At 46.8% G+C, this 282,601-nt stretch overlaps 16 protein-coding genes, 1 long non-coding RNA gene and 2 other non-coding genes across 27 annotated transcripts; 14 read left to right on the top strand and 5 right to left on the bottom strand.

The window, feature by feature from the left end:
• The first annotated feature begins 18,017 nt into the window (after positions 1–18,017).
• btr12 (bloodthirsty-related gene family, member 12) lies at positions 18,018–26,476 on the top strand. The gene is made up of 8 exons (XM_028985283.1): positions 18,018–19,238; positions 19,800–20,206; positions 20,285–20,524; positions 21,900–21,995; positions 24,311–24,544; positions 24,872–25,019; positions 25,337–25,363; positions 25,747–26,476. Exons 1-8 carry the CDS (start codon positions 19,232–19,234, stop codon positions 26,283–26,285), a joined length of 1,698 nt encoding a protein of 565 aa, XP_028841116.1. The 5' UTR covers positions 18,018–19,231; the 3' UTR covers positions 26,286–26,476.
• A 15-nt stretch (positions 26,477–26,491) lies between these two features.
• LOC114793426 (E3 ubiquitin-protein ligase TRIM39) lies at positions 26,492–30,304 on the top strand. Its single transcript, XM_028985176.1, has 7 exons — positions 26,492–26,744; positions 27,543–28,177; positions 28,512–28,607; positions 28,742–28,975; positions 29,080–29,227; positions 29,319–29,345; positions 29,424–30,304. Exons 1-7 carry the CDS (start codon positions 26,516–26,518, stop codon positions 29,981–29,983), a joined length of 1,929 nt encoding a protein of 642 aa, XP_028841009.1. The 5' UTR covers positions 26,492–26,515; the 3' UTR covers positions 29,984–30,304.
• Positions 30,305–31,398: 1,094 nt separating this feature from the next.
• LOC114786387 (E3 ubiquitin-protein ligase TRIM39-like) lies at positions 31,399–37,598 on the top strand. Its single transcript, XM_028973522.1, has 7 exons — positions 31,399–31,510; positions 34,009–34,615; positions 34,688–34,783; positions 34,825–35,091; positions 35,467–35,617; positions 35,709–35,735; positions 37,057–37,598. The coding sequence occupies exons 2-7, from the start codon at positions 34,043–34,045 to the stop codon at positions 37,596–37,598; spliced, it is 1,656 nt and encodes a 551-aa protein (XP_028829355.1). The 5' UTR covers positions 31,399–31,510; positions 34,009–34,042.
• Positions 37,599–64,310: 26,712 nt separating this feature from the next.
• LOC114793486 (butyrophilin subfamily 1 member A1-like) lies at positions 64,311–69,374 on the bottom strand. 3 transcript variants are annotated; one of them, XM_028985304.1, is made up of 14 exons: positions 69,207–69,366; positions 68,124–68,224; positions 67,706–68,059; positions 66,937–67,089; positions 66,687–66,851; positions 66,514–66,597; positions 66,283–66,312; positions 66,166–66,204; positions 65,733–65,759; positions 65,595–65,654; positions 65,463–65,510; positions 65,298–65,348; positions 65,188–65,214; positions 64,311–65,112 (listed from the first exon to the last, which is right to left on the bottom strand). In XM_028985304.1, the coding sequence occupies exons 2-14, from the start codon at positions 68,179–68,181 to the stop codon at positions 64,577–64,579; spliced, it is 1,632 nt and encodes a 543-aa protein (XP_028841137.1). In that variant the 5' UTR covers positions 68,182–68,224; positions 69,207–69,366; the 3' UTR covers positions 64,311–64,576. The 3 variants fall into 3 exon arrangements, with proteins under 3 accessions (XP_028841137.1, XP_028841146.1, XP_028841130.1); XM_028985313.1 differs by having other exon boundaries at positions 66,166–66,312; positions 69,207–69,374; XM_028985297.1 differs by having other exon boundaries at positions 66,166–66,312; positions 67,706–68,035; positions 69,207–69,371.
• Positions 69,375–71,010: 1,636 nt separating this feature from the next.
• Positions 71,011–92,906, bottom strand: casq1b (calsequestrin 1b). Of its 2 annotated transcripts, XM_028985773.1 has the most exons (12): positions 92,369–92,906; positions 75,723–75,755; positions 74,953–75,046; positions 74,336–74,436; positions 73,980–74,091; positions 72,477–72,550; positions 72,256–72,386; positions 71,927–71,972; positions 71,778–71,832; positions 71,461–71,561; positions 71,322–71,396; positions 71,011–71,227 (listed from the first exon to the last, which is right to left on the bottom strand). In XM_028985773.1, exons 1-12 carry the CDS (start codon positions 92,603–92,605, stop codon positions 71,036–71,038), a joined length of 1,251 nt encoding a protein of 416 aa, XP_028841606.1. In that variant the 5' UTR covers positions 92,606–92,906; the 3' UTR covers positions 71,011–71,035. The 2 variants fall into 2 exon arrangements, with proteins under 2 accessions (XP_028841606.1, XP_028841613.1); XM_028985780.1 differs by lacking the exon at positions 75,723–75,755.
• A 3,552-nt stretch (positions 92,907–96,458) lies between these two features.
• On the top strand, positions 96,459–97,651 carry LOC114794239 (uncharacterized). Its single transcript, XR_003750326.1, has 2 exons — positions 96,459–96,661; positions 96,787–97,651. It is a non-coding gene; the product is annotated as an uncharacterized LOC114794239 (long non-coding RNA).
• Positions 97,652–102,466: 4,815 nt separating this feature from the next.
• On the top strand, positions 102,467–138,866 carry pea15 (proliferation and apoptosis adaptor protein 15). Of its 4 annotated transcripts, none has more exons than XM_028986498.1 (5): positions 102,471–102,658; positions 102,797–102,850; positions 118,857–119,031; positions 120,068–120,223; positions 120,330–125,057. In XM_028986498.1, the coding sequence occupies exons 3-5, from the start codon at positions 118,860–118,862 to the stop codon at positions 120,392–120,394; spliced, it is 393 nt and encodes a 130-aa protein (XP_028842331.1). In that variant the 5' UTR covers positions 102,471–102,658; positions 102,797–102,850; positions 118,857–118,859; the 3' UTR covers positions 120,395–125,057. The 4 variants fall into 4 exon arrangements, 3 of the variants coding, with proteins under 3 accessions (XP_028842347.1, XP_028842331.1, XP_028842339.1); XR_003750307.1 differs by adding an exon at positions 138,854–138,866 and having other exon boundaries at positions 102,473–102,850; positions 120,330–124,394; XM_028986514.1 differs by lacking the exon at positions 102,797–102,850 and having other exon boundaries at positions 102,467–102,658.
• Positions 126,139–126,211, bottom strand: trnastop-uca (transfer RNA opal suppressor (anticodon UCA)). The gene has a single exon. It is a non-coding gene; the product is annotated as a tRNA-Sec (tRNA).
• On the top strand, positions 126,903–129,769 carry emc4 (ER membrane protein complex subunit 4). The gene is made up of 6 exons (XM_028986350.1): positions 126,903–127,054; positions 127,479–127,610; positions 127,688–127,802; positions 128,108–128,261; positions 129,301–129,461; positions 129,590–129,769. The coding sequence occupies exons 2-6, from the start codon at positions 127,507–127,509 to the stop codon at positions 129,623–129,625; spliced, it is 570 nt and encodes a 189-aa protein (XP_028842183.1). The 5' UTR covers positions 126,903–127,054; positions 127,479–127,506; the 3' UTR covers positions 129,626–129,769.
• On the top strand, positions 133,421–140,443 carry lpcat4 (lysophosphatidylcholine acyltransferase 4). Of its 2 annotated transcripts, XM_028985460.1 has the most exons (14): positions 133,421–134,098; positions 134,259–134,622; positions 134,705–134,817; positions 134,895–134,955; positions 135,046–135,104; positions 135,769–135,803; positions 135,889–135,943; positions 136,021–136,103; positions 136,181–136,306; positions 136,842–136,995; positions 137,073–137,165; positions 137,964–138,099; positions 138,669–138,853; positions 139,158–140,443. In XM_028985460.1, exons 1-13 carry the CDS (start codon positions 134,021–134,023, stop codon positions 138,830–138,832), a joined length of 1,521 nt encoding a protein of 506 aa, XP_028841293.1. In that variant the 5' UTR covers positions 133,421–134,020; the 3' UTR covers positions 138,833–138,853; positions 139,158–140,443. The 2 variants fall into 2 exon arrangements, with proteins under 2 accessions (XP_028841293.1, XP_028841285.1); XM_028985452.1 differs by lacking the exon at positions 139,158–140,443 and having other exon boundaries at positions 138,669–139,104.
• Positions 140,444–140,556: 113 nt separating this feature from the next.
• On the top strand, positions 140,557–141,168 carry nop10 (NOP10 ribonucleoprotein homolog (yeast)). The gene is made up of 2 exons (XM_028986538.1): positions 140,557–140,768; positions 140,881–141,168. The coding sequence occupies exons 1-2, from the start codon at positions 140,715–140,717 to the stop codon at positions 141,019–141,021; spliced, it is 195 nt and encodes a 64-aa protein (XP_028842371.1). The 5' UTR covers positions 140,557–140,714; the 3' UTR covers positions 141,022–141,168.
• Positions 141,169–141,267: 99 nt separating this feature from the next.
• On the top strand, positions 141,268–166,675 carry slc12a6 (solute carrier family 12 member 6). Its single transcript, XM_028984797.1, has 25 exons — positions 141,268–141,526; positions 143,091–143,468; positions 146,519–146,613; positions 146,690–146,818; positions 147,694–147,840; positions 149,633–149,687; positions 149,843–149,973; positions 151,683–151,924; positions 152,013–152,284; positions 153,913–154,074; positions 154,219–154,317; positions 155,081–155,138; positions 155,221–155,395; positions 156,632–156,750; positions 156,834–156,932; positions 157,267–157,386; positions 157,649–157,753; positions 159,305–159,473; positions 159,860–160,055; positions 160,744–160,913; positions 161,982–162,113; positions 163,542–163,649; positions 164,714–164,955; positions 165,032–165,165; positions 165,625–166,675. Exons 2-25 carry the CDS (start codon positions 143,261–143,263, stop codon positions 165,714–165,716), a joined length of 3,459 nt encoding a protein of 1,152 aa, XP_028840630.1. The 5' UTR covers positions 141,268–141,526; positions 143,091–143,260; the 3' UTR covers positions 165,717–166,675.
• A 1,874-nt stretch (positions 166,676–168,549) lies between these two features.
• trnaq-uug (transfer RNA glutamine (anticodon UUG)) lies at positions 168,550–168,622 on the top strand. The gene has a single exon. It is a non-coding gene; the product is annotated as a tRNA-Gln (tRNA).
• An 827-nt stretch (positions 168,623–169,449) lies between these two features.
• Positions 169,450–175,742, top strand: tox4b (TOX high mobility group box family member 4 b). 2 transcript variants are annotated; one of them, XM_028985164.1, is made up of 9 exons: positions 169,450–169,503; positions 171,387–171,455; positions 171,530–171,811; positions 171,904–172,164; positions 172,281–172,607; positions 172,698–172,778; positions 172,864–173,520; positions 174,487–174,632; positions 174,716–175,742. In XM_028985164.1, the coding sequence occupies exons 1-9, from the start codon at positions 169,498–169,500 to the stop codon at positions 174,771–174,773; spliced, it is 1,887 nt and encodes a 628-aa protein (XP_028840997.1). In that variant the 5' UTR covers positions 169,450–169,497; the 3' UTR covers positions 174,774–175,742. The 2 variants fall into 2 exon arrangements, with proteins under 2 accessions (XP_028840997.1, XP_028840988.1); XM_028985155.1 differs by having other exon boundaries at positions 169,456–171,148.
• A 744-nt stretch (positions 175,743–176,486) lies between these two features.
• Positions 176,487–185,916, top strand: supt16h (SPT16 homolog, facilitates chromatin remodeling subunit). The gene is made up of 24 exons (XM_028984864.1): positions 176,487–176,893; positions 177,472–177,564; positions 177,676–177,846; positions 178,550–178,702; positions 178,791–178,937; positions 179,688–179,839; positions 180,191–180,363; positions 180,447–180,537; positions 180,807–180,880; positions 181,244–181,356; positions 181,433–181,498; positions 181,591–181,689; positions 181,770–181,885; positions 182,752–182,905; positions 183,001–183,128; positions 183,227–183,489; positions 183,557–183,675; positions 184,371–184,609; positions 184,693–184,768; positions 184,855–185,024; positions 185,108–185,237; positions 185,321–185,447; positions 185,550–185,624; positions 185,782–185,916. Exons 1-24 carry the CDS (start codon positions 176,828–176,830, stop codon positions 185,883–185,885), a joined length of 3,099 nt encoding a protein of 1,032 aa, XP_028840697.1. The 5' UTR covers positions 176,487–176,827; the 3' UTR covers positions 185,886–185,916.
• Positions 185,917–189,544: 3,628 nt separating this feature from the next.
• Positions 189,545–195,299, top strand: LOC114793387 (uncharacterized). The gene is made up of 12 exons (XM_028985099.1): positions 189,545–189,605; positions 189,944–190,321; positions 190,452–190,796; positions 190,878–190,907; positions 191,404–191,454; positions 191,703–191,838; positions 191,910–192,019; positions 192,098–192,273; positions 192,348–192,748; positions 193,310–193,406; positions 194,742–194,913; positions 194,983–195,299. The coding sequence occupies exons 1-12, from the start codon at positions 189,572–189,574 to the stop codon at positions 195,129–195,131; spliced, it is 2,079 nt and encodes a 692-aa protein (XP_028840932.1). The 5' UTR covers positions 189,545–189,571; the 3' UTR covers positions 195,132–195,299.
• Positions 195,300–195,947: 648 nt separating this feature from the next.
• On the bottom strand, positions 195,948–200,010 carry reeld1 (reeler domain containing 1). Its single transcript, XM_028973389.1, has 5 exons — positions 199,909–200,010; positions 199,429–199,633; positions 197,866–198,088; positions 196,767–196,912; positions 195,948–196,588 (listed from the first exon to the last, which is right to left on the bottom strand). The coding sequence occupies exons 1-5, from the start codon at positions 199,957–199,959 to the stop codon at positions 195,948–195,950; spliced, it is 1,266 nt and encodes a 421-aa protein (XP_028829222.1). The 5' UTR covers positions 199,960–200,010.
• Positions 200,011–201,613: 1,603 nt separating this feature from the next.
• On the top strand, positions 201,614–203,516 carry LOC114796230 (uncharacterized). Its single transcript, XM_028990229.1, has 2 exons — positions 201,614–201,844; positions 202,614–203,516. Exon 2 carries the CDS (start codon positions 202,623–202,625, stop codon positions 203,442–203,444), a length of 822 nt encoding a protein of 273 aa, XP_028846062.1. The 5' UTR covers positions 201,614–201,844; positions 202,614–202,622; the 3' UTR covers positions 203,445–203,516.
• A 50,639-nt stretch (positions 203,517–254,155) lies between these two features.
• Positions 254,156–275,674, bottom strand: LOC114786253 (uncharacterized). Its single transcript, XM_028973260.1, has 43 exons — positions 275,552–275,674; positions 274,655–274,828; positions 274,495–274,572; positions 274,020–274,064; positions 273,902–273,946; positions 272,208–272,978; positions 271,910–272,098; positions 271,664–271,714; positions 271,490–271,549; positions 271,339–271,374; positions 271,222–271,251; positions 271,101–271,154; positions 270,448–270,510; positions 270,234–270,290; positions 269,604–269,729; positions 269,412–269,459; positions 269,265–269,321; positions 269,141–269,188; positions 268,873–268,959; positions 268,681–268,785; positions 268,538–268,606; positions 267,776–267,865; positions 267,595–267,675; positions 266,963–267,031; positions 266,825–266,866; positions 266,608–266,715; positions 266,005–266,070; positions 265,828–265,923; positions 265,608–265,739; positions 265,215–265,310; positions 265,077–265,116; positions 264,930–264,984; positions 264,028–264,774; positions 263,400–263,529; positions 261,258–261,317; positions 261,115–261,177; positions 259,711–259,872; positions 259,601–259,633; positions 259,449–259,523; positions 257,958–257,991; positions 257,822–257,873; positions 256,693–257,107; positions 254,156–255,507 (listed from the first exon to the last, which is right to left on the bottom strand). The coding sequence occupies exons 2-43, from the start codon at positions 274,781–274,783 to the stop codon at positions 255,064–255,066; spliced, it is 5,238 nt and encodes a 1,745-aa protein (XP_028829093.1). The 5' UTR covers positions 274,784–274,828; positions 275,552–275,674; the 3' UTR covers positions 254,156–255,063.
• Positions 275,675–282,601: the final 6,927 nt, after the last annotated feature.

Below are 282,601 nucleotides of genomic sequence, written 5' to 3'. Positions count from 1 at the left end.
ACTCGCCTATGAACCAGAAGACCCAGGTTCAAATCCCACTTACTACCATTGTGTCCCTGAGCAGGACATTTACATTTACATTTTACAGCATTTATCAGACGCCCTTATCCAGAGCGACTTACAATCAGTAGTTACAGGGGACAGTCCCCCTGGAGCAACTTAGGGTTAAGTGTCTTGCTCAGGGACACAATGGTAGTAAGTGGGATTTTAACCTGGGTCTCCTGGTTCACAGGTGAGTGTCTTACCCACTAGGCTACCCACTAGGCTACTACCACCCGGACACTTAACCCTGAGTGTCTCCAGGGGGGGACTGTCCCTGTAACTACTGATTGTAAGTCGCTCTGGATAAGGGCGCCTGGTAAATGCTGTAAATATAAATGTACTACGATGCGGTGAGGGACATCGGCACAATTTTCATATTGCCGTTATGAAGCCCTCAGCCATATCTGACATATCTCTTGAAGTGGTCCAAATTATTGTCCACGACCAGTAGGCCGGAAATTCTTATGAGCATGTTTCTTAATTTTCTTTATTTAGTATTATTATGTATAATATGAATCACTTTTCAACACGGGCAGCAGTCTGATTTAGACAGGAGGGTTACGTGAAGTCAATCCGGCATCTACAGGAAGAGGTTTCCAAGTCCCTGACATGCCGAGTGAGACCAGACCCATGTTATTCCAGTTCATCCTGCAAATTATTATATTCTTTCCACCTTCAACTCAATTTCTCTTTTATGTGCAATAAGGTTTCTACCTCACCCTTTAATTTATTCTATATATATTTGTACTATAATTTGTAATATATTATTACATGTGTTCTTTTAAGCGATTTATTTATCTACACACAGTATTTAAAATACCTCTCTGGCTCAGGGATCGCACCTAATTTCGTTAGATAAAGATATTCTGATTCTGATGTACGTGCAGGAAGGTATAAGATAATAAGATAAGATAAGATGATCCTTTATTAGTCCCACAAGTGGAAAATTTACATTGTCATGACAGGAACTGGACAGTACAAGATAAGAGCTGCGAAACAACAAAAGCACAGACGCTATGTCGACTGCATAATATAAAAGTTCACAGTACAAATAAGCAAATAAATCGTCCTAGAAAAGAAAAAATACAGTGAATGGGAGTTGTAAAAATTAAAAAATATGTTTTTTTTACAGTCCCTGACAAAAGTCTTGTCGCTTATCTATATTGTAGAAACACCTGCTATTAACCTGACTTTTAATTAATCAATTGGTGTTAGAATTAGCTCACATGAAAGCCCTCCCAAATAATGTTAAATGCATTGAAATCATTTATCATTCAATCAAGATAGAAAGGTCTAGTTTTGGCAAGACAATAAGTTTTGTCGCATATACAGAAGTTGAACAAATTTACTGCAAATACAAAATTATGTCAGCAAATTAAGTAGTGGTGCTGTGAGATCCAAATTTAATATCTTGCATGACTTCCATGAGCTTGAAGGACTGCATCCATGCGGTTTGGCAAGGATTCATACAATTTATTGATGAAGTCATCAGGAATAGCAAAGAAAGCAGTCTTGCATGCCTCCCAGAGTTCATCCTATCTCACACATGCTCTATATTGTTCATGTCTGGTGACTGGCCAGGCCAATCCTGGAGCATCTTGATCTTCTTCGCCTTGAGGAACTTTGATGTGGAGATGGAAGTATGTGATGGAGCACCATCCTGCTGCAGAATTTGGCCTCTTTTATGCTTGGGAATATAAAAGGTTGCGAAGATTTCTTGGCATTCCGACTATTGATGTTGCCTTCCACCCTGCAGATCTCTCGCACACCCCCATACTGCATGCAACCCCAGACCATGGTTTATCCGCCATTCTGGGTGAATCTCGGATCCATGTGGGCTCCAGTAGGTCTCCTGCAATCCTTTCAGTGACTGTGGTGTAATTCAACAGAAGATCCATCTGAAAAATCCACAGAAAAACTGTTCTGGTTGACACAGGGACTTCAGGTGACCAGGTCTCGTGGAGCTCTGCTGCAGTGGAAAATGGGCTGGCCTTGGTCCTCTCGAGCAGTTGTCTTGCGGGGCCTGCCTGACCTGGGCTTGTCTCCAGTCTCTTCAAATCTTTTTTTTATCCTCTGTACTTGACGCTGAGACACATTGAAGGTGTCTGCCACATCAACAGTGGATCTGGTCTTCAGCCTCTTGATAATCAACACTTTAGTCTCAGGGTGAATGTTAGGCATGTTGCAGAGGTCTAGTTGCAGTTGATGTGCAGGTCTAGTGTACTCTGGTTCTTTTTATACACACTTGAGACCTAATTGATCCATTATTAGTCACAGATGAAGCTCATATGACAAGGCGACAACACTCATGTCTTTGCAAAAATTGACTAAATGGGCTTTACCAAGCTTTGAATATCAGAATACTTTTTGACAGTTCCGTTTTGCACTGAAACATTATTACAAAAGCTGTTGGGAATAAAATGAGCCATTTCTTGTAAAAAAAAAAAAAAAAAAAAAATAGAAATATATTTCAGCACTTGAGGTCAATTTTTACACAAGCAACAAGACCTTTGTCAGGGACTGTACATAAAATATATATTTGTGAGATTTTACATATGTATAGTGTGGGTAGATATACACATATTGCACAAATATGTAACCGTATCAAATTCAAATTTTATTTGTCACGAACACAGTCATACACGGTATGACATGCAGTGAAATGCTTGTATCGGTGGAGCAGAAGAAAATAGCAGACTGTTCATCATAATTTTCCGCCGGTCGCTCTCCACCGCAGCCGAGGTGATCGCGAGGCCGCAGTGCCTCGCCACGCCCTGCAGGGGTCAGTAGATCATGCCACAAGCCTCACTGCAGCAGGCGTTCTGCTCCCCATCAAAGTGCCAGACTCGAGGTGTGCACAGCTGCTGCTGCAGAGCCCAGCCTGTCTTATTGACTCGAAAACAAGCCGCTGTCCTCCGAGAGCGGCGCGCTGGACAAACAAGCGCCGATCGACGAGGGGGACGCCCGGTCGGCCCCAATTAAAGAACTGGCTCCGACGGGAGCTGCACAAATCATCCTGGGCTGGAGGCATCTCTGCCATTTTCAGCCATGCATTTGCATCGTGGCTACTAGTTTGGATTAGATTCGGTGGCATGTCCTCTAAGAATGTTCCATAGATAGGTTTCATATCGAATGTTAAGTACTTAACGGGTCAAGTTTCTTCACTGACTAAGCGATGCGTCATTCGCTTGTTCACAAATCCATTCATCCTGGCCTCCAGCCATCTTAGTTGTGCTCCTGGTGTTCCGGTTTGACTGGAACCTTCTGCCACATTCAACAGTTTCAACGGCCTCACGAACAAAATTGCCTATAGGTACGCGTGGTTACGTAAGAGATCAGGTATGAATGAGTACAAAATCGGGACGGATGGATTGCAGACTTCGATTCGCCGCCTGAGAGGACATTTACGTACGTACTCTTTTCAGCACATGCAGCTGCAGACTACAGGTGGACAGATGTCACATTTGCATTTACAGCGTCCATCATCCAGAGCGCCTTACAATCAGTAGGTACAGGGACAGTCCCCCCTGGAGACACTCGGGCATTGAAGCGTTTTGCTCAGGGACACAATGGCAGTAAGAGGGGCTACTACCACCATGGACAAGTACTACCACCATGGAAACGATAAGTTTCTACATATTTAGATCTGATTTGGCCAATTTACATTTACAGCATTTATCAGATGCCACAAATTTGTGAATTTGTACTACAAAATAAATACTAAACAAAAACTTTTCTCACATTCTATTATTTACATTTACGGCATTTATCAGACTTTCTTATCCAGAGCGACTTACAATCAGTAGTGACTGGGACAGTCCCCCCCTGGAGACACTCAGGTTTAAGTGTCTTGCTCAGGGACACAATGGTAGTAAGTGGGGTTTGAACCTGGGTCTTCTGGTTCATAGGCGAGTGTGTTACCACCCGGTAGTAGCCTGGTTCATGGGTCATGCAAGAAAAGTCATAAACACTGTACTTTTATACTTAAGTACATTTGAAGGCAAATCAGTAGTTACAGGGACAGTCCTCCAGGAGGGGGACGCTCGGGGACACAATGGTAGTAAGTACGGTTTGAGCCTGTGGTCATTCAGTTCCTAGTCTGGTTCACGTTGGGCAGCGGTGGCCTAGCGGTTAAGGAAGCGCCCCCGTAATCAGAAGGTTGCCGGTTTGAACCCCGATCCACCAAGGTGCCACCGTCCCCACACACTGCTCCCCGGGCGCCTGTCATGGCTGCCCACTGCTCACCAAGGGTGATGGGTTAAATGCAGAGGACAGATTTCACTGTGTGCACCGTGTGCTGTGCTGCTGTGTATCACATGTGACAATCACTACACTTTATTATTTATTACCCACCAGGGCACTGCTCTTACGCTGTGTTGGTGTTGGAGCGGTCAAGATCTCGGGTCTCCTGCGTCCACGGGAATGGCTCCATTTAGCCAACTGGGGATTTGCCGCTCCGATTTTGTCGGAGATGGGAACGTCGGCCAGAGTTGGAGTAGCGGTGTCGGCGGCGACGGTCCTCGTTGCCAGGTGGCTCTTGCTGTGGCCAGTCACACTAGTGATACTACAACTAGCGTCCATACAGGCATCCAAAGCCCTGCTGGTCCACCTGATGGCTGCCCTGCCCAACTTTGTTCCTGAAACGCCGACAGCCGATGGGACCCTCTTGTTCACTGCCGAGCAAATTCGGCTTGAGACGGAGGCGCTGATCACCATGACACTGATGTTTTCCGCAGTCCTCGCGACGTCCATGCTGTTGCTGGAGCCGTCACTTCTCCTTGTCGTTGTGAAAGGGATCGCGACGCTCTGAGCTCTAGCGCTGGCGGAACTTAAAGTTAAGTTAAAGTGAAGTGATTGTCACATGTGATGCACAGCACACGGTGCACACAGTGAAATTTGTCCTCTGCATTTAACCCATCACCCTTGGTGAGCAGTGGGCAGCCATGACAGGCGCCCGGGGAGCAGTGTGTGGGGACGGTGCTTTGCTCAGTGGCACCTCAGTGGCACCTTGGCGGATCGGGATTCGAACCGGCAACCTTCTGATTACGGGGCCACTTCCTTAACTGCTAGGCCACCACCGCCCGAACATTTAAGATCGGCGGCCGACGCGCGGTCACCGGCGTGCCGACTGGCTCTGCCGGAGCCTCGCTGGGAACCTTGCTGTTTCTGTGCTGTTTCTAATCGCGGCTCTTGCGATGACAGTCCATTGGTCACTGGGAGTAGGTGTCCTGGGTATGGCGGCGATGGGCAGAGCTATCCTAACATCTGAAGACCAAAGTCCTGCAGTGATGTATGAGGAGAACGTACACTATAATTCATGTCTAATGTACCACAGCCACAAGAGGACTGACCGACGTCAACGGCTAAAACAGACTAGCTGGACGTAGCTTATCTTGAACGAAGGAGCTAACTACTCGCCCAGAATTATTTCACCCAGAAGACAAACTTTAACAAAATTTAAGCAGATTAAACAGCTATGAACTATACTGTGACTGCCGTGTTTTGGTTATCTTATCCTGTAATTGTTTGTTGGGCGGTGGTAGCCTAGCGGCTAACACACTCGCTCATGAACCAGAAGACCCAGGTTCAAACCCCACTTACTACCATCGTGTCCGTGAGCAAGACACGTAACCCTGAGTGTCTCCGGGGGGGGACTGTCCCTGTAACTACTGACTGTAAGTCGCTCTGGATAAGGCCGCCTGGTAAACGCTGCAAATGTAAATGTTACTGAATGAGAATAATGATTGTCTGGGGTTAAAAAATGACAAAAGTAATTTTAAGGCCAACACCCACCGTAGCGTCGTTTTTTGACGTTTTTTTAGCGTGGTAACTTGGCCTGCGTTGAGGTGGGCTACTGATGTACGGGGCCTGGCAGCCTGGCGATAGAGACGTCTTCCTGTTTGTCGGGTGTGAAGAACGTTACGACGTCCAGGAAAATGTCTGACCTGCAGGTGACAGTGGGACCATCGCTAACGAGGTGAAAGGTCACGGCGGCATGCAAAAAAAAAAAAAAAAAAAAAAAAGAAGACTATTTATAGGATGTAGGGTAAAGGGGGCCAGAGAGGACATTCTCGTCACGGAATCCGATTTCCACGTGATCTACCCAGGATGTCAGAAATCCTATTTTAGTGACGCCGGCGTGGTGACGTGTCGGGGACATTCCAGGAACACCAAACAACCTTTCATACCGTCAGCGTAACAACAAGTGGAAACTGTACATGAACGGGTGAAGCTCTCTGTAGTCCCGGTCCAGGAGAGTTTCCATGTTACCACGGAACGCCTGAGCCTAACAATGGTCGGGTTGCTGGGACCGAGCTACTGAGAACATTCTAGCAATTGTAATATATGAGGCTACTGAACACCTGGTTGTCCAATAATATGATATTCAATTAATAAAAGAGCATTGTGTGTGAGTGCATGTTATATATCTATAACATCTTTAAAACGTGCACACGTCAACAGATGTGCCGGCTTTGCCATAGCAACTGTACAATTCGCATTTTACCACCGTTGCACCTGTGATTGCCACAGTCAACTTTCGCACGTTCCGGTAGCGTAATCGGGGCAAAATTTAATTGGGCTCTTCATAATTCTTGACGGTGTCTGGCTGGACCGACCTGGACTCGGTTCCGTCTTTCAACCAACACTGTAGCACAATTAATAAGCACAATTCGTAGACGTGTGTGTGTGTCTGTTATTGAATGTTTCATGAAAGATTTATAAAATAATAATGACGTTAATCGCTCCCCCAGCCCCCGTCCTGCCACCATCAAGTTCAAGTAGATAAGATAGATAGATAGATAGATAGATAGATAGATAGATAGATAGATAGATAGATAGATAGATAGATAGACTATTGTACATTGTGAAGATAAATATATATATATATATATTTATTTTCTGCTGCTATTGCCTCTGTTTCTATCCACTTTCTGCCGTAACAATGCAAAGGTTGATCTTATCTTGTCTTATCTTACAACCGTAATCGTGTATATATGTATGGTTTAGAAAGGTTTATATACCTGCATGAGTTGGAATGTTACATATGCAACGTGAGAACATGTAAAATATATATATTTGCTGCAAATCCCCCTGTACTAATTAAGAGCTCCGATTGGCTCAGTAGCCATCTCACCAGGGTTCGATCCAAAGGTCACACTGAGGGATCTGCATCCCCCTTGTCCCCGTGGAGAAACCCCACGCTGTAAAGGTCAAGTCAGCCCGGTTTTTATTTTTATTTTTTACCTTTATTGTCCTTCCCTGCTTCCTCCACGGAACGGGATCTCGGGACGAAACCTCGGGGCGCGCTGCGGTAAAAACGGGGGTCCGAGTCGGAACGCGCGTGTGCGTGGGAGGGGGGAGAGAGAGAGAGAGAGAGAGAGAGAGGAGGAGGAGAGAGAGAGCGAGAGAGAGAGAGAGAGAGAGAGAGCGTTTCTGTCGCTCCGTGCCACACATCCGCACCGCGCCGCACCGGGAAGTTGGGATCCGCCAGCAGCCGAACCGCGTCCAGCCGCCCCGGCCACTCGGACCCGCCGCCAACTCTGCAGGATGAGCGAGGTGAGGCTCGTCGCCCGTTATTATTATTGTTATTAATATTAATATTATTATATAAAAAAAAAAAAACATTTCTTACGACGCCCCACCCCCATCTCTGCATCACACCAGTAACGCCGCTCAAACGATACGATAAATATCGCGCGATATACAGCGATATACCGATTCGTTTCTGCAGGAATATACGGAAATGATCGCAGGCTGGAGAAGTTTACGATACCGGAGCCGGCGCGGTACGGAACATCTGTTCCATCCCAAATCGCACAGTTACCGCGACTAATGAGTCGCTGGCGGAAACTTTAATTACGTTAAAATCTTCCTTTATAAGTATGTTTCATTCCAATGTCGATAAGCGCGGAACGTATTTCTGTGCCGGTATACCGTCTATTTCTGTAAAAAGCATGTTGTGTGGCGTCCTCGTGGACCTGGTGGGACATCAGGCATCTTTTGTGATGCGTCCCGCCGTGATTGGGGGTCGAGGGTCACCAGGACCTCCCGCCACGAGACGCGCCCGTACACTCTGTCCCACGCGGCGTGAGACGGACGGATCTCCACTAATGAAGGATTCCTCCGCACCGCCTGTTCGGCGGGGTCGGGCTAATTAGCGGGTCATTTTGCCCGGGGGTCGTCTCCGGATGAAAAGGGGCCGAGCAGAACCTCTCGCCGGGAGGGACGAGGGACGAGGGGAGGGATGCGGCGAGAGAGTGTGATAATTGCCCAGGCCGCTCTCTGCGCCTCCCTTCCCCTCTTTTACTGCGTGACCTTCTTGTCGTTCCGACATCCCACCTCTCTCTCTCTCTCTCTCACTCACTCTCTTTATCTCCTTCTTTTCTTTTATTGCATTCATCTCGTCTTTCAACTGCATCCTTCCTGGCAGCGCAGATGTCTGCACTCCTGGCGCTCGACCACTTTCCTTCTGCTCCCGCCCCCTCAGCTTCCTCCCCAGCTGCATTTATGTCACTCTTTCGCCGTCTCCCTCTCTTTTCAACAAGGAGGAGGAAAAGAGCATAGAAAACCTTCCCCTGGAGGCAGAGCGAGAGAGCGAGGGAGCGCGAACCGACACACAAAGGGGGGACGGCGGGGCGAAGTGGGGGCGCAGAGTGACTCACAATTGAGATTGGCGAGTGGTGGCTTTAATGGTAGGCCGACAGCCTGCCCCGGCTTCCCTGAACTGCAACGTTCTGGCAACGTTCTCCCTCCCTCTCTCTCTCTCTCTCTCTCTCTCTCTCTCTCTCTCTCTCTCTCGCCCGCTCGCTCTGTCTCGGTGCACTGCAGTGATGTCGGCGATTGTGCGTAATGGAAGAAAAACCTTCCTCCTGGAAAAAAAAAGAAAGAAGAGAGGAGAGGAGAGAAGAGAAGAAGTGCATTCTCGCTCGACTTTATTCTCGGCTTCGCCTCCTCCGGACGGAACATTTATTTGCTTCTTTCGAGCGCCGCCGCAGCCGCTGGAAGTCTCACACGAGGGCGTTAATGCGCTTTAATGTCGGCCTGCAGCAACGTGATCAATAGGGGGGAAAACAACTGGCAACATATTTAGCCATCGATCGGTTGGCGTCATTGTCGCCGCGCGCCGTGCCAGCAGAGCAAAGACCCGACCGAGTCATCAAAGTAAAAAGTGAAGCGATTGTCACGCGTGACACCCAGCAGCACAGCACACGGTGCACACAGTGAAATTTGTCCTCTGCATTTAACCCATCACCCTGAGTGAGCAGTTACGCATTACGGCGACGCCTAAATTAAAAAAGCGCGGTACGTTCCACTCATAAAATCTGAATAAAACACTTATAGCTCCTTTTAACTCTCAATTTTCATAGACGGCTGTGTTGAAGACTGTCAAGAATTGCGGAATCGACAGTGCAGCGAAACCGCTGTTCTCATGATACCGCGACGATATTTTATTGCTATTTTTCTAATAATTATTTTACCAATATACTGCAGAGGGCCGACGTAAAACCCACCGGCCTTTTTGCATGAAGGCTCACGGACAGCTCCCTCTAGTGGTGCTTCCTTATGCGACACAAAACACAGGTTTGAAAACTCAGTTGTGGGCTTTCACGTAATTTTTTTTTTTTTTACATTTTTGCTTTTTTCCCTCCGTCAGCCGCGATATGTCTGCCCGCTGGTCTGTCAGTCATTCCGTCCCCCTGTCCCGTCACACGCACGTCCGCTGGGCTCCTCGGGCCCCAGGCTGCGGAGGCAGGACTCATGTTTTTGAGTCACGCTTTGCTAGAGATTGTTTTAGGCATGGGCCATTTATTATGAGGTTATGCAGGGTCTCATGTACACACACACACACACACACACACACACAGCATGTGTGTTATGCAAGACTGGACGTTTTTTTGGAGAGCAGGAGCCTCTCGCACGCACACAGCGAGGTTTGTGTGCGTTGGGCGGGGTGGTTCGAGGCAGCGAGGGAGGATGGGAGGAAGTGAGAGAGTTTGAAAAATTAGGTCACTTGTCACGCAGGGCGAAAAAGCGGGAATCGCGCAGCTCAGGTGAAGAAAGGAAAGTCCCCTGTGTTTTCCTCATGAACCCACACACCGCGTGTACCCAAGATTCAACGTTTTTTCTTGTCACGCGCGTAGTTATAGCAGTCAAATGCATCCTGAACCATAGTTAAAGAATAAAGTTATAAAAAGTATGTAAAATAGAATAAAGGGGAAAATAAAAGAGGAATTTACATTTTACAGCATTTACCAGATGCCCTTATCCAGAGCGCCTTACAATCAGTAGTTACAGGGACAGTCCCCCCCCGGAGACACTCAGACTTAAGTGTCTTGCTCAGGGACACGATGGTAGTAAGTGGGGTTACCCCAAGGCTAGTAAATAAAAAAGTAAGCCAGCAAATATCTATGTTCAAGGAGAACATAAGGCACAGACAGTAGCCCACACGTAATTCACTGGAACTGGCAAATAAGCCATTTAAAGCGAGCTGAGATGAAGACACGCCCGCTGAAAAACTTGTTGGGGCATGTTAACGGCGTGGAAACTGTGCCAAATAAAAAAAGCCTGATTCAGTTCAGGTATTGGTGCCTTGCTGAAAGTAAACACGCAATAAACATGTGGGTGGTAGTAGCCTAGTGGGTAACACACTTGTCTATGAACCAGAAGACCCAGGTTCAAACCCCACTTACTACCATTGTGTCCCTGAGCAAGACACTTAACCCTGAGTATCTCCAGGGGGGGGACTGTCCCTGTAACTACTGACTGTAAGTCGCTCTGGATAAGGACGTCTGGTAAATGCCGTAAATGTAAATGTAAACTAGAGGGCGCGTCCCATGGCAGACGTCAGCTAGTGTCACTAAATGTCATTAAAAGCCAGCAATAAGCAATAAAATTAAACAATACTCCAATTTTTTTTTCACCCTTGGATTAGTTGATTTGGTTGAAATTATATGCAATATGGGCCGAAAAAAAAATTATCACAATATACTTTCCCAAACTAAACGATTCGATTCTTCAATCGATTTTTATCATATTTCCTTCTGATATTGCTAGAACAAAGACACTACCGTTAATAAACAGTTTATTAACATATGAAACCACGACTTTCGCTCCATTTTCAGCCATTTTGCTCCTCTTTGCCGGATTTACACCAGTAGTTCCGTTTTCTAGATCAGAGTTTTATCGTGCTTCAACCTACCCTGTTTCCCCCAGATCTAGAAATAGGATCAGCCTATTAATTTTTTTTCAATATTTCGGAATATTTCTACAATTTTGCTGTGCATAATTTAATTTCCAATGCCGTTAAATTCAGTAGCAAAATTAAATTCAGGTTGCTCCACTTTTCAGAACGTTTTATAGAATCTGCGGGCGTCTGGGAGCCGCTGTAAATACGTGGGAGATTCCCGGAACTTGGGGAGACTTGGGATATCCGTCTCCGTTTGAAAGCAAAAGTAACGCTAGGTGCTCATTTCTGCCATTTTATCGACCCTGAAAAATGCCCGAGGCCGATAGATCGATCACCGATCGAGATCTTGTAATTGCCCCGCCCCTAGTCGAGAGGTGTGAACTTGGTCTGGTTTCACCCACGTCTGTACTCTGTCTTACAGCTCAGCTCCACGGGGAACCCCGACAACAGCCAAACGCCTTCGTCAGACAACAAAGGTATGTGTCCCTCCCCAACACCGTTCCGCAAATTCTCACCGGGCCATCGCGCGTCCAACGTGTAAACCCCGCACGTCCCAAATGAGGAGGCCACGTGTAGGTGTCAGACAGCAGAGCTGAGGTCCCATTAGAGTCCTGGTCGTGCTGTCTGGTCCTAACCCGCTAATGAGCATGCCGGCTGCTGCTCAGGTTGTCCGTGTGTGATCCCGGTGATAATGATAAATATGCTAATAAAAGCCGAGAGGCGCTGGAGACGGACCTTCATCGTTGCAGCTCTTAGCATCGTGTCCATAAGCAAAGCGAGTCTGTCTGATTTCTGTGTAGCAAGGCACCTTTTTGTGACCAGGTGGACAAACCAAATCTGGACGTATCTGGCAAACTAACGATGTTAGCAACTCACATACAGTACAAGTTTGGACACCTTCTCATTTGATGTGTTGTCTTTATTTTCTTGACCATTTACGTTGGTAGATTTTCACTGAAGGCATCAAAACTATGAATGAACACATGTGGAGTTATGTACTTAACAAAAAAAGGTGAAATAAGTGAAAACATGTTTTATATTCTAGTTTCTTTGCTCTGGTTACTGCTTTGCACACTCTTGGCATTCTCTCGATGAGCTTCAAGAGGTCGTCACCTGAAATGCTTCTCCAACAGTCTTGAAGGAGTTCCCAGAGGTGTTTAGCACTTGTTGGTCCAGCTCACCCCAAACCATCTGGATTGGGTTCAGGTCCGGTGACTGTGGAGGCCAGATCTCCACTTTTTGTTAAGTCCAGAACTCCACATGTGTTCATTCATAGTTTTGATGCCTTCAGTGATAATCTACCAACGTAAATGGTCATGAACATAAAGAAAACACACTGAATGAGAAGGTGTCCAAATTTTGGCCCGTACTGTTGGAAGAATACAACTTGAATGGGTCCAACGATAAGGGGTTGCTAGGCTACGCTTTGGGCAACAGTGTAAAATAGTCTGACGTAAGGCATTTTGCACCTCGGCGTACTGTAACTGTACTCCGGTGCCCTGCTAAGTGGCCGCCGCTCTCCTTCTGTGACTGAGTGACTGATTGATTGTTCCAGAAAAGGCGTCGACCCCTGCCGGGAAGCCTCGGCCGGAGGAACAGGAGGAGGAGATCGACATCGACCTGGAGGCCCCTGAGACGGAGAAGGCGGCCCTCGCCATTCAGAACCAGTTCAGACGCTTCCAAAAGAAAAAGAAATAGAGGATGGCCTGGAGAATCCCTCAACTATATAAATTACGTATAATAAAACACAAAAAAAGCCTAAAAAAAATGTCATTCCGCAGCAGAGAGTGGTGATAGAGGTGATGGAGGAGGGGGGTGGAAGTGGGAGGAGGTCACAGGTCAAGGTTGAGAGTAGGCGAAAAAAACCCGTAAAAGGAACCAGTTGTGAGTACCGGAGAGAAGCGGAATTTATCATCTAGCATGACGACAACCTCCCCCCCCCGTCACCCCTTTTTGCCGAACCCTTCCCCTGCAGGCTCAGCCAAAAAAATGCCCGTCCGCAAAAATCCCTTCCTTCCCCAGCATGGCCGAGTAAATGGACCCCTGTCCACCGAACAAGCACAGGTCTCCGGCTCTGATATCTCCACGTCCTCCCTCACCCTCCCTCTCCTGGTGCCCGAGCCAGGAACCTGGTTGGACCTGGCTGGCTTTACGTTGGCCAGCTCAGGTTGGGACGTCTGGGGTCGGCGCCTCCTTGGGTTGGTTTGACGTCACGGCCGTTACTCGTAGCCGCGTTCTGCAGCCCGTCCAGGTGTTTGGCTCCTGCCGCCGCCTGAATTATTGAACGTTCTCAGGTGCAGGACGGCGAGATGCTTAATTAAACGATGGCGAGCGGCAGAGGGCCGGCGATTAATGGTCTCGACTAGTCAAGAACCGCCCAGGCGCAGATCCATTCGGCTCCGTCTTCTGACCTCCACCATCGGCACGTTCGATTAAAAGGTTCGGTCCTCGGCGTGAGCGAGGGAGGGTTCAAGGCGATCACCTTACCGATGGAAACCTGAAACAAACGGAACCCACTTCCGCAATGAGGGTGTGATCGTGTGCCAGGTGTGACACGGAGAACCGGGGTGGGGGAGAGAGGAGGAGGGATCGGAAACGGAGACTCCGGGGACGGTGGGATCGACTATCCTTTCTCGAGGAAACCGCACAGGCACACTCCTACGTCTGATGGGACCAGAGTAACCGTCCAAACGCCCCGACCGTCCCCTCTGTACGTAATGTAGCACACGGTTCCGTCCTCGGCTGTCCCAGCTCATTAATACTCGTATTATCGGAATGTAACCTCTTTTTCGAATTAAAGGACAAACTGCCGCACAAGGCACAGCCAGCATGTTCCGCTCGGTGATGTCACCCCATCGGCGGCCCCGCCAACCTACTCGCGGGCGGGATCCAGGAGGTGAAGGGTGCTCGTGCACCACCTCCCACAATGCATCGCTGCACTTGTTTTAGATTGGCACCCTCTCGAACGCCGCCCCCCGACCAAGCGGGGTCGGCGCCGAACCGCTCCCTTCCCCCGGCTAATTCTCGCCAGAGACTTGCCGCTTAACCCTCCCCGCCCTCGGAATACCCAGCAGGCACTTTCCACTTACCCTTTATTCCCCGCGTCCGTCCATTTTAAGCACAACCTCATTTCACTTTCCCTCCAGGCGTCCCGATCCCAAGATGGGTGTCACAATACTTCAGGAAATGGAACGCCAACAAGTCGCTTCGCAAATTGTGACAATTTGTGAATATGTAGGACATTGATCTAGTCCCAGATTCCCGGAGATCAACGCAAGGAGCCGAATTGTTGCTCAGCTGAAAGCCGAACCGTTGAAGGACGTGCGCTTGTGGTTATTGCAACGCCCCATAATGACCATCGAGGTCCACCAAGGATCCACTATTGCATCAAGCAACACTGACAATCCAAGCAATAGCGGTGATCCCGATTATCGCCCTGGTAACCTCAGTGTGCCCTTCAGGGGGTGCACCTTAAATCAGGAAGTGCAGCGCCACCGGGTCCATAAGCCCCACCCCCCGCCCATCTCGCTCTTCGTCACCTCCTTCTGTACCGTATTTATTTATTGACGACTTGTTCCTTTTTATCGTTCTGCCACTAACGTAGCCGCTTGTCCTAGTCTGTATCTGAAGGCCAGAACGGTTTGGAGTAAAATGCAGGTGAAGCGCGTTGTTCTTTCGATGCTCGACGCAGGTCCCGTGCGTCCTGTGTCTCCGAATCTACCGGGAAGGACGGTGGTTAGACCGGCGCACACGCTGTTACATCCCTGTAACTGTATTTTTTTGTCCCCTTTCTGTGCACTATTAAACTTTGCTGCAAATTGCTTATGAAAATGACTCGATCTATGCCCCGTTTTTTTTCCCGATCTACAAGGACAGCGTCCTGATCTGAACAACATGGTATTACGGGGAAGAAAATGGATGTCCTCCTAACTACCATATTCACGTATTTGTCTTATCATTTCTTTTTAGGTACATCTGTACATAGGACATTAAAAATAAAACACTTTTGCTCATGATTGCTGTAGAGGTAGAGAGACTAGGTAAGGTTAGATTCGTGTCCCGTGAGAGTGTGCTTGTGCATGCAAGCACGTGAGACATGTCACCCGCGTTATGGGGACATTTTGCAGGACCCTGTGAAGGCTTCCAAAATGTTTTAAACTAAGAGTGAACATGTTTCATTTTGGGGTGTAAGATGAAATATTTATTACAGAGAGGACGGGTGTATGGGTTGGTGTGCGAGTGCAAATGGACAGTCTCTTGTGTTTTGCATGCTTGTGTGTGTTTATGCGTCACAACCATAAAGTTAACTATGACAGAGGACAGTGACATTGCGGAGATATTTTGCAGGTCCCCGTTTTTTATGTTTCAGGTTAACATGGAAAAAAGTAGATGTGTGTGTGTATGGGGGTGTATATGTTGCCATTGAACATCCCAATGAGACCTATGTCTAGGGATAACTCATTTATATTACAGTTATGTATGAGTTTTACCATTTATGTACGTAGACGAGGCATGGAGAGGCTGGAGAGGGGCGCTGACAATGACAGATGACAACTGCATTGGAGAGACATTTACAAAAAGGGCCTTTTTACAAGTGCGTATACGGGTTGGGAAAAACAGACATACATATATGTATACGTACACATGCCGCTCCAAAAAATAAATAGAACACAAAAATAAGACATCCTAGATCTGATAGAATAAAATATTCTTATTTAAATGTTTACATAGTTGGATGCGCGGACAACAAGATCACCCAAAAAAAACATCAATGGAAAATTTATCAACCCATGGAGGTCTGGATTTGGAGTCATATTCAAAATTAAACTGGAAAAACACACTACAGGCTGATCCAACTTTGATGTAAAGTCCTTAAAACAAGTCCAAACGAGGCTCAGTAGTGTGTATGATCTCCCTACAATGCTCCTGATGAGATGGCGGATGGTGATCTCCTCCCAGACCTGGACTAAAGCGTCCGCCAACTCCTGGACAGTCTGTGGTGCACCGTGCCGTTGGTGGATGGAGCGGGACATGATTCAGGTCTGAGGAACCATCTGTGAAGAGCCCATGGCGCCAGTGGCGAATTTGCCAATCTTGTGTTGGTCTGTGACCCCCACCTGTGGACGTCGGGCCCTCACACCACCCTCACGAAGCCCGTTTCCGACCGTTTCAGCAGACACATGCACACTTGTGGCCTGCTGAAGGTCATTTTGCAGGGCTCTGGCAGCGCTCCTCAAAGGTCCTGCTGCCGGGCCTCCTCCACGTCTCCTGATGATTTCACACAAGTGTTTAAATCTTCCCTTTATTGTTTTCCGAGCAGCGTACAGTGCGTCACTACAGGATATTTTGCTTCTTTCGTTTAGACTGTTGTGTGTGTTTCTGACGGCGGAAGGTTGACATTGTGGGGACATTTCATCAATGTCATTAGATATGAGAACTCGAAGATGATGTCTTAAATTCGGCGCAGGATGTGGGTGTGTACGCCGTGTCGACTCAGCCACTGGGCCCTGTGAGACGGCATGCGTGCGTATGCGCGCGTCTCTGTAGGGACCGCGTCCCCGGGGAGACGCTCTGGAGTTGTTTCCACCGCAGTCCCCCCGGATGCGCTGCTCCATTAAGCTCTCGGTGTTAATGAGCAGAGACCGCGGCTTCATTAGGATCCGGTGTCGCTTCTGCCCTCCGGGGCCGACGCCGGATCCGTCTCCTCGCTGGCAGCCGACCGACTCTTTACGAGAGGGAGAGAGAGAGAGAGAACGTGACGAGAACCAGTCCAAGTTCTAAAGAGTACCCCAAGCCGCGTAGAACAATGAACGGTTGGCGCCGGGGGAGGGAACTCTGGGGACATTTTCCGCCGCGACGAACGCCTGGTCAACACCGCGTGTTGGGATCGTCTTTTTTTTTTACGGGAGATGCAGATGTTTCGCACCGTTCCTGCGTTGAATAAAGGAGGACATAATGAGGCTGAGGGACGGTGTGTGACACTCGAGGGCAAGAGGAACATGGCGCGTGTCGGGCGGAGGGGAAGAAAGAACGGGGGAAGCGCAGGATGGAGCAGCAGAGCAAAGTATGATGTGGGGGAGGAGGATGAGGGAAACGCGAGAAGGAGGAGAGCGGAGCTTCTATTAATAACCCTGTGAGGGAAGCACTCGGACCGAGGTAGAGAACACTGAGCAGGAGCGGCGTTACGGGGAGGAGGGGGGGAGATGGAAGGCTCGGAAAGATGATGGGTGAAAAGAGAGCCGGAAAATTGTGGCTTCAGATCGACGGACGTGTGTGAGAGAAATAAAGAATTCAGGCATCAGCAAAAAGCAAGTTTTTGCGGGGGGGCCCTTAACCCTTGGTAGTAGCCTAGCGGGTAACACACTCGCCTGTGAACCAGAAGACCCAGGTTCAAACCCCACTCACTACCATTGTGTCCCTGAGCAAGACACTTAACCCTGAGTGTCTCCCGGGGGGGGGACTGTCCCTGTAACTACTGATTGTAAGTCGCTCTGGACAAGGGCGTAAATGTAAAACCGCTGTACCAGGCCGGCGTCCCTCTCCTGATGCGTGCACGTCCACGAATGAGCTCGGGCGAGCGGAATGAAGACCCATGTGCAGACCACATCCCCATTACAGCAGCACACACAGATTTCTCCCCCCCCCCCCCCTCCTTCCGGCTTTCTGAGCGACTGCAGTGGCGCTCTGTTCTATCCAGGATGCTGCCCCCTGCTGGTAGAAAGGAGGCAGCGCAGCAGGGGTTCCCCGCTGCATTTAAAAAGAAAGACACGGGGTGGGGGGGACATTTTTAACCCGTGACGATGTCCGGGTGATGCTGCCACCAGCGGTTGTCATCGGGCATCCTGAGGTCAGAAGCTGACACCTGATGAAGGGACGGAAGCTGAAATGCACACGAAACGTCCACTTTTCACACTGTATGTACTGTAAAAATAAATGGGGGCGCCTAGCAGACAAATGATGAAAAGATATGACTCACATCTCCATATTATGTATTTACCATGTCACAATAAAGCTATATAAATTCAAACAATATGCACCTACGGATTTAATAAAGTGGCCAAAGGTTTTTGTCCCATGTGACCAGATGAAGCAGATTATAACGGGGCCTTTTTCCAACAAGTATGTTAAACAGTATGGAAAGGACAAAAACGAACATTACTGAGATGAACAGACTTCAATAAACGTAATGTGTGTGTGCAGGAGGGATATGTGGAAGTGTATGACAGTCGTGGACGGCGGTGGTGGCCTAGCGGTTAAGGCAGCGGCCAATGAGGTTCCTATGAGCAGAGCACCGTCCCCACACACTGCTCCCCAGGCGCCTGTCATGGCCGCCCACTGCTCACCAAGGGTGATGGGTTTAAATGCAGAGGACAAATTTCACTGTGTGCACCGTGTGCTGTGCTGCTGTGTATCGCAAGTGGCAATCGCTTCACTTTAAACTTTGGATGAACAGGGCATGCAGAGGTCACAGTTCTGGCTCCCCACGCCACCCCCCATGCCACAGACTGCCTCTGGAACGTTTCCACCTTGCAAAGAAGTCTCGTACCCTGGGACCACACGAACTAGAGAACTGAAGAGCTCTGATTGGCTGAGGAGGTGTCAGCTGACCCAGTACAGTTCAAACATTGACACTGTGCGCTGTAATGTGTGCTGAAGGGCATAGAATAGAACAGAACATAATGGAAAAAGAATCGATGAATCATCAAATGAATCATATTCTGTTCCCCAGTGGTGAATACGAAACGATAAAACCAGATAAAGCGCTTCGAAGAGAGGCCCTCTCGCCCAGTTCCACGGTTGGTGTTTGTGTAAAAGCCACTCTCCGCCCAGCCTGCCACAGGTGAGGGCCGGCCACGCCCACCGCTCACTTCCTCAAGGGTAGGAGCCCTCGTCGGTCTGTGTTTGCGCGTGAGAGGGACAGGCGAGCTTTCCTGGACAGAGACTCGCGGCCGGCCGGGACAAGTGGGACGTTTCTCCGGTGGCTCGGCAGCAGACGTCGCCATGCAGAGTAAGTGGCTGGTGGAACTCAAACCGTGTCTGTCCAGTGAATTGGCTCCATGGCCAGATTTTCCATTTCGGGGAGATTTCCAAATCTCCAAATCTATATATTTACTTTACTGAACTGAACATAATAACATTTGTAACACTTTATGACTGTATCACCTGATCTTCAACCCACTCTTAGTGGGCATTGATTAAAAATAATTTAAAAATGTAATTTATTAAACGTTAAAGGTGTGATACTGATGTGTCTCTGAGTTGAGAACATTCTTGAAGGTCCCGAGGATCCTGTGCTGCAGCATTCCTCACGTTCTGCCCCACGAACATTCCAGGCCCTGATAAGCCTGTGTGAACTACTAGTTTTTACCCATGGTGCTCGTCGGGGGGTTCAGGGGTGGACAGGAAGTGCCGGAGGACGTTTATTGTGTGATCGATATTTGGTCTAGAAGTATGGAAAATTAAAAAAATAATCAGGTGGATTATGGGTAATGCTAAAAATACGAGAAATACTTTTAAAAGGGGCTTCTTGACCAAGACCTATTACTATGTTCTTCCTCCTCCTCTGCAGGCCCCTCATCCCCGATGGCGGCACCCATGCTGTCTGAGGAGCAGTTCATGTGCTCCATCTGCCTGGAGGTGTTCGTGGAGCCCGTCTCCACCCCGTGCGGCCACACCTTCTGCAAGGCCTGTCTGCAGGGCTACTGGAACAACAGCAAGAAGTTCCTCTGCCCCATGTGCAAGAAGAGCTACTCCAGGAGGCCCGAGCTGAGCGTCAACTGCGTCCTCGCCGACATCGCCGCCCACTTCCAGGGCCTCTCCACCCAGGAGGTGGGCGGGGCCGCAACAGGGGCCTCCGCGGGGAGCCCGGGCTCGTCGGCCACGTTGCCGGCAAAATTTCTCGGCGACGCCGTGGGGGGCGAGTTTGCCAAAGCCGGGGAGGTGCCGTGTGACGCCTGCATTGGGAGGAAGCTGAAGGTGGATCGTCACCGTACGTTTGTAGAATCGTTTTTTCTGTCCCGAGGTGTTTTCTGACCGGCTGCTTCGAACGCGCAGGCGCAGAAGTCGTGCCTGAGCTGCTCGGGCTCCTTCTGCGAGGCTCACCTCCGCCACCACCGCAGGCACCGCCTGGTCACGCCCATCGCCCGCCTGGAGGACAAGGTGTGCAAGAAGCACAAGTGCCTGCTGGACGCCTACTGCCGCGACGACCACGCCTGCGTGTGCCAGGAGTGCGCCGAGGCCGCGCACAAGAGCCACGACGTCGTCTCCGCCGAGCGCGAGTGGAAGAAGAAGATGGTGCGTCCGCCTTTCATTCACAGGTCCCCTGTCATGAAAATGCCACTTTGGGAGATGATTTAACATTAAGTGGCCAGAAGTGGCGGTAGGTGTAAAGAGTTTGTCCCCTTATGACGTCATAAGGGGAAAGGTTACCTCCCATTTCTCATGCTTTTTCCCACCCCGCCCCTAAAACGTTATCTCCACTGACCGTCGTGGCTTCCAAGCGCGTGAAGCACTGCAGTTGCTCGGTGATTGGATGTAAAAATGAGAAGAAATTCAATTTTTTTTAGTTCCGTCACACGAGACTCTTATTTTCTTTTTTTCTGGAAAAATGGCGACACGACTTCTAGTTTGCACCAAACAGTGTGGTGGGTGAATGCCCCCTCAACTCCTATAGGCCGCTCTCCTCCTTGTCCCGCCTCCCTCCTCCTCATTAGCATTTAAAGCTACAGACAACGAAATGGCGCGTCCCGGGACATTTGTAATTCGGCACCATGTCTGAATTTCAGAAAGAGACTTAAAATACAGGATTAGGGGACCGGCAAGACCATATAAACGCAAAAAAAAATTAACGTCAGGTGCGGCCATGAAACTGCACGAGCAGGAACTGAAGATGGCTGCTCGCTGGCTTCCGCGCTCGTACGCTGCCCGTCTGCTCTTATGCAACCTGCTACTGTCAGCGAAAGAGGAGCTTCTACCCCTGAAGGCCACCTCAAACTGCCTGGCTTGGCCCTTAGTAAACAGTGAGTTACGAATGTGTGACCGACGAGGACTTTTATTTCCTCTGGTGACATTAATACCCGTGGGCCCGTTGCTGACCACGCGGGCCCATCTGCAGTTTCGAAGTAGGACGTACTGCATTCCATGAACCAATTCCAGTAACGAATGTTATTAGCACGGCAAATATTACTTATTATTATTAAGGACACTAGTCCCGCCCTCAGATTTGGTTCACCAAAAAAAAAAAACCCAAAAGTTCTTCCTCTGCAGCTCATTCATTCCTCTTGCCTGTTGGTGAAGTTTTGCTGGATGGAGCTGAACTGACCTTTCGGGGCTGAGCTCAGTAAATCACCCAGGACCCGGGTTCCACTCAATCCCAGCCTTTCTGGAAGCTGACTTAGGCTGACCTACCCTAACCTGACCTAGAGATGGAGATGAAGCTCTAGAGACCTTTCACTCGCAGTAGGCCAGCATGACGTGCAGGCAGGAGCTCTGGGAGCCCCGTAGTGGTCATGGTCCCTGTCCTATTAACAGCCTATTGCTGAGGGACTCAGAAAATTATTCTAACCTCTCACCCCATCACTGTGAGAGATTTTTGGAGATTCTGCTGACTTCTGTGTGTGTGTGTGTGTGTGTGTGTGTGTGTGTGTGTGTGTGTGTGTCGCTGATTTAGACTCAGGTGGCCAAAAGACGATCGGAGCTGAAGCACCTCATTAAGGAGAGGACCAAGAAGCTGGAGGAGATCAAGCAATCCATCCGGGTCATCAAGGTGAGTCCAACCCGTCAGTCAAAAGTTCTCCTTCGTTAAGACACAAGAACTCCACCCTCTAGCCGCTGAAGCGAAAAGTTCCTCACGGGTTCCTCAAGCACAACAGAACACGGCTCGAGAAAAGTCACACTTCCACGTGACAATTCACAATGTGCATAGGCCAGTCTTTAAACGTCACTACCCAGCATGCCCTGTGTGACAAAGTGATGCCCATTTCTGGCATTAATGTTAACGATTCATATAAGGATTCGTATAAACATTTTCCTAATATTGAAAATAAAATAAAAAAATCAATAAGGACCTTTCTTCCACCAAGATGCCATTTTGGAAGATCTTTATGAGAGTTTGTCATTAAATATATTTGACACTTTTCGTAACAGCACCTGCAGATTCTTATCTTGCAACTTTATCCACAAGCTGACTAACCGGTGGGGCGGCTTCAAATATTTACCCGCGTGCCACGCCCTGCTTCAAACGCACACCCTGCATCGGTCGTGTCAAGGATTATCTCAGGTTCTCCTGCGGACGTAACCCGGCCCTGTCCACTTCCTCTCCTGTCCCTCTTTTTGGAAGAAGTGGAGGTTAAAAATACAGCGAGGGTGAGGTTACGGCGGTCGGGGCCGGGCGGGGGGCCTGCAGATATTGCCGCTCGGCTCTCGGGTGGCAGTCACTGTGAGATCGAGTGGGACAACGGCGACCCCACGAAGTGGACTCGGTCCCCCAGTACCCACTGTCACCTTTAACAGCAGTTGGCCGTGGAAAACGGGACAGAAAATAACACGTCCTGTCACGTTGTGGGGAATTGTTGGTGTGTGGTGGAGCCCTCTGCTGGAGGACAACCCGTCCTGCAGGTCACCTGGACCTGCACCCCGCAGACAAGCAGCAAACGTCGTCTTTGGTCATTTCTGGTTCCGGATAAATAAAAAGTACACACTTGTATGTGCGGGTAAAAAGAGCGAATACGGAGCTGTGTGTGTGAAGGTGAGAACGTGTGTGTGTTTGTGCCAGGTGGAATGTGTGTTAGTGTGTTAGTGGGTCTCCTCTTTGTGCCTGTCCTGCTTTATTAAATCCTGCAGGGAACCAGAGAGCAGACCGGCTGCCAGAGGAGTGTGTGTTTTCATGGCGGAATGTTTGTATGTGTGGTTGATCCAGGTTTCAGCATTGCGTCTCTTCAGGAGAGCTGTGTGTGTGTGTGTGTATGTTTTATTGTTGCAGTTTTTGTTATTAACACATCATGTGATTGGGTGGTGTGTTTTTTTATGGTGTGGGTATGTGTGTGTGTATGTGTGTGTGTGTTATTTTTGTAGTATTTGTTATTAACATGTCATGTGATTGGGTGTTTTTTTTTTGATGGTGTGTGTGTGTGTGTGTGTGTTATAGTGGCAGATTTTGTTGTAAACACGTCATGTGATTGGGTGGTGTGTTTTCTGATGGTGTGTGTGTGTGTGTGTGTGTGTGTTATTGTTGTAGTTTTTGTTATTAACACGTCATGTGATTGGGTGGTGTGTCTTCTGATGGTGTGTGTGTGTGTGTGTGTTATTGTTGTAGTTTTTGTTATTAACACGTCATGTGATTGGGTGGTGTGTCTTCTGATGGTGTGTGTGTGTGTGTGTGTTATTGTTGTAGTTTTTGTTATTAACACGTCATGTGATTGGGTGGTGTGTCTTCTGATGGTGTGTGTGTGTGTGTTATTGTTGTAGTTTTTGTTATTAACACGTCATGTGATTGGGTGGTGTGTCTTCTGATGGTGTGTGTGTGTGTGTGTGTTATTGTTGTAGTTTTTGTTATTAACACGTCATGTGATTGGGTGGTGTGTCTTCTGATGGTGTGTGTGTGTGTGTGTGTGTTATTGTTGTAGTTTTTGTTATTAACACGTCATGTGATTGGGTGGTGTGTCTTCTGATGGTGTGTGTGTGTGTGTTATTGTTGTAGTTTTTGTTATTAACACGTCATGTGATTGGGTGGTGTGTCTTCTGATGGTGTGTGTGTGTGTGTGTGTGTTATTGTTGTAGTTTTTGTTATTAACACGTCATGTGATTGGGTGGTGTGTCTTCTGATGGTGTGTGTGTGTGTGTGTGTTATTGTTGTAGTTTTTAGTTATTAACACGTCATGTGATTGGGTGGTGTGTCTTCTGATGGTGTGTGTGTGTGTGTTATTGTTGCAGTTTTTGTTATAAACACGTCATGTGATTGGGTGGTGTGTTTTTTTATGGTGTGTGTGTGTGTGTTTTATCGCTGCAGTTTTTGTTATAAACACGTCATGTGATTGGGTTGGGTTTTTTTGATGGTGTGTGTGTGTGTGTGTGTGTCTGCAGAGCTCCTCTCAGAGGGAGCTGGAGGAGAGTTGGCAGCTGTACGCCGAGCTGCAACGGCTGGTGGAACAGAGTCAGGCCGAGCTGGTGGAGCTGATCTCGGCGCGGCAACGGGAGGCGGAGCTACAGGCCCGGGAGCTGGCGCACGGACTTGAGCACGAGCTCAGCCAGCTGAGGAAGAGGAGCAGCGAGCTGGACGCCCTTGCAAACACACAAGACAAAGTACTTTTCCTACAGGTAAACCAAACACACACACACACACACACACACATGTGTATGTGTATAGTACATAGTACAATATAGTACAATAAACAGTGTATATATACACACACCTCATCAACTACTTAAAAAAATCTCTATTATTGCTCCCAGCAGTCTGGTTAGTCTGGTTCTAAAATTTGTTTAAAAACACAATGCATTTTATATTATGTTCGTTACTTCTGCTAATAGGTTGCTAGGCAACACCCATAAATACCATCAAATCAAGTCATATTGCTTTGATAGGATCAGGTTTCATTATGGTGAAATATGCTGATTGGAGTATGCAATGTTCCCCTTGACTAGTTCATGCAAACCCTGCCCCCTCCACCCGAGCCTTCTGATTGGTCGGCAGTGTCCGTGAGCACAGACCTGTACCTGGGCACCATCAGGAAGTCTGTCAGCTCCCTCATGGACAAGTTTGACAACGAGCTCAAGAAGTTGCACGGGAAAGGTGAGAAATTACTGATCGTGTGACAAATGATGAACCGTGTTGCCAGATACCTAATATTTTTCATCCCCAAGTAGTCAAAACGGCCGAACGGCATCTAAAAAATGTTCAACTGTTGTGATTACTTGCCGAAACCTACTTAAAGTAAACGTGTTCCGTGATGCCATTCCTCGACAAACAACTTTTATCAGGATATATTCAAAACTGCCCAATTTGGCAACACTGGTGGTGAGCCAACAAACGTCCAATGAGCTTACAGCTTAGTGCTCAGCCTGTTCACCTTTTGACTGACTCCAAACTTCTCTGTTGCCCTCTTGCAGAATTTGTGAAACTCCAGAACTATGCAAGTAAGTGTTCCACCTTTTTTTAACATTTACAGCATTTACCAGACGCCCGTATCCAGAGCGACTTACAATCAGTAGTTACAGGGACAGTCCCCCCTGGAGACACTCAGGGTTAAGTGTCTTGCTCAGGGACACGATGTAAGTGGGGTTTGAACCTGGGTCTTCTGGTTCAAAGGCGAGTGTGTTACGCCTCTAGGCTTTTTTTTGTTTTTTCTGACGGGTTACAGCGACTGAATAAGGGTGTCATACCTCCATCTAGATTAATTATTAATGCGTCTCAATGTGAAAAGAACAGGCAGAAAACGTCGAGACACGACTTTGTCCTCGGTCTCCAGATTGACGCCAAGATGGCAGTAACTACAGCAGTGTTCTTCCCTTCCTCTCAGACGAGGTCCTTCTGGACCCCGCCACGGCCCAGCGGAACCTGGCCGTGTCCGAGGACTGCCGGCAGGTGCGGTACGAGGAGCACCGGGCGACCCAGTCCGAGACGCCCCGGCGCTTCAGCCCCGCCTTGTTCGTGCTGGGCCGCGAGGGCATCTCGACTGGCCGCCACTACTGGGAGGTGGAGGTGGGCCGCAAGACCGCCTGGACCCTCGGGGTGGCCCGCGCCTCCGTCCGCCGCAAGGGCGAGATCAGCCTGAGCCCCGACGGGGGCTTCTGGTGCCTGTGGCTGAAGAACGGCGAGGTGAAAGCCCTGGCGTCCAGCCGCCTGCCCCTGCACCTACAGGCTCTCCCGCTGAAGGTGGGCGTCTACCTGGACTACGAGGCGGGCCAGGTGTCCTTCTACGACGCCAAGGCTTGCGCCCACCTCTACACCTTCAACGACTCCTTTGAGGAGGGCCTGCACCCCATTTTCAGCCCCTGTCTCAACCCCGACGGCAAGAACTCCGCCCCGCTGGCCCTCACGGCCGTCAAGCACGGGTGAAATCCGAGCGGCTCGGGATCCTGGCCGGAGTCCTGACCGGATCTACGCTTCGCTTCTTTGATTGATGAATTCGTGATGGTGATCAAGAAAAACTGCATCTGCATGTTCATGTTCTGATGGAAAAAGCTATGAATCTTTTTAACCATCACACTACCGTATCTAAGATTTTAACATGAGATTTAAAAAAAAAAGAGATTTTTATAGTGTAGTTGTGCATTATTCACTTTGTAATGAATATGTTTGTTATGCGACTATCGGCACGTTTCAATAAAATGCATGAAAGATATAAAAAACAACAGGTTGAAATGAGCCGAGTTATGCGACAGACGGAGAAGCGGTGTAAGCTGGAGCCGGGGGAGGGGACATATTTCGGGGAGCGATGGAGTCAGCTGTGTCGAGTGTCACTCCTGGCCGAGGAGGTCACTGCGCTCCGTGCCACTCGGCTGCAGCGGCTCGCTGGTGAGTCCTCGGGTCGGGAAAAAAAAAAAACCCATTTTATTACCAGCAATAAGCTGGCGCGTGTCTGTGTGCTCCGTTATTCCGTAGCTTAACGTCCGTTTCTGCTTCGCCTCGTTTTTAGCATTAGGCTGACCGCATGGTCACATCGGGTTTTGGCACGTCCGCTGTCTTTACGGCAGGATCTAGTCATCAGTCCTCTGTGGCGTTGCTGTAAATAACTGCATTCGTTGATCATTGGCACGCATTTGGCCTTTGGCGTCGGGAAGTGTTGGCGAGCGGGCCCGTGGACCTCTCGCTCGTGAGCGGGACAGGGAAACGAGACAGTGGCCAGATGGATATTTATGGACGGGTGCTAATCTTGGCTGTTGTGCATGGCCGGGCTGTGGCGCTGATGGAGGGTCTACGCGGGCGTAGTATATTTAGGCGGGTCTTAGAATCAGGTCAAAATGGCCGACGAGGTTGAACGAACCGTGAAATGGGTTCTACAAAGTGGGAGGTACAAAGGCAACTCTTCATTTGAAGCCCATGGAACTGAAGGCGTTCCTGCATCGCAGGTTTGGAGACTGAGGTGACTGGTTAGGAGATCGGCTTTCTAGACATTCGAGGGGGTTGAGACCATCCATCTGGGAGCTGTGGACAAGAACGGTCTAGACGGGGATCAACTCGCGCTTAGGGTCCGCAATGGCAGCCAACCTTCTATGAAGGGACAACTGTAGTCTAGATGGCACAAAAGACATCGAAGTCCCTTTAAACCGATTTGGTCAGCAATGCGTTTGTTCACATTTCTCGCCTGCTCAGGCATGGCGTCTCCCACAAACCTGGTGGCAGAGGAGCAGGTCCACTGCTCCATCTGCTTGGATCTGTTCACCAACCCTGTGTCCATACCCTGTGGCCACAACTTCTGCATGACCTGCATCCTTGGTTACTGGAAGACTGGCACCTTGTTCCAGTGTCCCATGTGCAAGAAGACCTTCTTCAAGCAGCCGGACGTCAGCATCAACACGGTGTTGAGGGAGATCTCGGAACAGTTCAAAGAGCTGAGGGCCAGCAGCCTACTGCAGCAACAGAAGCAGGATCTCCAGCCACCCCTGAAGGACATTCTGGCCGAGATCCCGGAGCTGATCCCACCGACGTGGACAGACGAGGTTTCCTGCGACGTCTGCACGGGCTTCCGCCTGCGGGCCGTCAAGTCCTGCCTGGTGTGCCTGACCTCGTACTGTGAAGAGCACATCAAATCCCACAGCGCCCGCTTCACCAAGCACAAGCTGGTTGAGCCAGTGCCGAACCTGGAGGACCGCATGTGCAAGAGGCACGAGAGGCTGCTGGAGCTCTTCTGCAAAAAGGACCAGACGATTGTGTGTGTGTTGTGCACAGAGAGGGACCACCGCGCCCACTACACCATCCCAGTGGAGCGAGAGTGGGCTGAGAAGAAGGTGGGTGAGGCCTGTTTCTTCAGCAAATTGTGGCGAACATATCATCCAAATACGTTCCAGCTCCCACAATTTGTCATGAATTCAGTCAGAAATATTCCAATTCTAATTAGAAGTTCTTGAGTAATCAAGATAAGTGTCAATAACTAGAATATCAGCAGAGTGAGGATTAACGTGAAGGATTATTAACATTTAGGGGACCATCAGAGAAAGGCAACATTCCACAATCCACAACTTCCAACTTGGCATGAAGTCCCAATTGCCACGTTGATGCTCATATAAAATAAGATCATTCATGATATGACCCTTTCATGTATTTTAACAATGGTAACCACAGACGCAGCTGAGGAAGACGGAGGGTGAGGTCCAGCAGATGATCCAGGACCGACTGAAGAAAGTGGAGGAGATCAAACATTCAGTGGAGCTCAATAAAGTGAGGGACCTTTCATTGTAGACCTTGTTGTGGTGACCTGCGTGCTATTTGACTTCTAAACATTTTTGGGACATTTCGCAGATCTCATTGTGACATTAGCACCAGATGACTGGTTATGTGGACATTTTTTTTAGAACAGCGCCTTACGTGAGGTTGAGGACAGCATGCAGGTCTTCTCAGAGCTGGTGCGGGCTGTGCAGAAGGCCCAGGCCGAGCTGGTGCTGGCCATCGAGGAGAAACAGAGAGAGATGGAGCGCTGGGCCCAGGCCCTTATCACCGAGCTGGAGCAGGAGATCATGGAGCTGAAGAAGCGGAGCTCGGATCTGGAGCGCCTCTCCGGCACTGAGGACCACATCCACTTCCTGCAGGTGAAATCTAGAAGGGCACATCTAGAAGTCCAGGGCACATTGGTCCTTTTAGAAGATTGGAAGAAGGTTCCATTTTAAATGGAATTTTTTTTCTTCTGTTCTAGAACTTTCCGGCTCTCTCCACTCACCCACAGCTGAAAGATTGGTTTGAGACGAGCGTTCCCACAGAACAGTGTGTGGGGACTATCAGGAGAGCAGTGGCCAATTTGGAGGACACCTTGGCCGAGGAAGTGGAGAAACTGGCAGAGACTGGTATCTGGTCCATTACTAAATGTAATACATATATGGATAATGTTTTTTTTTTTTTTTTTTTGGTGACAATCCATGACTTTCTATTGAACAGAGCTTAGAAAAATCCAGAAGTACTCGGGTAAGTAGACAAATTTCACACTCGCATCTGATTGTTCGTCCAAATACGTCATAAAATGCAATTTCTTGTCTTGTCCAGTGGATGTGACCCTTGACCCCGACACAGCCAACCCCTGGCTCCAGCTGTCTGAGGACTGCCACCAGCTTCGCCACCTGGGGGCGTGGCAGGACCTGCCGGACAACCCGGGGCGCTTCGACACGGTGGTCATCGCCCTGGGGCGCGAGGGCTTCACCTCGGGACGCCACTACTGGGAGGTGCAGGTGGGCGAGAAGGACGACTGGTACCTGGGCGTGGCTCGGACGTCCGTCAACAGGAAGGGCCGGATCTCCGTGAGCACGGCCCACGGTTACTGGGCGTTGGCCATGAAGAAAGGTCAGGAGTACCGAGCTTCGTCCAGCCCGCCGCTCCTCCTCACCCTCGGCTCCAAGCTGAAGCGGGTGGGCGTGTACTTGGACTACGACGAGGGGCAGGTCTCCTTCTACGACGTCCAGGCAAAAAGCCACATCTACACCTTCACAGACACCTTCCGGGAGAAACTCTACCCGTTCTTCTACCTCTACTGCTGCGACAAGGCGTCCGACACCATCGCCACCTGCCCCGCCAACGAGAAAGTGCGGACCAAACAGTGCCTGCAATGAAACGCATCGTTTATACCGTAGATTTCCATTTGAAACGGAATGTTTTATTGTTCATTGTTTATTGTGTGACATATATTTCACATGTAGTGCTTGACACACGCTCTGCGTAACATTACATAGCACCTTAGAACATAAAACGACAACACTTTTAATGTACGTTAAATTCGTACCTTTTTTGATTTATTTAGTCAGGATTGTAAAATGGTTGGAAGCTGGATGGACAGCGTCAACACATTTATTTCTAACAGTCGTTGTAAATTCTACACAATTTAATGCTCATACATTTATAGTTCATGATTAATAAAACAGTGTCTCCTCAAACCTATTTTGAGTGAAGTGGATTTCTCATGATGCCCACAAACAATAATGCGGGTAAGGAAGCGGACCCAAAATCGGATGGTCGTCGGTTCAACTCCCAAACCGTCAAGGTGCCACTAAGGTCCCCCTGATCAAGGGCCCGTCCCCACATGTTGCTGCCCACTGATCACCAAGGGTGGTGGTTAAATACAGAGGACACGTTTCATTGTGTCACCGTGTGTTTCACCATGACAATCACTTTCAGTTAGTGAGAGTGAGTCATATATATATATATACACACACACACACACACACACACACACACACACACACACAAGGTTATATATACAGGGTGGGCCATTTATATGGATACACCTTAATAAAATGGGAATGGTTGGTGACATTGAACACATTTTATAAGTGGTCAGAAACTTGTAAATAACTCATGAAAGAATAAAGTTACGTTAAAACCAGCACACCGTTGTTTACCAATAAATTTGATGTGTCACATGACCCTCTTCCTATTGAAAAAACAAAAGTTGGATCCAATGGCCGTCTTCAAAATGGCCACTATGGTCACCACCCATCTTGAAAAGTTTGCGCCCTCACATATACTAATGTGCCACAAACAGGACGTTAATATCACCAACCATTCCCATTTTATTAAGGTGGATCCATATAAATGGTCCACCCTCTATGTATGTATGTGTGTGTGTGTGTGTGTGTGTGTATGTACATATATAACATATGTTTATATAGTAAAATATATATGTACATATATATTTTACTTTCTAAACCTGAAATTCCCTCCTCTGAGAGTCAGTAACTAGAACCTGAACTGAACCAAGGCCTGGATTTTAATTCGACCGCTGACCTTGTCTATAAAACCCTGGTTTTGTGTGAACGTGTCTGGATGATCTCTAAGCAATCGCTTAGACCGGGACGTGAAACATTTCCATAGTCTGGTCAGCCAGCACTCACCTGGATTCAGAACATTAGCTGCCTTTCAAAAGCACCGATTTCTCAGGTAACTCCAGCGTCCCCCCATGAAAATGAAACACAGACAAAATGCGAAAGAGGCCAGAAAATAAAAGCGAAAGTCTCCTCCACCCAGCACCGGTAAACATCAGCTTCTCGATCTCCTTCAGGAGGACGTGCTTTCAGAGGAAAAGAAACCTAACGCAGGTGGGGAGAGAGAGAAGCGGAACTCCGTCCTGTTCAGTGCACACGGTAAACCATCTCACTTGAATTATTTACCACATTTACATTTACGCCCTTATCCAGAGCGACTTACCATCAGTAGTTAGAGGGACAGTCCCCCCCCTGGAGACACTCAGGGTTAAGTGTCTTGCTCAGGGACACGATGGTAGTAAGTGGGGTTTGAGTACTGCTCATGAGACCGACTGGAATCCCGTTGACTGTGGTGGAACGTTAATTAAGGAGAAATCCCTCTATTGCATTTATATAAAAATCCTTGTCATTTTGATGGAAATGAAATTGTGTTTGTGTGAGTTGTTCTTTAAAAGGGAAGGATGGAGGGATATCCCGCTTCCTGGAACATTAGCAGAGGACTTTTCAACATGCCCTGTCGCGTTTAACTAGGTGCTAAACTCATATCTGAATATTCTGCTTACACCCCCATACACACACATTGAGAATTATGCATTTGCATGTTTTTTTGTAAAATCAGTGGTCGGAACCATACTGAGTTTAACCAGATAAACATTCACAGGGCTTTGACCTTTCAGACACTTAATAGACACTTTTAAGTGCACAGATTTGGTTTGCATTTTTCTTTTTTCTGCGATTTCGCACAACCCAGGAAAACTTCCATGTGACGTAATGAGCTCATCCTCACGTCTCGCATATACGGGTGTGATATAATTTAGGTTACAGCTCATTAGTCACTTCTGGGTGGTAGTAGCCTAGTCGGTAACACACTCGCATATGAACCAGAAGACCCGGGTGCGAATCCCACTTACTACCATTGTGTCCCTGAGCAAGACACTAAGTTGCTCCAGGGAGACTGTCCCTGTAACTACTGATTGTAAGTCGCTCTGGATAAGGGCGTCTGATAAATGCTGTAAATGTAAAATGTTCCACCTCAAATACAGCAGACTGAAATACAGCATATTTTTACATGGAAACGTCCATGTTCATCATAAATCCATGTGCACATGAGGTCAATTTTACACTGAAAAATGTTTTTTTCTGCCAGACAGATATTAGTTGATACCATTTTTTTTCTGTAAAAGAACACCATTTATCAATCCAATGCACAGTTCCCATGTGAAAACTTCTGTGAAAACATTTGGGCCGGACAGGTAATGCTTGATATTATTTCTAATAGTTCAGGATGTTGAGATGATCACCGTATACAGATTTAAAACGTTCTTTATTTCTGAAACAGGTTTCCTGGCTGTAAGCCTCGCTGAACTACACCCCCTACAGGCGCAATACGGGTACTGCAGCCTGCTGAGCAGGATTTAAGGTGGAACTGACAACTCGAATAAGGAGCTACATCAGCTTACTCTGTGAGCTGGTTATTAAATGGCACTCCAGCCAGTCAGATAATCTCCTGCCACCACCCCGAAGTAGCAAACGCACCTCAAAAATGAGGGCGCCCTCACTCCCCACAAACAGGGAATAGAAAACCCTTATATAAAAAAACTTGCTCAAGATAGCACCCCACCACGATGCCACCCTGGGCAACTGCCCATGTCGCCCGTATGAAAAACCACCACTGCTAACACCTAACAAAGTCCACGTCAGGAATAGCCAGATTCCAAAAAAGCAGGGACCATTTGGGGCCAGTGGTGGCCTAGCGGGTAAGGAAGTGAACTCCTGACCTGTAGGTTGCGGGTTTGATTCCCGAACTGCCAATGTGCCACTGAGGTCCCCTTGATATGTGGGGGTTGGTTAATCTCCTAGAGCAAAGGAGGTTGAGGAAGTTTACAATTTATATATATATATATATATATTTTTTTTTTTTTTTTTTTAATTATTGCATTAGAACTGAGCAATGTAGTATTTGGAATAGAAATGGAAAATACACCTTCTAATTTCCGAAACATCTTATATTTGCAATGCAAAAGAATGTAAATGATGAAAACATTGTTTACATCACAACATAGGCAACAAGACATTGTGAAAAAATAGCCAGATGAGAAATTGTACTTTATAGTTATTTATAATTTATATTTTTTTATCATTTATTTCTGAATGCCAACACTAGCAAAACTGCTTAATTTCTCAAGGTGTCTTCATTATCCTGCGCCTCCGTGCTCATCGTATTTGGAGGCAACGACCAGCAGTTACAAATCTTTAGTCACAAATCTGTTCCCACAAATTCGGGCAAAGTGAGATGGTTAATGACAGAGGCATATTAATGATGACATTATATTAATGAATACATTAATAATCTAACTATCCAATAGAAATAAGCACATTTATATGTGATGATCGTAGGCTACTACCACTAGTAGCCTAGTGGGCAACACACTCTCCTAGACCCGGGTTCAAATCCCACTCATTACCATTGTGTCCCTGAGCAAGACACATAACCCTGAGTGTCTCCAGGGGGACACTGTCCCTGTAACTACTGATTGTAAGTCGCTCTGGATAAGGGGATCTGGTAAATGCTGTAGATGTAAATGTAAATTATGTGTTCAGAAACTTGGCCTGCATAGAAGTGATAATAATTCTAATTACCATCTTTACATTTGCAGATCATTTGGAACTCAGGGGTGATCTGCTCCAGACATGGCCACTTCTTCACCTTTGCTGCCCACTGATTGCATCTCCCAGCACCTCAAGTGCTCCATTTGCCTGGACCTTCTGAAGGATCCTGTAACCACCAGTTGTGGCCACAGCTTCTGTGAGGCCTGTCTGAACCAGAATAATCGGGAGAATGCTAATGAATGTCCACTGTGCAAGGCACACGTTAACAGTGGTGCGAAAGTGAATGTTGTGTTGAAGGCGGTGGTAGAAGAACTGCAGGGTGGCATGGAGCTCAGACATGGAAAGTACACCGGAGCTCCAGGAGAGGTTCCGTGCGATGCCTGCATTAGACCACCAAGGCTTACAGCCACAAAGTCCTGCTTGGTCTGCCTGGCCTCTTACTGTGAAGAACATCTGGAGCCACACTTCTCCAAGCAACGGCTGAAGGGACACCTGCTGGTGGCCCCCTTACTTGACCTGGACCAAAGGGCGTGTCTGGAGCATGGCCGACCCCTCGAGCTCTTCTGCCTTCAGAGTCAAAGCTGTGTCTGTGCTCTCTGTGTAGAGGACCAAGCAATGTTGATTCCTCTTGAGAAGGCCTGGGACCAGAAGAAGGTAATAACATTCACACTAACTCTCCTGCTATGAAAGAAAACATCTCCTGTTCTTATACTGCGTGTTTATCAGGAACAACTGAAGAAAACTAGGGACGGTTTCCAGGACGAGATACGGAACAAAGAAATGAAGAAAGATGAGTTTAGACAAAGTGCTTCTGAGTGTAAAGTGAGCGTCTCTACATCAACACAACTGTTACATCGTCCAAGGAGAAGCAGACTGACGTCAATCAATCTTTTCAGAAGCACGTAGACAAAGAGATGACGGCGACCAGGAAGGTGTTCGCAAAGGTGATGGAAGCTGTGAGGAGGGCTGAGGAAGAGGCGCTGAAGCCCCTGCAGGATAAACGGAATCGAGTCGAGATGGAGGAGCGGGAGCTGACCCAGGAGCTACAAGCAGAGATCGACAAACTGAAAGACAGCGTCTCTAAACTCAACCACATTGAGAATGTGGAGGACCCCATCCACTCCCTGCAGGTGAGCATTTGGTGACATCTACAGATATCATCCACTCCCAAAGCAGAGATTTTCTTGGTAATGGATGTTTCACGTCCCATTGTTTCCCAAATCCCTGACATTCATGTCCAGAACCTCCTGGTTGGTCAATTGAGTCAAAAACTTGGAACCAAATCCTGTTTTTTGTTTTCTGGGTTTGAACTATTCGCCTCTGCTGTTGAATGGCATGTCTGGATTCATTGCATCATGAAGAACAATCATGATGATGTATCCCACTTTTCAAAACCCTTCAAAAACCAACCCATCCAAAGACACAAAAACACTATAAAAATCAACTAATGAAAGACAGGATTTGAGATAGCACAAGATGGATGAAAAACTGAAGTGCATCCATAGAGCTTCCCATCAGACGTTGAGGAAGGAGCAGAGAGCAGAGACTGGACAGACGTCGCTGTGGATACGGACACCATCTTTGGCACGATGAGAAACATCTGCACCACCCTGATGGCGCAAATAAAAACTGAGCTTGAGGAGCTTACCTCTATGGGTGAGCAAAGCCTTATTTTTCAAACACCAATCACCTCTATCATGTAAATGTAGAAAAAAACGTGCCATTCTGTTATTTCTTTTGCCAACAGAGATCTATAGAGTCCAGAAGTTCTCAGGTGAGTCTTGATTAAAGCACAATGGGTGGTAGCCTAGTGGTAGCCGTTGTTCCCCAACTGTGGTCCAGGAGGAACATCTAGCCAAATGTTTTCACTCCAAACCTACCTAAATTAGGCTTAGGTGTTTCGTAAAGGTCTTATAATGACTGGTTGTGAAGCCATGCCGGTTGGAATAAAAACTGACGTTCCCCCAGGACCAGCGTTGGGAAACACTGGCCTAGTGGGTAATACACTCGGCCATGAACCGGAACACCTGAGGTGGGACATCCAGATCCACAGAATGAAGAAACAAACAATAAACCTTGTAGAAACAAACCCACCTCTGGGTGATCGAGTTCCAAAAAAGCTTTGTGTGCACATGACACCACCTACTGGCCAGGTGTACACTTACAAAAAAATGTGCCTTCAAATAATGGCTCTACATAAATGATCAAATATGTGTATAATAAAATACTATTTGAGTGTGCTACATGCTTAAATAATTTTCAAATAAATTTCTCATTTAAAGCTGTAGTTAATGACGCAGTGGGATAAATTCAGATGTCAATTGAAATTATGCATTCTCCAAAGAAACATGCCTTTATAAACCTCAATCCAAAAATGAAGGGTAATGAGGAACTAGTATCAGGGCAAGTCCCAAGGTGGATTTCCCACCTCTGCAGAAGATCCAGGTTCAAACCCCACTCACTGCCTTTGTGTCCCTGAGCAAGACACTTAGCCCTGAGTGTCTCCAGGGTGACTGGAGTGAGGTGCTCTGGATAAGGGCGTCTGATACTTGCTGTAAATGTAAATGAGCAGAAGAGTGAATTAAAGCATGAAGTACGATACATGCAAAGCATGTATACACATGATACACAGCAAAAATCTCCAGAGTTTAATGAATCCCGAGTTTATATACGATCTCAAAGCTTATATATGATCCCAGTCGGTTAAACTGACACTTATTCTTCTCCCTGTCGGGGATGCCACATTTGATCAAGTGGTTTGGCTGTCTGCATAACAGACATGGCAAACGTTTTACCCAGAATGCATTTCATGACACAACCTTTCACATTAACCCGACCTAGGGACTGGCAAAAAAATGTGCGACCCATGTGGCTGGTTTAGTGTTAAAAATACACAGGTCCATATCAGCCTCATCTTAATACGAATCCATATGAGGAGCAAGAGTCGTCTCTGATTTACCCACCGTCATGTTGAATAATTTTAATTATTTTAGTACGGTTTTATTCTGACAACGACTCACTCCAGATTATAATTGACATCTTGTCTACCGGGGTTCTTACAGAACTATTCTGATGTTGTGTGTTTTACTCTCCAGTGGATGTGGTTCTAGATCCAGACACAGCCAACCCTCAGCTCGTTCTGTCCGAAGATGGGAAGACCGTGGTATACGGAGAGCAGAAGCAGAACGTCTCAGATGGACCACAGAGGTTTGACACCTTCAGCAGCATTGTGGGGTTTAACCAACTGACCTGTGGGCGAGCGTACTGGGAAGTGGAAGTGGGAGAGAAGACTGGCTGGGACATTGGGGTGATGAGTGAGGAAGCGAATCGGAAGGGCAGGCTCTCTTTTAAGCCAAGTGATGGCTACTGGGTCATTGTACATCTTAATGGGAACCAATATGCTGCCCTAGAAGAGACAAATATTCTCTTAGAACTTCAAAAAAAACCCAAGAAGGTGGGCGTCTTTGTGGATCACGAGGAAGGTGTGATTTCCTTTTATGATGTGGAAGCGAAGTCCCACATCCATTCATTTACCAGCTGTGGCTTCCCCCAGAACTTGACCCTCTATCCATATTTCAGCCCTCATCTTCCATATGGTCAGGAAAACTCTGGCCCATTGGTCATTGATACTGTGTGACATCAGCTTGCATGATTTTATATCAATTCCAAGCAATAATATTTTTCAGGGTCAAGGGTTTGTATTTGTTTTTTTTTTGCTTTAATGTTGTAAAAATGAGTGAAAAGTGAAGTGATTGTCATTATGATGCACAGCACACGGTGACACAACGAAATGTGTCCTCTGGATTTAAACATCGCCCTTGGTGAGGAGTGGGCATTATGACAGGCGCCCGGGGAGCAGTGTGTGGGGACGGTGCTTTGCTCGGTGGCACCTTGGCAGATCGGGATTCAAACCGGCAACCTTCTGATTACACCGGTGGCCGCCATGGAAAAAAAGACTTGGACCAGTAGGGACCTGGATTTTGTCTTTTTATGTTAAAGTTGTGTGTCCGTTGTTCTGTTCTCTTTGTAAAACTTAAGGAACATGTTCGTGTGAGAAGCAGAAAAAAACTCCTGTTGAACATTTCATTTCTCTGGCATGTAATTCCACGGTAAAACCAGGATTTTACATCAGGTTTTCCGAGGTTCCAAATTTTCTCAGAATTTTAATTTTAAAAGTTTTTTTTTTAAGTACTCAATTTTACTAAAGGCATGTAGGAACATAGAATAAAAGTTGATTGTAATTTTAATAAAAATGTAAAATTAAGTATAACTACGGTAAAATCGAGTACTTGTTATCTTTAATGCACAAATCCACTTCTCTTCATCTTCCTCATATAATTCTTGATCTCTTTAAGGTTACAATTGTACCATTTGCGGAAGAATCCTGTTTCTTTTGTAATTATGACAATAGGAGGCTATTTAATTAAAACCAGTTCCCAACGCTTATAAAGAAATCAGATATTGATCTTAGAGTTACAGAACTCAAGGAAACCATTAAAGACGAGAACTCAAAGGAAACATTAACCTAAAGGTGTATAGGATAGGTGAAGCACTTCTTTTGCAATATGTAGTAAACTGTTGCATAGATGTTTGTAGCATTATCTATTTTAATAGCTTTATTGGTTATTATCTATATGTGAATGTCATTGCCGCCCACTGATAAACCTGACTAATGCTTTTTTCCAGAGATGGGTAATCGTGGCCGCAAAAAAAGTCAAAAGTAAAAAAATCTGGATTTTTTACCCCAACATTTACCCCATATTTCAAGAAGAGGTTTTCAGCAGTGTGTAGTCCAGGTTATATACCAAGTGTAGTTGATTCTTTTTTAAATAAGAAGCAACTTCATTCCATAACAATTCCATAAATCAAAAGTGACTCTTTCTCCCTACACAGGTTAATTAATGAATCTTACGTGGAACATTCATGATAGAAATTGACTTAATTAAGTGTACGTAATTGAGCAAATCTGTAACTATAAACTGCTGTAAACCTGCTGTGAACTTTGTTCGTTTGTTTCTGTTGTTTCTGTTTCTACTTTTGGGACCTGGATTAAACGCTCTGCCGGAGTGCCTGTAGGTGCACTGCACGTCCACCGGATGGCGCTCCTGCACTACAGGGCTGGGACGCCCTACGCAGCATCTCTATGTGCTACGTGTGCTGAGAGTGCAATGCTCACCAGGCAGTTCGATCTGTTGCATGGGGTATCAGCCCGTGTACCGAGGGAGGGGACAGCTTGCCTCTCTTTCGAGCAGGGACAGGATTCAGGGCGTGGTAATCTGTAGTGTGTCCTCCTTACCACCAGGAGGCAGTGTCGAGGCGGCAAAGCAAATAAACGAATGAATACCCGTATCTTGAAATTGTCGCCTGTTGAGTGAGGGCACGTCTCGCAACGCTGCCCCTATAAAATTGCGAAAGTAATTCGTATCATTATCTATGTAATTATCCGTTTCGTTCATTTTTGAGTACGTGCGCAGAAAGAACGACGCAAAGAACGCAGGATACGGACCGTGGCGGTGCGTTCGTAGTTTACAGCATGTATGTATATTTTTACCTTAACGGTGGTTCTTTGTCCTTTACGAACCCTCGCACTCACGATAATCCAACTTTGAGACAGCGCCCAGTAGGCAGGGCTTCTAACGTATAAATAGACGCGTCAGACTGATAGCAGTTCGATTTAACACTCTGTAGTGTTGATTCATTAACGTTTTAACTACGTGTCGTATATGGTGAAATGACAATAAAGTACCGCTGGACTGGCTTTTGATACACTGTCACGTGTAATTTTATTTATTTTTTTAAAGAATATTTTCTTCCACATCTTTGGATTTGTTTGCGGGAACAAGTTGAGGGTCTAGTCCATATTTGACAGGTCTGATAAAAAGGAAAATGTTTAATAAAAAAACAGGGACATGGCCAACGTCCCTCCAGAGCTGCTGAACGGTAGCATGCATCATAGTAAGATATATATCTTAGTAAAGATGCAATGATAGTGTTAATAAAACTCTGCTCAATGAAGATAAACTATTAAATATATTTAGTACTTTTCAAGTATATGTTGTGTCGTAAACAGTAGTAAATACTGTTCAAGTAAGCTGAACACATTGCACATTGTTTTTTTTAACCAAATGTTCTATTTTATTGTGTTTCTTGGCATATATCATACATTACATTTCCTTATTAGTCCGTTCAAGTCATAAAGAGATCAAGAATAAGCATAGATAATAATAACACATTATTCAGACATAGCTGGACAATAAAGGAAAAGAATAGAAAAGCTAGTAAATAAATGTAATTAATGAAAATTAAATATTAACACACAGAAATATACCACAACAAATCAGTTTTCAGTTAAACCCGATAAACATATTACTAAGAAAGTGTAAATTGCTTCATCATAACTCAGCAGGAGTTCGGTGTGTTACACCAATGCCGCTCACAGCCGCGGTGATATTACTTTAAATTTAATTTTTTTTACATTACTTAATATTAAATCACTGCTCGTCCACAGCTTATCGTGTTCTTCAAGTTTCTTCATCTCATTTTATTTCTTTAATGTTCTTCACCTCTTTGTATTCTTTAAAGTTATAGTCTTGAGGATTATAGGTTTATATGATTTGATAAAGAATCTTGCATATATATATATATATATATATATATAATGATGACAACAGAAATCTATTTAGGATGAATTTTCCTGAATGTTGAAAACTCAGAATGAAAGTTCTTAATAATAGTACTAGCACAGATGAGACTGGGGTACAAGTCCCTGAAAAAAAAGGATGCCGAGGGTGCCATATGTGCCGGAGAAAAATCAAGAAATTCTTCGGCAAACTGTATTCGCAATTACTTAGGCTGTTAGAAGCATGCATTTTGATGTGCCGCTACATGTTTATTGGCTTTACATGAATATCACAGCCACCTCACTGATGAACCGAACTAATGCTGAATTAATTAAAGACATGTTAACCAAAAGTCAGTTGTGTGCAAGCGTTATGAAGTCCTAACATACAAGTTTTAAGGGGGGAAAAAAAGGTCAATTTTGGTCCAAGTCTTTTACATGACGGTTCAGGTTTAAAAATAAAATAGATTTTTTTTTTACCAAAAAATTGGTTTATTAAAGTTTATTAATTAAACTGAATTCAGCAACAGTCGGCCTCAATTTTTTCATGACGGTGGCAGTCATAAAAAAAAGATTTGGACCAGTAGGGACCTGGATTTTGTCTTTTTATGTTAAAGTTGTGTGTCCGTTGTTCTGTTCTCTTTGTAAAACTTAAGGAACATGTTCTTGTGAGAAACAGAAACAACTCCTGTTGATTATTTCTTTTCTCTGGCATGTAATTCCACGGTAAAACCAGGATGGTACATCAGGTTTTCCGAGGTTCCAAATTTTCTCATTCTCAGAATTTTAATTTTAAAAAGTTTTTTTTAAGTACTCGATTTTACTAAAAGCATGTAGGAACATAGAGTAAAAGTTTATTGGATTGTAATAGTAATACAAATGTTAAAATTACGTATAACTACAGTAAAATTTAGTACTTTATGACCAACGAAAGCGTTGTTATCTTTAATGCACAAATCCACTTCTCTTCCTCATATAATTCTTGATCTCTTTAAGGTTACTATTGTACCATTTGCAGAAGAATCCTGTTTCTTTTGTAATTTTATGACAATAGGAGGCTATTTAAATTAAAGTACTTCCCAATTTTAAACGCTTAGAATGAAATCAGATTTTGATCCTAAAGTTACAGAACTCAAGGAAACCATTAAGGACGAGAACTCAAAGAAAACATAAATCTAACGGTGTATAAGATAGGTAAAGCACTTCCTTTACAAAATGTAGTCAACCATTGTACTGCTGTTTGTAGCATTATGTTTTTTATCAGCCTTTATGGTTATTGTCTATATGTGAATATCACCGCTGCCCACTTATAAACCTGACTAATGCTTTTCTCCAGAGATGTGTAATCGTGGCCGCAAATAAAATCTGTAAAAAAAAGTAACAAAATCTGGATTTTTTACCCCAACATTTTAGACTCAAATATTTCAAGAAGAGGTTTTCAGCAGTGTGTAGTCCAGGTTATGAAAATACATTTGACAAATTACTTACACTTAATTAAATCCATTTACATGATTAAAAAAAAATCCCGTTTCTTTTGTTTGTCTCAGCCAAAATTCGGGAGAAATACCAAGTGTAGTTGATTCTTTTTCAATAAGAAGCAACTTCATTCCATAACAATTCCATAAATCAAAAGTGACTCTTTCTCCCTATACAGGTTAATTAATGAATCTTACGTGGAACATTCATGATAGAAATTGACTTAATTAAGTGTACGTAATTGAGCAAATCTGTAACTATAAACTGCTGTAAACCTGCTGTGAACTTTGTTCGTTTGTTTCTGTTGTTTCTTCTACTTTTGGGACCTGGATTAAACGCTCTGCCGGAGTGCCTGTAGGTGCACTGCACGTCCACCGGATGGCGCTCCTGCACTACAGGGCTGGGACGCCCTACGCAGCATCTCTATGTGCTACGTGTGCTGAGAGTGTAATGCTCACCAGGCAGTTCGATCCGTTGCATGGGGTATCAGCCCGTGTACCGAGGGAGGGGATTGCTTGCAGGGGATTGGTCCATTTTGGTCCAAGTCTTTTACATGACGGTTCAGGTTTAGAAATAAAATTGTTTTTTTTTTTCCTTCTAAAAACTTACAAAAAATTGGTTTATTAAAGTTTATTAATTAAACTGAATTCAGCAACAGTCGGCCTCAATTTTTTCATGACGGTGGCCGTCATAAAAAAAAAAGATTTGGACCAGTAGGGACCTGGATTTTGTCTTCTTATGTTAAAGTTGTGTGTCCGTTGTTCTGTTCTCTTTGTAAAACTTAAGGAACATGTTCTTGTGAGAAACAGAAAAAACTCCTGTTGATTATTACATTTCTCTGGCATGTAATTCCACGGTAAAACCAGGATGGTACTTCAGGGTTTCCGAGGTTCCAAATTTTCTCATTCTCAGAATTTTAATTTTAAAAAGTTTTTTTAAGTACTCGATTTTACTAAAAGCATGTAGGAACATAGAGTAAAAGTTGATTGGATTGTAATAGTAATACAATGTTAAAATTAAGTATAACTACAGTAAAATTGAGTACTTTATGACCAACGAAAGCGTTGTTATCTTTAATGCACAAATCCACTTCTCTTCATCTTCCTCATATAATTCTTGATCTCTTTAAGGTTACTATTGTACCATATGCGGAAGAGTCATGTTTCTTTTGTAATTTTATGACAATAGGAGGCTATTTAAATTAAACCAGTTTCCCAATTTTAAACTCTTGGAATGAAATCAGATATTGATCTTAAAGTTACAGAAATCAAGGAAACCATTAAGGACGACAACTCAAAGGAAACATAAACCAAAAGGTGTACAGGATTGGTAAAGCACTTATTTTTCAAAATGTAGTCAACCTTTATTCTGCTGGTTATAGCATTATGTGTTGTAGGAGCCTTTATGGTTATTGTCTATATGTGAATATCACCGCTGCCCACTTATAAACCTGACTAATGCTTTTCTCCAGAGATGGGTAATCGTGGCCGCAAATAAAATCTGTAAAAAAAGTAACAAAATCTGGATTTTTTACCCCAACATTTTAGACTCAAATATTTCAAGAGGTTTTCAGCAGTGTGTAATCCAGGTTATGAAAATACATTTGACAAATTACTTACACTTAATTAAATCCATTTACATGATTAAAAAAAAATCCCGTTTCTTTTGTTTGTCTCAGCCAAAAATCGGGAGATATACCAAGTGTAGTTGATTCTTTTTCAATAAGAAGCAACTTCATTCCATAACAATTCCATAAATCAAAAGCGACTCATTCTCCCTACACAGGTTAATTAATGAATCTTACGTGGAACGCAGGGCAGTTGTGTGACGCTCGGCTACCAGGGCGACCCGCCAAGCTCCCCCATCAGCAGGCCGCCATTTAACTATTACTATTTTAATCATTTTTTGCTTTATGTACAGTACAAGCCAAAGGTTTGGACACACCTTATTATTCAATATGTTTTCTGTATTGTCATGACCATTTACATTATTAGATTCTCACTGAAGGCATCAAAACTATGAATGAACACATGTGGAGTTATGTACTTAACAAAAAGTGGAGACCTGACCTCCACAGTCACCGGACCTGAACCCAATCCAGATGGTTTGGGGTGAGCTGGACCAACAAGTGCTAAACACCTCTGGCAACTCCTTCAAGACTGTTGGAGAAGCATTTCAGGTGACGACCTCTTGAAGCTCATCGAGAGAATGCCAAGAGTGTGCAAAGCAGTAACCAGAGCAAAGAAACTAGAATATAAAACATGTTTTCACTTATTTCACCTTTTTTTGTTAAATACATAACTCCACATGAACATTCATAGTTTTGATGCCTTCAGTGAGAATCTACCAACGTAAATGGTCATGAAAATAAAGACAACACATCGAATGAGAAGGTGTGTCCAAACTTTTGGCCTGTACTGTATAATTCTTCATCTCATATTTCTTTGAAGTTCCTGATCTCTTGATGTTCTTTAATGTTAGAGTTTAGTCTCTGAACACTTCCAGTTCCAGTAAATACCAGGGAATGCTGAGCATTGTTCCATATGTTGAAGAACCATGCAAGTTTCTTTATTATGACAAAAAAATCTATTTAAGATTAAATTTTACCCAATGTTGTGGACTAAGAATGAATAATCGTAATAATACTACTACTTTAAATGAGACCGAAGTTAACTGCCCCCCCCTCAATATAAAATCCAAGAACGGGAGGTTCAAGCGGTGGAGGAAAAAATGCATGAACATATTTTCTATATCGTGCCTCGCATTTATTGTGATTTTTTCTGTTTGCAACTTAATTCTCATGCCATTATACATCATGCTTTGATTTCCTTTCACTATAATGTCCGTACCTCTTCTCATATTGCGTGCCACCATTCAGCAGCTTCGGAGGGATGTTGGCCACATGTGTCCCCATGACGAACCTCCGACTGTTCACAACTATCATTAATATTATGATTAAGTAAATAAAAGAGCAAGATCATTTTAACTGCATAATCGCATTTTCTTCACTAAGCACACTAAATATACATTTTTCCCAATGTTGACCTCGCTGGCCTTTATGTTTTAATAGGTTAATCTTGATTATTAGTTACATTGTTGGGATGGGTGTACTGGATAGTAGGTCTTCATGATGTTTTTTTTCTTCTAGTGGATTTTAACAGATGACAACGGCTTTTTGTTTTTTACGTATAGGGTTTAGTGCCTGTCCGAACTGTGTGGCCTGTCAGGAAGTCCAGGACCCAGTGGCAGAGAGTGGTGTTCAGACCAAGCCCACGTGTTTAAAAAATGGAATATTAGCACGGTAATTTTGACATGCTAACGTAAAAAATGCTATCAGGGCGTGGCCACAATGAGTTATGTGAAATTTAGTGGACTTTGGGACATATCAACTTCTTAGTTGGAAGACTGAAAATGTTACCATTGTAACTCTGTAAATGAAAGGGTTTAAATGGGATGATGGTGTGATAAAAAAAAAAGAGAAGTGGAGGTAACGTGTATGAGTGGAAAGAGGGTTAAATATGGTTGAATATGTTACATTTGTTGAATAGGTGAAATGTGTGGTGGTTAGATGTGACCACCGTTGGCTCTATAAAATGCATTGGGGTGAATTGGAGGATGCAGGGATGAAAAGAGGAGTGGAGGATAGGGGGATGAGTGGAGAAAAGTTGATTGTGGTTGAATTGATTACATTGGTTAACGGGTGAAACATTTACATTTACAGCATTTATCAGGCGCCCTTATCCAGAGCGACTTACAATCAGTAGTTACAGGGACAGTCTCCCTGGAGCAACTTTGGGTTAAGTGTCTTGCTCAGGGACCCAATGGTAGTAAGGGGGATTCGAACCTGGGTCTTCTGGTTCATAGGCGACTGTGTTACCCACTAGGCTACTACCACCCTGAAACTTGTGGTGGTTGGAAGCCTGGAAGTGTGTGACTACTGTTGTTTCACCCTTTAACCAATGTAATCAATACAACCACAATCAACTTTTCTCCACTCATCCCCCTATCCTCCACTCCTCTTTTCATCCCTGCATCCTCCAATTCACCCTGCATATATTGTTGCGGGGGATTTTAATCACTCCAATTTGAAGACAGTACTCCCTAAACTTCACCCCCAGGTACTCCCCCCCCCATCAACCGTGTGAAGCCATCAGTGAGGACCATCAAAGTGTGGCCAGCGGGGGCTGACATTACACACCAGGACAGGTTCCAACACTCAGACTGGAGTATGTTTGCTTCACAGGCCACCTTTGGCTCTCACACGGACATAGACAGCTACACCTCCTCTATTCTGGATTACATTAACACCACCATAGACACTGTCACTACTCAAAACAGATCACCACATGTGCAGAGCAGCTCGCTGGCGTATTCACAGACATTTTTAACATGTCCCTCGCCCAAGCAGCTGTTCCAACATGCCTCAAATCCACCTCCGTTGTGCCAGTGCCGAAACACTCTAGCCCAACATGCCTGAATGACTACCGCCCTGTAGCACTCACACCTATAATCATCCCCTCTAAGTTAATCACTAAACTTTAATACCTCACTTTGCACCTGGATTATGGACTTTCTGACCAACAGGCCACAGCATGTAAGGTGAGACCACATCTGCTCCACGCAGGCACGTGCAGAGGGGGGCCAGAGAGTGCTTGAGCACCTGCCCCTTTTGTCTTTGATGCCCCAAGTGCCCTTTTTATCTGCTTTTTTTTATTTTTATTTTATACATTTATTATTAACAGTGTATGTGTAGGCCTGCCTGTACCCCTCAACAATAACATTTAACTATTAAAAACAATTCTAGTTCAATAAAATCATCAGGATGCCTTCAGTCACATGATGACCAATAACCAATGAATGCTTATTGTTGGCCGAGCGGGCACGAGTTTCCGGAAATGAGCTAGCAAATAGTAACGCAATGTGGAGCTGAGCAGCTGAATGGGAATAATTAACGGCGCAGCAGAGTAAAACCGCCGGTAAGTGTAGACGAGGCAGGCATGGGTCTGTGGGACTGGGACATGTGGGTATTTTAACACCCAGGCTTTTTCAGTGAGATAGTTTAACCCCGGTTTATTCAAAAATGGCTATTCTTTCTCCATTCAGTGTGTGTTGCCTCCTCTCCCACTCCCCTTCCCTGTTTATCTGACCGGATTCGTTTTCCCATCTTCTTGAATCACTAAAATTCCTCATCCCCATGTCTCTTGCACATTTTTGCACATACTCATTGCACTACATTGTACTACTATACACTTTTTTTTATAAATATGTTCATATTTATCCATCTCCTGTACATATCACCATATGTATATACATAACTTATTTGACCTTTATCCTGCACTTGCTTCTTATTGCACTTCTGGTTAGACCTAAACTGCATTTCGTTGCCCTGTACTTGTAAATGTGTTGAATAAAGTTGAATCTAATCTAATCTAATCTAAACTCCACATGTGTTCATTCATAGTTTTGATGCCTTCAGTGAGAATCTACCAACGTAAATGGTCATGAGAATAAAGAAAACACATCGAATGAGAAGGTGTCCAAACTTTTTGCCTGTACTGTATAATTCTTCATCTCATATTTCTTTGAAGTTCCTGATCTCTTGATGTTCTTTAATGTTAGAGTTTAGTCTCTGAACACTTCCAGTACCAGGAAATACATCGTCACCTGCCTCCCCGATTGTTGAGTGTTGGAAGTTTCTTTATTATGACAAAAAAATCTATTTAAGATTACATTTTACCCAATGTTGTGGACTAAGAATGAATAATCGTAATAATACTACTACTTTAAATGAGACCGTAGTTAACTGCCCGCACCTATATAAAAAATCCAAGAACGGGAGGTTCAAGCGGTGGATGAAAAAATTCAAGCGCATATTTTCTCTATCGTGCATCGGATTTGTTGGGGTTTTAATAGTATGCAACTTAATTCTCCTGCCAATTTACTTCCTCCTTTGATTCCCTTTCACTATAATGTCCGTACCTCTTCTCATATTGCGTGCCACCATTCAGCAGCTTCGGAGGGATGTTGGCCACATGCGTCCCCATGACGAACCTCCGACTGTTCACAACTATCATTAATATTATGATTAAGTAAATAAAAGGGCAAGATCATTTTAACTGCATAATCACATTTTCTTCACTAAGCACACATATATATCTTACTGAATAAATAGTATTGCTTTACCAGATTGCCAAACGCAAAATTGTCCAAAACAGAACAGCAAAGTGCAAATTTCACAGAGCACCAGTATACAGCAATGGTCACATCCAGTTAAATATATTACTTACAGTCTGTAAAACTGACACTAATTAGTGTTATATGACAGGGACTCCGCCCCTTTCCCGGTAACAAGCCCATATGGGTGGTACACAGGTACCAGACAGGTGGTCCATATCAGACCCATCTTAATATGAACCCCAGAACCCAGATGGGGAGCTAGAGTCGCCCCTGATTTACCCACCGTCATGAAGAAGACTCGGACCAACATGGACCTCGCTGGCTTGTATGTTTAAAAGGTCAATCCTGTTACATTGTTGGTATGGGTGTACTGGTCATGCAGTGTTTGGAAGGTTACTGTTTTAATGTATTCCATTACAGAATACATGCCCAAAATGTAGTTTGTAATGTATTCTCTTAAGTTACTCAATGTGAGTAAGGTATTCTGAATACTTTGGAATACTTAATGTATTTTCATGCTTTTTACAACTACATGAATGTAGCAATCACAGATAATAAAAAAGCCCAATTTTTCCTTAACCATTTCTTTATTTATAAAGCTGAAAAGTGGAAGAGTATTAGACAAATATAAAATATGCCATTGAAAAGTATGTAATTCAAGCTAAGCTAAAGATAACACCACATCAGCTCTCTTTGCCCAGCATTCTTCTCGCTAACGTACAGTCATTGGTGAACAAAATGGACGAGATTCGAATCCGAATCAACGAAAGTAAGAATCTCTGGAACTGCAATGTCATGATGACATGGCAAAATAGTGGAAAACCGGACAATGCTATTGCTCTAGCTGAGCACCACATTCTCCGGGCACCAGAGGAAACAAAACCTTGGATCACGTTTACACAAACATGGCGGAAGCCTATGCTGTGACCCCCCCTCCCACACCTTTATTTGTTTCTCACCCCCAAGTACTTCTTGAGAAGCCATCAGTGGGGACCATCAAAGTGTGGCCAGCGGGGATTGAACATTACACTCCAGGACAGGTTCCAACACTCCTCTTCCTGATCTCTTGATGTTCTTTAACGTTTAGTCTTTGAACACTTCCAGTACCAGGAAATACATCGTCACCTGCATCCCCGATTGCTGAGCATTGTTGCATATGTTGAAGAACCATGCAAGTTTCTTTATTATGACAAACATAATCTATTTAAGATTAAATTTTTTCCCAATCTTGTGGACTAAGAATGAATAATCGTAATAATACTACTACTTTAAATGAGACAGTAGTTAACTGCCCCCACCTATATAAAAAATCCGGGAAGTTCAAGTGTTTGATGGAAACATTCAAGTGCGTATTTTCTATATATTGCATCGAATTTTTGGGCTTTATAATAGCAGTCAACTTGTTTTTACTGCCATTATACATCATGCTTTGATTCCCTTTCACTATAATGTCCGTACCTCTTCTCATATTGCGTGCCACCATTGAGCAGCTTCGGAGGGATGTTGGCCACATGCGTCCCCATGATGAACCTCCGACTGTTCACAACTATCATTAATATTATGATTAAGTAAATTAAAGAGCAAGATCATTTTAACTGCATAATCGCATTTTCTTCACTAAGCACACACATATATCTTACTGAATAAAATAGTATTGCTTTACCAGATTGCCAAAAGCAAAATGGTCCAAAACATATAAAATATGCCATTGTTTTCAATGGCATATTTTATATGTTTTGGACCATTTTGCGATTATGCAAGCTAAGCTAAAGCTAACACCACATCAGCTGTCTTTGCATTCTTCTCGCCCATGTACGGTCATTGGTGAACCACATGGATGAGATTCGAATTCGAATCAAGCACAGTAAGAATCTCTGGAACTGCAATGTCATGATTTTCACTGAAACATGGCAAAACAGTGGAATACCGTACAATGCTATTGCTCTAGCTGAGCACCACATTCTCCGGGCACCAGAGGAAACAAAACCTTGTATCAAGTTTACACAAACATGACTGAAGCCTATGATGTGCCCCCCCCCCACCCCCACACACACACACACACACCTTTCTTTGTTTATCACCCCCAAGTACTCGCTCCCCCATCAACCGTGTGAAGCCATCATTGAGGACCATCAAAGTGTGGCCAGCAGGGTCTGACATTACACACCAGGACAGGTTCCAACACTCAGACTGGAGTATGTTTGCTTCACAGGCCACCTGAGGCTCTCACACGTACATAGACAGCTACACCTCCTCTGTTCTGAACTACATTAACACCACCATAGACACTGTCACTACTCAGAAACAGATCACCACATACCCAAACCAGAAGCCTTGGATGAACAAGGAGGTGCGTCTCCTGCTGAAGGCACGCAACAATGCCATCAGATCAGGTGATGCACAGGCCTACAGCATTTCTGGGGCAAATCTGAAGAAGGGCATCAAGAAGGCCAAGCACTGCTACTAACTAAAGCTAGAGGAGTACTTCTCCAACGCTTATCCTCGACTCTTGTGGCAGGGCATTCAGGCCATTACAGACTATAAACTTAGCAATTCAACCCCCACAACCACAAATGTCCTCTTTCTGAATGTGCTTAACAACTTTTATGCTCGCTTTGAAAGGGACAACAAGTAACACGCTGTCAGGATCTCCTCCTCTACCGACCACTCGCCCATCATACTCACCTCCTCAGATGTTTGCACTGCACTGAGTCGGATCAACGCGCGCACGCCTGCTGGACATCCCGGGGCGTGTACTTAGAGCATGTGCAGAGCAGCTCGCTGGCGTCTTCACAGACATTTTTAACATGACCCTCGGCCAAGCAGCTGTTCCTACATGCCTCAAATCCACCTCCGTTGTGCCAGTGCCGAAACACTCTAGCCCAACATGCCTGAATGACTACCGCCCTGTAGCACTCACACCTATAATCATCCCCTCTAAGTTAATCACTAAATTTAGAGCCCTGGACATTAATACCTCACTTTGCACCTGGATTATGGACTTTCTGATCAACAGACCACAGCATGTAATGCAGGCCACATTTGCTCCACTAGCATCACGCTCAGCACTGGTGTACCACAGGGCTGTGTGCTGAGCCCCTTCCTCTACTCCCACTTCACCCACGACTGCCGACCTGTGCATGGATTGATCTCCGTTATCAAGTTTGCAGACGACACCACGGCGATAGGTCTCATCGACAACAACGAAGAGACTGCCTACAGGCCACTTGGTGCACAGACTATTCTGCTCCTTAACACCACCAAGACCAAGGAGCTCATTGTGGACTTCAGGACGGAGAGAAGAGGCTCGCATGATCCCATCCACATCAATGGGATGGCTGTGGAGCCTGTTTCATCCTTCAAGTCCCTAAGGACCGAACATCTCAGAGGACCTGTCCTGGATCATTAACACCTCCAGCCTGGTCAGGAAGGCTCACCAGCGCCTTTCTTCTTGAGAACATTAAAGAAGAAGAAGCTACCCACTACCATGTTGGTACTCCTCTGCCCCCGCCCCATACTCTCCTGATAACCACTGTACTACCTAATCACATTTACATTTACAGCATTTACCAGACGCCCTTATCCAGAGCGACTTACAATCAGTAGTTACAGGGACAGTCACACCCTGGAGCAACTTAGGGTTAAGTCTTGCTCAGGGACACAATGGTAGTAAGTGGGATTCGCACCCGGGTCTTATGGTTCGTAGGCGAGTGTGTTACCCACTAGGCTACTACCACCATTAATCTTGCACATTTTTGCACATAATCATTGCACTACAATTCTGACTCTACACTTTATTTTATAAATATGTTCATATTTTTCCATCTCCTGTACATATCACCATATGTATATACATAACTTATTTGACCTTTATCCTGCACTTGCTGCTAATTGCATTTCTGGTTAGACCTAAACTGCATTTCGTTGCCCTGTACTTGTACATGCGTAATGACAATAAAGTTGAGCCTAATCTAATTTAATCTAAACTCCACATGTGTTCATTCATAGTTTTGATGCCTTCAGTGAGAATCTACCAACGTAATTGGTCATGAGAATAAAGAAAAACACATCGAATGAGAAGGTGCGTCCAAACTTTTGGCCTGTACTGTATACTTCTTCATCTCATATTTCTTCGAAGTTCCTGATCTCTTGATGTTCTTTAACGTTTAGTCTTTGAACACTTCCAGTACCAGGAAATACATCGTCACCTGCATCCCCGATTGCTGAGCATTGTTCCATATGTTGAAGAACCATGCAAGTTTCTTTATTATGACAAAAAATCTATTTAAGATTAAATTTTACCCAATGGTGTGGACTAAGAATGAATAATCGTAATAATACTACTACTTTAAATGAGACCGAAGTTAACTACCCCCCCCTGAATAAAAAATCCAAGAACGGGAGGTTCAAGCGGTGGAGGAAAAAATTCAAGCGCGTATTTTCTCTATCGTGCATCGGATTTGTTGGGGTTTTAATATTATGCAACTTAATTGTTCTGCCATTATACTTCCACCTATGATTTCCTTTCACTATAATGTCCGTACCTCTTCTCATATTGCGTGCCACCATTCAGCAGCTTCGGAGGGATGTTGGCCACATGTGTCCCCATGATGAACCTCCAACTGTTCACAACTATCATTAATATTATGATTAAGTAAATAAAAGAGCAAGATCATTTTAACTGCATAATCGCATTTTCTTCACTAAGCACACATATATATCTTACTGAATAAAATAGTATTGCTTTACCAGATTGCCAAAAGCAAAATTGTCCAAAACAGAACAGCAAAGTGCAAATTTCAAAGAGACCAACACAGCAAATTTGCCAGAGTTTAAATAACACTGTATTGTGTTTATATGGTCACATCCAGTTAAATATATTACTAACATATAACAAAAAAGTATAATAAAATAAAAAGTAGAGGTGGGCATAGATTAATTTTCTTAATATAGATTAATCTCACTGTAGTCTTGGAATTAATCTAGATTAATCTATAGCAATCTAAATTAATCTAGATTAAAGCAAACCCGGCGGCTTCATAGCTGCATCCATGTTTCCACGACACGTGATGTGGTCATTTCTAGAGCTGTGCGATTCATGACTCACCCGGGTTAATTGCCCGGATCCTTTAAATGACTCATGAGTCACGAATCTGAGGTCTCCATTGAACCGAATCCTTCGAGTCCTAACTACACCATGTCTAAATTGTAAACTCCAATATATTGGCTTACATGAGTCCGGTTGCAGAGGAAGTTAACCGCCAGGAGCGCTAACCCGCTCTCTGATCCGGGTTAGCGCTCCACTCAAGTGACTCACACATCCGGATCAGTTTAGTGAGTGACTCAGAGGGAGCCGAATCCTAAAAAGGATCCGAGTATTACAGCTCTAGTAATTTCACAGTTCGAAGACTCGTTCTCGCCCCCTACAGTGCAGGTATACATCCGCTAGGTATACATCCGCGCTAGGTATACAAAATAAAAAATAAAGGTCTTTAGGAAATAAGAAACTAAAAGACACAAGAAAGAAGAAATATACTTATAAATCTAGTGTAACCATTTAACTCCGGCACAATAGCTTGCGTAGTATAGACCCAGCTCCCAACGCAACTTTGTGAATAGATTAACGGCAATATTTTTTTTATCGCCGATAAGAGTCTCACGTTAACGCAGCACGTTAACGCCGATAACGGCCCACCACTAATAAAAAGTAAAATAAAAATAAAGTGAAGTGATTGTCAAGTGATACACAGCAGCACAGCACACGGTGCACACAGTGAAATTTGTCCTCTGCATTTAACCCATCACCCTGAGTGAGCAGTGGGCAGCCATGACAGGCGCCCGGGGAGCAGTGAGTGGGGACGGTGCTTTGTTCAGTGGCACCTCAGTGGCACCTTGACAGATCGGGATTCGAACCCGCAACCTTCTGATTACGGGGCCGCTTCCTTAACCGCCAGGCCACCACTGCCCCTTGTAGCCTTGCATTTTCAAGGCCCTCTACCTGATTAGGACAAAAAAGGTAATACATAAAACCCTTCTCAAAAATTATACTTTTTTTGGCATTTACTGTCAGTATTATTGTTCCACAAATAAATTCAAAATACAAAAGATCCTTCAATACAAATCAGATATTCAAACTTGATGTGACAATGACAAAATGCACTTTAAACCTTGCCACCAGATATCATTTTAAACACAAGACAATATATGTTTTAATGCAACCCAGCAACATTATTTCATGGCCATTTAACAAAGGCAACAAGAACCATCTAAGGTGTCAGTGCTGAACTGTTTGGTTGAAAAACTTAAATCCCCCCCAAAAATCCAATAATTGGCTAACAAGTGCCATAAAAATACGAGGAGATGCTTTTCTAATGCTTGCAAAAAAACAATGAGGCTACAAGCCTTATCAGTGAACCACACCAAGATATTTATTATAAAAAGGATAATGAAAATGCATGAATTAATTATTCCTCTCACTCATACTGTACTTGGAGAAAATGGCACGTTTTGCGGAAACGTTTGGCACTATTACGCGCACTATTGCGCACACTTGCAAACCGGCAGATGGCTTTAGCTCATCACGCCGGGCAGCACTCCATGCGGTTTTACTGCCCGGCCGGGTCGTCCTGGTGGCAGCGGGTGGGGCCGCGGATCAGACCGCCGTGTAATCCATTTATTTCATCAAACTAACTGAATTCTGATTAGCACTCATTTAAACAGTAAAAGTTTCTTCATCATGACAAAAAGTAAGCTATTTAAGGTGTGTGTTTCAAGACTGTTTAAGATTTTAAATGGCCGACCTTAATGATATTGTTGTTATAAGTGATACTTCAGTTCCTTCAGTTATCTGTCTCACCCCAATAAAGTCCAAGGAAAGTTGTGTCAAGCGGTGGAAGAAAAATGTCAAGCACACATTCACTAAAGCGCGTTTAACAGTTGTTCTGTTATTAATTATATTAAATTTAATACATATAAACGTCATGGGTTTTGGCCGTTTGTGAGCGTCACAGCAGCTGGCTGATGAACCTGACTAGTGCTGCATTTGTAAAGATATATTCGGTATACTCTATACAGAATAACTGGAGGCAATCAGGACAGAGCATCCTTACTTCTGAACTTCAGGTTAGTCCTCCCTGACTAGATTAACCAGGACTGAGGCCACCAGCCATGCCAACAACATGGCGACTGCTCGCTCAACATGGATAAACCTCCGACTCTTCATGACTATCGTTACTATTTGTGGTTAAGAAAATAAAATGGCAAGATCGTTTTAACTGCATAATCGGAATTTTCATGAAAGTTTCTTATGTAATTGTGACCATAAGAAAGCTATCTAAATATACATTTTTCCCAATGTTGAATAGTTAGAAAGGAAAACTTTTACAAATAACATTAACTGAGATGCTAAAGTCAACTGCCTCCCCAATATAAAACGAGTTTCCAGGCAACAAGTTCCATATGGGTGGCACACATGTACCAGACAGGTGGTCCATATCAGACCCATCTTAATAGGAACCCAAGAACCCAGATGAACAAGAATTGCTGATTTACCCACCATCATGAAAAAGACTTGGACCAACACTGACCTCACTGGCTTTTATGTTTTAATAGGTCAATCTTGATTATTAGTTACATGGTTGGGATGGGTGTACTGGATAGTAGGTTTTCATCACTCAATTACACAATTACACTTTAATTTGTATTTTTTGTGTTACTATTTTAATCACTTTTTGCTTTATGTACAGTACAGGCCAAAGGTTTGCTGTAGCACGACTAATCTTCAACCTTCCCAAGTTCTCCACACCGCCCCTCTGCTACGTTCCCTCCACCGGCTCCCAGTAGCTGCACGCATCAGGTTCAAAATACTGATGCTGGCCTACAAAGCCAAACATGGAGTAGCACCATCCTACCTCACAGCCCTTATTACACCTCGCACTGCACCTCGTCTACTCCGAGCCTCCAGTACTGCTCGCCTGGTCCCTCCATCTCTGAAGGTAAAAGGAAGACGTTCATCTAGACTCTTCTCCATCTTGGCCCCTCGGTGGTGGAATGAACTTCCCCTCGAGGTCAGAACAGCTCAGTCACTGAGCACCTTCACACGGCAGCTCAAGACCTTCATCTTTAAAGAATATTTAGATTAAATTGTTGTCGAACTTGCGTACAGAATCTACAACAGAGTGAATAAAATAGATGTTTTCATAGTTGGGGTCCTAGTGAACCGGAATTGATCTCTTCATCGATGGTAACTTGAATGCACGTTGTAAGTCGCTCTGGATAAGGGCGTCTGCCAAATGCCGTAAATGTAAATGTAGGGTTTGGACACACGTTATTATTCAATATGTTTTCTTTTTTTTCATGACCATTTACATTATTATATTCTCACTGAAGGCATCAAAACTATGAATGAACACATGTGGAGTTATGGACTTAACAAAAAGTGGAGACCTGACCTCCACAGTCACCGGACCTGAACCCAGTCCAGATGGTTTGGGGTGAGCTGGACCAACAAGTGCTAAACACCTCTGGGAACTCCTTCAAGACTTTTGGAGAAGCATTTCAGGTGACGACCTCTTGAAGCTCATGGAGAGAATGCCAAGAGTGTGCAAAGCAGTAATCAGAGCAAAGAAACTAGAATATAAAACATGTTTTAAATTATTTCACCTTTTTTTGTTAAGTACATAACTCCACATGTGTTCATTCATAGTTTTGATGCCTTCAGTGAGAATCTACCAACGTAAATGGTCATGAAGATGAAGACAACACATCGAATGAGAAGGTGTGTCTAAACTGTACTGTATAATTCTTCAGCTCATATTTCTTTGAAGTTCCTGAAACGAGTTTAGGCTATTTATTTTACTTAACTTAATTTTATTTTGCAGACGCTTTTATCCAAAGCGACTTACAGGAGGAAGACAACAGCAATTCTCATTCGATTTCTATAGATTTTGAGTTTACAAAAACTAAGAGCCCTGATTACGCCTGACTTGTCTGCAAAGAACATGCTCGGCGATTGTTAAGTGCTAGACGAAGAAATTTGAATTATTAATTTCTTTTGTGAGTGTGTCTGCATGTGCATGTGTAAGTGATAGATTTGTCTGTAACGAAATACAGTTACTCATATTTTGTATTCTAAATACGTAACGCCGGTACATGTACCCCGTTACTCCCCAACACAGTGGTCATGTGCGTCATGTACCGGTACGCCTAGTACCAAGAAATACACCGTCACCTGCCTCCCCGAGCATTCTTCCATATGTTGAAGATGCATGCAAGTTTCTTTTCAACATCATGACAAAAAGTAAGCTATTTAAGTTATTTCAGAGTGTTTTAGATTTTAAATGACCGACCTTAATGATATTATTGTTATAAGTGATACTTTAGTTGGGCTGTCTCACCCCAAAAATACATATATATCTTATCGGGTCGGTTCCGTATGCAAGTTTCTTACGTAATTGTGACAATAAGAAAGCTATCTAAATATGAACTTTTCCCAATGCTGAATAGTTAGAATGGAAAACTTTTACAACAAATAACATTAACTCAGATGCTGAAGTCAACTGCCTCCCCAATAGAGTTGGGCAAAATTCATCATGCGCCTCTTCAACAAAACGTTTTAATGACGTGTGCTGTTGATAGCGTGCCGTTTGATATTTGACTTGGTTTCTGTTGATGTGTGAGGATAATCACAGCAGCTCACTGACGTACCCGACTATGCTGCATTTCCATACATAAAAAAAACGAACAAACACACAAAACGTTGTGTGACATCCTTCCATTATATCCTTCTTTTAGTTCACCGTCATCCTGTTCAAGCATCAACACCTATTAAAATTGGTTTCACGATTGAGTAACAACAGAAAGTTATTTAAAGGTAATCGATGAAAAATTCTTAAATGGAATTTCTTACTAGTAACAACATTGTGACAGGTGAGAAGAAAGTAAACCGGCTTCCACCCGTAAAAACTTCGGGACACATGTGCCAGAATTTAAAAAGATAAATAAGCAAGTTCTTCCATGTATTGAATGTAACGTTACTGTCTGTGATATGTATCTTTTTAGGAGGAATATTAGCATTAGTCTTTCTGTGAGGTTTCGGTCTAAGACATATCTGAACGTACATATGTAATTGAAGAAAAGCAATGCAATTTGTTGTATTTAAAGAGTTAGTTTGACCATCTCATGTCGACCATGGCAATAAGGTCTTGGAGCAAGTAGTGGTGATACAAGGTAGCCAGGTTATTCAGCCCTGCCTTAATTTGAAACCAAAATGAGGAGCAAAAAAACGCCCCTGATTAAACCACCTCTAGAATTGGTCGAGAATTAGAATTCTGGATCAACTTTAGTAAGCTTCTTCAAGCCTTGTTCAAAGGAAACATTGGATGGTTCACATCAGCCGTACCTTGATTTGAACCCAGATGAGGACCACCAGTTTGTCTTTGGGAGGCGAAGAGTCAGTTTGATGCCATGGACATCGTGGACGTCAATGGCTTTTCCATTTTGAAGTGATAAAGCTTGTTTGTTTATCAGTTTTACTCTGAGAACTGAACTGAAAATAGTTCTTCATTACATCGACTTTTAATGCTGCGGTTGATAAAAGGGTTATTACCAGGTACAACTTTATATCTTTATAACTTTATATCAATACAAAACACTCCACCCTTTTGCCTCTGAACAGACTTATTTGGAACAAAAAAGCTCCAAATAGTGGTCTTTACAGTGGTCTCTGGGAGTTGTTTCTAACCCTAAAGCAAACTTCTAGAAGAAGTAAGAGAAGAGTCAGCAAAATTTGGTTCAGATACGACTTTTTTAGTATAGAGGAAAAGAAACCTGTGTTGTTAATCCGTTTTTTTCATGATGTTTGGTAAATCAGGGGCGACTATTATTGATGCAGTCAGCTTTGTTAATAAATCGGTGTAAAATTTCAATTTCTTTTTTAAACCTGACTACAGTCCAGCATTCGGTACTGTATTTCCCAGCAGCTGGAGGATTTGGGACTGAACAGCTAAGATTGGTACATGGGTACCAACTCTTTCGGGAACTTCGGAAAAAGTATACAGTGGACTGTAAAGCTCTTGTCCAGTTTGAGCAGTGCAATGTATGGAATACACAGGCAAAAAGCACATACGCCGCCACTGCGTCCAATTGGTCTCCACCTGTGGACAAAGCCAGTTGATTGGACATGACTTGGACAGGCAGACTCAGTCTGTTTTTAACGGTGGAATAGCATGAACAATTCCTGGATACCTTTTCATTGGTTCTTGTGTTGCGTTTGGCCCAGATCCGGTACAGCTAATTTCTGATTGGCTGTTGTGTGGGCCTTTGCCAGAAGACCCAGGTTCAAACCCCACTTACAACCATCGTGTCCCTGAGCAAGACACTTAACCCTGAGTGTCTCCGGGGGGGGACTGACCCTGTAACTACTGATTGTAAGTCCGGACCAGAGATCAGGGTCGAGCCGATGAAGCACACAATTGAAATTAGCAGAGGAACTAGGAACAGCCAGAGGAGCAGCGGGAGCCGGAGAAGCTGCAGTAGCCATGGTTACGGCTGATTCGGTGGTGACTTCAGCTTGAGCAGGAGGTGTGGCCTTCTTATATAGCCCATAATCACATACAATTCGTCTCAACGGGCTCTGACGGGCCCTACAGTTGACACCCCTGCACACAAGGAGAAACTCCACTAATAAGAAGACCAAAGTGTTATTACAGTAACGTGGTACTGCCCACCTCTGCAGGTCACGAATAAGAATAATATTTTAGTATTTTCAAGAGGTATATTTTTGTTGGTCATATGTGCGATATAAACCCTTTGTTGAGGGTTTGATGCCTCAAATTCACGTGCCTTGCCTTTAGGGCTGCACGATTTGGGGGAAAAAGACATATTGCGATTATTGAGATCAACATTGCGATAGTGATATGATAAAGGACACTTGTACATCAATGAAAAGTCGCATACTAATAGTGAAATGTTTAATTTCAAAGTGAAACATACAAACTACTTATAACAACTTGAAATGCCCAGTGCTTTCAAAATACAATATTCTACAAACTTAAATAATCACAAAAAAGTCTTTACTTAAAAAAAGATTACTGTTGAACGACAAACCCTGGTAAGGCTAAACAACTGTTTTGATTATATTTGGCCATTATAAAATCCTGTATTATAGTTCTTACGTTTAACCAAAACGATGTTTGGAGGCTGACTTGAACACAGGGACGCTTAGCTTTGCTAGCTTAGCTAAGGTTAAGACGAGGTCCCCAGTCACTCTGGATAAGGGTGTCTGATAAATGCTGTAAATGTTAAAAAAATTAATTTATCTTTATTCATCAAGTTCTATTTACTGTCAGGCACAGAACAATGTGGCATCGGTTTTACCCAGAAATAAAAAAATGGAAGTATACACACTCAAATTTCAAAAAGGATTCTTCTTTTTCATGGTTCAGGTGTTGTTGTTGTGGCATTGAGAGGTCTTCTCTTCCATCAGCGAGGGTTTCATGAAAATCCCATCGTTTGCATTCATCGGCCTGCACACACGAAAGCGAGGGCTTCGCCTGTCCACAGCGACAGTTCCCTGTGACAGACATCTACCACCTCGGTTCCCGTCAACTCTCCTCAAGGTAGGAGTTGCAGAAGCAGTTCTCTGATGTCCAGGAAAAAGAAGCTCTCTGATGTCCAGGAACAGGTTAAAAATGTCCATGAGCCAATTGGAAGGTCAATTTTAGGTGATCATGCCAAGATGATTGATCTTTATGTTTCTGGTCTTTAGTCATGAGGCCTGCTGGGAGCTTTTCCGTCATCTCCATACTTGCCACAGCCTTCACCAGGACCAAAGGGGATGGAAACCCAGCGGTGACACCAGCTGTGAATCCGCAGCCATGCATGATGTCCCAAAAAAAAAAACACCGGGTACCAGGACTTCAAGGAGAAACACGTTCTGGACAGAAGCTTCAACGAGACGTATATTGAGAAGAGAGGCCAGTGGAGCAGATAACTCTCTGAAAAAAAAAGCTGTGCGGCATCAGAAAAGGCATCCAGTCCTTCGTCAGAAGACGCGACGAAGCAGGAGTTAAAAAGCCATTTGCCCAGGGTCTGGTTTTAACATGCAGGACAACATCTCGTTCTACTGAGACGGCCCTTCTGGCTGTTTCTGAGAAGCTACATGCGGCCAGATCGGTCATCGGTCCAGCGTTCGACACAGTTAACCACGCCTTCTGGCTGATCTACCATCCGACCTCTACAACTCATACAACGTGCAGCAGCACGACTTCAACCTTCCCAAATTCTCCCACACCGCCTCTCTGCTACGTTCCCTCCACCGGCTCCCAGTAGCTGCACGCATCAGGTTCAAAATACTGATGCTGGCCTACAAAGCCAAACATGGAGTAGCACCATCCTACCTCACAGCCCTTATTACACCTCGCACTGCACCTCGTTTACTCCGAACCACCAGTACTGCTCGCCTGGTCCCTCCATCTCTGAAGGTAAAAGGGCAGCTCAAGACCTTCCTCTTTAGAGAATATTTAGATGAACTTGTAAGCTTCTTATTGTCTGACGTATGTATAGAAACTACAACAGAGTGAATAAAAGGTTGTATTCATAGTTGAGGGTCCTAGTGAACCAGAACTGATCACTTCATCCATGGTAACATGGAAGCACGTTGTGCTGCCCTCGCTCTGGGTTTTCTAGTCTCCACCAGGTAGACAGTGAGATGATGATGCTCCAATAAACAGACTTGTGTTTGCTGTTCTGTGCTGATTTACTGAAGAATGGCCTCTGACCATTGACTTCTCTTTGACCAATACAAATGTGACGATCAGCTAAATACCATAGCAAATTAGCTCGCTACTTGCTCACAGCAAGCTAGCACAAAATACACGTTTCTAACGCTACCAGTATAGAAATAATTATACCGTTTAACCACAAAACAAAAAGAAAGTCCTTATCTCGTCATAAACAACACTTACAGACAAATCTTGTCCAAAGCAACAACAGTCCAGGATCCATATCAGCTCAATACGGGAATGCTTCGGCACTGTGTTCCGCCATCTTGGATTCTTGTCCTCCCAGCCACTAGGGGGCACTATAGGCCAACTTGCTGCCTGCAAAAGGCAGAATACACGTTGTAAATCGCCCTGGATGAGGGCGTCTGCCAAATGCCTTAAATGTAAATGTAAAAGAAAAAAAAAAGAAGCACAAATAAAACTTCTTTACTAAATTAAATTCTATTTATGGTCTAACACCTACTTGCCACGGCAAACAGATTTGTTAAAGAAATGAGAGTTATTCTTCTTGGAAAGGAAACGTCAGGATCGGACCAATCAGAGCGCGGAATTCAGACAGGCGAGCAGGTTCAACCTCCAGACGCACCTGAACTTTTCGAATCGGACTCACCGGAGGAGGTATCGAGGTACGTCGCGGGACGGCCCCCAGGGCACCTTGTGCTCATCGTCGTGCTCAGAATAGGAAGGTACTCGGCCCAAGAGAGGGAGGCGATGGAGAAGATCGGCACGCTGCTTGGTGAAGACGCCTTCGTGTACAGCGTGGTTCTTTTCACGCACGGCGATCAGCTGGAAGGCCGTCAGACCATCCAGGACTTTGTTGCCCAGTGTGATGAGCTGAAGAAACTCGTGCAGAAATGTGGGGGTCGTTGTCGCGTGGTCGACCAGGCCACTGAGAAGGAGGAGGCCATGACGAGGAGAAGATGGATGCTCAAGCTTCTTGCTAATGCAGGAGCAGGCGTGGGGGCCCTGCTTGTAACATTTGCCTTCTTTTTAGGTTTAACTGCATTAAGTTTGAGAGTGGTAAAACACATCATACTAGCTAAAGCACTAGACTTTGCATCTTCTGGAAGAGCGAGAGCTTAAGGAACACGCTGGGGAGGTCTATGAATCCACAAAATAAATTTAGTTCAGGAACCAAATCAGAAACTGAACAGAACGGCTGTAGGAGGCCTACATGACCTGTAGGTGGCCTACTGGAGTTTGCAATAGCAGGAGGGGCTGTGGGAGGTTTTGGTTACTGTAGTTAGTATAGTTTAGTGTGTATATGGGGGGGGTGTCTGTGTGGGACATTATTTCAATACACCTTGAATCTTGAACCATACGGGAACAAATCGTCAAGTTTATTTGAATGTATTTAATTAATTTGAGAAAAGTCAATTACTTTCCAAACCAGACGTGGCACTTCTGCCTCGCTGCAGCCACCGACTGTCACGTGTCAGTTTTAGCCCGATTTGTCAATTAAAGCGACCCACCGTCTCGGACCTGGCTTTTCTATTTTCTCATCAAATTTGTCTCTTGTTCTGTTAGAAGAATTTAAGGATCTTGTTCTTGTGAGAAGCAGAAGCGACGCTTGTTATGTAGTTCCCTCTCCGTGCAGTCTTCCCGCTACATTTTATATTGTCTCACTCTGCCTCAATAAAGTTCATAAAACTGACATTATTGTTTTTGTGTGACTGTGACTCCGCCCCTCCCAAGGTAGCGTGTGGGCGGTCCCTGATTTATCTCGCTTCGTGTATATTCTACATACGCTGTGAAACTACTTTAACACTGCACAGAGATTATATGAGCCCACTCCAAATCAGAGATAAATCGAACGCTTTCAGTGTTAAAGTCTGTAAAACTCACACTAATTAGTGTTAAATGTCAGTGACTCCGCCCCTTCCCAGGTAACACGCCCACATGGGTGGTACACAGGCTTAATATGAACCCCCTAATCCAGATGAGTCGCCCCTGATTTACCCGCAGTCATGAAAAATAAAGGTTATTGAACTTCAATGCGTATTTGTACATGAAATATATACAAAAATCCTGCAAATATTGTCAAAAAGGTTTGTTAACCATTAAAAAAAAAAACGACATCACAACCAGACATACATCACTGACCGTTTCTGGGAGATCCAACCACACACACACTCTTAATAGAAAAGAACATAACGTCAATTTCAGATTTATTGTTGTTTTATATGCTGAGATGTTCCTTAACTTTGTATTTACAGTAATGAATTTACCCTTTTTGGGTGAACTGCAGAGGTCTCGCTGTGGCAGAAAAGCTTAAATATAACCATCTTCATACGACTTTTTTTTTTTTTTTTTTACGCTGAAATCGTATTTTTTTTATATATATTTTACCTTGTTTTTTATTCTATCTTTGTAAACATATTCATATATGGGTTTCTTTTTTTTTTAGAATTACTTGACACTACAGATTTCTTTGAACCCATTACAGTGACAATAAAGACATTTTGCACTGCTTAACCAGTTGGCGCTCTAGTGTATTTCGAACGCTGGTTTCCCAAGCCGATGTTCCCTCTGGATGCTTGAGTCCGTTCTTACTTGTGAAACTTAACTCAGTGTCATTTCGTCCGGATCTTTCACCCCAGGGCTGATGAGAGGAACCAGTGTTTTATGCGGTGGGATGTTATTAAAGGTGCACAGATGCGTCCCGCTGTCTACATTATAGAAGGACAGAGTGTGTTTCTCACAGTCCAAAAACACTCCCAGTGTGAAAAATGGCCGTGCATGTGGGACTGCAGTTGGTGGTTGTGTGTTGGCGTAGAGACCCGTTCCTTTTTTATGGTGCAGAACCCAGTAGCCGTTCTCCGGAGATAAGCAAGCTGGCTCTCTCCCGCCGACACACACCCCAGCGTAGGATGACTGTCTTTCTCCTTTTGGAGTTTTTAAAGGGAAACTATAGCCCTTTACCATGAAGCCGTTCACCTCCCAGTAGTGCTGATGTGAGCTGAATCTCTGTTCACACAGAACGTGAGCAGGATGATTCTCAGAGACTTTGTCTCTCTTTTCGTCCGAATATTTCACCGATTTCGCCGATTTCACCGTCAGGAAACCTGGAGCAGACTGACGATCAAGTGTGAGGTTCACTGAAAGGGAAGAGAGATGAATATTATTAGTCCGAATATTAATCCTGAAGCATGGGTGCATAATTCACACCTTACCTTTCCACCCCCTGACACAGCACAGTTCTGTTCAATAAAGGTCTGGTTATAATACTTCAGGAATTTAATACGGCAATGCAGATACTTGTAGATGTAATGTAGATATTTACCTTGAATGAGGATAATTTCACTGCCCGTATCAGTAGATTTTACCCCTTGTTCTGAAGAAATGGAAATTAAAGGATTTGGTAAAAGGAACGACCCGTGTCTGTTTTTGTGATGCTTGTGCATTGCTGATTTTGTACTGATGAGATGATGTGAACGTGAAGATTTACCTGCTTTCTTTACTGATTCTTTCGCTGGCTGGGGGTCGGTTCTTGCTTCTAAAAGGTTTAGAACAAAGTTGTGCTTTTCATGCGTGCTAATGCGGCAAATGAAGCAAACGTCTCCGCGTTCCACGTACGTACCCGTTTCATGTCCCATTGCAGAATGGGATTCTGTAGTGTTGTTTGGGGCAGTGCGCTTCGCTGTAAAACATTTATAGAAGCGTTGGGTTGGGTTTCTTAAAATGCGCCTGATTTCCTGCGGCATTTAAAGACACGTACTTTCCAGAAGAATCTTCGTTTCTTGTGCTGAAAAAAAAAAAAAAAACTATTTGAATACCAGTTGTGGTGGTTTAAGGCACTTGGCAGATGCCCTTATCCAGAGCGACTTACAACGTGCTTCCATGTTACCATCGATGAAGTGATCAGTTCTGATCAATTCTGATCAGTTGATCAGAATGTAAGAAAAAGCGGTCCAGCTCATCCTCTTTAAAAGAGGGTTGTAAAGTGGGGTTTTTTGGACTGTGCATCGTTTGAATGAACTTTGCACGAACATGCATGTTGTCGGCAACAAAAATATGAATCAGATGGTATAAATAAATACTAAAACGCATGCACATCACGCAATGGTTTAAATCTGCTAAACATTTCTGGAAATAAGTTGCTGCTGCATTCTGAAGAGTTCATAAAAGGTGAAAATGGAGCCGCTCCTCACCTGCACACCCTCCAGTTTGTGGCTGCTGAGCGAATGCCTCTGAAAGTATGAAATCAAAAGAAACAAGATCATTTGCTGGCAACGAAAATGGAGCATTCAGGAAGTGCCGTAACTTACTTTTTGTCTTTGGGCTCCAAGCGATGAAACCTTGAAAGTAAATGTACCGATTGAAGTTATACGTGTTTAACGTTGATGTTAAAGGTTATAGAACGCAGGGATATTAAAGCATGGAAAGCACAAGTTCCTTCCCTTCCCATATCATGGAACCAGGGTTCATCAGCCGTTCCATGTCCAATCACGTGACCAACCACGCGAGTTGTAAAAGATCGTAGTACAATTGAGATTTACCTTTTTTATAGAGGAGAACGAGCGCAGCCAACAGCAGAGTGAGAAGGACGAGCAGAATTCCCATGATGGCCTCAGCCCATTTCCCTGCATTGAAACAGAACGTTCTGCCTGTAGAACGCCGAACCGGCTGAGTGCAGTGGAGCCATTTCATCCTCTCACACCTTCTCACTCACCAGACGTCCGGTATTCGGGCGGAACTGTGGGTAATCTGCTGATGCGGGGCACCACTCGACTCTCCCTCGCCTCGGGACCAGACAGGGACACGGAGCAGGAGATCCAGTCTCTCTCTGAAGATGGGGTGAGCATCCAGGAGCTCACGGTCATCAAGTACTTCACGGCTGAAACGAGGGAGAGGAGGACCTGGTCATGTTCAGAGTTCAGAGGTATGAGCTCCTGAATGAGCTCATGAATGAGCTCCTTTACCTGAAAACTGAACATGCTGGTTTTGGATTAAAGCTCCGCCTCCATCCCTCCATGCCAGCGTCGGCTCTGGAAACCAGTCGTGTGACACACAGGTGACATTCACCTGACCGTCCCTTTTCTCGGACAGCAAGAGGACTGGAACAGAACCCACATCTACGACCAGAACCAAGAAGCATGGGTGGTAGTAGCCTAGCGGGTAACACACTCCTCTATGAACCAGAAGACCCAGGTTCAAACCCCATTTACTGCCATCGTGTCCCTGAGAAGGACACTAAAATCTGAGTGTCTCCAGGGGGGGACTGTCCCTGGAACTACTGACTGCAAGTAGCTCTGGATAAGGGTGTCTGGTAAATAATGCTGTAAATGCAAGAAGCTTTTTTACTGTTGGGGTTTTCTTTGAATTTATATCAGGGGGTTTCGTTCAGTGAAAACGCATCTGGAGACCACGCCCACCAACAAACATACAAATTGCCGGCATTCTGATTGGTGAACCAGTGACTTGAATCACTGAACACCCCCCCCCGCACTGCGTTATTTGCTCCCGAGGGGAATATTGCATTAATGTCGTATTAATTGCTATTATCATTTGTGGAAAATGACCATGCTACATCATTGACATTGGCCTATTCATTCAAATTATTTAAACAAATATTTAAAAATATTAAATCTGTAGACCCTAAAGAGGCCAACAATGCCACACAGTGGTGGAGTAAAGTAAGTGCGCAACTGCCTTCTGAGCAAGTTCCATGTAGAGGCAGAATAAACATACTTCTGATGTTCAGGGTCACTTCGGCTGATTCGTACCACGTCTTGCTACTAACGTAGCAGACGTAGATGCCGTTGTCGGCCACGGTGAGGTTCTCCAGCGCCAGGTCCACGGAGCCCTTGGCCAGGTCGCCTGTTAGGGTCGCCCTGCCTCTGTACCGCGGGTCGGAGGCCTTCTCCTGGATCCCCCGGTTCTCATAGTGGAGAACTGGGGAGTTGACGGCTTCGGGCCGATACCAGGACACTCCCAAGTCGTCCACGCTGAAGGAGGGAGAGACTTGACAGGGCAGGACGACAGACGATCCGGACTGGACTGTGATCGGCTCCGTGGGAACTTTGAGGGAGAAGGTTTCCGGTGCTGTAAATAAAAATGACCTTAAATGTGGACGATTATGACGATTCATTGTTTTAGATTCTCTTACCTTCGCCCGCATTATTTAGGGCCACAGGCAGAAGGAAAGACGTCCATATCAGCAACATCGCCGCCAGTCCCTGGGACAGTTTCACTTTTGTCTTTGTTCGCCTGTGTTAATGATAAAAACCTGTTAAGTACGGCCAGCATTTTTATGGAGGCAGAAGGCCGAACGTTCATACGCAGCCTGTGTAAACCTGTGTAACACATTTCTTGTGCTAGTTTTAGCCAGATTTATTAATTAAACTGAACCCAGGTGGGGTACAGGAGTCGCCCCTGATTGAAAAAGACTCGGACCAACATGGACCTCGCCGGCTTCTCACTTTTATTAACAAAGTTGGGTGTTGATGGGCTCCGTTTTGCTTGCAGAACTTTAGAAGATGAGCCAATTCTTGCTGATTCTGTTCTTACGGCCGTCCTGAATAAGGTTTTCGTATTTGATAATGGAGCCGTTGTAAATATCTGATGAAACGATGTGTTCACCTCAAACACTGAAAAGTCACGGTATTTCTCTTATGACCCGTAACCCTAAACTGAAGGGTGGAGTCAGAGTCATTTAAACCTAACCAGAGTCAGTTTTACTATCATAAACTCTCAGAAGTATTAAATCACCCTGGTGGTTTAACCGTGGAACTACAAGGAAAAGTAACGATCAACAAGAGTTACTTCGCCTCTTGCAGGAACATGTTCTGCACGCAGAACAACTAACACTCAACTTTAACATAAAGAGAAAAGCCAGTGAGGTCCATGTTGGTCCAAGTTGTTTTTCATGACGGTGGGTAAATCAGGGCGGCTCTTGCTCCCCATCTGGTCTTGCCACCATGGAAATGAACTGGGACCCAGTTGGGCAGACCAGACCAGCCCATCTGGGCCCCACATGCTCTTTTTGGCCTATACTGTATATACATGTCCCCCTCAGGAATTACCGAAAAGAAAATTTTACTGTTTAACGTCCCGCCCCCGACAATGATGAGGGATTTTCCGCCGTGTGCTTAATTCCGCCCGTCGTTAACGGCACGGCCATTTTGTAATAAACGGTAAACTGCTCTGTAAAGTCGTGCAAGCCGAACAGGAAGGTGCTGCTGACGCTCACCTGGGACGGGACGAGGCGCAGTCGCTCGTCCTCACATTGCACCCGCAGGGGCGAAAGCCAAGCAAACAGCACACGAAAGCGAGCCTCCGAAACGCCGGACGAAAGACAGAGGCGTCAAAACTAGGCAGCAGAGAGCCGGAAAGTCCCGAGGGAGCGATGGGAGGAGTGTGGAGGGTGACACCTAACTTCCTTTTGGCTCTGGATCAAACCAACACTCTGTGAGGTGACGCGGTGGCCCGGTCTCGGTTGAAGGAGATAAATGATCTTGGTTTCGTGGTTCTGCCCCAAGACGGCACCAGTTTTTCCCCCCGGATGAGACAAGAGGGCAGAAAACTTGAAACTGGCTTTAAACACTACACAGAATTCCCTGTACTTGCAGATTAGTGAAAGAGAACACGAAAATGTCCTGATTCCGGATGCATTTCTTGCATGTCTTCTCAGGAACTTTATTCTGTGTGGCGTCGGCGTCCAGATTTGCTAGAACCTGTTGGACCCGTTTTTTTAATTTCTTCTATTCACCCTGCCATGTTTTCTGGGCTGAGCTGTTCATGACATACAACTTTTAGTCTGTCATAAAATATGCATATCTATATATATTAGTGACTGTAAGTTAGTCATTTCTTATGGTTCTGAGCTGTCAATCACTGACATCTAAATTACACATCAGACCCTCTCACTATCATGTGCAGAAAGGTTACATGTTTATGTCCATCATTTCTTTTTTTAATTAATCCTCAGTGGTATTAGGGTGTAGACACATATTTAATATTAATTCTTTTTAATGATTTTTTTGCTGCCCATACTGGGGTTCATATTAAGATGGGGCTGATATGGACCACCTGTCTGGTACCTGCGTACCACCCCATATGACATTTATTTGAACTCTGGCAGGTTTCCTGTGACGGTGCTGGAATTTCTTTGAGACCGTCCTTCCATCCACCAGCGAAACGTTTCAAAGACGCCAGTGGAATTCTGTGAATTCGGTTTCGTTTTCCTTCATCGCACTCAGTGTTGATTTTTCCTGCTGTTGCCGCCGGTCATCCCACAAAGTGGACTTTCCACTTCCATTGCCACCCAACCTCTTCTCACTAATATCTTCTTTAATCCGCTGATGACCGTCACCCTCGCTGTTTAATACACACACGAGCTGTCATGTATGGGTGGTAGTGGCCTAGTGGGTAACACACTCACCTATGAACCAGAAGACCCGGGTTCAAACCCCACTTACTACCATTGTGTCCCTGAGCAAGACACTTAACCCTAAGTTGCTCCAGGGGGACTGTCCCTGTAACTACTGTAAGTTGCTCTAGATAAGGCCGTCTGATAAATGCTGTAAATAATAAATATATCAGTCAGGGCATTTGTAATTTGTTTATCTCCGGAGGTCTGAGACTGCAGGGTGCAAAAGTGGTTTTATATTAAAGCATGTCCATTTGGAGAGACATTTACTTTAACATGACACATGACGGGCAGCGGCTAGCGGCAAACCAGATCTGGGCCGCCAAAGGGTGTGGTCGTTCTAATCGGTGTCTGGATTGAGCGTAACAGCATTGTGTGGACCAATGAAGTCTCTCCCTCCTTCAGCAAGGCACCGTCCCCACACACTGCTCCCCGGATGCCTGTCATGGCTGCCAACAACTTACTGAGGGTGATGCACGGTTAAATGCAGAGGACCCAGTTTGTTGTGTGTCACTGCGTGCTGTGCTGCTGTGTATCACAATGACAAAAACACTCATTGTGAACTAACAAGTCATCCTGGGTGCAAGATGGCGCTGTTTATTGAGCTGAGGAAATGACACGGATGAAGGATAATGAAAACAATTCCTGGTTTATTTATCATCTCCACTGTCATTGTCATCATCGTCGTCATCATTTTCTTGGTTGTCATTGTCATCGTTAACGGAATCGTAGTCATCGTCAGGGTCGATATGGCCTGACAGGACGTCCTCGATCCATTCATCCAGCTGGTGCGCTGTAGGCATGGCCTCGTCTTCGTCCATGTCCAGCCACAGGCTGTCAGCCTGAGGGACGAACCGAAAAGAACCGTCACAGAGAACCGTCCCTGAATGCACCTCCAAACCCCCACCACTGTTCCAGCGGAGCGAGAGCACTCACATCCTCCACGTCCACCACGCCGATCTGTGGCGAGCTGAGGTCAATGTCGAAGGTCTTCTCCCAGTACGGCACCAGCTGCGACATGTCAACAAAGGTCAAAACCGTCCAGAGCAGAACAGAACCAACAGCTTCATCTCACCAGTGGAAAGTCATCGGGGTCAATCCAGATGATGCTCAGGTCGGGGTTATCAGTGTTCTCCCGAGACACCTCCTTCAGGATCTCCAGGAACTCGAAGCCGTCTGAGACGTTTCACAAAATAGACACGAGAAGGAGCCCTAATGAGGACTTTCACTGTTCGTTGTGCTGATGGGGAGTTTGGTGACACTGCCATCCCTATGCAGGCTAGGATGAGGCCACCTTGCCATTTTTTGCATTCGAAGGACATAAAACGAGCCTCCGTTCTTCCGGACGTCTTGTTCTGAGCATGCTTTGTTGTGCACAGTGGGGCTGCCTACCAGGATCGGACTCCTCAGCGAAGGCCACGATGTGCTGCCCGTCAATAGCGTCCTCCTGAAAAAAAGCCGGGAGATTTCAGTCCGGACACGGCGCCGCAATTTGGTGGCAACACCGACGGGAGATGGTGTCATCGTGTGCTGCTACTCACCCAGATCTCATACATGCTGTGGGGCTCCAGCTTTCTCAATGTTGGTCTGAAACGACCAACATAAAAACAGGAAAGAATAATAGGACCATTTTGGCATTTAAGTTGTAACTCACTCTCACTCATTTAACTTGTTTTGCACACTGCTGTTCAGATTTGTATTTATTCCGTATTCGCCATGTGTATTTTCTTTGATGGTGCCACCTTTTGATCTTCTATTCTTTTATGACATTTTGTGATTGTGCATTGAAAAGGTCTTCAAACTTAAACATAAGGTACATATATATCTTTTTTTTTTTTTACTTCATGCTGGAGACGAGGAAGTGAGCGACCTGTCATGAGCCTCGATGTAATCCACCAGCTCAGCCTCTGTGTGCGGCTTGCCTGGGATGGTCACCGGTTCATTCATGAAGGGCTCATAAAAGTCCACTTGGTTCATCTTCAGCTTCAGCATCTTGCCAATCTAGACCAGACCAGGCCAGTGGTGAATTTCTCAAAGCACCTAAGCCATCTGACAATGATCTACAATGGCCATGGACGTTGACTTCCTTACCTTGGAATCGAAGGTGGCAAAAAACTTGACGAAAGGATGGAATTCCTCGGCGGCATCGTCAAATTCAATGAAGTCTGCAACAAGCATGATAGAAACAGCCTGCAGTTTTTAAACCACACCTCACCCAGCCGACATGCTCAAGTGGGGCCCATAAGGGTTGGAGATGGGCTGGGCTGGTCTGCCCACAGGGTCCCAGTTCATTTTTTCTGGGGGTTCCATGGTGGCCCCATGTGGGCTTTTGGTGGGCTTAACATGAGCTCAAGCTTAAACCTACATGGGCCTTGTAGACACAAATGTTCCATCAAGAGGTTTCCAGCAGTGTGTAGATCAGGTTTAGAAAGAAATCCGTTTACAAAAGTCACAGCTTTCGTCCCTGATTTACCCGCCGTCATGAAAAAGACTCGGACCAACATGGACCTTGTTGTCTTTTCACTTTTAATGTGAAGTTGTGACTCGGAACTTACCTTCTAAATGTAATTTCAGCACTGATGAAAAAGTGGAGTTCTTTTATTTGAAATCAAGCTGTAATCAATATTTTGACACATGAATGCGCCAACTGCAATTATATATATTCACCTAAAATGACGAAAAGTCACTTCATCCATATTATTAAGGGAGAGTCGGTAATATTACCAGTTCTGGTGTAAAGGATAAAACTGTTGAAATACGCTTGACCACTTAAAACAGAAAAGCCACTGAGGTCCACGTTGGTCCAAGTGTTTCTCATGAGCAAGTAGAGTTCGAAGGACATTTACCGGCTTGCTCAATATTCACGGAAATGTAATCAACGGTTGTTCGGATGCTAGGAATCGATATTTTTTTGTAAAGATTTACGGCCTTTGTGCTTTGGAAAATGACACTCAGGTCTTTCTTGCTCCAAAGAAGAGTGAATCCGTCAAAAATGATTGAGTCAAGAGCCCCTGCTGTGGCCAATGTTGAGCTGTTGCCCTAATGTCCTTCAGATGACAAACGTGGACCCCCTGGTGCCAGGCTCCCTGCCAACTTGCCAGAATGGACACTCACACAAGCAGGCTAAGATCTATATTTGGAAGGGTACGGGTCCCCAGGCCTTCCAGCATCTTCTTGGGCGCAAATTGAGAATGATTCTAGTGGTGCAGTAGGCTAAGAAGGACCAGCTGGATCCGACCCACAACAACAGCCTGTAGGTTCTCTGACCATGAGCTCCAAGATTTGGGGCTCTCCGCTTTGCCCTCTTTCTTGATCGTCCTGATTGGCCTCATTCTATGCACCACTGCATCGTGAGCTTGCCACGTCCTCACATAATCGGCGTAAATATTTCACCAGGCATAGCCGGGCATGCTCAGGGTGAAGGCAACATGGCAGACGGATCATGCTAGACCAGATCAATGAAAACCACCGCAGGAGAGCAATCTACACGTTGTACCACCACCATGTTCACATTCTTCTGCTCATGTTCTGCTCATTCATGAGTAATCACAGCACATCGTTTTTTTTAATTAGCATGCTACGTTTGGCACGTACGTGGGGATTTCTTGCCCTTGAAGTAGCCCACCAGCTTCATGTCCTCATCAATGTTAAAAAAGCCCTTTAGTTCCCTTTCATTGTCGATAATCTCCACTGGATCTTCGATCACCTGTTGAGTACACGGTCAGAGAAAAACAAGAACGCACCCCACATGCGCACATAGTTTATCTCAAAGGCCACCTTCTAGTGGAGGAAATGTGTGGTTTCTCACACAAGTCTGGAGAGCAATGTGAGGACCAAATTAAAGTTAACAATTAACTAAATATTGCTAATGCACAAGGGCACAGTCTACCACCCTGATGGGTTTGTGCTGGGATGAATGGCAGCTTTGGGGTGGATTACTCGTCACTCACGTCATAAAGGAACTCAACCAACGTGTCAGCCGCCAGCTGGCCATCGTACTCGACGATCTCATCATCAGCAAATATGTAGATGCTCTCGATTTCCTTCATACCTGCACAAATACAGAGAAGAACTGCTTTTTTTGGAACAGGTTTCATTACATTTCTTTACATTTATGGCATTTATCAGACGCCCGTATCCAGAGCGCCTTAGTAGTTAAGTGTCTTGCTCAGGGACACACTGGTAGTAAGTGGGGTTTGAACCTGGGACTCTGTGGTCTTCTGGTTCACGGCCGAGAGTCTATACAGAGAAGATGTTTTTATGGAAATAACCTTTATTTTTTTTAGTATTATTTTGGCCAGTACACTACAGCCAAGCGCTGGGAAGAATTCAGACACTGATGAAGATCTCTTCTCTGCACTTCGCTGCCATGGTAACCTGAGTACAGGGACAGTCGCAGCATGAAGCGAAATTCTAGCAATTTACTGTACGCTCGTTCGTACCGACCAGATCTCCGCGACGGCCTGAACGACGCGGAAAAATCCGGAAGGGAAGAGAGACCGGAACGAAGCGAGAGCTACAATTAAAGGTCAGGCAGATTAGAGATTGGAAGGAAAGGAAGGGTTACCCAGTTTCTTGGCAACGGCACCGTCCTTCTTTGAGTCCACCAGGCCGAAGCCGATATCCTCGTCATCATAGTCGTCGAGGACTTGGGCTGCGAGCTGCAGGAGCAGATTAAAAGGAGATGCGTGTGAAGATGTGTGTCCGTGTGTGTGTGTGTGTTCTGTAGGAACATCTCAGGATTTGCTGCATGCTGCAAGCAAAACTGTTTGCAGCTTTTCTTTTCATAAAAAAAATGAATTAAGAACAAAAAATTGGACATTAGGTCAGGTGGCCGTGGCCACAACTCGAATTCAAAGATGTAAAAAAAGTAAAAGTGCAACAAGAACAAGCAGGACTTACATACACAGAATAGAACATAGACCATATGAGACGATGGGGTTCCTTCCAGAAGAAAACCATGCTGCAACGGCCAACAGTTACCTGTATTCATTATCATTTAAAAAAAACCTGATCCCAAAACTGCCAAGGCCATAACACAAGCCAAGCAGAGACGATCGCAGGCCCTGCTGTCACCGGGGAGGTGGGCGAGCCGCAGTCAGATCTTGTCCCATCGCTGTTCCCTCTGGAGCGCCAGGGACTCTCAGCAGGGGAACCTTGCACGGGCCTTTTTAGATCTGAGCAGATGGGACAAGTTCTGCTCTCTTCAAGCTCACCATGGGTGCAACTTGAAGAGGAGTTGCGTGGAAAAGTTTCCATTCCCCTGCCAAAGTAACGGGGCCCATCCAGCTTACACACATGAGCAACGTCCTCCTCCCGACACAGACCTGAACATACCTGGTACGTAAGGGCGGCGGGGCTCGTTATCAACTGCAGAGAGAAATGAGGCTTTTAGCATGAACTTACACACACACACACACACACACAAAGCTTTCAAAAGTTCACAGGAAGAGAAACCACAATTCAAACCTGAGGTATAGTTTCGCGTTGAGACTCCATTGAAGCCATTGAAACCCATGAAAACATTGAAATTATGTCGCCCCCTTGTGGTCTCCAAAGCTATTCTAAGTTCAAGTTCAATGCTTTGTTACTACCATATGCAACATAACATATATCATTTACAACACGTTTAACCTACGTTTTGTAGCGGTAGAATATGGAATTTAGAAATTAAAATATCAGATTCAACTGAAATAAAAAAAATATTATGCATGAAATTTCAATATTTTTTATGACATTCTTAATAAGCTGGATTTTCGTTTGTATTCATATTCCACTTTGCGTCTAATGGCATTGGTGCATACTGCTAATCCTAATGCATAATAGTATATAAACTCTGACTGGACAGAGACATTTGTGGCCCATGAACAGATTCTCTTCACCAGTTCACCCTTTCAACCAGCCAGGATGAAACGCTGGTACCCAGAACAATCCAGCACCAGAACGGGCTGGTCGTAGCCTCGTGGGTAAGGCACCTGCCTACGGACTAGAAGACCACAGAGTCCAAGGTTCAAACCCACAGGTACAACCATTGTGTCCCTGTGACTACTGACTGTAAGGCACTCTGGAAAAGGGCTTGTGATGCATGCCATACAAATATTAGTAAAAGTAAAAATGTATCCATGGCCGCCATAGCTCCATGGCTCTATGGTCATAATTACGTTTTCCTTTGAAGAGGATGCCAATTTGCTGCTGTTTGACTGGCCGTGACTCAGTCGTGACTAATAAGTCACAGAGTGCCTTTATTGAGGCGACTCACGCAGCCTCCCACACTCCAAAAAATCTCCCATCAAAACGTGATTATTGCTCGGCTGACGCGGGTGGAACACGGCTCTGAAAGCTTCCGCCAGTGGGCTTGTTAGCTTGCGACTCCGCCGCTTTTAGCCGCAATTAAAAATAATTGTGGCACCGACGTCCTCTAATGCTAATGCGCCTGAAACGAACAAGAAAATAACGACCAAAAAATTGAACGAGCAATTATTTTCACCAAACACCTCTTTACCATTTAGACAAAATCGGCAGTTACGAAACACATAATTGTCATTGTCATATCTATAATTACACTATCTATACGGCATCTATAACATCAAAGAGGGTTGGCCTTTATTCTCATGGAAAGGTCACATCAAGCCCTTTTAAAGCATGCGCTTCGATATGCACCGCCGTGATCTCCCAATGCACCAAGCAGAAACGTTATTGCATTGAATGCATTTCTTGCCATTCCCATTATAGATTAATGCATATCACTTCATCCCAGGTGTTTTATTCTGCAGTCAGGACATTTTCATCTGTATGAAATTCTGCTGCTTGAGCTCAGTTTGGTCTGGCGGAACACAGGACGCAGCTTTATGTGTATGTGTGTGCGTCTTCATTTTTTATTTTTTTTAAATGTGTGTATGCACGCCCTGCTCCGTTGGCCACGGAATGTTCCAGATGCCAGGGGAGGGGGGCTTCCTCAGTTCACTTGTGTGGTTTTAATGGAATCTGTGTGTGTGTTTTTGTGAATGGCCGTGGTGGGCTGGCTGCGATGATTCACCTCCCCTGCACTCCACTCTGCCGTGACGCCGCCATCGTTCCCCCAGTGTGTGTGTGTGTGTGTGTGTGTGTGTGAATTCGCAGACATAATGCTATTTTACTGACTCAAGGACAACATGTCCTGCCTTTAAACACACATCAGCAGGGAAAAAAAAGAAGACATCTGGGAAATGACGAGGACCTGGAGACGCTGTGGATCTGACTCAGAACTTGTTTCGTATTCGGTGTTTTGTTACTGATACAACTCCATGTTATTGGCAACGAGAAAGCGATGCCGTGAAAAGAAGTCGGGTTATTATCTGGCGTCGGTTGTGTCCCTTTTTTCTATTGTGCATTGAAGTGCATTAAGAAAAAATAATAATAATATTAAAGAAAAACTGCTTTGGTCAGTACAGCTTTAGCAAATTTCATTAAATGGCATATAGTGAATACATCTGATATGCAGTGATATGATATGGCCGACGGTGCTGATGTCCCCCATGCAACGTGTCAGTCCTGGGGTTCCACCATGTCCCATGACTTGTCCCATCCCCGCCATCCTCATAAAGGCAACTGAAGACGCATGGTCTTCCACTTCTGGACAAGAACAGACCGCAGAAAGGATCATTTTATGGTTTATCGATTGGCCAAATGCAGCACTCAGTCATGTCCATCAGCCAGCTGCTGTGTGACGCTCACTTATGGCCAAAACTCATGATGTTTATTATTATTTTGCCTGCTATTAGAAACACGACAAATGACAAGTACACTTGAGTATATAGGTGCTTGATATTTTTCTTCCACCACTTGAACCTACTGTTTTTTGGTTTTTTTGGAGAGAGACGGTTGACTTCAGTATCATTTAAATCAATATATTCAAAAGGGTCCATCATTTTTTTTTTTATCTAAAACATTGGGAAACTCGCAACTTAAATAGGTTTTTGGTTTGTTGTAATGAAGAAACTTCTTCAACATATAGAACAATGGTCGGGGAGGCAGGTGACGAGGTAGATTAAACTCTAACGTTAAAGAACATCAAGAGATCAAGAACTTCAAAGAAATATGAGATGAAGAATTTTATAAAGAAGATGAAGAGATTTGTGAGTTAAAGAAACCAAAATGTCAGTACAGGCCAAAAAGTCTGGACACACCTTCTCATTCGATGTGTTTTCTTTATTTTCATGACCATTTACGTTGGTAGATTCTCACTGAAGGCATCAAAACTATGAATGAACACATGTGGAGTTATGTACTTAACAAAAAAAGGTGAAATAACTGAAAACATGTTTTATATTCTAGTTTCTTTGCTCTGATTACTGCTTTGAACACTCTTGGCATTCTCTCGATGAGCTTCAAGAGGTCGTCACCTGAAATGCTTTTCCAACAGTCTTGAAGGAGTTCCCAGAGGTGTTTAGCACTTGTTGGCCCAGCTCACCCCAAACCATCTGGATTGGGTTCAGGTCCGGTGACTGTGGAGGCCAGGTCTCCACTTTTTGTTAAGTACATAACTCCACATGTGTTAATTCATAGTTTTGATGCCTTCAGTGAGAATCTACCAACGTAAATGGTCATGAAAAGAAAGAAAACATGTTGAATGAGAAGGTGTCCAAACCTTTGGCCTGTACTGTATGTCCAACAATGAAAATGAAATGTCCATCTTAGGGGAGAATCCCCACCAAATGTTCCGGCAGAATCCCTAAACTATAGTCAGATGTGGTAAAATTATCTTAGTAGTTAAAAAAAATGTATCATTAAGAAAAATGATCTTATATAATATAATAGCACGTTAATGCTAATTCTAATGGCAAGTGTCAGTGTTGACTACAAAATGTTATTTTTTTCTGTAGAACTGTCGAGCGCATATCATTTAAACCCTGATTTAATTAACACAGCGTTCCCTCGCTCTCACTCACACTACTCCCTTTCTGAACACACAAACGCACACGAAAAGCGCACAGCTCTGCATCTGTTTATGTAGCCGCGGCAGATTGGACCGGCTGGTCAGGCTCAGTAGCAGCCCGCCTCCGTCACACTCCACCTGGCGCCCTCTCAGCCCGCCGTCTGCTCGCCCGAAAAGCCACGAAACGCGCAGCACTGGGCCGTGCAAGACAACAGTTACCGGGATTTTACTCATATTTATTCGACTGTAGATGAGACATTCAGTATATAACACAAATTGTACAATTCCAGTCATTGCAGCTACAGATGATGGACCTCCATGGGCTGGTGCCACCCTTGCTCTTATTGATGCACTGAGCCATCTTCCTGCTACTTGTGTCAGGACGTCAGCCGTGGAGTTATCTGCTGCTACTGGAACACCAAGCTAGGCACACTGGAGCATTTTGGTCCTATCATCATGTAGTTGGTCTCCAACACGCTTCTTGGCCTCCTCTGTAATGTCCTCTGGACTCGGAGTCCCGTTGCTCGCCGTGTTAATTCTTAATTCGCCCTTATCCAAAGCGACTTATAATCAGTAGTTCCAGGGACAGTCCCCCCCCTGGAGACACTCAGGGTTATGTGTCTTGCTCAGGGACACAATGGTAGTAAGTGGGATTTGATCCTGGGTCTTCTGGTTCAGAGGCGAGTGTGTTACCCACTAGGCCACTGACACCCAGGGGCCACCACAGCACCTGATTAAGGAGTCCTGATCACTCCAAGCTGAAGCCAATTCAGCACGAGTGATCAGGACTGCATGTTCCTTTCCCAGTTTATGTACCTGCCAAAATTGGTCTGGTCTGAAGAGCAAAGACCCTCACCAGGACTTTTTACCAACATCGTATGCAGAAATGTGTGATTACGAGGTTTTCAGCAGTGTATAGTTCAGGTTTAGAAAAGAAATAGAAATTTGACATAAATTTACAGGGTTTCAGTCAGATTTATTTATTAAATGGAACCCAGCAACACTCGCCACAGTCCCACCGACCGGAAAAACACCTGGATCAACAATGATCTCACTGGCGTGCCCCTTTTCATATTTTATAACCAGAAATCAGTCCATCAAAGTTGGGTAATCCATAACACAAAGTCCGGGGTAAAAAAGGTCATACACAGATATTTCTCGAGGGACGCCGCTGTTTTATTTTTTTGTCTTCTTCATTCTCTTGACGACTGAGGTCTCACAGAACTAAACTGATGATAATCATTAAAAGGAATGTTGCCGCAAATCCTAATGTTGCGAAGAAACAAACTTTATCTCTTTTGAGTATGTTGTACACTTTTTTAATCCTCCTCACGAACCTTCCTTTCCTGGTGTTTTTTCTGCCCTCAGTCTCTGCTTGGCTATTATTGTCACTATTAAACTGCACGTCTTCCATTCTTGAAGTTTGACCGATTTGACTACTTAAATTGAGACAAACATCTTAATGAATCGTCCCAAAGAACTTTTCACGTTAAAGAAGAAACATTAAAGAAGAAATATTTTAAAAATCATAGGCGACTTAAGAATTAGATGAAGAATTTATTCTTGGTACCATTCTTTATTCATGGCTGTGTTCTGGGACTAAATTGTGGGTGAACCCACTCCCTCGGGTGAGAAGCAGCCCCACACATGACTGGTCTCATGATGCTTTACTGTGGGCACGAGACAGGACTCACCTTTTCTTCTCCGGACAATCATTTTTCCAGATGCACCAAACATTCAGAAAGGGGCTTCATCAGAGAAAAGGACTTTACTCCAGTCCTCAGCAGGCCAATCCCTGTACTTTTTGCAGAATTTCAGAGAAGCGGCTTCTTTGCTGCCCTTCTTGACACCAGGCCGTCCTCCAAAACTCTTCTCACTGTGCGTGCAGATGCCCTCACACCTGCCTGCTGCCATTCCTGTGCAAGCTCTGCACTGATGGCACCCCGATCATCTCAATCATCTTTAGGTCCTGGCACTTGCTGGACGGCGCCCTGAAGCCAACTTTACAACTCTTGAACCTCTCAACTTGAAGTTTTTGATGATCTGATAAATAGATGATTTAGATTCTTGGAGAACACTCAGCGATGCACGACGCGAGGTTCCGTTTGACTTGTCCAGCGGACGCATCAATTAAAAACAATCCACACGTGTCGACTTTTCCTTTCAGAGCCTTTGCTGTGGTCTGATGCATTTACACTTACGGCATTTATCAGACGCCCTAATCCAGAGCGACTTACAATCAGTAGTTACAGGGACAGTGCCCCCCTGGAGACACTCAGGGTTAAGTGTCTTGTTCAGGGACACAATGGTAGTAAGTGGGATTTGAACCTGGGTCTTCTGGTTCAGAGGCGAGTGTGTTACCCACTAGGCCACTGACACCCAGGGGCCACCACAGCACCTGATTAAGGAGTCCTGATCACTCCAAGCTGAAGCCAATTCAGCACGAGTGATCAGGACTGCATGTTCCTTTCCCGGTTTATGTACCTGCCAAAATTGGTCTGGTCTGAAGAGCAAAGTCCCTCACCAGGACTTTTTACCAACATCGTATGCAGAAATGTGTGATTACGAGGTTTCCAGCAGTGTATAGTTCAGGTTTAGAAAAGAAATAGAAATTTGACATAAATTTACCGGGTTTCAGTCAAATTTATTTATTAAATGGAACCCAGCAATGGATCAACAATGATCTCACTGGCGATTATTAAGACGTGCAGTTTAATATTGGCAATAATAGCCAAGCAGAGACTGAATTAAAAAACCTTCCCAAAAAAAACCACCAGGAAAGGAAGGTTCCTGAGGAGGATTAAAAAAGTGTACAACATACTCAAAGGAGATAAAGGGGAACTTTTCACGTTAAAGAATTTCAGAGAGGGGCAGAGCAGGCTATACCTGCTGCGGAGGTCTTTTGGAGAACAGGGGCCACTCCTGAAGACGTTTTATGACTCTGTAGTGTCATCAGTCATCTTTTATGGTGTGGTCTCAGCATCTCTTCTGGGGATAGGAAGAGACTGAACATTTACATTTTTACATTTTCAGCATTTATCAGACGCCCTTATCCAGAGCGACTTACAATCAGTAGTTACAGGGACAGTCTCCCTTGAGCAATTTAGGGTTAAGTAAGTGGGATTCGAACCCGGGTCTTCTGGTTCATAGGCGAGTGTGTTACCCACTAGGCTACTAGCACCCACAACAGGCTGATCCGGAGGGCCAGCTCTGTTCTAGGATGCCCTCTGGACCCAGTGGAGGTGGTGAGTGACAGGAGAATGGTGGCTAAGCTGTCATCCCTGTTGGACAACATCTTTTAGCTGCTATTACCTCTGTTTCTATCTAGAGCTGCAACTAATCTTAATCTGTCGATTTTTTTTTTATTAATCATAGAATCGGATAAAAAACAAATAACAAGAAAAACATTCATTTACAACCCTTTATTCAAAAACAGAACCAAAAGTGCACAAACATGTTGCTCCTTGAGCTGTTATAATAATAATAAAATAAAATAAAAATTGAATAGCACAAAAAACACACACATGTATGCTTTACATCTGCCAAATATACTTTTTTTTTTTAAATAAATAAAGTGCCACCTGAGCTGCTAGAACGATAAATAATTTATTTAAAAAAATAAAGAACAATACAAATCAGAAAAATTAACAGGATTTGTTTGAATGTCAGAACTTGTTCTCTACACTGCAGATGCACACACTCACAAACTCTCACACTGACACACACACACTGCAAAAAATGCTTTTCTAACTTAGTAGTTTTGTCCTGTTTTCAGTCCAAATATCAAAAAAACCTTAAATCAAGAAACATTTACTAGACACATGAAATAGCATAAGAAATGATGTCTTGTTTTCTGATAAAACATCTCAAAATTAAGTGATTGTTTGCTTAAAACAAGCAAAATTGTCTGCCAATGGGGTAAGAAAACTAATATTAATGAGATATAATCTCAAACAGAAGTTTTAAGCATCACTTAATTTTCTCATGCCATTTTTCTTGTCTAGTAATCTTGATTTTTTAGATATTTGGACTGGAAACGAGACAAAATGCCGTGCCATGTCGCTTTTGCATATTTTCGCGCAGATTTCTCTGCCTCCGCCATGTATCTGTCCTCTACCTCCCGCTTGTTTTTTTTTTTATTATTTTTGCTCCGCGCTGTCTATGAGGCGCCAAACTCTGCTAGCATCTGTGCGTGAGAGAGACCGAGTGTGTTCACTCCGCTCCGCGCTCAAATAATGTTTTTTTTTTAATAATCGAACGTCTCCGCGTCGCGCGACACAACGAATCGATTAGGAAATTCGTTGCCAACTCTTTTAGTAATCGATTTTTATCGATTTAATCGATTCGTGGTTGCAGCCCTATTTCTATCCACTTTCTGCCTTGACATATGCAATTTCCCACTTGTGGGACTAATAAAGGTTAATCTTATCTTATCTTGTATTCACAGTTGGGGGTCCTAGTGAACTAGAACTGATCACTTCATTGATTGTAACATGGAAGCACGCTGTAAGTCGCTCTGGATACGGGCGTCTGCCAAGTATCATAAATATTAATATGAAGGTTGCACAGTACTGAACGTCCAGATGATTCCTCACCCCCATCACACATGTTGCAGACCATATGCTCTGGATACTGATGTGCAGAGGGACACTCGTACACTGACGAGCGTCATCGGTGGACGCGCTCTTCCCCTCTCCACACACAATGATCCAAGGTCTCGTTCGAGGGTCTCAGCTGGCCAGACGAATAAAGCTCCTCGTGTCACGGGTATGTGATGTGTTGTGTGGGAAAGGGTCCTTTACCTGTACGGTATGAAAATGCTTCAATTGCCAAGGCAACTGGCCCTGCTTACATCATAAAGGACCCCTCGCATCCCGCTCACGACCTGTTCCTACTGCTGCCATCAGGCAAGAGATGCGGGAGCATGAGAACCGGGACAAACAAGACTAAACCTCTACCCTGCTGCCATCAGGGCGCTTAATGACATTTGATCTATTTTTCAACCTCCAACTCAATTTCTTTTTCATGTGCAATAAAGTTCCTACCTCACCCTTTAATTTAAATTTTATATTTTGTATCGTATTTCGTATCATGTACAGTACAGGCCAAATGTTTGGAGGTACCTTCTCATTCGATGTGTTGTCTTTATCTTCATGACCATGTACGTTGGTAGATTCTCACTGAAGGCATCAAAACTATGAATGAACACATGTGGAGTTCTGTACTTAACAAAAAAAGGTGAAATACGTGAAAACATGTTTTATATTCTAGTTTCTTTGCTCTGATTACTGCTTTGCACACTCTTGGCATTCTCTCGATGAGCTTCAAGAGGACGTCACCTGAAATGCTTCTCCAACAGTCTTGAAGGAGTTCCCAGAGGTGTTTAGCACTTGTTGGCCCCTTTGCCAGCTTGTGTTGTCCAGTCCAGTAGAAACTGCTGGTAATGTTCATGCTGGCTAATGACCACCAAAAGCTCAGGGCTGGACCTACGGAGCAATGGAAGGTGCCTGGGGACACGCCATGAGAAGAAAGCGCTTTAGGTCCAGCGGGCACAATGCGCCCTGTCCCACTTCTGCAGGTCTTGGTCCAATCCAGCGTCTGTGAGATGTGCTGGAAAAGCAGGTCTGGTCCATGGAGGCATCACCTCGCATGGACCAGATCTCGGTGCCTTCAGAGATCTGGTCAGGCTATTTTGAAGAATATAAAACGTGTTTTCAGTTATTTCACCTTTTTTTGTTAAGTACGTAACTCCACATGTGTTCATTCATAGTTTTGATGCCTTCAGTGAGAATCTACCAACGTAAATGGTCACGAAAATAAAGAAAACACATCGAATGAGAAGGTGTGTCCAGACTGTACCGTATGTGTGTTAGTTGTCTACGCACAGTATTTCAGATACCTGTCCGGCTCAGGGACGGCACCTAATTTCGTTGCGCTTGTTACAATGACAATAACGATGTTCTGATTCTGAGTCTGTGTGCTGAAAGTGATGTACAGGAGGCCAGTACCCGGTGCCAGCCGGTACTAGGTGAGAACAAACAACGCTACGCGCTGTGCTAATGCTAACCTTATTAAATCACACACAGTCCACCCGACCGAAGGGGGAGCCTGGCCACACCCTGTTGAACTCGTCAACCACCGAGATCAACAAGAGTGCAGAGATGTACCGTAAATATGCGATGATTAGATCCGACAGCGACAACGTAATCTACCTTCACCGCCGCCTCGGTACATTAGGACGTGCGCTAGATAAGATAAGATAAGGTCCTTTATTAGGCCCACTAATTAGACAGTACAATACAAGAGCAGCAAAAAAGCGTTGCATAGACAATATGCCGACTGCATAATATAAAAAGTTCAATATACCAATAAATAGAATATCGAAAAAAATTGTATAGAAAAAAACAGTGGATGTGAGTTGTACAAATAAAAATATATCAGTATCAGGAAAATAGAAATGGTTTGGTGAAAAAAAGTGAAGTGCAACACTGCAGCACAGCACACGGTGACACAACCATCGCCCTTGGTGAGCAGTGGGCGGCCATGACAGGCGCCCGGGAGGGTAGCGTGTGGGAACGGTGAAGTGAAGTGAATGTCACAAGTGATACACAGCAGCACAGCACACGGTGCACACAGTGAAATTTGTCCTCTGCATTTAACCCATCACCCTGAGTGAGCAGTGGGCAGCCATGGCAGGCGCCCGGGGAACAGTGTGTGGGGACGGCGCTTTGCTCAGTGGCACCTCAGTGGCACCTTGGTGGGTCGGGATTCGAACCGGCAACCTTCTGATTACGGGGCCGCTTCCTTAACCGCTAGGCCACCACTGCCCCACGGTGCTTTGCTCAGTGGCACCGTGGCCTCCCGGGATTCGAACCGGCATCCTTCTGATTACGGCTAGGCCACCGCTGCCCCTGAAGGGTCAACGTCTGGGGGGGGTGTGACAAGTACGGCCTGTCAAAGCCCATTGAGACACACTGTATGTAAAAGAAGTTGCATGAAAGACGCACAACGAACTCAGAACGTGTCGATCGTCGGGTCGTGTGCATCAGTACGTCCCCGGGGAGCTCCGGTTTCCCGGCTGCACTCGCGGCGTGTCTCGTCCTTGCTTTGTTGTTTACCGAGGGGAGGTGCGCTGGTGTCATTTTTCACTCTCGTGCCCCTGTCGGCTCGTCATCCTGTCTGAGAAGAGTCCCGCCCGCCTCTCACGCTTCGCGCCGTTCGCAGCGGAGGCGTGTTGCAGCATCCTGATCTCGGTCCCGCATTTCACGCGCCTGTCTGTACCCAGGAGACGCGCACAAGGATGCACCATCGTCAAAATGTCTCTTTTCGTGGATCCTGCCGACCTAATCAACGTAGGCGATCACACCAGAGGACCACAAAGTCCCAGGTTCAAACCCCATTTACTACCAGTGCGTCCCTGGGCAGGACACTTAACCCGTCCCTGTCACTGCTGATTGTATAAGGGCGTCTGGCAAATGTCGGATAGTGGAAAATGCAGGAGATGCTGAGAAGAACGTCCCCTTTAACCCACCTGGAGGTTAAAATCTCAATATTTCATGGAGCACTCTGCCCTCCCACGTTTCCCACATAAATAAAAGATGTCACACGTGTATCGGTACAGTCGCACATTAATCATTCACAGGGGCGGGTCCAAACCAGAGCCACACGTGTACTGAGACCAGACCTTCACGTTCTAAAGATTTGGCTCGACCGAACCGAACTTTTAATGAAGAAAGACAACATATACAAAATGATTAGCAGCTCCGTTTTCCAATTGGAAGCAACCCTTGAGTTCCAGCAGGGCGCAATTGTCAGCGTTGTACAAGCGCCATCGAGGTCTGTGCACTTTGTGGGCTGAGAGGAGAGAATGGGAACACGGCACAGACGCCCGGGAGGCTTTTAGTCACACGGAAAAGGGGGATAAAAAGCGATGGTGATTGGGGTCTGGCGGCCGTTAATGGGGAATTATTCCATCCGCCCTGGGAACGGTGGCCGTGTACGGTACCGCTCGCACTGTCCCCTCAGCCGTGCTAAAAGTGCAGACTCAGGACGCTGGCACTGAGTCTGCATAAATTAGACCAATACTTACGTTGGTAGATTCTCACTGAAGGCATCAAAACTATGAATGAACACATGTGGAGTTATGTACTTAACAAAAAGTGGAGACCTGGACTCCACAGTCACCGGACCTGAACCCAATCCAGATGGTTTGGGGTGAGCTGGACCAACAAGTGCTAAACACCTCTGGGAACTCCTTCAAGACTGTTGGAGAAGCATTTCAGGTGACGACCTCTTGAAGCTCATCGAGAGAATGCCAAGAGTGTGCAAAGCAGTAATCAGAGCAAAGAAACTAGAATATAAAACATGTTTTCACTTATTTCACCTTTTTTTGTTAAGTACATAACTCCACATGTGTTCATTCATAGTTTTGATGCCTTCAGTGAGAATCTACCAACGTAAATGGTCACGAAGATAAAGAAAACACGTTGAATGAGAAGGTGCGTCCAAACTTTTGACCTGTAGTGTATGAAGCCATTAGTGTAAAAAAAACTCTACTATAGTGAGAACTGCTCGGAAATGGGTTCCTTGTCAAGGCATAAACGTCTCCTAAACAACTTCACATTTCAAAATTGCACGGACGTGACACATTCCTCTTTCCTCTTGATGTGTCCATTTATGGAGACGATTCACTGCTGATTCACTTCACGAGCAGAAGTTAAAAATAAAGACTCGATTGTGGGTTATGAATTGGCAATAAAAGCGAAGCATGGCCTTTCTCCAGCCCGAACCCAACCAGAGTCAGAGGGTTATGGGATTCTCTGGCTTGTGTAATTAAGGGCGACATCACAACGGCCGGAAGTTTGTCAATCGGGATTATCTGCTGGGATTGGCACAACGTGTGTTGTGGATGTCATCCAAACATTTTTTTTTTGCAACTGTTAGCACAGAAACATCTCCAGGGAAATATCAGCTACAACCAACAAGTAAAAAAAAGTCTGTGTTTCTGTTTCTGTCTGCACTTTTAAAGGTCGTGACAGGACATTTTCTTCAAGCATGAAAGGCCCTTGAAAGCCCGCTTTTGGCCTGAAAGAGCTCCTCCGCTGAGATCCCTGCCAGAACCCAGGGTACGAATGCTGAGGGTACTTAGAATGACATGAGCACCCATTCGCATGGAGCGCAGTGAGCAGTGAGGGTGTTTTGATGTGGTTTCAGGCAGAATCCTCAAAGGCGGCCGTAATGGCGAGGGTCTTTGTCTCGCCAACGTCCAAAAACGATAGGTGGGATGAACCCACTTTGAAATATTGCATTTATTTATGTCAAAAGTCTTCTATTGGGTCTAGCCAGGCACCGTACGCTTACTGCAAGCTAATATGAATATAAAACCGCCCCTAATACCAATCAGCATATAGAACACCAGAAATAATGAACAGATGTCCACACAAAGCTTACGATCGTAATTAAATGTCCTTATTTATAGGCGCGCAACTCTACACTGCAATATGCCATTTGTTTGCATGCAATTTGCTGACCTCAACGCCTGATGTGCAGGATTTCATACTAATGTGTTCCCATTTATAGCACACGTGGCCTTCTTCCTCCACTGAATGATGAAAGGAGGGAAGAACAGATCCCGATAATGCCGATCCCTTTCGGAAGAAGTGACTCAAATTAGCCTCCAGGAAATTCCCGCAGGCGGGCCTGCGTCAGCAGCCTGATTGTGCCACTTAAATTAGATAGCACTCGGATCTGATTAGACGTCTTGTGCCGCTCATCCGCTGAATGGCACTTCGCAGCAGAAAATGTGGGATTGTGCTGAAAGCGGACAGGAGCTGCGGCTCTCATTATGAATCCAGTGATTCATCGCAGGCAGGGCCGAGCTGAGCGCCTCTGGTCTTAAGGCTCTGAAGTTTCGCAATAATTACGGAAACATATTAAAAAAAAAGGCACCGTTCACTTGTTTCGCTTCCTTTGGACTATATTCAAATTCAAATTTAATTTGTCACATACACAGTCATACACGGTATGATATGCAGTGAAATGCTTTGGCGACTGCTATAGACTTCAGTATTGCAAATATTGCAAGTATACAGCGAACCAATATGCAAATATTGCAAACATAACCAAATATTACACTTTTATGTCTTTAACATAAAATATGTGTAACAGGTTGGGTGAAGGTGTGCAAATGAGTGAAAGTAAAAGGTAAAAAAAATTGTGCAAGAGTAAAATGTTTGTGCAAGGATTCTATGGTGCAGTGCTACCCACTAGACATGGGGCTTGTTGGCGAGAGTAAGGTCAAAGGCGTCCCTCAAAGCAAGAAAGAACCGCTTGGTAGATCTTTGTATCTTGAAGTGGAAAAACTGACTACCGTTTATGTTGGAGCGTAGTTATTTCTGTCAACCAGAGAACGTTTTCTAATGACCTCTCAGGAATAGTGTGGCTTGCCGTGAGGATAGGTTAGAGAGGCACATGGACAAACCTCCTGGCACAGATCGTGCTTTTTCATGACGGCGGGTAAATCAGGGGCGACTCTTGCTCCCCATCTGGGTTCTGGGGTTCATATTAAGATGCGGCTGATATGGACCACCTGTCTGGTACCTGTGTACCACCCATGTGGTCTTGTTACCTGGGAAGGGGCGGAGCCACTGTCATTTAACACTGAATATTGTCCGTTTTTACAGATTTCACACTGTAAAATGTTGAATTTAACAAATTTTTACTGTATAGAACTTGGTACCCCAACAGAAGGGCACCCCCTAAAGCTACAGATACTATAGTGTGGATTAAAAAATTTACCTCCAATAAGGGTTCTACAATTCCATGGCAGTCTGTGGAAAATTGGTTTACCATCAGTGCTACTTTCTCAACATCTAGTAGATGCTGCTGAACAACTGTAGGACAAAGTGATGATTAAAGGCGTCCGCTCTATGTACATTTACAGCATTTACCCCTTATCCACGCCCTTATCCAGAGCGACTTACAATCAGAAGTTACAGGGACAGTCCCCCCCCTTGAGCAACTCAGTGTCTTGCTCAGGGTCACGATGGTAGTAAGTGAGGTTTGAACCTGGGTCTTCTGGTTCATAGGCGAGTGTGTTACCCACTAGGCTACTACCACCCTGGCTTGACTTTTCACCATGCACCCTGGCTTCGGTGCGTTTGTTTTGTGGCCAGGCGACTGTCCACAGCCTATTTGTGGATGTGACTGTAAGGGGACACCTTAGCTGTGGACAGTGCACCACCAGGTCCTTTCAAACACACAGTGCACCACACAGCTATTACTTAACTATAAAAAAGAGAAAAGGACCCGGACAGAGAGAAGACCTTTCCACCAAAAAAAAATCCATATATATATATATATATATATATATATATATATATATATATATATGTATATAGTGCGTTGGTGCTTTTTCATTGATTATGTAATGGTGGGAGCCTTTCAGATCTCAGGCTCACAAATATTCAAGACAAAGTTCGAGTTCGCCAAACAGCTCTGAGCTCTTAACCACCAGGCAGACTCCATTATTGTAGGACCTTCTCCCATGTCTTGACCCTCATTTCTTTCTCTTTCCAATTACGGTGCAACACTGTAGTTATATGAGCTGAAAATTGGGGCTTGGAACTGGTGACCCACTCCCGGACATTGTGAACAACGAGGTCAGAATGCATCTCAGCCAATCGCAGGTCAGAGGTCAGAACTAACTTTGTTTTTGTACATGTCACTAGCAGACAATATAACAGCATTGCAATATAAATCAAATCGCATAATGTAAATATATTTCAAATTTGTTGTGTAATGTAAATTTTTTTAATCAAATAGGTGTTGGCAGCAATCATGCATATATGCAATCATGCATATTTTAAATACATTACCACCAACCGCAACCAATTGATACTTTTAAACATGATTGATTGGCTGCCATTACCGTTAAATATGACTGGCCAATGTGTTCATAGGTAGATAATGATATGCGTTAATGGAACTCATGCCACATGTACCACACTGTTACAGCCTGAGCTTCTTCCTCACACTTGTGTCTCTAGTGGTTTGCAGTAAATGTGCAGTATAGCAAGCTTTAGTCGTGGATCGCAAATGAATCCATTATAAATTAATTGGTTAAACAGTATGGATCAGTATAGATAACTATAAATTATACAGAAAGAAGCTACTTCACTACTGGATCAATACTGCAATATTTGTATTTGTCATGTAATGTAAATGTATTCAATATATATATTGAAATTAAGATCATTCGTTTTCCTGTAATCCCTGGCGTTCCACCAGGTGGCACATTAGGAACAGATAGACCAGAAGATCGTTGCCCGAACCCAACGGATCTTAACACTGGTTTGCGCGGTAAATGACTGGTCATGTATGGTGAGCTGTCAGTGCCAATGACGCGTTTTTATGCCATAAATGCCGTAAAAGATGTGCCGTTAAAAGATTTTTAACGCCACATTATAGTAAAACACCGTTCGGGTGAAAGCAGTTTTCTTGTATTCCAATGATCTCACAACAAATGAAGTTGAACTGTCAGGACCCGGTCAGCGTAGATGTCCTACGCTGACAATGATGCATCCAGCTGCTACAGTGCTCCTGTTCGTAATTGTTGCTTGCCTGGTACACTTGTTATAATCTCCTTAACAATCCGGCATTTAGTCAATATCAGGAAAAATGATCGCTTCTTAGCACCGACGTTCACCAGGTGGCACATACTTATTATGTGATGGAAGAGGCCGCATTTCATACGTGCATTGTGTACTACTGGACGTTAAGAGGAAGATCAAATCCTTTAAACGCGCACGCTTCAAATGCACAACATCTCTCAAAATCATTTTATCCCCGTGTGATCATGAAGTACAGAAGTCGTTTGCAGCGTAGGAGGTCTGTCCTTGACTTTCTGCGTTACTGACTGTGTAAATATGAACGCTGTAATGACTTTTATCGGATATGTTATGCATGTGGCGCTGTCCAATATTAAAAGTTAATGTGGCCCTTGGGCTAAAAAAGTTTGCCCGCCCTGTTCTAGGTCACAGGGACACTCCTTGCCGGCATCCCCACTCACCTCCAAGGCCAGTTCCTCCATCTGGAACTGCCTCTGGGCGGCTCGGCTCTCTCCCACGTGCTTGTGGTAGTACAGCACCATCACGCCGTACCTCTTCATCACCGCCTGGTAGTTGTCGGCGTTGAGGATGTGCACGCGATCCCGGCCGTCGTACTCGGGGAACTCCATGCCCTTCTCCGCCCCGGCTGGGGCCCCGAGAGCCAGGAGCAGCCCCAGAAGCGCCCAGCCCCACCTCATGCCTTGTTTCGCGTTGTTCCAAACCGAATGGGAGGAACAAGGTCCAGATTCTTATCTCCGCCGGCCGGAGTGGAGCGGGAGCCGCGGTCGTGGCCCCCCGCTTGAAAAAGGCACATGGACAGTCCGACGCCAAAAAGCTGGCGGGGGTGGGTGGGTGGACTTAAGTCAAAGGGGGGTGGCGGGGAACACTTTCGGTTGAGGCACTGGGGGTCTCGATTGGACAGGAGACCAGAGGGACGCGGGAAGGGCCCCGTCCGACGACTGCCACCTGTCCGGATCGGCGTTGTTCGGCCGGAGAGACGCACCTACCGGGCGAAAAAGAAGAAAGGCTCGGGGGGTTCAGACCTCCAGGATTCCTTTCCCATATTAAGTTTTGCACCAGGGCCCCGGACTAAAAATAAAAATACCGCTGAACAGTAGAAGGAAGATGGCTGCCGCCGGGCAGTCCGGTTCCGCGCCGGGCCGAAGTGTCGGGTTCCACTAGCGTGTACTTGGCACAAGGCGATGGCAGCAAAGGAAGCCACGTTTTGTTGGGTATTGCGGGCGGAAAACGCTGTAGCGACAAAGTGCACGAGCCACACAATACGACCAGTAGTCTCTGTTACCATGGCAACCGTTTTTAATTCCAATACCACGTCTTCACATAAGTTCCTTAATTTTAGCAGACATCATCTTTGTCACTGGGATTCCAGGACACTCATATGAATATAATATGGATATATATATATGTGTGTTTGTGTGTGTAAAATCTGTGTTCTGTTGTTTTAAAATACATCTGCCCATCAAAATATTCCAATTTTGGGGTATTTAGGTCATCGTTCATTGACAGCCTCCACCGAGCAAGTGACATACGTTTACGAGGTGAAAATTGAGAGGTGGGCTATAAATAACTCGATCTCCGCTGTCGTGTAACCCATACACCGCTCGCATTTGTGTTTGGTAGTAGGGTGGCGGCTGGGTGGAGGTTTGATGTGGCCTCCGCGTCATGCTGGGTCCGGTGGGTGTAGATGTGAAGGCGCCTTTAGGACAGAGACGTGCATGCGCCTGTGATCTCTGTGCTTCTGGAGGACGCAAATAGGGGCTGTGTGTGTTTGTCCTTTATGTCCTTTCATTGTATAGAGACTGAACTTGGGATTATGCTACTACATTTTTGGAGGTATTGTAATCACTTCACTTTCACTTCAAAAATGTCAATAAAACGCAAGGTCATATATGCAGGGCACAATGTAAAATTTGTAATAACACTGCGGCACAGCACACGGTGACACAACGAAATGTGACCATTATCCTTGGTGAGCAGCGGGGAGCAGTGTGGGGGAACGTTGCTCAGTGGCACCTTGGTGGGAACATCTATAGGGTGGTAGTAACCTAGCGGGTGACAGGCTCACCTATGGACCAGAAGACCACAAAATCCAGGGATCAAACCCCACTTAATACCATCGTGTCCCTGAGCAAGACACTTAACCCTAAGTGTCTCCAGGTCGACTGTCCCTGTATAGAGAAGAATAAGAAATAGTCAAACATTTACAACACATGTATTTCTTTACATCCTCCTGTGGATATAAAATAAATACGCGTGTATGGGGTGTGTGAATTGCTGCAGGTTCCATTGTAACGACACCAGAGAGCAGCGCCCTCGTCTGGGCGTAGCTGTAACGACACCACTCTGACCTCGCCATTCTACAACCCCATGTCTCATTTTCTCTCATTTCCGGCTCCGCATGAACAGATCGTAGAAAGTAGTCTTTTTTTCCCCACTTGCTGACTACGTACATTTTACAGTGAAAGGCATGTCACATGACTTCAGTCATTCTGCATTTATGCTTGTCTAGTAGGGCTTTTTAAGGATGAAATGAAAACTGAGAAAATAATAAAAAAAATTCACATATTCATTTATAAACAACATGTTACCTGATACATATATGTATATATACATATTTATTTCCCACATCTTTGGCTTTATATATAATTTATAATATATATTATATTATTATGTCTGATGGGTTGTCTGGAGTTTTCTTTCAGAGCTAAAAGAGCAAAAGACCAAAAATTCTAATAGTCCCATGCACTGAACCAGAGCTCCTTACAATCAGTAGTGACGGGGACAGTCCCCCTGGAGACACTCAGTTGTCTTCTGGTCCATAGGTGAGTCTGCTACTCGCTAGGCTACTACCACCCTATAGATACATTTACAGCTTTTACCAGACGCCCTTATCCAGAGCGACTTACAATCAGTAGTTACAGGGACAGTTCCCCCCCTGGACACACTCAGGGTAAAAATGTCTTGCTCAGGGACACAATGGTAGTACCCTGTGTCTTCTGGTTCATAGGCGACTGTGTTACCTACTAGGCTACTAGCACCCAACGGTACTCTATAGATGTTCCCTCTCATCACGACTGGTCTTTATTAATGTTGTATAAGAAGGTACGAGGTGTTCTCAACTACCATTCCTCACACACCATGTTTCTTGGTACCTTGTGTGCTACAAGTGTGTGTGATTCCTGAGATATGGTGGGAGAACCACCACTGAGACATTGCCTGCCATCTGCTTCTTTTTGTTAAAAAAGTGAGACAAAGTTATCATAAAAAGCTTGACAACACAGTACATTTAACATGGAATTCGAGTGATATGCGATACAAAATTAAGGTTATTAAGCTGAATATAGAACTAGGTGCAATGATGCTCGCGTGTCACATGAGGTTCACGTTCAAGATGGTCGCTGTCAACACAGACAAATAACGCGTATCTGAAGAACCAGAAACGTTCGCCCATCGCTCTCCATTCACTTGCGCGGCGTTGGCACGTTCGGATCCTGCGAACGGTGTTTGAATATCTGCAGCCAAGGAGCATGACGAGAACATGTCGCCACCGAGCACGGGTGCTAATGAGAGGTAACACCCTATCGGTGAAGGACAGATGGGGAGAGCGGGAGATTGGAGAGGAGGATGAGTATCGTGTTGATTAGGAATGCTTGCATCTCTGGGGCGATCTGTGAAGAGGTTGCAGAGTGCCGTCTGTGGTATTGATGCATTCTAGAATTTTGTCTTTGCTGTCATTAAATTAGCTGTATGCCTGTCGGAGGAAATTGTGTGAAATGAGATGCAGACAAAGCACCGTCCCCACACACTGCTCCCCGGGCGCCTGTCATGGCTGCCCACGGCTCACTCAGGGTAATGGTTAAATGCAGAGGACACATTTCACTGTGTGCACCGTGTGCTGCGCTGCTGTGTATCACAATGACAATCACTTCACTTTCCTTTAGGCCATCGACATGCAGAATGTTTTCTTCACCGTAGGTCAATACAGATGTCACGGTCGTTTGCCATGGCGAAGCAGGTGATCTGAAGCGATGACAAGACATGACAAGGAAGAAGGACGCATTCGCACGACGTCACGAAACAGGGGTTTAATCCATCATGACAGGACAGGGGAGGGGAGACATCCGGTAACATCTAACAATGACCCGACGGTGAACAGACACGAACAGGGCAGCTTTATACAATCAGACACAGGTGAACACGATCAGGAAACATTACACAGGACGAACGTGGAACTCCGGTCCGGATCCCCGACCCGGATCATGACACAGGCAAATCTCAAGGCGCATTTTTTCCAGCATTTGAGTATTACAGCTTCCCAATTCATGCAAAATGTTGCACCTACATTTCCAACCCATTCACTTTTTTCAAAAACGAAGACTTAAGTCATCAAAATGAAGTCGGACCTCTCGAGTTGTGACTTGAGTTCTCAACTGACGTGGCTTTAAGACCTCAGAACCCATTTCTGTTTCTAATTACTGCTTTAATGTCTGCAAAAGTCTGCATTTGTGGTCTGAAGTATAATATGCAAAGGCAAGGTTTGTGGGTAATTACACGGCGTCAACAAGCTCACATGCACAAAGTTCAAGCGCATGGACTCTGAAAATAATGTACCTGACACATGAGACAAGCCTATCATGTTTCCTGTTCCCAGAACAGTACTGAGCTCTCCAAAACACGTCCAAACTCCAAAGCTCTGAATGGAACACTCAAAGAGGTCTCCAATTTGCAATCAGGTCTGTCGCCGCCGCACAAGTCTTCAATGCAAACGACTAGCTACTAGTTCAAGGCGGGGAAGTCAGAGGTCTTTTTTTTCCTCAATCCCGCAACCCATCTGCCATTCGCTGCTTTGAACATGCAGACGCCAAGGAGAGAAAAAACAGCCCTTCATCTGCCAACCACGCCGGCCCAACGGGAAATCCGAAGTGTGATCGGTGGCGTCAGCGGCACGGCAGTATTGATCAGACTTCACACGGTGCGCTGCAGAGATGAAATGTGACTTTCAAGTGAGGTTTTTAATATGTCCGTGCACTTTTGTTAAAGGAGGGGGAGGAAAAAAAAAAAAGTCAAATAAATGAAAAACGGTCATGTTGCTTGGCAACCCAAGACAGACTGGCAGTGGTTGCAACAGTTGGGCGGGAACTCTGTGGAAAATCTGTGCAAGATTTTTCTTCTTTTCCTTTCTTCTTCTATGCTTTCAAATTCACAAGATCTCCGTAAATGTGAAGGTTTTCATTGGCTGCGAGTTCATCTTGTCGCCTCTAGATTCGTAAATGTATATGAAGCACGTGGTCCACAACAAAAGTCAAACCCGAACCCACTTCCTGGATTCCTGACAGGAACAATTTATCACTTTCAAGTAAAACAAAGACACACATTTAAAGGGGAAGACAGCAGTCAAGAACATCTGTTATTAGCATTAGCGCGTCTGTTATTAGCATTAACATTATCGTGTCTGTTAACAACATTAGCATTAGCGCATCTGTTATTAATATTAGCCATGCTAAGTGTTAGCATCAATGTAATCTTCTTTCCATTTATCGAGGTCGGGGTCTGGGGGAACCCAGTGTATATCCCATCTTTAATCGTAAGTGAAAAGCAAGCGTTAATTTGGGAGCCAACCCTCAATAAGACTTGACACCATGACGGTTTCTGGACTACTTCCACGTCATTGATTAGCTATATGCCTATATGTCTGGTATATAAATAAAAATGTCTTTCCTTCATCTGTCTGTCTACGGGAGGATAATCCTTCGCTTACGAGTCCACTTCCTTACCTGCTAGGCCAACGCTGCCTTTGCACTAATTAAGACGGGATTTTTTTTGGCCGCTGGGATACGAGGCGAGAGAGCGTGCAGCTTAATTGGATATGTAATTAGTGTTGGGGAGTGACGGCGCCTGGCCAGAGGGAGGGGCTAATTAACGAGCATGGGCTAATGGTCTCTGATTAGCATGTGGTGGCAGATGCCATGTACTGACAGCAAGTGAATTTATGAACGCGCGAGAAGTTTTTCCTCCATTACTGTTTTTTTTTTTGTATTTATTGAATTTAGTCAATAATAATTATCTTCAATACCAAACTTTATCCCTTTAATTGCAAAGATGTATCTCTGTTTGTGAAAAAGAATTTTCATTTCATTGCTACCGTGGGAGTGGGTATAATGATCATATTTTCAGTTTCAGACGTCGAGTTCCTGTACGTTCCATCAATTAACCACCTGAAATTAAATAATTCAAGAGTGTTACAAAGCATCTTGGAATTTAGCCGAATCAATTCCAGACCAGACATCAATATATATGTCTTTGCTCATGTGAGCTATTTAGACTTTTTTTTTTTTTTTGGGCTATTAAGTAATAGAATTTTGAATTGCAACTGAGCTTGTCATTGTTTTTATGCAACGTTGTTAGGGCCTGCTTTGGTACCAGCAAGCTCCAAATGCACTTGCTGTTGGGATTGGGAATGTTGTTGGCGTCAGACAACATCAGAAATAATTCATCTTTAATGAATACATGGGTCGTAGAGCAAGCAGCGATCGCAGAGGACGAGATCCGGCACAGGCAGGATTAGAAGAGATATTTCCAGAAAATGAACTGTTCAGATCAATTTTGCTTAAACGAAACCGCTTTTTATGCCCGACTCTGCTCACGCTGGCACAGGTGGCGAAAGAAGCTCAACACAATGTACAATTGGTCCCAGGTCCCCATAGTCCCCGTCTTTGAATGGTGAGTGGAGAAGTGCAGCGGCCAGTCGGAACAAGCCGTGTCAGCCGGGGACAGGGGACAGAAATGACTCTGCATTTTCTTGGCCATTCTCTCGCCTTTCTTTTCTGTTTACTCAACTACACCCCGCAACCCACCCATCCCTCCCCGGCCCACCCCCTCAGCACCACTCAAAAACAACCGGTTCCTTTCAGTGACATCCCAGAGAGTGAGCGGGGGAGAGAACGTTCTGGAACGGTCAGATGACTGAGCCATGTGCTTCCTGCATCCCTTTCTTTCCCCCAATGCCAGTTCCAGAGGCAGAAACGAGTCGCTCACAACTTCATTCTTATTTTTTTAGGATGTTACTTAGTCCAAAAACATCCCTTTCTGTTTCCCGCCCCGCCCCTTTGCCACTCTCCTTCGCCATTTATCTTAGTGCTGCTTTAGCTGTACTGCAGCCTTTCTTCTTCTTTCACTAAACGGGCCGATCTTGTGACGGAAAGCGAGGACTTCCCCGTTTTTACCAGGGGCAGGCACACACACACAAAGACTCCGTACAGTGCGCACTGAGAGGGTACAGAAGTCTGGGTTCTCTCATTAAAAAATGACAACATCTGAGACGCGCGGAACAATGCATGCGCCCTGAGCACGTTACGTAAAAGCCTCCCACCTCAGCTTCAAAGCTGCTCCGGTGCCAGAACAACGGCGCATTCCGCAGCTAGAACCTAAGGGTGCTTCTAGTACTTCTAGCGGAGGTGCTTCTACCCCCTTTATCAAAGGTCCGGGCTCTGCTTCACGTACAGCCGACTCAAGCAGGAACACCCTGACCTACATTTGGGTCCAAAGAAAGGCACAAACCGGAACCAGAACTGGAACCTTCAGCGCTCGACCAGAAAAGAAGAAATGTTAAAATGCAAATCCCAGTTTGCGCCATGTGTTTGAAGAGACACGCCCTTCTCTTGGCCTGCTACCATGCAGAAGGCTCTGATTGGTGATGTGCAGAACATCAGAACAGGACATATTCTTATCATCATTGTCATTTATGTTTTTTTTTTTCTCCAATGCTGATGTACAGTATAAACTATTCCCATTATGACAACACAATTCAGTACTTTAGGCCCATCTTATAAGTCATGTCAACTTACTGTATATGTAAATAAACTGCTATTTCAATTGAATTTTATGATATTTCATTGTTATGCAACGAAGAAAACATTTTAAGGTTTTAGGATCATTTAAAACGTCTGGATGTTAAATGTCTGTTTAACGGGAATCGTGTGAATATGCCTCATAAGTCAAATTACAATGAGAAATTCCAACCTAACCTACATTTCAACTGAGCTTTTTTTTACAGTGTAGTCTGTGTTCTGCTTCTACTTCTCCAAAGTTTCATGTTCGCTGTGTCTTGTGCTCCTGATGACCTTAATGTGTCCATCTGTGATTATTAGTATAAATGCATCCGTGCCGTGTTCCGTCCTCGTTCTGTGATTCGTCATTTTACTCCATGTTTTGTGTGGTCATGTCTGGTTTAAGATCTGTGTAAAGCATCCTCACGTTTTACTGTGCATATGACATATAAGTGACAGAAATAATGACACACCAACAGAAAGGGAAGTTAGTACCAACAGATAACTGACAATCCTCTCTTATTTGAACTATTTATGCAAATCCTGCTAGTTTGAAAATAGTGCTAGGCCACATGCTACGGTGTCAGATATTCACTCCAAATTTGCATACCAGGATCCAGATGGCACAACTAAGAACAGAAAATGGGACATTCAAATGCCACAGAAGACTTCCCTTCCTGTCTCGTAGCCACATCTTCGGTGTCACATGGCGCAGAAAATAAACAAAAAGGTCTTTGTCTGCGTCTCTAGAGGGGTTCAAATAGATTCATTAATGCCTCTATCTCTGAAATGGCATCTTCTATAGAGCTGTGATCTGGCCTAAAAACTTACGCCCAACACGGCCCGAGCCCGACAAGAGTCCGACTCGACCCGGCAGATAGAAAATTACTGACCTTTATAAAGCTTGGCTTTCTTTGCACACGCCACGAGCACTAGACTGGGAAAAATGAGCGGGGCAGTGGTGGTAATCCCGATCTGCCAAGGTGCCACTGAGCAAAGCACCGTCCCCACACACTACTCCCCGGGCGCCTGTCATGGCTGCCCACTGTTCACTGTTCAAATGCAGAGGACACAATTCACTGTGTTCAGCGTGTGCTGTGCTGCTGTGTATCGCAAGTGACAATCACTTCACTTTAAAACATAATCGCCAGAGGCTAGCCTCTGTTCCACGATATTTAAAACGCACAACCTGGTGACGGTGGCCAAGATTTGCACATCAAGTTAACATTTTGTTAAAAACACATTTAATAAAACAAATTAACAACATGCGAACCACTTTTACCAACCATTGATACAAATTTTAAGCGGAAAGGAGATGGAGAGGATAGGTACTATAGGCCAGAAGTTTGTGTTTACTGACCGATCATTTACTGCACGAGCTTGACCTGACGTGACCCGATTCGACCCAACATTCATAGCCAGAGGTGTTTCTCTCCGGGTCGGAATAACTGCTATAATTCAGCCGGAAAGAGTGCCTTCCCGTCCGAAAGCCGTTGGTTTTGGGTAAGCTCTGGCAGAGAGGGATCGTGTTTGACGGACAGGCTGCCCGTTCTTCGATTACCGCGTCGGGTTGCAGGCGAAAGGCCGGAACGTTGGCGATCGCCTTCTCCCTGGGAACTGAGAGCGGGCCCGGGCCGGATATGGAATTTCATGACGGCCACGGACCCGTCTCGTAACCTCCTTAAGGACGTGGCACTGCCCCCTAGGAGACCCTGTGTACTGCACTGTAACGGACCAGACCGACTGAGGTGTCTGGTGCACCTTCAAATAAGCAAAACATTAAGGGACCCCCGAGATGTCTCTGGTACTCCGGGCCCGTCTTCTTCTGACCATGTTTGCCGAGTTCTGTGCTCTTGATGACCTGATTGTGTTTGTCTGTGATTACTAGTATAAGAGCATCCTTGCTGTGTCCTGTCTTCGTTGTCCCAGTATGTTTAATTATGTCTGGTCATGAGATGTGGAGTGGAGATTCCGCAATGTGTGTACATATGGTGTTAGGAGTGTAGACACCTGGGGGTATAACTTATTTTTCTGGGATCAGGGCAATCATGCCTACAAGCTCCTCCCCTTTTAAACTTTGGATTACAAAAACATCAATACAGTTTGTCTCCTTTAATAACACGGACCAATAAAAAGGGCCGGGCTGGTAGTTTGAAAGTGAAATGTCATTGTGGAACACTGGGGACACGGTGAAACGTGTCCTCTGCATTTAACCCATCTCCCTTGGTGAGCAGTGGCCTGGGGAGCAGTGTGTGGGGACGGTGCTTTGCTCTGTGGCCCCTCAGTGGCACCTTGGCGGATCGGGATTCGAACCGGCAACCTTCTGATTACGGGGCCGCTTCCTTAACCGCCAGGCCTCAGATCACCTCTGTAAACCAGTAAACTTGACATATGCCACATGTCATCCCTCCCTAATCATACTAACCTCCGCCACGTGACTCCGGTTGATGGTTCGCGTCTCTCATCCCACCCGGTCGAGCACGTGGTGCCGTCCGGCACCCAGGAATGTGGAATGTGCGCGGCGACAGCGGCCGCGGGGACGAAGGAGGGCGCGAATTCGCAAACCGGACAGCGCGGTGACATCAGGGCTGAAAAATGCGCGCGTCCGCGAGCGAGCGTGCGCGCGTGCGTGCGTGCGTGCGTGCGTGTGTGTGTGTGTGTGTGTGTGTGTGTGTGTGTGCGCTGTGACGGGGAAAGAGGGGAGGGGGCAGAGCGGAAAAAGGCGTTTCCGTCCTCAGACCGGCGAGACGGCGACGTCCCGGGGAACCGACGCGGCGCGAGCGCATCGCACCTTACGTCCGCGCGCAGATACGTGATTTGTTACGGTTTATCGATCACGTCGGATTCCATCACAGTTACGTTACTTCGACGTCACGGCGGCTGGCAGCGGGACGGAGACTGTTGGTACGTGCGGAGCACTCGTCTCCGCTTCTAAACAAAATACTCATATATACACACATATATCTATATATATATATATATATACATAAATATATACATGTCAATTCAATAGTTCTAATAATACAAAAAAAAAATTAAAAGCGGGATTTCCGTGAAGCATCTCCAGCCAGGAGCAACTCGTCCTCAGCGTCCGGAGTAAGTAGCGATTCGGGCTTTTCCTGCTCTCATCCTACATTACACATGCATTATTACTGTTAATAATCATGATAATGATAATAATTTCTCGGCCCTGGACCGAAAGCGCAAAAAAAAATGGACAAATAAAAAGCCTCGTGTGGTTTTCATCTGGCGAGGTTGGGGACGCTGGGGGGGGTCGTTTCTTTCATACATCTGGAACATTCCGGAGCACTGCTGACGACACTTTGGGACCTTCTTGGATGATGAGTCTGACCTGTGACCCGTAAAGCAGTCAGTATCAGTATGTGTGTGTGTGTTGGGTTAAAATGTCCCCACAAAACGCACGAATGGTGTGATGCTGGGTCCCCACCAGGACCAATCTCAATAGCCTTGGTTGCTGAGGTTGAGTTCAGATGGAGTTCTCCGTAGAAGTAGTTACGCATCTATAATACAGACAATACACCTTCGTTACTGGTAGCGTCGCACGGGTTTGTGAGGGTGCGTGGTCTTCATGCCACGAAAACCTGACGTTTTGTCCGAATCGGGACATTTTTTAGCAGTCCCCACCAGGACCAATCTCAATAGCCTTGGTTGCTGAGGATAAGTTTAGATGTAGTTCTCTGTAGAAGTAGGTACACATCTATAATACAGACATTACACCGTCGTTTCCTGGTAGCGTTGCACGGGTTCGTCGAGGGTTCGTGGGGTTAATGCCACGAAAACCTGACATTTTGTCAGAATCGGGACATTTTTTAGCAGTCCCCACCAGGACCAATCTCAATAGCCTTGGTTGCTGAGGATAAGTTTAGATGTAGTTCTCCGTAGAAGTAGTTAAGCATCTATAATACAGAAATTACACCGTCATTGCTGGTATAGTCGCATGGGTTCCTGAGGGTGCGTGGTGTTTATGCCATTTTGTCCGAGTCGGGACATTTTGAAGCCATCTCCACTTGGACCTACTTTCAATGCTCGGTTTGATTGCTGAGGTTTATTTTTATGACAAGTGTTCATCTGGATTATTCTTATTCTGGTGTAATTAGCTCGTGCGTTAAAAATGTTAAACGCTCGAACTATTAGGACGTTTTTAGCACTGACGTGTAACACAGTTGTCGGCATTCTGTAAAAAACGAATATACGTATTTTTGGCGAGGCCAGTTGGACTTCCTCTGTTCCCACTTCCTGCCTCGGCCCGATGTGTGTTAGCGGGCAGCCTGTTCTAAGCCGAGGAAAGTGGGAATTTTCTTTCTCTGCTATGGTGTGTGTGTGTGTGTGTGTGTGTGTGTTGCTCCGTTGTCTGGAACAGATGGGTTTCAGATCTGGACCAGATATTTAATACCGAGAGCGTGAGGCATTACGTCAGATTCCGTTTAGCGTGCGTGCGTGTGTGTGTTTTGGCCGAGGTACACGTCCATGCATCATCCGGCCCATCCGGACGCCACTTAATCCCGGCGGGAGCGCGGGGCAAGGTCAGGAGGCCGGGCCGCTAACGTTAGCGCCGCGCGGCGGGCCAATCGAACGAGGGTCGCGTGCCAGGTCGGGGCGGGCCGGATTTAAAAGCGGATCTGCTGGACCAGCAGTCCTGCCCCAGTCCCGGAACGGGCCAGGACCCACGCTCGCGTAGTCCTGCCCGACCAATTGAAGCGTCTCGCTCGCGGTAATGTGATTCGATGGAGGGATGACCGAATGAGCCCAAACGAAGGTGTGACTGTGTGTGTGTTGTTTAGATGTCTCATTGTTTGTGACATTACAGTTGACCGAAAAAGAAGACAAAAAGACGTGTGTGTGTGTGCAAAAGTTACGACTGCAACTGGCCACGTATCGTATTCTTTTATTAACTACGGCTTGCGTCGTGCCTCCGCCCCTCCTGCTCTGTCGTTTTCCTGCTTCCCGTCCTTACTTTTGCCCACCGAGCTGTGAAATCGGCACGGGCCCCGCGTACCACCGAAAGGCGCCCTTTGACCCCCTCTGTGCAGGAAGAGAAGGATTCTCCAGACAATCTTACAACCACCGACTGAGTGCGAAAGTTCTAATGAACCTTGCAAAGAAAATGTTCGCACAAGGTCTCTGAATAAACGGTTGTTGTTATCGTGGCAATTCACATGTTCATCGCCTGTTATGTCCCCATTCCCAGCGGCAGTGCGATTTCCAGCACGATCGGTGTGCTGCGGTTGCCATGGCGATATGCCACCGTGCATCTGTACTCCGGCGTGATGTAATGCTCCGATCGCGCTCCCGCTCGTGACTCGCCCGCTCGCTCCCCGGCTCGGTCGGGGCGAGCGTACGCAGTCGGCCCGTTCAGTGTGGCGTGCGGCGGCAAATGGGGGGAAGAGCGCTGTGATTGAGGGGAAGTGGCTGGGAGCTCTGTGCTCGCCGGACTGGTGCAACAGCCACTTCCTCTTTCTTTTTTGGTGGGAAAAAAGAAGCGCAAGATCGATTAAATAAGGCTTGGTAACCAGCCAACAAAATATCGTAACGATTCGAAAATGGGTGGTAGTAGCCTAGCTGTGAACCAGAAGACCCAGGTTCAAATTCCACTTACTACCATCGTGTCCCTGAGCAAGACACTTAACCCTGAGTGTCTCCATGGGGGGACTGTCCCTGTAACTACTGATTGTAAGTCGCTCTGCATAAGGGCGTCTGGTAAAGTCTGTAAATGTAAAATTTAAAAATGTTGATTTATTTGTTCGATTTTGTGCAAAATATAACTTGTCCAGACTGCGACTAAATTGCATTTTGTAATTTTCTTGAAAAGCTGTTGATATTGAGCTGGTTCGTCTTCCCTCTCCGAATGTCTCCATCTCGCGTGCTTCCCGCAAATTTTGTTTTAGCCCCTTGCACGTTTATATAGATTTTTAGCTGATTCATCATCACCGCCCTAGTCATGCAGTTTAGGTGTAAGTGCGTGTGCTACTTTTACGACCAAATTCGTCTATTTTGCGGTCATAATCCGACAAAGTAACATTCGATTGATTCGGTTATTACAATATGACAAAATTACTGGTGTCAATGGCGGTTCCACGGCGTTCCACAGTCAGCAAAGCTAGCAGTTATTTAGTAATGTGGCATTCGTGTCAAGATTCGGGGAGCTGTTTTCATACTTTCGTCACTGATCGTAAAAAAATTAGCATTCTTCAGTGTGCTGACCTTCTATGGAGCGGCTTGAATGATTTTCTGATGGTCCACGCCAGGCACCACATTCAGGCCACATTCCCAATGCCGTGTTGGTTCCCTCTGTGCAAAGTGATTTTTTTTTTGTGTGGCACCAACACGTAAGCAGTCTTTTCTTGTTGTAAGTTGTGAGGTGGGACCTCCATGAATTGGACTTTGTTTGTCCATCACGTCCCACAGATGCTTGATAATAATGAAACCTTGACCTTGATCTTTACATTTACAGCATTTACCAGACGCCCTTATCCAGAGCGACTTACAGTCAGTAGTTACAGGGACAGTCCCCCCCCCCTGGAGACACTCAGGGTTAAGTGTCTTGCTCAGGGACACGATGGTAGTAAGTGGGATTTGAACCTGGGTCTTCTGGTTCATAGGCGAGTGTGTTGCCCGCTAGGCTACTACCACCCTACGCTAGATCTTGATTTAGACCTTGACGTCTAGTTCCATGAACCATTTCTGAACGGTTTCTACAGTTTCCATGGTGGGATTGACATGGCCCAAGGTTTCCCTGGAGAACGTTGTGCAGAACACACACACCTTTGAGACGGGTGGTGCTGCTGAGTCATGGGACAGTGTGAACAGGCTGTGAAACGAAACAGGAACCTGAGAGCTCGGGACGTTCCCCAGATACAGCGCTGAGCTGAGCTGAGTTAACCCGGCCTGCCTCACACACACACACACACATTTACACTGTGGGCAGCGGTGGAGGTTGGAGGGATGGTTTTCCCATTCAAAGCCAGTTCTGCGTTCCTCTTCCTCTTCGTCGCTGTTCTCTCCTCAGACTGAGAGTAGAGAGAAGGACGGAGCCGGGGGTGAGACAGATGCAGACAGACAGGCCGACGGATGGCATGCAGCTGTGGTGGGCGGGGCTCTATCCTGTCCCTGGTATAACTACGCCCTTCAACAATGCACACTATCTGGAGCTTGCTGCTTCCTCTTCGTTCTTTTTTTTGCCGCACACACACAGAATCTTTTTTAAAGATCCGACGTGACTGACAATTTATCATTCATAACTTTGTGTGTGTGGTTGTGTGTGTGTGTGTGTGTGTGTGTGAGGATTGACTCTACACACTCCCACACTGTCTAGAGATGTTCTGGAGATTCGCTGAACTGCTTTCATTTTCAAGAAAGCGCCAGAGACCAGAGGCAGACAGACCAAGTGAGAGGAGGAGGAGGAGGAGTGGAGCTGTCAGCTGAGAGAGGTGGAGCGTGAGAGATTATCCAGGCTGGACGGAGAGATGGAGGTGTGAAGGGGTGTTGATAAGGGATGGAGAGATAAAGGACAGGAAAGAACATTCCAGAATTTTGTTCATCTTTTTTTTTTTTCTTACCATCTGCCCTCCTCGAAGACGCGATTAGAGCCCGTTGGTCGTCTTATTCCGTGTCCCTCCTGACTGAATGTAGGTCTGACGCTGTCTGCTCTCTCTCCCTCCCCCGGGCGTCTCTCCTTTTAACTCCCCGCTCAGAGCCGCGCGCTGAAACGCACCGGAATCGTGGAAAATTGCCCCTCCCGCCCCTCGCCGTGCGGGCTGTTATCTGTGATTAGAGGCGGCGCCCCGCTTGGCTCAGGGCTCCGCATGTTTGGCCCTCGGTGAGGGTGTAGGTGCCGGAACGAGGGCCCTCTGCACTTCTAGGAAACTGTCCCATGATGCCAAGGAAGAAACAACAAACGTCTGTTTCACACCAGAGCATCGTCATAAAACATTAATGGGTCCGTTGTGTCCATAAAAATTCGTATCACACGCAACAAACCAATCGTTTGTTGTCAGTGTAAAACGTTGCGAGGTGACGCATACCCGCGCTCGAGGGTCCGTGTGATGCGTACGTGGCTGATAGAAGTAGCAGCTGAAGAGTAGTCCTCGAATAGGGTGATCTTATACGATGTCGATCGACGATTGTGATGCTTCTTTGTGATTGTGAAGTGATTGGCACAGCACACGGTGCACACAGAGAAATTTGTCCTCTGCATTTATCCCATCACCCTGAGTGAGCAGTGGGCCGCCATGACAGGCACCCGGGGAGCAGTGTGCGGGGACGGTACCTTGCTCAGTGGCACCTCAGTGGCACTTGACAGATTGGGATTCGAACCAGCAACCTTCTGACGAACCGGCAACCTTGATTTTTGTGCATTCAAATGATGGCTGCAAAAATCAGGTTTTGCAGGTTGGGACGCATGGTGCTTTTAATGGAATAAATGCATTTGCAGAGGTTATACATTGTTATTAATAATATTTATTAATGGCTGTCACGGCGACAAAGGGACTGTTTCGGCTGTTGGGCAACAACGCCGTTCCCTCGTATGTCAGGCGAAGCGCAGATGCTCGTCACGTTTCTATGTACTTCAGCACACAATGCGGAGGCGGAGCTGTTCATAGCGAATATTGTTCCTTTGTAAAGAAAAGGAGTAAAGCTTGAGAAGGAAAGATGTTAAACTCCTTTTTTTTTTTTTTTTTTTTTCGATTGACGTCACTTAGGGACCCACACCTGAGACAATAAACACACACACATACGGCTTCACCGCCTCCCAGAGGCAGAAGAATATTTTTATCCCGCATACTTCCCAAATGCTAATGAAGTGAAAGACGTTCTGCAGCATGCACGGATACGGAATACACGACAAAGATGACTTGCCCCGATTCGGAAGCGTGCCGCAGCGCTAATGCACCCTGAGTGTGTGTGAGGGGCGCTGCATAAGAATTCCGCGATTTCTCGTACGGAGGTGGAGAAGGAACGCTGGCCTCACGTTGAGAAGACGTATTCTTGGACGCCATTTCTCAGCAGTCGCTCCATAAAGCTGTTCCAGACCGCGGAATTCTTTATTCCATAACCACGGACAGATGAAATGGCTACTAGTGGTAGAAAATATATAACTTCTGATGCTTTAGTTTACAAAATGACTGTCAGGTATCAATGCATTTCGTGGATGGTGCATTTATAGATTTTTTCCAGTGAATGTCAGCTGATGAACCACTCATGCTTTTAATAAACATATGTAATCACGTACCAAAGCACAGTGGATATGAATTTGGAATATGAAATACGTAGCTCTATGTTTCATAACATAGAATATACTGTGAACACAAAGTCGGTTAGTCACTGGTAATGCTAATTCTACCCGTAAAATCTATATATTTTTGTCACATTCCTAAGTCTAGGGGGTCTAAGAAACGCGACAAGGGTGTGGAGAGGAGGACGTCCACTGTCACACACACACACAACCAAACAAATCGTACAAACAGTGCTTTCATTTACAGTGAGCTAACAGGTCCAATAAAACGGCTAACCAACATTAAAACAGCCTAAAGGAAGGGACGGTCCAGCGGGGATAACTCAACATGCTAACTGGCTAACAAAGGGTTAGCCCGCTTTAGCAAAGCAACAAGATACAGGAATGAGATCTCCGTGGACCCTGGGGACCTCCCAGAAGAGTAAGGGCCTAGCAGACTCTGGGGACCTCCCGAACGCCATCCGAGGTCTCTTTATATAGGTGGTGGTGACCAATAGGCCGATGGTAGGAGGAGCTGGTAAGCTTCAACTCCTCCCACTAAGTCAACCTAAAAGAGACAGGACACAAAAACACCGCCAGCCACACAGAACACATAACAATCGTACATGAAATTAAAGCAATGAAAGAAATGAAAGCATTCAGCAATGCACAGCATGAGTCTGTGGGAATTCTCTAGAAGGCTTCGCTTCATTGAAAGAGTGTTTGAGGCTTTCGTTGTAGGCTAGTTAGCATGTGGAAGGGGGTAAGTGCTAGTAAGTACTAGTTCAAGTAGACGCGAGAGCTAGCCAGGTCAGAAAACCAATCGTCGTCTGTTGAGCGCAGATCTCGCAACGCTGCCCATGTAATATCACGGAGGGATTGCATCCGTGTCTGTATACGTTCCGTAATTTTTTTCAGTACATGCGCAAATACCGATGCAAAGAACGCAGGATACAGACCAGGGCCATACGTACGTACATACGCATGGTTAATAGCAAGTATATTTCTGCCTTAAGGTGCTACGGTATGTTGATATTGATCTTTAACGCTAAACACGGTCGCTAAAAGGGCTGAAAAATGAAATCCCATTTGATCTCCTCTTTTTTTTTGTTTTTTGTTTTTTTACCGGTTTGAACATGCCAGCAGGACTTGGTGTAGCTGGATGCTAGCGCCGTACAATTACGGCCCATGCGTTGTGCCGCTGAGACCAGGATTTGGGAGATTAGGCATATACCGGATTAACACATTTTACCACGTAAAGATCCGCGCTCGTATGTTTCTAGGCCACGATCGGAAGGTCCATGGACAAACGTGACGAAGCCTTCCTTCACGCAGCATTCCGCTCCCTTCGTCGCTGCGTTTCTCTTTACGCCAGATTCTCTCTCTCTCTCTCTCTCTCTCTCTCTCTCGCTGGCTTGCGGGTTTAAATCCGCCCATCTGGTCCTGTCCTGAGGCCATGATGAGGCGACTGGCATTTAAGCACACACACACGAATACACACCAGCCAGTCACATAGTCAGTATTCATAATTTCAAGTCGTATATTCAGCCCATGTGATTTTTTATAAAAAAATATATATATATAAATTAATAATTGTCTTGTTATGGAGTGGGGGGGGGGGGGGGGTTGGATTTTTATGTTTTTGCTTTTTTTTTTTTGCCGAGCCGGAGGGACAGAAGGGAGATTTGCCACTGGGCAGGGGGATTAGTCGACGTCTCAATTCCGAAGCTGGATCCAGCTGCTGTTGTTTCCTCCACGCCACTCGGGAAGTGTGTCCACGGCAGCGGCAGGAAGCCTGCCGGATCCCTGAGGGGGACGGAAAAGTCACAGAGGGAAGGGGCAGAGAGGGTGGAGGCGGGGCAACTGGGAAGAGCGAGGGGGACGGAGAATAAGACAGGATGTCCGCCCTGAAGAGATTCGTCACTTCCCACGACTCGATCGGCGGAGACAATGGCGCTTTGACTTTTGTTTTTTTGTTTGCTGTACATCTTGCATTGTTAGTGAGATGTTGTTTCGCATTTTGTGCATTTTGGGACCGTGACGGGAATTCTGTGGTACTTGAAAACTTTGGATAATGTGCACAATTTCTTTTACTCATCAAAAAACAAACTGCATTCTAGGGCCTGGAGATGCAAAAATAGCCGAGTATAAAAAAAAGTGGCTTTATGTAACAATGGCAGTGTCTGCCAAACTCGGCCTCCTGCATCGCTGCATGTTGCGTGTGTGGGACGAGGAGGTGCACCCTGATTTCACGTTTTCAAAATCACACGAAGATCAAGATCATTTCAAAGTATCTTACAAGAATGACAGGTACAACAATACTAATAATTCCAGTGTCTGTTGGTGTAGGGATAGTGCAGTATATGGGATAACTGTTATATCGTGAGAATCCCATGGGTTTTTTATTATGTAATTTATAGATATATTAAAGTGGAAAAACGTATAGTCCTACGTAAGCGGTGGAGCTTGTTTCGTGCGTGACTGTAGCAAAAGGCATTGTTCTTCTCCGCTCTTGTCATGCCCACATGGCAGCGGCGACCTTTGACCTCGGTTACTCAACACCGCCCCTGCATGTGCCAGAGAGAAAAACAGCGCGTTGGTACGCCCCCACGCCTCCCACCGCACCCGGGCACCGGGGCTGCTAAGCAGCACCGCCACACACTCCTACGATCCGCTCCAGCAACATGGAAACGTCAAGATGTGTGTTGTGTTGTGTTGTGATGTGTTGTGTGGTTGAGGGTAGTTGCAAATATAGCAAATATTATTGCAGAGCATTGCAAATATTGCAAGTGTACAATGAACCAATATGCAAATATTGCTAACAAAACCAAATATTACACTTTTATGCTTTAGGTTAAAGACATAAAAGTGTAATATTTGGTTATGTTTGCAATATTTGCATATTGGTTCATTGTATACTTACATTTACATTTACATTTATGGCATTTATCAGACGCCCTAATCCAGAGCGCCTTACAATCAGTAGTTACAGGGGACAGTCCCCCTGGAGCAACTCAGGGTTAAGTGTCTTGCTCAGGGACACAATGGTAGTAAGCGGGATTTCAACCTGGGTCTTCTGGTTCATAGGCGAGTGTGTTACCCACTAGGCTACTACCACTTGCAATATGTGCAGTACTGTGGTCTGTAGCAGTTGCTAAAAGCATTTCACTGCATATCATAACATATATGACTGTGTATGTGACAAATAAAATTTGAATTTAGTTGAGTATGGTTGAGTATGTACGTGCATGTGTGTCCAGGTGTTCGTGTGTGTGTGGTATTTTAGGTGTGTGTTTGTGTGGTAACACAGTTGTCTGTGCTGGTACAGTCCAGGTGTGTGTGTGTGTCTGTGTGTGTGTGTGTGTGTGTGCTGACACAGTGTAGATTGGAGCTGATGTAGCTCAAAGAAGGTTCTGGAAGGACAGTGTCTCACTCTCTACATACCTGTCTATCTGCATGCACGTTTATCCTCACCGTGTGTGTGTGTGTGTGTGTGTGTGTGTATGCTCACACGTTCCCAGATATTCATCCATATTGCGCGTTAAGTGTGCATGTGCATGAGTCATTAGCCTTTTAGATCCTCTCCGCTTTATATCTTGATGGACCAAAACCCATCAAACACACACACACACACTCCCTCTCAAGCTCGGTGCTCAGCAGCCGTGACAGGTGACCTTTTGTGGAGCGCGAGTGGGATGGCCGGTTTATGTCTGTTTTATTTATTAATTTTTTTATGTCTGGTTCAGATTCTGCATAGATTTGATAGTGTAACTAATTAATCACACTTTTTGCGTAAATTAAAAGTAATTTATCGTGATTAATTAAAAATTTTATGCCATGCTGTGTATGTAAACTGCTATGTTGTCACATTTACATCATTTAACATTTGTCCAGAGCGCCTTATAATCAGTAGTGACACGGACAGTCCCCCTGGAGACACTCAGGGTTAAGTGTCTCGCTCGGGGACACGATGGTAGTACGTGGGGTTTGAACCTGGGACCTTGTTCCTGTCAACTTCCTGTTGTCATCAGAGGACCTTTTGCAACTAACCCAAGGGACAACTAAAGGCACCCATTTAGAAGGACTATCTACTGGACCAACAACATGCCAATATAAAAACGAATAAAAACGTTTTTTTAATGTTTTTTCAATGTTTTTAAAAATGTACGTTTTCTGCGTAAATTTAAATAAGGCCTAACGACTGGTTGCCAACAGACATTCCCACCATACGGTGTTCATTTATGTTAACAGTTCGTATATTTTAACGATGAACATGTCTAATTTGTGGCCGAAATCTTGTTAAAAAGAGGCACTTTATGCTTTTATCATTACATTAGTAAAAACATGGACTTTACACCACAGGATGCTGAGGCCACTCACTCACATACACACACACACACCCCGCTGAGCCTGATGGAGGGGTCTGGAAGGTGTCGCCTCACATCAGCACCTCTAACCGCTGACGCGCCAGCACCCAGCGCCATATTTACTCTGTCAGGGAGCTGCGTGCGTGTTTGTGCCTCTCTGTTGTCGCTGATATATGACCTCTGGTTTGGAACCGACACGTGTTTTTTTGTGTTAAGCGCTGCTGTTTTTTTTTCCGCAAACCTTTTTAATACTCCCGCGCTCCAGGTTTAAACTATTGGTTATATTACGCCTCTGACCAGTTTGTTTGTGTCGTAGTCTCACCATAGTAACAATTGCAGAAGGTAAAAAACATTCAATACCAGCTTCTCTCCACCCCCCACCCCCCCACAAAACTCCCATGCCAGTTCCCATGGTAACAGAAACTGAGGCCAATTTGGCTGTTATAACCCGATAGTGATATCCTATTCACACGGTGGCCCTCATCAGAGAGAGTTTATCCACAGCGGGCGCCACGATTCCCAGCATGCCCCGGGTCCTTTGCCAGACATGATAAAAAGTGAAGTGAAGTGATTGTCACTTGTGATACACAGCAGCACAGCACAAGGTGCACACAGTGGAATTTGTCCTCTGCATTTAACCCATCAGCCTTGGTGAGCAGTTGGCGGCCATGACAGGCACCCGGGGAGCAGTGTGTGGGGACGGTGGCACCTTGGCGGATCGGGATTTGAACCGGGGCCGCTTCCATAACCGCTAGGCCACCACTGTCACATGAGCGCCCCCGAGTTTACAACACTGGTCTCATGATTCGATTACGATTATTGGCATATTGGAGCGTCCACGCAAACATTCCGTTTTTCAACATTTCTAACTGTTCTAAAGTCACTGTGTCATAAATCTTTATTGCCTTTAAGGTGCAGTTGACTCAGTGTGAGTCATATAGTGAAAGACAGACTTAAATAACAAACAAATTCAATAGTGGTACACATAATATATTCAAATGACAGTGTAATAAGTATGTAAAATATACAAAAATCTAAATTGCACTGGATTTTTACAGTCTATTGGACCTAAAGGATTGTGATGCACTTTGGGCAGTGGCGGCCTAGGCGGTGAAGGAGTGGCCCCGTAATCAGAAGGTTGCCGGTTTGAACCCCACACACTGCTCCCCCGGCGCCTGTCAAGGGTGATGGTTAAATACAGTGGACACATTTCGTTGTGTCACCGTGTGCTGTGCTGCAGTGTTTCACAATGACAATCACTTCACTTCCAGATCCAGGTGTGTGCGTGTGTGTGTTCCTCAGATTTTTCTCGCCTTTGGTTCATTCGCACCGTGAGCTTTCACACCACTGGGGGGGATGGAAGTTAGAACTCTGCTCCGTTGCTAAGCGATCGTTTCCAGGCTGAAAAGCGAAGCCTGGCCTGGTCTCCATGGCAACGTCAGCGGCGTGAAGGGTGAATGGAGCTCGTGTGGACCGAGGTGCGGGTGGTGGGGGGGTTCACAGACACTTATATTATTGAGACTGTCTCATGCTCTCAGCCAGGGTAGACAGAACAACACACACACACACACACACACACACTACTGTAGGTCCCCAATCTCACCGGGCCAACACAGTGACATCACACAGATCGTGTGACTGAGAAATACAGATTTTAAAAGCACGGTTCACAGAGGTCATGGGAATATGGCGAGGGAGCAAAGCATGCTGGGAAATGCTCTGGTGATTAACGCTCTTATGGGAGCTGTCCTGGTTATTAATGAACTTGTAACCTTCTTATTGTCTGACTTACGTATAGAAACTAAAATAAAAAGGTTGTATTCATAGTTGGGGGTCCTGGTGAACCAGAACTGTTCACTTTATCGTTGGTAACATGGAAGCGCGTTGTAAAGTCGCTCTGGATACGGCCGTCTGCCAAATGCCGTAAATGTAGATGTAGTTGAAGTTGGTTCTGACATCTAATAACACGCTAACAGCATGTTCAGCGGCGTTTTACGGTGTTCGGCGGTAGTATTACTGTCACGCCGCACCCAGACCTGGAACTGTGAGGAAAAGCTCCACTTCCGGTCCGTCCCCGTATTCCGTCCCTGCCGATATTCAGGCTCCGGTCGTAAGGGAACCTCTGTTCCGAGATCCTCCCGGTGAAAGAACGTGCGGCACACACCGGTTTTACCGACTCTTCACCCGGGAAGCCGCGGGGGGTCAGGAAACCCCAAAAACGGGTCCCAGGGGCGCGGCCGCACCTGCCGCCGCGTCCAGAACACACTTGACAAAAATATGTGTTAATATATTTTTGTGAGTGTGTCTCGACTGACCTAAGTGAACAGTCGTTTGTAAGTGTGTGTGTGTGTGTGTGTAAAGCACTGCGTTAAGTGAACAGTCGTGTGGGAAATAGAAGGGTCTGGAGGCCGGGGGGTCTCTTGTGCTGTTTTGTGTGTGTGTGTGTGTGTTTTGGGTAAAATTTTAAAGTTTAGTCACGGGGAAGAGGGGTTGCCTGGGACCTCAGCCGGCCTTGACACCCCTCTGTACACACACACACACACACAGACAGAGCAGTCAGAAGACAAAAGAGTGCTTGTGTCTGGGAAAATGTGAAGGACAGAGACGCAGTGAACAGACTCTTCTCAGGGAGAGAGAGAGAGAATGGAGAAGGAATGAAAAAAGGGGGGATTGGTGGTGAAAGAGAGAGAATGAAGAAGGAATGAAGGAATGAAAAAAGGGGGGATTGGTGGTGGAAGAGTGAGAGAGAATGGAGAAGGAATGAAAAAGGGGGGATTGGTGGTGGAAGAGTGAGAGAGAATGAAGAAGGAATGAAAAAAGGGGGGATTGGTGGTGTAAGAGAGTGAGAGAATGGAGAAGGAATGAAAAAGGGGGGATTTGGTGGAAGAGTGAGAGATGAATGAAGAAGAATGAAAAAGAGGATTGGTGGTGAAGAGAAGAGAGAGAGAGAGAATGAAGAAGGATGAAACAAGGGGGGAATGGTGGTGGAAAAGAGAGAGAGAATGGAGAAGGAATGAAGGAATGAAAAAAGGGGGGATTGGTGGTGGAAGAGAGAGGAGAGAATGGAGAAGAAAGAATGAAAAAAGGGGGGATTGGTGGTGAAAGAGAGAATGGAGAAGGAATGAAAAAAGGGGGGATTGGTGGTGTGAGAAAGAGTGAGAGAGAGAATGAGAAGGAATGAAAAAGGGGGGATTGGTGGTGGAGAGTGAGAGAGAGAGAATGAAGAAGGAATGAAAAAAGAGGGATTGGTGGTGGAAGAGGAGAGAGAGAGAAGGGAGGAATGAAACAAGGGGGGATTGGTGGTGAAAGAGAGAGAGAGAGAATGGAGAAAGAATGAAAAAAGGGGGTGACTGGTGGAGAAAGAGAGAATGGAGAAGGAATGAAGGAATGAAAAAAGGGGGGATTGGTGGTGGAAGAGAGAGAGAGAATGGAGAAGGAATGAAAAAAGGGGGGAGTGGTGGTGAAAGAGAGAGAATGGTGAAGGAATGAAAAAAGGGGGGATTGGTGGTGAAAGAGAGAGAATGGAGAAGGATCGAGTGCGGCCTGAGCCATCAGCAGCGGCCAGGCGCCACGGGCCGACCTCGCAGTGGCGCAGCGGTAGAGCGGTGGAATGAAGGGAATGTGGGACTGGAGAAAAACCAACAGACGATAGATGGGTGGAATGAAGGAGGGAGACTGTCTGTAACGTATCCGGCAGCGTACAGGGAAAGTGACGTGGTTGTGGAACGCTGCAGCGCAGCACATGGTGATACGCAACGGAATGTTTGGGAAGAAGTTCGAATGCGGTCCAGTGCAATATGTCCCGTAAAATAATTTCCACGAATGAAATAATGTACGTAGATAATGTATGCACTGTTGCAAAGTTCAGGAGGGAAGGATTTGGGACCATTGATCACTTCTCCCTTCCCTCTGATGTCTGTGAAAGAGTGTGTGTGTGTGTGTGTGTGTGTGTGTGTGTTTGTGTCCCTCTGCTGGTGGGATGCTGTAACTACAAGTGGCCTTTTTTAGGTCACCCGTCGGCGAAGCGGTGTAGCAGTGTTTTATTTATGACGCGGCTGCCTGGCAGTAACGCGACGTGAGGTGTGTGTGTGTGTGTGTGTGTGTGTGTGTGTTGGTGCATGCGTGCACGTTTCTTTCTCTGCTCTCTGTGCGTGTAAATTAAACACTAAAGCTAATGCATGTTGTGCCAGGACTGTGCCGGCAGCGTGCAAGGCCACGTTTGAAAAGGAAAGCAGAGCGCCACACCATCTGATTAGATTCGTCACCTCGAGCGGCGGCTTGGGTAATTATTCCAAGCAGGAATTCGTCATTATTATTATCTGTTCTGAACAAAAATACGTGCAGCGCCTTCTCCTCCGGTTGTAAACGAACATCGAACAAAACAAAAAACGTTATACGGTTAAATTATACGTTTGAATTTTTTGCCAATATCTGGAGGGAGGTGAACGCGAAAGGTTTCCAAAAGGGTCGCGTGCTCCTGGCCCACCAGGGGGCACCAATTCACTGTTTTCAAGAAAGTGAAAGTGAAGTGATTGTCACTGGTGATACACAACAGCACAGCACACGGTGCACACAGTGAAGTTTGTCCTCTGTATTTAACCATCACCCTGAGTGGGCAGTGGGAAGCCTTTACAGGCGCCCTAGGAGCAGTGGGCAGTGGTGGCCTAGCGGTTAAGGAAGCGGCCCCGTAACCAGAAGGTTGCCGGTTCGAATCCCGATCCGCCAAGGTGCCACTGAGCAAAGCACCGTCCCCACACACTGCTCCCCGGGCGCCAGTCATGGCTGCCCACTGCTCACTCAGGGTGATGGGTTAAATGCAGAGGACAAATTTCACTGTGTGCACTGTGTGCTGTGCTGCTGTGTATCACATGTGACATTCACTTCACTTCAGTGTGTGGGGACGGTGCTTTGCTCGGTGGCACCACAGTGGCACCTTGGCGGATCGGCAACCTTCTGATTACGTGGCCGCTTCCTTAACCGCTAGGCCACCACCGCCCTACAAGGCCACCGCTGCCATCGTCTCCCCAGACTACCGCCATGTGTTTTCCATTCCTGTGCAGTTAGTGTTATATACCGGCTGCCTTGCCTTCCCCAGTCCTTTGTCACCTGTCTGCTGTGTTGGGTCCTGTTGTCACCGCGTTTTGGCCAAACGTCTGAAAGATGTCATTTCAACGTCAAACACCTTGGTGGGACAGTTAGCTAATAGCTAAAGGAACATTTACATTTTTAGCCAGCAGAAGTTTCTAAGTACCTGATCTACTTATAGATCTTATAAACATCTCCATGTTTTCCACCACGTCACCACGTCACTGCCATCGACTGCCAGTCGGTTTTTACCGAGCTCTCCTTCTCCCTGTGGCCTCGTGTTCTTGGTTTAATATCTTCCAAGTCATTGCGAAGATATTTATTTTTAAAAGGAGGTTCTGATGGGTTTGCTGGATGTCACGCCTCGTCCTCGTCACTTCTCCTGATTAAGTTCTCCCGCCATCTCTGTCTCCCTCAGACCATGTCGGAGTACACTTCTTTGCTCAGCGACCTTTCGGAGAACATCACCAACGAGGACCTGGAACAGCTGAAGTCAGCGTGTAAAGAGGACATCCCCGAGGAGGAGAGCAACAACATCACCTCCTCCAAAGAGTGGTTCAACTACCTGGAGAAGAATGACAAGCTGGCCCAGGGTAAGAGTGAGAGTCTTGATGAAGGGGGTCACCAGCCCTGGTCCCGAAAAATGTTCTAGTGGGGTGGTGGTAGCCTAGTGGGTAACACACTCATCTGTGAACCAGAAGACCCAGGTTCAAACCCCACTTACTACGTGTGTGTCCCTGAGCAAGACACTAAACCCTGAGTGTCTCCGGGGGGGCACTGTCCCTGTAACTACTGATTGTAAGTCGCTCTGGATAAGGGCGTCTGGTAAATGCTGTAAATGTAATGTTCTACCATGGATGATTCAGCACAAGAGCCTAGTATGGAGGTGAAATTAGCCGCGGTACGCCCAAAATAACGCAAGATAAGTGACCTTCACGACCAGGTTTGGTGACCACTGAATTAGTGAGTGCCAAAACACGCAGCTTTATTTGATGTCCAGTTCATGAAATTTAGAAACAAGTCAGTGCCTGTGTCCACATCAGCCCAACAGAGTAAAAAAACTACAGTATATCTGTGGTAAATAGGCCATTTATAACATTTACACTTGCAGTATTTATCAGACGCCCTTATATCCAGAGTGACTTACAATCATTAGTTACAGGGACAGTCCCCCCCTGGAGACACTCAGGGTTAAGTGTCCTGCTCAGTGGGAACCTGGATCTTTTGGTTCATAGGCGAGTGTGTGGCCCGCTAGGCTACTACCACCCTATAAAGAGTTGCTTGTTTCATAAGTGACGTTTTGGGAGAAATTGAAAACTTTTTGATCAGCTCTTTTTACCGGATCTTAATAAAGTTATTAAAGAAATTTTTAAAAAGGACTCTGGTGATTGGCGCATGTGAAAATAATAAAATTTCAAAAATGAAAAAGGAAAGAAGTCGACTCATAAGATGACAAAACTTGACAAATCACTTATTATGGTGCTAATTTATTGTAGAATAGTTGTGTTCAGTGTCACGTCACCAGGGCGGCTTTAGATCGACGATGTGTGTGTGTGTGTGTGCGTGTGTGTGTGTGTGTGTGTGTGCGCGATGTGCGAGCGGAAAGTGAACCCTGGTCTGCCCGTGCAGATAACCTCTCCTACATCGAGCACATCTTCGAGATCTCGCGACGGCCCGACCTGCTCACCCGGGTGATCGAGTACCGCACCACCGTGCTGAAGATCTCAGAGGACGACGAGATCGACACCAAACTCACGCGCATCCCGTCCGCCAAAAAGTACAAGGGTATGGACCACCGGATGTTCGTCAAGCGATGGCTACATTACGCCTACGCTGTTTATTCTAACGGAGACATTTTACTGTTTGCTTTTTCTTGTCTTTTTTTAATCAGATGTCATCCGTCAGCCATCGGAGGATGAGATCATCAAGCTGGCCCCTCCCCCAAAGAAGGTGTGAGGTCGCCTCATCGCCTCTCAACCCCGAAGCTCCATCTCATCTTCTGCCCCTCTCCACTCAACACCCCCCCCCCACCCCCATACACCCCCCACCCCGCGTCCTACGCCAAATAACGCACTAACCGCCACTCGACCAATCGGATCGTCTCAGCGCTTCGTCCCTACATTCGGCTCGTCTGAGGCCCCGGGTGGAGCCCATGCCCAGTCACAGACTGCAGAAGATCGTTAATGTTCAGCCATGGAAGGAGGTGTGTGTGTGTGTGTGTGTGTGCACTAGCAAGCATTTATATGTGTGCGTGCGTGTGTGTGTGTGTGTGTGTATTGTCACCGCGGCCGTATTGAGTTTGCAGACCCTTCGCTTGCAGTTTGGGGCCCAGAAGCCTACGGCGGCGTTGTTTTCCCTTTACCTACCGCAGATGCTGGATGAAAAAAGTGGTTCAATGTCTAGTGAATTGTTTTATTTTTTTTATGGTATTTGTTACAATGTCATATGAAAAACATGATTATTATATTTTGTAACATTTATATTCTATAATTTCACCCATTGTGATGAACAGTAACAATGTGACAAAACAGGAAATGTCGTAAATTTTACCCCGGTGTGTGTGTGAAGGTGTGAGATATACACACACACACACATACACACACACACACACACACACACACACTGTGGTTGCGGCGCCTGCTATCTAACCACTTGGACCTCGACCTCAAAACCGTACCCACACATAACGCTCCTTCCTGTTTACCAGCCTCGCGGTGACGTAGGTGGCCGAGTCAAGAAAACGGGACCAGAAGACTTGTATTTCACCCTTTAAATCCTAAATACTAGTACTAATACTAATAAGTGTTTGGAATCTTAGAAATGATACGAAGATGTACGTTCGAAACGATGCCCACGGTCGCCGTATTTGGCGTGCGGATATAATCGCCGCGGTCAGACTGTTGATATGATGTTCACTGTGTTTCTTAAGCCAGCCTAAAGAGACTGTTGCTTTTTGCTGTACTGTGGTGTGCGTGTGTGTGTGTGTGTGTGTGTGAGGTGGGATGGGGATGTGGTTGCCAGGTTGGGAAAATAGGCTGCGATCGCACCGTTGCTGTAAGAGTTCCATTCCTATCACCTGCGTCAAATATGCCTAAAAACTGACGTTTTTTTCTTCTTTTTTTTAAGGGCCGTTCTTGCTTTTGGCCCCCTTGACGCCCCCTTTCTTTCTTGCCATTCTCGTCGGCCACGTACTGCTTGTAGTGTTAACGTCGTGTGAACTTGCATTTTTTATTTCGTGCACCTCCTACAATCCAGTGCATTCACACAGAAAGCAGAAAAATCGAATCTGCCAGAAAAGGTGAAAGGTCAACAGGCCGACGGTTCCTACTGACCCCTCCCCTTAAAGCCCCCTGGAGCTGGCGTGACTCGCGGCTGTTGCAGTGCTCAGGTTTTATAAAGTGCGTGAGTGTGCGTGTGTGTGTGTGTGTGTGTGGGAGAAGGAACGGAGCGTGACTTGGGGGCTTGTGGCGGCGCGTGGGCAGAGGAACCGGTGGATTCAACCGCTATGAACTCTGGGCCACGTCCAGTGGGCAGCGGGGGTGCAAGGTCGTCCTGGAGTGCTGCCGTGACGCCGAAGCACCTCGACAATTCTCTCCACATTCCCGGAAAAACGATCCCAAAGATCCTTTTTCACCAAGGCGTTTCTAAAGCAGAACCCCGACCCCCCTACGGCCAGAACGTTTCCAGTTGTCGTCTTTTGTGCGTCTCTATTTACGTATCGACCTGTGCGTTTCGGTGTTTGTGCTGAAGTGACTGATATTTTACCCGTATACGTTCTGGTAGCCGATGGCCTTTGTCACGGAAACTGTGTGTTTCTTAGTACTTTCCAAGAGGATGAACCTCCTTCTTAATGAACACTTTCCATTTTTTTGTCCCTCATCGATTGTTTTGCACTGTGATCGTGTTGACTTTTTTTAATCCCAGTTCTCCGAACAACGTAGATGGACGATCTGAACCGACACTGCATGCTGACATCTAACCATTCACCCAAAATTAATCTTGTCTGGTTAATCGACATTTTGCAAATACACTGCCCCCACTGGTTTGGGGTGGTACTGCGTCCCAGGGGGTATTTTGTGTCAAATGTGCCCAGTTCTGGACGATTTCTAACACTGTGCTTGGTTGTTTTGAGACACAATGCTACGCTAGACTGTTTAAGGGCTCTCCTCACTTAATACCGCTCCACAATAAGTCAACGGCAGAGATGCTAGCGCTATGGGGTGGGGGACTTTGGGTCCCTGATGTCACCCAGTCCTGCTGACTCCGGGAAGACCGTTGTTGTTTTATACTTTGTCTTCTGTCAGTTCCCAATTCCACCCGCCCGCCGGTGGCCCAGACTCTATGCACACACCTCGAGTGGGACCTACGCCGTGGACACTGTCGCTCTCAGCAGGCGCCTTTCAGTCATTTATCCAGTCCGTGTAACGTGCAACCACCACTAGGGGGCACACCCGACTCCCTTCTGGATCGAGCCCTGTCCTCCCTCCCCATTTTACAAACAGAAAAATCATATTTAAGAAGAAAGACAATGCACAGCTTGTCGTGTGACCCTGCTGCACCACATTACCATCTGTCTCAAAATTTGTCGAATTGGATGTCCAAGTTTTTCAGTACATATCAACTCCAATAATGCTGCAAAAAAAATGTGTAAAACTGCTAAAGATTTTGAACTGAGGAATCACTTGAAATATTTACTATTTTAGAAGTTCTAATTCACGCTAAACCAAACGACATTACGTCTCTATTGCAAATAGAGCTGCATTGAGTATTTATACCAGGCAGGTTATACAGTGAAGGTTTTAACCCATAATTTCTTTTTTTTTATTTAGTTGTACATATATATTGTAAATGTATATCAACGTGTTCTATGGTTATTGATTAATTTATTTAATGCAATTACTTTTTTGTTGTTTTGACTTTGTGCATTCAGATATGTTTTATTAACTGGAAAGGAACACCGGCCTGTGAATTAACCAATGCAACACATTTTCCTTCTGTATTTGGTGAACTGGGACACCGGATTCACAAGTCCGGCACCCTCCGAAGGGTTTTCTTTTTTCCAACATCTGATGTATTTTTTTATAATCTGTGCTGTTCCTTTTTCCTGAATAGTTATGTTTGCATTATTGTTACCGCTTTTGTTATTTTGTGAAATATGATCATTTATGGGCCACTGGGTATAAAAGCCGTAGTCCTTTAAAATAATGCTGAACACAAGCCCACATTCGATGCGATTTTTTTTTTTACATTTTCTTTTCAACTGTTCAGTGTCTCTGAGTGCCCAGGTATGGAGGACAGATTGAATATGCTTGGAATCTTCTAGGATGGTGGCGTCCCGGTGCGTTGTAGGTGGTGACCCTAGTTGGGCAGTCAAGGGGACCGTGTCAGAGTTCATGTCTGGACACCCAGTACCGAATTTAATTTGACATGATCTTTGCACGCGCAACAAAATCTCAAAGTCTGCGCTGTTCTTTTGTTTGTTGGTTGGTTTCAGGAAGGTTTCGTGCACTTGACTCTGTTTGCTTCTGCACTGATATGCAGGACGGAACTCGGGCGTGGCAGGGCGTTCCTTGTTGAAGGTGTTGGTTTTGTGGCATGGGCCAATTCTGCGGGGAAGTGAGAGAAAGGTGGACGAGAAGGTGGAAGTGAGATACGCTTTAATGCTGCAGCACATGTAATCTGACATCCACTAAACAGACATAGAAGATCATATAAATAAATAAATATATATATATATATAATTCTATATTTTATTAGAAATGAAAGTTTACATTATGAAGCTCCCACACCAGACCATACCAGTGCCAACTTTAATTTGTTCATCACTAGACTTATGGGGGGAAAATGAAGGATGAAAGACATCTTGAAACGAGTAACAGTCTGTGTATTATAATTATTTGGTGGTGGATGGTGGCAGGGCCTAGAGTTGCTACTGTGTGTGTGTGTGTGTGTGTGTGTCATTTCGCAGTAGGGAGCTGTGCCGTGCTTTGAGGTGCCAAGCGTGGAGTGCCGTGGCTTGTGAAAACGTGACGTGGAGCTGAATGTGCAGTGCAGTTCGGGGCGTGTCCCCTGCGGGTGAAACGCCGGAGACTCGGCCGAGCCTTCGGGTTGGAGGGAGGAAGCTTCTTGGATTGTTTCAGCGCATCAGATGTGAGAAATAAGCTTAAGTTTAGTTACGTTGATTGGCCTGATTGTTGCCATTCAGTAGCTGGTCCACTCTGAACCAATCAGATTCCTTTTCTGACTTGTCTATGACAGTAAATTGCTTTGAAGGAATAAAAAAAAATAAGGCACTCTTTCAACTTACGTGTTTTTTTTTTATATATATACGTATATTAGTATTGTACAAACTTAACAACAAAATGACATTCCTTTTGGTTGCCATTGGCTAGATGCTGTTATTAAGGTTTATTAAGTTTTATTTAGAATCAAAAAGAAAGTTAAAGGGTTTTATTTTGCAACTACAGCGACACAAGAAAACCATTGTATAAAAGACAACATGTATATTAAATATGCCTACAGACAAGGCTTTTATCATGACTAAACTGAAATGATGCCATTTGTCATTGTGCTAAAAATGAATATAAATATTATATATTAAAATATATTTGCTAACCTATTGGACTGTGTGACGCCATGGTTTATTTTTCTTCTTACTGTCGCTGCACTTAAAGTCCAGCAGATTCTACTGGACTGCATTCTGTGATCTAAACAGAATAGATTGTATGTACAGTAACAGGTACAGTATTTTGTGCTGTGCACTACATTCACGGGTACTTGTGTTTGCATGCATTTGACAGCACACATCCCAGGCAGCATATATAAGTGCTCAGAAGTGCCTGTAAGTGAATACATTGAGATGATGCTTCACCAACTGTCAGGTAACACAATGAGGACCAATGCATTGAACCAATGCATGGAAGTCAGCATGGAAAAGTGCAAACATGAATACTTCCAAAAGAGGAAGGGCATCATCATTCACTGGCTGAGCTTGCCAGACACCAGTATATCTCTTTATATGGTGATAGGATACACTGATAACACTAAAACTACAGATCCCATAATGCAGTGCTTCAGTTGCCTTGCCGAGCGCGATCTTTACACAGCAGCTGAATCTATACAGGAGCAAACTAGACGTCGACGGCAAATGGGCTGTGAAGCAGCTGGAAAGCCTTTTTTCCTGCTTCAAAGCGCCGTGCGAACTCCGTGCGTAGGGCGCTCTGGTTATCAGCAATGTGCCCGCTGCATTATGGGATCTGTAGTTCGTGTGTTGTCAGCGCTTCCTGTCGCCGGGCCATTATAACAGAGCTATATAAAGTGATGTCGCGGGATGTGGCCGTCGGGAGAGTTTGACCAAGGCACTTTAGATATATGAACGCCGTTGTAATCTTTATCGAAGATCGAACTGCTTTTGAACAGATCATCAGTTGAGTCCCCATTCACAATATAAACACATCACAAATCCTTTTTTGAAATTTTAATTAAATTGAAGTTATTGTCACATGTGATACACAGCAGCACAGCACACAGTGAAATTTGTCCTCTGCATTTAACCCATCACCCTGAGGGAGCAGTGGGCAGCCATGACAGGCGCCCGGGGAGCAGTAAGTGGGGACGGTGCTTTGCTCAGTGGCACCTCAGTGGCACCTTGGCGGATCGGGATTCGAACCGACAACCTTCTGATTACGGGACCGCTTCCTTAACCACAAAGGGACTCGAACCCTCAATCTTCTGATCTGAAGTCAGACGCCTTATCCATTAGGCCACACGGCCATTTGATCATTTTATAAAGTACACCTACAAGTGTATGACCTAAATGCAATTTAAGTTACGTGGCTTTGAGTTGTATTAGGTTAATAGAAGCTAATCCCCATATTTAAATTAGATTAGATTAGATTTGATTCAATGACAATTGTCATTACACATGTACAAGTACAGGGCAACGAAATACAGTTTAGGTCTAACCAGAAGTGCAATAAGCAGTAATAAGCAGGTAAGATACGTTATGGGTATACATAGGGTGATGTGTACAGGAAGAGACTGAATAATATTTACAGATGGCTGTAATAATTTACAGTTAGTATTGACTATAAATATGAACACATCTATAAAAATGTGTATTTGCAATGGATATATTTATTTATTTAGATTTACAGTTGGATATGTACAATGTAGTGCAATGATTATGTGCAAAAATGTGCAAGATTAAATGGCACGGTGTATGGGGAGGGGGGCAGAGGAGTTCAGCAAGGAGGCAGCTCTGGGAAAAAAGTCTGCTGGTTCTAGTCTGTCACAAATCAGTTGTGTGGTAGACACATTTACAGACCCGGTAGAAACCTGTCTTTTTTACGTTTAATACCAATGAATGGTGATAATTCACACATACAAGACGCATGTGGCCAAATAAACGAATTATAAAAATACTTCGGCTCGTCCGTCGCTGCGCCTTACGTCATCACTGTGCGTCCTGCCTAACCAAATACAACTCGGTCGTTTCCCCTCTCCCGTCTTATCAACATTTCTCCGCGTTTCCCCGCATTAACTGTATATTTTTTAGCGGTAGTTCGTACATCATTTTGTTTCCCCTCTCTGTAGGCCCGAATCCTCTCACGTAAGGTAAGAACAAAGCCACATTTTCTTCCACGTAAAACCTTAGTTGTCGCAGCTAGCCACATTAGCCGCTAACGGGTCGGCGTTTTAACGAGCACGTCGGTTCTCTCGGGAGAAACGTCAGTGACCGGCTCCTCTTACCAAAGTCCAGAAAGCCGCTGCTTTTTACTCGAGGACGATTGCGGCCTGTCGGCATTTTGGGGAGGTGCCACTTCACCAAGACAGCCACAATTTGCCATAATGCCGACGTTAATAGACATAAATGAACACATTTGTGTGTTGCAGACAATTATAACTGAACGGCCCTTGACACCCACATGGGCCCATTGCAAATTGAAGTAAAAGTTTGGGGTCCCCTGGTTTTAGTGTCACCAGGGTCCCTTGGAAGCAAGACGGGACTTCACTTTCATCGTCTCTTATTTCCCCCCAGCGTCGAAGGCGTGTCCGTTTGAGCGGCCATGTCGTCTCCAGGGGGACAGGGCGGAGGCGCGTTGTCCACGCGAGGAGCGGGCGGGGCCAGAAGGATGAAGTGGGCCCTTGAACTCAGTCTCAGTAACACGAGGTTGGGCTCTGCAGGCTTTTTTTTTTTTAATTCGTTCCAATCTCTCCTTTACCTTCAAAAGTCTGTTTGTGCAACAGGAGTCGTGGAGACAGACAAGGGGGTCAGGGGGACACCATGTACCCCATTGGCTACTCGGACAAACCTGTGCCTGACACCAGCGTCCAGGAGACGGATCGCAACTTGGTGGAAAAGGTGACTTTTAGCTTGTATGAAATTGAAAATATTAAAGGTCCCCTATTATGACTTGAGATGCATGAGAAATGGGAGGTAACCTTTCCCCTTATGACATCATAAGGGGACAAATTCCAGACTTGAGTGTCTGAGCTGCCTTTCTCTGGACTGTGAAGCAGAATGACCAAAACAGTCTTTACAATTATCGCCATTTCTGGCCACTGCAGGACCATGGGGGCCAGGGGATCGTATTAATGATAAATCATCTCACAAAGTGAAATGTTTATGATAGGGGACCTTTAAGATATTTTTTTTCTGTCCCTCAGAGGTGTTGGGATGTAGCGCTGGGCCCCCTGAAGCAGATCCCCATGAACCTTTTCATCATGTACATGTCTGGGAACACCATCTCCATCTTCCCCATTATGATGGTCTGCATGATGGCCTGGAGACCCATCCAGGCGCTCATGTCCTTGTCCGCAAGTGAGTGGTCATCTTAAAACAAAACTAGATGAACAACGATTGTATTGCCATGGTAACAAGGAATGGGGATGGGTTTGTTTTATGGCCCCGTTGATCAAATAAGACGCAGAGCAAGGAACTTGAACGGCGACCATAATCTTCCTCCATGCGGCATGTTCATGAACTTGTACTGGACTGAACAAAAAGGCTCCACTTGTCCCGAGTCACATGTATCTTCGCTTGGGCCTTTATAATTGAAAACAACTTTTGGGGAAAAAAGGGTCTTATGTTGTCATTCGGTTTGTTGCTTGTAAAAAAAAAAAAAAAAAAGACTATTTGCATATGTAATCAGCAATGTGCAATGCATCAGCAAATGTGGCGACCTTCTGAATACGGGGTCACCACTGCCCCAAAACTTTACTTTACTTGACAGACGCTTTTATCCAAAGCGACTTACAAGGGGAAGACACCAGCAATTCTCATTCGGTTTCTATAGACTGAGAGTCAAAAAACTAAGAGCCCTGATGAGGCCGAACTTGTCAAGAATAGAGCATGCTAGTTAAGTGCAAGACAAAATGTATTTATTTTTGTGAGTGTGAGTGTGTGTGTGTGTGTGTGTGTTAGACTCGTTTGAAATACTTTTTTTTTTTTTTTCAAACTGCTTCTTAAAGGTGGTGGTAGTCTCGGCTAGTCGAATGGAGCCGGGCAAGTTGTTCCACCAGCCAGCTACAACAAAGGAGATCAGATTCGTATCAGATCGGAGACACCGTGAAGAGGGAATTTTTAGCCTCGTTTCGTCTGCAGGTCTGAGAGGGCGTGCGGGAGTGTAGCTGCTAGTGTGTTGGTGTAAGAGGGTGCACTTCCATTTACAGCCCTGTAGGCAGCATCAAGGATTAAAAGCTCAATGCGAGCAGCTACCAGCCACCAAAACTAAAGTGACAATGACATCTGAATGCTTCAGTGAGGTTCAATCTCGCGAGACGTGTCTGAAACGCGTCCCACTCTGCACAGCGTCAGCTCCGTACGTGACATTTTTACTCTTTTTCCCGTCCCCGCCCAGCATTTAAACTGCTGGAGAGCTCCAGTCAGCAGTGGCTCCAGGGCCTGGTCTACCTGGTGGGAAACCTTCTTGGCTCGGCATTGGCCATCTACAAGTGCCAGTCAATGGGGCTGTTGCCGACGCACTCTTCCGACTGGCTGGCGTTTATAGAACCACCTCAGGTACGGCGGGGCGTGCGCCAGTTTTATTGCTGCACATAAAACAAATGCTTATCTCTCGGTGTGTACAGACGGCTGAATGTTTAACTCTTGTCCTCCTTTTTTTTTTTTTTTTTTAAATATATATACAGAGAATGGAGATCATGGGTGGCGGCATGGTGTTGTGAAGAGGAAAAAGCACCGTCACGGCTCTCAATTGCGTTCTAGACTCTCTATGCTAACAGCTGCGTCACCCTCCATGTGTTAATATATATTTTATGTCCATGTCCACCATTGTGCGTGCAATAAATACCGTTTTCTGTCTTCGATCACGCATGCCTCTGCCTTAGTTGCCAACACCCTGATTTACGCTTATTTTATCTCAAGTCAACAACACACAAACCCGAGGAAAATGTCGAGAGGACGCGTCACTCTTCTACGTCTGGTCAGTTGTGCAGTGTGAGATCTGTCTCAAGGGGAGAACGAGGAAGAAGAAATCAGAACACTAGTACGGTCCTGGCACTCCATTTACGATTCATTTCGACCGCACTGCATTCTCGTAATAAGCAGTCAGGTTTGAATTTATGAGGGTGGTAGTAGCCTAGTGGGTTCAAAACCCACTTACAACCATTATGTCCCTGAGCTAGACACTTAACCCTGAGTGTCTCCAGGGGGGGACTGTCCCTGTAACTACTGATTGTAAGTCGCTCTGGAGAGGGGCGTCTGGTGAATGCTGTAAATGTAAAAACACACGATCCAGTGGCCTGTAAAAAAATAAATAATACAACATGACGGTGAAAAAACGTCAAATGTATCCGCATCCAGAGAGGATGACCAGATCTCCGCAGACGTGCCTGAACCCGAACGTGGTAAAATATCTTTTGTATGAACCGTCACACGAATGTAATTATACAGAGATGTACATTAGTGGGGGGGCCAAGGAATTTTTCCGGTCGCCTTGGGAAGAGTTCCTTATACCGAATTACATTTATTTACATTTATGGCATTTACCAGACTCCCTTATCCAGAGCGACTTACAATCAGTAGTTACAGGGACAGTCTCCCCCTGGAGACACTCAGGGTTAAGTGTCTTGCTCAGGGACACTTAGTAAGTGGGATTTGAACCTGGGTCTTCTGGTTTATAGGCGAGTGTCTCACCCACTAGGATACTGACACCCTGAACTCTTTCCTACTGGAGAGGGCGAGACCCCGATATGGGGTTATGGGTGCTGCCATTTGTCAGGTTTACTGTTTACTGCCCTCGTCATGTTGGAATGATAATGGTAATGGTGACGACTTTCTGTAGATTTACCGAGAACTTTTATTCTGGCACGATTGGCCAGAATTAGCTTTTCGCTACCGACGCCCACCAAACATTTGCCGTTCCCACTTGTTCTGGCACGTCCTACTGGGCGGAGACCCCAAGAAGGCCCGGGAACCGTTGGCGAGATCGTATCTCCAGGTTGTTTTGGAAGCGTTTGGGACGCGCCAGGACTGGCAGGCCGGAGGTCGTTTGCCGGGGACGTCTGGTCAGACCAGCTTGACGTGCTGACACCACGACCCTCAGGTGGAAAACCGAGGAACTGACGGTGAAGAAAAAAAAAACTTGTTTATGGTTTCAGGTTTTTCACTGAACAATGTCTGGACCGGGTCAAATCCGAGGACATGCCTGCCATGCGGGAGACCGGGGTTCGATTCCCCGATGCTCTTCAGTGGTGGCCTAGCGGTTAAGGAAGCGGCCCGTAATCAGAAGGTTGCCGGTTCGAATGCCACTGAGGCGCCACTGAGCAAAGCACCGTCCCCACACACTGCTCCCCGGGCGCCTGTCATGGCCGCCCACTGCTCACCAAGGGTGATGGTTAAATACAGAGGACACATTTTCACATTTCACGGCGCTGGCTCTTATCGTCGTATTAAAAATGTCGGCCTTTCTTTTTACTCTCGAGAAGCTTGTGCAAGTAAAGCGCATTCACTGGGCCATTTAAAAAAAAAAAAGTAAAATAATTCTCTTTCTATTTTTATGGCTTCAGGTCAGTTCTGGAAGAATTTTATATTTAAATTTTTTTTTTAAGCTCTCTAGAAATGTCATTCTAGACAAATCTTTCTAGAAATTAATCACCATATATTAACGGTACTGTTTAATATAATGTCTGGAGCGGTGGAGGCCTAGTGGGGAAGGAAACGGACCCACACACGGTCCCCTGTCACCAAGGGTGATGGTTAAATACAGAGGGCCCGTTTCGTTGTGTCACCGTGTGCTGTGCTGCTGTGACAATAAGTTCACTTTAAATTAAAAAAAAAAGGAAATTCTAAATGACCCAAAACGTTTGAACGATGTTGTGCTTGTGCATATTCCCCGACTGCATCTTCTCAATCTTCTCGCCACCACTTTAAAACTTCAGACGGCACAGCAAGATGCACGACCGCTACCTTCTCGCCTCCGCTCGGACCCACACCTTCTCCTTTCAAGAACCCGGGTCGCTGGGGGTGCGGGGATTTGAGGACGGCGAGCTTCGACTCCCTCGCCGACGGAACAATAGGCGAGTCCAAGGCGGGGCCAGTGAGCCTTGGCGAGAAACAACAGATATGTAGACCAGGCAACCGCGGCATTCATTCAGGCACAAATCACCTGCAAAGCATGCAAACTATGCCCACGGTAATAATGCATTCGAACATTTCACATGACTCAGACACCGGAGACTTGGGGGACCCTGTAAAACAGGACCGCAGAACCGGCTCTAGTACAGTCAGTACAGTCGGGTTGCTCAAGAGGAGCTCCGCGAAGAGTCTCGTCACGAAAACAACCTCAGGGAGCAGGGGGGGGGGCTGAGAACGTGAGGGGTGGCAAGTTCGCGACAGCCAGGAGACTGCAGGAGTTTATGATGCGTTCAAATAAAGACGTCACATTTCATCCAAGTGCCGGAGACGAGTGACACAGAGTCGCTGTTACACAGCTTTCCAGGTGTCACTGTTCACACGGTAGTAGTGGTAGTAGACCCAGGTTCAAATCCCACTTACTACCATCGTATCCCTGTGTGCTGGCCTAGCGCTTAAGGAAGCGGCCCCGTAATCAGAAGGTCGCCGGTTCGAACCCTGATCCATCAAGGTGCCACCGAGCAAAGCACCGTCCCCACACACTGCTCCCCGGGCGCCTGTCATGGCTGCCCACTGCTCACCAAGGGTGATGGGTTTAAATGCAGAGGACAAATTTCACTGCATGCACCGTGTGCTGTGCAGCACAATGACAATCAGTTCACTTTTTTTTTTTTTTTTTTTATCAATACAATTCACCCTGAGTGTCTCCAGGGGGGGACTGTCCCTGTAACTACTGATGGTAAGTCGCTCTGAATGGTATAATCCAGCACCATCGATGGACGTAGGCAGCAAACACAAAACCATTCGTAATTAAATAAATCCGAGATAAAAATCTCAGACTCGAGCGGCCTGTTGCATTTATAAGACTCACCAGTGGTGGCCTAGCGCTCAAGGAAGTGGACCCCACAATCAAAAGGTTACCGGTTCGAATCCCGATCCGCCAAGGTGCCACCGAGCAAAGCACCGTCCCCACACGCTGCTCCCCGGGCGCCTGTCATGGCCGGCCACTGCTCACCAAGGGTGATGTTTAAATACAGAGGACACATTTCACTGTGTACACCATGTGCTGTGCTGCAGTGTATCACATGTGACAATCAACTGAAGTGCAATGAATCCCCAGGCCCGGGAGCCGTCGGAGAATTCGTATCTCCAGGCTGTTCTGGAAGAGCGTTTGGGGCGCGCCAGGCCTGACAGGCTGGCTGGCTGCAGGTCGTTTGCTGGGGCCCGGGACCCTCAGGGTGGCACCAGCCGACAGTAAAACGCACTTCTCCGCCGAGAAATGTAGTCCGTCACGGCTCCTTCTGGCGGATTGATACCGGACTCGGGTGATGTGGTGCCGTCGCTTCGTATTTCAGAATTTAGAAATCCGAATTAGCGGCCTAATGGGGTTTTATGGGGTTTTATGGGGTTTAAACGGAGGGTGGGGTGTAATGGAGTCGACTGGCGCGGACGGCGTGCGGAAAGTTCGTGGGAAAAGTGCGAGATTGCGGGGAAACGAGTCGGCAGCGGGGATTAATTGGAGGCTATTACCGGTCAGACGTGTGTGTGGTGTGTGTGTGTGTGTGTGTGTGTAGAGTGTGGAGAGTGTGGGGTGTGTGTGTGTGTGTGTGTGTGTGTGTGTGAAGGCGGTGAGGGGCGGGTCAGGTACGCCGATGAAAAAGGACGGGCAGCCGGTAGCGACCGAAGCCCGGAGCAGCAGCCCGAGTCTCGGCCAGGCGGCAGGACGGAGCGCCGCTGCGGCTGACGGTCCCACTCCCACTCCGCGCCGAGAGCCGATGTTTTATTCAACCACACGGAACTTCTGACTTTCCTTTTTATTATTGTTGTTACCGTTTTTGACAACAGCTGGGGGCTGTACGACACTTTTATTGCCCTTTTTAAATATTGCCTTTTTTTTACTGGTTACAGACCCTCTTTAGTCTCGCTTATTTCCAGGCTTTTTCATTTATTCGAGACATTTCGGCGCGGTTTTAGTAAGTTTGGTCGCCATGGAGAGTCGCTCGACTCCGGACTATCCGCATCCGTTCGTTCACGAAGTAAAACTCACCACGGCGCAGAAAGTTCGGGTACGTAGTCTACATCGCTCTCTTTTTAAAAATATAATATTAATATTCTCATTTGACCCTCGTAATGTCATTTGAATCTCGTACCGTCGACCCCGTGTAAAAAGTTCGGCGTGAAATTCGACACGCGTGTCTCTCCCTGCACTCCCGTGTCCGTCCGCAGGGGGCGCTGCTGGGCTGCCTGCTATTCCCAGCGCGGGTCACCCTGGCGGCGCTGTTCTTCCTAATGATGTGGCCCGTCGCCCGCCTGCGCCTGGCGGGCCTGTCGCCGGAGGAGCGGGCGCGGCCGGTGCGGGGCTGGCGCCGGTGGCTCCTCCACTATCCCATGGTGCTCCTCAGCCGCGCCGTCTTCTTCTCGGTGGGCTTCCTCTGGGTGCGGGTGGAGGGCCGGCGGGCCGGGCACGCCGAGGCGCCGGTGCTGGCCGTGGCGCCCCACAGCGGCTTCCTGGACATGCTGGTGCTGTGCTGCTCGGGCCTGGCCACCGTGGTGTCCCGCTCGGAGAACGCCGGCCTGCCGGTCATCGGCGGTGAGTGCGGCGGGCGCCCGGCTTCGCCCACTTGTCCTGGGGTGGTGACCCCGAGTCATTTCTCCCCCTCCCTCCACCGCAGCTCTGCTGGAGTTTAATCAGTCGGTGCTGGTCAGCAGGAAGGACCCGGAGTCCAGGAAGAAGTGCGTGGCCCAGATCAAGGAGCGGCTCACCTCCGACGGCTACTGGCCGCAGGTCGGTCCCGGGCGTGCCGGCGTCCCGCCGAGCTAAGCCCCGCCTCCTTTTCTCATGTCCACGCCGTTCGCTTTCAGATGCTCATGTTCCCCGAGGGAACCACCACCAACGGCCAAGCGCTGATCAAGTTCAAACCCGGTAAGGCTCCCCCTCCCTGCGCTCCAAATGGTACACGCCCGTAAACGACCAACGATTGGTGTGTGTTTATGGCCCGTCTCCCGTGTTCAGGAGCGTTCCTGGCCGGAGTCCCCGTTCAGCCGGTCCTCCTGCGCTACCCCAACAAAGTGGTGAGTGGACCGCGCCGCACCAGAGTTCTACCGCGAGTAAATACCGCAGTGGCGGCCTGGAATAAGGAAGCAGGTAAACGAGCGGTGGAGATGTGGCCTTCACCGCCCCCACGTAGTAACACCCTGCTCGGGCCAGGTAAAGAAAAGGAAAGCGGGACCATTACGTGGCCGAAATATTTCATATAAATTTTATTAAATCCATATATATATATACACAGTACAGGCCAAAAGTGTGGACACACCTTCTCATTCAACGCGATTTCTTTATTTTCATAAAATAAGTGAAAACATGTTTTATATTCTAGTTTCTTTGCTCTGATTACTGCTTTGAACACTCTTGGCATTCTCTCGATGAGCTTCAAGAGGTCGTCACCTGAAATGCTTCTCCAACAGTCTTGAAGGAGTTCCCAGAGGTGTTTAGCACTTGTTGGTCCAGCTCACCCCAAACCATCTGGACTGGGTTCAGGTCCGGTGACTGTGGAGGTCAGGTCTCCACTTTTTGTTAAGTACAGAACTCCACATGTGTTCATTCATAGCTTTGATGCCTTCAGTGAGAATCTACCAACGTAAATGGTCATGAAAATAAAGAAAACATATTGAATGAGAAGGTTTGGCCTGTACTGTGTGTTATTATTATAATATATATAAATTTCTGTACTTTCAGGACTCCGTTCGCTGGACGTGGAAGGGCACTACATGGTAGACTCCCTCAACTTTGCCTGTTTGATCTATATTTTTGTCCTGCGCCCATGTAGGGTTTTTAATTCAGTTTTTTTATCGCCAGGCTTCAGTGCCTGTGGCACACCACGGCCCAGCTTTACACCAACGTCACGGTGGAGGTACGTACGCGATGCAGAACAGGACGCCGACCGCAGGCACCGGTACCCAGACTCATTTATTTTAAACGCACGTCCAGTTTTTGCCCGTCTACACCCCCTCCCCTGAAGAGAAGGAAGACCCCAGTCTGTACGCCGACAACGTTCAGAAGCTCATGGCCAAGTGAGTGTGCGGTTTTATGGCACAAGTAAGCCGCGCATGTTGTAAAAAAGGCATAAAGTGTGCGTGTGTGTTTTTAGGGCGCTCATGGTTCCTGCCACCGACTACGTGATGGAGGGCCGCTTCCCCGTCAGGCACGTTGGCGGCCTGTCGGTCCCGCTGGAGTCGCCTGCCAGAGAAACCCTGCAGCTGCTGCACAAGGAGGGGTGAGGCGGCGTGGCCGTGCGCAAATATTCCTATCGGGTTTTAGTGCCTGGCGCGGCGCAGGCTCTTATCGTCGTATTAAAATGTTGTCCTTTCTTTTTACTCTCGAGAAGCTTGTGCAAGTAAAGCGCATTCGCTGGGCCATTTTAAAAAAAAAAAAAAAAAAAAAAAAAAATTCCAGAACTGACCTGAAGCCATAAAAATAGAAAGAATTTATATAAAAAAAAAATAAAAAATTCTTTCTATTTTTATGGCTTCAGGTCAGTTCTGGAATTTTTTTTTTTTTTATTTATTTTTTTTTTAAAGCTCTCTAGAAATGTCATTCTAGACAAATCTTTCTAGAAATGAATCACCATATATTAACGGTACGGGTTAATATAATGTCTGGAGCGGTGGAGGCCTAGTGGGGAAGGAAACGGACCCACACACGGTCCCCTGTCACCAAGGGTGATGGTTAAATACAGAGGGCCCGTTTCGTTGTGTCACCGTGTGCTGTGCTGCAGCGTCTCGCAATGACCGCCACTTCGCTCCTGTCAGGCTGAAGCGACCGCAGGTGGAAGCTGCACTGAGCAGGATGATTGACAGCTGCCACCCCGGGAGGGAGAAGCTGGCCAGCGTCGAGCAGCTCAGCCACTGGCTGGGACTCTCGAACCGGGAGACCGCTGCGAAGGTCTGCGCGCTGTACTCCAAGGTGTGTCTCCTTGCAGGGTCCCCCGAGGTCACTTTGCCGGCTCTGTTGTAGGCGTGACGCACGGCTGTGTGTTGCAGGACGACGCCGTGGACCTCCGGCTGGTCTGTGTGAGCGTGCTGGCGGCGTCCGGTCTCAGGAGGCTGGAGTCTCTCTTGGCCACCGCATTCAGGGTGAGCGTGGACGACTGCCGCCGTGCCACATTATAAATGCCGAAGGTCTCGTCTTGGTTATTCCGATTCATACCACAACCTTCCCAAGTTCTCCACACCGCCCCTCTGCTACGTTCCCTCCACTGGCTCCCAGTAGCTGCACGCATCAGGTTCAAAATACTGATGCTGGCCTACAAAGCCAAACATGGAGTAGCACCATCCTACCTCACAGCCCTTATTACACCTCGCACTGCACCTCGTATACTCCGAGCCTCCAGTACTGCTCGCCTGGTCCCTCCATCTCTGAAGGTAAAAGGAAGACGCTCATCTAGACTCTTCTCCGTCTTGGCCCCTCGGTGGTGGAATGAACTTCCCCTCGAGGTCAGAACAGCTCAGTCACTGAGCACCTTCAAACGACAGCTCAAGACCTTCCTCTTTAGAGAATATTTAGATTAACTTGTAACCTTCTTATTGTCTTAACTTTTGTACAAAAACTAGAACAGAGTGAATAAAAAGATTGTATTCATAGTTGGGGGTCCTAGTGAACCGGAATTGATCTCTTCATCGATGGTAACATGGAAGCACGTTGTAAGTCGCTCTGGATACGGGCGTCTGCCAAATGCCTTAAATGTAAACGTTTTACTTGTAGTTCTGAATCCAGTAAAATTCTACTAAGTATATTTTTTAAATAAATGACTTCCAGTTTTTAAATGGGTCAGCGCGGGTATATTGTATTATTATTATTGTCATGTTTTCTGTTGTCCCGGCATTAACTGTGGGTTTTTATTTTTTTTTTTCCCTCCTTTGTGCGCGCCTCAGTTGTACGATGGCGATGGCGACGGGGTCCTGACTGCGGGAGAGCTGTCCGGGCTCATGGGGGCGCTGATGGGAGTCCCCCAGCACCGCACCGCAGAGATCTACACCGCACTCACCAGCAGGGGGCAGGTGGCCGAGGGTGAGCGCCACGTTCCCTTCGTTACGGGCCGTGGTTGAAATTGACTTGCTTTGATTCCGCCGTGGGAGCAAAACACGTTGCGCAGCCTTTTCTGCACAACAGCTCGAGGGCGTGGCCGGAGCCACGCCTGGCGGTTAGTCTGCGTCGCCGTCTCGCGTGCCTGTAATTCCCCTACGGTGTAAAATTGGCACGGTGCGGTCCTCACCGGTGGAGCGCCGCCTCAACTCTCCTGGTCCTGCTTGTGGGCGGTCCTGTAGCCGGTAACGTTTCACGTAGACCGTGCGGCGGCCCGCTTCGTGCGATTTTATTTATTTATTTTTATTACAACTTGCCACATTGGTTATTGGCCTGTTTTACGTGTCCTGGTCAACGTTGTGGCAGGGTCCACTTCTGACTAGCTTATAATTGTTCTTTTGAGGCAGTCCTATTTCATGGCGCCTGGTTTTTAGAACATAAAATAAGCCCTAAAGAGGGAATCGAACCCTTACCGCTTAATCGCCGTTCCAGGATCAGAAGGTTCGAGTCGCCACGTGACCGTTTTTTTTTTTTTTTTTTTTTTCTTGTCTCAGACATGATGGAAGAGCTGCGCCTGCTGCTGACAACGGACCCGACGTATCAGGACGCCCTGAGCGGTTCTCTCCAGCTGGACAGTCACCATGTGGGCAACGGGAGGGACAGTAATCACAACGGGACCATGCGGAACGGGAACCCCGTGTCCCTGAACACTAAATGAGGGTTGACGCCCCTGTACCAGGTGTGTGTGTGTGCGGTTTGAATGAAAGGATTATTATTTTTTCATTTTTTTTTCTTGGCAAATTTCCTGTGGAAAAGTTTACTTTCTTGTTTTTAAAAAAAAAAAAAAAAAAAAAAAAGTCTGTGCTCCTTCTACTTTTCTGTTATGAAGTCTACCTCTTGTGGTTTTAAGTGAAGAATTGCTCTTGTTTTATAAAGAACTTTTTTAATATATGGAATGTTGCAAATAAAATACATTTTACACTTTTGAAATGGTTTTTTTTCTCTCTCCTCTTCTGTTAACCTGTTCTATATGGGTCCTGGAGGGGGTGCCCCTGAACAATGTTTTCTCATGGTCTCTGCAACATTGCATTTGGACACTGATTCACTGCGGGTCTGTTCGTCAGCTGCTGGACAATCACTTCACTTTTCCTCCCTGCACACTGTGGGGAGACGTGACCACGGACACTTTTTGCTCTGGGGACGTGGGGAGATTTTTAAACCCGCGTCAAGACCAGGCACCTCGGCCACCAACAGTGTTTTGTTGGCCGTCATGGTTTTAGTCTGAGTGTTGGAGCCACAGCAGAACCTCTGCACACTTCCACAAGTCCGTTTCTGCAGACCAGAGGAACTGGCTCATCGCTTCTGCTGCTGATGGGTGGTGAACTGTGGATAAACTAAATTGGCCCCGTAATCGGAAGGTGGCAGGGTCGAATCCTGGTCCCCCACAGGGCCACTGAGCAAGGTCCCCACACACTGCACCTGTCATGGCTGCCCACTGCTCACCAAGGGTGATGGTTAAAAGCAGTTGTGTGCTGTGCTGCCGTGTATCACCGTGACGATCATTTCATGTTCCTGGTCCTGTTCCCATAAATGACCAAAGTCAAAATAATCCAACCAATCGAAGAACGGAGATCCTAACATTCCGCGGTCACGTTCCAGTGTTTCTAATTTTTCTGTTCATAGCGGCCAGGTTCTGAATCAGAGGTACGGCCTGAAGTGCAGAAAGGAAGTTTATGGTCTTTAGTGAAGAACTCCACTACAGAACCACTGGACGTCTGTACCTGTGGTTGTAGCTGCACCAGTTCAACCTGGAGGAACAAAGTGAGCTTGTGAAGGTGCTCGATTCTGATGGTTCTTCACACCGCTGGTAAAAAGTTCCTCCAGCACCTCACCGGCCCAGTTCCTTTCATGCTGGATGTCTTCTGGTCCAAAAGGGAACCAGAACCATCAACGCCAGTAAAAGTGAAGCGATTGTCATTGTGATACACTGCAGCACAGCACATGGTGACACAACGAAATGTGTCCTCTGCCTTTAAACATCACCCTTGGTGAGCAGTGGGCGGCCTTGACAGGCGCCCGGGGAGCAGTGTGTGGGGACGGTGCTTTGCTCAGTGGCACCTTGGAGGATCGGGATTCGAACCGGCAACCTGCTGATTACGGGGCCGCTTCTTTAACCGAAGTGAACACATTACTGCAATAATCATCAAAACCAGAGGCTTTCCATCCACATCTGACCATGTAGTTAACAACATTCATAGTTTTGATGCCTTCAGTGAGAATCTACCAACGTAAATGGTCATGAAAATAAAGAAAACACATTGAATGAGAAGGTGCGTCCAGACTTTTGGCCTGCACTGTATGACTAGTTTTGAAAGGACTTTTTCGTTCTGTGCTCGCCGTTGACAGGCAGGTGGCGCCGTTTCGCGGCCAGGCCCCGCCTCCCTTCCCACAAGCCATCGCGGCCGACGCCGGAAGTTCCAGCGTTTCCGCCCTGCGCCTGGGCGTTCGCACGTGTTTGCGGGGTCTTTGTTTCTGCCTGCAAGTGGACAGAAGAGAAGTTGTTTTTACGCTGCAAGCTTCTCCTGATTTCGCTCGCCGTCATGTTTCTGCAGTACTATTTCAACGAAAACGGCGAAAGGGTGTACACTCTGAAGGTACCGTGACCGCGCAGCTTGCACTAAATTCCCGGTCGTACCTGAGACGTTTTATCAGCGGCGTCTTAACGAAAAAAAAGAGAGATGTTTTTAACCGTGTGTTCTGACGCAGAAAACGGACCCGACGGGGCAGCCCACCAGTTCGGCACATCCTGCCCGCTTCTCCCCCGACGACAAGTTCTCTCGCCACCGGGTGACCATCAAGAAGCGCTTCGGGCTCCTCCTCACCCAGCAGCCGCGACCAGTGCTTTAAAATATGCGCCATTTCGGATCTTTAATGGGACAGTCGCAATCGTTATTTTATTTTTTTTTTACTTTGTTTATTGTAATAGGCAATGTTTCAGATTTGCATCAAATGTGTAGGTACAAGTTACCAGAATAAAGTATATAATTTACTGTGGTTCGTGCAGTTTGTTTTTTTTTTCTTTTGTGGCGTGTTTAATAACTAGTGAAACGGTAAGAAACTACATTACCCACAATCCTGCCGGGGCTAAAGAGGAAGTTGGCGGCGGGAGCGCGCACGTATGCGTCTGCCGGACAAAGTGCCTCCGAGACGGTGTGGGTTCTACCGCATCGGGCAGGAGCGCGCCGGGGACCGGAGGCTGTCCGCGGAGAAAGCGACTCGGCGAACGGAGCGGTCCCGCTACTTAATCGGCCCTCCCGAGTCGGTGCGGGAAAGCCGGTCGGTCGGCCGGCCGGTCGGGGGTGGAGCCGAAAGCGCGGGCGGCGTGGCGGCTGTCAGGCTTTACCTGGCGTAGGTGAGTGGCGGAAAGCGCGGGCGGCGTCGCGGCTGCGGAGCCTCCGAGCCGCCCGCTTCTGCGCCGGCGACCGGGCTCTCGGCGCGGCGCTTGTATGAAGGTTTTTTTTTTTTTTTCCCCTTCAGGACGTAACTGCGCGTTTTTGCTGCATTATTACGACACCGGCCGTGGCTCCGCGCGCTGCGATCTTTCTGGAAATAAAACCTTTTTCTTTAGTCTTCTTTTACTACTAATGTGTCTGGACTTGACCATTAGTTGTCATCGGTAATTGCCCCGCAGGCCCCTAAGCCAGTCCGAGTGTGCGCTGAGGGGAGCCGCGTCGATAATCTATAAATCAATAATCAATTCCTCACTGTCCGCTGGAAGATCCGGGTTCCCCACCTCGGAGGCCGCCGACCGCAATATTTAAAACCGGGGTGACTGCGATTCATAGAAATACTCGCAACGCTCATTTTAACGAGTGTTGTAAGCACAGTAATTAGACCGTTTTCGTTCATTTAGCGGTGATACACAGCAGCACAGCACACGGTGCACACGGTGAAATTTGTCCGCTGCATTTAACCCATCACCCTGAGTGAGCAGCGGGCAGCCATGACAGGCTCCCGGGGACCAGTGTGTGGGGACGGTGGCACCTTGGTGGATCGGGGTTCGAACCGGCAACCTTCTGATTACGGGGCCGCTTCCTTAACCGCTAGGCCACCGCCGCCTCATTTAGTGTGTCTATCGTGTCGATATTTTCAAATATTGTGAAAACCGTATTGGTAATCAATAGTATTGTTTTGTTTTTTTTATTCGGCCCAGTTGCTGTGACGACGCCGGGGTCACAGAGAGGTGAAATAAAATACAGGGCGGGCCATTTATATGGATCCACCTTAATAAAATGGGAATGGTTGGTGATATTAACGTCCTGTTTGTGGCACATTAGTATATGTGAGGGGGCAAACTTTTCAAGATGGGTGGTGACCACAGTGGCCATTTTGAAGTCGGTCATCTTGGATCAAACTTTTGTTTTTTCAATAGGAAGAGGGTCATGTGACACCTCAAATTTATTGGTATTTTCACAAGAAAAACAACGGTGTGCTTGTTTTTAACGTAACTTTATTCTTTAATGAGTTATTTACAAGTTTCGGACCACTTATAAAATGTGTTCAATGTCTCCAACCATTCCCATTTTATTAAGGTCTATCCATATAAATGGCCCACCCTGTACATCCAGGCATGCAAACGATGATGGGGGTCACTCTTCAACCAGATGTCCCACAGATATGAACGTGATCGGGAAATGAAAAGGAATTGTGCTTTCGAGGTCTTCGCCCGAGATTAACAGGGTCGGCGGGGAAGGGAGTTCGTACTTGACCCCAGATCCGGACAGGCTGCCGAGGGCTTTGCCGGCTAATGAGACGTACGCACAGATTAAGTCGTGGCCACCAGGACTAATAGCCTTTATGCTTATGAGGCTGTTTGGTTTTTAAGGCCTGGATTTAGCGCGGCCACTCGGAATCTCGCTACCAGCACGCTTCTACCTCGGACTGGGAGATAAATCGCCTTTTCTTTTTATTGCCAGAACATCTGCTGCATCTTCTGAATGCCGGTTGGAGGTGAGGAGGAGACGGTCCACGAGGCGTCAGAGGTCACGCGAGGCTAAAACGTTAACGATGGAGCTCAGTCGAACGCGCGGGCGTCCCCTGACGGTCAGCTGATTCCCGCGGCGCCGCCCTCCACCTCGCCGTCGCCATGGCGTCCGTGCGCTTCACCGTCACGCCCACCAAGGCGGAGGACGTCCCGGGCCTGTCGGACACGTCGCCCGACGTCAGCTCGCGCTCCAGCGGCCGCGTCCGCTTCGGCTCGAGGGAGAGCGTGAACCGCAGCGAGCCGCCGAGCGAGGCCTCGGGCGCGGTGACCGCCGGCACGGACACTCCGGACCGCACCAACGCCGAGCAAGGTGAGCTTAACACTAACCCCGGTTCTCCAAAAGTAAACAGACTTTTAGAAGATTCACGACTTCCTTTCTTCGTGCTTCCTAATATTTTCCAGAACGAACGAACGAACGAACCCCGACTCTAAGTTGCGAGGGGAGTCTTTTTATTCTTCTCTTGTACAACGTGACTATTTCCGTTCGTGGAGCCGAATCCACCAGGCGCTTAATGTCCGGCCTTACGTACGGTTCCCAGTCCCCAACGCTGTTCGATTCCGAGTGTTGTGGGAAGCAGCGGGGTCCCTCTTCACGGGGACTCTGTTCTCTTTCGTTGTCCCCGGCTCCATTCGACTAGCCGAGACTACTACCACCTTTAAGAAGCAGTTCAAAACCTACTTGTATTTCAGACGAGTCTAACACGCACACACACACACACACACACACACACACACACATGTGTAGCAGTTAACAGTTCCCGAGCATGTTCTATTCTTGACAAGTTAGGCCTTATCAGGGCTCTTAGTTTTGTAGACTTACAATCTATGTGATAAAGTGATAAAGTGAAGTGATTGTCACTTGTGATACACAGAAGCACGGCAAACGGTGCACGCAGTGAAATTTGTCCTCTGCTTTTAACCATCGCCCTTGGTGAGCAGTGGGCGGCCATGACAGGCGCCCGCGGACCGGGAGATTGAAGTATCCCCTGAGCTACCCAGTGTATAGAAACCGAACGAGAATTGCTGGTGTCGTCCTCTTGTAAGTCGCTTTGGATAAAAGCGTCTGTAAAGTAGAGTAGAGTAGAGTAAAGTAAAGTAAAGTAAAGTAAAGTAAAGTGGGGGAAAAAAAGGTCTTCGGTGATATGGAAGTAGTTTGGCTTTTACCCAAACTAACAGACACTGTCCTGAACCACGTGCTGAGAGTATAGAGGCTAGGAGGGCAGCAGAGGCAGCGGGTTCCGCCCCAAAACAAACCACTCTGACAAACGAGAGGAAACGCAAGCGACGGAAGAAGGGAACAGAGAGGAAAACGAGGGGTTTCAACGTTTTACAGAGATGTGGTTTCAGTTTACTGATATTTGTGCCGTATCGGATGCCCCTACTCTCATATGAGGAAGCACCACTAGATGGAGCCGCCCGATTTCTCTCTCCTTCTGCCCCATCGCGTTCTTATGGTCTCGTGTTATGTTCCGCTTTTTATTATGTCCATTTTGTGACATTTCCGACGGTCGATGGTCCTTTCCGGTCCTTTCCGTTCTGCTTGTGCTGAATGACGCTTCTTGTTCCTTCCCTGAAGACCTGCGGCCTTGGTAGTAGCCTAGCGGCTAACACACTCGCCTATGAACCAGAAGACCCAGGTTCAAACCCCACTTACTACCATCGTGTCCCTGAGCAAGACACTTAACCCTGTGTGTCTCCAGGGGAGGACTGTCCCTGTAACTACTGGTTGTAAGTCGCTCTGGATAAGGGCGTCTGGTAAACGGCGTAAATGCTTTTGTCTCGACACAAAGCCGTACCTGTTCCAACGCGCCACCGGTCTGCTTGAGTGGCGTGTTTCCATGGGAACAGGAAGAGGTTTGGGGCGTGCGACCTCCCTAATGCAGCCACAGCGGCGGGATCTTTGCAAGCGCTGCCTGTGAGGCTTCAGAGGGGGTGGGGCAAGTGCCAAGCGCAAAAAAAAAAAATCAATTTTTGTAATTAATAACACAACATAAACAAGTTGGAGTGAAATTCCCTTTTAATTACAAAAAGTTGAACTTTTTTGGAGCATCGCGGTTCACATCAAGCGAACCGCTGTCAAAACCGATTTAATTTGGGAGGACAAACAACCGGACGCTACGTGCCGTCTCCTACAACGAGGCGAAGGCACTTAATTCTGCTTAATGGGACGCGGACAGTGCGCCGGCGTCCCAGGAGGCCCCTCGGCCAATCACCGCCCGGCGTCCGGAGTACGTGTTGCCTGACCACAAATTTAATAAAGAGTTACACCTAAAAAAACCAACAAGACCGCCGGCCTTCATTACGCCTCTGCGGCACGCCGAGTCCCCACGAGTCCCCAGTAATGTGACACACACTGAAATTGGGGATCCAGGGGTTGGTTTTGAGCAAGGCGCCCGGCGATTGGTGTTTTACTGTAATCATCGTACCGATAACGTGCAGCGATGACCTGGTGGCGGCGAGTGACTCTGTCACCGGCGTTGGGGGCGGAGTCGAGCCGGGTGATAAGAGCGAGTGGCGACGGCGGCGGGTGGAAGCGAAAAAAAAAAGCCAGAAAACAAGGAAGGAAAAGGAGAAAAACGGGAAGAAGCAAATCGCCACACTTTCCATCTCCCTGTCTGTCTCACACGCACACACACAGACACACACACACAGACACACACACAGGCCGCCTCAGGAGGGGGTGGTGGTGGTCGTGGTGGAGAAGTGAATGGTCCAGACGCATTAAAAGCTACGCCTCGCTCGCCGGGTATTTTTAGCCGCTGTTCGCTGATACTCGTTACACACTGATAACTGCAGACACGCACACACACACACACACACACACACACACACACAAAGAGGGCCGTGCCAGTGGAGCGTACACACTGCAATGATGCAGTGATCCGGGCATGGAGGCGTGCTGATAAACAGCTGAGACAGTGTGTGTGTGTGTGTGTGTGTGTGTGTGTGTGCGTGTGTGTAGGAGCTGTATGATGAATGATGCTTGTTGTGTGTTCTGAGATGGAAACAGGAAGAGGAAGTGAAAGTGTGTGTGTCTGTCATTTGGAATCCACGGGTGTGGAACAGGAGGGAGTGTGTGTGTGTGTGTGTGTGTGTGTGTGTGTGTGTGTGTGTGTGTGTGTTCGTACAGTCTCCTTTGAAAAATCGGGGTGTGTGTGTGTGTTTTATTGGGACCAGATTTGCACAATAAGCTCCACATTTCCTGGTCCCCACAAGGAACGTTTCCTGCACGGGTCTCAGGTTTTGGTGCATAGGCGTCACTGCTGCTGGGGTGACATTGATCCCGTTTGCAGCTGCAGTGCGTCTTTTTGTAAAACACACACACTCTCACACTCGATGCCTCTCCGTCCCCTGTCTCAGGTGACGGCAGCGCGAAGATCTCTAGCGTGTACATCAACAATTCTCACGCCGTGGACGACGATGACTTCTACGACCGAAACCTGGCTCTGTTTGAGGTAAAGCCCCGCCCCCTTCAGTTGGACACGCCCGTTTTTTTATAGCCCTAAAAGCCGGGCCTCTGTCTGTCTGCAGGAGGAGATGGACACGCGGCCGAAGGTCTCCTCTCTGCTCAACCGCTTGGCCAACTACACCAACCTGACGCAGGGGGCCAAGGAGCACGAAGAGGCCGAGAGCATCGGGGAGAAGCGCAAACCCAGCAAGGTGCACGGGTGCCGCTGGACACGCCCTGGTTTCACACAAACACGTAGTAGTCCACAACAGAGGATATACTCCCTGTGTTTACTTTGTTGTTCCCACGGCAACACATCTGGCCAATAAGCAGTTCTCGCTTATAGTTTTTTCCCTGCGTGAAAGGAAACGGAACCAAGAGGACAATTATTATTAACGTTACCGATTCAGACCAGAGCGATCGTACTCAGGTGTGAAAGCGCCCCATGATATATTCATAAGGACACTTTTTGTTTGACATGCCAGATATACAGCAAGGGGCCAAAAGTTTGGACACACCTTTTCATTTTCTTTACTTTCGTGACCATTTACGTTGGTAGATTCTCACTGAAGGCATCAAAACTATGAATGAACACATGTGGAGTTCTGTACTTAACAAAAAAAGGTGAAATAATTGAAAACATGTTTTATATTCTAGTTTCTTTGCTCTGATTACTGCTTTGAACACTCTTGGCATTCTCTCGATGAGCTTCAAGAGGTCGTCACCTGAAATGCTTCTCCAACAGTCTTGAAGGAGTTCCCAGAGGTGTTTAGCACTTGTTGGTCCAGATCACCCCAAACCATCTGGACTGGGTTCAGGTCCGGTGACTGTGGAGGCCAGGTCTCCACTTTTTGTTAAGTACATAACTCCACATGTGTTCATTCATAGTTTTGATGCCTTCAGTGAGAATCTACCAACGTAAATGGTCGTGAAAATAAAGACAACACGTTAAATGAGAAGCTGTGTCCAAACTTTTGGCCCGTACTGTACGTTTTGTTTCACTACGATATCTGTTTGTTGCGTGTTTATGACGTGATTCAGGTAGGCTTTATCTGTTCATGGCGCCTGTTTCTGTGTGTTTGCTCAGTCTCCACAAATGGGCACATTCATGGGCGTCTACCTGCCCTGCCTGCAGAACATCTTCGGTGTCATTCTGTTCCTGCGACTCACCTGGGTGGTCGGCTGTGCCGGGGTCCTGCAGGCCGTCTGTATCATATTCACCTGCTGCTGCTGTGTGAGTGTTTATGTCCACACACACACACACACACACACACACACACATTTATTTTTGGACACTTTCTTTTTTTCTCTCAGTCATTTATAAAGAAATTTTCTACGACGCTGAAGTTAGCTCCTTATTGAAATTGTCCGTTCCACCTTAAATGCTGAAAGTGAAGTGAATTATTACAACATTACCGATTCAGACCAACGCGATCGTACTCAGGTGTGAAAGCGCCCCATGGCTCCGCCCACATCTTCATAAGGACACTTGCCAGATATACGTTTTGTTTCACTATAATAACGGGTACAAAAGGTGTGTTAAATATCTGTTTGTTGTGCGTTTATGACGTGAATCGGGTCGGGTTTATCTGTTCATGGTGCCTGTCTCTGTGTGCTGGTCATGGGCAGAACATGTTCGGTGTCACCTGCTCCGCAAGCTGCAGTACTCGTATGGCTCGTGGCTCAGCTAAACATAGAGTCGGGAAATCCATTTCAGAAATGAACGTAAAATCTGTATATGGTGATGATCTCTGAGGGGACTCGAAGTTCTGAACCATCAGAAATAGCACCACTGGTTACCTGTCTGGCCCAACACGGTTTTATAAATGGAATATTTATATATGTCATATAAATAGGGTTTAAACGTCAACAGCAAATGGGTCGTGAAGCAGCTATAAAATATCGTAATATTTGTCCCGGGTACGTTCCGTTGTTGGACGCTGTCCATTTTTGCATGAGCCCGGTCGTCCTGCTTGCTCACTCTCTTTGGTCGCAACAGCGCCCACCAGCTCCTGAGCTGTGACTCCGCCCCTTCCACGGTTTTCTCCGCCCCTTTTCTGGTCCTGTGAGTCCCTGTACTGAAGCACATCAGTTAGATCACTGGCTGGGACTGGTCCATTGGAGAGCTGCACTACTGAGGCTATGGGGAAGACCCAACAAACTACGGAGAAAGCTTTTTTTTTCCCCAAGGACTTCATGGGACCGAGGACACAAGGTAGGATGGCAGGACCTACTTGTCCACCTTCGTAAGCCAACCTTCCACCTCTTTGGACTTCTGAATGTCAGCGGAGTCTTTCAGGGAAGCACCAAAGTCCTTTACCACAGACTCTTTCAAATTCAGCCAGTCTTCTCCAGGCCTTGCAAGATGCCCGTCCCCCCTGGGACCGATGTCGTTACGTTAGTACTGATAAACCTCAGTATTCCTGCCAAGAAGTGACCATTTATTACAAACAAGTCTTCTCATTCTACATGTCCTATTTAAGCCTAAAAGAACAAGGTTTCAGTGGCCCAAAGCTTACTTGGAAACGTGAAAAGTGAAAGTGAAGCGATTGTCATTGTGCAGCACAGCATGCGGTGACACAACGAAACGTGTCCTCTGCATTTAACCCATCACCCTTGGTGAGCGGTGGGCAGCCGTGACAGGCACCCGGGGAGCAGCGTGCGGGGACGGTAACGTGCTCAAGGGGACTTCAGCGATTCGAACCCGCGACCTTCCGATTATTCGACGATTCCTTACCCGCTAGGTCGCATCATAAGTCCATGTGCATATGGGCACGATTGTTAGTATTTCTAATAGTTCCGAATTTTGTTATGGCTCAGCGCTCATCACCATATAAAGATTTACGTTAATTTCTGAATCGGAATTCCCGACTGTTTCCCGTCTCGATGAACTACACCCCCGCCAGGCGCCATACGGGCAGCGTGTAAGGTGGAATGGACAATTTGAACTTCAGTGTCGCTAATTTGATCTAGACTAAGGTATAAAATCGATATGTAACATGGAGGCTTTTGTGTTATTTCCACAGACGATGCTAACTGCTATCTCCATGAGCGCCATCGCCACAAATGGAGTGGTTCCAGGTAATGTCCATCTGTCCATGTCCTCGCACCTGCGTTCCTCCTGCAGGACGTGATAATGTCACTGAATAACAGCCGTACGGGGCATTGCACGCATTCGCTTGAACATGAGCAGTGACCTATAAACCGCCTTTTCTTTTTTCCCCGTATCTCTCTAGCTGGAGGTTCTTACTTCATGATATCTCGGTCACTGGGCCCCGAGTTCGGCGGGGCGGTGGGACTCTGCTTCTACCTCGGCACCACCTTCGCTGGCTCCATGTACATCCTGGGAGCCATCGAGATCCTGCTGGTGGGTACCGGACCTTCACCACCAACACCCAACCATCCTCATTTTTAGTTTCGTATCTTTCGTCACGGCCATCATATCTCTTGGCTGCGTGTGGGAGATTTGTTCACGTGATTCCTGTTATCTGTTCATCAAATCCATATTTATCCACACACAGCTTCCAGGGTGTGTGTGTGTGTGTGTGTGTGTGTGTCTCGTTCTATTGTGTCAGTCTTGGGTTGGACTTGGATAAAGAAATTCTGTCTTTCTTGCCCTTCTCTCCCTCTCTTTGATATCAGTCTCTCTCTGTGTCCCTTTTGTCTTTCTTTGTTAATTTTTTTTTTCCTTTTTTTCACGTGCGTGTCTTGCTGTCTCTCTGTATTTATATCTATGCGTCTCTCTCTCTCTCTCTGTCAAATATTCCTTTTTGCAGTCAATCTGTCTCTCTTGGTGAGACGCACGTCTCTCTCTCTTGATGTCTCTCATTGGCCTGTAACAGTAGCATTTTTACATTTTACAGCATTTTTTACCGGCCGCCCTTATCCAGAGCGACTTACAATCAGTAGTTACAGGGACAGTCCCCCCCTGGAGACACTCCGGGTTAAGTGTCTTGCTCAGGGACACAATGGTAGTATTTTCCACCCAGATATATAAACCGCTCGCTCCCCTGCGGGTCAGCCTCTCCATCCATGTTCGTCCAGGCCATTTTCAAAGCCATTCAATTAAAACGTCCACTCAATTAAACGTCCCTGCACAACAAAATTAAATTGCAGTTCTTTCCGTTGTTCAAAGAATTATTGAAACCAAAAGGTTGCGGGTTCAAGGTGTCACGTTGATCGAGGTCCCGTCCCCACATGCTGCTCCCCGGGCGCCTTTCATGGCTGCCCACTGCTCACCAAGGGTGACGGTTAAATGCAGCTCTAGGCCAGTTCAAGGTCTCCTTAAATGTATCACAGTGCAGCAGGCGGAGCCAGAGAATTAGTGGCTCCTCCCATCCGGCAGCCTAAAAGCAAACGCACACAGACAGTGACAGAGAGTCCCACCAGAGTCCCACCAGAGTCCCACCAGAGTCCCACCAGAGTCACTTTAATTGGGGAAGCGGCCCCATAATCAGAAGGTTGCCGGTTCGAATCCCAATCCGCCAAGGTGCCTCACTCAGGGTGATGGGTTAAATGCAGAGGACAAATTTCACTGTGTGCACCATGTGCTGTGCTGCTGTGTATCACAAGTGTGTATCACAATCTCGGTTGAACACACAACCGAGAACAGAACCCCTCGGCCCAAAATGCCATCAAAGTAACCGAATTTGAGGTGTGTCTTCTCAAAATTGCCGATAAATGGTTTTGTCGGGTCCTTGCGGTGATAAAAGACGGTAAATCATGGTGAAGCAGATTTGAGCGCGGATGGGACGGAGGGCGGATTTTGTCCGTGTAAAGCCCCGACCGGACGCGAAAAGAGGACATTTGGTCACCGTTTGGTAAACGGGCCCGTCTCTCTTCTTCGCGCGTTATTGGTTAAAACGGCGCGGCGGTAGAGAGCAGCGTTGTTGCGCGTGGGAAATGCTGTGGCAGGACAGTCCTGATTAATTTTGTGAAAATGATGCAGTCGAATGGAAGTATTGCTGAAAACTGTTGGTTTCGGGGGATTTGACGCGATCGCAATCACGAATCATGCAGTTGTTTAAAGTCGCCAAAAAATGGCAATTTGATATAATGACTGTAATTGTGCCCTAGATGTACATTGTGCCGTCAGCCGCCGTCTTCGTGTCGAGCGACGCCGACGGCGAGCACGCCGCCATGCTCAACAACATGCGCCTGTACGGCTCCGTCTTCCTGCTGCTCATGTCGCTGCTGGTGTTCGTGGGGGTGAAGTACGTCAACAAGCTGGCGTCCGTCTTCCTGGCCTGTGTCATCATCTCCATCCTGTCCATCTACACCGGCGCGCTGGTCTCCGCCTTCAGCCCGCCTCCTTTCCCGTGAGAACCCGTCTGGAGCCAACCGCGTTCATATGCAAATCAGACGAAGTACAAATCCATAATTACTAGATAATATACCCCTCTTCAGGGTGTGCATGCTGGGAAATCGCTCCATCTCTGGCCACGTGGCCCAGCTGTACGGGTGCAGCAAGACCGTGACCGAGGACGTGAGGCAGGACGACGCAAACGCGACGGCCAACGGGACTCTGGCCCCGCCCCTCCTCCCTGCAGCGAGACACTCCGAGCTGTGGAACGTCTTCTGCAACAGCTCGCAGACAAACACGTCCTGCGAGTACTACCTGCAGAACAACCTGAGCACGATCGAGGGCATCCCAGGACTCGCCAGCGGAGTCATCCGTGGTACGATGCGCGCGCACACACACACACACACACACACACACACACACACACTCCCCTTGTGCCCCTGAAACATCATTCACTCAGCATTTACACCAGTGCAATATGTGGGGAATTGTGGGATTGACAGACAGGCTAAGGATCTTCTTCATTTTTGGGGACCAACATTGATGTGACCATGAGGTGCACAAACAGCCACTGTGCGTGTGTGTGTGTGTGTGTGTGTGTGTGTGTGTGTGTTTTTTTCCGACTGGAATAAATGCAACTTGTGCAAATAAAAGCACATTCATGATTGACGCTTTCTTCGGAGTTTGCAATTTTGCATTAACATGCCGTTGGGGGAATAAAAAAACCATTATGCTCCGCAAACGCCTGTCCAGCACCTCTGTGTTCTCTGTTAATACGAACGTCCTGAACTTTTAGTAAAAAGAAGACGTGTTCTCTAGAAATGAAAAATATCTGCCGATTGGAAAAATTTGCAGGATTGAGCACCTGAAAAAACGATGCGTCGCGCTGTACTTGCTGTACATTTACATTTACGGCATTTACCAGACGCCCTTATCCAGAGCAACTTACAATCAGTAGTTACAGGGGCGGTCCCCCCCGGAGACACTCAGGGTTAAGTGTCCTGCTCAGGGACACAATGGTAGTAAGTGGGGTTTGAACCTGGGTCTTCTGGTTCACAGGCGAGTGTGTTACCCACTAGGCTACTACCTACCCTATAACCTGTTGGTGTGCATCAAACTAGAACCCAGAACGTAACGTTTCATGAATAGATTACTAGTGACTGCACGTGATTTTTAGGCATCATCCACACGGACAATCGAAATGAAATAAACCCACGCCAGCCAATAAGTCACCTCCTCAGTCGTCACTTTTATGTATTTTATCACACAAATCCTGCGTATCAGCGCATTTACTTTCAGGTGGTACATGGTGCAGAAAATATCGATCATATCGATGTTTTCTTTTGACATCAGTCAAAAATTTGATCATTAGAGATCCCCCACACCCGCTGAACTCTGCCTTTGAGTGGCTGCCCTCCAGACGCCGGCTCCGATGAACTCTGGACGTCCCCCCAAAACAACCATTAGCACCTCACACACTTTTTATGGCTCCTGTTATGTACAGTTTTTTTTTTTTTTTAATCATTGTTCATAGTGCAATACAAGGAAAATTTTATTGTGCCTCATATGTTGTGTCTACCGTAACAAGTACGCGAGCTGTCTCCACTGTGCCTTCTAAATTGCCCCTCGAGGAAAAATTAAGTTCTTTGAAATTGAATTGAAAACCCATTGTGCAGGTATCAATCTGATATTTATAGGTAGTAGCCTAGTGGGTAACACACTCGCCTATGAACCGAAAGACCCAGGTTCAAACCCCACTTACTACCATTGTGTCCCTGAGCAGGACACTTAACCCTGAGTGTCTCCAGGGGGGGACTGTCTCTGTAGCTACTGATTGTAAGTCGCTCTGGATAAGGGCGTCTGGTAAATGCTGTAAATGTAAATGTAAATGAAATGATTCAGCCATGATGAGATGATGTCACAGAGGGAAGGGGCACAACATTAGAGGAACATTAGAAGACCAGTTCTTCAAACGCATCTCTCTCTCTGTCCCTCTCTCTCTAGAGAACCTGTGGAGCTCCTACCTCAGTAAGGGGGAGGTGCTTGAGCGCGGCTCGGAGCCGCCCCCCAGCGTCGAACACCAGTCCACTCACCTGCCCTTCATATTCGCCGACCTCACCACCTCCTTCACCGTCCTGGTGGGGATCTTCTTCCCCTCAGTCACAGGTAGACGGACGCCCATTCGTTTTGGTGCTGACACCCGCGTCCCAGTCCCGCCTGCGGGGCGCGGCTCTGTGGCCACGATACGAGTGCTGGTATCTGTGTTTGCATTACTGGGTGTGAAAGTTAATATAATCTCTCCCCTCTCAGGTATTATGGCCGGTTCCAACCGGTCTGGAGACCTGAAGGACGCTCAGCGCTCCATCCCCATCGGCACCATACTGGCCATTTTTACTACGTCCATAGTCTGTATCCTTACTGAGGCCCAACCCGCCCCACACACACACACACAAGGGTCGGCTCTTTAAAAGATTTCTTTAAAACCGCAACAACCTTCTAAAAATTACATTTCTTTCAAGATTATGTAAATAACCTCTAAAATCATTCGAAACTGTACAAGACGAATATACATAGTCTCAAGAACATATTTTTACTCCACATAGAGTGTTGACTCCTCCCATCCAGCCACCAGCTGTGCAAGTTGTCCAACTCATCATAGGCACACTTCAACTGTTAGAGACAAAATGTAAAAAAAAAAAAAAAAATTCCTCTCTTAAAGGGCTCCAATCATGAAAATGTCACTTTGTGAGATGATTTAACATTAATACGAGGTCCCCCGGCCTGTCTATGGTCCTGCAGTGGCTAGAAATGGTGATCGGTGTAAAGAGGGTTTTGGCAAAAGAGTGGCATCTCAGACGGTCGAATCTGGAATTTCTCCCCTTATGACGACATAAGGGGAAGGTTACCTCCCCTAAAACATTATCTCCTCCGACCGCCATTATCTCCAGACGACTTCCTGTCTGTGCCAAACATTGTAGTTAATGAACGGTGTTGATGACACTCAACTTCTATAGGCCGCCGTCCTCCTCGTCCCGCCTCTCTCCTCCTCATTAGCATTTAAAGCTACAGGCGGTGAAACGGCGTGTCCCGGGAAATGTCATTGTGGGACCTGTAACGTCAGAGCAGGGAATTCACTGGCGGTCTGTTTTCCTGAGTCATGTGCGATTCTCAGACCTGAGCTGTGCCATTCTGTTCGGCGCCTGTATCGAGGGCGTGGTGCTGCGGGACAAGTGAGTGTCCTCTGTGCGCTATGAGCGTGAGATGGTGGAATTCGTGTATACCCTGACATACACACCCACTTTGCTCCTGTAGGTTCGGGGACTCTGTGAACGGGAATCTGGTGGTGGGCACGTTGTCCTGGCCCACCCCGTGGGTCATCCTGATTGGCTCCTTCTTCTCGACGTGCGGCGCGGGACTTCAGTCCCTGACCGGCGCTCCCCGCCTCCTGCAGGCCATCGCCAAGGACAACATCATCCCTTTCCTCAGGGTGAGCTGTCAGTCTGTGTGTCCGCTAGGGGTGTGACCCTTCACTGGTCTCACGATTCGATTACGATTATCAATTATCAATTAACAAATCAAAGCATCACCAGCCATCAATTTCTGTCGAACAACGACGAGCGTTAAAGTGAAAGGGGTGGTAGTAGCCTAGTGGGTAACACACTCGCCTATGAACCAGAAGACCCAGGTTCAAACCCCACTTACTACCATTGTGTCCCTGAGCAGGACACTTAACCCTGAGTGTCTCCAGGGGGGGACTGTCCCTGTAACTACTGATTGTAAGTCGCTCTGGATAAGGGCGTCTGGTAAATGCCGTAAATGTAAATGAAACGGCAATCAAACGCAGCCACGAAGCGCACCAAAAATGCGGAGGGCGTTGCTTTCTGATCTTCGGATCGGGCCGTCACAGTCGCTACCGGCACCACCTTTCACCCTGAATTTTATACCGCCCCTAGAAAATCACCACACAACGTCAGTATTATATAATCAGTTATGTTCTGCGCTAGGGGTGTTAGAAAAAAATTCCATACATGTAGTGATATTGAATTGATACAGGGACACCAAATATCAATATTTTTGTGTACAAAAATTTGTCCACTTTTCTTTAGGGAAATGAGAACCAGCGTGCGACTGCAGCCTCCACTCCTGTAGATGGCGCTGTACAGCTCGGTGCTTTGAGTTACTTGCTTGGCATTTCAGGCAGAGTGACGTCACGAAACACGACAGACCGACATCACAGCATCTCGTATTTCAGCTCGCATTGCACGTTTTCAGCGAACTATCGCAGAACTATGTACAGCAACACGATAAATCGCAGTACAACGCATCGCGACCCGTGTATCGTGATGTGTATCGGACCGTGAGATCCTTGCCAATACACACCCCTATTCTACATTTACATTTACAGCATTTACCAGACGCCCTTATCTAGAGCGACTTAGTCAGTAGTTACAGGGACAGTCCACCTCTGGAGACACTCAGGGTTAAGTGTCCTGCTCAGGGACATGATGGTAGTAAGTGGGGTTTGAACCTGGGTCTTCCGGTTCATTGGCGAGTGTGGCTCCCAGCAGAGTCTGAAAATGTAGCGACGCTTCGTTTCCTGTCGAGGAGTGTCTTCCGCCATCTTCTTTTTCGTATCTCAGACCATCCACCATTCCTATCGGCTGATGAACAGCGCATGGTTACGGCCGCTATAGTAACGGCGGAGGATGTTCTGCATCTACAGGTGTTTGGTCACGGGAAAGCGAACGGCGAGCCGACGTGGGCGCTCCTGCTGACCGCGCTGATCGCAGAGCTGGGGGTCCTCATCGCGTCCCTCGACCTGGTGGCCCCCATCCTCTCGATGTGAGCACTTTTTCTCTCTGTGTGTGTGTGTGTGTGTGTGTGTGTGTGTACATGTGTTGATGAATCCCTCTGTCTCATGGCAGGTTCTTCTTAATGTGCTACCTTTTCGTGAACTTGGCCTGTGCTCTCCAGACGCTGCTGAGAACGCCAAACTGGAGACCACGCTTCTCCTATTACCACTGGTACCACACGCACACATATAATACTAGGGCTGGACGAAAGGGCTATTATTTTTTTATCATTTTAAAAATGATCATTTTTTACGATGCATCAGTTAATCTAATTTTCATTAATTTGTTCATTTATCTCGATTCAAATCGGATAATTTCAAATTAATTGACTAATATATCAATTTATACAGTAACAATAGTTTTCACATGAACCATACAGCTCGACCGGACACAACACCACACATGATTGCTTCCGATTTTCACACACACACACACACACACACACACACACACACACACACTGTCTGGTCAGCGTGTTCTGAGTACAGTGTGTTCATCCTTACAGGACTCTCTCTTTTTTGGGGATGATCATTTGCCTGGTTCTGATGTTCATTTCGTCATGGCACTACGCTATCGTCGCCATGGTGATCGCCGGCATGATCTACAAGTACATTGAGTACCACGGGTAGGTTGCCATGGGAACCAGAAGTCTGCGGGTGATTTCGAGAGTGTTTGTGTGTGTGTGGTTTTCACCTGTGAAGAGCACGGTCTCTCTGAAGAGGAAATGGAAGATGAAGATGACAGCGGGTCTACATTTCATATAAATGACCCCTGATCTTGTGAAATATTGGTCCTGTTATTCGGTTCTATAGTTTGGACCCGGTTCTCAGAAAAGATTATCCCACCGAATCATATACCTGCCTGATTGTGTGTGGTGTCTGTTACAGGGCAGAGAAGGAGTGGGGTGACGGGATTAGAGGTTTGTCTCTTAGTGCTGCTCGCTTTGCTCTGCTCAGACTGGAGGAGGGACCACCTCACACAAAGAACTGGAGGTACACACACATCTCATGACAATAACTAGTATCAGTATATTGATTACATTTACAGCATTTATCAGACGCCCTTACCCAGAGCGACTTACAAGCAGTAGTTACAGGGACAGTCCCCCCCTGGAGACACTCCGGGTAATATACCCATTCTTTAAAGGGTTAATTTAATGTAGACAGTAATGGGCCAGTGGTGGACTAGCGGTTAAGCAAGCGGCCCCGTAGTCAAAAGGCGAATCCCGATCTTCCAAGGTGCCACCGAGGTGCCACCGAGCAAAGCACCGTCCCCACACGCTGCTCCCTGGGCGCCTGTCATGGTGCCCACAGTTCACCAAGGGTGATGGGTTAAATGCACAAGACACGTTTTGTTTTGTCACTGTGTGTTGTGCTGCAGTGTCTCACAATGACAATCACTTCACTTTTCACGTTAATACTGGCGGCGACAACCACAGGGGGGCGATATAGGCTGTGTAAAGCAGCACGAAAAAGGGCCTGAAAGCAATATTGGGATTTTTTTTAGCTATATCACGATCTGCTGTTTATCTCTTGAAATTAGCTTCTAAATCACTGTATAAATGCTAAATTCAGCCCCTAATTACATGACCAATATAATGAAGTTTAGCATTGCAAATGCTTATAAGATATTAATATGATTCTAAGGATTTTAAACTCTTTATTTTAAACCAAAATTTAACATAGCAAACTTATGTAAACCAGGGAATTGCAGCTTTATCGTTGTGACAAGCGATCAGCCGCAGAGTTTCCTTTAAGGAGATGACTGATGTCACCAGATCGGTGAACCCAAGAGCGGAGTGTCACACAACGTGGGGAGATGAATCTCTACAAACGCGCGGTACTGATTAACAGAAAACCCGCCCATGTTGGCGTTGGAGCCAAGGAGGAACGCCCGAGAAGAAGCAACTTCTACAATCAGTAGTGACAGGGAAAGTCCCCCCCTGGAGACACTCAGGGTTAAGTGTCTTGCTCAGGGACACGATGGTAGTAAGTGGGATTTGAACCTGGGTCTTCTGGTTCATAGGCGAGTGTGTTACCCACTAGGCTACTAGGCCTGGCGGGTCAGGAAGCAGACTCCTAATCGGAAGGTCGCCGGTTCAAATCCCGAATGGATCAAGGTGCCACCGAGCTTCCCTCAGAAAGCCAAACCATTTCCATATAACAGATAATCCCCAGTTACCCTCCCTGAAGTTGCATGGACTTCTCTTCCAGTACAAAACAGCGGGAGATTTTTCTGGGTGGGCGAACCTCGAAAGAGAAGTACATGCGTTAGGGTTTATACTCGACGTTCATGATATAGTAATTTACAATTTGCTATACAGCAAATATATTCAATATTTTTGCCCATTCATAATGCCATTTGTACTGTATTTTGTCTATTAATTTTCAGTAAATGATATTTAGAAATTCTCATATTTAATAATTTCAGGTTTTTGAACCTGAACCTCATGCTTCTGGATTATTATAATGAATATTTCCAAGTTTCCTAATGCTTAAAAAAAAAAAACTATGCAGACACATAATCTCTTTTCTCTTGCCCAGACCACAGGTGCTGGTTCTGCTGAAGCTGGATGAGGATGCTCACGTGAAGTCACCGCGCCTGCTGACCTTCGCCTCTCAGCTCAAGGCGGGAAAGGGCCTGACCATCGTGGGCACCGTCATCTCCGGCAACTTCCTGCACAGCTACGGCGAGGCGCTGGCTGCGGAGCAGGTCTCTGAAGCTTTTTTTTTTACTTTCTGTCTCGTTTCCGCAAGTGACTAGATATGATTTCTAATAATATATTTCTTGACCATTGTGAACAAAATAATGGCATCAGCACATACCAATACCTGACAAGTCTAAATACAGTGTAACGTGATTCTAAAAAATACTTTACATGAAACCGAAGAAAAGTAAATAAACCAAAAATTATATATTGAGAAATAACAAAAATAATTGATGTAATAGCAGTAATACTGATTCTGATACTGAGTTTGTGGGCACAGAAGAACGAGAACTGAAGAAGGTTCTAAAGGATTGGCACTTTTTACAGCATTACCGCGGTGTTTCCATTTTAAGGAAGGTGCTAAAATAAAACGTCCCTCGCTCCATCCCAGACTCTGAAGCACCTGATGGAGAAGGAGCGGGTGAAGGGCTTCTGCCAGTGCATCGTGGCGCAGAAGCCCCGCGAGGGCATCAGTCACATGATCCAGTCCAGCGGGCTGGGCGGCATGCGCCACAACACCGTGGTCATGGGCTGGCCCACGGCCTGGAGGCAGAGCGAAGACCCCCAGAGCTGGAAGACCTTCATCAGTGAGTGAGGGGAGGGGTTGCCGGGTGGATATGTCATGCTCTCCTGTCATATAGCCATGCACACATATCTCTTTTTGGATAGCCGATGATATTTAACAATGTGTGGTTGGACCTTCGATGCGAATGAATCACATGAAACAGATTGCATTTACAGTGTGGGTGTGAACCGATAGGAAAGAAGTATTTGTAGCGTCAGTGTCAGTAGCTGCCGGTACATTTTTCAGTCACTATTCATTTGATGCGTTCATTTTACATCAAATTCTATGAATTAAAAAAAAATTATGATTATACATTATAAACAATGTTTAAAAATGTAATAGAGCTTTCATGATTCAAATAATGAGGCTAAAATTATGGTTCTCCTATTTTTCTATGTTAATTTGTTGTCGATTTACATGTAATGTTTTGGGTGAATTTTTAAAACTTAGATTTTAGTCGATCACACACACACTTTTTTAAAGACCTGACCTTTGACCTGCTAGGCAGGGCAGCCCTCCCCGCCGCCTGTGTCCAAGACCAGCCAGGACCCTCAACCCCAACTCCTTCCCACATACACATTTTTGTTTTAGGCCTTATAAAGTCTATTATGCAGGGTCTCAAACCTTGAACAAGGTTGCCACTGAGGTGCCCTAGATCTTCGCAATGACTGGCTTCACCCTCTTCACTTTCTTCCTTGACCCTCTCTCAGACACGGTGCGCGTGACCACCGCTGCACACCTGGCCCTGCTGGTGCCCAAAAACATCTCGCTGTTTCCCAGCAACAGCGAGCCCTGGACAGAGGGGACCATCGACGTGTGGTGGATCGTCCACGACGGGGGCATGCTGATGCTGCTGCCCTTCCTGCTGCGCCAGCACAAGGTGTGCGGTTGAGAATCACAATAATTACCACGAGCGTGTCCACACTGCTCAAAAAAATACAGGGAACACTTAAACCACACAACGTAGCTCCAAGTCAAACTTCTTCCAAATAAAATGTCCCCTTAGGAGGCGCCACTGGCACTCGATTTCACATGCTGTTGCACAAACGGAACAGACAGCGGGTGGGAAGTACAGGCAATTAGCAGGACGTCCCCAATGAAGGCGCGGCCCTGCAGCTGGTGGCCACAGACCACTTCTCAGTTCCGCTGCTTTCTGGCTGATGTTTTGGTCACTTTTGAACGCTGGCGGTGCTTTAACTCTGGTGGCAGCAGGAGACGAAGCCTAGAACCCACACGAGCGGCTCAGACGAAGACATTGATGCTATGGACTGGACCCGCCCTTTACCCAGTCCTGAATACAACTGGGCACATCTGGGACATTGTGTCTCCATCCGTCCACCAACGCCACGGTGCACCACAGACTGTTGAGTTTTGGTGGACGCTTTAGTCCAGCTCTGGGAGGAGATCCCACAGGAGACCATCTGCCACCTCATCCAGGGGATGACCAGGCGTTGTAGGGAGATCATACAGGCACGTGGAGGCCACACACACTACTGAGCCTTGTTTGGACTTGTTTTTAAGGACATTATATCAGTTGGACCAGCATGTCGTGTGTTTTTCCATTTAGATTCTGAGTGTGAATCCAAATCCAGACTTCCATGGGTTGATACATTTGATTTCCATGGGTAATTTTTGTACGATTTTATTGTCTTGTATTTTGTGTTCCCCTTCATTTTTGAGCAGTGTATGCTTTGTGTATAGGCCTAATGGTGCTGGCTTTCTGCTAATTGTGAATAGGAACAGTGATCAGTCGTGTTGTTTTCGGCGACATATTTCATGACTTAATATCTTCATAAACTAACCTTTTGGATGTGATGTGAAATGGAAGTCGTCTAACGATAGCATATGGACGCAGACCAAAACTAAAATCACGACAGGCCGCCACAAGCAGCGATAGTGAAGAGTCGGGCTGGAACGTCATCGTAAACCCGTGATGTGTGTGTTTCAGGTGTGGCGTAAGTGTGGGATGCGCATCTTCACTGTGGCTCAGATGGAGGACAACTCCATCCAGATGAAAAAGGACCTGGCCACCTTCCTCTACCACCTACGGATAGACGCGGAGGTGGAGGTGGTGGAGATGGTAACTCGTGTAACCCCTTACTTTACTAATCCTTACCTTACTAATCTGGGGGGCTACTAATCCTGATCCGCCAGTAAAGCACCGTCCCCACACACTTAAATGTGGGGTGGTAGTAGCCTAGTGGGTAACACACTCGCCTGTGAACCAGAAGACTCAGGTTCAAATCCCGCTTACTACCATTGTGTCCCTGAGCAAGACACTTAACCCTAAGTGTCTCCGGGGGGGGGGCTGTCCCTGTAACTACTGATTGTAAGTCGCTCTGTGATAAGGCCGTCTGGTAAATGCCGTAAATGTAAACTTAAATGCATGCTGTGCTGCTGTGTATCACAAGTGACAATCACTTCACACTTTACCACGGTTAACAGTTAAGACAGGGATGACGCTCCACTGCCACCATTACCCAGTAATACCCCGCCGATAACCACTGGTGTGCTGATTCTATTTATAATCGATTATGTTCTGCATCGATGCAGAATCGTCCACGTCTGCATCACAATTCAGCCATTATGATAGAAGTTTCAACCCTCCTAACTACCGTAATACTACTTAGCTACACTGTCTTTACACACACCCCTCATGAGCTGATAGTTATCAGCGACATGCCGACACTGGCCATAAAAAACATCAAACATCAACACATGAAGAGCATCACATTCAGCAGAAGCAGAGCCTGATTCCATGGCGGTAGAAACGTCTTTATATCGTCGTCATATCTGCTTCTGTCTGGTTATGAAAGAGAACAAAATCCGTTCATCTTCAGCATGAAACAAATTGGGGTGTACATTTTACGTTTAAGGCATTTACCAGACGCCCTTATCCCGAACGACTTACAATCAGTAGTTACAGGGACAGTCCCCCCCCCCCTGGGGTTAAGTGTCTTGCTCAGGGACACGATGGTTGTCGGTGGGGTTCGAACCTGGGACTTCTGGTTCACAGGCGGGTGTGTTGCACACTAGACTCCTACCACCTGGTGTCATTAATTAACCGTAAATTGACACCAACACACCCTTCGCTGCTCACTCTTCCATCACTCTTCCAGTAGTTAATGTCTCTGTCTGCCAAATAGGCCTTCAACCCTTGCGCTCTGGCTTTTAATCTCACGTTTTGAAACGTTAATTATGATTAATCACAATAAATTAATAAGACTAAAGACCCAAAACAGCTGCATTGCCTGCATTCATTCATTTAAATTAATTGCAAATGAATCCCATAATCATTACGATGCAGACGTATCGATGCAGTGCAGAACATAATCGATTATGTCATGTTGATGTTGCTTGGTGGTTTCCTGGCGGCGGTATAAACATTTCCGTTGTAAAGTGGTGACTGTGGAGTTCCAGTCACTCCGAGGAGCGACCCAGGGACACCGAGCAGATTGAGAGTGTTTGACGCCTGGCATAAACACTTGTCCCCCTGTGTGTCTCTCAGCACAACAGTGACATCAGCGCGTACACCTACGAGAGGACCCTGATGATGGAGCAGCGCTCCCAGATGCTGCGCCAGATGCGCCTCTCCAAATCAGACCGAGAGAGGGAGGTGGGTACCACGGAGTTTAGGATTTTGGGTCCTTCACTCGTTTTCACACTGCATACATGATCATATTAGGCATATAAAATATCATATAAATGAGAATGCAGAGTCATTTGCATAACGTTGCATCAGCTTCTGGCCATTTGTAAACTCCTGAACCCCTGTTCATCATAGTGTCCGTATGAATCTTGTGGAAACCATAAAAACACTGCCCAGAGAGTATCTGAGCCCACTTTCAGACACTGACCGGTTTTAAATGACGGTGACTCCGCCCTTATCCAGGTAACAAGCCCATGTGGGTGGTACACAGGTACCAGACAGGTGGTCCATATCAGACCCATCTTAATATGAACCCCAGAACCCAGATGGGGAGCAAGGGTCACCCCTAATTTACCCGCCGTCATGAAAAATATTCGGACCAACATGGAGCTCGCCGGCTCTTCACTTTTTATATTGAAGTTTGTTCTACTTGTAGAATTTAAGGAGGAGCTGAATTAACTCTTGCTGATTCGTTCCTTCTGGTAGTTTGTTTGAGCCCTCTCAGGACAATTGTGAGGGACAATTAGAGACACCTCAGGAAGAAACGGGTTGTTGTATTTGGGAGATTTTTGTTATAACCTCAAGATGTAGTTAATTCCACAGAGCGATTAATTTATACGTCCATTGAAATGATGTAAAACATTCCACACGCCTACAAAATGATCAACTAGAAGCCACTGGGAAAAGCAAAGACAACCATAAAACCTGATGTACCACTCATTTCACCACAGACATTGAAATCTAATTGTGGGGAAGCTCCTCGGGCCCTCCCAATCCGAAATATGGGATTCGGGTAATATCCGCCATGGTGCCACCGAGCAAAGCACCGTCCCCACACACTGCTCCCCGGGCGCCTGTCATGGCTGCCCACTGCTCACCAAGTGTGATGGGTTAAAGGCAGAGGGCACATTTATCTGTGTGCACCGTGTGCTGTGCTGCTGTGCATCACAATGACAATCACTTCACTTTCACATCCTCGATATACTCCTCCCACTTCTTACTACTCTGTGTGTTTGCTTCGGTGTGTTTAGGCGCAGCTGGTGAAAGACCGTAACTCCATGCTGCGCCTGACCAGCATCGGCTCGGACGACGACGACGATACGGACGGGGCGGCTGGGACACACGCCGAGAGGGGCGGGGCCTCGGCGCCGGAGAACTCTCGCGTCCACATGACCTGGACCAAAGAGAAGGCGCAGCAGCTCCTCTCGCACCAGCTCAACACCTCCGGCTGCAGCACGCCCGAGGGCTTCAGGGACATGCTGAGCATACGGCCGTGAGTTCTCCCGCCCGAAAATTTGCACGACGATGTCTCTGGCGTTTATAAAGCGTCCCGCGCGCACTCTCCCCAGGGACCACTCCAACGTACGGCGCATGCACACGGCTGTCAAGCTCAACGAGGTCATCGTCAACAAGTCCCACGATGCCCGGCTGGTCCTGCTCAACATGCCAGGACCACCACGCAACCCGGACGGGGACGAGAACTGTATCCTTCGCCAAACAGGATCATCGTGATCATCACTCTTCACTTTAACTCATCAAAAGCGTGTTCGTTTTGTATTACTATTTCTCGCAGATGCCTGGGAAGGGGCGGAGCCTCTGTATAGTGTAAATTTAATCGTATAATCGATGTACACCTGGACGATTCTGAACGTTTGTGCGGATGCGTTCAGTCTGCGAGACTTTAACTGTCATCTCACTAACTTATTTGGGGGGTGAAAAAGTTTAGTTTGCCAAATGCCGTAAATGTAAATGTAAATGTAAATGTTTACACGCCTGAAGGTTTACACCGTGAAGGTTTACACGCCTGAAAACGTGCCTAAAACTGGGTTGGGCCAGAAGAATATGAATTGTTGTATGTTCACAGAATAGAATTTGCTCATCGTACCCACCTGTCATGTTCAGAAGAATTTTGTAATGTTAGGATCTCTTAACCCGCATGCAGACATGGAGTTTCTGGAGGTCCTGACTGAAGGCCTGGAGCGCGTCTTATTGGTCCGAGGAGGAGGAAGTGAGGTCATCACCATCTACTCCTGACTTGCCTCTGAGAACACTTTTGTGTGTCTGTGTGTGTGTGTGTGTGTGTTTGCCAATGGCATGGGGAAACAATGCAAAAACCTGTATGGGGAATAAGGGAGGGCCCACGGCACGGTCACAAGCCCCGCCCATTGTCATACCCCTCACCCACTACGCCCTTAAACCCACGCGCGAAGAGTGTAAAGCCAACCAAGTCCATTTTTTTTTACTGCCTGCTTTCAGTTCTGGGTCTGTGTGTGTGTGTGTGTGTGTGTGTGTATTCCTGTGCCAACATGGCGGCGTGTGTAAACGCCAGTACTCGAGAGCGCATCGCAGGGCTATGGACCAATGAGAAAAACGCATTCGTGGAACGACTCAGGGGTTTGTGAGTGGAACGTGGTGTGCATGTGAGCGAGCGGGACGATTGGGTCGAGTCACGTCTTAAAATGTATTCGAGGTTATCTGTTGTGACGGCTGTGAAAAGAAAAGTGTGTGTGTGTGTGTGCTGACCCTTTTTAAATGGTTCTGAATTAGCAATATGGACCTGATGTCAGACTACTGGCACAAATAGCAACAGGAAGCATGCCATGTTTTTTAAAACCGTTGTTGTTGCTGATCTGAGATCAGTATGTGAGTGGCGGGGGTTGTTCGGAATTGTCTGTAAAATAGTTTACTAGCACAACATGCATTGATTCTTTCTCCTGTCTGTATAATAACGTCGCAGCTTGTGCACTCATGATTTTAGAAAATGGAAAATGATAATATAAGAAGGAGAATTTGTTTATCCGGTGGACGGTGATGTAAGTAAAGGGACCTGCACTATTCCCTCTTCTGCTGTTTTTTTATTTTCTCATCTTTTATTTGCTCCATTTTGGTTTTGGACACGTCCAAAGTTTTTTATTTTAGAATTATTACATTAGTATGAATACCAATCCAACAGCTGCTCGTCAACTGGGAATAAAACATTTTTGTCAAAAGTCTGTTCTTTATCTATTTATTGATCGGTTCATTCGTTTAATCATTGCTGTTTATGGAAGTTTTATGCACAGACATAATGTGGTAAGGTAGAAAACCAAAGAGATTTCATTGTCGTAAATGGCATATGACCGTAATTTGAGGTTTCAGTCAATCTCACATGCTGTCAATCAACTTCTGGCCAAAATTCTGACTGGATGTCGAACCCGTTCCTTCATAATTAGTGCTTGGAGTTTGTCAGAATTTGTGGGTTGTTGTTTGCCCACCCGCCTCTTGAGGACTGACATGTTCTCAATTGGATGAAGGACCCAAAATGTCAATGTTTTCTTCTCCCAGCCACCTAGTTCTCACTTTGGCCTTATGGTACGGTGCTTGATCATGCTGGAAAGGCACCAAACTGTTCTTGGACAGTTGGAAAAGTGGCTGTTGGAGGATGAAGCAGCCCCACACATGACTGGTCTCAGGATGCTTTACTGTTGGCACGAGACAGGACTGATGGATTCGCTCACCTTTTCTTCTCCGGACAATCATTTTTCCAGATGCACCAAAATTTCGGAAAGGGGCTTCATCAGAAAAAAGGACTTTACCCCAGTCCACAGCAGGCCAATCCCTTTACTTTTTGCAGAATATCAGTCTGTACTTGATGTTCTTCTTGGAGAGAAGTGGCTTCCCTTCTTGACACCAGGCCATCCTCTAAAAGTCTGCCTGCTGCCATTCCTGAGCAAGCTCTGCACTGGTGGCACCCCAGCTGAATCATCTTTTGGAGATAGTCCTGGTGCTTGCTGGATATTCTTGGGTGCCCTGAAGCCTTCTTCTCAACACTTGAACTGTGTTTTTGATGATCTAATAAATGGTTGATTTAAGGTGCAGCAATATCCTTGCCTGTGATGTCCTTTTCTATGTAATGATGACCTCACATGTTTCCTTGCAGGTAACCATGGTTACCAGAGGAGGAACGATGATTTCAAGAATCACCCTCCTTTTAAAGCCTCCAGTCTGCTATTCTAACTGCATCAGCACAACAGAATGATCTCCATCCTAGTGGTCCTCAACACTGTCACTTGTGTAAACGAGAGGATCATTAATATGATCTCAGCAGGTCCTTTTGTGGCAGGGCAAAAATGCAGTAGAAATGGGGTTTTTTGGAATTAAGTTCCTATTCATTCGGGATTATATGCAAATTGCCATAATAAAAACGGAAGCCGCAAACTTTGTGAAAACCAGTATTAGTGTCGTTCTCAAAACTTCATGACCAAGGGGAGAAAGGAAACGATGGACACCAAGGGTAGGGAAAAAGGGGAACACACCAAGGGAATGGGCAAAAACAAGCCACCACGCCTGAAAGCAGCTAGCCACTGCTGCCCACTTGCCCACGGTCAAGTCCAAGGCCTTGCTCACGGCCACGAGAACCCTCCAGCTCTCCAGGACACACATGTCCCCACACACACACACACACACGCTCCTGTAATTATACTTCAACATGAAAGTGGCAAAACACGACTTTGATGTGATGTCATTACAACTCCTGGGCTTTGCTCCTGATGATGTGAAGTGATTGTCACACGTGATACACAGCAGCACAGCACACAGTGCACATGGTGAAATTTGTCCTCTGCATTTAACCCATCAACCTGAGTGAGCAGTAGGCAGCCATGACAGGCGGTGTGTGGGGACGGTGCTTTGCTCAGGTGGCGGATGGTCCCCTGGGGTAAAAGTTGGTAAAGTTTTTATAGTAAAATTACTGTAGTTTTTTTCTCTGATAAAATATATATCTTTTACTTTTGGTCGCCTGGTTCATAGACGAGTATGTTACCCACTACGCCACTACCAACCTTCCATGAGCACAGTGATACGTGTCCTCTGCTTTTAACCATCAAACGACCACGTGGCCTAATGGATAAGGTGTCTGACTTTGGATCAGAAGATTGAGGGTTTGAGTCCCTTCGTGGTTGATTTTGGGGCAGTGGTGGCCAAGCGGTTAAGGAAGCAGCCCTGTAATCAGAAGGTTGCCGGTTCGAATCCTGATCCGCCACGGTGCCACTAAGGTGCCACTGAGCAAAGCACCGTCCCCACACACTGCTCCCCGGGCACCTGTCATGGCTGCCCACTGCTCACTCAGGGTGATGCGTTAAATGCAGATGACAAATTTCACTGTGTGCACTGTGTGCTGTGTATCACATGTGACAATCACTTCACTTTCACTATTTCACTACCCTTGGTGAGCAGTGGGCAGCCATGACAGGCGCAGTGTGTGAAGGACGGGACCTTGATCAGGGGGACCTTGGCAGTTTGAATCTGATTACGGGTCTGCTTCCTAACCCACTAGGTCACCACTGAAGCGGATTTGGGGTACAGATAGTTACAGATCCATGAGTTTCAATTCCTTGGAATACAGTTGGGCCATGTAGTTTCACATTAGAACCGCTTCTCTTATTTCCAACACATCGCTTTAAAAACTGGATTTTCACTTCCTGCATTTACCAGACGCCCTTATCCAGAGCTACTTACAATCAGTAGTTACAGGGACAGTCCCCCCCTAGAGACACTCAGGGTTAAGTGTCTTGCTCAGGGACACAATGGTAGTAAGTGGGTTGTGAACCTGGGACTTTGTGGTCTTCTACCCTACCAACCATTTAAATTAAACCAATTTAGTTATTTATTTCGTTGTATTCGTTTTTTTTTAATTGTGGCTCGTTGTGTTAGACTTTTATAGTACGTTTTGCTGTTCGGAGTTTGCCTCAAAGTGCGTCACTTCCGGGGCACAGACCGGAAGTGGGCGCCATGTTGTGAGTGGTGAAGGCGGCGAAGGCGGCGTGAGGGAGCGAGTATGGAGGTAAGAAGCAAGCCGCAAGCTGCCCTCCGGCGCTCCTTCCTCCCTCTTAATCGCCCCAAGCACCGAATCGGGCGCCGGCTTCCGGACACGTTGTAACCAGCAACGTTGAAAAGAAACCCAATAATAAATACATTAAAAAAAAACTAAACATAAAACACGATCCCGAGAGCCATGGCCGCCCAACTTCCGTATTCCGGCGAGTCGGTGACGGGTGGCAGTCAGCTGTTGTTTTACTTTTAATTCTATTCAACCCACCCACCTTTCACCAGTTAATTCACCTTTCTTCCCAGACCCGTGCAAACATTATGGTCGGTCCGTGTCGCGTTTATCCTCTACCGTGCGCTTCATTTTCTCACTTCACGCTTCGTACGTAAGAGGCCAGTGAGAAGAATGCTGGTTTAACGTGTCCACCTGCCGCCATTTACTTTATATTCATTTTATATAGTTTATGTCGGTCAACAGCCAACTTTAAGGTGATTTGCCCTTCACCCTTATACAAAGACTTGTGGAAAGTTGTTTTATTTATTATGTAAAGTTTTTTTTTTATTGAGACTAATTAGTATTTTAGTGATAACGTTCAGAAGGCTCATTCATCAGCTCCTCGCACCTACGAACCCTGCGTGGACAGATCCATTGTGCTTGCGGAGAGGGGGGTGTCGGGGATCGGGACGTTTTACGCCGGACGTCTCGTGTCTGTGGGTTTGTCCGAACTCGAATGTTTTTACAGCAGTCGTTGAGCATGTGTGTGCGCCAGCTGAGTTTGTGATTGGGGAGTGTGTTTGTGGCATTTTGTTAACGCTGAAGCTGTGCCACCCATCCTTTTTGTATAATCCAGTCCACAGATTAGTGTTGCCAAATCAGCTTTTACAAGCAATTTTTGGTAAATAATATGAAACCTTTAAAGACCTGAAAAATGAATAAAATTCTGCGGGAGTCGTATTATAGTCAATAATTAATACATTTATTAAGTTGGTTTTGGATGGAAGAAATGTTTTTTTTTTTTCATTATGGAATTGTCATTGTTGTAAATGTATTTCCAATAATCGCAAATGTATTTCTTTGGTTGGTTGATGTGTCGAGAAACGTGCCTGCTTCGAAACACGAATACGAATAAATTAGTTGTATTTCTAGAAAGGTTTTATACGCGAAGTGACGTAGGCAGACAAAGCAGCCTACCCACCTACATTCAGCGGACCTGGCAACACGACACGGCAGCCGCATCTCGCGAGATTTGGCGCTGCCGAAGAAACGAGTGCCAGGCACAACGCCGTCGGGGAAGCTAACGAGGCGCTTCGGAACTCGGGAACTCGACCCCGCGGCGCGCCGTGCCGTCGTTCCGGCGCAGCGTCGCGTTTGGTGCGGTTCTCGTCGGTACCGTGCACCGGTATGCGCAGGGCCGGGGCTCGGCTCTCCCCGTGCGGCTGAGCGGGGCGCTGGTTAGCCTGGTGCCGTCGAGTCGTCGTCGTCGTCTCGCCTGAAGTAAACTCGCGTTCGCGGAGACCCGGGCGAGGCCGGGACCTTTCCGGTGCGGAACAGCGCCATGGACCTGAATTTTTACTCGGATCTCGGGGACGGCAGCGGGCAGCCCGACGACCCGGAGTTCCTCGACACGCAGCCCTTCAATGGATTCGATGCCGTCAACAAGGTGACCTTTTGGGGATCCAGAACCAGCTAATGATGCTTCCTAATAAATGCTTCCATAGCTAATTGTCCCGTTTAAAACGCGTGATGCTGATAACAGAGGCTAAAGATCTGGTCCTGGAGGTCTACCATAGCGGTAGGTCTCGGGTTAAGCCACGCCTCCTTTTAAAGGCGGCAGGCCCCCAGGACTCAGCTGGAACGTTCCGAAGACTCAGCTTTGCCCTTTTTGTCTTGTTTTTAAGTTCCCGGGAGGGAGTGACAACTACTTGACCATCGCTGGCGAAGGCCACCCGTTCCTCACGTCCTCTGAGGTAGGACCCGAGTCGGTCCTCTAGTTCTGCCCGTAGTTGTCGCGTTGTTTAAAAGACGCTTTTTTTTGCTGCAGACGTTCCACACCCCCAGCCTGGGAGATGAAGAGTTCGAGATTCCGCCCATTTCGCTGGACCCCGACCCGGCGCTGGGGGTCTCGGACGTCGTCTCGCACTTCGGCGAGCTGTCGGACGCCGGGCCGGCCGGGGGGGTCCCGCGGAACGCGGTGGTCGGCGGAGATGACCCCTCCTTCGCCTCCACCTTCGTCAGCCCCCCCACGCAGGGCCTGGAGCACCTGAGTCTGGGCGTGGTGAGCCAGCAGGGAGGGGCCACACTGCTGGGCTCCACCCTGAGCATGGTGAGGACCGGTGCTAAAGTTGTCTCTGAGACTCGATAGCTATTGGCTAACGGCTTTCACGTGTAATTTTGTTGAAACGTGTCCCTCTGCAGGACCTTGGCCATCCCATTGGCTCCCAGTTCAGTAGCTCCTCCCCCATGACCATTGACGTTCCTCTCGGCGACATGAACCATGCACTCCTGGGTCACAACCAGCTCACGACCATCGACCAGTCAGAGCTGAGCGCGCAGCTCGGCCTCAGCCTCGGGGGCGGGGCCATTCTGCCCCGCTCGCAGTCACCTGACCAGCCCCTGTCGGCCAATGCCTCGCCCGCAGAATCTCTCCAGGACGACGACATGGACGACTTCAGACGAGTCAGTTCCTTCTTCTTTTCTTTCATCTGGGGTCAGAGCGGCTTGTGCGTACTTGACACTAATCGTCTTCTTTTGTTCCTGGCGCCCACACGTGCCCCCTCGCTCTGGCCCGGAAGAGCGTACTGGTGGACTCGCCGGTGTCCCTCGCCGTCTCCCCGGCGGTCATTTCTCTCAGCCCCTCCGTGTCGGAGTCCCACGTCCCCGCCGCCGCCTCCGGCACGTCCCCGGCCATGCAGCGGCGGGTGGGTGTGGGCCCGGCCGGGGGGAAGAAGACGAAGAAGAAGAAGGACCCCAACGAGCCCCAGAAACCGGTGTCGGCGTACGCGCTGTTCTTCAGGGACACGCAGGCGGCCATCAAGGGCCAGAACCCCAACGCCACGTTCGGCGAGGTGTCCAAGATCGTGGCCTCCATGTGGGACAGCCTGGGCGAGGAGCAGAAGCAGGTGCGTAACGCTCTCTGAACGTTGTCTGAACGTTGGGTCAGCAGGAGGTGGAATTGAAACGGACATCGTGCGTTTCCGCGTTGCTCCCAGGTGTATAAACGGAAGACGGAAGCTGCCAAGAAGGAATATCTGAAGGCGCTGGCAGCCTATCGAGCCAGTCAGATCTCTCAGGTGAGAGGCCCCGCCCCGCTGCCGTTTGCTGATTGGGCTATGTGTGAGGGCAACGTTGACTGTGCGTTCATGTGTTTCCTTACAGCCCACTATTGAGGTTTTGGACTCCGCCCCCTCCCCGCCGCCTCCAGTTGCAGCGCCAGAGCTTGAGACCCCGCCCCTGGCCATTTCGCGCTCACCCCGCATTCCGCAGCACGCGCCGGACAACAACACAATCACCAACATCTGCACCTCCAACATCATCTCGGACCTGCCACAGGTCACCACGCGCTCTCGCACCAGCGCCCACAAGTCCCCGCCCGCCCCCGTGGCCCTGCCCACCGTCACCAAGATCATCAAGCAGCCAATTGCGTCGTCCGTGGCGACGTTGGTCGCCACCACGCTGGGCGCTGCTCGCCTGCCACCTCCCCTCCTGCAGATGCAGAAGGCCACGCCCCCTCCGCCACGCCTGCAGCAGATGGTGCACTCCACGGCTCCGCCCCCTCTGCAGGCCAAGCCCCGCGGGGCCGCCGGAGGACTCGCGTCCTCGGTCGCCACTGCGCCACCGCCCCTCCAGATCAAGATAGTCCCCGCCACCCTGCAGATGGACGCGCCCATCATCGTCACCGCTGCGCAGGCCGCCGCCTCCTTAAGCGCCGCGGTCTCCTCCACCCCAGCTCTGACCGTGGAGGTGGCGCAGGCCGCCGCCATTGTTACGGCCAGCTCCCCGACGGCAGAGTTCGTGGCGGAGCACGAAGAAGGGGTACGTTCGCTTTTAACGTATACACTCGTGCGACGGGTACCTCGATACCACATTTTCTAAAGTACTCTAACTCGATAAAAAGTCCCCCGATACCGGGGACCAATACCACGGTGTTTGAGTGCCCGTCCTCCAGGCCCCGCCCCCAGCTCAGAGCGGGGAGAAGGTGAAATTGTCCGGAGGCTCAAAAGGTAGCGCACTTATCACAAGTCATTTAACCGAGCGCCTAACAACCCAACACAACAACGAGTGCGGAGAGTTTAGCCACGCCTCTAGACCAACGAGTGCGGAGAGTTTAGCCACGCCTCTAGACCAACGAGTGCGGAGAGTTTAGCCACGCCTCTAGACCAACGAGTGCGGAGCGTTTAGCCACGCCTCTAGACCAACGAGTGCGGAGCGTTTAGCCACGCCTCTAGACCAACGAGTGCGGAGAGTTTAGCCACGCCTCTAGACCAACGAGTGCGGAGAGTTTAGCCACGCCTCTAGACCAACGAGTGCGGAGAGTTTAGCCACGCCTCTAGACCAACGAGTGCGGAGCGTTTAGCCACGCCTCCAAACCGACACTACCCAACACGATAACGTGTACGGAGAGTTTAGCCACGCTAACTCCTGTGAGACGAGAGATGTCCAGAGACGGTCCACGTGCTGCGAAAATGATACGGGCAATTATCGCATGACCAGCCACCCTCGGGGGTAGTAAATGTGGGGTTCCTTCGTCTCCTCTCAGGGTTAAGTGTCTTGCTCAGGGACACAATGGTAGTAAGTGGGGTTTGAACCTGGTTCATAGGCGAGTGTGTTACTACCACCTACTACCACCCCGAAATTGCATAACTAGCTTTGCCGAAACCCGGGATTGAACCGGCGACCTTTAGATCTTCAGTCTGACGCTCTCCCAACTGCGCGGCATCAATGCAGATACCGTCCGCGTCGCACTAATAAAGTTCTTGTCTGGTTCTGCCGTCCCACCAGATGGAAGTGGAGCTGAACGTGTCCCCGGGGCCGGACGCCTCCGTCCCCGGCGTGTGCGTGCGGGCGGGCTGCAACAACCCGCCGGTGGACAGCAAGGACTGGGACCGGGAGTACTGCAGCAACGAGTGCGTGGCCACGCACTGCAGGTACAAGGCCGCGCCCCCGGACCGCCCACGCCTGGAGGTCATCGCGTGCCGTTAACGTTGCTCTCTCTCTCTCTCTCTCCCAGGGACGTGTTCATGGCTTGGTGCGCCATCCGAGGGCAGAACTCCGCCACGGTCACGTAAGGAAGGCCCGGCGCGGGGACGGGGACGGCGCCGAGCCTGGACAGACGGAGAGCTTGGGTGGACAGATTTTGGTTGGTTTTGATTGGCTTATGCATTCCAGCACACAATAAGTGTGAATTCAATTTCCTGTTCGAAAAAACGCGCCCGTGGGTCCGCCCCTCGCGGCGGCGCGGTCCGTCATTGGCCTCCGTGGAACCAGGGCTGGGCTTACACGGCACCACGAATGCAACACGTTTTCGCCAACGATATTTATTAAAAATGCCGGATGAGATAGGGACGCGCCGGGAGTTACGAATCGGACCGATACCTGCCTTTTTCTTACGAGGGTTTCTGAGACGATTGTCAACTCCGCCAACTCTCATTGGTTCTTTTCGTAATGAAAACGTAACGTGCTCTGCGGATGAAATGGTTCGAAAATGTTTCTTTTAAACGCCGCTTGTTACAACTTGTGACTGCGGATTCGGATCACGTTGCACGAGCAACATTTCTTTCGTAGCCGCCATGACCGCACGTCCCTACCGAGTTTTAACGTTTGTGACGTGAGTGCAGAAACGCGTGTTGCCCAGCCCTGTGTAGACGGCAATAGTGAATTTATTTTAATGTTGCAGCATTTTTACATTTTATTTTTATTATCATTAGTACGTTTCCGAGAAGGGTCTGTTTTTAAGGACATTTGGAAACTGGAACGTCGCGCTTTTCGTTGTTTCGTGATGAACCGTATGAGAACACGCTTTTCGGAATAATAAAGCCGTAGACATGATCTTGTGCACGTTAGGGATGTGAAATTTAGCCCATTCGACGCCTGTAGACTCCGGCCCTAGACTACGTCTCGCACCGTGTACATTTAAAACAGCTACTCTCGTGGCTGGCTACACTTAACAGCAGAACCGGAAGCGGGAATTTTTAACGTGTCGGGAGGGCAGACACTTTTTAAAGATGGGTCAATGTCTTTTTTTTTTTTTTTTTTTTTTTTAAATGACCGCAATGATAATAAATGTTTGTCGAGACGAAGAACTCATAGGAAATCGTGAACTGAAACTGGCCGATGCGTTTGTCTGGGATCGGAAACCTTGTGGATGGGCTGTGCTCAGAAATAAAATGCAAAAAGAAAGAGAAAAAAAAGCTGTGTGTGTGGTTTCTTTTTGCCTTGAAATCTGTTCTGGTAGGAGCCACGCCATATGAACCAGAAGACCCAGGTTCGAACCCCACTTACTACCATCGTGTCCCTGAGCAGGACACTTAACCCTGGGTGTCTCCAGGGGGGGACTGTCCCTGTAACTACTGATTGAAAGTCGCTCTGGATAAGGGCGTCTGGTAAATGCCGTAAACGAAAATGTTCTCAATACCAGGGCGCCCTATACGTTCTCTTTAAAAAAAATCGCTGGCGGGAAAACCGCGCGAAGGCGGGAAGAGGGAGGGGGCCCACGTGACGCGGAGGGGGCGGGGCCTCGCCAGACGTCAATAAAACCCGCGCACGGCGGCAGGCGTCCATGGGGGGAGTAAAACATTTTTTATAATAATAATAACAACAATAACAATAATAATAAAGCACGTAAAAGAAACGCGGACGCGGTCCGCGAACAAAACGAATAAAGTTTCTCCGCCCTGTAGGCAGGAGGGATGGAGTGGGCTGCGGGAGGAGGGGAAAAAAGAGAGAGAGAGGAGGGGGGTTAATTATACGGTCCGTATGCGCGTAGTGGAGGAGGAGGAGGAGGAGGAGGAGTAGAAACACAACAGTGCGTTCGGGTGCATGCGTGTAAAGATGGCTCTCGTCCGAGGCGCTTTATAAAAAAAAAAAAACAACAAAAAACGAAACGCTTTTTGGTTGTTTATCGTGTTAATATTAATATTTTTTTTAATCAAACGACGATCGAGAGTTTTATGCTTCCGGGAAGCGGTCGGCGATAAAAAAAAAAGCGAGAATCAAAGTGGAGCGAGCAGGCAGCGGGCTAGCGTAGCACGGCGAGGCGCGGCAAGTGTGCGTGTGAGCGGCAGAGGACGTCCGGCCTGCCCCGAAGCCGGCCGCCGGAGCTCGGCACGACGCGCCAGCCGACATGGCGGTGAACCTGGACAAGGAGGCGTACTACCGCCGGATCAAGCGCCTGTACGCCAACTGGAAGGTGCGTTCGCCTTTTGTTGCGCCGCCGTGCCGCGCCGGGACTCGGGAGCCGCGGCCTCGTCGGTCGCCGACCAGCGTCCGAGCGTCCCCGGTCCGCGGCGTGTCTCTCGTCCCAGGGACAAACCCGGCCGCTCTTCCGTCCGGCCTGGCACGTCGCGCCGCCGCCTCCCGGGCTTTAGCGGCGGCTCGACGGCGTTAGCCTCGCTAGCTTAGCGCCGCTGACGTTAGCCGCGTTAGCTCAGATGCTAACTTATTGTCTGTTCGCGTTTTCTCGTTTAGATTTCTTGGGGTTTTTTTTGGCGCGTCCGTCTCTTATTTAACCCACGGAGGCGAGCCGATGTGATCTTTAATCGATGCCAGTAGACCAAGAGATGCCAACATCTCCACGTTTCCCCGAGAAAAAGCCCGTGTGTCCCGGCGTGCGTCTCTGACGAGGAGCCGCCGGATGGTTTTTGTCGAAGAGTTTCCTTCTGGCGGCTCTAAACGTTGCGTTCGATAGAAGCGGCTTTTCTAGAACCGCCGCGGACCCAAAACTCGCTAAAGCTTTTATTTCGATGTTACTTTCTTATGAACGTACAGAAAGGGGAGGACGAGTTCGGCAAGGTGGATGCCATCGTGGTGTCTGTGGGTGTGGACGAAGAGATCGTCTACGCCAAATCCACCGCCCTGCAGGTACCGAACGGGCTCGTTTATCTCATCACCGCCATTAATATTATTATCGCTGTTGTTATTATTATTATTGTTACTGACGGACCCCGCCGACCTTTTTTTCTGTTCTTGCAGACCTGGCTCTTCGGGTACGAGCTCACCGACACCATCATGGTCTTCTGCGAGAGCAAGATCCTCTTCCTGGCCAGCAAGAAGAAGGTGGAGTTCCTGAAGCAGGTCGCCGTCACCAAGGGCAACGAGAACGCCAACGGCCTGCCGCCCATCACGCTGCTCGTCAGGGAGAAGGTCCGCCACGCCACACATGTCCCACGATGCCGTCCTACTATATTTCATGCACGCGGTGTCCTCAAACATTTGATTTATTTATTGGTCGTTTTTATGTCGGTCTTGTTGGTCCCCCAACACCGTATCCGAAGTCTCTTTGCGGGAATTACAGCCACTGTCTGCGGCTTTAAATGCTGGTGAGGAGGAGAGCTGATCTGGATCTGGAATTTGTCCCCCGTATGGTTACGCGAACGCCGCTCTCTGGAATTCCCGCAAAGAGACTTCGGATGCGGTGTCCGCGTAGCCATGCGGGGACAAATTCCAGATCCGACTGTCAGAATGACCGAAGCTGACTTCGCGTCGTTTCGCCATTTCTAGCCGCTGCAGGGGGGGACCCGTGTTAACGTTAGACCGTCTCACCAAGTGACGTTTTCATGACGGGGGACCTTCAGTGAGCCGTGCATGTACCAGACGCCCTTATCCAGAGCGACTTCTACAATCAGTAGTTACAGGGACAGTCCCCTGTAATCGCAGATAGAAGGCGATTGCACGGCATGGCACATAATGTCTTTCACGCGACGCTTCAGAAGGTCCGATCTGCAGGAGACCCTCAGGGATTCGTGACACGCCCTTTCCGTGACCCCGGGACGATAAAACTGATATTAAAAGCTGGTGTGCGGCGCTCATCTCTTTATCTCGCGTTCTTCTCTCCCTCCCGCCTCAGAACGAGAGCAACAAGGCCAACTTTGAGAAGATGGTGGAGGCCGTCCGCGCCAGTAAACAGGGTCGAGCGGTGGGCGTCTTCATCAAGGACAAGTTCCCCGGGGAGTACATGAAGAGCTGGAACGACGCGATCACCGCCGAGGGCCTGGAGAAGGTATGGTGTCTGCTTGAATGGGGGGGGTCTGTGATTGGGCCTCGGGTTGCCGTGCTGACGTCCCTGAGTCGCGTGTCTCTGCGGCCAGGTGGACATCAGCGCCGTGGTGGCCTACACCATGGCGGTGAAGGAGGACGGCGAGCTGGCGCTGATGAAGCGGGCCGCGGCCATCACCAGCGACGTCTTCTCAAAGTTCTTCAAGGAGCGGGTGATGGAGATCGTGGACGCTGATGAGGTAGAGGACATTTTACATGACTGTCCCCTTGGAGGCACTCAGACGTGAAAGTCCCCTGACGTGAAAATGCGAGATGATTTAACATTTCTGGCCCGTCTATGGCTAGAAATGCCGATCGGTGTAAAGAGCGTTTTTGTCGTTGTGCTTCACCGTTCCGAGAGCGGCGGCTCAGACGGTCTGATCTGGAATTTGTGACATCATAAGGGGAACGGTTACCTCCCGTTTCTCATGCTTTTTCTGGCCGGAGAATTTCCCGCCCCTCCCCTGAAACATTATTTCCACCCACCGTCATGGCTTCCAAACGTGTGAAGCACGAAACAGTGATCAGGTGTAAAAAAAAAAAAAACGAGCGCAAATTAATTACATTTTTTTTTTTTTAGTACCGTCACGCAAGACGGTTTTGTTCTGGGAAAACGGCAACACGACTTCTAGTTTGCACCCACCGTCGTTGTGGGTGAACGGCGTTGGCGACGTCATTTCCGCGAACGCCCCCTCAACTTCTGTAGGCCGCTTCCTCCTCGTCCCGCCTCCCTCCTCCTCATTAGCATTTAAAGCTACAGACGGCGAAGCGGTGCATCCTGGGAAATCTGGTTGTGGGACTGGGTCAAAGTGGCTGCGATTCTGCACCACGGCTGAATTTCAGAAAGAGACGTCAGATGCAGCGTTAGGGCACCAACAAGATCGATTATAAAAGCTAAAAGTTTGAACCTGTGACTTTTTATGGTTTTAATGCGGTCCGTGTCCTTGCAGAAAGTGCGTCACAGCAAGCTAGCCGAATCCGTGGAAAAGGCCATCGAGGACAGGAAGTACCTGGGCGGTGTGGACCCCTCCACGGTGGAGATGTGCTACCCGCCGATCATCCAGAGCGGCGGCAACTACAGCCTTAAATTCAGCGTGGTCAGGTGAGGTCACATGAGCCCGTTTCCATGGCCACCGGGTTCCTTCTTTTTTAAAGTAGTAGGGTGGTAGTAGCCTAGTGGGTAACACACTCGCCTATGAACCAGAAGACCCGGGTTCGAATCCCACTTAATACCATTGTGTCCCTGAGCAAGACACTTAACCCTAAATTGCTCCAGGGAGACTGTCCCTGTAAATACTGATTGTAAGTCGCTCTGGATAAGGGCGTCTCATAAATGCTGTAAATGTAAATTTTTTTTAAATGTATTTCTGTCCAGTTTGGCAAAATGTATTTATATTTGAATGGAATGTTGTGTAAGTGTGTTTGATCGGCTGATCGTGTAAATTACGCGCAGCGACAAGAACCACATGCACTTCGGCGCCATCACCTGTGCCATGGGCATCCGCTACAAGTCGTACTGTTCCAACCTGGTGAGGACGCTCATGGTGGACCCGACCCAGGAGATGCAGGACAACTACAACTTCCTGCTGCAGGTGGAGGAGAACCTGCTGAAAGAGCTCAAGCATGGTGAGGAAGCCCAGAGCGTTTTTTTTTTTTTTTGGCGCACGTGTTTTTGTAGAGTCGGTGGTTGACCGAGTTCCGGTCCGCAGGGGTGAAGCTGTGTGACGCCTACAACGTGTTGGTGGACTTTGTGAAGAAGGAGAAGCCGGACATGTTGAGCAAACTCACCAAGAACCTCGGGTGGGTGGAGCTCACACACGCCGGTACTGACGCATTCGGGCCTTCACTGCCAGACTGTACAAATATCTTCTTTCCACAGACTATCAGACACCTGAACACACACACACACACACTACTTGTGTTTTATATTTAATATTTTTATCTTTGTCGGACACTTTGTCAGTATGTGATGTTGTTTAAGTGGAGAAACGTCGTATGTAGCTGAAAGTGCAATAAAGCTCGCTTTTTAACTTTTAAACAGATGCCTGTAAAGCTGTTGTGTCTTACAGGTTTGTGATGGGCATTGAATTCCGAGAAGGAACGCTGGTTCTCAACACCAAGAACCAATACAAGCTGAAGAAGGGTGAGCAGAGGCAGCGGTTTATGACGTTTTTTTTTTTTCCGTGTATTGACACATTTTACGTAATACAGACTGTACAGGTAGGAGACACAATGTTTAGTCTTTTAGTCAGGGGGGAGGGTGAAATCTCCGGTGTTCCCATGGGGTTTATTAACGGTCCCCCATTGTATAAAAAGTGCTTTGGTCACTCGGCTTCGCGAGAACAGTCAGATCTGGAATTTGTCCCCCTTTTGACATCACAAGGGGGAAGGTTGCCTCCCAGAGAATTTCCCACCCCTCTGCAAAAAATTGTAAATAATTAAAAGACATGTTTGGGACCTTTTAATTTATTGCCGTGAACCCTGGAACCCATCTCGTTCGTTGCAGGCATGGTGTTGAGCATCAGCCTGGGTTTGGCCGATCTGACCAATAAGGAGGGGAAGAAGGAGGAGCAGAAGAAGTACGCCCTGTTCCTCGGTGACACCGTGCAGATCAACGAGGTGAGTCGCCACCTCCAGCACTGCTGTCCAGAAACGTCTCCTGGTTCTCACGCGTGTTCCTTCTCCTGTGTGACAGGAGGACCCTGCCACTGTTCTCACGCCAGTGAAGAAGAAGATAAAGAACGTCGGCATCTTCCTGAAGGTGAACGTTCTGCCCTCTCTTTCCTGTGTGGTGATGGTGGCGACTCGCTGACCGCTGTCCTTTGGCCTTTTTTTTAAATATATTTTATCTAGGCTGAAGACGAGGAAGACGATGAGGAAGAGGCAGACGATGCCGAGGAGCTTCTTGGGAAAGGAGCGCGTGGAGCAGCTCTCCTGACGGACAGAACCAGGGTGTGTGTCTGTGAGACGTTCTTCTACGCGTCTCTGCGTGTTCCGTGGTTTTTACTTCCCCGTCTTCCACTGTCGGCCAGAATGAGATGACCGCTGAGGAGAAGCGGCGGACCCACCAGAAGGAACTGGCCAATCAGATGAACGAGGAGGCCAAGCGGCGCCTGACCGAGCAGAAGGGGGAGCAGCAGATCCAGAAGTGAGGGGCGATTCGGACTCGAGTCTCAGCTCTTCTATTCGTTTCTGTTTAATATTACTGTATGGTGCAAATTATAAAGATCGATTCATCACACCAATCAACAATCCCACTTCTGACCGATAATCCTGCATGTGCGGCAGCGGCGGCCTAGCGGTTAAGGAAGCGGCCCCGTAATCAGAAGGTTGCCGGTTCGAACCCCGATCCGCCAAGGTGCCACTGAGCAAAGCACCGTCCCCACACACTGCTCGCCTGTCATGGCTGCCCACTGCTCACCAAGGGTGATGTTTAAATGCAGAGGACAAATTTCACTGTGTGCACCGTGTGCTGTGCTGCTGCGTATCACAAGTGACAATCACTTCACTTTACTTTTTAAGCACCGAGACCCACAAATGGCCCGGTGAGAACGCGTACCGAGTCAGACCGGGACCCGGCGCTGCCGCGTGACTTGATGGCAGCTCCGTATGATGGAGGCGCGCCTCCTCCTGTGGAATGGCGTTCGCCTTCGGCGGCCCCGGCCCTGGCGTAGCCGCGCTGCGTTTTCGAAGTCTCCGTTTTGAATGAAGTGCTAAATAAAATCGCCGGGGCAACAGCCGGCCTGCGTAAATCTACTTCTGTCACGTCGCGTCACACTCACGGCGGCTCTGGTTCCCGCTTTTACTCTCGTTGTCCCCGCGGCGATACATCTGACCAACCAGCAGAGAGGAAGCAGCAGGTCAAGCGCCGGTTACTACCATCGTGTCCCTGAGTAAGACACTTAACCTTGAGTGTCTCCGGGGGGGGACTGTCCCCGTAACTACTGATTGTAAAGGCGTCTGGTAAATGCCATGCGCAGCTTGACTGGATCAGACACCGTTTCTGTCCACCAGGGCCAGGAAGTCAAACGTGTCGTACAAAAACGTGTCCCAGATGCCCCGGGAGAAGGACATCCGAGACATGAAGATCTTCATCGATAAGAAGTACGAGACCGTCATCATGCCGGTGTTCGGCATCGCCACGCCGTTTCACATCGCCACCATCAAGGTAGGTCATTGGACCACGTCTCGTTACGTATCTACGTATCCGTAGTTGGTGGACACGTCTGGTAAGATATTAAAATGGCTTCTCTCTGCGTGCAGAACATCAGCATGTCAGTGGAAGGAGACTACACGTACCTGAGGATAAACTTCTACGTTCCCGGCAGCTCCCTCGGTCGACATGAAGGCAACACCTTCCCCAACCCCGACGCTACTTTCGTCAAAGAAATGTAAGTACAGGTGGACACGAATTTTATGAGATTTCTTTTTGTTTCTGCGACGTGCCGGTCCACTGAGTGTCGTGAGTTTGTCTCAATTCTCAAACCAGAACGTACCGAGCCTCCAACCTGAAAGCCCCCGGTGATCCGTCCGTTCCGTCCACCAACCTGCAGAACGCGTTCCGCATAATCAAGGAGGTGCAGAAGCGCTACAAGACCCGCGAGGCGGAGGAGAAGGAGAAGGAGGGCATAGTCAAGCAGGACTCTCTGGTCATCAACCTGAACCGCAGCAACCCCAAGCTCAAAGACCTGTACATCCGACCCAACATCGCCCAGAAGAGGATGCAGGGCTCCCTGGAGGCCCACACCAACGGTAACGCCCCCCCGCACCCACGAACGACCCGACCCAACCCAACCCAACCGCGTCCTCTCTGTCCCAGGTTTCCGCTTCACGTCGGTGCGCGGCGACAAGGTGGACATCCTCTACAACAACATCAAGCACGCCATCTTCCAGCCCTGCGACGGCGAGATGATCATCGTCCTGCACTTCCACCTCAAGGTCGGTACTAGTCTTGGAGCCACGGTGGAGACCATAAAAAAATGTTTTTTTTTTTTTTTAATATCTAATACTAATAATTTGTGCGATTTATAATTAGGATCCGAGCGACGCCAACCAAACACAATTTACTAGTCAACAGCGGTTATGGCGGACATTATTCTACCGTTCACTTCTTACCTAGCTGGCGCTAGTGTTTACGTCAATTACATTTTTGCCTGAAATGAAACGAGACGTAATTGCTGGTCAACAAGTCATGTGATATTGAGACTAAATTGGAGTCGCAAAAAAAATAAAAGAAACGGTACTAAAACGTGTCCGTTTACGCCGACGTAAACGGACACGTTTTAGTACCGTTTTTTTTTTTTTTTTTTGGCGAGACGACGCGTTGATTAGAATTTCGGGTACTTTCTGAAGCGGAAAAGAACATGGAACGCGTGGTCAAAATTTTCGATGACTAAAATAAGACTAAAATGCTCAGGCTTTTAGTCGACTGAAACTTGATTGGACTAAAATGAATATGGACGTGACACATGGAAATGACGCATCAGTTTGACGAATGAAATGAAGACAAGCCGACAGAAGCTGTAGTCGTACCGCGAGTATAATACTCGTATAGCAGGTCGTTCCGGTAAAATCTAGACGCATGCGAGAAACGTCACCTTTTTCTCAGCCGCCGCGCTTCTGTCCGTGTGCAGAATGCCATCATGTTCGGCAAGAAGCGGCACACGGACGTCCAGTTCTACACGGAGGTGGGCGAGATCACCACCGACCTGGGCAAGCACCAGCACATGCACGACCGCGACGACCTCTACGCCGAGCAGATGGAGCGCGAGATGCGCCACAAGCTCAAGTCGGCCTTCAAGAACTTCATCGAGAAGGTGGAGGTGCTCACCAAGGAGGAGCTGGAGTTCGAGGTCCCTTTCAGAGACTTGGGGTGAGGGACGACTGGCGTCTTTTTTTTGACGTGCGGGAGTGAATTGAGAGATTAGAAGGTCCGGACTTTTGGTGTGTGTGTAGGTTCCAGGGCGCGCCCTACAGGAGTACGTGTCTTCTGCAGCCCACGTCCAGCGCTCTGTGCAACGTCACCGAGTGGGTGAGTGTCTTCGAGGTCCACACGGACTCTTTTTCAAGGGACGCCTCGCGGCCATCACGCTCTCGCTTCTCCCGCTTTCCCCGCAGCCGCCGTTCGTCGTGACGCTGGACGAGGTGGAGCTGGTCCACTTCGAGCGCGTGCAGTTCCACTTGAAGAACTTCGACGTCGTCATCGTCTACAAGGACTACAGCAAGAAGGTGACCATGATCAACGCCGTGCCCGTCAACTCCCTTGACCCGATCAAGGAGTGGCTCAAGTAAGGCTCCTCCCCCTCATTCTCGCCGGTTGGTTAGGCTCCTCCCCCCCGCCTCACGGCTCCCGTAACCACCTGCTCCTCAGCTCCTGCGACATCAAGTACACGGAGGGCGTGCAGTCGCTCAACTGGACGAAGATCATGAAGACCATCGTGGACGACCCGGAAGGCTTCTTCGAACAGGGCGGCTGGTCCTTCCTGGACCCCGAGAGCGAGGTGAGTCCGCGGTCGGCCGCGGCGCGGCGCCACGCCCGCCTCGCGTCCCCGGGAATTTAAACAGTACCGATACCTGCGCCCAGGGCAGCGCTGCCGAGGAAGACTCCGAGTCGGAGATGGAGGACGAGACCTTCAACCCCTCAGCGGACGAGGAGGAAGAGGAGGAGGAGGACAGCGACGAAGACTACTCCTCTGAAACTGAGGACTCTGGTAAACATTGGCGGGGGGGGGGAGTTGCGTGGATTTAAGGACTTTTTTTTTTTTTTTTTTTTTTTATATGGAAGAATGGACACGATTCTCTTGTTCCCGCAGAATACAGTGCGTCTCTGGGCAGTGATGAGGAGAGTGGGAAGGACTGGGATGAGCTGGAGGAAGAGGCCAGGAAAGGTTTGTGGCCCTCTATCTTTTTTTTATTATTCGAAGGTTTTTTTTTTCCTTTTACTCATTTATTGTTTGTTTTATGTGTGTGTGTGTGAGAGATATATTGTTTATTTGTCCCCATTCTTTATATACTACTATTTTTTTTTTTTCTTTACTTTCGTAGCGGACCGAGAAAGCCATTATGAGGATGAGGAGAATTCCAGAAAGAGGAAGGGGGGACGGTCATCAGTGCCCCCACCCAGCAGCAAGAAGAAACGGCGGCACTAGACCCCCCCCCCTTGCCACATATATCTATAAATATATAAATATCTACACACACACACACTGCCAAAATGTGTTTTATTTGGTGGCCCTTTCCCTGTGTACACACACACACACACACACACACTTGGAGATGTACACAACCTTCACGCGTTTATATGCATACTCTGTATATAGTTGTGGCGCCCCCGTGTGGTAGATGAGTATCATTCGTTGGTAATAATATTGTGAACGACTCTTCTACTCCCCGTATTTCGTTTTTCTCGTCTCATTCCTCCTCGGCGCATTTCTCAGGTGTGTGCAGGCATGAGTGTAGAACAGGGTTTTATTGGACACTTTCTCCTTTTTTTTTTTTTTTTTTTTTTTTTTTTCGATAGCTCTTTTTCTAAAGCCCACTAAGATTAGAGGAGTGTTGGTCTTTTCTGCCAAGTGTTTTATGATCCGTTTCCTGTCCCAGCATCACTAAATCTTCTGGCACTTCTTCACCGAGGACTGATGTGTGGATGAAAAGGGGAAGGGTTTTTTTTTTTTTTTTCTTCTCCCCCACAATCCACAACATTTTTTTTTCTCAAATTGATACTCGTATTGTTCATTCAAAGAAGTTTTTTTTAATAAAATAAAAAATTGAGCTCAATGTTTGTCTTTTGAAGTAGCACACTCTTTATTTGTATTGTCGTTATTAATGTTTTCCTGTCCTGTTAAAGGTTTAAAATGCATAATAATATTAACAGGGTTCCTACAGTCATTTAGAAACCTGGAAAAAATTCTACGACTTTTCCAAGTTTTGGAATATGAAATAACTTTATGGGAAAAGTCACTGAAATTGTTTTAAAACGTCAATGTATAACGAAGAAAAGTGTTCTTGTAAAACTGCGCGAGAACAATGTTTAATGCTTCTGTGAACTAATGGTCAGGAAAATGTGCCTGAATAATTGAAAAGTCATGGAAATTATTTTCTGATCATGTGTAAGCACCATGTAAGGTCATTTGTGTTGAATAATTTCAATGGTCAAGTGACACAATGGGCCCTGAAATTCACACGAACGTGCATGTGGCCGAATTAAAATCTACAGAAGAAAATGCAGTTGTGGAGCATGAACAAAGGCTAAATGGCAGGATTTTAGACCATAAACATGGTAGATGTAGTGGCTTCGCGCTTTGTAAGGCCAATGTTCGTCCCGAGAGCCTCTGAGAAGGAGAAACCGTTGTGTTTATATACAGGTCCTTCTCAAACAATTAGCATATTTTGATAAAGTTCATTGTTTCCTGTAATGTACTGATAAACATTACACTTTCATATATTTTAGATTCATTATACACAACTGAAGGCAGATCAAGCCTTTTATAGTTTTAATATTGATAATTTTGGCATACAGCTCATGAAAACCCAACATTCCTATCTCAAAAAAGCTCATCCGACCAATTAAAAAAAAAAAAAAAGTTTTTAATACAAAGAAAAAGTCAACCTTCAAATTACCATGTTCAGTTATGCACTCAATACTTGGTCGGGAATCCTTTTGCAGAAATGACTGCTTCAATGCGGCGTGGCATGCCAAAAAATTATCAATATTAAAACTATAGAAGGCTTGATCTGCCTTCAGTTGTGTGTAATTAATCTAAAATATATGAAAGTCTAATGTTTATCAGTACATTACAGGAAATAATTAACTTAATCACAATATGCAAATTTTTTGAGAAGGACCTGTATATATAAAAACAGAAGTTTTATGTTGGGTGCATTTGTTTCGTTGCTCGCACGTTACTCTGGGTTCCCAGTGGCCATGCTTGCGCTTGAGAGTTGCGTAATATGCTCGTGTCGTCTACTTCGGATCACGCCGGCATCACCGGTGGCCTTCACCAGGTCAGCAGAGGTCACTGGGGCGCAGGGTTAAGAGCATCCGCCTCCAATTTAACAGGATTGGTGTTGAAGGGTTTTGGTTTTAATTAAAATGCATAATTGGGTGTAAAGGGGAGTATTACCCTCTAGCATCGCCACTTACCGGTCATTTTGGTTCATCATTATATTTTCATTCAGGTTTAAATAAATTGAGGTTTTGTGTCGCGACTTCTCATTAAGGGGTGATGGTGGGTCCCAAGATCAAACCAGCGGATCAGCACCCCCACCATTTAACATTTTACTGGCCTAAATTGTGTCTGGTGGAACAGAGACCTTCAGGGCTGGAGCTGGAGGTCCAAAGTCACTAAAAGGCCTTCAGAAATTAGCTAAAATTTGAGGTCACCGGTTCGAATCCAAAAGCGCCATAGGGTCCCCCAGGTGAAGGTACCGTCCCCGGGCAGCTTTCATGGCTGCCCACTGCTCACCAAAGGTTATGGTTAAAAGCAGAGGACACATTTCATTGTGTGACAATGGCAAAAAAATAAACACATTTGAAATCCCGTATATAATCAGAATATATGTTTGGTATAAAAAAAAGTGTTTTTCTGCTCCCAAGTCTATGTCTACATTTATATTTCTGGCATTTACCAGACGCCCTTATCCAGAGTGACTTACAATCAGTAGTTACAGGGACAGTCCCCTCCCCTGGAGACACTCAGGGTCAAGTGTCTTGCTCAGGGACCCAATGGTAGTAAGTGGGGTTTGAACCTGGGTCTTCTGGTTCATAGGCGAGTGTGTTACCCACTAGGCTACAACCACCAACTATGTCTAGAAGTGGAAAGTGTGCAGGAATCCAATCAACAGCTGGACACGGCTGGAGTTGGACGTAATCTCCATGCTCATGTCTTCTGCTCTGGGTCTGTTCATGGATGAATGTTCTCCTTGTAGACCTGCACGGAGACCTGGCTCTGCACCAGTGGTGTAACATAGTAGGAGCGTCTCAAATACCCGGAAAAGATGATGGACGGTTCGTTTTTTTTTTATACTCACCTTCCTGGTTACATTCCCGAACGTATTTTCTGTCGTTCCTCGTACCGTTCCGTAACTGTAGAACTTTTTTCCTGCAAGCTGCAGTGGAATGGCATTAAACGGACCCTGCGAGAACATCAAACATCATATCTGGGCATGTCCTTCTCCGCAAGGTCGGGTTTGGTTGAATCAGCAGAATTACGTTCTTCCCCATGATTGGCATCAGTGATGGGAAACGTCCCGGCCACGGACCTCTGCAGCTCCTCCAGAGTTACCGCGCGGCGTCTTGGCTGCTCCTCCGTCGGTTTCGGTGAAGGTCCACGCCTCGGTAGGTTCGCAGGTGCAGTTACTGAGGCCTTTACGGGACAGTTGTAATTTATACTGAGATTAAATTACACACACACACACACACACACACACACAGGCCGGATTGTATATAGAGTTTTCAGATTAGTAAAAAAAAAAAATGCAAACACCAAGTATCATATTTCCAGTTTTTTCGTTGGTCCAACATGACGCAACGCTGACAGGGTTTAGATGAGCAGCCGTTTTGCAGACGTGAGACGTGTCCATCACGGACCAGTTCTCTGTTGCATTGGACTGATCTTTAATACCACGTCCACGGCGAGAGGAGATAACGTGTCTCGAGTGGAATCCGGGGACAGAGCAGAACAATGCGACAGTTGTCTGTGGTGGAGATGAAATTCATACGGGCACATGTTGCCCGGAGAATATCAATTTTCCCACCCGCTTTCCTCATGCCATCTCCATCCTTCATAAAGACCTCCCGCCTCCTTCCACCGCAGAGCACGCCGGCGCTGCCATCATGTCTCCGCCGGTGGACCTGCTGCTTTTATCAGGTGAGGAAATTGTTTCGCGATCGATTGTGATCAATGATCATTTATGTCTACGGTATCTGTGTTGCTGTAAATATGAATCTTTCAGGACAGTTTTTCAGCATTAATAGAAATACAGTTTGATTTGTTTGGATTTTGAACACTGACCTTGACCTCAGATGCAGTTGCCAGGCAACAGGCAGCTTGCTCCAAACCTGAATTCGTTGCTGGTGGTTTCATGAATGAATTGGTTTGATGAGACGGCGCGGAAACGGACTTGTTGGATTCGGAAGTTGAAATGTGGAACGACATGAACCAGGTCACCAAGTCTGGAACCTTCCAAAATCCCTGTTTCCATACAGGACTCTGGACCCTCTCGGCCTCGGACCCCTCCGTCGCCGGCCACCGGTACCACTACGTGGGCGAGGCCAAGACCTGGACGGACGCGCAGGCCTTCTGCAGGCAGAACTACGTGGACCTGGCCGCCATCGCCGGCCCGGACGAAGCGGCGGCCGCCAGCGCGCAGGTCCCCGCCGGGGACAGGGTCTGGATCGGCCTGTACGACGACGTCGGCAGCTGGAAGTGGAGCGCCGGGGGGGACGCTCTGACCGGCTTCGCCAACTGGTGGGACGGGGAGCCCAATAACCTGGCGAGCAGCGAGCACTGCGTCCAGATCCATTCCAGTGGACGGTGGATCGATTTGGACTGCAGTGTCCCTAAACCGTTTGTCTGCTTTAATGGTAAACATCTCGTATGGTTTTCCACTTTTAATGAATGTTTAATGCGCTCATTACTTATTCAAGAAGATGCTGAAATATTCGTATGAATTTAGTCAAATCTGTCGCTGAGAATGTAATTGTGTCCAAACAGAAGTGGGATCTGTCCGTTTCGTCCTGGTCCCGGATCCTAAGAGCTGGAGCGAAGCGAGGAGCTACTGCAGGGCCCACCACACTGACCTGGCCACGGTGAGGAACCAGCCGGAGAACCAGCAGGTGCAGGCGCTGCTCCCGGCGCCGGGCGGGGCCTGGATCGGCCTGTCCAGGGACGCGTGGCGGTGGTCGGACCAGGACGAGTCCTCGTTCGCCAACTGGATTCCCGGCGAGCCCAACAACTTCCTGGGCCGCGCGGAGAGCTGCGTGGAGATGTGGACGTGGACCTCCGGCCAGTGGAACGACGAGGTCTGTTCTGCGCTGCGGCCGTTCCTCTGCCACGATGGTGAGAGAGAGACTGGTCTATCGTACATATCGTAAATACGGACCTCTGACCAGCCCCGTCTCCCCACGCTTGTTGTTGCAGTGGTGGACGGCCCAGGCCGAAGGAATCAAGGTGAGCCAAACACTTCCTCATGCGTCCCTCGCAGATCCATCAACGCCTGGCGTCTCCAGTTCATCTCTCCGCAGCAACATTACCACCTCACCTCACGTTTTAATTAGTAGGGGTGTTGGAAAACGGCGCGGTATTTTACGCGGTGACATTATATTGAAATATCGATATATTTGTATGCAAAATTCAGTTGTTTTGGCTGATTTATTAATGTAATGTGGTCCACACGGTTCACACACAGCGTCTTGTATTTACATTTTGTACAGTATCTCAGTAGATTATCGTGATATTATCGTATTAATTAGTACTATTTGTGTTCGCACAGCACTGTACATTATTACTATACCGACTACAATAAACATTATTATTAACATTATTACTATTACTATTAATGCCATTGTTTATTTTTCTTTGTGTTATTATTATTATGATTATTATTATTGCTGTTGTTGTTGTTACTGTATCATTGTTTATTTATTATTGTGCATTTCGTCCACAGCGATTAGGTCCAGCGTCACATGCGAAGGAGATGAGGGGAAAATTGACTGTGGTGGGTATTTCCTTTTATTTTAAAATAAAACTCCGAACGCTTTATAACGCTACATTTACGCCCTTATCCAGAGCGACTTACAGTCAGTAGTTACAGGGACAGTCCCCCCCTGGAGACACTCAGGGTTAAGTGTCCTGCTCAGTGGGGTTTGAACCCGGGTCTTCTGGTTCGTAGGCGAGTGTTTTACCCGCAAGGCACCTAGTTTCTCCTACGCCCGTTTCTCACCGAGAGCAACTGTCCCATTACAGGAACTGAGGCCATACGCATTGTGACCGCCAACTACGGAAGGACAGACGCGGTGACCTGCTCTGACGGACGGCCGCTCGGTCAAATCAGCCTCGCCGACTGCCACGCGCCCAACTCGTTCACGGTTACGGACCAAAAGTGGGTTCGGCTCGTAATGACCCAGCGCCGGTACACGGACCGGCTGACCGGGCGTGTTCCTTCTTGCGCAGGTGTCGTGGGAAGAGCTCGTGTGCGGTGCAGTCCTCAAACGCGGCCTTCGGCGATCCCTGCTTCGGGACCTACAAATACCTGAACGTCACGTACAGCTGCGTCCAGTCCCGTACGTGGAAACGCCTTCAAATATCGATATGCCGCCGTAGCCGCGTGAAATAACATCAGGCCTGTGTGTCCACAAAAGCCACCGCCAAGGTGACGTGCAACGAGGACAGCATGACGGTGGAGGTGGAAAAGTCTGGCGTGATTGGTCCCCACGAAGACCACCTGCGTCTGAACGACCCCTCGTGCACGCTGTACTCGGACGCCACTCGCGTCCTGGCCACGTTCTCCCTGAGCACCTGTGGCACTCTGATGGAGGTGAGGACACTTCGCTCGTCCCCTGCACCCTCCTGCTTTCATGCTTGACGCTGCACCTGTCCCTTTCTCAAAAGGAAGACGAAGACAACATCGTCTTCAAGAACGAGATTGTGTCGTCTGACGAGGCGCACGACATCATTACCAGGAGGAACGAGGTGGAGATCCAGTTCTACTGCAAGTACCCCAAGAAGGGCCTTGTGACGGTCCAGTTCCAGGCCCACAGGCCTCCCCTCACCTTCGTCCAGAACGGCTTCGGCACGTTCACCTACCAGTTCGAGTTCTTCGCGACGAAGAGCTTCGTAAAGATGAGGGACCCCCAGTCCTACCCGCTGGTGTACGAGCTGCACGACATGATGTTCATGCAGATTGAGTCCAGATCCTCGGTTCCCAACACGGAGCTGTTCATCGAGTCGTGCAGCGCTGCTCCCAGCGACGGCCAGGAGGAGGCGCTCACCTACCCCATCATCCGGGACGGGTACGTGATGCTTCAGCGTCCTTCCCACGCGCCTCCGGTCTATTTATTAACCAACGTTGGACCAGTGAAGCCAACAAAGGCAGTGACAGAGTTCCACACCCGGCCGGACGTTTACATTATTCCCGAGCGACTTGCGATCGGTAGTTAATTAGATCGAATATGAATCGATTTTGGTTGTTTCATTTTTACATTTACATTTACAGCATTTATCAGACGCCCTTATCCAGAGCGAATTACAATCAGTATTTACAGGGACAGTCCCCCCCTGGAGCAACTTAGGGTTAAGTGTCTTGCTCAGGGACACAATGGTAGTAAGTGGGATTCGAACCCGGGTCTTCTGGTTCATAGGCCAGTGTGTTACCCACTAGGATACTACCATCCCAATTGTTTCGCCAATTTTTGCCGTTCTGTTTCACATTTGAATAATAAATGCTGTGGAAACATGTGAGCCAGTGACACCGTGCGTGTCGCGGTGCTCTTACCGAAGAACCATTAGGATAAAAACTGACCAATTTACTGCATGTACGGAACCAACGGGTGTTAACGTCTCGCCTTTCGCAGCTGCAAAGTCGATCAGACGGTGAAGTTCTACACCAGCCACCAGTCGAAGGTTCAGCTTGAGATGGAGGCTTTCAAGTTCATCGGGCTGCATGACCAGGTAACGTCTTTCTGACCAGTCTTCACACTCTCCTCCGACCTCTGATATCAGTCTTTAAACCCTGCAGGTTGGGAAAAGTTCTGAGCCCAAACTAACATAAAAAAAATTGGAATACTTGTTCAGGACTGTACGTGATGTTTTATTCACTTAAAAATATTGCAGTAGACCAAAAATTTACAGTGGGCTACCGCATATATTTATTTTGTAATACGATGTACGGTGATGAAATATTCACAGTCGCAGTACGAGACAGCGTGTTCAGTGGTCAGATGTTCAGCTGTCCATGTCCACCATGGGGCTTCTTCTGAATGGACGGTTCCTCTGCTGGCTCAGATGAGGGCCACGCAGGTCCCTCTGATCCCTGTGCCGGCGTGCTTGAGGTCTTCTGTTTCGTTTCTCCGGACGGGGTGTCTCTTGAAGCATCTCGCCTGTTCACAGCGCCTGCAGTAGGTTCTGACCCATTTGTGGCTGGGTTCGAATGCCGGACCTCTTCTCTTGCCGATCATTTCGGCTCGTCTTCAGACTTGAACCGTGTCCTCTGGTCATTTGGAGCATGACATTGGTACACTGCACGGGGGGACTGGTCTCATTTGGGACGCACGGCTGCTGCTCCATGATGTTGGAGGTGATGTCCCTGTCTTCGATGCCAGGTCCGTCTTCTTCCATCTCCGAACCTGCCAGATCCTAATAACAGGCACAGTAGCGACGGAGAATCTCAGCTAACCTGATTCGTTAACCGTTTTCTCCATATATGGTCATCTGGACACGTTTGTCAACCTTTCGCCACCTAAGGTATCGGTGGCGTGTATTTTATTTCTTAGGAACTTTTGAGTAAGGGGACGGGGGCTTTCAGAACAAAGTTTTTAGTTAGTTGGACTTGAATGCATGTAACTGCTCAACACTGAATATATTCAGCGCCAAATAGGCTGGATTAGCTGGTTAAGCTCGTTAAACATAAGCGCATCCAGTGATGAGAAAATGTATTTGAGGTGACCAAATGCCACCATTAATGCCCACAGGTCACCTCCAAAGACCTGCGAGAAGGTCTTTTAGCAGAAGGTGTATCTGGTGTATTCATTTTTAAAAGTGCTTTGGACTGAGGAGACCAGAACTGAGTTATCTGGTCAAGCGAAAGTGCTCTACATGGCGGAAGAAGGTCCTTGAATTAAAGGTTCCATCATGCTGTGGACATGTGTGTAGCTCAGGGACGGTGACCGTTGTTAAAGTCGAGTATCGGTGGAATTCAACCGAATACTGACAAATTCATCAAGCATCGGAATTTGGACACTCCAACAAGACAATGAATGTAGATTGTTCTGGATTGGACCTTTTCAGGTCTTCGTCACCTGCTCGGTGATCCTGTGTGACGCCGGAAACCCGCGGAGCAGGTGCGCCCGCGGCTGCACGGACACCGGACACTCCCTCTCCAAGCGAGGGGCCGTCCTCCAGACCGCCAGCCACCTCATCTCCCAGGGCCCGCTGCGTCTCAGAAGGAGCTCCACCGGCCGTGAGTCCTGGTTTTGACACGTTTTTTGGACATTTTTATATTCTCACCACGTTTGTTCTGTCCTACAAGTCGTCGGTGACGGGCCGAGCCCCGACCTCAACCTCCTCCTCGTCGCCGGCTGCCTCCTGGCCGCCGTTGGCATGGTGTGCGGCGTGACGCTGTACAAGACGAGAAGATCGGAGTTCCGATACGCCAGGCTGCCCTCCGCTCTCCTGTAGATGCTGTCGTCTGCGCTGTGGCTGATGAATCCGCTGCATTTAAAGCGCCTTCCTTTCCTACTCGACCGTATATCCAGACCGAAGTCGCTGTGGCTCGTTTCCTGTTGACACCTTCCCCTCTGTGACCCGTGTGGTTTTGTTTAATAAAGATAACACTGGTGCCAGTCATTACCAATCATTACCAATCATTACCAATCATTACCGACCCGTCTGATGTAACCAGGTTACACGCGCTTCACTACACTGGATGAGGAGGGAAGGATGGTGACGTGGCCCAAGGCGTGGTTCTGGCCTTGAACATAAGTGTATGAACATAAGGGTGGTAGTAGCCTAGTAGGTAACACACTCGCCTATGAACCAGAAGACCCAGGTTCAAATCCCACTTACTACCATCGTGTCCCTGAGCAAGACACTTAACCCCGAGTGTCTCCAGGGGGGGACTGTCCCTGTAACTACTGATTGTAAGTCCCTCTGGATAAGGGTGTCTGGTAAATGCTGTAAATGTAGGTGTCCCAACTGTCACAAAGCAGCCTGATGAAAGAGTTCGCTTGGCGGTTCTGACCGGCGTCAATAAGCACGTATTCAAACGTCACGTTGTCACACAGTAATATGGTTTAATTGAACTTGCACATGGCAAGCGTTAAAATACGATTTTATATATAAATATTTATTTATAAATCCAGACCTACACCGGTGCGCGTACGGCAACCCGACACAAGAGTCGCTGCTGCTCATCTGTACAGTCAGACCGGCGTTGAAGTTTCTTCGTCTTGGAGAAGTGCGAGGGGAACGTGGCGACTCCACGCGGCCTGCTCCTCAGGATCCCGGCGGGGTCAGGAGGTCGTCCTCGCCCTGCAGCACCAGGAAGCTGTTCTGCCGGATCCTGCGCACCTGCACCAGGTCGCCGCCCTCCTGGACGTGGACGACGCCCGTGTCGCGGCGCCGATGGCGATGGCGCTCGTGGAGGGACACCCCGCTGTGCCTGCGGCAGTGGCGCCGGTGCAGGCACCTCAGGCCCGCCGTCAGGACCACCCCCAGGCCGGCGGAGCAGCTCAGCAGCAGGCCCAGCTCGGCCCGCGGCTCCTCCCCCTCCACGCCCGGGGGCCGTTCGGACGGGTCGGGCTGCGCTCTCGTGGGTTCGTGGTGGGCTGGCGTGGGGAGAGGGTCCGAGATGGAGAGGCGGGGAACGGGGGAGGCTGCTGGGAGGGCTGTAGTGGGCCCGGTGTCCTCACCGGTGGGCTCCTCCTGGGTCTGTGGGTGGTACGAGTGAGCGGTCGTGTTTCCAGCAGGCGCGGCGTGTGCATTTATGCCGTTTGCCGGGCCTGGATCGGCCGTCTGCACGCTGGCGTGTGTGTCGGTGTTTGGGTGCGTGGTGTGCTGGTGAAATGGCAGTGGTGCGGGCGTGTGAGTGGGGGTGTGCGGGTCCTCGGGTGGGCTTCTGCTCTGTAGGTTTGTTGCTGTTGGGGTAAAATCAGAGGCAGACTGAATTGACGTTAATTTCGTTAATTGACGTTAAACCCTGCATTATTACTGTTAATATTGGCCTGGTTTTATAAAAAAACCCGTATAAACCCGCGTAAACACACACGCGTTTCGCACCAGAGCACAGTTGCGTCTACACCACCTCTAATTTACCTGAGCCGAGGCTTTGGAGGCTGCTTGGTCCGTCCCGCGATACTTCTTGGACTGTTTCGACCCTCGGAGTACTACGTGTCCCATCATGCACCACGGCAGACTTGATGTGAGACCAGTAGACAAAGTAGGACTGCACTACTGTGAGACTGGTGACGAGAGAATGGTCTTATATTATCGTGCAATGGAGGCATTTGTCATCTAAAACGTCTTTTCAATGGCTATAAATGAGTAGATAAAACACAAAGCACGCATGTGAAGGTTTAAAACATCTAGAACGGTGAAGAAGCATCTGTCAGGAGCTGTCAATCACCAACACACCAACAGAAAGTCTCATAAGTTTCTCTTATTTAAGATACAGAAAACCTCTTTCTTGTTTTATGTACAGTACAGGCGAAAAGTTTGGACACACCTTCTCATTCAATGTGTTTTCTTTATTTTTATGACCATTTACGTTGGTAGATTCTCACTGAAGGCATCAAAACTATGAATGAACACATGTGGAGTTATGGACTTAACAAAAAAAGGTGAAATAAGTGAAAACATGTTTTATATTCTAGTTTCTTTGCTCTGATTACTGCTTTGCACACTCTTGGCATTCTCTCGATGAGCTTCAAGAGGTCGTCACCTGAAATGCTTTTCCAACAGTCTTGAAGGAGTTCCCAGAGGTGTTTAGCACTTGTTGGTCCAGCTCACCCCAAACCATCTGGATTGGGTTCAGGTCCGGTGACTGTGGAGGTCAGGTCTCCACTTTTTGTTAAGTACATAACTCCACATGTGTTCATTCATAGTTTTGATGCCTTCAGTGAGAATCTACCAACGTAAATGGTCATGAAAATAAAGAAAACACGTTGAATGGGAAGGTGCGTCCAAACTTTTGGTCTGTACTGTATACTGTGTGTACGTCCAGAGGACACTTCACCTGACACTAGAGAACAGGTCCACGCTTGTTTCTGTGCCCAGAAATGGCTTCTGTTCCATGCTGAGTTTTCAGTGGTTCTCTTTACATGTGCGCAGATACATATGCAGCTTAACAGGTCCAGATGAGATGCACAAACACACACACACACGCACACACACACACACACACGCACACACTCACTAGAAGTGCAGGTCCCCGCCCGCCTGGTCCGGGGCTCTCCAGGTGAAAGACATGTTCTTCTTCAGCAGCTTGTCGGAGTGTGTGAGCGAGTCCCCGTCGCGGACGCAGCCCATGAGCTTGGTGCCGGGCGGCGGTCGGATGAACTCTCCCACCACGCGGTCGCCCTGCACGGAGCGCGCCTGCAGCAGGAAGCCCATGAAGGCCCGCGAGCTGCGCACCGTCACTGCGGCAACAAGGGCCAGAGGGCCAACATGGGCGTGACCCAGGTTCAAAACCCAGTTACTACCATCGTGTCCCTGAGCAGGACACTTTACTTTACTTTACTTTTTACTTGGCAGACACTTTTATCCAAAGCGACTTACAAGAGGACACCTGCAATTCTCATTCGGTTTCTCTAGATTTTGAATTTACAAAAACTAATAAGGCCCAACTTGTCAGGAATAGAACATGCTGGAATTGTTAAGTTCTGGACAAATATATATATAATAGTTTTTAAACAAGTGAGTTTTTAAACGTTTCTTAAAGGTGGTGGTAGTCTCGGTTGTTCCACCAGCCAGGGACAACGAAGGAGAACAGAGTCGACTGGGATCGGAGACCCCGTGAAGAGGGAACCCTTCGCGGGGTCCCTGAGTGTCTCCAGGGGGGGTGGACTGTCCCCCACCCTCTGTAGAGCTTGGTACGGATGATTCGTTCGGCTGATCGAACCACCCTCTGTAGGGCTCGCCTGTCCTTCATGGTGCTCAACCAGGTTGAGGTATTTCCCGTCAGGATGCTCTCTATGGTGCAGGAGTCGAAGTTCCTGACATGTATGTGACAAATAAAATTAGAATTTGAAATTTGAATTGAATTTGAAATTTGTATTTACTGATTGTACGTCGTTCTGGATAGGGGCGTCTAGTAGATGCCGTTAATGGACGGAGGGCCGCAGAGCTTATTGGAGTGGCAGTTCTTTTAGATGTACCGAATCACAAGTATCAGTTCGCAAAGAAAAATCCGTTCAAAAGCTTCGTTCGCCAAATCAGTCGGTGCTCGGCGACTGCGACTTCCCGAACTGATACGGGATTCAGGATTCAGTTCAGTTCACACGAAAATAAAGTCGTCTATAAACGACGATGTCCTGTTCTATGGTCTGCTGTTGAACTGGCCTGCTCAGCGAATTGGGCTTCACTGAGTGATCCATTCGCCGACCGCGTTCCCCGCGGTACATTCGGCGAAGGATTCCCACCCGCAAATCGCCACGAGAGTCGTGAGCTTTTAAACGCTGCTTGTCACACGCCGTGTCGGGTCGTGTGCGAACTTAGCACCTGAGCTGGTGAGTCTAACGGAAGACGATCCTGTACGTTCGCTTGAAAGATTTGTCCCTTTGAACACAGCGCTGGTGCCGAGTAACACACTCGCCTAGAAACCAGGAGACCACAAAGTCACAGGCTCAAGCCCCACTTACTGCCATTGTGTCCCAGACATTTGACCCTGAGTTACTCCTGGGGGACTGTCCCCCTGGACTGTACTTTGGATAAAGGGCGTCTGTGTGTATGTTTGTATGGTGTGTGTGTGTGTGCGTACCTGTAAGTGTGTGACGCGGCAGGTACTCCGGCTGCAAGATGAGCGTGGTGTGTGTGTGTGCGTCCGCCCGTTGGGCTCCGACGTGTCCGGGCTTCATGTCCCAGCAGGACGAGGACGCGGCACCGTGGGAGAAGCCCGCGACGGGACGCAACATCACACACACCAACCAGGCAGGAATCATCGCTTTCAGCACGTGCATCTTCAGCTGCAACACACACACACACACACACACACACAGGCTCAGAGGACACTACACCCCTCCTGAGTATCGATTGAATGAAGATCAAAAAGTCCTGATTCGCCAGAATAAGGTTTCTGGAAGCGGACTGCAGAAGAAACAACACAAAGGTGACCCAACAGTTTGGTGGAGGCACCTAAAAAAAAAGCGAGTCCTGATTCAGAGGGTTCCTCGTGCAGGAACCGCACCAGGCCGTGGAACTAGAACCGGCTAGAAGGAAAGGGATTCGGAGGGATCTGTACCTGTCGCCGTGTAGGGTCCTCCGCCCTCGTTCTCGGCCCCCTGCCCGGCATGAAGTGAGAGACGGAACAGCTGTGGCCGCGCTCCACCAGGAACTCGGACACAATCACATCCGGCTTCGCTAATCCGTTACACACACACACACACACACACACACACACACACAAACAGATTCAGTTCTGGGGGCGAAAATGCGGCAGAAATGCGGCACGAGTGTTTCAGAACACAAACTGTTACCAGGCACACGATATTAACAGGTTCCAGAAGGAACATCTGTCCTCCAACAGAAACCACAGACGAGTCCACTGGGAACTTGTCCACTGAGGGAGAAATTTGCCAAGTTGGATGAGGGACAGTGTCTGTTGTGGCCGGGGAACCTGCAGACCCACCGTTAAGGGTCTAGGTGTCCTTCTAATACTTCAAAGATGTCTTCAGAATGTTCCATTTGGCGCCACTTGATGTGTGTGGTGTCGTGTGTTGTGTTCGCGCTTTTTATTTATTTACCTGTAGGTGGCGCCGTGACTCCCCGCTCTCTCACCCAAGGTGCTCTCCTTGTTCGGCCTCTGATTCGCCAGCCTCGTCTTTCCATTAGAAGGGTGCACCGCAGCGGGGCGCTACCTGCCGGCCGTGCCGTCTGTCTTGTGTGCGACGCATTGAGGGTCATAGGTCATGCGGGAGGTTGTCGTCCTTCACCCTGTAACCCGCTTCAGAAAATACTACCTGATCGGATGGAAATACGTTATTGTGTGGACCCCTATAATAACATCATTCGGGGTTAAGTGTCCTGCTCGGGGACTCACCTTGCATCATGTCATAATCTTCAGGCACTTTTTAGATTAGAAGTAGTTTTAAATTACGTATTAAATGAATGTGGAGAAAAAAAATGGCATTTTGACGAATCGAGCAACTGGCACAGATTGGGTACTGAGCTAATGGAACCAAGGGCAATTCCCAGAAGAAGCAGATGTCACAGAAAACGCCTCACTCGAGACACAGAAGGGAGTCAGATTTCATAATCGAGGCGTGCGATTTCCAGCACCGCCACTAATTGCTGGAAACCATTAGGCTTTCCTGTTTGGCCTCTGTTCATCTGCACCGCTTTGCCACATCATAAAAATCACAGCAGCACTGGAACCAAAAGGTAACTCCACATACATCGTGAAGGGAATAAGTGGCTCTTGAGAAATGTCCAGAGGGGGATTTGGGGACGTTGGAGGGGGGTGAACTCCAGAAAGCAGGAGGGACGCAGCCTGGTGTGACGGACCAGTGAGAAGGACCACGAACGCATGGATGAGAGCCTCAGGGTCAGACGGGGTGGAAGACCCCTGGAAATGGAGAGATACAGTGTCCATTTGCATCTTCTCTCTGGACCAGTGGCTCGGCAGCTGTGAGCTTTAATTCGTGTAGATGCTTGTTGCAGACAACGTACGGGGTGGAGGGTCAGCGAATCTTCTGCAATATATAATATGCAGAAGATATTGAGCTCTGTTTGGGTGGTGCACCTAATTAGAACAAGATCAATGCCGCTGTGAACATGATCCCCGGTGCCGCGTTGTCAGGGGAGGTCACAGGTGGCTTCCATCCTTCTGCTCCCAAAGGACTGTGTTCATGACCCCGGTGACCCCCCCCCGCACCCGACCACATTGAACCTGGCGTCCTCATCCTCATCCTCATCATCATCATCATCATCATCATCATCATCATCTTCTGACGTCACGCTTGTGGAGCGGAGGTCCGGCTGGGGGTCTCTCTCTCTCTCTCTCTCTCTCTCTCTCTCTACCGACTCCCACGTCACCACGGCGGGAGAAACTCGTGATCCGGGAGCGGCGCGACCCCACCCATCCTTTCCGAATCCCGCGGACTCGCCGCGTCCGGAGCATCTTGAGCGCCGGAGGGAGATAAGAACCGGGTGGATTTGACACGCAGGCAGGCAGGCAGGTACGTGTCTTCTTGTCCCCCCTCCCGGGACGGAAATGCGGCATTTCCCGGTAACGGCGGCGTGGTGATGCGGCGCGTCGTCCTGGCGCTCCGGGACGCGGGGGACGTTATTACGCGTACGTCCCGCCGCCGAGACGCCGTATGCGCTTATAACGCGTCACGACGACCGGCGGCGACAAAGCGCGCGTCGTCGGTGCTGATACAGGAGGATGCGAGGGCAGCCAATCAGGGCCCGGGCTTTTCCCAGCATCCTCCCCACCCCTCTGCCAGCCTGGCCTGGAGTCTGCACCCCGGTCCTGGTCCCAAGGAAGGATGCTGGCTCAGGCTCCGTCCCCCCGGCCGTGTCCCCTCCGACTGCAATAACACTAGATACATCAATTATACATGTACACACACACACAGGGTTCTAGCTTCACAACGGCCTTTAATCCTCCTGTACGGTATTCATATAGCATTTAACGTAACGTTTACGCCCTTATCCAGAGCGACTTACAGTCAGTAGTTACAGGGACAGTCCCCCCTGGAGACACTCAGGGTTAAGTGTCTTGCTCAGGGACACGATGGTAGTAAGTGGGATTTGAACCTGGCTCTTCTGGTTCGTAGGTGAGTGTGTTACCCGCTAGGCTACTGCCAACGTCTCATCATTTCTGAAATCGTCAAAAGAGCTGATAAAGAGCAACGAAAGCGTGGTAGTTACGGTATCCCACAATGCAGCGTTTCTTTGGATGGGCGGAGCTTGACGGCCCTCTCTGCCCTTTTGCCTCCGCAGTCCGGCGCCATGGATTACGGGCAGAGGAACGTGGACGTGAAAGAGGAGTTCGGCGACCTGCTGCCCGCCCTGATGATCACCGTCTCCATCTTCCTCTTCGGCGGCGTGTGCCTGGGCCTCCCCGCCCTGGGCTGGGCGCTGCGCTGCCTGTACCTGCACCTGCGGCGCGGCGGCCAGGTCTCGGCCTTCGTCATCTCCCTCCTCCTCACCGACCTGCTGGAGCTGGTGCTCAACTCGGTCCTGGTGGTCCTCATGCTGAAGGGGATGTGCCTCATCACCGCCTTCCGCTGCCGCCTGCTGCTCTACCTGTGGTTCGGGGTGAAGTTCTCCGGCCTGCACTTCCACCAGCTGGTGGCGCTGGAGGCCACCGTGTCCCAGACGCATCCCGTCCTCCTGGCCAACTGGTCCTTCCTGCTGGGCGCCCTGCTGGTCTCGGCGACCGAGTGGGTCTTCCTGGTCGCCTACATCACCGTGGCGCCGGTGCTGGAGAGCGTCTCCGTGTACGTGGCGTGGTGCCTGCTGGCCGCCGTCATGCTCGTCCTCACCTGCGTCTTCACCTACATGTGCAAAGCGCCCCAGGACCCCGGCGCCTACACCGCCAAGAGGGCGGGCCGGCTGGCGCTGGCCGTCTTCACCCTGTTCGGCCTGTTCATCCCGCACTTCGCCGTGCGGGGCTCCATCTTCGGCCACCAGCCGGAGGAGCCCAGCGAGGTCTTCCTCGTCACCTTCCTGTCGGCGGTGACCCTGCGGCTGGCGGGCGACCCGCTCCTGTGCGTGCTGGTGCTCCGGGAGGGCCCCCAGGCGCAGACAGGGACCGAGGTCCACAACTGACCCGGGGCCAGTGTGTCGGGATTTCCGTGTCCTCGGCGCAGGGCGGGCGGGGGGAACGGGGGCGGGCAACACGTCGACCATCCAATGAGGTGCAGCCTCTAATTCTCTAGATAATGAACGAGTGAAAGGGGGGTGCTAGTCTCACCCGGTACGTAAGTACTCTGGCTTCATGACGTTTCTTTTCCTTTCCTGACACTTTTGTGTTGGTTTGAACCCGTGTGTGTGTGTGTGTGTGTGTGTGTGTGAATGGGCAACAGTCGCGTAGGAACAACGTGCAACTTCGTCTTCCTTGTACCATAAAACTTTCATTAACTGCCAAATTGCCAGGTGTGCGTTACAGCGCCCAGATTTCCCCGGGCCCGCCGCCCCAAATTGGCCTTCCGGGGGGCCCGAACAACGAAAGAAAGAGAAAAAAAAAGCAGTGGATCTCAAAAAAAAAAACCAAACCCCGAAAACCACGTATTTATTTCAAAAACGGGCCGCTGGCCTACACACCAAACAAGGCTTAGGGCTGCATGAAACTCCGGGGCTTCGCCATATCCCCATTTTGACCAAAATTTCAGTTTTGTGCCTTTTATTCAGCCTTTGGTCCGTCTCTCGGCCAACTTTTCCTTCATTGGTTGGTTAATTCCAGCCATTGTGTCGTTTTCAAAGTGTTTCATTGTCACAATCCATCATCACAGTTATATGCATTAGTTACTGCGCACTGATTTCGAAGTATTTTTTACACCAATACGTCAAATGTTTACATTTTTACAGTGATTGATTCTATGTCATTTGATTATTTGCATGCAGAGTGCACTTCTGTACGCACACCAGATTGAGCGTACGGACATTTATAAGAATGCTTTATGTAAATCGGATGTTCATGTTTTATATACTTGGAAAACCTTGTTTCCTCCATATTTATTGTGCATGCTTTACTCGATGAAGTGATGGTGAAGCAACAATGTGGAGAACAGGAAGAAGTACTGTGTTAGTCGTCATTTACACGGTGCCAATTAATATTAAACAAAATAAACACCTACAGGAATTTTGCTTTTTTAAAATAAAATTTTCAACAAGCTTTAAATTTTTTTATTTTATTCTTTTTACCGTGCAATCAATAATTCATGTTGAGCCGCTGGTATTTTGAAATGAAATATCACACGGCACGGGCCGTGTTTACACCTTTTTGAGATCCACTGTGTCCATTTGGCCAAAGACGCGGACCACGTCCGGCGCAAACGGGTGTCCAATCCAACCTGGTGCTGAATGTCCGGCCATTGAAATAAACACCCGGGCTATTGATGCTACTAATGGAAGTTTTACGGTGGGATGGGCAGTGTTTCCGCAAATTACGCCATACCTAGGGATGGTATCTACATGTCCTCGTGGAGGCATGGCTTTTCAAGAGCACCAAACTCAACAGTCCAGCAAACACGGCGAAAAGGGCATCGTAACCGAACAAAAACAAACCGCACAACGTATTCAGGTCTCTACGTTAAATATGAATTCACGTCTTTTTACGCATTCAGCAACATTGTAAAAATTGCATCGGCTAATTCAGTCCATCCTTTTGTAAGCGAGTCCTTTCATTGATGCGGGTACGGAGTTCAAATTTCACCCCGGTGTTGCCTCCTTGCGTAGCAGCATTTTTACATTGATATGTTGTGCTTTTTTTTGATACTCTTCCTACAAGAGATTTTTGTATTTTGTAACAAAATACAGTTAGATGCATACCTGCCCATCCATAAATAAAAAAACAACAACACGTGTGTAAATATACATATATTAGAAAATGTTGTCTCTTTAATTCTCGTTTAAATCTTGTTTCTTGTTTGTGAAAGATGTACATAAAACCAGAGGTACCGACAGAGTATATTACACTATTGAAATATATCATTAGACCACGTAATGCTACGTTCCACCATATCCATTGCACAGCACTTCACACGCATCGAGCACTTTTGAATGTAGTTAGAAGTCTTCCCTTGATTTGCTGACACCAAATCATTTGGACATTTTTTGATTGTTGAACTTTTGCATGTTAATATCTGTGCTGTGTGGTTTGACACTGAGGCCACTATTTTCAAAGTGGTGCTGAGCGCGGGGCTTGTCGGCGAGTGAAGGGTCAGGTGTCCTCAGGACTCATGTGAGCAAATAAAACAAGAAGCAAAAGCTTGGCGGTTGTCTGTATCTGGAAGAAGAGAGACTAGCTAAACTTTTTGTTGGTGTGTAATTATTTCTGTAAGCCAGAATATTATGTTCGAAAAATGATTGACTGCTCTCATACATGCTGATTCCTGTCGACCTGTGCGTCTCAGTACGTTTTTAAGATCATGCTTTTTTATTGGTCTATTTATATTTATTCATGTAAATCCTGAGGATGCCTTGCGTTGTTTTTTTAACTGTAGAAAACACGCCCTATGCGTGCTGCGACGCGCTTAGCGCTGGTTTGAAAATAGTGGCCCTTTGCGGTGCAATTGCGAAAATCACCAGTAGCAGGAGCCGTTGAGCATGTAGCGCGAATCGCACTGCACGTGCAGCCTGTGCGCTTTTCGGGAGCTCCCCTCGCAGGAAAGAGGCCACGCCCTGGCTGCCCATGCTGAGGGCGGGGCCGAGGCTGGATTCGTGAGGGCGATCCGGGTCTATAGATGCTGAGATTCCAATACGGGAATTTTTTTTTTCTTCCAGAGCGTATGTAACTAGGGCCACCCGACACTCCCTCGACAGAGTGGCATGCACCTATTGGCTGAATGTGCTGTTGTTTATTAAGTCAAATTTATTTGTAATACATCTGAACTGTATGCTGTTCATCACTACAAAATACAAAAAAATTGTTGCCTGTGGCAGAAAATAAAACAAACTAAACCCATGTTTGTCTCTTCATTGTTGTCCCGCAAAATGTACTTTGTTCAGGAATATCAATTTTTCCGTAGTGACCATTAGATCCAGAACAGTAAGTCCATATCGAAAACCCCTCAGATCTGCCTGTTTACTCAGTTTACGAAGGACTAAATCATTTTATTCCTCTGCGGCTGCTGGAAATACAGATGTTGACTCATGGTCCTTAAAACATATATTTTTTATGTTTTTCTGTATAATTCTGCTCTGTGGAGCAGAAAATCATGAATACATTTAAATGTCCATTAAAATTATATTGGTAATTCTTTACTTCTGCCTTGAACAGCCAATTCAAGATTATGAATCATAAAAAAGCATCAACAGAAAATCATATACATCGCCACAAGTTTTTTCATAATAAATTGCAAAAAATGTATGAAAAAATGCTAAATTGTGGGAATTAGTGGGATTTTTTTGTTTTTTTAACTAATTTCAGCTCTACAAAGAAAATGTATGATGAAATAAGGAAATAGGGAAGTTACATTCTAACACACTTGCCTACAAACCAGAAGTCCACAAAGTCCCAGGTTTACACCCCACTTACTACCATTGTGTCCCTGAGCAAGACACTTAAGCCTGAGTGTCTCCAGGGGGGGACTGTCCCTGTAACTACTGACTGTAAGTTGCTCTGGATAAGGGAAAAAATTCCACTGTAACTCGAGACTAGTTGTTGCTGATAAAGCTGATATTTCATCATTAACAGACTTTTCCAGAGTCATTAACAACCTGAACAATGTCTGGACAGAAGCTTTTACCCATTTTATAACTTTTTATTGGACCAAATAATTATTTTGCATCCAGAAAATGACATTTCTAAATTACCCTAAACCTTTGAACAATAGTGTACATAGAATTTATTTTCATTAAATACTGTAGATCTTTGTGGCACCATCTTCTAATTTTCTGAGAGATTAATTCTCCTTAATGTCCTTAATGTGGGCCTGAAGTGGCCTGGAACGCCTCTCTTTCCCGGCAAAGCTGGAACAGAAAGATCAGGGTCGGCCGTGGTTAGGTGGAGTACGGGGAACAACACACAGCCATGAGAAGCATGGAGAACCGTCCATGGATTAAGAAGCAGAGTGTGAACTCAGTTCCGACCCTGAGAGTCGGCTGGATAGTCAGTTGTGGCGATGAGGATTTTAGTGCTAAAGAACAATCCATGGAATCGTACCCTGAGCATCTTATAGAAATAAACATTTATCATCCGAGTGTTTAACCGTAATCCTGAATTAAATGTTCTATACCAGCATTTACTCTTTGGACCTGGATTGACCCCCTCTGGTTGTGTGACAAATATCTAATATCCATGTCCTCGACTGAGCAGCAGAGGACGCACTCTGGCTAAAAACGTCGGTCTGAACGCCTGCGGTGATGAGGGTGGATATGACGGGGTTATAAATGCTGACGATGCTACTTAAAGAAAACCATCAAAGTCAAACTATTAATGCTTAAAATAACATTTTAATCCATTGAAACTTTGAAGTCCATTTACTGCTTGCTGTAAATGCACTTATCGTCTCAGACTCCTTCAATTCCTTAAAAAAATATATATACACGCACGCACACACACACACACACACACACACATATATATATATATATATATATAGAGAGAGCAGGGGGTGTTTCATTAATACATTTATTACTAGTGTTGTTATCAGTTGCTCAGACTTCAAATATCTGATGCATGGCACAGACAATTCAATAAAATTTGAGAGATTATTATACCGTGAGAATGTGTCGGCCATCCTGTGGTAACGACAGGACTCCAGAGGAGAGGTGTGAGAAGTACAGTGTGTGGCGGGAGTGCGTGACAAAAGGTTAAAAAGAGTGACTGTGACGTGGAACGAGTGACGCTTTAGTGCCCCGTATGTCCTCTTGCAAGGACAGCCTACCATCATAGTAAAAAAATTGCATAGTTGCAGAATAACAAATCCGTTGCACAATCCTCGCCATTGAGCTATCAGTAATGTGGTTTCCATGGAAACCAGTTAGTGATTGACAGGCCGCTGTTCTCTAAACCGCTTCCACGTGTCTCTGGAGACTCGAATCCAGGCGTTCCTCCTGCTCGGTCTCAGCCTCGTTCCTAGTGAGCTAAAAATGACAGACAACTCTCTAGATTCCATTATTTTCCACATGCATCAGTTTTAAGGTCAAAGTTGCATGAAGGGTTCTACCCCAGACACTAAAAGAAGGATGGACTGAGATTGGAGAAGAGCAGGGTGGATCTTGGCGAGTGAGGACACATCAGGAGCTGGTGAACACCATCTACACATAAGAGAGATAAGATAAGATCAACCTTTATTAGTTCCACAAGTGGGAAATTGCATTTGTCACAGAAGAAAGTGGATAGAAAAAGGTAAAAATTTATATGTATGCAAAAAATTAATATGTATGCGTTTTTATCTACACAAAAGTAAAGTGAAGTGATTGTCACCTGTGATACACAGCAGCAGAGCACACAGTGCACACAGTGAAATTTGTCCTCTGCATTTAACCCATCACCCTGAGTGAGCAGTGGGCAGCCATGACAGGCGCCCGGGGAGCAGTGTGTGGAGACGGTGCTTTGCTCAGTGGCACCTTGGCGGATCGGGATTCGAACCTGCAACCTTCTGATTACAGGGCTGCTTCCTTAACCACTGCCCCGTGGTGGCCTAAAGCCAGTATCAACACATGTACAATGGGTACACCTGTACAATTGGTAACTACCATGGTGTATTTGATGTGTGTGTTTGTTTGTCTGTGTGTGTGTGGTCAGCTGTGAGGTCTTTGTTGTAGAGTCTGACAGCGGTTGGAAGAAAAGACCTTCTGAACCTCTCCTTCCCACATCGTGGGTGCAGCTGCCTGCCACTGAAGGAGCTGCTCAGTGCTGTCAGAGTTTCCTGCATGGGGTGGGAGATGTTGTCCAACAGGGATGACAGCTTAGCCACCATTCTCCTGTCACTCACCACCTCCACTGGGTCCAGAGGACATCCTAGAACAGAGCTGGCCCTCCGGATCAGCCTGTTCAGCCTCTTCCTGTCCCAGACCACACCGTAAAAGATGGCTGATGCCACTACAGAGTAATAAAAAGTCTTCGGGAGTGGCCCCTGTACTCTGAACCTCCGTAGCAGCTCTGCCCTTTTGTGTAGGGAGCATTAGTGTTGTGAGTTCAGTCCAGTTTGTAAGGGGAAACACCTCAACATAAAACACAAGCGGTCGCGGTTGATAAAGCCATCATCCATGCACGTACAAAGGTTTATGTACAACGAAGAAATAACTGATGATGCTGTAGATACTCTGGACTGATGACTGGAAATGATCAGGCTCTGTTCCCGGCATCTGATTGGTTGTAGAACCTGATTCGCTGATCCAGCCATCACCTCCAGCTGTTGTACGTCGTTGTGCAGACCAACCCAGGCGCTGTCATAAAAGCAGTTAATTACATCAAGACTGATAATCGTGTTCAGGTCCTCCTGACTTTCAGTCGCTTTATCTGCACTTCATTCCAGGTCGTGTAAACTTCAACCTGGAGAATCTGCCAGCCAGTTCTGATTTGACAGTTCATGGGTAGTCGGTGGAGACCACAGACCTCCTCGCAAAAAAAACAGTCTACACACATCATATACAATACAGGTCAAGTCTGGACACACCTTCTCATTCGATGTGTTGTCTTTATTTTCATGACCATTTACGTTGGTAGATTCTCACTGAAGGCATCACAAATATGAATGAACATGTGGAGTTATGTACTTAACAAAAAAAGGTGAAATAACTGAAAACATGTTTTATATTCTAGTTTCTTTGCTCTGATTCCTGCTTTGAACACTGTTGGCATTCTCTCGATGAGCTTCAAGAGGTTGTCACCGCAAATGTTCCCAGAGGTGTTTAGCACTTGTTGGTCCAGCTCACCCCAAACCATCTGGGTTGGGTTCAGGTCCGGTGACTGTGGAGGTCAGGTCTCCACTTTTTGTTAAGGACATAACTCCACATGTGTTCATTCATAGTTTTGGTGTCTTCAGTGAGAATCTACCAACGTAAATGGTCAAGAAAATAAAGAAAACATATTGAATGATACGGTGTGTCCAAACTTTTGGCCTGTACTGCATGTATGGTGACCAAAACTGTGCCACCATAGCAGGACTCAGGAGCAGGTCCAGCAGGACGTGAGGAGGATCAGATGAAGATAGAGAGAACGGAGAACCCTGACCAGACGCTCCACAGTTGTCAGGAGGGTGGCGATGGTGATGGAGCGGTTTGAGGCACAGCTCTGTAGTTCAGTCAAAGTGTTATCGTGCCTGACCACAGTTTTTTTATGTCTGAAATTGAAGTCTGGATGCTCTGGTTCAGGGATGACATCTCGCCTCTTTTGGTGGTGGAAATCTCTAATATGCGAATGTCCCGAGGCCAACCTTCTATGCAGAAATGTTCCATTAAGAGGTTTCCAGTAGTGTCTACTTCACGTTTAGAAAAGAAATTCGACATAAATTTAATTAAATCAATTTAAGCTTGTCTTAGTTTTAACCAGATAATGATAGATAATGATGTTGCGGCCTCGTCCACACGGATGCCCCCGTTTTTCCTGTGTTCGATCTCGACGGCGTAATGTAGAGAAACAGATGTGCTGCATCGACCGTCGAATCGTGAGACCAGCGAAGGTTCACGTCTCTAGTTTCTTTCTTGTTTTAATCTATTTATTTATATGTATATTCTGACGGCAGCTTTGAGCTCCCACTACTATCACATGCTTAATGTATTACAGCATTATACTAAGCCCCAGTTCTAAATTAGAGCCTTCATTAGTTAAATTATAATTATAATAGTCCTTTTGATTTTGGCAAAGCAGATTTTTTGAAACATCCCCACTTGCCACTTCTTTCTTTTCCTAAAGAATGTTCTGCACATCGTTCTTTAGTATCCAAGGTTATTTAAACAAAAGAAATTGACCTATCCATTTCCATATACACCATGTTCTTTAAGAAAAAAACACGGAACCAACAATGGAAAGCCCGTACTGAAACTAAAGCGATTGGCATTAAATTAGAAAATCCTTTTTAGTTTTACACGTAACGGAATTCTATTGGCAAGGGTTCATCCGGGTTTGTTTTTAAGGCCGTGAAAAACCTCACTGGTCAAATGGCTGCGGTTAAGGTCATAGATCTGAATATAAAAACACCCAAAAAGGAGGTAGAGTTCATGCAGAACACTAAGCACCGCAACATAACGAATCTTATAGAGATCTACCTCTGTAAAGACCTACTTTACATCTGCATGGAGCATTGCAATGGTGGCACTTTGTGGGATCTGTGCTACGAGACCGGATCTTTGACTGAGCTGGAGATCGCATACATAACCAAACAATGTCTACAAGCTCTACATTACATGCACGGGAGGGGTTATATGCACAGGGACATCAAATTAGAAAATATCTTTCTCACTTCTACCGGGGAGGTCAAGATTGGTGATTTTGGTGCGATAGACAGGATGGAGAACCTTCCAGATGAAGTTGCAGGAACAGCAGAGACCAGGGCTCCTGAGGTTTCAAAGGTTGGGGAACGTGGCAGCTATGATGTAAAATGTGACATTTGGTCCCTGGGCATCTCTTTACTTGATCTAGCAGAGTGCATGTCCCTTGTGACATACAAACCAGAAGAAGTCTATCAGAGTTGGACAACAAACGCTAAGAACCAGTGGTCTGAGGATTTTAAGAGTTTTGTGAGAGCTGCATTGACTGTGGACCCAGCAAGGAGGCCTACTGCATAGGAACTGCTGAATCACAGTTTCATGTGCAACGTGCAGCCTGGCCTGTTTACACTGAGAAGACGTCTGAACGGTCCCAAGAGGCATAAATCCGGCCATGAGACGGGCGCCTCCACGAGTGCTAAATAAAGATAGCAACTGCCTTAACTGCACGAGGCCGACAATGCAGAGTTGGTGGAATGTAAATAATATTAACCCCGTTTAACATACATAGTCCAACCCAGTACAAGTCAGACATAATGATGTTTTAATAAAGAGAATATTGACCTGGTGCTTGCATCTCATTCTTTTCCTGATTCTGTCGCATGCGACCCCAAGGGTGTGCAATTCTGATAGGTATGACCGCCATTTGCCGTTGCCAAACCCTGCTGCCTGACTATAACTCCCCACCGCACACCGCCAGCCGGAACAGTAGGACCATGCTGTCTTCCCTCCCGAAACCTAAACCGAGCATGTAGTTGAGACAGCTTACCTGCGCCTTCGGGTCGGGGAACGGGTCCTGACTGTTGTTTGCGCTTATGTGCCAAATAACAGCTCAGAGTACCCACCCTGTTAGGTGACTTCAAGGTCGCAGGTTGATATTGGACCATATGTTTTGGACACTCGGGTGAAGAGAGGAGCGGAGCTGTCAACTGATCACCACCTGGTGGTGAGTTGGATCAGATGCCACGTAGACCTGGCAGACCCAAGCGTATAGTGAGGGTCTGCATGGCAAAAAAAAACCAGTCAATATGTATGGGCCTGAACTTCTCACGTGTTATTTGACCAGCACCTTTGGTCATGAAACAATCAGAAGACATGTGTATGTTATGTCTGACCTTGTTGACGCTGATAAAGGGAAGGTTCTGTGACCTTGATGTGCGCCACTGTCCAAAGTGGTGCGAGCTTGTCTTTCGACCTTGTATGCCCTGAATGGTATAAAAGCTTGTGAACTGTAATCAAGACTTGGGAGTTCTTCTTGCAAGTCCCCCCGTGCACGGTGAATTAAACTTGGTAGTCAACTCAGTTGATTTTCTTTATTGTAGCTCCACAGATGGGAAAATTCCCACCACAATGGTCTTCAATTGTGTCCCGAGAGCAGTGGGGCACATTCAGCCCCAATGGACCTTATTCCGCTCTGCAATTGTTGAGGCGGCTGTTGCTACCTGTGGTAGCGAGGTGGCTGGAGCCAGTTGTGGCGGTAACCCCCGTACCCGCTCCAGAAGCAGGTACCGGAGGGCCAAGCGGGGTGCAGCAGTGGCAGTCACCAAGGCAAAATCTCATGCGTGGGAGGAGTTCGGTGAGGCCAAGGATAAAGACTACCGATCGGCTCAAAAGAGCTCCTGGTAAACCATCTGATGCCTCAGGAGAGGAAGGCAGCAACTCGCTCACACTGTTTACAGTGGGGATGGGGAGCTGCTGACGTCGACTGGGGCTATAGTTGGGCGGTGGAAGGAATACTTTGAGGAGCTCCTCAATCCCACTGACGAGCATTCCAATGAGAAACTAGAGCTGGGATGCCTGGGTATGGACTGTCCAATCTTATGGGCAGAAGTTGCTGAGGTAGTCAATCAGCTACACAGCGGCGGAGCCCCGGGGGTGGATGAGATCTGTCCTGGGTTTCTCATGGCTATGGATGTCGTGGTTGACACGTCTCTGCAACATTGAGTGGACATCGGGGTCAGTTCCGATGGAGTGGCAGACTGGGGTGGTGGTCCCCGTTTTTAAGAATCAAAGAGTACTTGGAGCAGCAGAGAGAAAATGCAAGAAATCACAGCTTGACTCAGACCTATTGCATTACCAGAATCCTCAGCGCAATTTTTCCACTAACCTTACTACTGCTAAAACTGCTTTTTACAAGGCAACTGGAAGCCTCTGCCCACAACCCACAAAAAATCAACAACATATTCTTATCCCTACTCAACGCTCCAACTCCCCCTGCCCCATCTTCCCTAACTGCTGATGATTTTGCCAACTTCTTCACAGGGAAGACTGAAAAAATCTGTGAGACATTCTCCACCACAAATCCTACTTTACCCTCTGAAGATTCTACAACTGCTCTAAATCAGTTTTCTAAGCTCACATCAGATGAAATAATTCAGATTATATTTACAGGCAATCCCATCACCTGTCCACTAGATCCAATCCCTTCTGCAATGCTCCAAACCATCTCCCTTGACCTCATCCCTTTCATTGCTTATATAATCAATCTGGCCATGTACCATCTGCCTTTAAAACAGCCAGGGTTGGTCCAATCCTAAAGAAACCCACCGCTGATCCTACAGACATCAACAACTACAGACCAGTTTCTCTCCTCTCATTTCTTTCTAAAATCCTTGAGCGGTGTGGCTACAATCAGCTATCACTTCATCTGTCACAGAACAACCTCCTGGATCCTAACCAGTCTGGCTTCAGAACAGCTCATTCTACAGAGACGGCCCTTCTGGCTGTTTCTGAGCAGCTACATGTGGCCAGATTGGCAAAACTGTCATCGGTTCTTATTCTCCTTGACCTCTCTGCAGCATTTGACACCGTTAACCACAAGACTCTCTTGTCTATTCTGAAGAGGCTTGGAATTCAGGGCTTAGCATGGCAGTGATTTTCTTCCTACCTTGATGATCTTACCAAGTGGAAAGGATCCACCTCTACCTCACGTAGACTTAGATCCCTCATAATCCATCACCGTTTTCTCTTTCTTCCTCCCATGCAGCCATCGTCAGGGCCCCTGCGGCGGAAAATTCTTTCTCTGTATTTCGGGATGGGAGCTGTTTCACTCAACTCAAATGCTCCTCAACAGAAAGGGACACAAAATTCTCCTGGATCCTAGAGGGGATCAGCCGTTCTGAGACCCTGGACAAACGCTTTACAGAAGAACACAGAGGTGACTTTCACCTGTAACATCTCAATTTGGCTTCAGCACCAATAGCATAACCTATATGGACAGAATTTCTAGGCGCAGCTGTGGTGTGGAGGGTGTTGAGTTTGGTGGCAGGAGAATCTGGTCTCTGCTTTTTGACCATGTGGTCCTCCTAGCTTCATCATGCTCTGACCTTCAGCTCTTGCTTGGTAGGTTCGCAGCCATGTGTGAAGCAGATGGGATGAGGATCAGCACCTCCAAATCTGTGACCATTGTTCTTGACTGGAAAAGGAGCAGGAGATCGACAGGTGGATATGGGTAGCGTCTGCAGTGATGTAGTGAAGAGGGAGCTGAGCCAGATAGCAAGGCTATCGATTAACCGGTCGATCTATGTCCCAATCCTCACCTATGGTCATTAGCTTTGGGCAATGACTGAAAGAACGAGATCGCGGATACAAGCAGCCAAAATGAGTTTCCTCCGTAGGGTGGCCAGGCGCAGCCTTAGAGATAGGGTGAGGGACTCAGAGTAAAACTGCTGTTCCTCCACATCGAGAGGAGCCAGTTGAGGTGGTTCGGGCATCTGGTCAGCCTTCCTGGGGAGGTTTTGCCCCCAGGTCGAACCAGGAGAGATTATATCTCCATTTTGGGAATGCCTTGGGGTCCTGCCGGAAGACCTGGTGGAGGTGGCTTAAAATTAAGTCCAAAATAGTTTTAGCAAATGTCTACAGCCCCAACTGGGATGACCCACAGTTCTTTTGCACCTTTTTTGCTAAGCTCCCACACATCTCACTCAATTCTGGGGAGTGACTTCAACCTGGTCCTGCAACCAAATCTAGACAGATTGAATCCTACACTGTCCAAGATTGTGTCCAAGTGTGCATAAGCTGTTTTGTCATTTATTAAATCCTACAAATTGTTTGACCCCTGGAGGTATACTTACCCCACCTCCCAGAAATATTCTTTTTTTTTCCCCTGTCCATCATTCAAAGAATAGAGTTGTTTTATTATTTACTATCACATGCTTAGTGTGTTACAGAATTATACTAAGCCCCAGTCCTAAATTAGAGCCTTCATTAGTTAAATTATAATTATAATAGTCCTTTTGATTTCGGCAAAGCAGATTGTTTGACACATCCCCACTTGCCACTTCTTTCTTTTCCTAAAGAATGTTCTGCACGTAGTTCTTTTAGTATCCAAGGTTATTTAAACAATAGAAATTGACCTATTCATTTACATATACGACATGTTCTTTAAGAAAAAAACACGGAACCAACAATGGAAAGCCAGTACTGAAACTAAAGCGATTGGCATTAAATTAGAAAATCCTTTTTAGTTTTACACGTAACGGAATTCTATTTGCAAGGGTTCATCCGGGTTTGTTTTTAAGGCCGTGAAAAACCTCACCGGTCAAATGGCTGCGGTTAAGGTCATAGATCTGAATATAAAAACACCCAAAAAGGAAGTAGAGTTCATGCAGCACACTAAGCACCGCAACATAACGAAGCTTATAGAGATCTACCTCTGTAAAGACCTACTTTACATCTGCATGGAGCATTGTAATGGTGGCACTTTGTGGGATCTGTGCTGCAAGACCGGATATTTGACTGAGCTGGAGATCGCATACGTAACCAAACAATGTCTACAAGCTCTACATCACATGCACAGGAGGGGTTATATGCACAGGGACATCAAATTAGAAAATATCTTTCTCACTTCTACCGGGGAGGTCAAGATTGGTGATTTTGGTGCGATAGACAGGATGGAGAACCTTCCAGATGACGTTGCAGGAACAGCAGAGACTAGGGCTCCAGAGGTTTCAAAGGTTGTGGAATGTGGCAGCTATGATGTAAAATGTGACATTTGGTCCCTGGGCATCTCTTTACTTGAACTAGCAGAGTGCATGTCCCTTGTGACATACAAACCAGACGAAGTCTATCAGAGTTGGATAACAAACACTAAGAACCCGTGGTCTGAGGATTTTAAGAGTTTTGTGAGAGCTGCACTGACTGTGGACCCCGCAAGGAGGCCTACTGCAGAGGAACTGCTGAATCACTGTTTCATTTGCAACATGCTTTCTGGCCTGTTTAGACTGAGAAGACGTCTGAACGGTCCAAAGAGGCATAAATGCGGCCATGAGACGGGCGCCTCCATGAGCACTAAATAAAGATAGCAACTGCCTTAACTGCACGAGGACGACAACGCAGAGTTGGTGGAATGTAAATAATATAAACCCTGTTTAACATACATAGTCCAACCCAGTACAAGTCAGACATAATGATGTTTTAATAAAGAGAATATTGACCTGGTGCTTGCATCTCATTCTTTTCCTGATTCTGTCGCATGCGACCCCAAGGGTGTGCAATTCTGATAGGTATGACCGCCATTTGCCGTTGCCAAACCCTGCTGCCTGACTATAACTCCCCGCCGCACACCGCCAGCCGGAACAGTAGGACCACGCTGTCTTCCCTCCCGAAACCTAAACCGAGCATGTATTTGAGATCCTTCATAATCCATCACTGTTTTCTCTTTCTTCCTCCCATACAGCCGTCGTCAGGGCCCCTGCGGCGGAAAAGACTTTCTCTGTATTTCAGGAAGGGAGCTGTTTCAATCAACTCAAATGCTCCTCAACAGAAAGGGACACAAAATTCTCTTGGATCCTAGAGGGGACCAGCCGTTCTGAGACACTGGACAAACGGTTTACAGAAGAACACAGAGGTGACTTTCACCTGTAACATCTCCATTGGCTTCAGCACCAATAGCAGAAATGCAGTAAATACAACACATGATGCACGCCCTGTCCGTTTCCTGACAGTCGTGTGTCTTACATGTTTATATCTGTATGGGAAACTGGCTATTGGAACATGGAACGTCACCTCTCTGGCGGGGAAGGAGCTGGAGCTTGTGGAAGAGGTTGAGCGGTACCGGCTAGATACAGTCGGACTCACCTCAACACATAGCATTGGCTCTGTAACCCAAGTCCTTGAGAGAACTTGAACACTCTCCTTTTCTGGAGTTGCTCCGGGTGAGAGGTGGAGGGCTGGGGTTGGCTTTATGTTAGACCAAAAACTCTACGCCTGTTTGTTGCAGTTTACCCCGGCAGACGAGAGGAAAGTTTACCTGCGCCTTCGGGTCGGGGAACGGGTCCTGACTGTTGTTTGCGCTTATGCGCCAAATGACAGCTCAGAGTACCCATCCTGCTGGGGGACTTCATTACTCACATGGGCAATGACAGCATGACCCGGAGGGGCGTGATTGGGAGGAACGGCCCGCCAGATCTGAACTCGAGTGGAGTTTTGTTATTGGACTTCTGTGCAAGCCACAGTTTGGCCATAACAATCACCATGTTCGAACATAAGGATGCACATCGTACAATGGGTACCAGGGCAGCCTAGGTCTCAGGTTGATATTTGACCATATGTTTTGGACACTCGGGTGAAGAGAGGAGTGGAGCTGTCAACTGATCACCACCTGATGGTGAGTTGTATCAAATGGTAGGAGAAGATGCCATGTAGACCTGGCAGACCCAAGCGTATAGTGAGGGTCTGCTGGCAACACCTGGCAAAAAATAACATGTCAATATGTATGGTCCTGAACTTCTCACCTGTTATTTGACCACCACCTTTGGTCACAAAACAATAAGAAGTCAACTGTGTATCTTATGTCTGACTTTGTTGACGCTAAAGCTGAACAAAAGCTCACAAAGGGAAGGTTCTGTTAACTTGATGGGCAACACTGTCAAAAGTGGTGCGAGCTTGTCTTTCGACCTTGTATGCCCCGAATGGTATAAAAGCTTGTGAACTGTAATCAAGACTCGGAAGTTCTTCTTGCAAGTCCCCCCACGTGCGTGGTGAATTAAAGTTGGTAATCAACTCCGTGGACTTTCTTTATTGTAGCTCCACAGACGGGAAAATTCCCACCACAATGGTCTTCAATTCACACCTCTTTGACTGCGTCCCAAGAGCAGTGGGGCACATTATCCCAAATGGACCTTGTTCCCCTCTACAATTGTTGAGGTGGCTTTTGCTACCTGTGGTCGCAAGGTGGCTGGAGCCAGTCGTGGCGGTAGCCCCAGTGCAGCAGTGGCAGTCACCGAGGCAAAATCTCATGCGTGGGAGGAGTTCGGTGAGGCCACAGAGAAAGACTACCAATCGGCTCAAAAGAGCTCCTGGTAAACCGTCTGACGCCTCAGGAGAGGAAGGCAGCAACTCGCTCACACTGTTTACAGTGGGGATGGGGAGCTGCTGACGTCGACTGGGGCTATAGTTGGGCGGTGGAAGGAATACTATGAGGAGCTCCTCAATCCCACTGACGAGCATTCCGATGAGAAACCAGAGCTGGGATGCCTGGGTATGGACTGTCCAACTTCAGGGGCAGAAGTTGCTGAGGTAGTCAATCAGCTACACAGCGGCGGAGCCCCGGGGGTGATTGAGATCTGTCCTGGGTTTCTCATGGCTATGGATGTCATGGTTGACACGTCTCTGCAACATTGCGTGGACATCGGGGGCAGTTTCGATGGAGTGGCAGACTGGGGTGGTGGTCCCCGTTTTTAAGAATCAAAGAGTACTTCAAGCAGCAGAGAGATAATGCAAGAAATCACAGCTTGACTCAGACCTATTGCATTACCAGAATCCTCTGCACAAATTTTCCACTAACCGTACTACTGCTAAAACTGCTTTTTACAAGGCAACTGGAAGCCTCTGCCAACAACCCACAAAAAATCAACAACATATTCTTACCCCTACTCAACCCTCCAACTTTCCTGCCCCTCTGAAGATTCTACAACTGCTCTAAATCAGTTTTTCAAGCTCACATCAGATGAAATCATTCAGATAATATCTACAGGCAATCCCACCACCTGTCCACTATATCCAATCCCTTCTGCAATGCTCCAAACTATCTCCCCTGACCTCATCCCTTTCATTGCTTATATCATAAACAGCTCAATCTCATCTAGCCATGTACCTTCTGCCTTTAAAACAGCCAGAGTTCTTCCAATCCTAAAGAAACCCACCGCTGATCCTACAGACATCAACAACTACAGACCAGTATCTCTCCTCTCATTTCGTTCTAAAATCCTTGAGCGGTGTGTCTACAATCAGCTATCACTTCATCTGTCACAGAACAACCTCCTGGATCCTAACCAGTCTGGCTTCAGAACAGCTCATTCTACTGAGACTTCCCTTCTGGCTGTTTCTGAGCAGCTACATGCGGCCAGATTGGCAAAACTGTCATCAGTTCTTATTCTCCTTGACCTCTCTTCAGCATTTGACACCGTTAAACACAAGACTCTCTTGTCTATGCTGAAGATGCTTGGAATTCAGGGCTTAGCATGGCAGTGGTTTGCTTCCTACCTTGATGATCTTACCAAGTGGAAAGGATCCAACTCTAACTCACGTAGACTCTCCACTGGTGTCCCTCAAGGCTCAGTACTAGGTCCTCTTCTTTTTTCAAAAAACGATTTCTCACGATGGTCTTCAATGCCCATTTCTTTGGCTGGATGAGTGAATACCATTAAGATGGTAGTCCTACCACACTTTCTGTATTTATTCCAAATTATTCCTATTTTCCTACCCAAGTCTGTCTGCAAGGAGTTAGGTTTTCTGATTTCTTCATTTGTGTGGATGTCTGTCCCGCGGATGAGGAATATTTTTCTTGAAATGCCTAAAGCAGCAGGTGGTATGGGTTTGCCAAATTTCATGTACTATTGGGCAGCAAACATAAGTAAATTAATATACTGGATCTTTGCGTGGCGTGATAATCCTGGCGCTGCTTGGGCAGACATGGAATTGCACGGTGATTCAGGGCTTTCTCCTATTTCCTTAATGATCGCTCCTACACCTATGCAGCCGTACTCACGCCTCCTTAATCCTGTAGTAAAACACTCACTTAAGATATGGCTCCAGTTTAGGAAACATTTTCATATAAAGCAACTAAGCTTATTCGCTCCCCTTTTGAATAACCATCTTTTCTCACCGTCCCAAACGGATGCAGCATTTCAAACCTGGCACAACAAGGGCTTGATCTTTATCAAAGACTTCTTCGCTGAAGGAACACTTATGACATTCGAAACATTGCAAAAAAGTTACAATATTCCTAAATCCCATTTCTATAGACTCCTACAGATTAAAAGTTTTGTGAGCAAACACTTTAGATCTTTACATTCACCATCTAAAAATGCTGCAGATGAATGATATCTCAAGCCAAGGTGGTAGCTTTCGCCTCATTAATGGCCAGAAGACTTATTCTTCTGTTGTGGAAATCAGACAAGCCCCCCTCTTTCAATGGTTGGATCAAGGACATGCTCTCCATGTTGCAGTTGTAAAAACTGCGATGCAGTCAAGCTAATCATCAGGAAAAGTTCAAGGAGATATGGTCACCATATTGATTACGTTAAATCATCCAGTTTAAGTCCAGCATAGGCATGTAATTTCTTAATGCATATACAAAGTAAAATGCTATAGCAGTGAGAGGAGACTGCTTCCCTTCCCTTTAAAAAAAAATCTTTAGTTTTTCTCATTTATTTATTTATTTATTTTTCTTTTCCTTGCTGTTTGATGGGTGGGGCTGAGGGTGGTGGGTGGATATTTGTCAACAGCTTTTATTTGTTTGTTGTTGAAAATCACAATTAAACAAACAAAAAAAGTAGCGCTGGTAGAGACTGTTGCGGCCTGATCTGAGTACAACGCCGCTGCGGGTTCGGCCTCATCCACACGGACGTTTTTTCCTGCGCTTTGTACCTGCGTTTGATCTCGACAGCGTAATGTAGAGAAACAGATGTGCTGCATCAACCGTCGAATCGTGAGACCAGCGAAGGTTCACGTCTCTAGTTTCTATCTTGTTTTTATCTATTTATTTATATGTATATTCTGACGGCAGTTTTGAGCTCCCACTACTATCACATGCTTAGTGTGTTACAGCATTATACTAAGACGCAGTTCTAAATTAGAGCCTTCATTAGATACATTCTAATAGTTCTTTTGATTTCGGCAAAGCATTATTTTAGAACATCCCCACTTGCCCCTTCTTTCGTTTTCCTAAAGAATATTCTGCACGTTGTTCTTTAGTACCCAAGGTTATTTAAAGAACGGACATTGACCTATCCATTTACATATACAATATGTTCTTTAAGAAAAAAACACGGAACCAACAATGGAAAACCAGTACTGAAACTAAAGTGAAAAGCATTAAATTAGAAAATCCCTTTTCGTATTACACGAAACGGAATTCCCTTGCCGAGGGTTCATCCTGGTTAGTTTTTAAGGCCGTGAAAAACCTCACTGGTCAAATGGCTGCGGTTAAGGTCATAGATGTGAAAGAAATAACACCCAAAAAGGAAGTAGAGTTCATGCAGAACACTAAGCACCGCAACATAACGAAGCTTTTAGAGATCTACCTCTGGAAAGACGTACTTTACATCTGCATGGAGCATTGTAATGGTGGCAGTTTGTGGGATCTGTGCTACGAGACCGGACCTTTGACTGAGCTGGAGATCGCATACGTAACCAAAGAATGTCTACAAGCTCTATATTACATGCACGGGAGGGGTTATATGCACAGGGACATCAAATTAGAAAATATCTTTCTCACTTCTACCGGGGTGGTCAAGATTGGTGTTTTTGGCGAGATAGACAGGATGGAGAACCTTCCAGATGAAGTTGCAGGAACAGAAGAGACCAGGGCTCCTGAGGTTTCAAAGGTTGGGGAACGTGGCAGCTATGATGAAAAATGTGACATTTGGTCCCTGGGCATCTCTTTACTTGATCTAGCAGACTGCATGTCCCTTGTGACATACAAACCAGACGAAGTCTATCAGAGTTGGGCAACAAACACTAAGAACCAGTGGTCTGAGGATTTTAAGAGTTTTGTGAGAGCTGCACTGACTGTGGACCCAGCAAGGAGGCCTACTGCAGAGGAACTGCTGAATCACCGTTTCATTCGCAACGTGCATTGTGGCCTGTTTAGACTGAAAACACGTCTGAATGGTCCCAAGAGGCATAAATCCGGCGATGAGACGGGCGCCTCCACGAGTGCTAAATAAAGATAGCACGAGGCCGACAACGCGGAGTTGGTCCCCCGTTTAACATATACAGTCCAACCCAGTACGAGTCAGACATAATGATGTTTTAATAAAAAAAATATATAGTTTTATAAAAATATATATTGAGGTAATTTTTCAATTTACAGATATACAAGAAAAAACAAAATCACAAAACAAAACACATCTCCTTCAGATAGTTTCAATTCAGCAGTCAACCACATCACTGTGCAAAGGCAAAAAACGTAAAGAATAGATTTTAACAAGAGATTTAGAGAGAAAACAAACAGAAGAGAAAGTAAATAATAAAATAAAATAAAAAGTGGTGTATTAACACCTAACCTACGACTACAAAATTTTAAATAGAGTTGCAAGTATCAGAAATCTCCCTCCATAGGGTGGCCGGGCGCAGCCTTAGAGATACAATATCAGACGAATCCGCCCTTATCTGTCAACCCACGCCACCCAACTACTGGTTCAGTCCTTAATAATCTCTAGACTGGACTACTGCAAATCTGTTAGAGTTATCCGTCTTATCCAACACTTATAAAACAGAGAGATATGACACGAAGCAGTTGAGCTCTCTTTTTACTTGCAAGGAGAGCGATCAGAGACGACCATGCCTCCAAAAGCTCTGCCGTCTCTTCCGCTTCCCCTCTTTTTATTTAATAAAGGGCGGTACATCCATCACAGGATCACACCATATAAGCTTATAATTTGCATGTAGGGTTGTCTCTTGGTAGACGCTCCATCGCAAAGGTCTTCTTGTTTTCTTGCTTCGCTGCGGCTGCAGGCCTCCTCTTATCAAGTCGCGGTCATTCTGTTCTGCAAACAACCTTTAGCCCACCAGTTTCTCATCCAAGAGACTAATGATTAAATATAGTGCGCATATTAAAAAGAATAATACAGTTTAATACATGTGAGATATGAATGTCAAAAAGGAAATAAAAGGTAATTGCATGATAACTTATATATATTTTCCAACATTTCCCCCCTGTTTATCATGTATTTTACTCTTTTTTTCGTTATTTTCCCTAATATCCTCTTCCTTTAGGATTTTTGACTATTAGTTCATAAACTGAGTAATACATTTACACTCAAAGGGTTGTTGCTTTAATTCTCGAAGATAGATTCTCGGAACAGTTGGCTCAACTGTAAGTCACTGGGCTCCATGGTCATCTTAAAGCCCTCATCATGGTTTTTATTTTCCAAAAGTGGGTATAACTGTGTGGGATCAACCTCCCTGGGTGATAAGGCCGTAGTGATGAGACGGTTCACAAGACTGCGCTGACAAGGAATACAACAACAGCCACACAAGGTCAGAATTGCTGCAAATACAGCCATAGATGTTAAAACAGATTGAACTAGGGCTTTGTATTTCCCGAATACATTCATCCAGGAATCCCACATCGTAGTTTCCACCCCTGAATGCTCCTTCATCTTCCGGTTGAGGGTGCGCAGGCCGTCAATGGCCAATGTCAGACTGCCTCCTGCAGCTGTGTTGTTTGGTATGAACGAGCAGCATTGCTCTCCAAACATTGCGCATCAGTCAGGAGCATATCCAGCGCTATTCTGTTCTGAAAAGCCATTAGGGAAGTGGCGGATAATTGCCCATGCACGGCCTCAAAACCGTCTTGTGTCCAATTTCCTAATTTCTGAACATTGTAATGGATGTAGTTGATCCTGTCCATGTTCTTATTAATCGTACACCACCAACACAAGGTTGATTCGAATCCCACTGCTATTTGATTTGCTATTTTATATTCGTCAGGCACCCCCCTGGGAACCCCAATTGCATCTATGTAAGTTGGATCTGTTAGCTTCTCCCAGGGCGGGGTTGACCGCTTCGTCTGGTGCCAGTCTGCAGGCACCAGGCTGTCTATTTTGAATAATAGGTTACTTATTTTTGTTGGATATATGGACACTGGTAATAAAAGGGTTACTAAGACGCACAACCCGGTGGTGTTTGTGGGCAATCGATCAAACAACCTGATCCCAAACTTGATCCCAACTTCTGCAACGACAATCTGGTTGAGCTTTGCGCATCACTTCCACAACACATCCGTTATAACCGCTGGTTTTACCTGTAATAATGGTCGTGGCCCCAAACAAACCACGCAGTCTTGTTGAGTGACATTAGCTGCTTGCTCCACTAAAAGAAGCCAATTGTTGTTTTTACCACATCAAGCATGTATCAAATTTTTTTTAATTTTTTTTTTTTATATAGGCTAAAGCCATATGTAGTTGTACCAGTCCCACCATCCCCCCTGTTGAGACATGTGTTTTCCCATGGCCCAAAATCGCAGCCCATTTGTATGTAGATATGTACATATGTAGATTGTCTTTTTTTTTTTTTCAACAAAACAATAAAAAAATGAAATTAACAGTTGTCGATAAGGTAACATCCAAATTGCATCAAAAACCCGTGTAGAAACACATCCTCAGTCATGCTGAAAATCCAAGACTACTATAGCAGTAACATCCAACATCCGTTACGCACCCGATTCGTCTTTACTTAAAAATTTGCCCCTCCCAAAAATAACTAAACAAAAGAATGCACGAAAAATCAGCTACAGGACACAGTGAAGGAGAACAGAGGTCATACGGCCACAATTTGCACAAATTGCAAATTGCACAGCGCAAGTTATAACCAGAATATTGTAGTCATCCCAATGCTACCATTTAAATAAAAAAAACAATACAGCATCATATTGGTCATTGGCTGGGGCAACACAATGAAATGAAATAAAATCCACAGTACAATATAAATGTGAAGCCTTTTTTTTTTTTTTTGGGACAATATGTCTTCCACTGTGCTTCTTTTACATGGCTGCACTAGACTCAACAATGAGAAAAGAAAAAAATTCACTTGTCAGAGGGATGCGTATCAGTGTGTTATGTCTTCGTATTCAGTGTGAGTGTCAGTGTAGGTCAGTGTAGGTGTGATGGACCTTATTCAAAGACACAGGAACAGAGGCAAACAGTGCAGCCGTTGGGAAATCTCCCTTCTTAAATAAAATAAAACAAAACAAAACCCAGAAAAAAGAACCCAAAGTGTACATACAACGGTACAATATGCATTTAAAATTGCACAGTTTAGATGTAATGTATATATTTTCCCCAGCTTTCCACAAACTTATTTTTAAAACTCTCAGAAAGAAAAGAAAACAAACAAACAAAATACACAAAATGTAAATTCAAATTATTTCCCATATTCCCTTTAAATCTAAATAAGGTGGAGACCCGTTGTAAATCGCTGTGCTGATGCCCAGACGGTAAAATCTATTGCTAAGAGTTCCAAAACAAAACGAGAGAGAGAGAGAGATAGGCCCCCCCCACACACACACACATACCAGAGAGATAAGGTCTGCCAATGCGTGTAGACGCGCACACACACACACACACACACACACACACACACACAGAGGCTGGAGTGTCTCATCAGAACTCCTGTCCTCCACTTGTATACTTTGTCCTGCTGCTTGTTTTGCTATCCGGTCAGCAAAGGCATTTCCGACCGCTACTTTGTCTTTTGAATTAATGTGCGCTACACATTTACATATAGCTAATTTCACAGGTAAGTGGACAGCTTCTAATAGTTCCCGTAGTAATTGAGCATGGGTCACCGGTTTTCCTGTAGATGTAACCATTCCCCTACTCCGCCAGTACTGAGCAAATGTATATTGGCTATCAGTATATATAGTAACTTCTTTCCCTTTCATTAATTTACAAGCCTCAGTTAGAGCAATTATTTTGGCTGCTTGCGCTGAAAAAGTTGATGGTAATTTGTCAGCTTTAATCACTGCTGTCACCATGGCGTAGCCCGTTTGTGTTTTTCCCAAATAATTTTTCTTTGAAGAGCCATCGATGAATATTACCTCACCCTGAGGCAAGGTTGGTCACTTAAATCTAATCTAGATTTAGCTGTGTGTTCGTGTTATTCTCCGTCATCGGGTAAAGTTAACAATGTGGCTGGGTTAAATGTGGTGCATCGTTTGATAGTGAGATGTGGCTGTGACAGCAACATGGCCATGCAGGAGAGGAGCCTTGCGGGTGATAAAAAGATCATATTGGTTTGCAGTAGTAAAGCAGCCACTGCATGTGGGACCTTAAGGGTCTAGGGTGGAATAAAACTATTCCAGCACTTGCTTCTACTGCCATCGACGCCGCTACCACCGCCCTCACACAGTGTGGCAATGCGCGGGCTACATTATCTAATTTGGATGAAAAATAAGCTATCGGTCTCAGTTTGTCTCCATGTTGTTGGCCTAGGACAGAAGTCATATATTTGTCTTTGCAGTCCACCATTTCTATAAACGGTTTACTATAATTTGGCAAGGCTAGAGCTAAATTGGAGGTCAGCGCCTGTTTAATATCACAAAAAGCTTTTTCTGCTTCTGACGTCCAGTTTAGCGGTTTGTTTTTTAGTAATTGGTTTTGGCGCCTGTAGGACCGCTGTTTTCCGTTCTTCTAGAATAGTTCTGCCACCTGCACTGAGGTGGTGACCCAGGTATTTGACTTGTGGTTTCCATAATTGCAATTTGTTTTTACTAACTTTGTGCCCCTCTTTAGCTAGGTGATTTAAGAGGGCCACAGTGTCGTTTTTACATGCTTCTAGACTCGGAGAAGCCACTGATATATCATCAATGTAAAGTAGAATCTGGCTTCCCCCAGGTGGTTGAAATTTGGACATGCTGGCATGCCTGGCTTGGGAATATATAGTAGGGCTTTCGCAATAGCCCTGGGGAAGCCTAGTATAGGTGTATCGTTTCCCCTTAAATGTAAAAGCGAACCAAAATTGGCTGTCTGGGTCTATGGGAATGGAGAAAAAGGCATTCGCATCTGGTCTTTAGAATTTGGAATTTAGTAATGTGTGTGGGTCAGGCACACACGGAGCTCGCTGTACTACTGCAGCATTTACTGCCTGCAGATCCTGCACCTTTCTCCATCCCACCGAGGGAGCTTGCTTTTTTACCGGGAATATAGGTGTATTGCAGGGGGAATAATCTCTCTCTATAATAACCCCTGCTTGCTGTAAGTCACGTATCACTGGTGTTATGCCTTCTAGTGTGTCAGGTTTAAGCGGATATTGTCTTATGCAAGGCCAATATTCTGTTTTGGGTCTGACTTGTACCGGCAAAATTCCTTTTATCAGTCCTACATCAGACGGTCCTTGTGACCACAATGATTGAGGGATTTGTGCTAGTTCTGATTCATCTTCTTCAGTGAGCAGAAAATGTCACTGGTTTCTGGAGTCCATATGTACTCCAGTCTTGGTCTGTATTGTCCAATACAGCCATTTCCAAATTATGCTCTAATTTGTCCCACATGTCTGCCCAATCGGTTGCGCTGTCACCTTCTTGAACTATGGTGCCCAACGACTTCCAACTCCTCTCTCTGTTTTTATACAGTGAGATGTGCGGTGGATACCAACCCGGAGCATTGCTAGGTAAAGCGACCCCCGCCACCACGTTACCTTGCCCGTCCGAGTAAACATAAAGAATGACTATGGTTGTTGGCGTGAGTCGTGACAATTTCTTTTCGTATATTGGATCAGGCCAAGGAGAGTTTTTATACCACATGGTGACATGTAGTTCGTCAGAGGGCATGAGCTCCACACCTGTTACGGAGTGGAGACGAGTGCCAAACCTAATTTAAGTAAGCCGTCTCTTCCCAGCAAATTAACAGGGCATTCTGGGATAAAAAGGATGGACACGTTTTACATGATGTTCCTTTGGGGTCTCTCACCCAAACTGGTTTAGAAGCAGTGACTATTGTTGTACCCCCATTTGCTGATCTCCCTACTACTCCCTTATCTCCCGGCCCTGCTAGACAGTCTCTGGCTATGTGCCCAGCCTTCCCACAGGACCAGCAGCCTGCTCTCCATTGGCCCTGTGTGTTCCACCCTCGTCCTTGGACACCCCCTCTTCTTCTTCCCCTGCGTCCTCCCTGTCTCCCTCTACCTCCGCCTCCATGGTAAAATGTGTCTGTATCCCGCATAGTGTTTTCCCAAAAGGTGTCAGTTTTTTTATAGGTTTGTCTTTTCCCTTTTTAGTTCTTATCAGTTTGTCTATGTGCATGGCGTGGTGAACGTATCTCTCTAAGTCTTTAGTGGACATGCCTATCATATGTTTATCTATCTAGCTCCGCACGCTGTCCTTTGATCCGTTATGCATAGCATTCTCACTCTATAATCCTCAAACCTCTCATCCTCCTCTTGCTTAACTCTCCCTATTTCCGTGTAATTTGCTCTTTTCCTGTACTTCACCCGTATCCGTCCCAGCAATGCCTGAGTTCTGGTTTCCAATTCTGACCCATCGTGACTCAGAGGCTGTCCCCCATGTCCTAAAGGAGACCAGTCACCTTCTACATGGTGCCAGTCTCGTCCCATTGCTTGCATATACACTTGCTGCACCTCTCTGCCATTTAAATGATAAGACAGTCTTATTCCCTCCATATCTTCTTCAAATTTTTGCATATCCTCTTTAGGGAGTGACGCCTTCTACCACTCTTTTTATATCCTCCTGCGTCCAGGTCCGATATACCAAAATGGCAGGAGGATGTCCCCGTTCACCCGCGTTAGGAAATTTGGAATTTTGGGGGGACTTTCAAACAGTACACCCATAGTTTTAGAGCAGCGCCCCACCTCCCCTTGAGACCTAGTATTCGGTCTGGGACTAGGATCACAAGTAGGGGGTTCTTCCAATTTACTGATATCCGGATACAGGGGAGGAGCTGCAGGCGCAGAGAGAAGCGCTGGTGGCTGCGCTAGCGGCCCCATCGCCTCCTCCTCTTCTACTTTTTCCTCGTCAGCCCTACACCCCCCTCCCCTCTGCCTTCCCCTACTTCCAGTTTCTTCATGATCTTCTTTGCGGTGAAACAGAATAGTTTTCTCCGCTTCCATCACTTTAACTGCCTGATCCTCTCTCTCCCTTTCCTCCTCACGTGCTGCATTCTCTCTAGATTGTCTTATCTTTCTCTCTCTAGATTTCTCTTATCTTTTTATCCACTGTATTAAAGCCTTAACCCCTTCTCGCTTCATTTGCTTCTCCTTATTTTTACATGTAAGTTTAATGACTCCCTGTAACTCAATTAGGCTTTTTACTCTCAATTGTCCATCAAACCCGTATTTTGTTATCCATTTATCTAACGGCTCGACGTAGGCTTTGTTAATCTGCTCTACACATTTACAGTCTTTACATTTTAGTTCTTCTTTCGGTTCTGGTTTACTGGATCCCTTACCCATTTTGACCTAAATTTGGGCCAGTGTGTTGTACCTGGGGTATCCTAAAACACTGGTATTTGTTCACAGGACAGCATATCAAAATTCCTCTCGTGGTGTATTCCACTTCTACCTCAAATCATTTGGGGTGGAAATACCTTGCCTCTGCATCCACGAGGGGTCGCTGTTTCCTTCCCTGTGAGGTTTTGCATGGAGTGTCCGTCTAGTGACTTTCACCCCCACTCATCCACACACTCACACCCGCGCACACGCTCATACACCTGTATGAGTTTTAAATTATTTATTTTACTATTGAACATTCCTTTTCACTGGCAGAGGAGTCCATCCTCCCCGCGGAATTTAACCCTTTACGGGAGGAGTCCGCCCTCCCCACGGAATTTAACTGCCTTCGTTACCTGCCAGAGTCTAGAATACCCAGGGTTTGTAACCTCTTGTTACTCTTGTTACCTCTTGTAACCTCTTGTTACTCTTGTTACCTCTTGTAACCTCTTGTTACCATTCATTCCATTTCTTTAAAACAGAAGTCAACTTACCCCCGTGCCTTCTCTCACTCGTAAGATTCCGTCAACCTCCAGATCCCAACCGACGGGTCGGCCTCCCAGTCCCCAAAGGGGTCTGTCTCTGACACCTCCTAAGGAGTCAGCCTTGGCCAAGGATTTCCTGGTATCCGTCCCGTCCGCTGGAATCCTTAGGTCGCTGGTTCGTATCCGGCTCCAAGGACCAATAAAATGTTAGAGTTATCCGTCTTATCCAACACTTATAAAACAGAGAGATATGACACGAAGCAGTTGAGCTCTCTTTTTACTTGCAAGGAGAGCGATCAGAGACGACCATGCCTCCAAAAGCTCTGCCGTCTCTTCCGCTTCCCCTCTTTTTATTTAATAAAGGGCGGTACATTCATCACAGGATCACACCATATAAGCTTATAATTTGCATGTAGGGTTGTCTCTTGGTAGACGCTCCATCGCAAGGTCTTCTTGTTTTCTTGCTTCGCTGCGGCTGCAGGCCTCCTCTTATCAAGTCGCGGTCATTCTGTTCTGCAAACAACCTTTAGCCCAAGAGACTAATGATTAAATATAGTGCGCATATTAAAAAGAATAATACAGTTTAATACATGTGAGATATAAATGTCAAAAAGGAAATAAAAGGTAATTGCATGATAACTTATATATATTTTCCAACAAAATCCCTTCTAGCTGGACTACTACTATGCACCATCCAACCTCTACAATTCATACAAAATGCAGCAGCACGACTGATCTTCAACCTTCCCAAATTCTCCCACACCACACCTCTGCTACGTTCCCTCCACTGGCTCCCAGTAGCTCCCAGACATGGTCAGGATGCCTCCTGGACGCCTCCCTGGGGAGATGTTTCAGGCATGTCCTGCCGGCAGGAGGCCCCCGGGTCGACCCAGGACACGCTGGAGAAATTATATGTATATTCTGACGGCAGCTTTGAGCTCCCACTACTATCACATGCTTAGTGTGTTACAGCATTATACTAAGACGCAGTTCTTAATTAGAGCCTTCATTAGTTAAATTATAATTATAACTAGAAGCCAAAATTCCAGGGGAAATTTTGATGGGTCTGTCCGGGCATTGGTCACAGCCGCGGGCATGTAATTTGTAAAATGGGAATTCTTTAATGTGGTGCTGCAGTATCACTTCAAAGAAGTTTTTTTTTTACAAATGCTACCAATGCTAAAATTAGCGATCAATACATTCCAATGGGAAATGACCCTGTTTCAGCGTTAATAGCTCGGCCAGGCCCAGTCCGATCGCTTATAAAAGTAATAGCACACCTCACGCAACAAAGCTCTAATTTTTGATATATAACACGCGGGTGTGCGTGCTTCGGTACGACCCGCATTAATTGCCGAAAAAAGGCTGAAATAATAAATAAATAAATTTTTTTCGCCCATTTACACTTTTTTGTTTTCCCAAATTTGTGCATGATCCGTAAGTCAGACGGCGATAAACCATATGTCAAATCGTCGGCCTTGGCGAGATCTACGAGACGACATCAATATCTTCTTTGTATGTCAAACCGTCTGGACACAAACTCCAAAAAAGTCCAATTTTGGGCTAGAATAATAAACGCGTTCCGAAAACGCTTTTTGGCTAATTGCGCGCGGACCGTAAATCCGGCCGAGCCGAGCCATACGTCAAACCGTGCGTAACGACAAGCCGCACGATTTGATATGAGAGTCGTGTGTGTGCTGTGAAGCGTTTCATCGCAAATTCTTGGAAACCAGATTTTTTCACACTTTTAATGTTTTGGACGCGATTTGTGGCCCTCCTGTAATCCCCAAAGAAGCAACCAATACGTCATTGTGTGTGGAGAGGTCAGGCCTTCGGCCTGACCTCTCCGTTTTTTTGGTGCGTCTCACGGCCTTAGCGTGGCAGCCACAAATGCGAGACATGGCCTTTTTGGCCTCCTTCCCTATTTCCCATGTTTTCCTGACCACTGTTGGCGGTAGCAACACATCCAATATGTCAGATCGTGTGTCGAGGCGAGGCCTTCGGCCTCGCCTCGACACCCGTGTCTCTAGCTTTTACGGCTGGTCACAGGGAGCTGAAAACCTCTTCCTCTGCGCAACAGTAAACCGTACTTTTTAGGCTTTGAAGCCGATTTGTGGGCGGGCCGTGCGACCTACCAAAACAAAAAATATATCATCGTGTGCGGACCACTCCGTTGTTTCTGTGCGTTTCACGGTCTTATCGTGGCGGACTTGGACGTAAGACGTGTCCTTTTATTGCCTTTTTCCCGGTTTTCCGGCTTTTTCCGGGTTTTCCAAACCCCCGTTGGTGCCACCGACTCGTCCCATATGTCGGATCGTAAGACTCGGCGAGGCCTTCGGCCCCGCCTCGATTTTCGGGTCGCTAGCTTCAACGGTTAGCCTCAGGGAGCCAAAAACGCGTTCCCGGCACGATGGTAAACTGTACTTTTTACACGTTTTAACCCGATTTGTGGCCGGGCCGTACGACCTACCAAAGCAAAAAATATATCATCGTGTGCGGAGTGGTCAGGCCTTCGGCCTGACCACTCCGTTGTTTCTTTACGTTTGACGGTGTTCGCGTGGCGGTCTTTAACATTCTTTAATGTTCATTTTTGCCATTCTCAGCACAATAATAAATGGTCTGTCTTCCTGACAGACCCAATAATCATTTTGATGCCACTTCTTTCTTTTCCTAAAGAATGTTCTGCACGTCGCTCTTTAGTATCCAAGCTTATTTAAAGAACGAACATTGACCTAGCCATTTACATATTCAACATGTTCTTTAAGAAAAAATGTAAAGTCGTTACTGAAACTAAAGTGAATGGCATTAAATCAGAAAATCCTTTTTAGTTTTACACGTAACAGAATTCCCTCGGCAATGGATCATCCGGGTTAGTTTTTAAGGCCGTGAAAAACCTCACCGGTCAAATGGCTGCAGTTAAGGTCATAGATGTGAAAGAAAAAACACCCCAAAAGGAAGTAGAATTCATGCAGAACACTAAGCACCGCAACATAACGAAGCTTTTAGAGATCTACCTCTGGAAAGACCAACTTTACATCTGCATGGAGCATTGCAATGGTGGCACTTTGAGGGATCTGTGTTAAGAGACCGGATCTTTAACTGAGCTGGAGATCGCATACGTAACCAAACAATGTCTACAAGCTCTACATTACATGCACGGGAGGGGTTATATGCACAGGGACATCAAATTAGAAAATATCTTTCTCACTTTTACTGGGGAGGTCAAGATTGGTGATTTTGGCGCGATAGACAGGATGGAGAACCTTCCAGATGAAGTTGCAGGAACAGCAGAGACCAGGGCTCCTGAGGTTTCAAAGATTGGGGAACGTGGCAGCTATGATGAAAAATGTGACATTTGGTCCCTGGGCATCTCTTTACTTGATCTAGCAGAGTGCATGTCCCTTGTGACATACAAACCAGACGAAGTCTATCAGAGTTGGACAACAAACGCTAAGAACCAGTGGTCTGAGGATTTTAAGAGTTTTGTGAGAGCTGCATTGACTGTGGACCCAGCAAGGAGGCCTACTGCATATGAACTGCTGAATCACAGTTTCATGTGCAACGTGCAGACTGGTCTGTTTACACTGAGAAGACGTCTGAACGGTCCCAAGAATGGGGCCGAGCCCGACAGCGGTGAGTGCTCTCAAACACTTGAGCGGGGGAAGAATTGCGCCTGGGAAATAGTTTTCGAGACGAGAAAAAGTGACTGTGCACAACCTGTCGCAAGGAAAAAAAATTCACTAACCTACATGAGAAATAGAATAACGATTCATCATTTCAGGTCCCAGCTGCCCAAGCCAGACAACACGGAGTTCGTGGAATGTAGATCATTTAATCCCCGTTTAACATATACAGTCCAATGTGATGAGAGTCAGACAGAATGATCTTCTAATAAAAAGAAATAAAAAAGGGAAAAGAATTAAAGAATTTTGAATGGGTGCTTGCATCACATTCTTTTCCTGATTCTGTCCGGTGATGCATGCGACCCCAAGGATGTGCCATTCTGATAGGTATGGCCGCCCTCGCCGTTGCCAAACCCTGCTGCCTGACTACAACTCCCCGCCACACACCGCCAGCCGGAACAGTAGGACCACGCTATCTTCTTCCCGACACCTAAACCGAGCATGTAGCTGAGATGCTTCATAGTCCATCTGTATTTCAGCGGTTTGCGCTTATGTGCCAAATAGCAGCTCAGAGTACCCACCCTTTTTGGAGTCCCTGGGATGAGTGCTAGATAGTGCTCCGACTGGGGACTGCATGACCTGGAAAGGAGTGATTCTGAGGAACGGCCCGCCAGATCTGAACTCGAGTGGTGTTTAGTTATTGGACTTCTGTGCAAGCCACAGTTTGGCCATAACGAACACCATGTTCGAACATAAGGATGCCCATCGGTACACTTGGTACCAGGGCAGCCTAGGTCGCAGATCGATGATTGACGTTGTAGTCGTATCATCTGACCTGCGGCCATATGTTTTGGACACTGGGGTGAAAAGAGGAGCGGAGCTGTCAACTGATTACCAACTGGTGGTGAGTTGAATCAGGTGGCAGGGGAAGATGCCACGTAGACCTGGCAGACGAGAGGGCAGCTTCCCTGCGCCTTCGGGAGGAGCGGAGCTGTCAACTGATCACCAGTGGTGAGTGGGATCAGGTGGCAGGGGAAGACCCCAACAAATAGTGAGGGTCTGCTGTGAACGCCTGGCAGAAGAACCTGTCAAGATGGTCTTAATTCCCACCTCCGGCAGAGCTTTGACTCCGCCCCGAGAGCAGTGGGGGACATTGAGCCCAAATGGACCTTGTTCCGCTCTGCAATTGATTAGGCGGCTGTTGCTAGCTGTGGTCGCAAGGTGGCCGGTAGGGTTGTGGCGGTATATCTCTTTTTTTTTTTTAAACTTTGTTTATTAGAATTAGAGCATAGGCAATAGCAATATTCTCAAAAGGTTACAAAAGAAAACAGCTCAAACTCTCAAACCTAGACAACCAAACAGAAGAAAAAGGATAATAATAATAAAAAAATATATATATATATTGATACATACATACACATTCAGATATTACACCCAAAAAAAAAAAAAAAAAAAAGAGGGAAAAAAAAGAAAAACACAAAACCAACCAAAAGAAACAAAAAAGCAGCCTACAATCCACCCCCACCATCAACCTATACAAAAATAAATAAATAAGTAAATACATTTAAAACCACCTCTGCAGAGCTCCACCGAGACGTGGACTGTATCACCCAGGCCCAGAAGGGAAATTCATATTCTTAACCAGATCAAGGAAAGGACCCCATATCTTTTTAAATGTCTTAAGGGAACCCCTAAGTGAAAGTCTTATCCTTTCCAGTTTAACAAAATAAAGAATATCTCGTATCCAGTGAATTTGGCTGGGAGGTTTCGAGGATTTCCAGTTTGTTGTAATTAGTCTTCTTGCCAGTAAGGTAGAGAAGGCCAGCATGTCCCTTTGATGAACAGATAATGAAGAAGGTGAGGGGAAAACCCCAAACAATGCCCCAAGTGGGTTGGGCTCTATTCTTTTCCCCACAAATTCTGACAACATGTCAAATATTTCAGTCCAGTACTGGTGTAAAGAAGGGCAAAGCCAGAACATATGAATAATATTGGCAGGGGACTGCTGACATCGGTCACACAAAGGACTGGCGCCCTCATAGATTTGTGATAACCGCAGCTTAGTGTAATATGAACGGTGTAAGATTTTAAACTGTATGAGGCCAAGTCTAGCGCAAATAGATGATCCATGAACTCGCAGCAAAACCTCCCCCCAAATCTAATCAGGAATTTCCTGTCCCAAATCCTCTTCCCAAAGTGTTTTCAGAGGGGTTAGTGAATTAGTACATATATTAAAAATCTGATTATAAGTATGAGAAACCGAACCTTTCAGAGATGGAGTTGGTTTAAGAAGGTCATCTAAAACAGAGTCTGGGGGTAGTTTGGGAAATGTGGGAAAGGTATGATGAGCAAAGCTACGCACCTGCAAGTATCTAAAGAAATGATGCTGAGGAAGAGAATATTTCTGAAGCAGTTGTGAGAAAGAGGCAAAGACATTGTCCATGTATAGGTCTTTAAAACAGTGAATTCCAGCTTTTGACCACATAGAGAACAGATCATCAACCAGAGATGGAGGGAACTGGTGATTTGCTGCCAGCGGGGCATAGGTGGAAGAAGTTTGTAACCCAAAGTACCGTTTAAACTGCACCCAAATTCTGAGAGTAGTTCTAACAATCCTATTTTTAGTATAAGGCAAAGTGGAAGACAGAATAGCAGAGTGCACTAAAGCTCTCACAGATGAAGGTTTGACCGAATTTGCTTCTATTGCCAAACAATTGATTTGAGCATCTGATGGTTCGGACTGAAGCCAGTATTTGAGGATCCTAATATTAGATGCCCAGTAATAAAACCTAAAATGTGGTAAGGCTAACCCACCCAGTTTTCTTGGTCTTTGTAAGTATTGTTTGCGTAGTCTTGGAACTTTCTTGTTCCAGATAAACTCAGAGATCACAGAGTCAACTTTCTGAAAAAATGACTGAGGCAGAAATATTGGTATGCATTGAAATAGGTAAGAAAAATGTGGTAAAATATTCATTTTCACCGTATTAACACGTGCAGTCAGGGACAGATTGAGAATGGACCACCGTTCACAATCCTCTCGAACCTTAGACAGCAAGGAAACAAAATTAGCCTTTAAAAGATCTTCAAATTTAGATGTGACACAGACACCAAGATATGTAAAATTATGATGGGCAATTTTGAAGGGTAAGCTATAAAGAGGGTAATTCCTAGCAGCAGTACTAATGGGAAATAATTCACTTTTATTCAAATTTAATTTATAACCAGAAATCTCAGAGAATGATTGAAGAGTAGTAAGAGCAGCAGGGATTGAAACTGGTAAATTAGAGATATATAACAAGAGGTCATCTGCATAAAGGGACACTCTCACCTCCCGCCCATTCCTAACAATTCCAGTAATCTGAGTGTTAGACCTAAGTGCACTTGAAAGAGGTTCAACTGCAAGCGCAAATAATAAAGGGCTTAAGGGGCAACCCTGTCTAGTCGAACGATAGAGGGGGAAATATTCAGATTCAGTATTATTTGTTCTAAAAGATGCTTGCAGTGAGGAGTAAAGTATCTTAATCCATGAAATGAAGTTTGTTTTAAAGCCAAACCTCCCAAGTGTATGAAAAAGATAGGGCCATTTCACTCTATCAAAAGCCTTTTCAGCATCAAGTGATATGAGGACCTCCTGAGCTGAGGGATCCGGAGTGTTATAAATTGTATTAAACAGACATCTAAGGTTAGAGAAAGAGTAAATCCTGTTTGGTCTGCAGAGATGATGCTTGGAAGGGTAGATTCCAGTCTTACAGCCAACAATTTTGATAAAAGTTTAAAATCTGCATTCAACAAGCTGATTGGGCGGTAGGATGAGCAGCACAAAGGATCTTTGCCCTTTTTTAAAAGCAGTGAGATGGTGGCTTGTGAAAGGGTTTGAGGAAGGCAGCCAGAGTCAAACGATTCATTATACATGTCTAGCAATAATGGAGCCAGTTTATCCCAGAACTTTCTATAGAATTCACAAGGAAATCTGTCAGGTCCGGGACATTTTCCACTTTGCTGAGACATCAGTGCCGATCTAAGTTCTGCAATGGTGATTGGCTTCTCTAAATCCTCAGCAATGGATGTGTCTATGGAGGGAATATGCAGTTTGTCAAAAAATTATCAAACTCAGCAGAAGAAGATGTAAGATCAGAGGAGTAAAGAGACACATAGAATTCCTTAAAGGCTTTGTTAATTTCCAGGGGATCAGAGGTTTTGCCCGAGACTGTTTGGATCTGTAGTATTTGACGGGAAGCTGCTGTCCGACGTATCTGGTGTGCCAATAACTTGCTGGCCTTGTCTCCATGTTCATAATAGTTAGCTCTGGATTGAAGTATCATTTCTGTAGCTTGATGTGTCATAAGAGTGTCATACTCTGCTTGCACAGAGAGACGCTCCTTGTATAAGTCTGGGGATTGATTGATGGCGTATTCATTATCTAAATGAAAAATATGCTGCAACAACTCAGTCTCTTTTCGCTTTCTAAGTTTTTTCTCATAGCCTAAGTAAGAGATAATCTCCCCCCTTATATAAGCCTTCAGGGTTTCCCACAACAGAGACGCTGATATATCAGGGGTTTTATTGAAGCTAATAAATACGTCAATCTGTTGTGAAATTAACTTATTAAACTCTTCATTCAAAAGAAGTCGAGCATTAAGCCGCCATGGTGCTCTAGTGTGATTAAATTTCTTGAAAAATATATTAATTGAGATTGATGCATGGTCTGATAAGGCAATGGCATCATATTTACAATCTGATGTGGATGAAAGTAATCTATTATCCACCAAAAAAAGATCAATGCGAGTGAAGGTATGGTGAACTTGAGAAAAAAAGGATTATTCACGTTTAGTAGGATTGAAGAAACGCCAGGCATCAGAAACTGCATATTCTTTCATAAAAGATAAAATAGCCTTAGCCGACCTAGAAGGAGAAGCGGTCCAAGTGGGGATTAAGCCAGCAATTGAAGTCACCCCCTAATATTAGATAATGTGTAGTCAAATCAGGAATCAATGAAAAGAGACGTTTGAAGAAACCCTCATCGTCGTAATTGGGGGCATATATATTAATTAGAGCCATAGAAGTATTATGAATTTGGCCCGTAACAATCACAAATCTCCCATTAGGGTCAGATACTACACTTGTATGTACAAAAGGGACAGATTTATGCAGTAGTATGGCTACTCCTCTTGCTTTCCCTGAGAATGAAGAGTGGTAGGTTTGATTGATCCAGCCCTTCTTAAGTCTGACATGGTCTGAGGGTTTGAGATGTGTTTCTTGTAAAAATATTACATGGGCACCTGCGTGATGAAGATAATGAAAGATCTTACTACGTTTTATAGGATTGTTGAGCCCCCTACAGTTGAGACTAAATAAAATGTTGCCCCCACCTCGGATCGATACAGAATTAGCCCTGGTCATAAATTAGAGTAAAAGAGGAATGTTGTCTCAAAGTGGAACTCTGCAATAAAGTGGGAAGTGAAGTAAGCTGAATGAAAAATAAAATTAAGAAAGCATAAAAAAACAAAAAGGAAAAATAAATAACTGAGATAAAAACCAAGACCCCACCCCACCCAACCTAGCAGAAGCCTCTCCCAAAACTGGAGGCGCGCCACCCACCCCATAACACACCATCTTCTTGGCACGTCCGTGGATGGTGCAAGTAACCTACTGCCCATCACTACAAGACGTTCCTAATGAAGAGTGACAAATTGGAAATCCATTAGCCGTGCACAAAAATAAATAAATTAAAGTTAACCCTTACTAAAAAATTACACTAACCCTCAGTAGGAAAAACCGGATTAGTAAGTGAAACATAAACCTACAACTTGAAAACACCGGCAATATTAATTCGCATTCACAATACCTAAAGGAAGGTACAGTATATCTTAAAAAAGAAGAGAATAAAATAACTACACACACACAATCTAAATTTCGATATTTCTAAAGGTAGCACCAAGAAAGAAAGATCGACATCATAGCTCTATTAGAGTACATAATCAGATCTTCTTAAAAGAATATAAAGCTCACCTTGTGAGAGTTTTAGAACACCACCGGGAACATGAATTCCGCGATGTTACCAGCAACAATGGCACGTTAGCTAATTAGCTAGCTAGAGGGAATCTGGAGCCACCACCTTTTTCACTTTCTTCTCAATAAAGTCCAGCGCCAAAGCGGGATCCTCGAACCTGTGGGTCTGACCGTTGGCCAGTGTAATGCGCAGTGTGGCTGGATAGAGAAGTCCAAACTTTCGGGCAGCAGTGGAGCTCCTTCTTCACGTTAGCGAATGTCGCACTTTTCTTCGCCACCGCCGCTATGAAGTCCGGGAAAATAGAAATCTTCTTACCCATGTGGAGAAGAGGAGACATTTCTCCGGCTCTTCGCAGAATCCGGTTCCGAACCTGGAACAGGTTAACTCTAATAATAAGTGGACGCGAAGGTTCGCCATCTTTGGACCTGGGACGTAAGGTGCGGTGAGCACGATCCAGCACAGGTTTCTCATCAAGACCGAGTAGGTCCTGCAGGAACTGCGCCACAAACTGAGTTGGTCGTGGGCCCTCCAGACCCTCGGGAAGTCCCACCAAATATTATTTAATCTGGAGCGACTTTCCAGGTCTTCACATTTCCTGGACAGGTAATCTACCTGCGTGCTAACGCTAGCCTGCAGCTCGGTTATCTTACCATCGTGATCGTTCGCCGAACGTTCGAGATTCGCGATTGTCTCTCCTTGTGCAGCTAACCTGCCATCAAAAACTTCCAGAGCCACCGTTATCTCCCTACGGACAATTTCCGAAATAATAGAATCAAATTTGTCAAGGATGTCGGTTCGCATCTCGTCCATCATTCGTCTCATACCCAGCAATAAACTTTCGTTAGCGTCCGACTGTGAAGTAGCTTCCAGCTCAGGAGAAGACCGATGTTTACTGCGGCCTGCCTTAGATTGCTCGGTTTTTCCGCGGTTAGCCATTGTGCCATACACTAAAAATTAAAATAATAGGCGAGCAGCTTTGGCACTAAAGTTTGGTACGAAAAAGAGGGTAAATCAAGTGCACTTAAAAAGTAAAAATTATATAAAAAGTCACCCTTCTGAGGAGCCACTGGAAAACACGTCTACATCCCCCTGTCTCCGCAGCGCCCCCTCGTGGCGGTATATCTCAAGCCAAGGTGGTAGCTTTTGCTTCATTAATGGCCAAAGACTTATTCTTCTGTTGTGGAAATTAAACAAGACCCCATCTTTCAATGGTTGGATCGAGGACATGCTCTCCATGTTGCAGTTGTAAAAACTAAGAAGCAGTCAAGCTAATTGTCAGGAAAAGTTCAAGGAGATATGGTCACCATTTATTGATTATGTTAAATCATCCTGTTTAAGTCCAGTATAGGCATGCAATATCTTAATGTAAATGTAAATGTAAATGTAAATATACAAAGTAAAATACTATAACACTGAGAGGAGACTATTTATCTATTTATGTTTGTTTTCCTTGCTGTTTGACGGGTGGGGCTGAGGGTGGTGGGTGGATATTGGTCAACAGCTTTTATTTAATTGTTGTTAAAAATCACAATTAAACAAACAAAAAAAGTAGCGCTGGTAGAGACTGTGGCGGCCTGATCTGAGTACAGCGCCGCTCCGGGTTCGGCCTCGTCCACACGGATGTTTTTTCCTGCGCTTTGTACCTGCGTAATGTAGAGAAACAGATGTGCTGCATCAACCGTCGAATCGTGAGACCAGTGAAGGTCTCCAAGCACCGTTTAATTTCTTTCTTGTTTTTATTTATTTATATGTATATTCTGACGGCAGCTTTGAGCTCCCACTACTATCACATGCTTAATGTATTACAGCATTATACTAAGACGCAGTTCTTAATTAGAGCCTTCATTAGTTAAATTATAATTATAATAATCATTTGGATTTCGGCAACATCCCCACTTGCCACTTCTTTCTTTTCCTAAAGAATGTTCTGCACGTCGCTCTCTAGTATCCAAGCTTATTTAAAGAACGAACATTGACCTAGCCATTTACATATTCAACATGTTCTTTAAGAAAAAAACACGGAACCAAGAATGTAAAGTCGTTACTGAAACTAAACTGAATGGCATTAAATCAGAAAATCCTTTTTAGTTTTACACGTAACAGAATTCCCTCGGAGAGGGTTCATCCGGGTTAGTTTTTAAGGCTGTGAAAAACCTCACCGGTCAAATGGCTGCGGTTAAGGTCATAGATGTGAAAGAAAAAACACCCAAAAAGGAGGTAGAGTTCATGCAGAACACTAAGCACCGCAACATAACGAAGCTTTTAGAGATCTACCTCTGGAAAGACCAACTTTACATCTGCATGGAGCATTGCAATGGTGGCACTTTGTGGGATCTGTGCTACGAGACCGGATCTTTGACTGAGCTGGAGATCGCATACGTAACCAAACAATGTCTACAAGCTCTACATTACATGCACGGGAGGGGTTATATGCACAGGGACATCAAATTAGAAAATATCTTTCTCACTTTTACTGGGGAGGTCAAGATTGGTGATTTTGGCGCGATAGACAGGATGGAGAACCTTCCACATGAAGTTGCAGGAACAGCAGAGACCAGGGCTCCTGAGGTTTCAAAGGTTGGGGAACGTGGCAGCTATGATGAAAAATGTGACATTTGGTCCCTGGGCATCTCTTTACTTGATCTAGCAGAGTGCATGTCCCTTGTGACATACAAACCAGACGAAGTCTATCAGAGTTGGACAACAATCGCTAAGAACCAGTGGTCTGAGGATTTTAAGAGTTTTGTGAGAGCTGCACTGACTGTGGACCCAGCAAGGAGGCCTACTGCATAGTAACTGCTGAATCACAGTTTCATGTGCAACGTGCAGCCTGGCCTGTTTACACTGAGAAGACGTCTGAACGGTCCCAAGAATGGGGCCGAGCCCGACAGCGGTGAGTGCTCTCAAACACTTGAGCGGGGGAAGAATTGCGCCTGGGAAATAGTTTTCGAGACGAGAAAAAGTGACTGTGCACAACCTGTCGCAAGGAAAAAAAAATCACTAACCTACACGAGAAATAGAATAACGATTCATCATTTCAGGTCTCAGCTGCCCAAGCCAGACAACACGGAGTTCGTGGAATGTAGATCATTTAATCCCCGTTTAACATATACAGTCCAATGTGATGAGAGTCAGACAGAATGATCTTCTAATAAAAATAAATAAAAAAGTGAAACGAATTAAAGAATTTTGAAGGGGTGCTTGCATCGCATTCTTTTCCTGATTCTATCCGGTGATGCATGCGACCCCAAGGGTGTGCCATTCTGATAGGTATGGCCGCCCTCTCCGTTGCCAAACCCTGCTTCCTGACTACAACTCCCCGCCACACACCGCCAGCCGGAACAGTAGGACCACGCTCTCTTCCCTCCCGAAACCTAAACCGAGCATGTAGCTGAGATGCTTCATAGTCCATCTGTATTTCAGGATGGGAGCTGTTTCACTCAACTCAAATGCTCCTGCCTCAAATTTCTCTTGGGTCCTAGAGGGGACCTGCCATTGGGAGACATTGGACAAACACAGAGGTGACTTTCACCTGCATCATCTCCTTTGGCTTCAGCAGCAATCTCAGAAATGCATTAAATACAACGTGAATTTGAGGAAAGTGGGTGTTTATTTACAGTGGGAATGAAAAGTGTTCAGACCCCCTTAATTTGTTCACTCTTTTTTTTTTACAGTCATTGCAGCCGTCCTGTCTCTGCAACTGCAAAACACCCCCACAGTATGATGCTGCCACCACCATGCTTCACTGTTGGGACCATGTTGGACAGGTGATAAGCAGTGCCTGGTTTTCTTCACACATGCCGCTTAGAATTAAGTCCAAAAAGTTCATCCATGCAGGCTTTCGTGTTTCTAGAACTGAGGAGAGGCTTCTGTCGGGCCATCCTGCAATAAAGCCCTCGACTGGTGGAGGGCTGTAGTGATGGTACTATGGAAGGTTTTAAGCACAACAATTCAAATGGCAATTGATTTGGTGCAAGTGCCGATGCAATCCTTTGCATTTTGTACTGCAAATCCTTTTGCAAATCCTTTTGCAAACTGTCAGACTACGCAAGGCGGGCCTTTGATTGAATGTTGTCAAATTAATTGCCATTTAATTTTTGTGCTTAAAATCTTCTACACCTCATTTACAAGCACACTAAGCTTGGCCATGGGGTGTTATCCTGCTTATTGACTGATTTCAAGAGGAAAAAAGAGCCGACTTCCCCCAAAACCCTATTATTAACCCAATAGAGCAACCAAACTCACATGTGTCCCAGCAACAAATCAGCAACAAATCAGATCTCCGATAATTGGCGATAATTTACACCAATATCTACACTTCAAACTAGTCACGTTTATCTTTCTTCTCCTTGCTGTTTGACGGGTGGGGCTGAGGGTGGTGGGTGGATATTGGTCAACAGCTTTTATTTAATTGTTGTTGAAAATCACAATTAAACAAACAAAAAAAGTAGCGCTGGTAGAGACTGTTGCGGCCTGATCTGAGTACAGCGCCGCTCCGGGTTCGGCCTCGTCCACACGGACGTTTTTTCCTGCGCTTTGTACCTGCATTTGATCTCGACAGCGTAATGTAGAGAAACAGATGTGCTGCATCAACCGTCGAATCGTGAGACCAGCGAAGGTTCACGTCTCTAGTTTCTTTCTTGTTTTAATCTATTTATTTATATGTATATTCTGACGGCAGCTTTGAGCTCCCACTACTATCACATGCTTAATGTATTACAGCATTATACTAAGACGCAGTTCTTAATTAGAGCCTTCATTAGTTAAATTATAATTATAATAATCATTTGGATTTCGGCAACATCCCCACTTGCCACTTCTTTCTTTTCCTAAAGAATGTTCTGCACGTCGCTCTCTAGTATCCAAGCTTATTTAAAGAATGAACATTGACCTAGCCATTTACATATTCAACATGTTCTTTAAGAAAAAAACACGGAACCAAGAATGTAAAGTCGTTACTGAAACTAAACTGAATGGCATTAAATCAGAAAATCCTTTTTAATTTTACACGTAACAGAATTCCCTCGGCAAGGGTTCATCCGGGTTAGTTTTTAAGGCTGTGAAAAACCTCACCGGTCAAATGGCTGCGGTTAAGGTCATAGATGTGAAAGAAAAAACACCCCAAAAGGAAGTAGAATTCATGCAGAACACTAAGCACCGCAACATAACAAAGCTTTTAGAGATCTACCTCTGGAAAGACCTACTTTACATCTGCATGGAGCATTGCAATGGTGGCACTTTGTGGGATCTGTGCTACGAGACCGGATCTTTGACTGAGCTGGAGATCGCATACGTAACCAAACAATGTCTACAAGCTCTACATTACATGCACGGGAGGGGTTATATGCACAGGGACATCAAATTAGAAAATATCTTTCTCACTTTTACTGGGGAGGTCAAGATTGGTGATTTTGGCGCGATAGACAGGATGGAGAACCTTCCAGATGAAGTTGCAGGAACAGCAGAGACCAGGGCTCCTGAGGTTTCAAAGGTTGGGGAACGTGGCAGCTATGATGAAAAATGTGACATTTGGTCCCTGGGCATCTCTTTACTTGATCTAGCAGACTGCATGTCCCTTGTGACATACAAACCAGACGAAGTCTATCAGAGTTGGACAACAAACGCTAAGAACCAGTGGTCTGAGGATTTTAAGAGTTTTGTGAGAGCTGCACTGACTGTGGACCCAGCAAGGAGGCCTACTGCATAGGAACTGCTGAATCACAGTTTCATGTGCAACGTGCAGCCTGGCCTGTTTTCACTGAGAAGACGTCTGAACGGTCCCAAGAATGGGGCCGAGCCCGACAGCGGTGAATGCTCTCAAACACTTGAGCGGGGGAAGAATTGCGCCTGGGAAATAGTTTTCGAGACAAAAAGTGACTGTGCACAACCTGTCGCAAGGAAAAAAAATTCACTAACCTACACGAGAAATAGAATAACGATTCATCATTTCAGGTCTCAGCTGCCCAAGCCAGACAACACGGAGTTCGTGGAATGTAGATCATTTAATCCCCGTTTAACATATACAGTCCAATGTGATGAGAGTCAGACAGAATGATCTTCTAATAAAAAGAAATAAGAAAGTGAAATGAATTAAAGAATTTTGAAGGGGTGCTTGCATCGCATTCTTTTCCTGATTCTATCCGGTGATGCATGCGACCCCAAGGGTCGCCTGACTACAACTCCCCGCCACACACCGCCAGCCGGAAGAGTAGGACCACGCTATCTTCTTCCCGACATCTAAACCGAGCATGTAGCTGAGATGCTTCATAGTCCATCTGTATTTCAGGATGGGAGCTGTTTCACTCAACTCAAATGCTCCTGCCACAAATTTCTCTTGGGTCCTAGAGGGAACCTGCCATTGGGAGACATTGGACAAACACAGAGGTGACTTTCACCTGCATCATCTCCTTTGGCTTCAGCAGCAATCTCAGAAATGCATTAAATACAACATGAATTTGAGGAAAGTGGGTGTTTATTTACAGTGGGAATGAAAAGTGTTCAGACCCCCTTAATTTGTTCACTCTTTTTTTTTTACAATCATTGCAGCCGTCCTGTCTCTGCAACTGCAAAACCCCCCCAACAGTATGATGCTGCCACCACCATGCTTCACTGTTGGGACCATGTTGGACAGGTGATAAGCAGTGCCTGGTTTTCTTCACACATGCCGCTTAGAATTAAGTCCAAAAAGTTCATCCATGCAGGCTTTCGTGTTTCTAGAACTGAGGAGAGGCTTCTGTCGGGCCATCCTGCAATAAAGCCCTCGACTGGTGGAGGGCTGTAGTGATGGTACTATGGAAGGTTTTAAGCACAACAATTCAAATGGCAATTGATTTGGTGCAAGTGCCGATGCAATCCTTTGCATTTTGTACTGCAAATCCTTTTGCAAATCCTTTTGCAAACTGTCAGACTACGCAAGGCGGGCCTTTGATTGAATGTTGCCAAATTAATTGCCATTTAATTTTTGTGCTTAAAATCTTCTACACCTCATTTACAAGCACACTAAGCTTGGCCATGGGGTGTTATCCTGCTTATTGTACTGATTTCAAGAGGAAAAAAGAGCCGACTTCCCCCAAAACCCTATTAACAACCCAATAGAGCAACCAAAGCAATGTGTCCCAGCAACAAATCAGCAACAAATCAGATCTCCGATAATTTGCCGATAATTTACACCAATATCTACACTTCAAACTAGTCACGTTTATAGACATGATAAATACACACTGTCCTTTCTGGTAGGATTTCTAACCTACCCAGGTTTAGGTTTAACTGGCAACGTTTTATAGTTTCCCCTGACAGTACTGACTAAGGGCCATCCATAATAGGAGTCACAGGGTCTAAACCTCTGTACAGCCGCTCCTTGGTGGTGAGGTCTGTCGGAAGAACTTCAGCCTTCTTACATTTACATTTACAGCATTTATCAGACACCCTTATCCAGAGCGACTTACAATCAGTAGTTTCAGGGGACAGTCTCCCTGGAGCAACTTAGGGTTAAGTGTCTTGCTCAGGGACACAATGGTAGTAAGTGGGATTTGAACCTACTTGTACGTCTAGAAAAAAATAGGCTCTAGCTAAACAGCTAAAGAGGTGCATTCGGGCTGCAGGGAGAGACAGACAGGAGTTTTCGGGACTTCCAGCAGAGACTGAGGGCAGAGTAATGCACCAGAAGATGCGACCCCCACGATCTTTGCCATGTCGAGCCAAGAACTCTGCGCTCTGCTGGCAAGGCTCCCCGTGGACTGGGATGACATGGACGAAGACGAGAGCACGGGAGACGAGAGTTGGGCTCCGCCCATCGCGCCAGTCTGCGATCGTCGCAAGGTCCGTGGGGACCCACGTCACTTCCAGGGGGGTGAGAAGCGACAAAGGCGGCGTTCCTCCAGTGAGGAGGTGGGCAGCCTTCAGCCCGAATGGCCAGAGTACTGCCCATGGGAGCTTATCGCGCCATGGGTCCAGGATGTCCACAGGGTGGACGACCCTCGGAGTCACCGGTGGGAGGACACGGATGACGAAAGCGATGATGACGTGGATTTTCGGTGGGCGGTCGTTGCCGGGATGGCTCCGCCCAGCGTGCGCATCCGAGATCATCGCAGCGTCCGTGATGACCCATGTGACTTCCGGGGGTACGAGGTTGACACGGACGACGACCAGGATGACGCCATTTGGGCAGTCGGGGCCGTGATGGCTCTGCCCATCGCGCCCATCCAGGATCGTCACGAGGTCCGTAGAGACCCACGTCCCTCCCAGCAGTGTGAGGAAAGCTGGTGGAAGAGGGCGACGGGAGGTCGCCAGCCAGCAACTGCGCTGCCGGGACTGCCTCGCAGGGAATCCTCCATGCCTGCTCCAGCCGCCGACCCGCCTTCCCTCTGCCCGGACGTTCCCCAGCGAAATGGCAGCGCAGCACCAGCGCCCACACCTGCTGGAGAGGACGTCCACCCCCCTCCACACCACACACCTACCACCATCTCCACCCACGAGCCCAGCCCCGTGTGGGACAGCCCAATTGTCCCGGGGCAATTGACAGCAGACACTGATAAGACCACCACCATCCTCACGTGTCTGACTGGGTCAGCATGGGGCTGGAGCACAACCCTCTGGCAGCAGGGAGAGACAGACAGGAGTTTTCGGGACTTCCAGCAGAGACTGAGGGCAGAGTTTGATTGGCTAGAGCCTGAGCCAGGGATCGAACTCTGCCCCTCCACCACATCCAGCGCCAGTCAGGATCCGGGGCAAGAAGACCCAGCACTGGTGGGCGATGAGAAGGTCGCTCCTCCGGAGATCCTGGCTGTGCCCCCTGAGGAGGTCCCGGAGAGCCCAGAGAGGGAGCCAGACGACCCTCTCTTTTGTCTGTCTCTGTCTGTGTGTGTGTGTGTGTGTGTGCGTGGTATATGTGTCCGTATGTCGCCCCCACTTCCCCTCTTTGTGTCCACCAGATGGTGACCCAGCAGCAGAGCCGAACCCCAGGGAGGGAGTTCCTAACCTGACTGCACCGGTCCAAGGCGAGGTGGACGAGCCCCAAGGTACTTCTAAGTCCAGCCGGGGATGGTGCTCCCCCAAAGAATTTTTGGGGGGGTGCAGTTCGGGTTGGGGGCTCCTCCTGAGGGGAGGGTAGGTGGGGAAGCGATTGAGCTGGGTCCTCCGGTAGCCGTTGAGGAGGGCGGGCCAGGCATGGGCCTGCGTCCGCCTCCAGAGGGGTGGAGCGCCATAGAGCCCCCGACCCGGCCGAGGGTCCGGGGCCGCCAAGCGGGACCACGCCGGGGAGCCAGGCCGAGGATCCGGGGCCGCCACGCCTGACCACGCCGGGGAGCCAGGCCGAGGGACCGGGGCCGCCACGCCTGACCACGCCGGGGAGCCAGGCCGAGGGACCGGGGCCGCCACGCCTGACCACGCCGGGGAGCCAGCCCGAGGGACCGGGGCCGCCACGCCTGACCACGCCGGGGAGCCAGCCCGAGGGACCGGGTCCCCCAAGGGGAGGATACAGCAGGGCAGGAGCCCTGTGGTTGCCGCCATCCGCCCCGCCGCCTCCACTGATGGTACTGTTGGGGCTCCGAGGACGTAGCCCTTGGAGGGGGGGCTCTGTCAGGATTGCCTGCAGCTGGGCTCCACACCTGACTCCAATCCTGACGCCCCATAAATGCCGGAAGTTTCCGCCCCTTCTGGGTCTCTGGCATTTTCGTGGACTCTCTGCACGAACTTGACCTGGTTTAGTTTCATGTGTTTTGAGTTCTGGCAATCGCCACACTCGCCACATAAATCGTTTTTAGCCACCGCGCCATTGTTTATTTGTATTTCTTTGTTTATTGTATAATAAAAACCCCTTCCCAGTATGTCAGACCTCTGCGCTTCCTTCCCTCGTAAGTCCGTAGTCGTGACACTAAATAAGCCTCTTAGCTACACAGCTCCACCTCCTTTCAACATGGAAGTTTTGACCTTGTATTTTGTCTTGTATTTTTTATCAGCTTTTATACCTTGCATGCTACTGGTATACAGTAAAACAAAGGGGACTTTTTTTAAGATGTGATAAATATTTACAAGAGCTTCCATCATAAATCAGGGAATAAATAAATACAAGAACTTCCGTCTTCCGGCAGGCTGCCTGATCATAACATTTACATTTACAGCATTTACCAGACGCCCTTATCCAGAGCGACTTACAATCAGCAGGATGAGAGGAAGGAGTTGAGAGGAGATGAGAGGAGAAGAATAGGAGCGGTCTTACTTTTAGTCGAGATGGGAGCCGAGTCAAGTTGACGGTTGTCAATCAATGACTGAGCGCCTGGCAGTGGCCACCTTGCCAATTTATAGGAGTCACATTACCTTGTTTCCGTGTTGTTCCCAGTCACATGGATGGAATCATGTGACAGTACCCCCCCTCCAGGGCCGACCACTGCCGGACCCGGAGTGGAATCGGTATGCTGCTGGTACTCAGTCACCAAAGAAGGGTTCAGGATGAAACGACACGGGATCCAGGACCACTCCTCCAGTGCACCAGATACTGGACCACTGGCTGTTTTGGCAGCCACGGATCATCTGACGGGCCAAAGGGACCCCACCTGTGGGCACCTGGTGGGCGAAGATGGCAGGTTGTAAGCCATAACAGACCTAAAACGGGCTGTGTCCGGTGGCAGAGGAAACCTGCAGGTTATGAGCCTGCTATGCCCACAGGAGGTAACTGGGCCAGGTGCGTTGTGCAAAGCACTGCAGGTATCGTCCCAGCTGTTGGTTGGTTCTCTCCACCTGGCCGTTGGTCTGAGGATGGTAGCTAGAGAAGAGACTGCAGGTGGAACCAATGAGGTGGCAGAAGGCCTTCCACACAGCTGAGATAAATTGGGGTCCCCGATCAGAGACAATGTCCTGGGGGAACCCATGAAGGCGGATGATGTGTTGGAGCACAAGGTCAGCAGTTGTGGCAGAGGATGGTAGGCCGGGCAGGGAGAAGCCTACCTTGGAGAAGCAATCCACTATGGTCAGGATGGTGGTCATTCCATTGGCTTCTGGGAGACCGTTGATGAAGTCCAAGGCGAGGCGGGTCCAGGGATTGGGAAGGGAATGCAGTTTCTGGTCTGGGCCACGTTGAAAGAGGACAACGCCAGCACCCACGTCTGACGCGTTCACTTCCACAACAAACGTAAGTAAAGGTCTGGATGTTGAAGAATAGGAGCGGTGGTGAAACGAAGGCACAGGGACTTGAAGGCATGGATGGAATCTGTGGTTAGGTGAAAAGGGCTTGTTGAAGGTTTGGTGAGAGTGGTGCTGCGACTGTACTGTAGCCACAGAGGAAGCAACAATAGAAATTTGCAAACCCAAGAAACCATTGCAGTTGTTTCAAAGTTGTGGGAAGGTGCCACAATGGAACTGCTTCCAGCTTCTTGGGCTCCATGGCCACACAGTGGGGCGAGATGGTAAAACCCAGGAACGTGGTGGAGCGCTAGTGGAAGGCGCATTTTTCCAACTAACAGTACAGTCTGTGGGCGAGCAATCTCTTTAGGACTGCTCTCACGTGTTGGATGTGGGTTTCCAAGGTGGGCGAGTAGATGAGGACCTCATCCAGGTAAGCATACACCCACCGTTTCAGCATGTCCTGAACTGCTGAAAGACGGCGGGTGCATTGCACAGTCCAATGGGGATGACTAAAGACTCGAAGTGACCAGTGGGGGTGATGAATGCTGTCTTCCACTCGTCGCCCTTTCGGATGCCGATTAGGTTTTAGGCCTAGCATAGATCCAGCTTCGTGAAATACTTGGCCCCTGAGATGGCGTCAAGGGCGGTGTTAGTGAGTGGCAATGGGGTTTAATTTTTTTTACGGTGATTTTATTGAGGCCACAATAGTCAACGCAAGGTCTCAGTCCACCATCCTTCTTAGAGACGAAGAAAAACCCTGCCGGTGAGGTCGATGGGCGGATGGTACCGTTCTGAAGCGCCTCTGCCACAAACTGCTCCATGGCCAATTGCTCTGCTTTCAAGAGGGAGTAGAGATATCCTCTAGGTGGCGTGGTTCTAAAACGGGATGGGTTGATTCCGAATTTGAGGTGGAGGACGGAGAAGGCTGTGGCAGAAGGCAGTGGTGATGGCAATGCGCTCCCCACTCCAACACCACGCCCGATGACCATGAGAGGTGAGGTTCGTGGAGAGACAGCCAGGGGAACCCGAAGCATTGGTCCGAGTCTTTTTCATGTTGCCGGTTAAATCATCTTGCTCCCCATCTGGGTTCTTGGGTTCATATTAAGATGGGGCTGATATGGACCACCTGTCAGGTACCTGTGTGCCACCCATATGGATGGTCAGTTAACACTAATGTGTTAAAATTCTTAGAGGTCGCATATAAACACTTTGCAGTGTTAATTTAACTCGGCCAAATCATTGGGCCAGAAGAGTTCATTGTCCAAGCAGCACTTTAAATATGTTCTTTTTTTTTAAATGCGGCATATCGGTGCATGGAAAACATGTTTTAACGAGTAAAAGTTCACGGAATACCTTTCTAAAGCCAGGGATGAGGTTACACCAAATGAATAATTAAACTGTTAGTGCTAGAGTTGTGTTTGATCGTTCTACTTCATAAAGCTTGGTGCACACCCACGGCAAGAGAACTTCAACCAGAAGAAATCATGAGAATGGATTCTTTTTACTTCCTGGTTTAAGGAGACTTTGTAGCAGCATGATTGTACGAGTAGACCTTGAAAAGACTTCTCCTGACATGGAGTCATTCACAAGCCTCTTTCTTTTGCTACAAGGTAAGAAAACCTTACCTTGGAAATCGATGCATATTGTGGTCTTATTTCACCAATATTTGAAAAAGTACTCATTGTAGAAATTAAACCCTTGTCCAGTGTTAATACTGGTCAACACACATCCAAGTGCAGTCAGGAGTTGATTTTAATGTGTGAAGAAGAAGGCAAGGCAACAGAACCAAAAAACCAGAGGAGACAACACATTGCTTGAAGGTTCATCAGAAGAAAGCATGTGTTACAATGGGACACCAAAAAATGGCCGAGCTTATCACATTAAAACATAAAAAAAAACCTGTACAAGATTTTTACCATCTTAAAAAAAAGGGTTTGCAGGGTTTGTTTGCAAGGTAGCTCTCTGCCACCAGAGGGCGTGATAGCATTGCCTGCTGAAATGACCCTCCAGACCTTATCCAGACCAACTTATAATCAGTAGTTACAGGGGACAGCCCCCCCCTGGAGACACTCAGGGTTAAGTGTCTTGCTCAGGGACACAATGGTAGTAAGTGGGGTTTCAACCTGGGTCTTCCGGTTCATAGGCGAGTGCGTCACCCACTAGGTTACTACTAACCACCAATTACTTCTACCACTACTCTCATTACATGAATTAGTTAATTAGTGTATTAACTTGTCTTTCTGTTTCTTTAAATAAATATAATTATGTTGTGCACTTGTAACATCAATCTGTGTGTGGCAGGTCTCTGGATCTTCTCTGCTGGTTCTCTGCATCAGTACGTCTTTGTTCCACACGACATAAATGTAAATGCAAATCTATATACAGTACAGGCCAAAAGCACACCTTCTCATTCAATGTGTTTTCTTTATTTTCATGACGATTTACGTTGGTAGATTCTCACTGAAGGTATCAAAACTATGAATGAACACATGTGGCTTATATTTGTCCCGCCCATGTAGCCATTTAAAGAGCGAGACCATCCCTGATGTTGAGCTTTGCTAAGCAGTTGGATGGGGAACTGATTTATGTGTTCCAGGTTCGCCAAAATGATTGATGACAAATAAACACATTTTAAAAGTGTGACACAGTTGTCAGGTCTTGGGGTTGAAGGGGGAAATGAAGCGCTGAAGCAGGACATTTTTTGGAACAAAAAGGGATTTATTAAATACAAAGGAAAGTCGCTCGAGGGCCGAATAAGGAAAGATAAATAAAGCCCAAGGCATGAGACCAAGGAATGCAGGAACAGGATCACGTCCCCACGTTAACGTGGGTGCAGTCGAGCTGCTTTTCAGCCTTATTGGCTCCAGCTTGGATTGCTCAGGACTCCTTAATCAGGTGCACTGGGCATCACAACAGAATCAATAGCAGGGCTGTTCGAAAATATCGACATGGCAGTATATTGTGATAAAGGGATATCAAATTTAGATGTTTTTGTATACAAGTCCTATACAAGCACCACACCAGCTTTAAAGAACCGACTGGGCACTTAAATATCTTCTTTTAAATCATTTCCACTAGTTCAGTGTGTTAAAGGCAAAGACAATATAGTAAAAAATTCAGTTCTGAGTTACGTTGTTTTGGCTGAATTATTAATGTAATGTGATCCACACAGATTGCACACAGCATTTTGTTTTTACATTTTCAGTGAACTGTATGTACAGCATCACAATATATCGTGACATAATCGTATCGTGACCCGTGTATCGTGATACGTATTAAATACATTTGATGTTTCATGTTTTTTTATATTCAAAGTGCCATTAAATACATTTGGCTCTACATACAAGTAATAAAAGTAGTGCCATGCACCTCCCTAGAGGAGCTACTGTCCAACCATTAAAAAAAAAAGTATTTTTGAAACACTTCTATTTAAAAAAAAAAAAAAAAGAAAGCCCAACCTAGTGGGCTTTGGTTGAAATGTAACGAAATACTGGCCCTTCTGTCTATGTCTTGGAGCCAATACTAAGGTGCAAGGCGAGAACAACCCATGGACAGGGGATCAGTTCATTCTAGGGTGGGAAAACCACGAAATAAAGGTATTTTATTCATCCTGCGTCTTGTCCCTCCTCATCCACTGCTTCCATTTCAGCGCCGTCCATGATCTTCTGCAGCTGCTCCTTGATGGCGTTCAGCTCCAGGAGTCCTTCCTGCAACTCTTTGCACACCTCTCGGATCTTGGCCGCGAACTGGGTCTTGGCCCCCTTACGCAGCTCCAGCGAGTCCTTGGCGAGGAAGAAGACGTCGAGGGCAAGGAAGAGGGCCGACATGACGCCCGAGGTGACACTGATCGCCCGGGCGGCCTTGGCCGCCCCGCCCGCGGCGCTCAGCGTCTTCACGGTGCTGATGAGGCTTTCGGTGTTAATGAGGAGAGCTTTGCCCGCCCGGCCTCCCTCCTTCAACACGTGCTTGACGTTGTGGTTCATGGCTTTCCTGGACAGGCTGTCTATGTACTGGTGGAAGTTCCACTCCTCCAGTGTCTCCATGCCCGTCTGCAAGGAAGGGACCGGTTACCATCTTCAAGAGAGAAAGAACGGTGAAAACTACTCTAATAATTCTACCTAATTATGATCGCACGATGCGTATGATTTACATTACGAAATTTGCATGTGGATTAAGAATGTCCCATATGAATATGAACTAAACATACAACCTTTTAAGAGTGAATAAAGATTAAGGTCACTTAATAAAGATTAAAGGTCACTACATTTATATGTGTATGCCATACACATGTATATGTAATACGTGGACTATGAATTTGGATTATGAAATAATATTGATTACTTACAGTGACCAATCTTGTCTTTATCTTCAAAAGACAATATACATTTAAAAATATATTTCTGTGTAGCTTTTGTAGGGACGTGCTGTTCGATCCTACATATCGATACTATCGATACCAAGTTGGTATCAGTATTGGATCGATACATGGACAATGGCATCGATCTTCTATTCCTGCACCACGTTCCAAATGAAAGTAAACGTGCCTGAATAAATACTGGGGTGGTCCCAGCCCTCAAGAACCCCCATAAAATCTCATGGCACTGCAGGACGCACACTTTTTAGTTTGAATTTCCAATCACATTAAGTTTTTATACCGATACCAACCTGAAATTTTATTTGGTTGAAAAGGAAATCAGTAGTATCGCACAATTTGTACAATTTTGTCAGTGTAGCACTTGTTCCCGATGTTGCATGTTATTAAGTGGCATTTTAAGTGCCGTTCTTGTCACAGATGTGTGAAGTGAAAGTGAGGTGATTGTCATTGTGATACACAGCACAGCACACAGTGACACAACACACGGTGAGCAGTGGGCGGCCATGACAGGCGCCCGGGGACCAGTGTGTGGGGACGGTGCTTTGCTTGGTGGCACCTCGGCGGATCGGGATTCCAACCGGCAACCTTCTGATTACGGGTTAGCAGTTAAGGAAACGGCCTCGTAATCAGAAGGTTGCCGGTTGGAATCCCGATCCGCCGAGGTGCCACCAAGCAAAGCACCGTCCCCACACACTGCTCCCCGGGCGCCTGTCATGGCCGCCCACTGCTCACAACTGACAATCACTTTCCTTCCCAGCTAGGCCACCAGTGTTTTCGTTAATATCTTGAATCGGTCACTATCTTGAAAGGGTCACAAGGGTCATTAAGACCAAAGAAACAAGCAGTCAGCGTTCCTCACCTGCAGGAAGTCCAGACATTCCTTGACGTCCTTGATCTCCTCCTGATAGTCTTCAATCATTTTCTCCACTTTCTTGCGGTCCATGTTGGAGTGCACCGTGTCAGTGATGTTGGCCGAGGCAGACGTCACCCCACCAGCGGTGGCCACTCCGATGCCCACGGCGGTGACGATGAGCGAGGTGCCCAGTGTGAACGGGGCCAGTATGAGGCCCGTGATGGTGGTAATGCTTCCGGCCACGCTGGCGACCCCTCCCCCGACGCTGGCGGTCACGGTCTTCTTGTGGAAGTGGTCGGCGGCGTCGGCCATGGCGAGCAGATCCAGGATGCGCTGCTGCAGCGACGCCCCCCGCTGGTTAAAGAGTCGTACGAAGAGCCGAGACGCCAGGAAGACGCGGTCAGCTGCTGCTTCCAATGATCTGTGGCAGGACGGGAGATAGAATAAAATAAATATATGTATGTATATATGTATGTGTGTGTGTGTGTGTGTGTATATATATATATATCAGCATTCAACATAGATGACCATGCATTTAGTCACTTGTACTGGGTGGTGGAAGTCACCACATGCAAAGTTGCATATCACCTTTGACACACTGTGGTTTCAAATAATCAATATAAGGTCAACCCTTTATATGTTCACTATATTAGAGTTTATTAATAAATGTTTTTAATAACTTTTAAAAGCGAGGGATCCAGGAACTGAACTCATCAGGAAATAGCTGACGTTCAGTCAGAACTTGGAAGATTAGGGATGAATTAGACTTCATCTTTCACCATGTTGTACATTTTAGGAAGCACCGTCATATTCTGCTGTTCCATTGGACGGTTGGACCGTTCTGTCATGCGACGCAAGTGATAAAACGGCATCCATGTCAGAGTGTCATACAAAAGCATGATGTACTCTGAACAGGATACGTGAGAAATGCTGCATTGTGCCATGCCTACATTGTCATTAAATTTAACATAACATAATGACATTTTTTTTTTTAAACATAAATAAAAAAAAATAAAAAAAGATCGCATTTTCTGCGACTTTTGTCTAACGGCATATTTGATCACAGCATCAATCACAGTGAGACGACATTTTCAGTAAAAAGATAATGCATGCGAGATTTGTTACGGTCACTAACAGTTCCACTGCGTCCTCTTCGGAATGCGCCGCCTCCTTCCACTCATCCCAGCCTGGCGGGGGCGAGTAAGTAGTTGTAACACAAAGTGCAGCTCACACACACACACACACGCTGACACACACTCATTCCGGCTTACTTTCAACGGTCGTCCACCAGGCGAGTAGATCGTCCTAACAAGGAGAAGCGTCCAGAACACAGTCACACAAAGACGACAGAGGACGGAGACATTTAGTTACATTTAGTCACAATACAACTCAATATGTGAGTTTTGTTGCATGACAATGGTCCCTTTGTGGAATTTACCAGACGCCCTCATCCAGAGCGATTTACAATCAGTAGTTTCAGGGACAGTCCCCCCCTGGAGACACTCAGGGTTAAGTGTCTTGCTCAGGGACACGATGGCAGTAAGTGGGGCTTGAACCTGGGTCTTCTGGTTCACAGGCGAGTGTGTTACCCGCTAGGATACTACCACCCTGTGCTGCCTAAAAACTGGCCCCCCACTTATTTGGTACCACGGTGAGTCAGGTGACTCGAGCAGTCACCTGACCACAGACGACACGTCGTGAACTCAATACGCACATTCCCACCAGAAGCCGGAGCTGGTCCTGACAATGTCGAGCCAGGGTGTGACCTATGACCTGTCGGCTGTCGTCGGGCCAGTCCGTTCTACCTCGTGTTCCGTCACTGTCGGTATAAGGAACCACTGTGGCTGTTGCAATTTCTGCTTTTTTCTTCTGTTGCAAATTCGGTTTCCTGGAAGACTACATTTACATTTACAGCATTCGGCAGACGCCCTTATCCAGAGCGACTTACAACGTGCTTAAGTTACCATCGATGAAGAGATCAATTCCGGTTCACTAGGACCCCAACTATGAATACATCTATTTTATTCACTCTGTTGTAGATGCTGTACACAAGTTCAACAATAAGAACGTTACACGTTAATCTAAATATTCTCTAAAGAGACAGGTCTTGAGCTGCTGTTTGAAGGTGCTCAGTGACTGAGCTGTTCTGACCTCGAGGGGAAGTTCATTCCACCACCGAGGGGCCAAGACAGAGAAGAGTCTAGATGAACGTCTTCCTTTTACCTTCAGAGATGGAGGGACCAGGCGAGCAGTACTGGAGGCTCGGAGTATACAAGGTGCAGTGCAAGGTGTAATAAGGGCTGTGAGGTAGGATGGTGCTACTCCATGTTTGGCTTTGTAGGCAGGGGTTTGGTGGGGCCGCGCGATTGGCTCAGAGTGAAGCGGGTGTGGCATTTGATGATTGAACAACTATTGAATTGAATAATGATTATTATTGAATAAATAGTGGTGGTTAGTAGCCTAGCGGGTAACACGCTCGCCTGTGAACCAGAAGACCCAGGTTCAAACCCCACTTACTGCCATCGTGTCCCTGAGCAAGACACTTAACCCTAAGTTGCTCCAGGGGGGGGGGGACTGTCCCTGAAACCACTGATTGTAAGTGGCTCTGGATAAGGGCGTCTGGTGAATGCTGTAAATTAATAATTAGTCCCATGTCTTCGGTTTTGTTTTATGAAAATCAGACCGAAGGATTCCTTTTGTGGACCATGATGTTTTTTTTTTTTTGCAGAATAATGGTTGCTGTCCCAGGGAAAAACTCAGACCTGTTTGGAGTCCGGGGAGGTCGTCTCCAGCGCCATCTCCTCACCACCAGTGTCTTCGCCCAGTGCCGCTGGTCCCTGTAGAACGGACACGACAGCTGAAAAGTCGTACACAGGGAAACGCTTGGCAGCCCTCAACATGCAAAAGCACAAACCTTCGCCTCAGACAAGGGGTCACGTGTCACTTCCTGCAGGAAGAAAAAAAACACGATCACAGATCAGTCACAGGCGTCAAAATGCTGCAAGCGGTCCGGCTGAGACCTGCCTGTCTAGACGATGTCCTGAATGGGTTGATCTTCTGTAGGACACCCATGAATGCGCCTGGGTTCTGGAAAGTAAGAGCGTCCCTCACTAACTGGGGCTGGGATCTCGGCGGTCCTGATCCCGCTGCCACGGGGTCCGGCGGTGTAGCCGCTGCCGAGGACATCTGCAGGAAGGGCACAGGCCGGAATGTTGTTCCTAAAAGAGCCTCTTGTCTCAAGGTGGCCCTGGACAACTGAGGCTTTTACTGGAATTTGGTGAAGGGCCCATAGTGGGAATCGGTCTCCATGCCCCCCCCCCCCGCCCCATATTAAAATTCCTCAAGAGACGTATTGTGTTCCTAAAAACAGGTCTGTCCAGTTCGGCGAAAATCACCGATAAGGAGCCATCACGGAACAAGTTGAACTCGCCAATCGTGAGCAGTAACCAGGGCCGAAAAATGCAGAACTGGAACGGCGGCGACTGGGATACACAATACTACCGTCTTTCCCACACACTGTCCTTCATTTACTATTACACGCTCTTACACAGACCACACTCACAGAGAGATGGAGGCACCACTGCGCACCCACGTGGGTACAGATGCTTGTCGCTGGTTCAGTACCCTCCTGAAGAACAACAATGGACCCGTCCTCGCCATTTAAGGCACAACTGTGTACCTGTCATGACTGGAATTTAAAATGATATTTCTATATAAGTATGATGTGTTGGTCTGCAAAGGGCCTTGGGTAAGGAGCCAGGGACGTGGGGAGGCTGGGCTCGACCCGGCAACCTTCAGCTCACAGGCACAGGGTCTTAGATCCACTGAGCTATACTGTGATTTATTTTTCTGCCATTGATGCATTTTCATGTACGTTCCCTTTGTCCTTTGTCACTATCCATTCTGTCACTACTGTGCAGCTGAAATCTAGCAGTTTACAATGAACTTAAAGGAGCAGTTTTGTACCTGGAGGTTTAACGCGGGGCCGTGGCGGCCTAGCGGTTAAGGAAGCGGCCCCGTAATCAGAAGGTTGCCGGTTCGAGTCCAGATCCAATGAGGTGCCACCGAGCAAGGCACCGTCCCCACACACTGCTCCCCGGGCGCCTGTCATGGCCGCCCACTGCTCACTCAGGGTGATGGTTAAAAGCAGAGTGTGACAATCACTCCACTTCAGTTATAGTACCCTGTGTGTGTACCACCGAACAATATGATGTGTGACTGACAGTTGTCTGTGTGAGAGAGTTTGACTGAAACGGAACCTGATTGGTTTATCTGAAGAGGGAGAAATTAGCAGATGGGCCTATAAGGCCTTTCATAGTCTCTCAAACCTCGTGTGACCGTGACCTAACATAATGAACAGCACCGCATCGCACACCGTATTTCATATTTCATTTGTCCTCTTTTTATTGGAGTTGTGAGCTGAATTACTTGCGCTTTGTCGGCGGCGCCTTGTTCCCTCATTAGCTGGCGTTTCATCAGATTTTCCAGCTCCTGTTCATACAGAATACAGATGCTTACACACGTAATGCCGGGAGGAGATGTGTGTGTTTACGGGCGTGTGAACGTTTTACCTCTTTGCTGGGCCTTGGTGGAACCTCTGGTGGTGTCTTTTCTTTGAACATCACACTTGCCTGTTAAAATGAATAAAAAGAAATGACGCAAACACCGACCAATAACCTCAATGAGAACCTGAATCGCAGTTTAATGTCTCCATGGATCCGACTTTTTGTTCCCGCACATCTCACAGACGCTCGATTCTATTGAGATCTGGAGAACTTGGAGGCTATGCTGACGACACACAACTTCTCTTCTCCTTTCCTCCCTCTGATCTTCATGCTGCTTCCAAAATCTCTGCATGTCTAACAGACATCTCGTCTTGGATGGAAGCCCATCACCTCCAGCTCAATCCCACCAAAACTGAACTAATATTCATTCCAGCAGATTCTTCACCACATCAGGATCTTGCTATTTACCTGGACAACTCACAGCTCTCTCCTTCTGCAACAGCCCGCAACCTTGGAGTAACAATAGACAACCAACTCTCCTTCTCGACTCACATCAGCAATCTTTCCTGCTCATGGAGATTCTCTACAATATCAGACGAATCCGCCCTTATCTGTCCACCCAGGCCACCCAGATACTGGTTCAGTCCTTAGTAATCTCACGACTGGTTACTGTAACTCCCTTCTAGCTGGTCTACCACTATGTACCATCCGACCACTACAACTCATACAAAATGCAGCAGCACGACTAATCTTCAACCTTCCCAAGTTCTCCACACCGCCCCTCTGCTACGTTCCTCCACTGGCTCCCAGTAGCTGCACGCATCAGGTTCAAAATACTGATGCTGGCCTACAAAGCCAAACATGGAGTAGCACCATCCTACCTCACAGCCCTTATTACACCTCACACTGCACCTCGTTTACTCCGAGCCTCCAGTACTGCTCGCCTGGTCCCTCCATCTCTGAAGGTAAAAGGAAGATGTTCATCTAGACTCTTCTCTGTCTTGGCCCCTCGGTGGTGGAATGAACTTCCCCTCGAGGTCAGAACAGCTCAGTCACTGGGTACCTTCAAACGACAGCTCAAGACCTTCCTCTTTAAAGAATATTTAGATTAAATTGTAATTTTCTTGTTGTCGAACTTGCGTACAGAATCTACAACAGAGTGAATAAAATAGATGTATTCATAGTTGGGGTCCTAGTGAACCGGAATTGATCTCTTCATCGATGGTAACTTAAGCACGTTGTAAGTCGCTCTGGATAAGGGCGTCTGCCAAATGCCGTGGGTCGAAATCCTCAATTCTTTATCACGATGCTCAAAAACACTCTTCATGAGTTTCCAAGATTACTGTGCTGAGAAAGTCCTAAAATGTGGAGCAGTGTGATTAAACACAGAGTCATATTCAGTGGGGGAAATAATTATCTGATCCCCTGCTGATTATGTGAGCTTGCTGGCTAGAATTTCAGCGGTAGGCTCATTTGAAATAGAGATGCATTAAAATAAGAGATGCTTTAATTTGCACGTTCAAGTTATTCTCACAAAACAGTTCATTTAGAAATGAGTAACGAAGCCTGTGCAGCAACTGTATTAAATTGCCATGTCGTCTTCCTTCCTCTCAAAACGCAGTTTTTCCAAAAGTGTGTCACAAATAAAATGCTTTATTACATTAGTAACACCCCCAGACCTCACTTTGGTGGGATTCGGGTGTCTTACAAGGAACATTTTATTGTGTGTCATATGCTGTGTATACGTGAGCTGCTCCACTGTGCCTTCTAAATTAAGTTTCTTTGAATATATACTATATTTTTATATAAGAGAACTTTATATTAAAATAAAGTTGTTTGAATTGAATTGTGGCGCCCCCTAGCGTCGTGGGCGCAGCCCGCACCCTCCCTACAACCTCAGCGGCGCCGCCCACGAACGGCTCGGTGTCCAAAGGGTTGAGCGGCAGCGTCCGTTTGCTAAATCAGAAGGAAACACCCGTGTATATTTTTTAAAAACATTTTTTAATGGACCACGACGGCTGGTAACCGCGCTCCGCCTCCGCCGCGAAATGTAGTCCGCGTTGCGCGGCGTCGGCCAGCTCCCCGCGGAGCGATACGCGGCGCGCCGAGTCCCGGCCAGTTCGGGCTCTCGGCGAGAAACTTTTCTCCGTTCGGCCGCGTCGAAGAAGAAAAATGGAAATAAAATGATAGTAATAAAAAAAAAATGACCCTCTTACCCGACGCCTGGCGACACTCGGGGCGACTTGTGTCCGGAGGCCGGGAGAAGCGAGCTTCCCTCACGGCCGGCCCCTTCCTCGTCTCATGACGACGTTCTTGCTGAAAAACGGCGCGGTTTCCCCTTTCCTGCCGCTAAAAGCTAAAAAACACACGCGGTTCAAGTTTCATTCCTGTTTATTCGTAAAAACACAAAACGACAAAAGACGCCGGGACAACGTGACAAAAAGCAAAAGACGGCAAAGGCCACAAACGAACAACAAGACAGCAGATGTACAGCGAAGAACCGTGATTTTCATGTAGTATTAAAAAAAAAAAAAAATCAAACTAATTCCGTGCCACACCAGTTTGTGCGTAAGAAAAAAAAAAGAAAAAAAAAGTGATAAAACACGTGAGTTTAAAGACTGTACTTTTCATGATCTTAACATTAAAACCACGCCCCCCCCATTTTTTTTTTTTTTTTTTTTTTAAACACAAATGTAGTAAATTTTTTTAAACACGTGACGTATTTCATTCATCTATGAATTTGGATGCATTGACGTTTGTCCATTTTTATGCTTGATCCAATTGTACACGGCGACCAGCAGAGAAAAGGGCATTCTGGGAATCGTAGGCCCGTCACATGTTGCCGGTGGCGTCCAGCAGCTCCTCCCGGACGCGGTTGAGCTCCACCAGGCCCTCGTGCAGCTGCTGCGCCACCGCGCGCACCTTGGCCGTGGCCTCCTTCTTGCAGCCCTTGCGCAGCTCCTGCCGCGAGTCCTGCGTGAAGTACTTGTCCATGCCCTTGAAGAGGCCGGCGAGCGTGGCCACGGCGTTGGCCGTCAGCAGCTTGGCGCGCTCCACCGGCTCCGACGCCAGGGTGACCATCTGCAGCGCGCGCCGCACCTCCCAGTCGCCGGCGTAGTAGTTGTTGCGCCTGAGCAGCGGGTGGCGGCGCAGCCGGCGCAGGCCCTCGCTGGCGAAGTGCAGGCAGCGGGTCACGTCCGTCAGGCGCTCCCGGTAGTCCTCGGCCACCACCTCGATCTTCTTCCGGTCGTGGAGGTTGTTGACCCGGTCCGAGATGGCGGCAGAGGCCGAGGTGATGCCCCCTGCCGTGGCCACGCCCAGGCCGACGGCCGACACGATGAGGGAGGCGCCGAAGGTCACGGGGGCGAGAGCCAGGCCGGCGATGGCCGCGGCGCCGCCCACTGCCGCCGTGGTGCCGCCGGTGATGCCGCCGATCTTTGCCCGCTTGTGGAAGTTGTTCAGGTCGTCCGCGATGGCGTGCAGGATGATGACGTGTTCGTACAGGACCTCTCCCCGCTCCACGAACACCTTGTTGAAGATCCGCAGGCCGCGGTGAACCTTCTCAGCAATCTGCGTGAAGGACCTGCAGTTCGAAGCGAAACCTCGAATCCATTTTGTGATCGATAAATGTGTATTTATCACCCTTTCACATGAAATGATCAGAAACAAATGTCTCCGTGAGGAGGACGTTTCAGGGGAAACGCCGTTCTCTCGAGTTTTGTTTCATAAATTACTTACTTGGTCTCATCCTCTTTCATGCTAACTTCTTCATCCGAGGGCAGCTCATCCCACACTGCAACACGCAGCAGAGGGCAAAAATGAGGGAAAAAAACACCAGATAAATATGTATTATAAATATAATACATATAGGACTGTGTGACGCACGTTCCACTGTGTTCCACCATTCCATCAGGGAATCGGTGTCCTAAAGAGAGAAAAACAAAAAGAATTTAACGTTTACAACTGTTGTGTATGAAACTAAAATCATGGCAAAATAAAAAAAAAAAGAAAAATAAGACCGACCCCTTCTTCCTCTTCTGCCACGCCCTCCAGCCTTTCATCGTCCTCCTCTCCGACCGCACAATGGCGCAAATCCTTCTGTGAAGAGGCCCATTCAGCCTGGAAAGAAAAGGGAGTCTCAGGGCATCTCACGCGGTCTGATCCCTCGCGCCAGTTCGCCCCGCCCGACGTGGCCCTCGCACTAGTCCTCCGCCAAGCCGCAGCGGAGACCGGCCTAACCGGATCGGAGCGCATCGCTGGCCAGAAGAATGTTACGTGGTACGTCAGAAATGTTGACTGCGCGCATATTTGGCAACTCGGTCACATCAACTCGGTCCACCAAAACTAAAAAAAAAAAAAAAAAAAAAAACGCCTGGACGGGTCAAGATGGACGCGATGGGATTAGAAAGACGTCACCTGTGCAGCTTCTGACATGAAGTAGTTACTGCTGGTGGCTCCTGGTGGATTTTCCTCAAACTGGCCTTTGCCCCGTTGAGGTGAGGCTCTGCGAGGCACACGGGCGACGCCCATCTTTTCCCCTTTCCTCTGCTGTTAAACGGGGACGGAAAAGTTGACAGCGACACGCCGGAAGACACAGGGACTCTAGTAAACGCATTCCCAAGGCAACAGGAAATACCTGCCGATCCTCCTCCAGCCCATTGTTGTTCTTGTCGGTGTCTTCATCCGGAGGGGACAGATGCTTCTGCGGCAGGTCCTCGCGCACAAAGTCCTCCTGACGAGGCAGCTCACATCAGGGCGTGCACAAGACCAGAGTCAGACTGAAGAGGACAAAACACACAAAAACACACAGTACCCTGGACGGTCCTTCCTTCAAGCAGGATTCAGAAACCCAGGCTGGCCTCGTATCCAGAAACGGATTCTGAAAAACCAGAACAATTGAATTTGGATGCTTTCCCATTTATCCCACCCCCCCTCCCTTTTTATGCTTCATTTTAAATTGCAACGAGAAGAAAAAGGGGCATTCTGGGAATCGTAGGCCCTTCACATGTTCCAGCGGCTCCTCTCGGATGCGGTTGAGCTCCACCAGGCCAGGAGATTGTGCAAGCAAACGTACGGTTCAATCCAGAACAAGTTGGTAGTAGCTTAGTGGGTAACACACTCGCCTATGAACCAGAAGACCCAGGTTCAAATCCCACTTACTACCATCGTGTCCCTGAGCAAGACACTTAACCCTGAGTGTCTCGAGGGGGGGACTGTCCCGGTCACTACTGACTAAGTCGCTCTACATAAGGGCGTCTGGTAAATGCTGTATCAAGGACAGTAAAATAGACCCAAAATGCACCCTTCACATTAAGCACATTATACATTAAATGGACTTCGAACAAAAATCAAGTGGATTTTTGTGGGAAAACCACACAATGAAAGACAATCCACTATATGAAACAGGGCAGCGTACCGTGTTAAGGTACTGCATTTTTGTTTTGTCCGTGCTCTCATTCCATCCATTCATTCCAGAAGCCTCCCCGCCCTTCTGGAAGAATAAATCATCCTCAATCAAATCCCACTGTGGAGAGAGAGGGGAAAGATTTAAATAACCGTACCAATACACTCGTACTTCAGATGGTGAAGTCGCAAATATTTGATTCCATCCCGTGTGTAGAATGTTTCCATACCTTGGATGGCTGACGGTGGCAGGACTGTTCGTAGTCCATCTCCTACAAAAATTACCACAGTGTTGCCCCAGATGGAACTAAAATGCTATTCAGTGAGGCAGCAAGAGAAATAAAACAGAAACGTGACAATATCTTTACCAGAGACGGTCTGCAGGGCACGTGTTTCTGTAGGTTCTGATCTGATGCTCTCTGTGGGACCACCTCCTCCTGACACAAAAGGATTCAAATGTTAACAAAAAGGCCATTTCAGGCTGATCAGTGTACAGGTGACAGATTTAGGGGTCTGGGCAACATTATAATGAAGTACAGTACAGGCCAAAAGTTTGGAAACCTTCTCATTCGATGTGTTTTCTTTATTTTCATGACCATTTACGTTGGTAGATTCTCACTGAAGGCATCAAAACTATGAATGAACACATGTGGAGTTATGGACTTAACAAAAAGTGGAGACCTGACCTCCACAGTCACCGGACCCGAACCCAGTCCAGATGGGTTCTAAACTAGAATATAAAACATGCTTTCAGTAATTTCACCTTTTTTTGTTAAGTACATAACTCCACATGTTCATTCATAGTTTTGATGCCTTCAGTGAGAATCTGCCAACGTAAACGGTCATGAAAATAAAGAAAACACATTGAATGAGAAGGTGTGTCCACACTTTTGGCCTGTACTGTATGCATAAGGTATTCAAAGCAAAGTCGCTCAGTAAGGCACCTCAGGACCCCAGTAAAGAACTGATGAAATAGGGTGAAGGCCGCTCCCACGGTTACCTTGGTCAGTCTGACCGCTTCATTGGGCGTGTAACCGTGAGCTCCCTTCACTTCAATCATGGAATCTGATGTTCTGCGCATCTAGTATAATACATTAACGTTCAGGAGTGTAGCATTATTAATTCACATCTTAAATACATGCTATATTATATCTAATAAAATTAAGTAATAACAAATGTACTGGTTCCCAGGGGACGTCCACATGATGGCCCGGTCCTTTGCCCTCCCCTTTCCTCTCAAGCTCCCAGGGATCCTCATCCAGACCAGACTTCTGAACAAGCAAGACATCGCATTTGAATAAATAGAGCCTGTGCAAAATTGCAATTTACTGCACACACCTTACTCTGCGCTACAGATTGAGTTCTCCTCATTCATAAACGCATCTACTTTTCCCCCCTACTTCCAATACAAAAAGATCAAAGATAACCGTCACGGAGCGAATATGAAAGCAGGAAGAGTTAAGCCATTCTTAGGCTTCTCTGATTTGATGAAGCTTTTTATTCCTTCGCGACTCGACTACTGTAATTTCCTTCGTGTCCCCAGCTCTAATTTCTGCTTGGGCCTGAAATCTAGAATATTTGTGTGGAAACTGCGCCATTTGCCCTGGTGACTCGGCGTCACATGCCGCCCCCCAGCTCAGTGGGCAGCATGTGATTCACGAACAAGTGATGCAGGCTGGTACACAGTTGTGCAATTTGGGCGTGACCACGGGAACATCATGTTTTTAACGGCGGAGGACGACTGTTTGAGGAGTTTCATCTCTTCATACTGAAAGGTCATTCAACTGGGTTACAGGTCAGCATCCTAAATGCCAGGAACGGCAAACATTCCTTGCAGTTTTAAATAAAGAAGTTGTGTTCAGTTGTAGAAAGATTTAAAGACAAATGAACAATACATGCGTGCCTTATGTCATGATAAAAAAAAAAAAAAAAAAGATAAATACCAGCATCCAGGTGCCTTTCTTGGTCCCTTCAAAAGTTTTTGGTGCCAAAGTGTCATCCAGATCATCCCCCTACATTGATAAACACGACTGTGAATGGATTTGTGCGAAACGGCACATTGTTAACAGGCAGCGGAGACACAGACCTTAGATCTCCTACGAAGCGTTGACTCTTTCCGAAACCGCTCCTCAAGCGGTTTGTCCCTGGAGTCTCTGCGACGCACGACTGGAACTAGAAATTTGGCTTTTCTCTGTAGGGGACAGGAGAACAGCATCACAACAGTGGGTACAGCAGAAATAAAACGCTACGAAAGAACAACGAGCAAACACAGAAATACCGGCTTTGTTTGCTCCGGCTTTTGGTTTTGCTCCACTGTGATTGCAGAAGTTCTGGATTTGTTCTTCTCCAACTCATTCTGGTCTTCCTGGGGGAGGGGTCAATTAGAAACAGGTATCAGCACACAGGGGGTACTTTCATACGTGGGTCCCATTCAGGCCCTTAGACCCTACGGAGACGTATGTACTCCAGGTTCGCCATAGACAGACCACATATTAATACATCAAGAAACCAAACCACAGAAAAAAGCTGCACTGCAAAGCGAATACCAGTCTGGAGTTGGGCAGCCAGCTGTCCACCTCGTCCAGATGGTCCTCCTGGCATGAAACAACAGCCGTGATTCCGGAGAACCATCTACAAGGTCATCATGGTGCGACACCAGATTAAACAGACCTTGGATTTCCTACGAAGGGTCAACTCTTTCTCTAGTCCATCCTCTGCTGGTTTGACCTTCAATAACATAATAAATCATGACTTTAAAATTTTACATTCGGTTGCCTTCAGAGATCAGATCTGACCATACAAACAATCAGCTCTTACGTTTGAGTCTCTCCGCCGCACTAAAGGCACCTTAAACGTACTTTTTTTCTATTGTGGGAAAAGAAAGTTGTCAGAAGACTCAGAACCAGAATAGTACAGCACATATATATATATATATATATATATATACACACACACACACACACACACACACACACACACACACACACACACACACACACACACACACACCGATTTTCTGTTCTCCAGCCTATTGTGCTCTTCAGAGGTGGAGGAAGTCACAGTTTTGGAATCCAATCTCCTCCGTTCTTCGGAAGGTGATGACAAAACCGCGTTGGTCATTCCACTGAATCCTTCCTGTCGGGCAAAATAGACACACCACTAAATCAACGTGCTTGGGGCGGTGGCGGCCTAGTGGTTAAGGAAGCGGCCCCGTAATCAGAAGGTTGCCGGTTCGAATCCCGAAACTCCGAGGTGCCACCGAGCAAAGCACCGTCCCCACACACTGCTCCCCGGACGCCTGCCATGGCTGCCCACTGCTCACTCAGGGTGATGGGTTAAATGCAGAGGACACATTTCACTGTGTGCACCGTGTGCTGTGAATCACAAGTGACAATCACTTCACTTCACAGAACCTGGTATCAGTTTTACTGTTGCCAAGTTGTCCAGCACACACCGGCTCATTTTTACTATGCTAATCTGAGGCGAAATGTTCTCTAGGTCCACTGTGTTGACATGACCGGTACCTTCAGGTTTTGGTTTCGGTGCAATGCCAAACGGAGGGGGGGAGGGGTCGTGTTGACGTTTTTTTGGCTTTCCGTTGCTACTGATACAGGTCGAACGGGCCTGGATGGCATTTACCTTGGACGCTTGAGGTGTACTGGCGTCTCCTTGCTCCAGTCCAGCGAACTGCTTCTCCTAGAACGATGGCGGAGTTACTACTTTTCACCACATAACAAAAAAAGGAAAAACCACCGCCGATCACGTCTAACGTACCGGGTCCTTAAACTTTTGCTGTGGCCCGACAGCACAACGTTCAACCCTTTTTAAATGATCCAGAACAGTAAAAATGTACCTTCGAGCCTCTGCGCTGCATGATGCGGTCATCATCGTCCGTCTGAATATCTTTTAATTTAGACTGTTCAGAAAGTTTAGACAGCAAATTAGTTTCACAATTAAGCGTTTAAACATCATTATTATTTTCCATACACTAGAGGCCAAAAGTCTGGACGCACCTTCTCATTCAATGTGTTTTCTTTATTTTCATGACCAATTACGTTGGTAGATTCTCACTGAAGGCATCAAAACTATGAATGAACACATGTGGAGTTATGTATTTAACAAAAAGTGGAGACCTGGTCTCCACAGTCACCGGACCTGAACCCATTCCAGATGGTTTGGGGTGAGCTGGACCAACAAGTACTAAACACCTCTGGGAACTCCTTCAAGACTGTTGGAGAAACATTTCAGGTGACGACCTCTTGAAGCTCATCGAGAGAATGCCAAGAGTGTTCAAAGCAGTAATCAGAGCAAAGAAACTAGAATATAAAACATGTTTTCACTTATTTCACCTTTTTTTATTAAGTACATAACTCCACATGTGTTCATTCATAGTTTTGATGCCTTCAGTGAAAATCTACCAACGTAAATGGTCATGAAAGTAAAGAAAACACATCGAATGAGAAGGTGTCCAAACTTTTCGCCTGTACTGTGCGTGTACATGCTTACTTTTGACCCTCTTCGAGATAAAAAGGACATCTTCACCTTCTTCCCCCTTCTTCCCTGAAGAGAAAGTAAATTAATGGTATGACTGGAAACTGGAGGAACTGAATGAAAATGTAAATTGTACCAGCTTTTCTTGTTTCTTTAGGTCAGCTTCCTGGAGGGAAAAGACAGTCTATTAGTGAAGCAAATTTAAGTCATTCCAAAGTTAGTCAAGCTCTACGGTGTTAGAAGCCTGGCTCACCCTGATCGATTCTCTTCTTAGTTTCAGCGTCCCAGCCTGTTCAGAGACACGAAAAAAAAACCCCACAAAACATATCTAACACCGCTCAGAATCATAATAATTAAAAAATGATATTTAACAACTGTACAGAAGCGTAACGACGGTCACATACCGGTTTCCAATCAGGTAAAAGCTCCGGGCTGTTCTCCGGCCAGTCTTCCACACATTTCTCCTGCAACACGCGGGTCGGTAATAAGATAGTCAACGTATAAAGCTTTTCAGCTGGCATATGCAGGGATATTGTCGCGCTGCTGAAATATGAGGAAAATAATCAAATGCGCCAGACCTGGCCTATGAAAAGAATGTCCTCAAACACGTCCTTTGCAGACTGATCGCCCTGTAAATCAGTTTGTAAGCGTTTCAGTGCGTGGAGCTATAAACATTCACATGCCTTAAACCTCAGGTGAAGAACCAAACGTTAGATCAGACTTTCAGAGATTTTCCTGATATTGCAGTATCATTTGATAATGATGAAATGAACCGGTCGGATGAGTTGAAGGCCGTTTAGACAGATCATGATTTAAGAACTCGCCTCATTGCTGATCTGGAGGACTGGTACAGGCGCACCACGGGACGCATCCTGCGGAGAAATGGTGTTGGGCGCATGGAGGGACCCAGAAGAAAGGCGGCTCGTCTCTTCCTCTCGGTTCGCCGGACTGTTGGCTTTTGAGAGCTTGGATCGTGGGGCAGGTTTCGGCGGGATCCTTGCAGGGGTCTTCTCCTACGAGAAATAAAAAAAACAACACATCTACGTGAATCCTCATCCAGAACCACGGACTGGGAGGAGCTAATAAAATGCATGTTTTTTGGGGGGGTTTGTGGTTTTTTACCGGTGCTAAACGAGAGGATTTAGGCGAATTAGACGCGGGTAGGTCGCTGAGGGCGAGAGCCTGGAACATGTGACCTGTGTCCATCGCACCTGAAGGCGTGGCCTGCTGAATGCCTCGATCAGCGCCGGTGCGCGTCCTCAGAAAAGACTCAAAATCATTGTCGCTGGAACCCGCGCCGGGCGTGGCCGAGAACGGGTCGGCAGCTTTATGAGAGTTGTCTACCGGCGTCGAGTGAAACGCCGAACCGGTGGGCTGAAAGGGATCAAAGGCTCCCGGTGCTGGCGCGCCGTTGGGCCGTAAAGCCTGGAAGGGGTCTGGGATCTGGAATATGTCCAAGGTGCTTGAAGGCGTGGCCTCAAAAACATCAGGAGACGTGCCAAGGTCGGATTTACGCTTTTCGGCCAGAGCCCTGATCATGTCCAATGGTGTCTTCTGGCATGACGCGGAGTTCCGATTGGTAGGTAGGTCCTGGTTGAATGGAACGGGCAACATTTTTGACTCGGGCGTTTTGAAGGGGTCTGCCGGCGTGCAGAAGGTGTCAAGGGTGGAATCGGAGGGCGTGGTTTGGAAAACGTCTGATGGGGTGTGAAGTGTGTCCGAGTTTGGGTTGGAGGCGGGTCCGAGGCCTTTGGCGTCGACGCCCTCCCTTGCTGAGGTGACTCGCACCTGCGGAACTGGCGGGACGCCGGGCGTCGACGACGATGGAGTACCCCGTCCATGGGAGGAAAACGGCTCTTGTGCGCTCGGTTGCGTTTTAAGCTCTTCCTCCACCTGCAAAACAACAAAGCTGACATTAAACTAGAAACCAGTACGACTTACAATCAGTAGTTACAGGGACAGTCCCCCCCTGGAGACACTCAGGGTTAAGTGTCTTGCACAGGGACACGATGGTAGTAAGTGGGATTTGAACCTGGGTCTTCTGGTTCATAGGCGAGTGTTTTACCCACTAGGCTACTACCACCCTATGAACTGGTACTAAACGTGGCCTTTTTGTTCCAACCACGGGACCTTCTCGCCTGTGAAAGATCAAAGGATATACTCAGGTTATCCATGAACCAGTAAAACAAGAAATGGGAAAAATGTGTTTTATTGGGATTAATAAATTTTAAATGATTTATTGAGCGCCAGAGCCCTGATAAGAGGAAGTTTGTCATTTATGCACTGCCCCTCGGGTAGTGCCTTCCGACATTTACGGCATTCGCCAGACGCCCCTTACATTTACATTTACGGCATTTGGCAGACGCCCTTATCCAGAGCGACTTACAACGTGCTTTCAAGTTACCATCGATGAAGAGATCAATTCCGGTTCACTAGGACCCCAACTATGAATACATCTATTTAATTCACTCTGTTGTAGATTCTGTACACAAAGTTTGACAAGAAAATTACAATTTAATCTAAGTCGCCCCTTATCCGGAGCGACTTACAATCAGTAGTTACAGGGACAGTCCCACCCTGGAGACACTCAGGGTTAAGTGTCCTGCTCAGGGACACGATGGTAGTAAGTGGGGTTTGAACCCGGGTCTTCTGGTTCACAGGCGAGTGTGTTACCCACTAGGCTACTACCACCCTGTACCGGCCATTCAGAACTAATTACGTGCAGTTGACCTCAAACCAAAATTTTAGCAGATAAAACCACAATAAAATCGAACCGTTCGGGCGATCAGAGAGAGGCTGTGGTGAGAGCACAGTACCTGGGATATGGAATGAAACGGGTTCCACGAGCCCGTCGCTCCATTCTGCAGAAGAGCACAACGAATGTAATAACGCCATTCAGAAAGGCGGGGGGGCGGGTGCCAACCGCGTACGTACCTGAGACGGCGGAAGAAAGGGGTTCACTCTCGTTTTCACACAGTTCTGTAAGGTAGGGTTGAAAAAATTATGGCAGATCATGAGACGAACGACAAACGAGACACAACACTAAGCCGTAACACTAAACCGGGGCAGTGGCGGCCTAGCGGTAATCAGAAGGTTGCCGGTTCGAATCCCGATCCGCCAAGGTGCCACTGAGCAAAGCACCGTCCCCACACACTGCTCCCCGGGCGCCCGTCATGGCCGCCCACTGACCGTCATGGCCGCCCACTGACCGTCCCCACACACTGCTCCCCGGGCGCCCGTCATGGCCGCCCACTGCTCACTCAGGGTGATGGGTTAAAAGCAGAGGACAAATTTGACTGTGTGCACCGTGTGCTGTGTCTCACAAGTGACAATCACTTTATTTAAGGAAAAAGACGCCGAGGACACACTGATGCATCATCCCATAGGGAAGACGGTCACCATCACGTACCTCACGTACTGGCGGGGTGTGGTGGCCGTCCAGGCCTTCGGCTGAAGGAGACGGCAAATCAAGGAACGTCACACCAATCTGAGAAGGGAGGAGGAAGAAGAGAGGTCCGCAGCGTATCACGAGGTCATCGGAATAAACTTCATCCTTCCACCGGTCTAACCTGCTCGGTGCCAGATGCGTCCATGGAGGCGTCGGGCTGGGACGTCGGCGGTAAGAGGGCCTGAAGAAAAGCGTTAGTGAAAGAGACTTGGCGAGCCCGTTCTCCTGCCCTGGAGGTGTTCCTCAGCATCTCGGCTGGCCCTCCAGAGTCTACCTTTCAAACCTTCCAAGACCGCTGCAGGAGAACATGAGGAGAACATGAGGAGAACATGCACTCACAGCGAACACATTACACTGACAACGTGCGAGCGAGCAAGAAAAAAGAGGTTCTAAATGTTTCAAATGGTTTAGGTGCAACAAAGGCAACAGAACATTTAGAACCATTTACGCTTCTCGAAACGAATCGTCCGGACCTGCGAGGCCCATAAACCTGTTTTACACTTTCATTTTACAGTTTGGCGAGGAGAAAAAAAATAAAATAAAAGAGAATCTCGACGCGCTCGACTTTAATAAGTCACAAAAGGTCGTTTAAGAAGTAAATTCGACCGAAAGCGATTTCCCCCTCACCTCGCACGCCGCTTGCGGGGCCCGAGGAGCGAAGGACCCCCTCCCGCCTGCCGCCTTTACCGGGCGAGTTCCGGGCGACGCCGCGGCAAGCCGTCCCGCCGCCTCGGTCCCCGACACGCACCGGTTACAACAGGCCGCCGGGGGGAAAGAAACGGGGCAAACGAGGTGGGTTTTTTAATTTTATTTCTTCTTCTTCTTCATCCTACCCGTTCCCTACATGTCCGTCCGCGACAATATCCAGGGAAAACGGCGTAAATGCAAATGCACGCAAAAAAAAAAAAAGAGTCCCTGTCCCCAGTAAAACGTCCCAAACCCGCATTCATGTCAAAAAGAGAGACAACGGCATGTTTTTTTTTTTTTTAAAAACACCGAGTTGTACGCCTTTCGTTACCTGCGCGTCGGGGAGAAATGCGGAATAAAGGACGGGACGGCTTGCCGGAGCGCGGTCAATCGTCTCCACCTGAGCCGAGAAATGCGAAGCATCTGGGGCAGCAGCGCCACACCGCTGGGTGTGATGGCGCTGGTGTCGCAACCGCTTCCACTGCAGCTGGTAAAACACCTCAAATGGCCCTTCCTAACGCTGTAAAAATCACTCCGCTAAAAGTAATTAGAGAGCCAGAGAATTATTTAAAAAAATTATAAGTAGCCACTTTTCTTTTTGTTTGCTAACTGTAGTAAAACAGAGTCATATGATACTTAATCACACATATACACACATGGCGGTGGTGGCCTGGCTGGGGTGATGGTGGTGGCCTGGCGGGGTGCGGTGGTGGCCTGGCTGGGGTGATGGTGGCCTGGCGGGGTGCGGTGGTGGCCTGGCTGGGGCGGTGGTGGCCTGGCTGGGGCGATGGTGGCCTAGCTGGGGGCGGTGGTGGCCTGGCTGGGGTGATGGTGGCCTAGCTGGGGGCGGTGGTGGCCTGGCTGGGGTGATGGTGGCCTGGCGGGGTGCGGTGGTGGCCTGGCTGGGGTGATAGTGGCCTAGCTGGGGGCGGTGGTGGCCTGGCTGGGGTGATGGTGGCCTGGCGGGGGGCGGTGGTGGCCTGGCGGGGGGCGGTGGTGGCCTGGCTGGGGTGATGGTGGCCTGGCGGGGGGCGGTAGTGGCCTGGCTGGGGTGATGGTGGCCTAGCTCGGGGCGGTGGTGGCCTGGCGAGGGGGTGGTGGCTAGAGGGGGGCAGTGGTGGGCTAGCAGTTAAGGAAGTGGCCCCGTAATCAGAAGGTTGCCGGTTTGAATCCCGAGCAGCCGAGGTGCCACTGAGCAAAGCACCGTCCCCACACACTGCTCTCCGGGCACCTGTCATGGCTGCCCACTGCTCACTCAGGGTGATGGTTAAAAACAGAGAGTTAAAAGTGTTCCGTGTGCTTAAGAATCAAAAGAACTACACAACGTGGATTACTTCTACTGTGCTTGACAAAAGAGTGATTTCACAGAAAGAAAACCGCAGAGAAATGGTACTAGTCGGACCAGTATCAAAGTGCAAAGCTGCTCCTGAACCAGTTTCAGGTGACCTGAGCTGAAAACCACAGACCCCAGTTTCCTAGTTTCAGTTCCAGTCACTTTCCACAGACATTTAATCGCAGGTGTTATTGAAAAGTCAGAGTTGATGCAACTTTTAGAATGAAATGACTGCATGTTGTATTTGTGTATCCAGATTGTGACTGTCATTCTATTAAATAGTTTTTCCTTTTATTGAGTTAGATTGCTGGTCCCAGCACTGACCTTTTAAAAATATGGTTTTAAGTCTGATGAAGTTTAGTTACCAACACACAAGTTATTATGGATTATCATAAAAATCAACCATTAGCCACTTTCATTAGATTTTGATCATAAATACAACAATCAGAATAATTTTTCATGTCACCCCATGCTGACTTTCCTGTGCTTGGTCTGCTCTTTCTCTCCATCATCCAAAGCTGTGAAGCTTGTGCTGTCTTGGTAGAGGAGGTGGAGGTGGGAAAAGCAGCGCTGGGAACACCATACTGGGGGAGAAAGCGTTCCCTGTGAGGGACGGGCCAAGCGCAACGCAGCATAGTAGTGGCCTAGTGGGTAAGACAATCGCCTATGAACCAGGAGACCCGGGTTCAAACCCCACTTACTACCATTGTGTCCCTGAGCAAGACACTTAACCCTGAGTGTCTCCAGGGGGGGACTGTCCCTGTAACTACTGACTGTAAGTCGCTCTGTATAAGGGCGTCTGGTAAATGCTGTAAATGTAAATACATCAGACCACAGCGAAGAGAAAGGAAAAGGATTTTCAGTCGAAACGTGTGGATTTTTAAAAATTGATCCGTGGACACGTCAAACGGAACCTGGCGGCGATCAGCTCAATAAGGGTCAGACCACTGAGGATCTCGTCGATCAGAGCCACGAGCTGAAGAGCCGTGTGCACAAGTGTGCCGATCGATTTCCTGTGATGGACATCAGATACTGGAACAGGAGGCACAGGTACAGAAGTAACAAGGTTCAGAGGAGCTGCTGAATATCATTGAGCAGATGACAAGAAGGAACGGGGGGACCTGTTACACCAATGACAAGCTGCAGGACGTTGAGAGAAGAATTCAGGAGGAAGAGGGGAGAATTAACACGGCGAGCAACGGGACTCCGAGTCCAGAGGACATTAGAGAGGAGGCCAAGAAGCGTGTTGGAGACCAACTACATGATGATAGGACCAAAATGCTCCAGTGTGCCTTGCTTGGTGTTCCAGGAGCAGCAGATAACTCCACGGCTGACGTCCTACAAGTAGCAGGAAGATGGCTCAGTGCAGCAATAACAGCAAGGGTGGCACCAGCCCATGGAGGTCCATCATCTGTAGCTGCAATGGGCTTTAGTGCAACTTGTTCAGTGTCAAATGGTGCAGAAGGTGTCTTTGGACGAAGAATGACGGACTCCTAACAGTAAATCTAACCGCAGCATTGTGCACCGGTGTTCCGGTCATTTGATTTTATGTTCTGATGATTGGTGATGATTTGATGTTTGTGTGTTTTACTTACATGTTGTCAATCATCAGAAACTGTAATATCATTCCATATAATTTCGAACAAGATTCTTACACACGCTGCTATCGATCAGTGTTTAATGACCAATTTGTTTATAATTATTTTATTCTAAGTCCTAATTTGTTGCACTTTCCAGGATACATACAAGTTTATGCAGCACTAAAAGTGTTAACTGTAGTGTCCCGTCGAATTAAAACAGCTTTATTTTAAGATGACTGAGCCGGACAATGGCTAGTTGTTTATTGTTAGGGAGATGCGGCCTCTGCTTAAAGGGTAGTGGCATCTCATAATGGCCGTGAATGCTTTCCTTAATGCCCTCCTTTAACATGTATCCTTGAAGTCAGACTCGAGTACCTTAATAACATCCGAGGGAGTCACTAGAGGAAGCTCCTTGACTTCAACTCTGTGGCACATGTTGGTATTGCTTGGCGTGTCATGGTTAGATGGTGAACAACCCACAATGCTCCACCCCAGATCTGTGCGAACTGCATAAGGTTCATTATCCTTTCCCAAGAGTACTTGCTGTGGTGCCAGTGCCCTTGAACAGTTATAGCCTATTAACAGGCCAACCTCACAAGCTAGCTGTGGTGCAATTTCCTCAGCTATTTTACTAAGATGATTCCAGTGTCTTGCCGTTTCACAGGTAGGAATGTGTGTTCGATTTATTGTTATGCAATCCTTGGTGTAAGCAGGTGGCAAATAGCCTCAGGTCTCTCACTCGGAGACCTGAGATCCTTTCGCTGTTCACTAATGCATTTCTTCCAATCATGGTGGTGAGTATCCGTCTCACAGGAACTTACAAAATAAAGGCACATAAGTAAAGTTATGATAGCAAGACTTAAACATGTTACACAATAACCCAAAAACGTTTCAAAGTAATTTACATTAACAGATTATTCATATATTTTATATCCAATTCTTCACATGAAAGAAAGGTGGAACATCTTTACCCTCTCTATTCATGACTAGTTTGGGCTCATGTATCTATTTTTGTCCAGCAGTTGTCCCTAAAAACATCACGCTCTCTAAATTGGCAGAAGGACCAGTAGTAGAATCTGAAGCTGCAGGAGAAACCCAGATGAAAACCCACCTCCCGCAGACTCTGCCCCACCTGCTGAGATCCTCTCGCTAACACAAGTGAGAGTGTTGAGGAGCACAAGGATGGAGATCATTCTGTCATGCTGATGGAGTTACAATAGCAGGCTGGATGCTTTAAAAGGAGGGTGATGCTTGAAATCATTGTTCCTCCTCTGGTAACCATGGTTACTTGCAAGGAAACTCGTGCAGTCTTCATTGTGTTGCATAAAAAGTTCTTCACAGGCAAGAATATTGCTGCTACTACGATTGCACCTAAACCTTCCATTTATCAGATAATCAAAAACTTCAAGTTGAGAGGTTCAAGTGTTGTAAAGTTTGCTTCAGGGCGCCCAAGAAATTCCAGCAAGCACCTGGACCGTCTCCTATGAATGAATGAGCTGCAGGATCGGGGTGCCACCAGTGCAGAGCTTGCTCACGAACGGCAGCAGGCAGGTGTGAGGGCATCTGCACGCACAGTGAGAAGAGTTTTGGAGGACGGCCTGGTGTCAAGAAGGGCAGCAAAGAAGCCGCTTCTCTGAAATTCTGCAAAAAGTACAGGGATTGGCCTGCTGAGGACTGGAGTAAAGTCCTTTTCTCTGATGAAGCCCCTTTCCGAATGTTTGGTGCATCTGGAAAAATGATTGTCCTGAGAAGAAAAGGTGAGTCCTGTCTCGTGCCAACAGTAAAGCATACTGAGACCAGTCATGTGTGGGGCTGCTTCTCACCCGAGGGAGTGGGTTCACCCACAATTTAGTCCCAGAACACAGCCATGAATAAAGAATGGTACCAAGAATAAATTCTTCATCTAATTCTTAAGTCGCCTATGATTTTTAAAATATTTCCTCTTTAAAGTTGTTTGGGATGATTTATTAAAAAGTTCATCACTATTTAAGTAGTTAAATCGGTCAAACTTCAAGAATGGAAAACAGGCAGTTTAATATTGACAATAATAGCCAAGCAGAGACTGAGGGCAGAAAAAACACCTGGAAAGGAAGGGTCATGAGGACGATTAAAAAAGTGTACAACAAACTCAAAGAAGAAAAACTTAATTTGTACGAAATATTGGGTTTAGTGACACCATTACTTTTTGCGCTTATCTTTGTTATCATTCTGTGAGACTTCAGTTGTCAAGAGAATCAAGAAGATAAAATTTCACACTCTCTAAATTGACAGAAGGACCAGTAGTAGAATCTGAAGCTGCAGGAGAAACCCAGATGAAAACCCAACTCCTGCAGAGTCTGCCCCACCTGCTGAGATCCTCTCGCTAACACAAGTGAGAGTGTTGAGGAGCACAAGGATGGAGATCATTCTGTCATGCTGATGGAGTTAGAATAGCAGACTGGATGCTTTAAACGGAGGGTGATGCTTGAAATCATTGTTCCTCCTCTGGTAACCATGGTTACTGGCAAGGAAACACGTGCATTCTTCATTGTGTTGCATTAAAAGTTCTTCACAGGCAAGAATTGCACATAAACCATCCATTTATCAGATCATCAAAACTTCAAGTTGAGAGGTTCAAGTGTTGTAAAGTAGGCTTCAGGGCGCCCAAGAAAGTACAGCAAGCACCAGGACCTAAAGATGATTGAGATGATCGGGGTGCCACCAGTGCAGAGCTTGCTCAGGAAATTCTCTGAAATTCTGCAAAAAGTACAGGGATTGGCCTGCTGAGGACTGGAGTAAAGTCATTTTCTCTTATGAAGCCCCTTTCCGAATGTTTGGTGCATCTGGAAAAAATTATTAAAGAATGGTACCAAGAACAAGTTCTTCATCTCATTCTCAAGTCGTATGATTTTTAAAAAAATGTCTTCTTTAACGTGAAAAGTTGTTTGGGATGATTTATTAAAAAGTTCATCACTATTTAAGTAGTCAAATCGGTCAATCTTAAAGAATGGAAAACAGGCAGTTTAATATTGACAATAATAGCCAAGCAGAGAGTAAAAAAAACACCTGGAAAGTAAGGTTCCTGAGGAGGATTAAAGAAGCGTACAACAAACTTAAGGAAGATAGACTTAATATATACCACGTATCCCAATTTATAGTGGTACCGTTACTTTTAGCGATTCTCCTTGTTATCATTCTGTGAGACCTCAGTCGTCAAGAGAATCAAGAAGACAAAAAAAAAAGTTTCATTTGTTTATAATAAAAAAAGTCCTAAATTGTTGCACTTTCCAGGATACATAAAGAGTTTATGTAGCAATAAAAGTGTTTACAAATTATTCATATAATTTATACCCAATTCTTCACATGAAAGAAAGGTGGAACATCTTTACCCTCTCTATTCATGACTGGTTTTGGCTCATGTACAGTACAAGTCAAAAGTTCTGACACAACTTCTCATTCAATGTGATTTCTTTATTTTCATTGGTAGTGTAAAACTGTGGTAGAACAGAGTAAAAAACTCTCTCTCTACACACAAAAGCACTGTATTCAAACCACTCCAACTTGATGTTACCTGGCAGAAAGAGGCGTGGCACAAGATGAACAGGTTCTAATTTATTAACACCAGTAAATTATTATTGCAATTACATGTGAATATTGTATGTAAAAAGGTACCAATGTTACAGAGAAAACAAAAATGAAAAGAAAGAGTAAAGAGAGAGAGAGAGAGAAAAAAGCTAGGAGAAAAATGCCTTTCCGCCAACTGTCTCGTAAAACCCGAAGTGTCTCCACACTTTAGAGTTGAAACTAGCGCGTGGGTCTTTGATTTATTTTTTTTATTACTTTCCGCCATTCTCTGCGCTTCTTCTCTGTTGTTGTTAGTTAACTTGTGTTCTTCACCGGCCGCTGTTCAAATTCAAATTTTATTTATCCCATACAGTACACAGTCATACACGGTATGATATGCAGTGAAATGCTTTTTGCGACTGCTTCAGACCACAGTATTGCAAATGTTGCAAGTATACAATGAAGACCAATATGCAAATATTGCAAACATAACCAAATATTACACTTAAAAAATAAAAGAGTAAAAAGAGCAGAGATTTTGTGCAAAGTGATTTGTGCAAAGTGAGTCCAGAGTGATTGAGAGTGAAAGTGCTGGAGTGTAATGGAGTTTGCGCCACTTTACCCTACTTACTCGAACAACCCCCCCCGCAAACGGAATGGTAGATATTGGGTAGTGACAGTGACACTGACAACAGCTAAATTAATCATTTTGTATTGTAATAAAATATTGATATTGAGCGTTAGTGTATTGATTATTTATTGCGACAGAGAGCACAACAATATATTGCAATATCGAGTTCCTTTCCCACCCCTAACCTAGACTGTGTGAACATTTAAAACCCGGGTATTTTATTTTATTTGTTTTATTGTTTGAATGTTTCTGTGGTGTGGGTTTTTCCCCCAGTATAATGGTTGGGGATGAAAA

Source organism: Denticeps clupeoides, chromosome 1, assembly GCF_900700375.1.
Source record: "Denticeps clupeoides chromosome 1, fDenClu1.1, whole genome shotgun sequence".
NCBI lineage: Eukaryota > Metazoa > Chordata > Actinopteri > Clupeiformes > Denticipitidae > Denticeps > Denticeps clupeoides.
Note: the sequence above shows the minus strand (reverse complement) of the source record. Positions and strands in the feature narration are given on the sequence as shown.

Excerpts from the sequence above, each read along its gene's own strand:
- btr12 (XM_028985283.1), top strand. Across the intron at positions 20,207-20,284 it reads GCATTGGGAGGAAGCTGAAG|GCGCAGAAGTCGTGCCTGAG; the intron begins GTGGATCGTCAC and ends TCGAACGCGCAG. Across the intron at positions 25,364-25,746 it reads GAAACTCCAGAACTATGCAA|ACGAGGTCCTTCTGGACCCC; the intron begins GTAAGTGTTCCA and ends CCTTCCTCTCAG.
- LOC114793426 (XM_028985176.1), top strand. The coding sequence starts at position 26,516 with ATGAATATGTTTGTTATGCGACTATCGGCACGTTTCAATAAAATGCAT. Across the intron at positions 26,745-27,542 it reads TCGGCTGCAGCGGCTCGCTG|GCATGGCGTCTCCCACAAAC; the intron begins GTGAGTCCTCGG and ends TCGCCTGCTCAG. Across the intron at positions 28,608-28,741 it reads ATTCAGTGGAGCTCAATAAA|AACAGCGCCTTACGTGAGGT; the intron begins GTGAGGGACCTT and ends CATTTTTTTTAG.
- LOC114786387 (XM_028973522.1), top strand. The coding sequence starts at position 34,043 with ATGGCCACTTCTTCACCTTTGCTGCCCACTGATTGCATCTCCCAGCAC. Across the intron at positions 34,784-34,824 it reads AAAGTGCTTCTGAGTGTAAA|GAGAAGCAGACTGACGTCAA; the intron begins GTGAGCGTCTCT and ends ACATCGTCCAAG. Across the intron at positions 35,092-35,466 it reads ACCCCATCCACTCCCTGCAG|AGCTTCCCATCAGACGTTGA; the intron begins GTGAGCATTTGG and ends GTGCATCCATAG.
- LOC114793486 (XM_028985313.1), bottom strand. The coding sequence starts at position 68,181 with ATGTTGCTGATATGGACGTCTTTCCTTCTGCCTGTGGCCCTAAATAAT. Across the intron at positions 66,313-66,513 it reads CGTTCTCCTCTATAAAAAAG|GTTTCATCGCTTGGAGCCCA; the intron begins GTAAATCTCAAT and ends TTTACTTTCAAG. Across the intron at positions 65,511-65,594 it reads TGCAATGGGACATGAAACGG|AAGCAAGAACCGACCCCCAG; the intron begins GTACGTACGTGG and ends TAAACCTTTTAG.
- casq1b (XM_028985773.1), bottom strand. The coding sequence starts at position 92,605 with ATGAGGTGGGGCTGGGCGCTTCTGGGGCTGCTCCTGGCTCTCGGGGCC. Across the intron at positions 75,756-92,368 it reads TGGAGGAACTGGCCTTGGAG|TTGATAACGAGCCCCGCCGC; the intron begins GTGAGTGGGGAT and ends TTCTCTCTGCAG. Across the intron at positions 71,228-71,321 it reads GCGTGGTGGACGTGGAGGAT|GCTGACAGCCTGTGGCTGGA; the intron begins GTGAGTGCTCTC and ends TTCGTCCCTCAG.
- pea15 (XM_028986514.1), top strand. The coding sequence starts at position 118,860 with ATGTCGGAGTACACTTCTTTGCTCAGCGACCTTTCGGAGAACATCACC. Across the intron at positions 119,032-120,067 it reads GAATGACAAGCTGGCCCAGG|ATAACCTCTCCTACATCGAG; the intron begins GTAAGAGTGAGA and ends CTGCCCGTGCAG. Across the intron at positions 120,224-120,329 it reads GTCCGCCAAAAAGTACAAGG|ATGTCATCCGTCAGCCATCG; the intron begins GTATGGACCACC and ends TTTTTTAATCAG.
- emc4 (XM_028986350.1), top strand. The coding sequence starts at position 127,507 with ATGTCGTCTCCAGGGGGACAGGGCGGAGGCGCGTTGTCCACGCGAGGA. Across the intron at positions 127,611-127,687 it reads CTCAGTCTCAGTAACACGAG|GAGTCGTGGAGACAGACAAG; the intron begins GTTGGGCTCTGC and ends TTTGTGCAACAG. Across the intron at positions 127,803-128,107 it reads ATCGCAACTTGGTGGAAAAG|AGGTGTTGGGATGTAGCGCT; the intron begins GTGACTTTTAGC and ends TCTGTCCCTCAG.
- lpcat4 (XM_028985460.1), top strand. The coding sequence starts at position 134,021 with ATGGAGAGTCGCTCGACTCCGGACTATCCGCATCCGTTCGTTCACGAA. Across the intron at positions 134,623-134,704 it reads CGGCCTGCCGGTCATCGGCG|CTCTGCTGGAGTTTAATCAG; the intron begins GTGAGTGCGGCG and ends CCTCCACCGCAG. Across the intron at positions 138,100-138,668 it reads CAGGGGGCAGGTGGCCGAGG|ACATGATGGAAGAGCTGCGC; the intron begins GTGAGCGCCACG and ends TTCTTGTCTCAG.
- nop10 (XM_028986538.1), top strand. The coding sequence starts at position 140,715 with ATGTTTCTGCAGTACTATTTCAACGAAAACGGCGAAAGGGTGTACACT. Across the intron at positions 140,769-140,880 it reads AAAGGGTGTACACTCTGAAG|AAAACGGACCCGACGGGGCA; the intron begins GTACCGTGACCG and ends GTTCTGACGCAG.
- slc12a6 (XM_028984797.1), top strand. The coding sequence starts at position 143,261 with ATGGCGTCCGTGCGCTTCACCGTCACGCCCACCAAGGCGGAGGACGTC. Across the intron at positions 156,751-156,833 it reads GTGGCCCCCATCCTCTCGAT|GTTCTTCTTAATGTGCTACC; the intron begins GTGAGCACTTTT and ends GTCTCATGGCAG. Across the intron at positions 165,166-165,624 it reads CCCGGACGGGGACGAGAACT|ACATGGAGTTTCTGGAGGTC; the intron begins GTATCCTTCGCC and ends ACCCGCATGCAG.
- tox4b (XM_028985155.1), top strand. The coding sequence starts at position 171,044 with ATGGACCTGAATTTTTACTCGGATCTCGGGGACGGCAGCGGGCAGCCC. Across the intron at positions 171,812-171,903 it reads TGGGCTCCACCCTGAGCATG|GACCTTGGCCATCCCATTGG; the intron begins GTGAGGACCGGT and ends GTCCCTCTGCAG. Across the intron at positions 173,521-174,486 it reads TGGCGGAGCACGAAGAAGGG|ATGGAAGTGGAGCTGAACGT; the intron begins GTACGTTCGCTT and ends CCGTCCCACCAG.
- supt16h (XM_028984864.1), top strand. The coding sequence starts at position 176,828 with ATGGCGGTGAACCTGGACAAGGAGGCGTACTACCGCCGGATCAAGCGC. Across the intron at positions 178,703-178,790 it reads CCGCCGAGGGCCTGGAGAAG|GTGGACATCAGCGCCGTGGT; the intron begins GTATGGTGTCTG and ends CTCTGCGGCCAG. Across the intron at positions 179,840-180,190 it reads CTTAAATTCAGCGTGGTCAG|CGACAAGAACCACATGCACT; the intron begins GTGAGGTCACAT and ends AATTACGCGCAG.
- LOC114793387 (XM_028985099.1), top strand. The coding sequence starts at position 189,572 with ATGTCTCCGCCGGTGGACCTGCTGCTTTTATCAG. Across the intron at positions 192,274-192,347 it reads CCTGTGGCACTCTGATGGAG|GAAGACGAAGACAACATCGT; the intron begins GTGAGGACACTT and ends CTTTCTCAAAAG. Across the intron at positions 194,914-194,982 it reads CAGAAGGAGCTCCACCGGCC|TCGTCGGTGACGGGCCGAGC; the intron begins GTGAGTCCTGGT and ends CTGTCCTACAAG.
- reeld1 (XM_028973389.1), bottom strand. The coding sequence starts at position 199,959 with ATGCCGGGCAGGGGGCCGAGAACGAGGGCGGAGGACCCTACACGGCGA. Across the intron at positions 196,913-197,865 it reads GGCGGGGACCTGCACTTCTA|TCTCACAGTAGTGCAGTCCT; the intron begins GTGAGTGTGTGC and ends TCTCGTCACCAG. Across the intron at positions 196,589-196,766 it reads CCTCCAAAGCCTCGGCTCAG|CAACAAACCTACAGAGCAGA; the intron begins GTAAATTAGAGG and ends TTACCCCAACAG.
- LOC114796230 (XM_028990229.1), top strand. The coding sequence starts at position 202,623 with ATGGATTACGGGCAGAGGAACGTGGACGTGAAAGAGGAGTTCGGCGAC.
- LOC114786253 (XM_028973260.1), bottom strand. The coding sequence starts at position 274,783 with ATGCTGAGGAACACCTCCAGGGCAGGAGAACGGGCTCGCCAAGTCTCT. Across the intron at positions 270,511-271,100 it reads TATCTCGAAGAGGGTCAAAA|TCTAAATTAAAAGATATTCA; the intron begins GTAAGCATGTAC and ends CTTTCTGAACAG. Across the intron at positions 263,530-264,027 it reads CTGGACGCCACCGGCAACAT|GGGAAACCGCGCCGTTTTTC; the intron begins GTGACGGGCCTA and ends GCGGCAGGAAAG.